A 260813-nucleotide genomic window follows, 5' to 3' on the forward strand; every position below is an offset into this window, starting at 1 on the left:
GTGCTGGGTGCTCTGGTTGAGTCTGGGGCTGAGAGCAGATGAAATAGAGGGAGAAAATAACACATCTTTGCACCTTGTTTCCTTAAGTAGATTTATCTCAGCGAGTAAATTAAAAAAAAAAAAAGACATGTCAGTACAATTAGGTCTGTGGATGTGTGTATATGGCCACTGAAGTTTGTTTTTTACATCAAGGTGACCGTTTACTTAAGATTCTTTGAATAAAACTGTTGAGATATATATATATATATATATATATATATATATATATATATATATATATAATATTATTTGCTGGTTTTTATTGTGAATTCCTAACTTTTCTATGTCATACAACATGGGGTTCATTATCTCCATCACATCAGGAGAAGCTAGTTTTGGGCCATTCAAGGAAGGAGAGGAGCTAGTTAACTAGGCTGTCCCACACTGTTTTTCTCTAACATTATCTACACAGCAGTCACATTCTCCGCTTGCATTCCTTGGACTCATAATCAAAGTGCCTGCACTTAGGACCTGTGTGAGGAGTTGGTAATATGTATGCCAAGCTGTACTTTTCAATGTTTCTATCAGCCCCTGAGGACTCCAGTTGCATTATTATGAAAGGTGTTTAAGAACTTCCCGTAGGGTACAAGAGGGGCACCGGGGTGGCTCAGTCAGTTAAGTGCCCAACTTCGACTCAGGTTATGATCTCACTGGTCGTGCGTTCAAGTCCTGCATCAGGCTCTGTGCTGACAGCTCAGCGCCTGGAACCTGCTTCGGATTCTGTGTCTTCCTCTCTCTGCCCCTCCCCCACTCACACTGTCTCTCTCTCTCTCTCTCTCTCTCTCAAGAATAACAAAACATTTAAAAAAATTAAAAAGGGTACAAGAATTCTACTAAAGATTTTTTTTTTTCTGTTAAAGTTCACAATGCAGGAAATTATAAAGGGCAGAAAAACAGCTTGAGAATGAAGGCAGTTTTGAAAACAGAGCTGAGTTCATTAACCATCTTCTTCCACCAAGAGAAGTTTTTTATTCACTTGCTTGGCCATTTGCACCCAGCTAGGTGCAAATTGAAGGTATACAGTAGGTGCTAATCTTGCAAGCAGTTAAGAAGAAACCTTGGTATAATGTTATATGTTCATTATAACAATAAATAAGAAGAGGAAACAGGGGACAGCTTCTAGTATGTATCTGAAAATTTCAAAATGAAGAACCTCAAAATTAGCAAAGAAGGAAAGAAATTTCTCTTAAAGGAGAAAGATGTTTGCTTTTACCTCTTAGAAAAGATCAAGAGGTCTGCTATCAATTCAAGCAGACTCCCTAATAAGTAACAACAACGTGCCTGCCTGGCCAAATTTTCCTATGGGCTTTGTTCCCGCTATTGTTTAGAAGCCAAGAATTAAGTTGAACTGAAAAAGCCTAGCTTGTTTTCGGTCATCATATTGTGTTATCAATGTTATGAAATAACACACAATGTTAGAAAAACAAGTACAGCAAAAGGGAGTTCTTTATAACTGCTTTATTTCTGTATTTAAACCAGTTCTTGGGGAAAAGGGAACAGACGAGGCAAAAATGTTTCTCCTATTTTATTAATACGTGTAGTACAAAATCCTTTTAGTGTGGAACTCATTTGGCTGAGCACCTCTGAGAGGAAACCTCTGGGAGATGGTGTAGGACATGCCTTGATCTCAGTTTCTTATATAACCAGTTGCAGGTATTAGGGACCCCATGACACCAGGGCATAAGACATCATAGTTCTTGTTTTTCTAAACCAAATGTCATCAGCTTTGAGCTCTCATCCATGTACCTAGCAGGATATCAAATCTCAGCTACTGTTCAAGCCCTTGTCCTCCCTTCCACAGAATCATACAAGAATCACAGGCTAACACTGCCCCACTTTGAGAGGAGGCCTATACTTAAGTCCTTGGATATTGACTTCATTCCCATTGTCCATTCAAAGGATTGGAGGTTGAAAAATTCACATAGACATCAGATATTCTCCCCCATTTGTTGAGAGTTGCTTTATTAGTCTACTTGGGCTGACAAAAAATACTACAGACTGGGTGGCTTAAACAACAGAAATATATCTTCTCACAGTTCTGGAGGCTAGACGTCTAACATCAAGGTGAGAGTTAGCATGGTTTCTCCTGAGGCCTCTCTCCTTGGCTTATCCACAAGCACCTTCTCGCTGTGTGTTCATCTGGTCTACTCTCTGTGCACACATGCTCCTGGTTTCTTCCTCTTACAAGGACACCAGTCCCACTGGATTAAGACTACGTTTATGGGGCGCCTGGGTGGCTCAGTCGGTTGAGTGTCCGACTTCAGCTCAGGTCATAATCTCGCCATCCCTTCATCTCAGGTCATAATCTCGCCATCCGTGAGTTCAATCCCTGCGTCGGGCTCTGGGCTGACAGCTCAGAGCCTGGAGCCTGCTTCTGATTCTGTGTCTCCCACTCTCTCTGCCCCTCCCCCACTCACACTCTGTCTCTCTCAGTCTCAAAAGTGAATAAATGTTAAAAAAAAAAAAAAGACATTTATGACCAAAACTTAATTACTTTCTTATAGGCCCTAATTCCAAATACAGTCACATTGGGAGTTAGGACTCCAACCTATGAATTTTGGGGAGGAGGAAAAGACACAATTTAGTCCATAACAGTTGCCCTTGAAGGTGTTAACTGGAGCCCCAGGGGTTAGTGTAAAGGGATTGGTAATTCAGACTTGGATGAATTCAGAGGTGAGGAGGAAAGGGTGTGAACTGAGATCTGAGAGGTTTCTGCTTTCACCTTCTTCCTTCTTAACTCAAAGCTGGATCATATCTCTCCATCTAAAGCCAGCCAGGTGAATCCTTTTCAACTGGCCAGAAACACAGCCAATCTTCACTTTTCTCCCGAGTGATTCTGTGTTTTCTGTGTTTTTAAAGACCTTTTCCTTTCCCTTCTTTTCCCTTCTCACCCCCTCCCCTCCCTTCCTCCCTTCCTCCTATCTTCCTTCTTTCCTTCCTCCCTCCCTTCCTTCCTTCCTTCCTTCCTTCCTTCCTTCCTTCCTTCCTTCCTTCCTTCCTTCCTGGGATAGGGTGGATATTCATCAGACTGAAGACAAAGATTTTAGTGCCAATGGTTTATTTGGGAGGGGATTCCAGAAAGCACTCATAAAGAAAGAGGCATGAAAGTTTGCATGACTAAAGAGTTTTTAGTGAGCAGATTATCACTGAGGGTAACTGGGCCTCAATCCTGTTGGGATCCATGGCGAACATGACCCAGAGTTGTCCCATCCAAGGGCAGGGGAACTGGGGTATTTTTTCCTCCACTTCTCATTCATCACTGGCTGGTGGCAGCTCCCTGGGGATGTTAACTGACCTGGCATTTCTGGCCTGCTCCCTATAGAAGATCCAAGAAAAAGCTCTTAGGCTGAAGGTGCCTGACAGTGACCTTGTTCTTCTAGAGGAAAGGTCAGGGGATATATGAGGGACACTGACAGCTACTACAGTGGGGTGAGGCAGGGAAAGTAGAGTGACAGCAGGTAGTTTGTAAGAGGGGTGAACTAAGTAATTCAGCGGAACTGGCCCAGAGAAAGATTTTCTTTTTTAAAAAATCAATAAATATGCTGCAATATTAGCAGTACCTATCTCTATTTGCTTTGTTATAGTTACTTTAAAAATATTCTACAATTCAGGGTCACCTGGGTGGCTCAGTGGGTTAAGCATCTAACTTTGGCTCAGGTCACGATTTCACAGTTTTGAGTTTGAGCCCCACATCAGGCTCTCTGCTGTCAGCACAGAGCCTGCTTTGGATCCTTTCTCTGCACCTCCCCTGCTCGTGTGCTCTCTCTTTCAAAAATAAATAAACATTAAAAAAAAAAAAAGAAAACAATATTCTACAATTCAAACGTAATGTTAATTCTAATGGTTCTTCTTTGTTAGGTTTAAATCAATGTAATTTTACTATATTTTCCCTCTTTCCATGGCTTTTTCATTTTGCAGGCACAGAATAATGCTGTATGCCAGCCTCTAAAACTTAAATGTCTGCAGGACCTGGTGGTAACATCCATGGGTGAAGTGAGCTGAGAGTAATAAAATGGAGTCTATTGAAAAGAGAGTAGGAGGTATTGTGATAAATGCACAACAATGATCTGCCTGAAGGGGGCAGCAGCTACTGATCCTCAGGCAACTGTTGCAGAGTAGGAATGAGGATGTGATTTCAAGGAAAGCTGAGAAGCCGGAATATGCCAAGTTGCCTGATTATTAGCGTGGTGGTTAAGATCATAGACTCTGAAGTTGAATCACAGTCCTACCAGTTATTAACTACGTAACTTTGGGCAAGTTATTCAACTATTCTTGAACCCTCAGTTTTTTCATCTCTTGAATGGGACTAAAGATTGAACTAAAACCAGAAATAGACAAGATTGCTTAACTCACGCTCTAATTGAAATTCATTGTTCTAAATTCTCATCACACTTTCTTGAGGCATTGAAGAGGTTTGGCAATGATTGGATCTTTCCAACCTCCAGGCCAAAAAAGTCCTGACACCAACGGAATGCTTTAGAAGACCACGCCCCCTTCCCTGTCCATGATCACTGCTGAACACATACCACCCCCCACCCATGATCACCTGTCTCTGTGTGTTCTTTTGCACGTACCCCTTCAACTTCTCCCTATAAAACTCTAGGTGTCCATCTTGCAGGCCGAGAGGTCAGTTGCTAAGGCTTGAATCTGCCACCTCCCTTGGCTGCTGGCACCCTAAATAAATTTCTCCCTTTCTCTTTTCCAAACCCTCATCTTTTGATTTATCTCTTGTGATGAGTTTATCCAAGTTTGTTCGGCAATAGTGTTGGCAAATCTAGCCAGGAGCTGTTTTCACCTTGTCCGGCTCCCTAGGGATTTCAGCAGGAGGTGGCATCAGTGGTCAGCGTGTCAGGGTTTACCTCTCTCTTGAGATCAGTAATGTTTACAACACAGGGTTGTTGGCAGGATTAAATGGATCGAGTGCTTAGAACCATACTTAGCATTAAATGCTCAATAATTGTTGGCTACTGTCATTATCAGCTGTTAATTAAGATTTTAATTCAACTTTTAATTTTGAGTTAATTATAGATTCACATGTAGTTATGGGACAAAACTATAAAGAGATTTCATATTTCCCAGTTTCCTCCATTGGTAACATCTTGAAAAACTATATAGTAAAATATCACAAGCAGGATTCTGATGTTGATACAATCATACAGTATTTCCATCTCCATGAGGATCCCTAGTATTGTCCCTTTATAGCCATATCTATGGTGTTCTGCCCATCTCCCTTATTAATACCTAGTAACCACTAATCCACTCTCCATTTCTACAATTTTGTTATTTCTAGAATGTTATATACATGGAATTATATACTATGTAATCATTTTTATTGGCTCTTTTCCCTCCACATAATTTTCTGGAGATTTATCCAGATTGTTGGGTGTATCAGTTGAGTGTATAATTGGTTTCTTTTTGTTGCTGTTAGCATGATGAACTACAGTTTAACTATTTTTACCCGCTGAAGGACATAGGGTTTTCCCAGGTTTTGACTATTATAAAGAAAGCTACTATAAACTTTGAGTATAGGTTTTTGTGTGAACTTAAGTTCTCATTTCTCTAGGACAAATGCCTAAGAACAATTGTTGGGTCATAGGATAGTTGAGGGTTTGATTTTTAAAGAAGCTGCCAGACCATTTTCCTGAATAGCTCTAACATTTTACATTCCCAACCACAGTGTATGAGTGATCAAATTTCTCTCCATCGTTACTTGCATTTGATGTTGTCTTATGTTTTATTTCAGCCATTCTGATAGTTGTTTAGTGATATCTCATTGTAATTTTTATTTGTATTTACCAAGCATTGAATCATGTTGAAGATCTTTTCATGTGTTTATTTGCTATCTGTATATGCTGTTCAGTGAAATATCTCTTCATGTCTTTTGCCCATTTTTTCTTTTTTAAGGAGAGACAGAGTACGAGCAGGAGAGGGGATCAGAGAAAGGGAGACACAGAATCTGAAGCAGGCTCCAGACTCTGAGCTGTTAGCATAGAGCCTGATGCAGGGCTTAAACTCATGAGCCATGACATCATGACCTGAGTAGAAGTTGGACGCTGAACCCACTGTGCCACCCAGGCGCCCCTCCATTTTTCTAATTGGATTGTTTATTTTGTTGTGCTGTTGAGTTTTGAGATCTCTTTATATAGCCTAGATACTAGATACTAGTCTTTATCAGATACATAGTTTGTACATAATTTCTCTCAGTCTGCAGCCTGTCTTTTTATCCTCTTAACAGGGACTTTCACAAAGCAGAAGTTTTATTTAATTGAGACATAATTCACATAACTTAAAATTCACCATTTTAGGGGCGCCTGGGTGGCTCAGTCGGTTGAGCATCCGACTTCGGCTCAGGTCATGATCTCGCGGTCCATGAGTTCAAGCCCCGTGTCGGATTCTGTGCTGACAGCTCGGAGCCTGGAGCCTGTTTCAGATTCTGTGTCTCCCTCTCTCTCTGACCCTTCCCCATTCATGCTGTCTCTCCCTGTCTCAAAAATAAATAAACGTTAAAAAAAATAAAATCACCATTTTAAACTGTAGACTTCAGGGTTCTTTAAAATTGTATACACTATTGTTGTATAACCATTACGACCATCTAATTCCCCAACATTTCCATCACCCCAAAAAGAAACCCCATTCTTATTAGCAGTTAGCCCTAAATTCCCTCCCTCCCTCTATCCCCTGGCAAGCACTAATCTCTTTTCCGTCTCTATGGGTTTCCCTATGCTGGATATTTCATATAAATGAAATGAGTACAGCATGTGGCCTTCTGTGCCTGGCTTCTTTCACTTAGCATCATGTTTTCAAGGTTCATCCATGTTGTAGTGTATATCAGTACTTCATTTCTTTTAATGGTAGAATAATAATCCACTGTGTGTGTGTGTGTGTGTGTGTGTGTGTGTGTGTGTGTGTGTATGATATTTTGTTTATCTGTTTATCAGCTGATGGACATTTTGGTGGTGTTCATTTTTTGGCTATTTGAATAATACTGCAATGAGCATTTGTAGACATGTATTTGTTTGAGTACTTGTTCTCAATTCTTTGGGGTATACACCTAGGAGTGGAACTGCTGGCTCATATCTCAATTATATGTTCAACTTTTTAACTTTAAAATGTTTTGCACAGTACAAAATTTTTTCTTTGTTTTTCAAATACTGAAGCAGTCTTACAGTTCTGGAACAAACCCCAGTTGGTCATAGTGTATAATTCTTTTTAACTGAGTTCTATTTAATATTATTTTGCTAAAAATTTTAATGTCAGGGGCACCTGGTGGCTCAGTTGGTTGAGCATCCAACTCTTGGTTTTGGCTCAGGTCATGGTCTCATGGTTCGTGGGTTCAAGCCCCACGATGGGCTCTGTGCTGCAGTGTAGAGCCTGCTTGGGATTCTCTCTCCCTCTCTCTCTGCCCCTCCACCCCGTGTCTCTCTCATTCTCAAAATAAATTTAAAAAAAAATAAAAAAAAATTTTATGTCTATATTCATGAAGAATATTGGTCTGCAGTTTTCCTTTCTGGTACTGTTGTTCTCTGGTTTTGGCATTAGGGTAATACTAGCTTTATAAAATGAATTGGGAAGGGTCCTTTCTTCTTCTATTTTCTGGTGGACATTGTGAAGAATTAAATGTTAATTCTTTAAACATTTGTTAGAATTTTCCAGCAAAACCATTTGGTCTGAAGATTTCATTTGGGGGAGTTTTATTTTTAATTAATTAATTAACTTATTTTTGAGAGGGGGGGTGCAATAAGTGAGGGTGAAGAGAGAAAGGGAGAGAGAGAGAGAATTCTCTGAAGGGGAGGGGGAGGGGGAGGGGGAGGGAGAGGGAGAGGGAGAGGGAGAGGGAGAGGGAGAGGGAGAGGGAGAGGGAGAGAAAAGCGGGGCTCATCCAAAGTGGGGCTGGTGCTCAGGAACCTGAGATCATGACCTCAGCCAAAGTCAGATGTTTAAATGACTGAGGCACCCAGGTGCCCTGGGGAGTTCTAAAATTACGTCTTCAGTCCTTAACAGTTACAGGTTTTCCCACTTATTTCATACTGGGTGAGTTGTAGTCATTTGTACTTTTTAAGGATTAGTCTATTTCAAATAAATTGTCAAATTTATGTGCGTTGAAAAAAAATTTGTAATTATGTAATGGTGATGGATGTTAATTAGACTTTTTGTGGTGATACTTTTACAATATATACAAATACTGAGTCATTCTGTTGTGTACCTGAAACTAATATTCAATTATTTTTCAACTAAAAATTATACGTATAGATTTGTTTGTAATGTTCATTTATCATCATTTTTTAATTTTTAATTTTTTTGAAAATTTTGTGTTGAGAGAGAGAGACAGGGGAGAGAAGGGGAGAGGGGCAGAAGGAGAAGGAGAGGGAGAGAGGCACAGAGAGAGAGAGAGAGAGAGAGAGAGAGAGAGAGAGAGAGAGAGAGAGAATCCCAAGCAGGCTCCACACAGCATGGTGCCTGACGTGGGGTACCATCTTTTTGATGTTGGAATGGTGTGTAATGATTCTGCCCTGTTTCATTCCTGATACTGGTAACTTCCATCTTTTCTATTTATCTTTGAGTTTTCCCAGGTGTTTGTCAATTTTATTAATCTTTCTAAAGAACCAGCTCTTTCATTGATTTTCTCCATTGGTTTTTGGTTTTCAATTGCATTGATTTCTACTTTTATTTTTATTATTTGCTTCCGTTTGCTTTGGATTTATATTGCTCTTCTTTTTCTAGGTTCTTAAAATGGGAGCTTAGATTATTGATTTGAGAATTTTCCTATTTTCTAATGGATGCATTTACTGCTATAAATTTCTCTGTCTGCACTGTTTAGCTGTGTCCCACAAATTTTGAAATGTTGTTCCACAAATTTTAATATGTTGTTTATTTTTATTCCACTTAGATCATTTTTTGTTTTCCCTTATGATTTCCTCTTTGATACATGAATTATTCACAAATGCATTGTTTAGTTTCCTGTTTGTTTGGAGATTTGCCTGGTATCTTTCTGATACTGATTTCTGGTTTAATTTTATAGTGATCAGAACATATTCTGTATGAATTCAATTATTTTGAATTTGTTGTAGTTTGTTTTATGGCCCAGGATATGATCTACCTTGGTACATGTTCCATGGACACTTGAAAAGGATGTGTATTCCACTATAGGGTGGAGAATCCTGCCAAGTGTCAATTAGATCCTGTAGGTTGATGGTGTTGTTGGGAATTTTTCTATATCCTTGCTGGTTTTCTGTCTGCTTGTTCTATCAATTGTTGAGAAAGAGGTGTCTTTACAATTACAATTTAAATATAGTAATTTTGAGGGGCACCTAGCTGGCTCAGTTGGAGGAGCGTGTAACTCTTGATCTCAGGGTTCTGAGTTTGAGCCCCATGTTGGGTATAAAGACTACTTAAATAAATAAAACTTGAAAAAAAACACCTATCATAAAAAATTTTTAAAAATATAGTAATTTTGAGTATAAATTTCTTTGTATAGCTTTTTTTTTAGTGGGTGCTCTAGGTTTTACATTATATATATATATATACACACACATATATATATACATTATATATACATTATGTGTATATGTGTGTATATATATACACACACACACACACATATATATATATATATATATATATATATATACACACACACACACACACATATGTTTATATATATACACATACCAGCTTCTACTGGTATCATTATGTTATCAGTTTGAAGAAAATATAGAAACTTTATCTCCCTGGGACGCTGTTCAATTGGTTAAGCATCTGATTCTTTATTTTGGCTCAGGTCATGATCTCAGTTTGTGAGTTCGAGCCCCATACCAGGCTCCATGCTGACAGCGCAGAGCCTGCTTGGGATTCTCTCTCCCTTTCTCTCTTCCCTACCCCCTCTCTCACACGCATTCTCTCTCAAAATAAATAAACAGAAAAAAAATAAACTTTAGCTCCCTTTATGTACATTTACCCTCTTTTATTTAAAATTGTCCTAAACATTTCTTTCATATACTTTTAGAACCATTTGGACAATGTTACAATTTTTGCTTCAACTATCCATTGTAATTTAGAAAAAGGAAGAGGAGAGGGAAAATCTATTGTCTTTACCAATATTTTTACTTACTGTGTTCTCTCTTCATCACTGATATTCCAAGATGTCTTCTTTTTCTGATTTCTTTTTGTTTGGAGAACTTCCATTAGCCATTCTTTTAGGGTAAGTTGGCTGATGACAAGTTATCTTAATTTTCCACTATCTGAGAATGACTTGATTCACTTTTTTTAAAGTTTGTTTATTTATTTTTTAGTAATCTCTAACCCAACATGGGTTTCGATCTCACAACCCTGAGATCAAGAGTTGTATGCTCTTCCAACTGAGCCAGCCAGGCACCCCTCTCCTTCATTTTTGAAGGATATTTTTGGTGGGTATAGGATTGTAGGCTGGCTGGCCATTATTTTACTTTAACACTGAAAACTGTTGTGCTACTTCCTTCTGCACGGTTTCTGTTAAGAAATCAGCTGCCATTCGAATTGTTTTCCTTCCATAGGTAAGATGTTATAACTCACTGGTTTTAAGATTTTTTTTTTTTGTCTTTAGTTTTAAGAAGTTTGACTATGATGTGTCTTAGCATGGATTTCTTTGCCTTTATCCTGTGTGAAGTTTGCTTAACTTCTTGATCTGTAGGTTTACAGATTTTGTAAAATATGGAAAGTTTTCAGCTATTATTTTTTCAGTGCTTTTTCAGCCCTGCTCTCTTTCTCCTCTACTAATACTCTGAAGACGCAAGTGGAAGATCTTTTGTTATGGTCCCAGAGGATTGTTCATGGATTTGCTTTGTTTTTGTTTGTTCAGACTGAGTAACTTCTATTGCTCTCTCCAGTTCACTGAAGTCTATATTTCATGCATCCTGCTGAAGTCTATCCATGGAGTTTTAAAACTTTAGGTTTTGGGGCGCCTGGGTGGCTCAGTCGGTTGAGCATCCGACTTCGGCTCAGGTCATGATCTCACGGTCCGTGAGTTCAAGCCCCGCGTCGGGCTCTGGGCTGATGGCTCAGAGCCTGGAGCCTGCTTCAGATTCTGTGTCTCCCTCTCTCTCTGACCCTCCCCCGTTCATGCTCTGTCTCTCTCTGTCTCAAAAATAAACATTAAAAAAAAAATTAAAAAAAACAAAAACAAAAACTTTAGGTTTTGTATTTTCAGTTCTAAAATTTCCATTTGGTGAATTTTTAGGTCTTCTACTTCTTTGCTGAGATTTTCTATATAAAAAAACATTTGTTTCAAGTGTGTGTGTAACTGCTCATTGAATCAGTTTTATGATGGTTGCTTTAAAATCTTTTTCACAAAATTCTAACCTCTCTGTAATCTTAGTGTTGGTGTCTATTTATTACCTTTTTTTAAAATTCAGTTTGAGATCTTGTTTCTTGATATAGTAAGTTATTTCAGTTGAAACCAGGACATTTGGGGAATTATGTTATGAGATTCTGGATTGTATTTAAGCCTTTGTTTTATCTGGCTTCTTCTGACACTACTTTGGCAGAGGAAGGTGGAGGGGCACTGTCTCTACCAGCTACCAGTTGGAGTTAGAAGTTCGGGTTTTCCACTCTTCCTCCATTGACAATCAAGGGAGGTGCTTCCCATTACTGCTAGGTGGGGTTGGAAGTTCCAGTTCTCTCCTGGTTTTCAGTGACACCTCCCTGGCTGAGAGGGATAGGAATTTCCTGTTACTGCTCCCCACGTGACTTCCAGTGACACTACAGTGTGGGGATATGTGTGGTCTCAATAATTGATTTTGTATTCTTGTTTGAATTTATTGTGTAAATCCATTTTGGTTTTAAATATGTATAAAATACTATATACATGAATAATGTATAACAAGTTTTATATTTACATATAGTTAAGTAAATTAGGATGAAAATGTTTTGTTTATAGTGACAAAGCGGGCAAAGACATGAACAGACACGTTTCTTTTTCTTTTTAAATGTTTTTATTTATTTTTGAGACACAGAGAGACAGAGCATGAATGGGGGAGGGGCAGATAGAGAGGGAGACACAGAATCGGAAGCAGGCTCCAGGCTCTGAGCTGTCAGCACAGAGCCTGACGTGGGGCTCAAACCCACGAACTGTGAGATCATGACCTGAGCTTTAACCAACTGAGCCACCCAGGTGCCCCAACAGACACTTTTCCATAGAAGACATCCAGATGGCTAACATTAAAGACTCTCAACATGAACAGATGCTCAACATCACTCATCATCAGGGAAATACAAATCAAAACCAAAATGAGATGTCACCTCACACCAGTCAGAATGGCTAAAATTAACAGCTCAGGAAACAATAATGTTGGCAAGGATATGCAGAAAGGGGAACACTTTTGAACTGCTGGTGGGAATGCAAACTGGTGCAGTCACTCTGGAAAACAGTATGGAGATTCCTCAAAAAATTAAAAATAGAGGACCCTACAACCCAGCAATTGCACTACTAGGTATTTATCCAAGGATGCAAAAATGCTGATTCGAAGTGGCCCAGGCACCCCAATGTTTATAGCAGCACTATCAACAATAGGCAAATTATGGACAGAGCCCAAATGTCCATCAACTGATGAATAGATAAAGAAGATGTGGTATATATATATATATATATATATATATATATATATATATATATATAGTGAAATATTACTCAGAGATGAAAAAGAATGAAATCTTGCCATTTGCAACAACATGGATGGAACTAGAGTATATTATGCTAAGCGAAATAAGTCAGTCAGAGAAAGATAAATACCACATAATTTCACTCATATGTGGAATTTAAGAAACAAAACAGATGAACATAGGGGAAGGGAAGGAAAAACAAGATAAAAAAAAAAACAGAGAGGGAGGCAACCATAAGAGACTTTTGAATGCAGAGAACAAACTGAGGGTTTTTGGAGGGGCGATGGGTGGGGGATGGGCAAAACAGGTGATGGGTACTAAGGAGGGCACTTGTGATGAGCACTGGATGTTATATGTAAGTGATGAGTCACTAAATTCTACTCACAAAACCATTATTACCCTATATGTTAACTAACTTAGATTTATTTATTAACGTTTATTCATTTTTTTTTTTAAATTTTTTTTTTTTTCAACATTTTTTATTTATTTTGGGACAGAGAGAGACAGAGCATGAACGGGGGAGGGGCAGAGAGAGAGGGAGACACAGAATTGGAAACAGGCTCCAGGCTCCGAGCCATCAGCCCAGAGCCTGACGCGGGGCTCGAACTCACGGACCGCGAGATCGTGACCTGGCTGAAGTCGGACGCTTAACCGACTGCGCCACCCAGGCGCCCCTAACGTTTATTCATTTTTGAGAGACAGAGCACGAATGGTGGAGGGGGCAGACAGAGAGGGAGACACAGAATCCAAAGCAGGCTGCAGGCTCTGAGCTGTCTGCGCAGAGTCTGATGTGGGGGCTTGAACTCACGAAATGTGAGATCATGACCCGAGCCCAAGTCAGACGCTTAACTGACTGAGCCACCCAGGTGCCCCAACTAACTTGGACTTAAATAAAGTTAAAAAAAAAAAATGTTTTGTTTATAAAGGCTTTCTACTCTACTCCAGTTTGAGAAACACTGACGTGGGTGATGACATGGCCTGATGCCCAAATCAGGAGTCTCTGGAGATATTCCTATTTCTGCCCAGGTTGTTTCACCTACATGAAAAGACAGAAGGAGCTGGGGCCCTGACGCTATGGACATCATGCCAGTGTGACACTGACTTTTTATAGACAAGGGAAAAGTAAACTCCTACTAAGGGCTCTATTAGTTTCCTACTGCTGCTGGAACATATCATCACAAACTTACCACTTTACAACAACACAAATGTGTTCTTGTACAGCTCTAGAGGTCAGCAGTCCGAAAGCAGTTTCACTGGGCTAACATCAAGTTGTCAGCAGGGCCGGTTCCCTCTGGAGGCTCTAGGGCAGAATCTGTTTCCTTGCCTTTGTCAGCTTCTAGAAGCTGCCTGCAATCCTTGGTTTGCAGTCCCTGCATCTTCAAAGCAAGCCGTGTAGCATCTTCCAACCTCTCCCTTGCTCTCTGTCCTCTGTTTCTCTCATCACATCCCCTTTTCTGACTCTGAAGCTCCTGCTTCTCTCTTGTAGGACTCTTGTGAGTCCTACACTGGGCTCATCTGGATAGTCCACAATAATCTACCTATTTTAAGATCCTTCACTTACTCACATCTACAAAGTTCCTTTTATCATATAGGTTAACAGATTCCTGGGTTCTGGGGATTTAAGATGTGGACATCTTTGGGAGTCGTTACTCACCTACCAAGAGGGGATGCTGTTAATTTGCAGTTAAAATTTTAAAACTAAAATTTTAAATGACTGACCTTTTCACCAGAGTGTAAGCTCCACCATAACAGGGAGTTTGTCAGGATGGTTCACCAATGGTTTCTCGGCTTTCTGCTAACGCAGTGATGGTCACATTTTCCTGACTGTCACTGTTGAGGAGGCAGCTAGGTAGAGAGCATTCTAGGCAGAAGAAACAGCAAGTGCAAGACATCAGGGCATAGTATACTTTTTATTCATACTTATAATAATATAACATTTGATATGACATAGCTCATTTTATCTCAATTCTCATGAACTATCAAGTCGTGGATACACTGTACCCATTTTTTAATTAAAAATTTTTAAAAATGTTTATTTATTTTTAATTATTTTATGTTTATTTTTGAGAGAGAGAGAGAGAGAGAGAGAGAGAGAGAGAGAGAGAGAGACAGAGTGAGCAGGGGAGGGGCAGAGAGAGAGGGAGACACAGAATCTGAAGCAGGCCCCAGAGGTGTGTCAGCCCAGAGCCCCACGCGGGGCTCAAACTCACGAACCGTGAACTGAAGTTGGAGGCTTAACCGACTGAGCCACCCAGGAGCTCCTATACTGTACCCATTTGAAACACTATTTAGATCCTAATCCCAAACACAAACTGGTCAAACCCTGAGGGTTTCACTCCGTATGTTTCTCATCTTTACCTTTGATTCTGTTTCTTCTGAATGTAAACTGGTTTTACATCTGTGCCTTCTTTTCTGACTCTGCAATTTAAAAAGTTTTTGCTTACTATTAAGTCAACACAAAAACATTATACAAGGAATTGTTTTTTGTTTTTAAACCCATGATCCATGATTAAACCTTTATTTTCTCTGGCACACTTGCATGGTTTAAGCGTGCAAAATCCAGAGTCCTACGGCTTTATATTCACTTCCTAGCTTTGCCACTCACTAGCTGTGTGACTTTGGGCAAATTACTTAGATCTTCTCTGCTTCAGTCTCCTCATCCGTAAAGCAGAAATAACAACTGTGCCTACCTCACACAGCTGTTGTGAAAATTAGATGAATTAATCTAATGTACTGAAAATGGAGCCTGGCACACAGGAACCCCTCAAAAACTATTAGTCACTTTTCTTATTTTCAACCCAACAATTTTCTATGCACATAATTTTTATTTAATTGCAATAATAAAACATAAAACAATCATAGGATACATAAAGCACTGTATTCTACTTTTTTCATTTAATGTTCATAAGTTTTCCTCTACATTCCTATATTAATTTAGATACTTAAAAAAATTTTTTTTATCCATTTATTTATTTTGAGAGAGAAAGAGACAGCACAAGTGAGGGAGGGGTGGAGAGAGAGGGAGAGAGAGAATCCCAAGCAGGCTCTGCACTACCAGCACAGAGTCCGATGCGGGGCTTGATCCCATGAAGCCATGAGATCATGATGTGAGCCGAAACCAAGAGTTGGACACTTAACAGAGTGAGCCACCCAGGTGCCCCTAACCTAGATACTATTTTTAGTGATAGCCTGACGTTCCATACTGTCGATAGTTTTGGCTTAAACATTTCCTTGTTATTGGGCATTTAGTTATTGTATTATTTTTAGTTACGATCTCAAAATCATGCTTTGTATATGATGCTTTTTCTTTCTTTTGAATGATTCATTTAGCAATTGTTCCTAGGAGTATAATTCTTGATTTTGTGTCCAACATTTAAAACTCCATGGGGCGCCTGAGTGGCTCAGTTGGTTAAGTGTTCAACTCTTGATTTCAGCTCAGGTCATGATCTCATTGTTTGGCAGATGGAGCCTCATGTTGGGCTCTGCACTGACAGCATGGAGCCTGCTTGGGATTCTCTCTCTCTCTCTCTCTGCTCCTACACCCCTCCACCGCCAAATTAATAAATAAACTTAAAACTCCTTCTTACAGCAGGTGCCTCAATGGCTCAGTAGCTAGAGCGTGCAACTCTTGATCTCAGGGTTGTGAGTTCAAGCTCCATGTTGGGTGTGGAGCATACTTAAATACAAAATACAAACAAAAACCCCACAAAACTCTTTCTTTCCTTCTACATCATTCCAAAGAAGCAACTACTTTCAGTACATGATGGAAAGAGAAGCAGACATATCATATTACCACAGTGAAGTCATTTTCATGTAGGAACAGACTCCTGATAAAGAACTGATAAGGTCTATAGTATTATCATCATTGTTTTCATCATTCATTCATTCAACAAACATGTGTTATTCATGTAGGGTGGGTCAGGTCCCTTGTGGGTAGGAAGAAAGTTACAAAAGAAAGCCAGAGACTTAAAAAAAAGTGTGATGAGCTCCAAATACAAACATTTTATTTATAAACCTTCCAATTCAGTGTCTTTTAATGCACAATGTGGAATCTTTGTGCAAGTTAAAAAGAGGTGTTTTCTTCTCTCAAGGAACTAAAATTATGTCAACCTGATACTGGTCATCCAAACATACAAATTTTATAGAAGTCATGGGGATATCTTGTAAGAAGGAAGTCCTTGTCTGTAAGAAGTCTACGTAAATGCCTTTGTTTTTTCTGTACCTCAGCATTATTTTAAAATAAAGAAGACAGTAATGATGCGGTTGGAATCTTCTGTTTGGAAACAGAAGGAGGAAGTCTGAGTTATATAGGCTTCAACTTTGTTTTCTGTTTTCTATTAAAACTACTGAACTTTTCACATAAGAAATAATAGAGATTAATTTTTTTTTTTTTTAGCCCACCACATCCTGAGTTCAGTTTTACACCTTTTCATCAGTATAGCTAAAGTTCTATAAAAGCCTCTCTTGCTGTCTTTATCTCTGTTTCTTTTTTTTATCAACACTCCACTGAAAACAACTGCCAGTACTCTATACTACATGCTTTGGGTATGATATACCTGTGGCAGCCACCTACCTAAATTGAGAACGTAATGAGTGTCTTCTTTTAGGCAACAGCAAAACATTATGGAAACTACCCCAACTATCACTGATAATGAATTCTGTTACTGGGATATTCTGTTCACAGATCAGTTGTCCCTGGTTTTGAGAATTAAGACAGGTAATATAGACATTTTACTGTCTTTTTTATTTTTAAACTTTATGAAGGGGTAATAAGGGTCTGGGTTTGTTGCCCTTTCAGTCAGACTTCATCAACTTTGAAAATCTCATTTCCATTAAGTCAGAAATAGGAGCCACCAGAGTCACCTGGCGAGCACAGGCAAAGTGATTTGGAAATCAGTTTGTTTGGTTACCACGACATCAGTTAACCAACCCCTTAAGACAGTGGCTCTACCACCTTTGGGCATCAGTCCATTTGATGGAAGTGTTAAGTGTGTGTGTGTGTGTGTGTGTGTGTATGAGTTTTTATTGGAGAAAACCAACCTTATTACTATAACAAATAATTATAACTCTCTTACACACACACACACACACACACACACACACAATTTTTTTGTTCTGTTTTGTTTTGCATACAATTTCAGAAGGTTCCTTACGTCTGCTCCCTCAAAGAACACCTGCTCTGGAGGAAATTATGTTGACTAGTCAACAGTAGTTTCTGAATGGGTAAGAGGCAGGAGAGATGGGGGCTGGGACGAAACAGTGGATCACAAAAGAGAAATTTTACTAGATTCGTTCTGAGTGCAGGTCATTATGCTCAAGGCCCCCCCCCCCCCAAGAGGGAGGGAGGATTGGAACCAGAAGGCCTTGTGCTCTCCTCCCATCCCTCCCCTTTCCTAACTAATGACTTAGCCGAGTTATTAAACTTCCCAACCTTTAGTTTTTTTAAAATTTTTTTTCCCCCTGTAAAATGAAATCTTGTCAGACTTCTTAGGGTTTATTGTATGCTTGAAGGAGAGTCCCAGATAAGCATGAGCTTGTAACTATTAATGTACTTGCCTTCCCTTAGCTTCATCTTCAGGGTTGACTGCCTGTCCCCTTGTTCAGCGCCCAGCTCCACTGTCACCTTCCCAGAGGAGTCTCCAGGACGACCAGGTGGAAAGTAGCCTCCCTCTCCTCATCACTCTCAATGCCACCACCCTGCTGTATGACTATAGTCAACACATCTCATATGTGCATTGGTTTCATTTTGAACTTGCTTCTTGTCTTTTCTCCCCCCAAACTAGAATACAAGCTCCTTTGAGGGCAGAGCCCTCCTCTTGTTTTCCCCGGGCCTGTAACAGTTCCCTGCACACGGTGGACACTCAGATTCTGGTGTCAGGATGGCAGTGGTTTAGAGGGCAGACTCCAGAGGAGGACGATCTGGATTTAGATCCCAGCTTTTCAGCTTACTATGCTGAGCGACATGAGATTGGTTATGTAACTTCTCTGTGCCTCACTTTCACCACATGTAAAATGGGGGATTCTGATATAGCATATACTTTATAGAAATGTTAATACATGTAAAGTACCAAAACAGAGCCTGGCACACCGTCAGTCTTACACAGGTGCTGTTTTCTACTTTTCAGTGAGTGAGGCAAGTGTTAATACATTAACAGTCAATGCACGTGACCTTGTAAGTGTATCAGATGTGCTCCGATGCCTCAGGTTTGACAGAAAAAGACTTACTCTTTTCATAAAACTCTTGCTTCGCTCCACTGCACCGTGCCATCCACCTGGCCCGCCACCGCTTAGCGGAAGGGGAGGTGCGGTTCCTAGTTCCGACAGAGTCCCCAGTCACCCACAGGTGGCACTGCTCGGGGTTCTCCCGGGGCCGGGGATGTCCCAAACCTCGCGGGGCGTTTCTCCCGGGGTAGGAAGTCTGGGCCTAGGGAAGCCCAGTGCCGCGCTGGGGACACAAGGGACGCTCCTCCGACTTACCTGAAACTCCAGCTGGGTCTCAGGAGCCGGGACGCGCGTCCAACCCACTCCCGCCTCCAGTCTCAAAACCGCCCCAGGGCTCGTGGGAACCGGTTGCTGCGGGCAGAAGCGAGCGGGGGCGGAGCGAGCGGGGCGGGGCGGGGGTGGGGCCTGCGGGCTCCGGGCTCCGAACTCCTCGGCGCCCGCGGGACTTCACACTGTCGGCGGCTCCGCGCACCCCGCGGGCTCCAGCCAGGTAAGGACGCCGCGCACGCGGGTTGGCCGGGCCGGCCCCGGGACTGCGGGGATCCGGGCAGGAAAGGGTCGGGACCGGCGCGAGGCGAAAGGTGGCTTCCACGAGGCCAAAGACTGGCCTTCCTGGGATGAGGAAGATTTTATCCCTAACGCGGCGTGGTGAGCGCGGGCCCGCCACGCCAGGTGAGGGACCCGGTCCCCTTGGGTCCGAGAAGAAGGGACAGGTGCGCGCTTCCGCGGAGTCGCACCTTCCCGGCGGCCCGCGCCTCCCGGCCTCTCGAGTTCAGGCGCTGGCCTCTCCGGAGGAGCCCCCGCCCCCTTTCTTTTCGGGTCCCAGGGCTCAGGCCGCCCTGCGGCAAGTTCAGCGTTGGGTTCGCTTCCCAGCTGCGCAGCCAGGTTGGTTCGTCCTCTCTGGGTGGCAGCACAGCCTCGATTGAAAGTTGGCACCATCGACGGAGACATTCCACAGTTGTACGTGTCCGAGTGCCTCACCCCACCAAATTCACTTTTTTTTTTTTTTTTTTTAATCTGGGAAATTGTTTGAATCTTGAAAACAGGGGTTCGGTGACTACAAGTATTGGAAAAAACTAGGATCTTGACCTGGGAGTGTGCGCTTTTCTTGGATCCTAAATTTCCTTTTGATCTGAAAATTTTTTTCAAGGAAGAATAATAATGTGTTTCTGTGTACCAGGTTCAGAAACACTCTCATCTGTTGCCATTCTTTGGAAACTGGAATATTTGATTAGAAGAGTTGACCTCAGTGTCAACTGGGAACAGGATGGGCTGGTGGCTAAGTGAGTTTGAAGGTTAAAATAGTTGAGCGTTTTGAGCATATACCCTGTGTTTTTCCAGTGAGTGCCCATTTTCCTTTTAGGAAATTCTGAGAATTTAATCTCTTTGAGATGAGTCTCCCCTAAAGAGCTGAGGAGGAAAAAACAACCTCAACAAACCAGTGGGTTTCCCAATTAAGTTTAGGATGTAACAGGTTGGTTTGTGACCCTGGTAGTTCCTTAGTCAGCAAGAATCACATGGGGGATGGAATATCATGATTTATAGGGAGAAAAGAAAGTATGTTGTAATTTTCTCATCATGTACGGGAAAGTATTTTTTAGTTCAGTTACATTTTCAGGGTTTAGGAAAGACCTATACTTTCCCCATGCCTCAATTAATCTGATCAATATATCACTATTCTTGGCAATTCATGATGCTTACTGCAGTGTATTTATGTTAGTGAGTTTGATTCTTCCCATAAGGGTGTGTATGTTTGCTTTTTGGAACTGTCTAGGGCAAGTGTTGGAAACACATGCAAATCAGTGCTGTGCTCTAGTTGGCAAAACCTTTGCTCCACATAGGTCTTTGAACTAAAATTTTCACAACTCCCCAAATAGAAACGAATATAGAATACTCATGTTTGCTCTAGCACGTTTAACCTGTTTACTTATTCTGTACTAAGCCAGTTATCATGTTATTTCAGCAGATGGTTACTCAAGGGCAGGAGCTATGTTTTATCAAATCATGGTCAAGCTCAGAGAATGGTAACCTTTGCTCTGTAAAGTTGACCCTTGACAGGGTGGCTGGAAGGGTTATGTTTGGGGAAGAATTGTTGGTCTCCCTGCCTTGCTCTGCATATCCAGAGTGCTAGGAACTGAACCTTGGGTCTCTAAGTACACCTCTGCTTACAGGTTCCTCCAGGTTGGCTGGGTTGGTGCCTCCTCTCCCTGCCTGGCTCTTCTGGTTTTATGCTTCCACCCCACTCCACCCCTCCCTGGATTCCTACCCTTAGGGAGAATTACCTTATTGTTCAGGGCAGAGAGACTAGGTCCACATAGTTTGCACAGGGGTGTTGACCCTCAGCCTAGTGCTGGGTCCCCCGAGGATGTTTAGTAAATATCTGTTGAGGACAACGTCACTTGTTTTAGAGTCCTTATTCTCTCTTGTTATTTAGTCTACAGAGGTGAAAAGGAGTGAGGTTGAACGCAGATCAATCATTTTAGGGGCCAGTTGCCTTGGTCAGATTAGTGTAGTAAAGGGGACATCGGAGTCTCTTAGTGAAATTAGCTCATGGTTGTTGGCAATTGTAAGATTATCCTGTACTATGTGATTATGCCATGAGAATAGCTTTGTTGAAAAGAATCCCAGAAGAGGGGGGCTTATTAGTTATCTCCACCTGGACTTGCCTTTTTGTCTCTGCCCTAGATCAACCACTCCTTCCGTGGTTGGATTATAACTATTACCTTTCCCACCGCATTTGGTTGCTCAGAGCTCAGATGACCACAGCTATTGTGGCCTAGATGTAGAAAATTACATTTTCTATTGTTTGGGAAAAACAAGGATGGCATTTTGCCAAATTCCATGTATATATATGGAATATATATGGAATATATATATATGTGTATATGTATGTATATATACATATACATATATACATATACATACATATATATACACACATATATATGTACATGTATATATGTATATATATACATGTACATATATATGTATATATATACATATACATATATATGTATATATATACGTATATATGTATATACATTTAAGCTTTTTAAAAATGTTTATTAGTTTTGAGAAAGAGAGACAGAGAGAGCGAGCCAGCATGAGTGGGGGAGGGGCAGAGAGAATCCCAAGCAGGTGCCATGCTGTCAATGCAGAGCCTGATGCAGGCTCGAACCACGAAGTGAGATCATGAGCTGAGCTGAAATCAAGAGTCGGATGCTTAACCAGACTGAGCCACCCAGGCACCCCAGTTTTAAACTTTTAATCTAAATTAGATTTCTCTCTTTCTAGAAACAACCACATGTAATTCTTTGAGCTGGTTATTTTGGTACTTGTTGCTTATAGTTGCTACTTCTTGAGTTTTGCAGTTTGAGGCTTTATCTGTTGACTTCCCACTATGGAAGAGGATGACGTGGCTCCCTTTTTTCCTCTCACCCCCCCACCCCCACCCAACCACAGCTTCCCTAATTTTCCATCCTTGCAGTGGTTAAACAGTAATTTTGATTAGATCAATATACATAGCTAAGCAGAGCACAGCTTTTTGTTTTCTTGGGAGTTCATCATTGCTTTGTTTGTTCATTTAGTTTCTTACGTCTTCATCGTTAATTCTCTGGCCAAGAAATCTCTTGGCCAGATTTCTGAAACTTGCCTCAGATGCATTAGGTATTCTGCCAATTTCCTTTTCCTGAAGTTGTCCCTGAGCCTCCTGGCTTGCCCTAATATGGACCAGTTCACCTCTACACATGGGACACAGTTGTCACCCTGAGGACTTCCTTTCGTCATCATCCTGGGGACCCCCATCATTTCTCTCCTCTTAACCTGTAGCGCATGTCCTCTCTGTCTTGGTAGAGTCCTTTGTTTTGATAGAGTACATCCTCAAGGAGCTTCTTGGAAAAGATGGATGGATATGTATTTTTTTCTTGATGGTGAATGCCTCTAAATCGCTGTTTTCTACTGACAATTGATAGTTTAGAATTTTAGGATGGAAATTTTGAAAGCATTGTTTCATTGCCTTCTAGGTTGTGGTGTTGCTATTGAGAAATTCGGAACTGTTCTGATTCCTTAATTTTTGCTGTAATTTGCTGTACAGTTTACAAACCTACTGAGTCCTTCATGGAAGTTCATAGAATTTTCTCTTGGCCTCCATAATCCTGAAATTTCATGATGCTCCTTCTTAGTATGGGTCTGCTTTCATCCATTGTGCTGGGCTCTTTGAATCCTGAAACTTTTACCCTTCAATTTGGGAAGTTTTCTTGAATTAACTCATTGATAATTTCCTCCTCTCCATTTTCTGTGATGTGTCTTTCAAAAACTCTTATTGTTTATATATTAGATATTTTGGACTAGGCCTCTAATTTTCTTTCCTAATATGTATCTTTTAATTTCTTGGTTCTACTTTTGGGGTGATTTTTTTTTCAATTTTATCATCTCGTCCTTCCACTGAGTTTTTAATAAGTATAATCATATTTTTAATATTTTAAATTAAAAGCTCTTTGTTTTCTGAGGGTGTGTGTGTGTGTGTGTGGTACATTGAAAGGAAGGAAAAATTCTTCTCTACCCTCAAGATCTTCTAGCTGGACTAAGAATTAAATTTAAATCAGACAGATTAATGAGAGGAAAAAAACCAGTTTTATTCCATATGCACAGAGGCCCAATTATGAAATTGAGACCTAAAGAGATGATGAGGCAGGCAGGCAGGCAGGCAGGCAGGTTTTTTATATTTTTTAGACATAGAGACAATAAATCTGTGAGGAATTAACAGGACAAAGAAAATTTGGGAACTCCAATTGGTAAAGAATTCTAAACAGAATTTGAGCTGTGGTAGTAAATGAGTAAAAAGTAACCAGAGTTGTTTATAGAACCTTCTGGGCTCTACATTTCCCATCTCTGGAATTAAGGTAGTCTTTTTACCTCCTGATGCAGGGAGGGTACCTTTCACTTGGGAGATTTATTTCCCGCTTTCAAGGGACAGAGGAGGGTCTGGTGTTCTTGCTGCATAGGCTGTCTCCTAAGTAACTTTTATTTAAAATAATCAACATGCCAAAGTGGCATATTTGGAGGTGGCCTGCCCTTGGCCCCTTCCATATCTATTTCTTGCTTTTATTTTATGGTTTCAGTGTCTTATCTGTCTTATCTCTCTGCGGAGTTTAATTTTTTTGAAAGTTTTTTCCTTCCTTCACAGACTCAGTTTCCCCATGTTGCCTTTGTCTGTTGATTTAAGTCTCTGTCTTTCCTGTTAGAGACTTTCCTCATATTCCTCATACCCTTTTATTGTCTGCTCACATTTGAGTCGGGGATTAGGAGCTGAAGTTGTGTGTGGGCTTGTTGACCGGGAATTTCACTGTCAGGTGATCTGGCTGGGGTTTTATTTGGAGAAACTGATGTCATTACCTCTTGGGCCACTGAGAGTCCTCAGAAAAGGGTCTTCCACTCTTTTCCTGGACAGTGATGGAGAGCTTGGCTGCCAGTGATCTGGGAACTAGGTGGAGAAGAAGGCTGGAAGTCTCAGCATCCACATATTTATATAACCCCTCCTTGGTGTTTCTAGAACATCTGAGCCATGCCTGATGCACCCCATTCCAGAGACCCTCTCTTTTACCCTCTCTGGGAGAGGAGGTGGGGAAGACACTCCAGGTGTTTTTGCAAGGGTGGGTAGGCAGGCGGAGATCACCTAACTGCTTAGAAAGGCTGAAGGGATATGGGACATCCAACTGCTTTTTAAAGTTCAGTTGTCTTTATTTTAGCCCACCTCTCCCCGCAGAGGGTCTAACTGCCTTGCATTATGTAGCATTTTAAAGATTCTGTCGTACATTCGGGTTGTTTCTTGACTTCCCTTCACCACACCAAAATGTTTTATTATTTTCTCTTCTGTTCCCTCCATCTTTGTGGGTTTATGCATTAAAGAAAAAAAATCATTTTTTTTTTGTCATTTTATTGAGTTTTCAGGAGGGAGAGAAGGTGGAAGGTCTTGTTCAATCTGCCATTGGTGCCTTCACCAATCTCCACTGAGAGACTAGTGTGGTTCAGCCATGACGTTATGCTGCTGTTTTCCTGCCTTTACCAACAGTAGACGTTCCTTGACCAGTCCAGTTATATTCTTTCACTGAACCCCGTTTAGACCTCAGATTTCTTCTTCTGCCACTCTAAGCATCCACCACCAACTAATCACAGTTGTCATGGGAGGCAAAATCTCCCTCTAGACCTAGCTTGCGTGACATATAGTGTACTGGTCATAAAGCCCTTGTTTCCATTTCTCCAATTCACTTTGTTGAGGACTCATTCTATCCCCTTGGCCTCTGATTACCTTTCAGTGAAACTCCTCTTCAGATGTTTTAATCTGAAAGGCAGGCCTGGTGTCATTGGTGGCCATGTGGCCTCGATGGAAGTTATCATCATTTCCTTCTGGAGGCCAGTTTATCACACAGTTGCCTTACTAGCAGAAGCATCCTCACTTCCTCTTTCAAAGCTCATGTCTTTCTTGGAATGTGCACCCAGTTCCTGTTTCTGGCTGGGCTGATCAGAGATGACTGATCTGTCCAGTGCCTCATGGATGGTCACAACTTCCTTAACCCCCTTTTACCAACTGAGTCATTCCTTAGGCTTTAATTCAGTGTGCAGCCTTCTGTCCCAGTAGCTTGACAGCATCAGCATGACTTTATGCTTAACACAGAGGAACGATGACGAGTCAACTTCCACAAAAGGAGGAAGAGCATCATTCCCAGATCATCTTATCTGTGCAGAAAAAGCAAAGCTCTGTACTCCCAAGATGGCGTCTCTGTACTGGGAATACAGAAAACACCAGTGCTTGCAATTACTAATTGGAGTGGGTACAGGAGTGATTTGTTCTCTGGGGGATGACAGTAAAGGATAAGATGGTTAGAAAACACCATTCACCTGGAGCCCATCAGGTACCATTGTGAATGAAAACTTGGCCAGTGGGAATAGCTACAGTGCTCATTCTTCCATCTGTGCTTCCACAGCCATCCTTCCCTTTTCTAAGTAGAACCTTGGAAGCCATTGCAACCTCTCTTCCTGCGCAGTAGAGTTTTTCTCTAATGTGTTAAGTGCTTCTCTGAACTTCTTTTCGTCTTCTTAGCTAGTTTGTAAACTCTCCTAGGGAAGAGTGCAATGCCTAATAAATACTTGATGAATGTACCAAATGAATTTTTTTCCAGATAATTGTGGACACTTGGCAGTTAGGGGAGAAAAAAAGATGTTTGGTCATAATTATTCAAGTTGGACCCAATAACCTAAATTCATTGACTTAAAAACAATTTTTTTTAATATTTATTTATTTTTGAGAGACAGAGCATGAGTAGGGGAGGGGCAGAGAGGGAGACACAGAATCCAAAGCAGAATCCAAGCTCATAGCTGTCAGCATAGAGCCCACTGTGGGGTTGGAACCCATGAACTGTGAGATCATGATCTGGGCTGAAGTCAGACACTTAACCGACTGAGCCACTCAGACGCCCCATTAAATTCTTGATTAGACTCTCCCTTCACTCTGTCTGTCTAGACTGAAACATAGAGCATTCCATTTAAGTTTCCCCAAGTGTATTGTTTTTTGTATTAGTTAGAAATATTTCTCATTGGAAACATTTTTTAAAAATTTAAATGTTTATTTAATTTTGAGAGACACGTAACTACATGGCATTTGTTTTTGAAAGTTAAAGCTTTTTTTTTTTTTAAGTTTATTTATTTGTTTTGAGGGGGAGAGCAAGGGAGGGACAGAGAGAGAGAGAGAGAGAGAGAGAGAGAGAGAGAGAGAGAGAGAAAGAGAGAGAATCTCAAGAAGGCTCCACACTTGTCAGTGCAGAACCTGACATGGAGCTCGAACTCACAGACCATGAGACCATGACCTGAGCCAAAATCAAGAGTCAGATGCTTAACTAACCGAACCACCCAGGTGCCCCTTGAAGGTTAAAAGCTTTTGAAATGATTAGCTCTAGATTATCAAAGTGACAGACTTTAAATTGACTTCTACTGTATGAGATACTTCTAATGAACTGTCAAATATCCTACTCCCTTTATCTTTAATTTTTGTGAAACCCTAGCCTGATTGCATAGGAAAAGATTTTAGCTTCTTCTCTTTATCCTGAATAGAGTTCCAACAATGTCTTCCTGTTACTATTTCCTTGGAAACTCTATGTCCTCATGTATCCCCCAATATTATGTTTCAACCACAACATGTGGAATCTTCACATGACTGCCCCCAAAATGAAATTGTGGCTTTTCTTTTCCCTACAAAGGAGTGATTTAAACGTTTATTTTTCTGCAGATATAATTTAAGTGTGCAGTAAAGTTAGTTTTGACCATTGGGGTTATTTTGGGTCCAAAGAAGGCAGTTGGCTTTCTTTTTATTTTCCTGCCTTGACTGATAAAAATGCCTGATCCTTTAACCATGCAGATAAACAGAAATACAATTTAACTGAGTTATGAATGTAGTTAGGCATATACATTTAAGTATGAATGCTTTTTAATTCTTTTAAAAGATTGTCAACTTATTTGTCACATATTTAGATCAGTTATAGGAGTCTTGCATTAAAGAATTCTTATTCATAGGGTCTGGGGTTGTAGCTGAAAGAGCTTTTTGAGCTCAGCTGGTGATGCGTCCTCCTGCCTCACATAGACTAAGGATAAATCTCTGGATGCCACAGGGATTCCTCAACTCCCAGTATGCTCTTTGGATTCTCCCTGCCATCATTAAACATTTTTTTTTGTTTTGTTTTATAGAGTTTCATATATTCATTGTTAAAAAATATAAACAATGCTGAAGCTTATAAAGAAATTAAAAATGACCCCAAACCATTCCAGACAGAATCTTGGTGAACACCCCTTCGTCATCTCTATCATCATTTGACTTTTTAAAGATCTTCAGCAACTTTCTAGAAAATAATTAACTTAAGGAGCATTGTGTGCAACTGTTTATGTAACTCTAAATTCTATAATTTTTATATATGTGTGTATGTATATCCATATATACGTACACATACATACATGTATATACACACATGTATATACACACACACATACATACAATTATTTATGAGGTTATAATTAGTTCAGGCATAAAGTTCTTTGGGTAACATTATTTCATATAGGTATTTTTGTAGGAATAATTATCATTTTTAATAAGTAGGTGATAGTCTGTCCTATGAATATACAATGGTATTTTGAAGCACTTCCCAATTGTACAATTGGGGTTGTTTTCCTTTTTTTTTTTTTCTAAGTAGTGTTGCTATACTATCCCCTTTTGGGGATTATTTTCTTGGGGAGTATTTCTCGAAATTTCACTCTAGGATTGAGGATTTCTAGCTTCTGTTAATCATTGTCAGAAGGACACAAAATAATAATGTGAAAAAGTTCACTAGCTGTATCAAGTTATCTAAAGTTTCCGTTATCCTCTATTTTGAACTTTTAGATCAACAGTATCTGCTTTGTGTGAAGACACAAGGTTTAGCTGGAGTTATTGAGGCCATGTTATGTACTAGGTTGTAGGTCAGATAACAAAGCCAGAGTAACCCAACGGGTCCATTTGCAGAGGCTGTGTTCTGGGTGGTAATGTCTATGGCCTCCTTTGATCTTGTTGGATGTGGTAGGAAAAGTGTCTAGGGATCAGTAACAAAAGGTGGAGAGGTTGTTATGGTATCTGTGAAACAACATTTGTCCTCAGTACCTGGTCTAGGGTTCATGAACCTTCCTGTAAGCAGGGGAAGGCATTACACACCCATAAGGAGCTCCAACCCTCCCACCCATTTCCCCATTCTTGGACTGCAAGAGGAGGTAGGAGGGGCAGGGCAATGAGCAACATTAGGGAATTTTGCATTAATATCTTTTCTGGGTAAAGAACTCGGGGTAGAGGACAATCCTATTCAGATTTTTCCCTTGACATCTTCCTGTCTAATGTCTAAAGCCTGGGCTAGATTTGTAAGTCAGCTATTAACTGGCATTATGTTCCCAGGCCTCAGGTTTTCCACCTATTAAGCAAAGCATAATGACACATAATTAACAGTCTACTTCAGAAAGATTCATGGCCTAATGCTTATAAAGGACTTTGAGCTTTTCAGAGTGTTTTATACACATTCATGTATGATGAGGTGGCTTGCTCTGTTTAGCAAAGGGCATCTATATTATGCCTGTTTTAAAGATGAGAAAAGTGAGCCTTGTAGAGGATAATAGCTTGCTGAGAATCGGAGGGTAAATTTAATGTACCTTCTACAGAATTTTTCTTGGACTTTGTGGAACTAGTGGAGTCTAAAATACATTCTACATGAGCATGTATGTGTTGGAAAAGTGGGTATTACAATTTTTAAGCAAACACAACCTTTGTGGGGGTAGGCATAGGCTACTCCTTTGTAAGGGGGAATTGTGTTTGGCATTCAGTGGAGTTCTTGAAGAGCATGAAATAATTATGGAAGCTAGGGATAAACTGTGATTTTCAAAGTAATGTGGAAAAGACTCCACACACAGTCTGTTAAATAAATTGAGTCAGGGGGAGTTTGGGAGAAATGTTTTGTCCCCAAAACAGGTGGGGTTGGTAAAGACAGAATAAAGGCTTGGCGTAGATGAACATTTCCTAGAACGCAAATGTGAGTAAACTAGTCTAATTATTATTTTTTTTAAAAAATAAATGATGTAGAAGAGGGAGTACACAGTGTAAACTCCAAGTTTACAGTCAACATGAACATATTGGGACATTAAAAGGCCAAGCTGCTGGTCTCAGGTCTATGCAGTGGTGATGAGTGCATTTAGGTAAAACGAGTCCATGTGTATATGCAGATGGACATTCCAGTTTTTTTACTGAAGAGAGATTCGGAACTCAGGACCCCTGAGATCAGGAGTTGCATGCTGTTCCGACAGAGCCAGCCAGGTGCCCCTGTAAACTCTTAACTGAAGAGATTCACTAAGTGTACAACTTGGAACAAAAAAGCTAACTAAATCTTAGGTGTTGTTACAGATAATTCAGAAATGTCGTTTTACCCATTTTCCTGTTTCAGCATCTAAGATAGTTTCATCAGCGTACCTTAAAGACATAACACCTAGAGAAAAGCAAATATATCTATCGGTGGCACGGACTATTGAGTAAAATATCCCCATTGATTTCTTCGGTCGAGAAAGATAAAAGCTGAGGAGATGTATGGACAAGGGTATGCCCTCTTATAGCTCGGTGATACAGGGAGGCCATTCATTTGCACCTTCTTTATTCCCAAATAATACCCCACCTGCCCCCAATAGTTAATGTTTTTGATCACAGATGATGTGCCAGGCTCCATGTGGAGCTCTTTACATGTCTTAGCTCATTTAACCCAGCCTACAACCCATTGGGCAAGGTCATTCCCAACATTCTTCAGATGAAGAGCCTGGAGCTCAGAGGTTCAGGGAGATGTGGTTTTAGCGGTGGAACCGGACATGAGAACAATGCAGTCTGACTCCAGAGGGTACTTTTATAGCTCTACTGAGTATACACGCTGAGCTACGCTCCTCTCCTCTTGTTACTTTCTGTCCTGGTAAAGAGAAATGGACAACCTAGAAGAAACCATGAAGGCCTGCTTCAAACGAAATGAAAGCAACCAGTTCTTCTGGGTATCACTCCAAGCCCCTGAATCCTGAATATCCTAAGATGTCTTTATAGCAGCGCCATTGGATGGAAATATTCTGTGAGCCAGATAATTTGAAAGTTCCTGTTGGCTGCATTAAACAAGCAAAACACACTAGGTGAAATTTATTTTAATAGTATATTTTATGTGGCCCAATCTATAAGAAACATTATAATTTCACCATGTAATCACATAATGATTGTTAATTATTAATAAGGTACCAGGAATAACTCAGGAGCTTGATTAAGAGCAATAACGTGCAGGACGCTGCAATGCAATACAGTATCTTTTTTTTTTTAATTAAAAAAAATATTTATTTATTTTTGAGAGAGACGGAGACAGAATGCAAGTGGGTTAGGGGCAGAGAGAGAAGATACAGAATCCAAAGCAGGCTCCGGGCTCCGAGCTGTCAGCACAGAGCCCGACGCGGGGCTTGAACTCATGGGCCGTGAGATCATGACCTGAGCCAAAGTCGGACCCTCAACCGACTGAGCCACGGGTGCCCCAGTGCAATACAATATCTTATGTAGTGCAGTAGATAAAGTAAAATGTCCTACCAAACAATCAAGTTTTGGCTAATGGGGAAACATTTTATACTGCTTCTGTTTTAAATTTTGAATTAAAATTAAATACAATTAAAGAGTTAGTTCCTCACTTGCAGTAGCCACATTTCAAGGGCTCAACGGCTATTTGTGGCAAATGGCTACCATACTGAATGGTGCAGCAAAAGTTATTCTCTGTCTCCAAAGGCCCAGGGACTCTGGGATCCTCCATCTCCACCCCTAGATCCTGACCCCAGTTCAGCTTCCTTGCCTCTGCCCAGGGCCGTCATGTACAGTTGTGCAGTTATGCACTGTACAATCTGAGATGGCATTCACATTGTAGATATAGTGGGCTTCTTTTATTTACTGTAACAGGGTTTTGGAAGGTGGAAGTAAAGTTAAAAAAAATTTTTTTTAATGTTTATTTTTGAGAAAGAGACCGAGAGAGAGAGAGAGAGGGAGAGAGAGAGAGTGCCAGCAGGGGAGTGGCAGAGAGAGAGGGAGACACAGAATCTGAAGCAGGCTCCAGGCTCCGAGCTGTCAGCACAGAGCCTGACGTGGGGCTTGAACTCCTGAACCTGCGAGATCATGACCTGAGCCGAAGTCGGATGCTTAGCTGACTGAACCACCCAGGTGCCCCTGGGTGGAAGTTAAGTTTTTAAAGGAAGAGACACTTTTTCTTTTCATGCAAAGGCATTTTTGGGGCGGTGATTATAGTTCTGTTCCTTCCTAGCATTCTAACAGTTGGGCCCAGGCGTTGTTCTCTTGCATGCTCAGCGCCTTTCCAGTGCCCACACCCTGTGGCTGAAAGTAATGAAGCAGCTTCAGTCAACCTCTCCAGCCCCCAAATAATGCCACAGAGCTATCGTCACTCTTCATGGTAGTTTACCTTGGAGCTATATGTGCCTCATTCATGATTGTATCTGCCGTGCCTCGCTGCACGCAGCAGGTGCCCAAGACATTTATTGATTTTAACTGTTTTCTCAGTGTTCACTTAGGCCCCTGTGTTGTGTCCTGAGTTGCCCTTAATGAACCTTGACCCAGGGCTGCTTTATCCAAGTGCTGACATGGCTCTCTCTTTCACCGAGTCCCAGCTCACCATTCATGTGGTCATGTTCTGAATAATAATAATAATTGTCATCATTGTTATTATTACTAATAAGCTACCATTTATTGATCACTTTGTGTCAAGCTTTGTGTCTAGCCATTTATGTGCCTTATTTCCCTTTCCACACATCTCTAGGAGGTGGGTACTACCATTATCTCCATTTTATAAGGAGGAACTGAGGCACTGAGAAGTTAAGTAATTTACCTGAGGTCACACAGCTAGTCAGCGTCCAAGCTGAAATTTAAAACCAGTTCTGTCTGACTTCAAAGCCCTTCTATGCTGTAAGCATAGGGCTTCTCTTTTGGTACCTGGGGCCTGACAAGTGGCTACATTATAGTGGACTTACTACTTATTTGCCCAAATTTCCTTCCTTTGGGGAAGGAAGCTCTTGTGGTTTGGGTGGGATGGACACTAACCCCAGGGACGGTCATGTGACTTAGCTTTGGCCAATCTGAGAAGTGTCTCCACCTGACCAAGTGATTGGTTCAGAGCTTAAGGCAGTTTGCCCTGTCAGGCTCCTTTTCTGCTCCAGTTAGGAAAGGAGGCATTCTTGTCCCCTGGGACTTGTTTTTTTTTTTTTTTTTTTTCCTCTGCTAGTGTAATGTAACCCGGAACTCCTGATGACCATCTTTTCCTGCTATATGGAGGAAGCTGTTTGAAGTAGGAGAGAATGAACGAGGCCAGCATGCTGAGACATAGCACTGAGCGGTGGTGGGAGCACAGACAGCATCATTTAACCCCCAGGATTCAGATGTGCCTGAAGCAGCCCAAGACTGTTTGGTTTTATGAGCCAGTCCCTTCCTTTCGTTGTTGTTGTCAGCTTAAATCAAGTTATTTGCAGTTGAAAGAGCCCTGCCTGATATCCAGACTTTCCAGAAAGTGAATATTTTTGTTTTGGATTGCTCATTACCATTCTGTGTCTACCCTTTGGATGAGCCCACTACTTCTTGGGCCTTGGTGCCTACTGTTGCCTGCATCTTGCCTGGAAACCTTTGCTCCCTGGAGACTCTGTATATGTTCAGCTTGCTTGTTCTCTTTTAGGTGTCTGAGCCCTGCCCTTAGGAAGGGAGATGCCACACCCAACCCCTCCTCACCACTCGCCCCATCTCTTCCCCCATGGCAGAGCCCACACACAGGGATAAGTATTATGCTATGAGTACAGAATTGGAGAAATCTGTTCTTCGTAGACATTACAAAATTACTCATCAACCTACTTTTGAATGCTGATCAAAGATTGTTGAATGCTTAACTCATCTGGCCTCTGACACTATCTGGGATCTCAGCCAGCTTAGGCTTAGGCTTTGCCTGTTATCCCCAGTTTCTTGGCTCCTAGCCTTTCTGATCAGCTCTCTCCTAAATACTCTCAACTCCCCTATGATTCTGAACTTCCATTCTTCTGCTGGCTTCCTTCCCAATCTTTCCGGCGGTCCTCTGAGGGCATTGTTCCATTGTGAATCAACACTCCCACACCCCAGCCTCCTCACATGATGAGAACATTCCCTTCTCTGTAGCTCTCTCTTGGCTGTAGCCTTCTGGCTTCCCTTTGCTGTTTCCTCCTCTGGAGGTAAAGCCCTCCATGCAAATACCCTGCTGGTCTCTCCTTTTGCCACCAACCTCTTCGTCATTCCCCTTATGGATTCAGCTGGTTCACCGTCTTCTCTCCAGACTTGCCACGTCTGCATTCATATACACAACTAACTTGATACATCTGCGATGAGTTATCCAATTGCCTTGGGCTGCTTAAAGGGAGTAGTTAATTGTGGCAGGAGTAGAAAATAAGGGAGGCTTCATGAAAGCCTTCATGATCGGGACCTTAAAAAAGTTAATAGGATTTCAACAGGCGCTCTTTTAGGCAGAGAGAACAACTCAAGCCAAGGCGTGGAGGTATGAAAAGGTGTATTTACTCTCTTAAGCACTTGGAAATAAATGGTAGGAAGGGAAGGGGGAACCCAGATTGGATCTTACATGATTATATTTACTTGAGATTAGGGAATGGCTTTAAAGAGAGTCCAGTGTAGACAGCATAAGAGAAGGAACAGCCTTGATTATAAAAGGAAGAAGAAGTATTTTGAAAAGTTGCAGGAGTGGTATGATACTGTAAATTACCAGGCTGAGATGTTGGGCTGGTTGGAGAAAGGGAAGAGGAGTAATTAAAGCAGTTGAAGAAAGTTCATGAGAAGACTAGGGATGTAGAGAGAAGAGATAGTAGAAGAAACACTGGAAGGATGTGCAGAGCAGACTGGTAATGAGGAGACAGGGAGCAGGGCAGAGAAACCACGCAAGACGTGTGCTGCATGACAGGACAGCGGAGGCCCTGCCTAGTGGTGCGAGATTTGAAGGTGGAGGAAACAGCTCAGACCAGATATGAATCAAATTAGTTGGCCTTTCATTACATTAATGTGTAAAGAGTAAGAGAACTTGTCTCTTTTATGATGGTGAAAATGACTGAAATTATCTAAGCTTAACATGTTTCGCAAACTGTTTTATAGACTACTCCAACTCTGGGAGATATTAAGGTTTAAGGGACATAGAGTGAGGTCTATGATCAAATAAGGCTGGGAAGGCCAGCGTTCTGTATGATTCACAGAGCCTGTTCATGTAGAAAGGGCTCTGAAGAACGCACATAAGAAGCCAGTTTGATATTGTGTAATACAGTCTTCCCCAAATATATTCGCTCATTCGTTCATTCATTCATTCATTCATTCAACAAGCCTGTGGTAAGCACGTCTTAAGATAGTACGTTCTATTTTGTTTTTGGTTTAAATACATGTATTTTTATGTTTTGTTTAACTAAAGTGTAGGTGACACACACTACATTAGTGTTACACAGTGTTACATTAGTTTCAGGGGTACAATGTAGTGATTTGACAACTCTATATGTTATGCTCTGCTCACTACAGGTATAGCTATCATCTGTCACCATATGACACTATTACCATTGACTATGTCCCCTGTGCTGTACCTTTCATCCCCATGACTTATTCGTTCCATACCTGGAAGCCTGTACCTCCCACTCCCCTTCACCCATTTTGCCCATTTTCCCACCCCTGTCCTACCTGACAACCACTAGTTCTCTGTATTTATGGATCTGTTTCTTTATTTTTTTTAATTTTTTAAATGTTTTATTTATTTTTGAGAGAGAGACCTGACAGAGAAAGAGAGAGACACAGAATCTGAAGCATACTCAGATGTGGGGTTTGAACCCACAAACTGTGAGATCATGACCTGAGCCAAAGTCAGATGCTTAACCGACTGCGCCACCCAGTGCCCTATCTTCTCCTGTGTAAAAACATGATCTCAGAAAGGATCTGATCATTCATTTTTTTCTGTAAGCCAGATAGCATTCGTCACATATTTAATGAGTACCTACTATGTGAAGGAATTGTTTTAGATGCTGAGGGTCCAGTAGTGAATACACAGACTAGGTTCCTGCTTGTATGGAACTTATAATCAGTGGGGAGAGCACACAATTTTAAAAAATCAAGAAAAAAATGTCATGTGGTGATGTTTTATTTATTTTTTCACTCATTCGTTCATTTGAGCACAGTCGACATGGTAAGAATCATTTAAATCATTAAAATAGAGACCTGAGAGTGACTGGTTATCTACTTTAGATTGAGTGGTCAAGGGAAGGCTTTTCTGCAAAAAGTGACATACAGGCTGAAATTGGAGTTATAAGACGTCGTTGACTAGGGAGAGAGTAACAGAGAACAGGTGGAATGATTTTCTAGGTAGAGGGAACATCATGTGCAAAGACCCCACCACACCATGATTTTGCTGTGTTTGAGGAACAGGAACAAGGCTCGTGTGGTTGAATAATAGTGGGTCGGGGCGCCTGGGTGGCGCAGTCGGTTAAGCGTCCGACTTCAGCCAGGTCACGATCTCACGGTCCGTGAGTTCGAGCCCCACGTCAGGCTCTGGGCTGATGGCTCGGAGCCTGGAGCCTGTTTCCGATTCTGTGTCTCCCTCTCTCTCTGCCCCTCCCCCGTTCATGCTCTGTCTCTCTCTGTCCCAAAAATAAATAAAAAACGTTGAAAAAAAAATTAAAAAAAAAAAAGAATAGTGGGTCAGGGGGAAGTGGTACCAGTGCAGTTGGACGAGTAGGTGGTAAGCTAGGTTAAAGAGATGGGTTTTTCGTTTAAGGGTGGGGAAGCCATTGGAGCGTTTTAAGTAGGACTGAGGACATGAACTGATTTATGTCTTTATTTTTTAATTAAATTTTTTATTATTTTTTAAAAGTTCGTGTGGATTGGTAAATGGAGAAAGGATTATAAGAAGGTATGGAAGGAAGTAGGAGGATATTGCAGCACCCTTGACAAGGGGTGGTGGTGGCTGTGTCGGTTATTGCCACAGTAATGCCATGTAACAAACATCCCATACATTCAGTGGCATACAGGAATACGGTTTTATTTTTGCTCATGAGGTGATTTGGATAGCTGGGTAGTTCTGATGTGGGTCAGGCTCAGCTGATCTGTGATCAGCTGAGTCAGCTAGGCAACTCTGCAGTGTGACCTTGGTTCCCTGATGTGTTTGGAAGGGCCAGCTGACTGTCGACGGTCTGGGATGGCCTCAGCAGAGATGGCTGGAACAACTCTGCTCTCCCCTGTGTTCATATTATGTCCCTCTAGTTGGCTCGCCTGGGCTTATTCTCAGGCTGGCCCTGTCATAATCTCATAGTGGTTGCAAAGAAACGGAAGGGAGTAGAAACAAGCAAGCAGATTTTTATGCTTTAGCTTGTGCCAAGTTTGCTACTGTCCCACTGGTCAAGGCAACTTCCACGGGTACACCCACAGTTAGTCTGGGAGGACATTGCCAAAGGGCAGGGATACAGAGGGGTGTGAAAAGGTACAGAGAGGGATAAAAAATAGGGGCCATTAGTACAATAGATTGCGCCAATGAGAGAAGGGTAAAGACTTGAATATTCAGATTTAGGATATTTTGGAGGTACAGTCCAAAGAACATGGTTCTGGATTAATTTTGACATATGAGACAGAGGAATGAATCAAAGATAACTCTTAGATTTTTGACTGAGCATCTGGGGAGATGGTGAAGCCATTTTCTTAGATAGTAAAGACTATCTTGCTATATTACTATTTTAGGTGGTAAAGACTAGGTAAAGAGTAAGTTTTAGGGGAGTATCTAGAGTTCTGTTTTAGTTATGTTATGTTTGAGATACCTGTTAGATATTCAAATAAGGATGTCAAGTTTGCAGTTGGCTAAGTAAGTCTGAGGTCCCTGGGGATAGGCTTGAAGATGTAGATTCTGGAGTTAGCAACATGTAGACGATCTTTCAGGTACGCAGCTGGATGAGGCCACCTCTGTTGAGAACATATGGAGGGAGAAGGAAAGCAAGCTCTGGTATATACCAGTGTCTAGAAGTAAAATGGAAAAATAGAAGCCAGTAAAGGATACTGAGAAGGTACAGCCTCTAAGATTGAGAAAAAAGTCCAGGAAACTTTGGTGTTACAGAGAACCAAGGGAAACTAAGCATTTCAAGGAGAGAATGGTCAGCTGTGTTGCACACTGCTGGGAGGTAAGATAAGAAGTGAGACGTGACCACTGGGTGTGGTAACAAGGAGGTCCTTGGTGATCTTGACAAATGCAGTCTTAGTGGAATGATGGAGACCGAAGCCCAACTACAGTGGTTTGAGGTAAGTGCACGATGTGAGAGCAACCCTAATACCATCTTTCAAGAACTTCTGCTGTAAAGGGACTTAGAAGTGATGCGGTGGTTGGAGGTGAATGTGGGTCTTGGGAATGGCTTCTGTTTGGGAACATAAATGATGCCACAGGGCCGAAGGGGGTGATCCACAGAGGGGATCAGGTTCACTGCAGAGACAGGTAACTGCAGCCCAGAAATGTTGAAGATGGCAAGAGAGGATGCGATTAAGAATTATAATAAACTTTAGTCCATGTGTTAAGCTTCTTCAGGGGTATTTGGGTTCTATATTTTATTTCTGATTTGGAATGGAAAGGTATATCTACTATTGGAAACGTTTCAGCTATCAGCCAGGGTAGGGAAGTATGAGTTGTGTTGTTACCCCGGGCGGATCAAATGCTTCTGTATTAGGCTCACTCAGCTACCATTGTAGAGGAGAGACCTCTTTGGAATTATTCTGTCTCTGTAGGTGGTGCTCAGTGTTTCTTATAATGATGGTGAAGCTGATCAATTCACTTCCTTAGATTTTGAGATGGGTAGCAAGTTAAGCAGGTCCTGGGCAGAGCTAAGAAGGGAATGTGACTTAATGTGTCACTTCCTCATCCAGGTTCTTCTACCAGTATGACTCGATGTTCTGATCAATATAAAGAACCCTTTACACCCAGCAATATAGGTCTTACCATTTTTGCATAAACCAGCAGACTTTAGGGCGATTGGCTAATGCGGTTCAGTTGATCATAGACAAGGCATGCATCCTGGAATCTAGCTGAGTGATAGCAATTTTGCTTTTTGTGCTTTTTAAGCCAGTGTAGTTTCAACTTTAAAGTGTAATCTGGGGCGCCTGGGTGGCTCGGTCGGTTAAGCGTCCGACTTCGGCTCAGGTCACGATCTCACGGTCCGTGAGTTCGAGCCCCGCGTCGGGCTCTGTGCTGACAGCTCGGAGCCTGGAGCCCGTTTCAGATTCTGTGTCTCCCTCTCTCTCTGCCCCGCCCCTGTTCATGCTCTGTCTCTCTCTGTCTCAAAAATAAATAAACGTTAAAAAAAAAAAAAAAAGCGTAATGCAAAGCAAATGTATTAAGTAAATGGCAATTTGGAATGTAGTTTGTGTAAGTTCACGACTACGTTTGGTGGTGTTTAAGCAACTGTTTTCAGCAGCAACAGAGTATGTGCTCTGTGTGTAGAGGGTGAGGCTGGCGGTGTGAAAAAGAGCACTGCCCTGTCTTAGGGTGCTTTAACAGCTTTGGAAGAGTTTTGTTCAGTTGCTTGAAATCGGCTTTGCTATTTCACTCATTCAAAATATTAGTATCAACTTGTGAAATTCACATCGTGAACTGCAAACCACATCTGTTGCCTCTCTGCCTTTTAGAGCTTTCTGACTTGGCAGAAATACTGAAAAGGACACCTGCCAGGGTCTTAATAATTCTTATATATAGCAATCTGAGGAATGTTAGCGTTCACAGAAATATCCTGGAATCAAGAAGGAGCGCTTAAATCAGATACAGTTGGAATCTCAAAATGTAAATGAGCCCAGTGTGAAACTATGTCTTTGGGACTGTTGGTATTTTCTGTTATAGTGAGTCATTCGGGACGGTACATCTGAAAATACTTGGCCTATCAGCAAGATATATATTAATCTTAAAAACATTTACAACAAATATATTGTTTCTATTCTATTCTATTCTTTTTTTTTTTTAATTTTTTTTTTCAACGTTTATTTATTTTTGGGACAGAGAGAGACAGAGCATGAATGGGGGAGGGGCAGAGAGAGAGGGAGACACAGAATCGGAAACAGGCTCCAGGCTCTGAGCCATCAGCCCAGAGCCCGACGCGGGGCTCGAACTCGCGGACCGTGAGATCGTGACCTGGCTGAAGTCGGACGCTTAACCGACTGTGCCACCCAGGCGCCCCTATTCTATTCTATTCTTGACATAATACTTGAATTCCTATCAGATAATAGAGAATAGATTTTAAACTGAACTTCATTCAATTTTTGCTAAAAATGAGCTGAAGATAATATTTAACAGATACGGACCAAGGGTTATATTACTTATTTACCTGTTTCTATACTTTATTTTTATTTCTTGAGTTAACAAGGAAGTAACCTTGTTAGCTCACCCCACAAAGAAATGCTTTTACAAGGATTTATTTACTAAGCTATCGTCAAGTGTTAATATTACAAATGGTCAGGTGAGGAATGTTTTTATAATTTCTGTCCAAACTTCTATTGAAGATATGTCATATCTTTCATTATCCTTTATGATGTCATAAACTAGTGTCTTTTCAGAATTGAATGACAGGAAAAGTTTTTCTTTTAGTAGATTGGTGTATCTCTTATAAAAAACTACTCTTCCACGAGGCATTATGTTATTCTTTGCATCCTAGATTTTGAAAAACTCCTAATTTAATGCACAATTGCATAAATGTCTCAGGGTTCTGGTTACCAGTGGTAGAAGTGTAGCATATGTGCATTTGACTTAGGAGAATTCAACTTTCTGTGAGCCAACAAAGGAAAGAGAAAAGAAGCAATTTGAAGAAGGTGGATGATTCTGTTCTCTTCAGTGAGCATTGCAAGATGTGTGCACTAATGGTTCTCTCCTCTGTCTTAGTTTGCAAAGGTTTTTCCATGAGTAATTTGTGGTGCTGAAGGTGATTTCAGTAATTAGAGATAAGTACTTTTTCACCCAACCTGTCCCCTTTTTCACACAAACTGTCACACACAAACCAGCTAATTTATCCAATGCTAAACTCCAAGCCCCCAAATCTATTTTTCTTTGTGCTAGATTGTTTGCAAAAAGGCCTCTATAACTCCCCTTCTCGTGTGTACTCCATCTTGTGTAGTCACCTGTAACACTGACTCTGGACTTGGCCATGTGACTTGCTTTGGCTGATGAGACAATAGCAAAGGCAAAGCATTCAGAGACATGAAATGTGTTGTGTACCGGGGCTTGCTTTCTCTTACTGCTCACGGAATCCTGAGAACCGTGCAAATAACCCACGTTGTCTCGTCGAAAAGCCATATGAATGGGAAGTGAGGTGCCCTGGCTGATAGCCTGTAAGTGCCAGAAATGTGCCATCCTAGGGGCCATCCTAGGCACCTGGGTTAGAATTGCCCACCCAGCCTACAGAATCATGAGAAATAATACATTTTTATTGTTTTGGTGCTACTAGTTATGGAGTTGGGTTTTTGGGCTGTTGTTGTTTTTCTATAAAAAAGCAACTGATATAACTTCCAGGGCTGGTAGACATTTCTACTGATGCTGTAGGACATCTCCAGACACAGTGGGTCAGTCTCCAGTGTGGCTATGTCTTCCGTGGAATAGTCAAGGCCAATTTTGACAATATTCAGTTATTGCCATATGTGCTTATGTGAGAATCAACACCTACATAAGCTTTGCTTCTACTCTGGTTTTTTCCTGCCTTTTGTTTTTTTTTTGTTTTTAAAGTTTTTAATGTTCATTTATTTTTGAGAGAGAGAGAGAGAGAGAGCAGGGGAAGGGCAGAGAGAGAGGGAGACACAGAATCCGAAATAGGCTCCAGGCTCTGAGCTGTTAGCACAGAGCCCGATGTAGGGCTTGAACTCGAACTGTGAGATCATGACCTGAGCTGAAGTGGGACGCTTAACCCACTGAGCCACCCAGGCACCCCTTTTCCTGCTTTTTTGTTTCTGACTTCTCCTTTTACTTTTAATTCTTATCTGTATATCATTTGCATGTTGTACATGTGTTTCTTCTTAAATTTCTTTTGTTAAGAATAAAATTCACCACATAAACCAGTTTTAAAGAGTACAGCACAGCGGTTTTTAGTATATTTACAATGTTGTGCAACCATCACCGCAAATTCCAGAAGATTTCTGTCACTCTTAAAAGAAACTCCATATACCCAGTTGTCCCCTCATCCCATCCAAACAGTTCTCTACTTTGTGTCTGTATGGATTTGCCTATTCTGCACATTTTAGGTATATGGAATTAACACTACATGTGGCCTTTTGTATCTGGCCTCTTTTACTTAGTATAAAGTTTTCAAAGTTCATCCACAGTGTAGCATGTATCAGTACCTCATTCCCTTTTATGGTGGAATAACATTCCATTGTATGGATATATGTATCCATTCATCAGTTGGTGGACATCTTGGTTATTTTCACTTTTTGGCTAGAATGAGTAATACCACTGTGAGCATTCATGTGTGAGTTTTTGTGTGACTATGTGTTTTCAGGTGTCTTGGGTATATGCTCAGGAGTGGAAATGCTGGGTCATATGTCAACTTTTGAGTACTTGCCAAACCATTCTTCACAGTGGCTATACCATTTTATTTTATTTCATTTTAATTTTTTTTAACATTTACTCATTTTTGAAAGAGAGAGAGAGAGACAGAGCGCGAATGGGGGAGGGGCAGAGAGAGAGGGAGACACAGAATCTGAAGCAGGCTCCAGGGTCCAAGCTGTCAGCACAGAGCCGGAGGCGGGGTTTGAACTCACAGACCGCAAGATCATGACCCCAGCCGAAGTCGGCCGCCCAACTGACGGAGCCACCCACGCGCCCCTGGCTATACCATTTTACATTCCCGCCAGCAATATATGAGGGTTATGATTTCTCCACATTCTTGCCAATACTTATTTTCCCTTTAAAAAAAAAATTCTAGCCATTCTAGTATGTGTGAAGTGGTATCTCATGTGGTTTTGATTTACATTTTCCTAATGACTAATGATATTAAGCGTCTTTTCATGTGTTTATCGGCCATTTGTACATCTTCTTTGGAGAAATGTCTATTTAAGTTCTTTCCCATTTTTAAATTGGATCATTTTTTGTTGTTCAGTTGTAAATGTTCTTTATGTATTCTGGATATTAGACCCTTACAAATATATCATTTGCAAATATTTTCTCCCATTCTGTGGGTTATCTGTTCACTTCTTTGATAGTGTCCTTTAACATACAAAGGTTTTTAAGTTGATGGAGTCCAACTTATCTGTTTTCTTTTGTTGTTTATGCTCTTGATGCCATATGTAAGAAACCATTCTCTAATCTAAGGTCACGAAAATTTACAGCTATGTTTCCTTCTAAGGGTTTTATAATTTTAGTTCTTACATTAGGTCTTTTATCCATTTTGAGATCATTTTTGTGTGTGGTGTGAGGTAGGGGTCCAAAATCATTCATATCCAATTGTCCCAGCACCATTTGTTGAAAGGCTATTCTTTCCTCATTGAATGGTCTTGGCACCATTATCAAAAATCAACTGAGCATAGACATATGGGTTTATTCCTGGACTCTCAATTCTGTATTCTTGGTCTATACGTCCACCCTTATGCAGCATCATGTTGGACTAACTGTAATATTGTAGTAAGTTTTGAAATTGGGAGTGTGAGTCCTCCAATTTTGTTCTTTTTTTTTTTTCAAGATTGATTTGGCTATTTATCATTACTGTATGAATTTTGGGATCAGCTTGTCCATTTCTACAGAAAAAAGTCAGTTGGGATTTTGATAGAGATTGTGTTGAATCTGTAGATCCATTTGGAAAAGATTGACATTTTAGCAATGCTAAATCTTTCAATCCATGAACATGGATATCTTTCTATCTGTTTAGGTCTTTAATTTCTTTCAACAATGTTTTGTAGTTTTCAATGCACAAATCTTACACTTTCTTGGGTAAATTTTGTTCATGTATTTTTTTATTGTAATATGTTTCAGTTTCTCTTTGGATGTATACAAAGTACAATTATATATTGATAAAAAATAATTAAAAAAATTTTAATGTTTATTTATTTATTTTGAGAGAGAGAGAGAGAGAGAGAGCAAGCAGAGGAGGGGCAAAGAGAGGGAGAGAGAGAATCCCAAGTGGGGTCTGCACTGTCAGCATGAAGCCTGAGGCAGGGCTTGAACTTATGAACTGTGAGATCATAACCTGAGCTGAAATCAGGAGTCATATGCTTAACCAACTGAGATACCTAGGCACCCCCCAAAAAAAATGTTTTTAATGTAATTCTTTAGGTATTTAATGTAGCCTTACTTTTATTCCAGAAGTTTGGGAGTAAGGATATTAGATTTCTAGTCTCAAATGTATTATTATCATTATTTTGGTTACATTCTCTTTGCTTTATTTATTCATTTCTAAAATGGTACCTACCAAGGGACCATATGCTCCTTCACATTTTAATTCCTTAGTGATTCATAGAGACACTCTGGAAATTAAAGTAATAAGGCTGATAGCAAATACTTACATGCACTTGTGTACCAGGTACTGTTCTGTGTGTTTTATGTTTATTAACTCATTTAGTAAAATTAAATACTGAGTGGGGCATAGTTTTAAAAGTTAAAGGATTGTGCGATTGTGTGTGTATGTGAAATCTTACCTTTTGAGTGACATTTGGGAGAAAAAACATAATTTTCTTTTCTTTTATTATTTTATTCATTTATTAAAGATTTTTTTAATGTTTATTTATTTTTGAGAGAGAGACAGAGTGTGAGCAGGGGAGGGGCAGAGAGAGAGGGAGACACAGAATCTGAAGCAGGTTCCAGGCTGTCAGCACAGAGCCCAATGTGGGGCTTGAACCCACAAACCATGAGATCATGACCTGAGCTGAAGTCAGCCACATAACCAACTGAGCCATCTAGGCACCCCCCCAAAAAACATAATTTTAACCTATAGTTCTCAAAAAATAACTACAGTGAACAGTTAATTTTTTAAAAGTAAGATATTGATAATAGTATTAATGAACAAAGAGAGGGAGGTAATATTTGTCAAGTCAGTTTTTTTGGGCTTTAATTTTTCCATCTCTCAACCGAGAGGTTTGGAGTCAGTGATCTCTAATTGCTAGAGTGCCCAGCCCTCATTTTCTGTAATCACATTACCCGGATTCGATACATTTCCCTGTCCTCTGTGTGGTGGTTGGGAAGAAGCATGTTGCAGGGGAAGGTTCTTCAAGGCATCAGGTCGAAACCCCACTGGAATGTACGCGTCATGAAGGCAGAGCCTGTGTTTTCCGTTGCACTGTTGTATCTCTGTCACAGTGCCTGGTATCGAGTAGATTATAAATAAACGACTGAAAAATGAAAGAATGAGTAAACACAAGGCTGGAACTGAAGAATTTTGGTGTCTTAATTCTTTTTAATAGTGAAAATAGCATTCTCTCTTTTCAGACTATGTGTGTGGATTTGGGTGGGTGTGGGAAAGAGGATGGATTATTGAAGTCACGTACACTTAAATTAATAGAAGCTGTTTTTACTGTTTGTCTTCAAATTCACCTTGCATTTTGTGAATGAGCCATTGGTCTGTGATGTGCCCTTGCCCCACCATCTTCCATGGGTGACAACTACCTCAGCCTTTTAGCCCAACTCAGACATCATCTTCTGATTACTTTTCCATCTTCTGTCTCCAGGCAGAGTTGAAGCTTTATCCATATACGGTATAGGCTTTATCACATGGTAATGAAATTGTTAGCTTCTGTCATATCTGCCCCTTCTCCTAGACTGAGAGCACCTTACTGGCTGCGTCTTATGCTTTATTCAGTGTCCCAGAGCCTGATTGCATATCTAGCACTTAGCAGATTCTCAGTTAACAGTTCTTGAATGCATAAATGTGTATCAGCTCAGAACAAAGGCAGGGAACAGCCAACTGACCAGCTGTTTCCTGAGTGTTTTCTATGTGTAGGAAATTTTATGTGCATTTTCTGATTTATGCCTCATGATACTCCTTTAAGGTTGCTATTATTGTCTTTATTTTACAGATAAAGAAGTAGTCTCAAGGAGTTAAGCACTTTGCATAACGTTAAACAGCTAATACATGGCAAAGCTACAGTTCAGAGCCAGGCCAGTCAGACTGTAGGTTCAGTTTCCTTCTATTAAATCATGCTGCTTAACCAGGAGTTCCAATGTTAAGTAATTGGTGAAATAAGATTGTGGAGGTTGACATAGGGAAATAAATCTTTAGGTTAATGTTGAAAGAACCGTTATTTATGTCTTTTGCAGCTCTGTCAGGAGACAAATCACAGTTTTTGTAGTTTAATGTATCAAAAGGTATGGGCCTGCTTTCTAAATGGTTGAATTTTCTGTTTTTCACACAGTAATATGGGGAACAAGTGGGTTTCTAGAATGTGAAGCTACTAGAATTTTAGGGTTACAGTTTACGTTACAGATCTCAGCTTCAGTGTATTAATCTTACAGATGACGTTGCAGGGCCCTCAGTGTGTGAGGTTGATCACAGTTCCGTTTTTGGTTAGGGCAGAGAAACTTCCTCTATGCTATGAGGCTCACTCGTGTATTTTAACGGGATTCAGGATAGGGATGGACAAAGACCTGTCACATTAAAGAGACAAGAGCAGGAGAGCTTTCTGGAAACACTGTCACTTCACACATGACAAATGGATGAGACTCTGGCCCGGGCCTCCATGATGTGTGAGCTCTAAGCTGTCAGCCCCTGCAGAAAAAAAAAAGAACCTCTTGCATTGGGACAGAATTAATCCTCACGAGCATCTCAGAGCAAAAAAGGATCCTGTTGGTTGTATGATGATTTGTGATTCTAAGACCCTGCTGATTTAAAATGCAGATGAATGTACTTTTGATACAAGAGGTTTTTCTTTCAAGTCTATCCAGTGACAGAAAGGGCGACTAAAAACAGGGAAGGTCTGAAGTAGATCCTTTCATTGCCTTTGAGGTTTGGCTTCTGAAGTCAATACCATTAAGGCTTAAATTAAGTGAAATCATTAAGTCCTCTAATACATGTTGAATACTATACAATACGTGGTTGCTAGATCTTGCCAAATATTGTATTTTCTTGTGCTTGACTTGTGTAAGAGTATTCAGAGGGGAAAAAAACTTGGAAATAGGTTTTTGAGAAATTTCTGTTAAACAGAATGATACATATGTATATATACCTTGTATGTACATACTTGTATGTACATACTTACACCTGCATGTTAGCTAATTGTGTTGTGGGGCGATCTAAATGTCTGTATTGCTTATTGAAGAAAACTGGATTTGCAGAGTTTCATATAGCACTGGAAAAAAATCAGGCATTGATTTTTTTTTTTTTATATAGGTTTGATCTCCCAAGTAATGGAATTTCCAGGCTCACTGAAATATACGATCATCTGTTGACAAAACATGATATTGAGATTAATTGCTAAGTATCGCTCCTAAAGAAGTATCTAGCTTGAAAAACGTTGTGTGGTTAGGGGATGTTTATGAGTGAGAAACATTTCTTTGTTCTGGAGAATGTGATGGACAGTGTAGGATCATAGTGAAGTGAAATTTCTATAAAATACTAAATTTCAGTTTAAACCTCTGACAAATACTGGAGGTTCTCTGAAACCATTCCTCAATTCTCTAACACTTAGCATGGCCTGGATTCCAACATCATTTACTCTTTTCTTTCCAAAGGTTTGTACCATGTGTACTGAATAAATATTTTTTTTCCCCATGGAAATGCTCTTTAATTTCGAATACAAATAGAAAAATAATTCTAGTTAAACTTTATTTTAATCTTTAAGCCATATATTTGGAATGCATCTGGTCTGTGAAGTGAAGAATATGTGTAATTAAAAGAGTCATTCCTTATTCATCCATTAAAAAGGATGAGATCCTGCCATTTGAATTAACATGGATGGGCCTAGATGGTATTATACTAAGTGAAATAAGTCAGGCTGAGAAAGACAAATACCCTACGATTTCACTCATAAGTGGAGCCTAAAACAAAACAAAACAAAACAAAACAAAACAAAACAAAACAAAAAAACCCCAAAAAACCAATGTGGTAGCCTGGCTGGCTCAGTTGGTGGAACATATGACTTTTGATCTCAGGTTTGTGAGTTCGAGCCCCACACTGGGTATTGAAATTAGTTTAAAAAAATAAAGCAAAATCCCTAAAAAATCATGGAAAGAGCCTAAATGTCCATCTGTTGACGAATGGATAAAGAAATTGTGGTTTATATACACAATAGAATACTATGTGGCAATGAGAAAGAATGAAATATGGCCCTTTGTAGCAACGTGGATGGAACTGGAGAGTGTTATGCTAAGTGAAATAAATCATACAGAGAAAGACAGATACCATATGTTTTCACTCTTATGTGGATCCTGAGACACTTAACAGAAGACCGTGGGGGAGGGGAAGGAAAAAAAAAAAGTTGGAGAGAGCCAAAGCATAAGAGACTCTTAAAAGCTGAGAACAAACTGAGGGTTGATGGGGGTTGGGAGGGAGTGGAGGTGGTGATGGGCATTGAGAAGGGCACCTGTTGGGATGAGCACCGGGTGTTGTATGGAAACCAATTTGACAATAAATTTCATATTAAAAAAATAAAAAAATAAAAAGCAGTGATAAATGTAAAAAAAAAAAAGCAAAATCCCTAAAAAATAAAAAAAATTGAATAAACAAGCAAAACCAAATCAGACTTGTAAATACAGAGAACAATCTGATGGTTGCCAGAGGGGAGAGAAGTAGGGGGTTGGGCATACTGGGTGAAAGGGGGTGGGACATACAGGTTTCTACTTATGGAGTGAATTAGTCACAGGAATAAAAGGCTCAGTGTAAGGAATATAATCAGTGATATTGTCATAGTGATGTATGGTGACAGATGGTAGCTATACTTGTGAATTTAGCATAATGTAGAAACTTGTCAAATCACTATGTTGTATACCTAAAACTAATGTAACATTGTGTTCCAGTTATACCTAGAAAGAAAGTCATTCTTCCATAACTAAGGCTATTTTCTGGTCTAACTTCTTTTTTACACTAATGAAATACTCAAAATTAAAACTCATGGTGGAGAGCCACTATAAAACTTGAAAATGACATATTGAACACATGCTATTTTTAACTTTTATTTTCTGTTTACAATTCTGATTAAAATCAAACAACTTAAAAAAAAATTTTTTTAAAGTAATCTCTACACCCAATATGGGGCTTGAACCTACATTCCCAAGATCGAGTCACCATGCTTTACTGACCGAGCAAGCCAGGTGCCCTTAATGTCAAGCAACTTTTAAGAAGGAATTTTCATATGCTTTACATGTGGAAGTCATTATAAATTTTAATTTTTTTTTTAGTGTTTATTTTTGAGAAATAGAGAGACAGAGCATGAGTGTGTGTGTGTGGGGGGGGGGGGCAGAGAGAGAGGGAGACACAGAATCCGAAGTAGGCTCCAGGCTCTGAGCCGTCAGCACAGAGCCCGACGCGGGGCTTGAACTCACGGACCGTGAGATCATGATCTGAGCCAAAGTCGGACGCTTAACCAACTGAGCCACCCAGGCGCCCCTATGTGGAAGTCATTATAAAGGCCAGAACATTAATACCAACTTTTATAAATATGTTGGTATATCTCTAAGCCATCTGTCAAATTCCATTCATATGTCATTTCTTCACTGAAGTAGTCCACAACACTTTGAAGAGAGGTAATTATTTCCTCTTTAGTGGTCACACATTAGCAGTTTCTAGAGGCTACTAGTGTTCCAAAACACTTTGCCCATACCACTTTTATAGCCTCTTAATAGATTATATTGTGGCTCTTTGTTTTTAAGTTACTTGTTGCCATGCCTCCCTAGAGCAAAGATCATATCCTGTTCATCTTTGTGATACATAGTTCCTCATGCGTTATGGCTATGTAATAAATGTCAGAGCACATTGTTACGTGAATGTCTGAAGCTGTTCCTGTGGACAAATTAGCTCATGAACTGAAAATGGTGAGAAGATGGATGAGTGCAGAAGAGGAAACATTGAAGGGAAGGAAAAAGGTTGGCAGAGATTACAGATGAATGAAAAAGGGGTGGTCAAGAATGATATAGTATATTATATGTTTCAGTTACTATTGGTATGTAACAAACCACCTTAAATGTACAGACAGTGGGTCCTCCTTAATCTCTCTCTGTTTTTGTTCTTGAAGCTTTTTTTGAAGAAACTTTCTCAGTCTGTAAAAAAAAAAAAGAAATGCAATGATGAATTGGATTCTTTATTCCTATTTTAAAACAATAAAAAAAGAATATGTGGACCTAGATGAAGGCTTCATATTAAAAACAGTTTAGAATATTGTAGCCTAGGAACACATATTGGAATTTGATTATTTTATATATAATTTCCAAATTACTTTTTAAAAAATTCTCATGTTTTCTCCTTGCAAAAGATGAGAAATCATTTACCCACTTGAGAAGCTTGTTATTCACGTCTTGTTTTCGCTAGTTATTATTTCCCTCTGAAGGAGCAAGAAGCAGAAAGGGAAATACTTGCTGGATATCAGCACATCCCTCATGGGAGGAGAATTACTGCCAGAATATTATCACTTAAAGTGAATCTACTTACATTTCATAGTAAGTAGTGAAAGGAAAAAAAAAAAAACCTGATTCAGACATTTTCCTGAAAAATAAAGTGAAAACATGTTTATTCTATCTCATATATAGCACCATTTAGATTATAATTGCTAACTTTTAAAGTATGAACCAAATATTAGTTGTTTCCTTGAGATAAGTTTTCTGATGAAAATGCATGGCAAAAAAATTGACTGCCTTTACTCTATATTTGAATTTGTTAGCACAGTTCTAAAGAGGGTCTCCCCCCCTCCCAGAAGCATTAGAAAGCTTTTACCAGTTTCTTTTTTTTTAAATTTTTTTTTTTTTTAACGTTTATTTATTTTTGAGACAGAGAGAGACAGAGCATGAACAGGGGAGGGTCAGAGAGACGGAGACACAGAATCTGAAACAGGCTCCAGGCTCTGAGCTGTCAGCACAGAGCCCGACGCGGGGCTCGAACTCACGGACCGCGAGATCATGACCTGAGCCGAAGTCGGCCGCCCAACCGACTGAGCCACCCAGGCGCCCCGCTTTTACCAGTTTCTACAAAGGTGTATCTGTTTGGTAGGATAAAGGCTAAACCACTACAACACAGAAACCATTATATGAAGTTTCTAAAATAAAACAGAAGTATATTCCTCTCTCATCAAGTAGGTTAGTGAGTCTAGGTTGGTGGGGCAGCTCTGTTCCATGAAGTCTTTCAGGGGCCATGGTGATGCCTTGAATGCATAAGGAAAGTTGAGTCTGTTATGTGTACTTCCCAGCTGGTAGTAAGGTGGAAAATGCCCCAAATCCAGGGAAAGTAGCTTGTCTTTAAATTGAAGATGGTCCACATATCACTTCTTCACACATCCCTTTGGCTTTAACTTAGATGGCTGTGCCTAACTACAGGGAAGGCTGGGAAATATCTCTAGCTCATATGTCCAGGAAGAAGGATAGCATGATGGGGCAGGTCAGGGGGCAGGGAGGAAGCAAAAAACAGTCAGCCACAGTGTATCTTAGCATCTTAGTTGTAAATCGTGTTTTGATACTTCTGTTGGGTTATTTTATTGTTTTTACAAACTGCAAGGTCCTCATTTACCAGTGGCACTGAGTATGACTGAAGCAATTCTCCAACATTACTCTCATTCCTGACTTCCTGAAGACCCTCATCTCTTGAATGTTTCATATTATTGACTGTTGCATCGCCTCGTTCAGCAATAGGGAATGACCAGCAAAGAAGCAGAACCCAGTAATGTGGAAGGAATATTTGATTGAGGCCTATGTGATCAGTGACTAATGAATATTTTCATGTTCCAACAACTTTTGCTTCTCTCTAGAACCACTGAACTATGAATGTCCTTATGAATCTCCCGGATAGTAATTATATTTGTCAGTGCTTAGAGGTATTGCATATGGTTGGTTGCTTTTCTCAAAACTTTTCTCCATTCATTTCTCTTTCTCTCTCTCTCTCTCTTTAACCAGTGGGGAGACCCCACCCTCAATCACAGCCAAAGACCGCAGGGGGTCCTGCAGTGTGACACCGAAACCTGTCTTAAAGAGTACATGTTAAATCAATGCATATGGCTGTGTTCCATGGACAAACAGAAACAAGTGTCCTTAGTGCAGCCCTGCTCAGTCTATTTCTAGGTTCCCTTGCCCCCAGTCCAGTGCCTTAATCATCCACCATATGGCAGTGGGCTCGGACAGGGCGTACATGACCAGGAGAGATGAGGCAAGTCAGCTGACCTCTGTAACTTTTGCCCTTTGACCCAGGAAGTCTTCTTTTCTTCCCTTCCCTTCCCTCCCCTCCCCTCCCCTCCCCTCCCCTCCCCTTCCCTTCCCTTCTCTTTCGATATTATTAGTAGTAAGTGATTATGGCTTTACTAGGTATCTTGATGGTTGGATTCCTCATTGGTCCAGCTTCAATAGGTCAGCAGGAAAGTACTCAAAACTTAGAGTACCATTAATCTGGTACTCAGATTTGCAACACTGGACAGAGAATGTAGCTTCTTAGTGGTTTGGGTTTCTCATTTGTGAAACAGTGACAGTTTCCATTACCTACTTCAGAATATTGGTGTTCAAAGACTAATGTGTTAAGTTTCCCAAACTATTTATTTATTTAAGTTTTATTTATTTTGAGATAGAGAGAGAACACAAGTGGGAGAGAGGCAGAGAGAGCATCCCAAGCAGGCTCTGCACTGCCAGCGTGGAGCCTGATGTGTGGCTCGAACCCATGAACCGTGAGATCATTGAGTTACATTCTATCCTCAGCTGGAAGGCTACATGAGGAGAATTTTCCTTTGTTTGTATCTCTGTGGAACTTTAGTAGTTTTCTTTGGCCAAGCTTTCCCATTAACCAAGAAGTATTGAAACAACAGAGAACTTTTAATTGTATGGTGTGGAATGGTGGAGGGAGCCCTTCACTTGGAGTCAGGATACTTCTTCTAGTCTTGGCTTGTGTGCCTTCGGGCAAGTCATTAAACTTTTCTGAACCTCAGCTTCTTAATTTGTAAAATGAGTGAGATAGATGATGGCTAGCATTTCTTTCTCTCTTTCTCTTTCTTTCTTTCTTTCTTTCTTTCTTTCTTTCTTTCTTTCTTTCTTTCTTTCCTTCCTTCCTTCCTTCCTTCCTTCCTTCCTTCCTTCCTTCCTTCCTTCTTTCTTTCTTTCTTTCTTTCTTTCTTTCTTTCTTTCTTTCTTTCTTTCTTTCTTTCTTTCTTTTAATATGAAATGTCAAATTGGTTTCCATACAACACCCAGTGCTCATCCCAACAGGTGCCCTCCTCAATGCCCATCACCCACTTTCCCTTCCCTCCCACCCCCCGGCTAGCATTTATTTCAACTCAAATGGTATGTTTCTGTGTAAGGCTATTAATACCTCCCATAAATCATATAAATCTATAAAACATCTCCCTTATAAATCCTATAAAATGCATTTAACATAGTATATTTTCTACTGCCCCCCATGTTGAGACCTTTTGTGTCTAGAACTACAGGTGAGCCACACCCCATTTATCCTTCTGGGCCTTCTAAAAATCTACCTTCCAGTCGGTAACTATGTTATTACTCACTAGCCTGGGAACTATACATTTGCATATGGCCTGTTTTCCAGGGCATAGCCTGCTTTTCCCTTACAATCCATTGTTTAAGTTGTCATTTTCTTTTCTTTCTTTCACGTTTATTTATTTATTTTGAGAAAGCGCATGCGCATGTATGCTCATGACTGGGGGAAGGGCAGAGAGAGAGAGAATCTCAAGCAGGGTCCATGCTGTCAGTGCAGAACCCAACTTGGGGCTCAGTCTCACAAACTGTGAGGTCATGACCAGAGCCGAAATCAAGAGTTGGACACTTAACTGACTGAACCACCCAGGCACCCCTAAGTTGTCATTTTTACCCTGCATTGAAAATGTGTTGCCCAACGATGAAGAGATGATTCCTGAAGAAGTGCTGTTGACATGTCAACAGTTTCTAAGGGAAAAAAAACAAGAGTACTAAAATTTTACTTTAGAAGAAGGAGGACCAACTGAGATGCAAAAGGAGCAAGAGCTTTTTCTTTGACTTCTTAACTTAGAATAACTAATGGGTTAATTGGATCCATCACCCAGCTGTTTATTGAGAGGCTGCCATAAACACCAAGAGTGCTGTAGTTAGTGTAAGAGCCCAATCTCTTCCTTTAGGATAGTGACTCTCAAATCTACCTGCATGTTAAATCATGATGCCCTGGGCCCTACCTCAGACCAACTGAATAAAAATATTTGGGTGTAGGGCCCAGACATTTAAAAACATCTTCCTAGGCATTAAAAAAAAAAAAGTTTATTATTTATTTTGAGGAGGGAGGAGGGGCAGACAGAGAGGGAAAGAGAGAATCCCAGGCAGGTTCCATGCTGTCAGCACAGAGCCTGACAAACCATGAGATCATGACCTGAGCCGAAATCAAGAGTTGGACGCTTAACCAAATGAACCATCCAGGTACCCCCCCCCTCCCCCCAGGTGATTTTAATGTGTGCTTAAGGTTGAGAACTATTTCCTTAGGAGCTTGAAATCTAGGCGAAAGTTAAAAACTATACATTAATTGCTACAGAACACGGAAGTCTATGATGAGTGATATAGAGATCATGGGTGCATGAATTGGAAGGCATTTAATTAACTGGAGTCATCAGGAAAGCATTGAAGAGCTGAGTTTTGAGCCAGTGGGGTTTTCATACCAGCTACTTTGACTGGGTGTGGACTATTTGAAGAGCAGTGGGAAGGACAGATTGGATGTTAGGTTGTAGCCAGGTTGTGATTGTCTGGTGTCCCTATGGGGATTTTGACTTTATCCTGCAGGTGGTAGGAAGGCTTTTGAGGAGTCACTGAGGACTTCTGGTGGATAAAAAGGCATGAGAACTTGGTGTCTTTGAAGATGGATCCGATGGGAGTGAGGGGTATGTCATTTGAACAAAGTGAGACAAGAGCCCGTGGAAAGAAAGACCAGTTGGAAAGCTGCTATCATGGTCCAGATTATAATGCTCTGAGCTAGGAAAAAGGCAGTGGAATTTAAAAAATAATGATAGTAAACATTTGTATGGAGTTTTCATAATCAGCAAGTTTGTTCTCACATCTCATTAAAATTCACAATAACCTTGGTGTATTTTGTAAATATTTTGTAAATGAAGGAACTGGTATACAGAGGTTAAATTGTGGTAAAGTAACCTTACTGAAATGCGGGTCCTAACTGGATGACGACAGAGAAGTAATAGGGGGTTGCAAGGGCTCTTCTGAGGCATCATGTTGGATGTGGACGTAGTAGAATTCCTAGTGGCTAACTCAGTGTCAAGGCTCTGGCTGTGCTCTCAAGTACCTCCTTATGTTCTTCACATTGACTTCCGTTGCCTCTGTGGTTTGATGTGCAATGACTTTTTATAAGTGTGTGGTGAAGGGAAGGGAATAAAAGGCTGTTGTCAATTCAACTTCTATCAAATAAGAATTTTAATGTATTTTCTGAGTATTTTTGGTTTTCAGATAGTTAAATTTTATTGAATTTTAGAAGGCTTAGTCTAGGTGTGGGAGATCCACATACAGGGCTGACCTTATCCAGATGTAGGTTAGCTGTGACCAGGTAGATTTCCTTTTCTCTTGTGGTTGAGACAGGAGCCATAGGGAAGAGAACTATGGGTCCTGGTGTAAACATTGGAGAACATCCTCACGGCTGGGGTAACTAGGATGTTTAATCAGGATTACATCCTTATCAGAGCTGGAGATTGACTCCTATCCATCACTGGGGTAATTCATTTTGTTCACAAATCCACCAGAGCTGTGTATTCATCTGTTTTGTACACCAGGATCCTGAGGCAACTTAAATACCAGCCCAAATCATCCGTGCATGTGATGAAATGTACTTTTTCATCTGAGATATTTGTTTCTCTGCAATCAGATAGCAGAAGAATGTGCCAGAAACCTATGGGATGCTGGGGAGGTACAAAAGGAATGAATCATCATCATGGCAAATCTTGATTAGATTTTCTTATGAAATGCTGGGAGGAGGCGGGGGAAGAAGAGGAGGTTGAGCTTTTGTGCCCTGGGTAGTTTCAGTCGAGGTGCATAGACTAACGTTCACCGGCTGCAGCCATGGTGAGGGTAAGTGCTATTTTGGTAATTTGGAATGAGAACATCTTTGGAAAATTAAGATGTCCCCTTTTATTTCAACTGTTTATCTTCTCATTTTAGAATCCTGGGATCTTCAATGGCAGGAGACAGAGTGATCAGAAGCCCGAGATGAATTTTAACACTATTCTAGAAGAGATTCTTATTAAAAGGTCACAGCAGAAAAAGAAGACATCGCCCTTAAACTACAAAGAGAGACTTTTTGTGCTAACGAAGTCCATGTTAACGTACTATGAGGGTCGAGCAGAGGTAGGAACAATGAAAATTCATTCTGCTTTCTGCATTGATAATGTTTTATAATATTATTTCCCCCCACCCCAAAATCGTATGGAATACATTTTAGGTTAGTGAAGTTTAAGTAATAATTTTTTATCATTTGGATCTGAATATAAAGTTTAGAATATGGTGAGAAAGTCTCTTAATTATGGTTTCGTGCATATGGATATACTTTTCATATCAGCCTACTGTATTAATCCTTTCAAGAAAACATTTCTACAATGGTTTTATATATATATTTTTAAGTTTATTTGTTTATTTTGAGACAGAGAGAGAATGCATGCAAGCACATGTGCAGGGGAAGGGCAGGGAGAGAGGAAGAGAGAGAATCCCAAGCAGGCTCTGTGCTGTCAGTGTGGAGCCTGATGCGGAGCTTGATCCCACGTACTGTGAGATTGTGACCTGGAAATCAAGAGTCGGACGCTCAACCCACTCAAGCCACTCAGGCGCCCCACCACATTATTCCTTATGAAATCCATTAAATATATTGTATTCATGGATCCATCCCATAACCTACTGTATTGTGTCTCAAAATCTGCTTTAGCTCGTATACACCGTGTCTTTGCCCCTTGCTTTATATGACTAGTTCTTCGTTATTAAGTGGAAATTATTTAAAACTCGTTAGTGGTTTCGTGGATCCAGCATATTGCTGAAGTTGACCTAAAGCAGAACTGCTCAACTTTTTTTTTTTGTGATAAGCAGCTACTGCAAAGTGCCTTTTATGAGAGGAAGGAGAAGTGGCTTGCTAAAAACCTAGTCAGTGAGCATGTGGCATAGTGAGGTCTTATCAGTTGCTTTAGCCTCTGGGTTTACCACCAGATGAGGCATGTGAATGTATAGTTGCCTCTGGCCGACCATTTTTCTCCTGGCATCTTGGGAATGCGTTATCTAGTACTGCCAGTCCAGCCATGCTCCTCTAGTAGAAGCACTCTTGGATTCCAGGAAATGGATGGAGACCGTATTGCCCTTGTTGACCACATCTGTTATCTAGTTGGTTATAGTAGTTTGCTGGTGATCTTGTTGTTTGGTTTTATTTTATTTAATTCTTCTTTTTCACCTAGAGTGCCTCTCTTAGATTGATTGATTTACTGTTTTTGGTTGTTTGTCTTGTGTGTTTTTGTTTGTTTGTTTGTTTGTTTACTCCCACTGATGTCTCTGTGTTTTTGTTCCCCTAATTCAGAGAGAACGGCATTGTTTCTTACTGGTTGTCCTTAACTCTGTTAATTTCTGTTGTGGCTTGTCATGGCGACTTGTGGAATTCTGCAGGTTCATGTAATATAGGACTAAAGTCCTTTATCCATCTTCTTAAATCCCTGAAATGCTCAAGACCCAAACCTGAAAAACTCTTTTAGTGGTAAAACGTGGCCTGAGATGAAGTTATTTTTAGTCTTTGTTTGTCCTAGTTAGTCAGTGTGATTTTTTTTTTTTTTGCATGTGTATGTGCAGAAATATTAATGTTTTTATTTCTGTATGGTATATGTGCTATATTTCATTTATTAAATCTGAAAAATTTACAATTCCAAGGGGTTTCAAGTAAGACCAGAAATAAGAATTTTTATTTTATTTTATTTATTTTATTTTATTTTATTTTATTTTATTTTATTTTTTTATATTTAAAGCTTATTTATTTATCTTGAGACAAAGAAAGTATGCACACATGCCCAAGCACAAGTGGGAGAGGGGCAGAGAGAGAGGAAGGAAGAATCCCAAGCACCCTCTGGGCTGTCAGAGCACAGCCTGATGCAGGCTCAAACTCATGAACAGTGAGATCATGACCTGAGCTGAAATCAAGAATCAGTCACTTTAACTGAGCCACCCAGGTGCCCTGAAAAAAAAAAAAAAAAAAAATTAAAATCTACAATAGATTTTTTAAATATACCTTTTTTTTTTAAATTTTTTTTTTTTCAACGTTTTTTATTTATTTTTGGGACAGAGAGAGACAGAGCATGAACAGGGGAGGTGCAGAGAGAGGGAGACACAGAATCGGAAACAGGCTCCAGGCTCCGAGCCATCAGCCCAGAGCCTGACGCGGGGCTCAAACTCACGGACCGCGAGATCGTGACCTGGCTGAAGTCGGACGCTTAACCGACTGCGCCACCCAGGCGCCCCTAAATATACCTTTTTTATTTTATTTATTTTATTTTTTTTTATTTAAAAAAACATTTTTTTTTAATGTTTATTTATTTTTGAGACAGAGAGAGACAGAGCATGAATGGGGGAGGGGCAGAGAGAGAGGGAGACACAGAATCTGAAACAGGCTCCGGGCTCTGAGCTGTCAGCCCAAATCCCGACGCGAGGCTCAGACTCATGGACCGCGAGATCGTGACCTGAGCTGAAGTCGGACGCTTAACCGACTGAGCCACCCAGACGCCCCTAAATATACCTTTTTTTAAAAGTTTATTTACACTGGGTGTTGTATGGAAACCAATTTGACAATAAACTTCATATATTGAAAAAAAAAAGTGTATTTATTTATATTGAGAGAGAGAGTGAGCAGAGGAGGGGCAGAGAGAGAGGGAGAGAGAGAAATCTAAGCAGGCCCTGCACTCTCAGTGCAGAGCCTGACACGGGGCTGGAACCCACGAACTGTGAGATCATGACCTGAGCTGAAATCGAGAGTCCCACCGCTTAACCGACTGAGCCACCCAGGTGCCCCTAAAATAGATTTTAAGGGAAAACAACAAATTTTTGCTGTATAGTAATTAACTTGTTGTAATTTGAACGTAATGTAATAAGTCTACAAAAAGAACAGAAATAGAACTGTGAAAGTGGTAAAACAGGGTAGTTTCTTAAACCAAAAAAAAGCCTCAGAGCCAGTATTATCTGCTTAGAAATATGGACTGATACAATTGAAACATGTTGCAATTATTAAGTCACTTTGAAGATGATAAATATACAAGGTTAAAAGTGCCCTAATTATTTTAGGTTAAGTGGAGTAAAGAGAAGAGTGCAACCCTTTTTATTTCAGAACCTGGCCCATGTCTTGTCTGGGAGCAGCCTCAGCCACTGTGAGAACCAGAAAGGACAGAATGAGGAGGTTGTCACAACACTTAAATACTCAGCTTTGGGCATTCAACATCAGGGTCCACCTCCTTTCTGGCTGCTAACTGGTCCAGGGAGCCTAGTCCTGCTTTAACCTCCACTCTGATGAGCTGGGCATGTTAATCCCTCCTGGATTCTTTTTCTCAGGGACAGACGTTCACTAGCATATGTAGGACTTTCAGCTTGAAACATGGTTGCAGATTTGTTTGCCTCTCACAGTTAAAAATAAATCATTGTCCATATTAAAAAGCTGGGAATTTTAAGAGAAGAATCTGAATTTTTGTAAAAATAAAAGTCTGACAATACTGGGCTGAGTTTCTGCATGACAACTCTCTGCCTGGTTTCTAGGTAAGCCCGAGAGTGCCCCACTTTTGTGTTTCTTCCCTGTTTCGGTTAATGTGCTCAGTTCTCTGTTTTCTATGGATAAATATTCCAGTTTCCATCTCCCCAGTCCTAGAAGCTCTGATCCAAAAATGTCTGTGACTTGGGTAACTCATAAGAATCAATAGGTATCAATATTATATATTTAAATATATATATATATTTAATACCTATTGATTATATCGATATAATTATATTATAATATATAATATATATTATTATATAATAATTATATATTATATAAATTGTATTGATTATATATATACATATATATATACATATATATATATATATATATATGTATATATATATAGTCAAAATCTAAGACTAGAGGTGAATTAGAAAAACCATGGGGACCATTCAGGGGTTAGGATAAATAGCCCTAGAGATATTTATTTTAGTGGTTCATAATTCTGTTTTTAAAAGAAAAACAGTGGGTAGGCTTTTGATTGACCTAGTCACTATGATTCCTAGTGTCTTCATGGCAGTTAAAGGCCATTAATGTTTTATTAAAATCCTCAGTTAATCATAATGTGACTCAGATGTCCATCTTCCCCTGGGTCTGTGAACCCCAGCTCCTCCAACATGAAGGCAACAAGCTTTTCTTCCTATTAAATGCAGTTTATTGTGCTTTTTGAAGTATGCTAAGAAATTCTGTTCTAGAATGATGAGAAATTCAGTCCTGCTGTTTCTTCCAAGTCTGATATTGGCAGAGTTGGATTTCAGTTTCTGCTGTGGGCTATTCCTTGGTTTGTCCTCCCTTGTTCTCATTGCCCTCAGTTAGCTCGTGTTTCTGTGCATTCTAGTGAACTGAGAAGAGATCTTCTTGGCAATTTATATTCTTTGCTCTTATTCATAATGACATAAAACATAGGTCCTTGGGATTTTCATAAGTGATCTTGTTCTCTGGTCACGGAACCAAATGACACATGGGTTAGACCGATGGGATTCAAGGAAGAGCAGGGCTGGAGCTTAAACAGGAAAAAGGTCTCTGGTGAAAAGAGGAGAGGAGAGATCTCTAGATGTTGAGATTTGGAATAACAAGAAAAATTCAAGTAGTGTCTAAATCTACAGTTATCATCAGCTAAGACATCAGGAACTTGTTACAATTGGACCTTGGTACCAAGGTACTAATTTGGCTGGTTTGTTGTCTGTAATACTGTTCCAATATGGAAACTGGCAAATAGTTTATAAAGTCAAAGACTAGGGTTACTGGTTGTGTCAGGGATCCCCAAGGCTGTCCCCAGGTTTGGTGATTCACTAGGAGAAGACACAGTACTTGGCACATAGTTGTCCTTATGGCTATGATTAAAAAAAAAATTTTTTTTTAATGTATGTATTTGAGAGATAGAGAGAGACAGGGTGTGAGTGGGGGAGGGGCAGAGAGAGACCTACACAGAACGTGGCGCAGGCTCCAGGCTCTGAGGTGTCAGCACAGAGCCCGAGGTGGGGCTCGAACTCATGAGCTGTGAGATCATGATCTGAGTCAAAGTTGACACTTAATTCGCTGAGCCACCGAGGCACCGCTTTATGGCTATGATTTTTGACCGTGGAAGGAGACAGAGCTAAATTATCAAAGGGAAAAGACACTTGGGGCAAATCTATAGGAAACCAGGCACAAGTTTGCAAGAGTCTTTTCTCAGTGGAGTCTTCAAAGTGTGTGCATAATTCTTCTAGCACTCACTTGTGGCAATAATGAAATGTTGTCTACCAGGGAAGCGCATTGGAGACTTAGCACCTTTTCATTGGAAGCTGGTTACATAGGCACCCTTTGTCTAGCATGTGCCGAAATTCCAGACTCCGCAAGGAAAGTAGGTGCTCAGCATTAAACCATGTTGTTTGTTCAAACAGTTTAGGCACAATGAGCTATTTTTATCAGTGCTGGGAATGGTAGGACCCTCTCAGAGTCCAGGTTCCCAGATGCCAGCCAAGGGCCAACCTGGTAAAGAGGCCTTTCTCTAAGCTGCTAGGTCTCTAGGACTATTGTGTTAACTCTTTTCTGCACATTAGTAGTAATAGTGACACAAATTATTGAGTACCACATACAGACGAGGCACGGTGCTGGGTACTTTACATACATTATTTCCTTTATTCCTCAAAATAGATGTTTTATTAGTTCCCCCTACTTAAAAAATGAGTGAGGCTTAGAAAGCTTAAAAACTTGTACAAGGTCATACACTAATGAGTTGCAGGGCTGTTCTTTAAGGCCTATTTTTGAAAGAACCTTGATAGTCTGGGGAAAATTAGAAAAAAAAAATCTATTAAATCTCTCTGTAACACAGATGAAATTTTATGTTAAAGCTTTTTTTTTTTAAATTTTTTTTTAATGTTTATTTATTTTTGAGACAGAGAGAGACAGAGCATGAACGGGGGAGGGGCAGAGAGAGAGGAAGACACAGAATCTGAAGCAGGCTCCAGGCTCTGAGCCGTCAGCACAGAGCCCGACGCGGGGCTCGGCTCGAACTCACAGACTGTGAGATCATGACCTGAGCCGAAGTCGGACGCTTAACCGACTGAGCCACCCAGGCGCCCCTATGTTAAAGCTTTTTGACACTATTTTTGTTTACTACTTTCAGTTATGATTTTTTTTAAAAAATCGTCTTTTTGGTAGAAGGAAGTCAGCACTAGTCAGGGTTTTTGTCCTGGCTCTGCCACTATCTAATTGGACTTCATGAAACAATATTCTTCAACCCATATATCTCTTTACGCTCTCAACTCCTCTTTTGTCATCTCTATTTCAACCCAACACGCATTTGATCTTTTACCAAATGCTATGAATTCTCCTTGCCTTCATCACAACCTTATTGCAGTTCCCAACCCCATTCTCTTGGTGGATTTACTGCCCTATTTGACTCTATTCTTGGTCCTTAATCTTTTATTTATGCGGCCATCATAGGGATATTTAAAACCTGCAGCTTTGTATCTTCTTTAGGATCAAGTAAAAACTCCTGAGCTTGGAATGCAAGGTCCTTGATGCTATTTTTCCTTGTCTTCCCTCTTTCCTCCTTCCACCTCCTGCTGCGTCTTCTACCTGCTCTTTCACATTATGCCTTTCTTAATTTTTTTCAGTCTACTTGGCGTGATACGTTCCTCTGTCAGCCTGTGAGGATCCATCTGTCCATCCCACCTTCTATATTATCCATCAAAAATGTGTTGAGTGCCTAGCAAATGCTCATCTTTTCTGACTCACCCCAATGCCTACCTTCTCCGAAGCCTTCCCTGTATCCCTCCCACCAAAGGTAGAATCCCCCCCCGCCCCACCCCAGCCCTCTGTGCTCTGTGCATGTCTTTGTTGGTGGCACCTTGGTTACCCAGCTTTAACTGCATAAATGTGTCCCCCAGTGGACTGTAAGCTCTTTGAGGGCAGGGCTCATAGCTTTTCCATCTTCGTATTTCCAAAAGTCTAGTGCAGAGTTGAAGATTCAGTACATGTTGGATGGCTGCATGGATCAAAGGAGAGATGGGCAGACCTCAAACTTCAGAAGCAGGCAGGACAGGTTTATCTTAAACATACATCGTAAACAACCAGAAAGGTTGTCACACTGCTCATATGTAGAAGAGCCAGGATTTGAGTCCCTCCTATAATGCCACAGGTGCTTTCCTTATTTTATTCCAACATTCTTTGTAATGAGATGCTTGATATTATAATCTTTTACCCAGGTTAATTGTCAGGATGGTGAAGCAATCAGTTCTTAAGTATAATGGCGCATGTTTCTTGAATACTCTGGGTAGCCTCCCATATTTCTCTAGGGTCTTCTGGGTCTTATAGGGTTGTTCTCTTGACCACCCCTGGGAACCTGGAGACTCTTAGTGATATAGACATAAGAGCCTATTAAGGTTCTGAGATGATGTGATGTTTGTCTTTTAGTTGTATCTTTAGACTAGGTAGACCTCCCAGTGGGAAGCATAGGTTCACAAGGCCCTGCTAATCACTACCTGCACACGTATAATTTTCAGCACTTGTTAGGATTCTGGGGAATGGATGTGGACTGGAAAAAACTGTTGCTTTTACAAGTCAATTGGAAGCATTTATATCAGACTCTAGAGGTTACCGTGTAGTTCACCAGCTTGTAAAAAGTAAGATAGTGAGACAGCTCTAAATACTCCACAGATAGAACAGTGGTTAGTGTCCTAGGGGTTTTATTTGTTTGTTTTGCTCTGAGAGGTCTCAACTATGTTAACCCATGACAACTCATTTTCTAGTTGGCAGTTGAGTTTCCTTGTTTTGGAAATTAGATTGTATCAGTTTCATGTCTTGTGTCTCAGTTTCCTTTCTTGTGTCTCTTCTCCCACTTTTCATTCATATCTGTTTTCTTATTCTACTGTCCTGGATCTGACTTTCCTCATCATTAGTCACTTTAAAGGGCTAAGATCCGGGTCTGAAGTCCTACGATCTGATTTATTCCCTTAATTTGCCAAGTTAATCTATTTTCATTTAATGATATTCTTTTTTTTTTTTTTCTCTAGGAAGCAGAAACCTATTTAAGACAGAAGAGGGGGAGAATACCATTCCTAAAATTTGGGGGGGGGTAACTTTTTATTTTGCTGTAGTTTCAACTTACAGAAAAGTTGGAAGAATAGTACAAGGGATTCTCAAGTAACCTTTATTCAGATTCACAAATTGTCTCTAGTTGCCCCATTTGCCCTATAATTCCCTTGGTCGCTGTCTTTCTCTTTATTTTTTAATTTTATTTTATTTTTAATGTTTATTTATTTTTAAGGGGGAGGCAGAGAGAGAGGGAGACATAGTATCCAAAACAGGCTCCAGGCTCTGAGCTGTCAGTAGCCCAATGAGAGGCTCGAGCTCATGGACTATGAGATCATGGCCTGAGGCAAAGTTTGACGTTTAACTGACTGAGCCACCCTGGTGTCCCTCTGTCTTTCTCTTTAAATGCATGTCGTTCTCTGAACCATTTGAGAGAAAGTTGTAGACATTGCCCCTTTTACTACTTAAAAGGTCTTTGTGTATTGTCTAGGAACTAGGTCCATTCTGTTTTATAACCACAGCATAATGATCAAAGTCCAGACATTTAACACTGATACAATACTATCATCAAATCCAGAGTCCGTGCTCAAATTCATTCATCATGCCACGGATGACTTCATTGCTACTTCTCCACTTCCTCCTCTTGCCAAGTCCTGGATAGAATCCTGGGTTACATGTTGCATTTTGTTGGTCAAGATGTCAAGTTTTTAAATGTCCATGGTGAGAGGGGGAGAAATGTATAGAAGAGATGCTGTTTTTTGTCACAGCCTATAACATGCCAGCTATCCTATGAATGCTCAGTGATTGTGTGTGAATGCCTACAAACGTGAAATCAGATTTAAAAACCTTTGCAGTCTATTCCCTTTCTCTCATTCTCATGGTCATCATTAGGAGTGGGGAGATCCCCCTCCTCCCAAAAAAATTATTGTAGCCTGGTCCACTAGGAGGAGTAAAAATCACTTATTCCAGTTTCCATGTCCTCCCACCTTCAGTTTTAACTTTTATTCTCCCATGTTAAACAGTTGCTAAGGATCTGGCTATGATAGCTGTGGTTCATTCCCTTGAGTATTTGTATTACAATGAGACAAGAAGTATAAGGAAAATCAATATTTTTGTTCAGAAATGGTTATCCAGTTTATCTTATTCGTAAGACTTAGCTCTCAGCAATTTTTAGTGATATCAAAAAGTCAAATTTCCCTCAAAGTTTTATTTAACAGTTTTTCCACTGAATATATTCAAAAGACTGTGCCATAGGCACTGAAAGCAATTATGAAAGGAACAATCCCCACAATGTTTGGAAATGGCATTATAGTTGAAATAAATATAGTGTTTCTCCCCACCTCTCTTTTCTCACCTGCTTATCTTGAAAGAAACTTCTCTTAATTGGAAATGTGTGTAACTTGTTGCATTTTTTTTTTTTTAAAGAAGTATGTTTGACATCATGATTTTTGTAACATGAGTTTTATTTTTCCCTGTTGCATCATGACCTACTTACTGGGTTGGGGATTCTTAGAAATCTTTGAAGCTACTTTTATAATTAGTAATTTCTAGTAAGTGTTTGTTGATGAAGATAGGTATGATAGCACTTATCCTGAGGGACTGTTAAAGAGGAGATCAAATTACATGAGCAGAGGAAGGTTTGGTGGCAAAAGTATAGATTCTGTGGATTTTGGGGGGTGGTGGAGGTTGGAGGGGTTGGAGACATCCACTTGGCCAAGGGTTGGAGTAGGAACAATGTGGGTCAGGGAGTGCCCCTTCTGTACAGAGGGGGCAGCACATGCAGATACCATGGGCATGGAAGGGGGTTTGCTATATTTGTGGAACTGTTCTGTTCTAGACCTATATAGGCTTAAAAAAAAAAAAAGTTTTAAATTTTGAGATGGGGGAGGGGCAGAGAGAGAAGAAGAGAGAGAGAAACCCACTCTCAGAGTGAAGCCCAACTCAGGGCTTGATCTCATGACCCTGAGATCATGACCTGAACCAGAATCAAGAGTTGGATGCTTAACCAACTAGACCTGTATAGATTTATATAACTGATAATTACCGGTACACGTGGATAATTGATTTGTTAGTAAGAAAGAATAATTATACAATTTTAGAGCTGGGAGGCATTTTTAAAATTTTTATTTATTTATTTGTTTGTTTATTTGTTTGTTTGTTTGTTTGTTTATGAGAGCATGGGTGGGTGAGGGTGAGGTGGGCAGAGACAGAGAGGGAGAGAGAATCCCACCATGTGCAGAGAGGGAGAGGGAGAGGGAGAGAGAGTGCGGAGCCCAGAGTGGGGCTTGAGCTCACCTGAAGCAGGGCTGGAACTCATGAACCATGAGATCATGACCTGAGCCAAAGTTGGACGCTCAGCTGACTGGGCCACCCATGTGCCCCTAGAAGTGTTTTAAAGAATGACCCCCCGGGGCGCCTGGGTGGCGCAGTCGGTTAAGCGTCCGACTTCAGCCAGGTCACGATCTCACGGTCTGTGAGTTCGAGCCCCGCGTCAGGCTCTGGGCTGATGGCTCAGAGCCTGGAGCCTGTTTCCCATTCTGTGTCTCCCTCTCTCTCTGCCCCTCCCCCGTTCATGCTCTGTCTCTCTCTGTCCCAAAAATAAATAAAAAACGTTGAAAAAAAAAATTAAAAAAAAAAAAAAGAATGACCCCCCAATTTTTCACTTGTGGGAACTGAGGGTAAGGAAATGATCTGCTTGAGTTCACCTAGTAAGCTAGTTGCTAAGCCTGGACCAAAACTCAGACCTGAATGTTCCTGTGTTAGCCTCTGATTGTATAATCTTAGTTCTGGGAAGGATGTAGTATTTGGGGTGCTCAGGTAGGTTGCTTGAGAGTACTTACGAGCTTGTACACAGAATGGGCACTATCTAGTGACTGTTAGGATACCTTTGCTTAAAAATACTAATCACTTCTCTGCCTTTGAAGTTTTACTCTTTTTGCACCTAATAGTTCCTTTCCTTTATCTCTAGTCCTCCCCTGCCCTCAAAGGTTATAAATGCCTTGCCCTTTTAAAATTACTGTTATTATAATAATAATCAGTAGTAGTATTATAGCCTTTTCCCTCACAAACTACATAATAATCTTGAGGGCAAAGAAGAAACCTATCACACAATGCCTTGCACCCATTAGGATCTCAAAAAAGGTTTTGTTGACAAAAATTACGATGGTGATAGTGTTTTGGGGGGAGCAAAAAGGTCTTTAGAGACATTGTGGTAATTATTTCTCTTGCAATTTTGTTTCATTTTATTTTTTTAGGAGATACATTATTTAATTTAGAAACAAAGCTGCATTTCTCCAAACTAAAATGTGGACGTTATTTTCAACTATGGGAGTCTGAACTGTCAGAAGTCATACAGCAGTTTGAGAAAGTGAAACTCCATTTTGAGTTGTTTCTAGGTTGTTTAGGACATGCTGCATCTTAGCATGGTTGAAACTGGTCAGGCACACACAGGGAATTATCTATAAAAGGGAGCTTAGAAACACCTGTCTTGTTCAGCAATTCATTCTGTGACTCTTAGAACTCCTGCCATTAATGGCCTTTGAATTTTGTGAATATACTGTACTTCTGAGATAAAATATTAAAGTTTGACGATTACTACTTCAGATAATTGAAAACGGTGTAGTCTTATTACTAAAGCTCATTTACCTTTTTAAGTTTTGAAAAAAAATTTTTTATGTTTATTTATTTTGGAGAGAGAGAGAGAGAACCAGCGTGCGACCAAGGGAGGGACAGAGAAGGGGAGACACAGGATCTGAAGCAGGCTCCAGGCTCTGAGCTGTCAGCACAAAGTCCAACGTGGGGCTCAAACCCACAAACCGCGAGATCATGACCTGAGCCGAAGTCGGACGCTTAACCGACTGAGCCACCCAGGTGCCTTTAAAATTTTTAATCATGGAGAATTGTCTATAATACTTGCACCCTTCCACATTACTGAACACCTAAAATGAAAAATTGCACCCAAAATAGTTGTTTGTTGAATAAAACTAAATGAATAAGAGACTTAAATGAAATCTCTCAGTGATTTTTAATAGATTTTGGGAAGGGAATTCCCCCTTCCCCCCAATTATCCTAGTCGTATGGGAAAACTTTCTTCCATTCTATCTTTATTCCACATAATCACATAGGTATAGCTGTTCCTTAATTTTATTTGCCACAGCAAAAAGGAACATGAAAGTTACAATTCCCTGCTCGTGAGATTGTAACATGTGAATTTTTTTTCATTTTAGAGGAACACATATATTATATATAATTGTTTATTTATAAATGATATATATAAAATTGTATATTTATAAGTTATAGAATGTATAAATCTTAAAGTATTATATATACTTATTAAATCTATATTAATATGTTAATTAATTTCCTGGCAGAAGAGAGGTCATAAGCCCGTACACTTTAAAAAAATTTTTTTTAGTGTTTATTTATTTTTGAGAGAGAGAGACAGAGCACAAGCAGGGGAGGGGCAGAGAGAGAGGGAAACACAGAATCTGAAGCAGGCTCCAGGCTCCCAGCTGTCAGCACAGAGCCCGACGCGGGGCTAGAACCCACGGATCTCGAGGTCATGACCTGAGCCGAAGTTGGACACTCAGCCGACTGAGCCACCCAGGTGCCCCAGTCCATACATTTTTATTTGTTACACGGGCCTCACGTCATTTGTCTTACTCATTATTTGAAGGATTTCGAGTACGTACAGTGTGCTAGGGGTGGAGGAATTAAAGGGTGCAGGACTCTGGCTCCGTTAAGCTTACAGGCTGCTTAAGTTATAGTTCTGCTTTCGCGGGCTCGTAATGACAGACTTTATTCCACTGCATCCACTGGGCTGTGAAGCTGGAGTTCCCATCCTCACACCCCACTGTTTGCCCTCGCCTGTGTATTTCTGGAGTATCTGGGACTCTTACACTTCACTTGCCCTTGGGTTTCCAGGGGTGATAGGGGGTGGTTGCACAGACAGGATTTCAAGGTTTCCTTCTGTTGTTAAATTTTAGTTGGCTTAGATTTCACAAAAGCGCAAGTGTTTTGCATACATATTGCGATACTGTGTACTCACTAGCATCTCCGTGAAGCGTACCTGCAGATAACCAACAAATTTTTGCACTATTTACTTTGTAAGTGAAGAAACTAGGGGACAAAGCCAGGTCACCTTCTCTGAATTGACATCCCATCTGACTAGATGAACCAAGATGTCTTATCTTTCTGGCTAATGCGCTGTCTGTTAAACCACATTGTGCTAATGACCGCAAAGGGGGACTGACTTCCTTAAACATAACTTCACTGACCACCTGTATACATAGTTTCCTTCCTCCTTCCCTGCTTTGGCTCTGTGTATCAGACCTTCTTTTAACCTTGATGGTTTGTGTTTCTTTTTTTCCTCACTGCCCCCCTGTGAGGTGGGAGTCCTATGCATACAAGTAAATTAGAGTTTGTGGAAGAGAGACCTACAGAGAGAAAAGATTTCTGTGAATGGTTGTGTGAAAGAAGTTGAAAAGGGTTATGCTTAGACGGTAACCCTTAAAAACTTTAAGGTGGGTTTGGTTAAACAAACAGTTCATTTCATAAATACTTGATTCTTCACAGAAAAAACTCACAAGTAACTCAATTAAATGTGAATTTAATCACTCATAGTCAATCCCAACAGGAGAGAACAGTGTCACAGCTGGAAAGGACCCCCTATAAATCTACCATAGTATATTAAGTTTGTTTAACATTTTTTATGAGTTAAGGAAATGGAGTTTTAGGTCGATTCAGTCCCGACTAGGATTGACTATAGTACAACATCAAAATAAATGGTACAGATTTGAATTGTCGTGGAAAAAGGTGAGTAGCTTCATGCTAAAGATCAAATATGTAATTCAGAATTTTTCTTTTTTTAAAGAAAATGTTTTTTTTCTGAGAGAGAGAGGGTCCCAAGCAGGCACCACACTGTCAGCACAGAGCCCAATGCGGGGCTTGATCTCGTGAACCGTGTGATCGTGATCTGAGCTGCAATCAAGAGTCAGACACTTAACCGACTGAGCCACCCAGGCACCCCAGAATTTTATTTTTAAGTTTTATTTATTTAAGTAATCTCTACACCCAACATGGGGCTTGAACTCATGACCTGAGATCGAGAGGCGCATGCTCTTCTGACTGAGCCAGCCAGGTGCCCTGTTTTATTTTTATTTTTTTTTACTGGGTCATTTCTTTATTTTCAGATGTCCCATTTGATCACTTTTTAAGGACGGTTGTGATGACTGAAACATCTGTAGGAAACAAAACCCAAATCCACTGGATGAGATAGTGTATTCCATGAGGTTCTCGAATCAATTTATCAGCAGTTGTCTGCTCTTACTTAATTATAAGGAACTGCAGTTGTGGTCTAAGGCTCATTTCCAAATTAATAGTTTCTGTGCATTAGAGAGTGAGAGATTAACACTGTGGACTCTGGAGCCAGATTACCTGGGTTCAAATCCTAAATTTGTTACTTTTTGCCGTGTGACCTTGGACAAGTTACTTAATCTCTACACCTCATTTTTTCATCTTCAAACTGGGGAGAAAGTAGGACTACCCTCCTAGGTTTTGGTAAGGAGTAAATGGGTCGCTGTATGTGAAGTGACCAGGGCAGTTCCTGGCATAGAGCAGGTACCATATAAGCACCGGCAGTTTCTGTTCTGGCTCTACACATGAGATACGTTGCACTCTCACCCACTTTTGTCTTTGTTATATATGTATTTCAAGGTTTTTGCTCTTGAGTCTGGCTTTTCTCAGATCTAGACGTTTTTGCGCTAAGCATAACTGGGTCATTCTCCTAGGATCGCAGGGGATCCACTCTTTGAATTGATCTCTGTTGCTTGCAGTCAGCTGCATTTGGGGGTTCTGGTAACCGGTGGAAATGCATGCCTCACAGTAAGGCTAGTTCACATCCCGGCATCTCTGAGCCTGTGTTGGTAGAGCTCTCACCGGGACTGTCTGCTCTGAAGGTTTTCCTCTGGATGTTTGTGAGTGGAGAGCGTGATGGGATCCTGGCTGTGATAAATGTGCTGCTTTAGTGTGACATTTTCATACACCAGAGGTGGGTCTGCCATGAAGTTAAAGAAAAGCAAGCATTAGAGACTTTTCATTCCAGAGCCCTTTCTGAGGTTCCGGGAGGCCCCCTAGCAGTTTTGTATTCATAATTTTGCACTTAAAAAAAAAAAAGTCTTCTTCTTAAAGCGTATAAGCTTCAGGCCACTCAAAACCTTGATCTGTTTCTACAGAGCGTAAAGACTTTATTTGTCCTAATACCTGACGCCATCTATAAATTATGCCAGTGAAATAACTCCCAAGCACCTCCATTGTAAACCATCGCATCTATAATTGGTTTCTGTTCTTAGAAGTCTTCCTTTCAAGAACAAAGTGATATATATCTACTTTAATCTGTTAAATTTATCTTTAATACTTTCAGAGTTGTTTTTTAAAGTACCATACATTCTTTTTAAGTTTGTTTATTTATTTTGAGAGAGAGAGAGAGAGAGAAAATGTGCTAGTGGGGGAGGGGCAGAGGGAGAGAGAGAATCCCAAGTAGGCTCCTTGCTGTCAGTACAGAGCCTGACACGGGGCTCAAACTCATGAACCGTGGGATCACACCTGAGCCAAAATCAAGAGTCAGATGCTTAACTGACTGAGCCATCCAGGTGCCCCGAAGTACCATACTTTTCTTGTTAAATGAATTCCTGAGTGTGTTATGGTTATAGTTACTCTTGTGAATAAGTTATTTTTCATTGTATGTTTGTTGTAATTAGGTGCTGTTAATATATAACCAAGCTCTTGATCATTATAAATCTATTTTGTAACTTACCAGTATACCACGCTATTTCTAAATATTACATAGAGGCACAATTTTCTATACCAACTTTGCTATAAAAAGGATTATTTTCTATTAAATTTAATCCAAATAATGGATAAATTTGCTAATTTTTTAAAAGTTAGCAAAAATAAAAGCATTTTCAGTTCTAAGTAGGAATACTCAAAAGGGTAGGATTAAATATTTCTTTGCTGAGCAAATTTTAAACTGTGTGCTGGAGGGAAGTATTGATGGTGGAGGAATGTACATAACTAATAACAGCAAACTTTCTGAATTGACTGAAATATAAAATTTAAAAGCAGAGAAGTCTGAGTTTGTAACTCATAATCACTACCAATTGGTGGAGTAAGAAGATTCAAATGTAGGCCATTTGACTTAGAAGTTCCCCAGACGTCTCTACCTTAATTTTCTAGCCAAATAAGCAAACAAACAAACAAAAACAAAACAAAACAAAAACATGCCTCTTTTTACTTGAATCAATTAAAAAATTACTACAATCAATTATTTTGTGGTGGATAATGTTCCAAGCTCTGAGGACACAAAAACATATACAAAGCAAATGTCCTGCTGTCATGGAACTTACATTCTAGAGGAGAAAGGCAGCATACAGATAAACCAATAAATATCTCCCACCTTGAAAAAAAGCAAAGCAGGATGGGAGGGGTGGGGACTTGCATGCTTGTGGGTTTTCTTTCTTTTCTTTTCTTTCTTTCTGTTCTTTCTTTCTTTCTTTCTTTGGTCAGTGGTCAGGGAATAGAGATCTTAAGAAAAGACAGGCAGGGGGGAGGGGAAGTCCTTGGGGAGGGGAACCAGGACTGCAAGGCGTCAGGAAAGGCAGGTGGTGCTTCCGTGCTCAGGGAACAGCAGAGAGGCTAAGGGGCTGAAATGGAATGGAGTGGGGTGTAGTGGTGGAGGAGGCCAGAGATCTTTGGGGGCCATGGAGAAGACTTTGGATTTTTTGTTTTTTAATGTGATGGGAGATTTTGGAGGGTTATGAGTGGGGAGTGGCAAAGTTTGGCCCTTCTGTTCATGTACTTCAAGACACTGGGGCACAGTGGAACATGAATTGGCAGAGAGAATTGGCTGTGCCAGCCCATTTGACCCTGGGGAGGTCATTTACCCAGTCAGTGCCCCAGTTTCTACTCTAAAATGAAGAAATTGGATTATGTGAGTAATTCACTAGAATCGTTTTCATGGCCAATTATGATTCTCAGATCTTAAAATAGTTATTAAACATCCACATGTATTGGCAGCCATTGTTGACTATGGGGAAGAGGAGACCCTCCCCTTCCCACTTTCTGCTCAGACTTTGGAACTTCCCTGTCTCCGCCCTGAGCCTTTCCCCTGAGCCTCACCCCTCCCTCTGAGTAGGTGTGTGTATAGTGGTGTTTCACTGTTTTTTCAACCTGCATTTCTCGGGTTACTACAGTAGATGAGCAAGTCTGTGTATTTACATTGTCCATTGGCATTTACTCTCTGTTGAAGTGCCTATTTGGATATTTTTCCTTCTTTTCTCAATTAGAAAAATTTCTTACTTATTTTTAAAAGATACATATATTCTGAATCAAACTCATTGTCCCTATATGCTTTGCAGATACTTGTTTGTACTTGGTGGCTTGTCTTTTTTTTTTTTTTTTTAATTATGGTGGTAAAATACACATAAAATTTACCATTGTAACCATTTTAAATTGTACAGATCAGTGGCAGTAAGCACATTCATCATGTTGTGCAACAATTACCACTGTCTGGTTCCAAAGCTTTTCATCACCCCTAACAGGAACCTTGAGAAAGTTCTGTGTGCACTTAAGAAGAATGTGTATTCTGGTGCTTTTGGATGGAATGTTCTGTACATATCTGTTAAGTTTCTTTGGTCTATTTAAGGCTGATGTTCTCTTATTGATTTTCTATCTGGATGCAAGTAGGGTATTAAAGACCCCTATTATTATTGTATTTCTGTATATTTCTACCTTTAGGTCTGTTAATGTTTGCTTTATATATTTAGGTGCTTCTATGTTGCGTGCATGAATATTTACAAATGTTATATCCTTTTGTTGGAATGACCCTTTTATCATGATGTAATGCCCTTTTTTGATTCTTATTATAGTCTTTGTTTTAAACTCTGTTTTTTCTGGGGCACGTGGGTGGCTCCATCGATTGAACGACTGACTTTGGCTCAAGTCATGATCTCACAGTTCTCGATTTCAGGCCCCACATCGGGCTCGCTGCTATCAACACAGAGCCTGCTTTGGATCCTCTGTCCCCATCTCTCTGCCCTGCCCTGCTTGCACTCTCTCTCTCAAAAATAAATAAACATTTTTAAAAAGTCTATTTTTTCTGATGTGTGTATAGCTACCCCAACATTCTTTTGGTTTCCATTTGCATGGAAGATCTTTTTCTATTCCTTCACTTTTAGTCTGTGTGTGCCTTTTACATCTAAAGGAGTCTCAGGGCACCTGGGTAGTTAAGCATCTGACTCTTGATTTCTGTTCAGGTCACGATCTCATGGTTTGTGGGATCAAGCCCTGCATTGGGCTCTGCACTGACAGCAAGGAGCCCGCTTGGGATTCTCTCTCTCCCTCTGTCTCTGCCCCTCCCCTGTTCTCTCTCTCTTTCTCTCAAAATAAATAAATAAACAACAAAAAAATGAATCTTTTGGCCCTAGTCACTGACCCACCCCTGAGGACTCAGCGGCACCACCCTTGAGCCCCCTTGCTTCCCAGTGCTCTGTCCCGCGTGCCAACCTTCTCTCACCACCACCTTCCGTGGGCCGTTTCCACCAAGGAAAAGGGATTGTATCTTATGTCTGCTATCTGGAATCTCCACTCTTTTGGCCCCTTTGCTGATGCAAGTAAGGGTGATAATCTGTTTCCTGCTAAAGATTATATCCATAAGCATTCATCGGAGAATAGCAGCAGAAAAATCCAGGGGATTGCTGATGATTATGATAAAAAGAAACTAGTGAAGGTCTTTAAGAAGAAATTTGCCTGTAATAGTACTATAATTGAGCATCCAGAACATAGAGAAGTAATTCAGCTACAGGGTGACCAGCACAAGGACGTATGCCAATTCATAGAGATTGGACTGGCTGAGGACAACCAGCTGAAGGTTCATGGCTGTAAGTGCTTTTGGCTCACTGAAGCTTTAGTGAGGATTTCCTCACAATGAGTAGAATTTCCCTTCTGTCCCTTGTCACCAGTTTAAAAATCTCACAGCTTATGTAATGTAACCATTTCGGATCCACTTTTAACTTGGACTAGTGTTACTCCTTCATGCAATGAACTGAAAAGAGCCAAAAAGAAAAAAAAAAAAAAAAGACTGAATCTCTTATAGGCAGCATATAAATGGGTCTTTTTTTTTTTTTTCCTTATCCATATAGCCACTCTGGGTCTTTTGATTGGAGAGTTTAGTTCATTTATACGTAATCATTGATAGATACATACTTATTGCCATTTTGTTAACTGTTTTCTGGGTGTTTTTGTAGTTCCTTTCTGTTCCTTTTTTCTTCTCTTGCTCTTTGTGATTTGATGACTTTAATGGCATATTTACATTTTTTTCTCTTTATCTTTTATGTATTTACTATAGGTTTTTGCATTGTGATTATCCTGAGGCTTACATGTTACAGCTTATAACAGCCTGTTTGAAGTTGATAACAACTTAAGTTTGATCACATTCTAAAACTCTACATTTTTACTCTCCCCCCATGCTTTATGTTTTTGATGTCACATTTTACTCTTAATCTTGTATATCCTTTACTAATAATTGTAATCATAGTCACTTTCACTACTCTTGTCTTTTAATCTATACACCACCTTTGTTAAGTGATAAACCCACTACCTTTACTATATATTTTCCTTTCCAGTGAGATTTATTCTTTCATATGTTTTCTTGTTCCTAATTAGTGTCCTTTCTTTTCAGCTTAAAGAAGATCCTTTAACATTTCTAGGGCCAGTTAGTGGTGGTGAAATCCTTTGGCTTTTGTTTATCTGGAAAACTCTCTCTCTCCTTTAATTGTAAATGATAACTTTGTTGGCTAGAATATTCTTGGTTGGAATTTTTTTTTTTTTCTTTCAGGTCTTTGATTTTATTGTGCCACTTCCTTATGGCCTGTAAAGTTTCTGCTGAAACAAAAAAATTTTTTTTGCTGCTTTTAAGATTCTTTCCCTGTCTTTAACTTTTGATATTTTAATTATAATATGTCTTGGTGTTAGTCTCTTTGGATTCATCTTATTAAACTCTGGTCTTCCTGGCTCTGGATTTCTGTTTCACTTCCCATATTAGGGAAGTTTTCAGTCATTATTTCTTTAAATAAGATTTCTGCCCCTTTTTCCCTTTCTTTTCCTTCTGGGATTCCTATAATGTGAATGATAGTCCGTTTGATGTTGTCCCATAAGTCCCTTGAGCTATCTTCACTTTTTTAAGATTCTTTTTTCTTTTAGCTGCTCTGATAGGGTGACTTCCACTTTTTTGTCTTTGAATTCACTGATCTTTTCTTCTGCTTCATCTAGTCTGCTGTTGAACCCCTCCAGTGTATTTCTCAGTTCAGTTATTGTATTCTTCAACTCTGTGACTTCCAGCTTCCTATTTCTTTGTTGAGGTTCTCACTGGGTTCATCCATTCTGTTCCCAGTTCAATGAACATCTTTATGACCATTACTCTGAACTCTTTATCAGGTAAATTACTTATCTCCATTTCATTAAGGCTTTTTTCTTAGGTTTTATCTTGTTCTTCAATTGGGAACAAATTCCTCTGTTTCTTCATTTTTTTGGGGGTCTCTGTTTTGGTTTCTATACAGTAGGTGAACCCCTCCGCCCCCAATTCTGAAGGAGTGGCCTCACATAGGACATGAACCTTGTCATTCAACCCTGCCCCAAATCTTATTTGTGCTTCTCCAAGCAACCTATTATATTTTTCATAGCTCCCAGTAGTTGAGATTATGCCAAGACCTGTCAGTATCTCAAAGGGGGAGAAGATCTTAGCACCTAGATTCAGGCTGATTGGAAGCCAGACCCATAGACAACAACTTTTAAAAGTATGCAAATATATACAGTTCTTTTGGACCACAAGCATAAACCCCACTGGCCACCAGAGCCAGGCTATCTGGAGGCTTCCTTTGGGCAGAAGTTGCAAAAATTGGGGCTCCAGATGAGTGTATAAGCTATTTTCTTGGAGAAGTTTTCTTCTGGGATGGATCATATGGTAGAAACAAGTCTGAATAAATTTAAGAGAATTAAAATTGTACCAAGCACCTTTTCTGACCACAGTGGTATGAAAGTAGTAATCAGTTATGTGAAGAAAATGGGAAAATTCACAAATATAAGGAGATTAAACAACATGCTACTAAACATCCAATGGGTCAAAAGAGAAATTAAAAAACACCTTCAGACAAGTGAAAATAAAAATACAACAAATTCCAAAGTCTGTGGAATGCAGCAAAAACAGTTCTGAGAGGGAATACATAGTGATAAATGCATACTTCAAGAAACAAGAAAGGTCTGAAATAAACAACCTAACTTTATACCTCAAAGAACTAGAAAAAGAAGAACAAATGAAGTCCAAAGTTAGAAGAAGGAAGGAAGTAGCAAAGATTAAACCAGAAGTAAAAGAAATAGAAACTAAAAAAGCAATAGAAAAGATAATGAAGTTAAGAGCTGTTTCTTTGAAACATAAATGAAATCAGCAAAGCTTTAACTAAACTCATTAAGAAAAAAGAAGACTCAAATAAAATCAGAAATAAAAGGGCTGTTAAAACTGATATCACAGAAATACAGGGGGTCATAAGAAATTACTACGAACAATTATACATTAACAAATTGAGCAACTTAGAAGAAATTAATAAATTCTTAGAAACATACAACCTACCAGGACTGAATCATGATGAAATAAAAAATCTGAACAGACCAATTACTAGCAAGAAGATTGAATTGGAACCAAAAACCTGCCAACAGGGGCGCCTGGGTGGCTCAGTCGGTCGAGTGTCCATCTTCATCTCAGGTCATGGTCTCACAGTTCGTGAGTTTGCGCCCCACATCGGGCTCTGTGCTAACAAACAGCTCAGAGCCTGGAGCCTGCTTCGGATTCTGTGTCTCCCTCTCTCTCTCTCTCTCTCTCTCTCTCTCTCTCTCCCCCCTTCCCCTGCTCATGCTCTGTCTCTCTCTGTCTCTCAAAAATAAATAAATGTTAAAAAAAAATTAAAAACAAAAACAAAACCCTGCCAACAAACAAAAACCCAGGACCAGATGCCTTTAATGGTGAATTCTACCAGATGCTCAAAGAAGAATTAATACCAATCCTTCTCAAACTCTTACAAATATAGAAGAGGAAGGAATTCTTCCAAACTCATTTTGTGAGACCAGCATTATCCTGATACCAAAACCAGACAAGAATGTCACAAGAGAAGAAAATTACAGGGCAATATCCCTATGAAAATAGATGCAAAAATCCTAAACAAAATATCAGTACACTGAATTTAATAATACATTAAATTTTTATACACCATGATCAAGTGGAATGTATTCTAGGGATTCAAAGATGGTTCAACATTTGAGAAGCAGTTGATGTGATATACTACATTAACAAAATGATGGATAAAAATCATATGATCATCTCAATATATACAGAAAAAGCATTTGAAAGAATTCAACATCCATTTATGATAAAAACTTCTCAACAAAGCAAATATATGGGGAATGTACCTAACATAATAAAAGCTATATATGACAAGCCCACAGCTAACATCATACTCAATAGTGAAAAGCTGAAAGCTTTCACTTGTTTCAGGAACAAGGGAAGGATGTCCACTCTCACCACTATTACATAGTATTGGAATTCCTAGTCCGACCAGTTAAGCAAGAAAAAGAAATAAATGGCATGCAAATTGGAAAGGAAGAAATAAAACTCATTATTTGCAGATGACATACATTATATGTTAAAAACTCTAAAGAGACCATGAAAAAACTGTTAGAACTAATAAATGAATTCAGTGAAATTGTAGGACACAAAATCACACACACACACACAATCTGTTCTATTTCTACAGACCAATAGCAAACTGTCAGAGACATTAAGAAAACAATCTCATTTAAATTACATCAAAAAGAATAAAATTCCTAGGAATCAATGTCACCAAGGAGGTAAAGGATCTGTAAAAGGTAAAGACCTTTGCTAAAAACTACAAGACATTAATGAAAGAAATTGAGGAAGACACATATGGAAAGATATCCCATGCTCATGAATTGGAGGAATTAATATTGTTAAAATGTCTATTCTACCCAAAATGATTTACAGATTCAGTGCAATTCCTATCAAAATTCCGATGGCATTCTTCACAGAAATGGAACAATCCTAAAATTTGTGTGGAAACCCAAAAGACTCCAAATAGCCAAAGCAATCTTGAGAAAGAACAAAGTTGGAGACATCACACTCCCTGATTCCAAACTGTATTACAAAGCTATAGTAATCAAAACAGTATGGTATTAGTATAAAAACAGACATATAGATTGATAGAGCAGAATAGGAGCCCCAAAATAAACCTATGCTTCTATGGCCAATTAATTTATGAAAAGGAACCAAGAATGCACAATGGGGAAAGGACAGTCTCTTTAATGGTGTTTGGAAAACTGGACAGCCACATGCAAAAGAATGAAATTGGACGACTATCTTACACCATACACAAAAATTAACTCAAAATGGACGAAAGACTTGAACATAAGACCTGAAACTATAAAAATCCTAGAAGGAAATGTAGGCAGCAATCTCCTTGATATAGGCTTGGTGACGATTTTTTGGATATGACACCACAAGTAAATGCAACAAAACCAAAAATAAAGGAGACTACATCAAACTAAAGAACTTTTGCTCATCAAAGGGAGCCATCAACAAAATGAAAAGGCAACCTACTGAATGGGAGAAAATATTTGCAAATCATATATTTAATGAGGGGTTAATATCCAAAAATATATAAATAATTCATACAAGTCAATAGCAAAAAAACAATCTGATTAAAAAAAGGGCAGGATACAAATTATGTAAGAGTCCAAATGTCCACTGACTGGTGAATGGATAAAGAAGATGTCATATATATTTATACACAATTGAATACTACTTGGTGATCAAAAAAGAATGGAATCTTGTCATTTACACCAATGTAGATGTAACTAGAGTGTATTATGCTAAGTGAAATAAGTCAGTTGGAGAAAGACAAATATATGATTTCACTCATATGTGGAATCTAAGAAACACAGCAGATGAACATAGAGGAAGGGAAGGAAAAAGAAGATAAAAACAGAGAGGGAGGCAAACCATAAGAGACTCTTAAATGCAGAGACCAAACTGAGGGTTGCTGGAAGGGAGTTGGTTAGGGGTTGGGCTAAATCGGTGATGGGCATTAAGATAGGCACTTGTTGGGATGAGCACTGGGTGTTATATGTAAGTGATGAATCACTGGGTTTTACTCCTGAAACCAATGTTACACTGTATGTTAACTAACTTGGATTTAAATAAATAAATTTTAAAAAAAGGACAGAATATCTGAATAGATATTTTTCCAAAGAAGACATACAGATGGCCAACAGGTAAATGAAAAGATGCTCAACATCATTAATATTCAGGGAGATGCAAACCAAAATCACAATGAGATACTGCTTCACACCTGTTAGAATGGCTGTTATCAAAGAGACAAGAAGAACAGGCATTGCTGAGGATGTGGGGTGCTTTGTTGGTGGGAATGCCAATTGGTACAGACACTACAGAAAATAATATGGAGGTTCCTTACAACATTAAAAATAGAACTACCATATGATCCAGCAATTCCAGGGTATTTATCTCAAGGAAACAAAAACACTAACTCAAAGAGGTATATGCGTCCCTATGTTTATTGCAGCATTATTAACAATAGTTAAGATAAGGAAACAACCTAAGTATTCATCAATGGATGAATGAATAAAGAGGATTGTATGTATGTATATTGGAATATTTTTGAGCCATAAAAAAAGAATGAAATCTTGCCATTTGTGACAGCATGGATGGACCTCAAGGGCATTATGCTAAGTGAAATAAATCAGTCACAGCAAGACAAATACTGCTTGAGCTCTCTACTATGTGGAATGTAAAGAGCAAACAAAAACAACAGAAACAAAACAACCCCCCCCCCCCCCAACAACAATACAAGAACACCAAGCTTATGGATATAGAGAACAGATTAGTGGTTGCCAGAATTGGGGTGGGAGAAAAGGTGAAGGGAGGCAGAGGCTAAAATATTTAAAATAGTTTAAAACTAAAGTAATCAGCAAAAGAAAAAAAAAATCACAACAAAACTTAGACTTCATAGTTTCCCGTATTTTACATAAAAAAACTCTTTAAAGCATCTTTTGAAAGTAAAAATGAGCTGCTTCCTATACATTCTGAGATAATCCATTGGTTCCTAAATTGCAATCACATTTTCTCAGCATTAAGGTTCAAAACATTACATGCAAGTAAATGAGGCTTCCTGAGCATGTCAACATGTAGTTTTCATGGACACCTAAACATCGCTAGAAATATTTTTGTTTTGTTTTTATTTAGAAAGAAGTTCAATTAGATTCTTTGTTAATAGTTTCTAGTCCATAAATTTAAATTACTAAACTCTACACATTAGCATTCTGCACTTCTGTCTTTAGCTTTTGATGGTCTCTATTGATGTGGGAAACAAAGGCAAAAGAAAAAATTAAATTTCCTTACAACTTAACAGCCCATAGATAAGTCCAGAGGGACCTTCCCCTAGGAGCTCGGCTGCCTCTGTGATGACACTAGTTTGCTGAGGGCAAAAGACAATCTTAGCCCAATTCCTCCAGGCTACCAAAAATTCCTTTGGAAACTTCCTTTATCTCTACTCCCCCAAGATATATGTTGGCAATCATACTCCAAGCATATGGCCCACTGATATACATCTGAAGGGTCTCATGACTGAGTCTTTACTAAACAGTAATAAATGACCTTTTCCTGACAGCAGCTAGCCCCCTCAAGGTCTTGGAAACCTTGCTTCCAAAATTCCTTAGAGGTTTACATGGCTTTAAGCTATCCCTAACCCCCCTCCACAGCGGGAAGGTATTTTAATCAGTCACTTGTCACAACCTCAGTGCTGATTTTTCTGCCCTTAGGCCCTGTCCCAAGGTTTTAATAAAACCACATTTTTGCACCAAAGATGTCTCAGGAATTCTTTCTTGGCTATTGGCTGTGAACCCCAACATTTTCTACACCATCTATGACTATCGAATGTAGGAATAAGGAGTCGGCAAACCTAGGGTCTAGTGCTGGTTTGGTCTTTGGGACCAGGGAGTCATGTAATTACTCTGAACCTTACTAATCTTGTGCCTAAAGGGCAGGGCCAGGGGGTGGGTGGGGGTGGGGAGTAGTATCTGCCTTACCTATTTCATACAGTTGTGAAAATCTTATTAAAAAATGGTAGTGAAAACATTCTGCATCTTAAAAAAAATAGTTATTGTTATTACTTAATGCTCATTTGATTGCCTTTATCTATCGATCATCTGAAAAGTCAGAAAGTATTAGATCATATAAATCCAGATGGCACTGAAGCACCTGGGTGGCTCAGTCGGTTAAGCATCTGGCTCTTGGTTTTGGCTCAGGTCATGATCTTACGGTTCTTGAGTTCAAGCCCCGCATCAGGTTCTGTGCCGACAGCTTGGAGCCTGCTTGGCATTCTATCTCCCTCTCTCTCTGCCCCTCCCCTGCTTGTTGTCTGTCTCTCTCTCCAAATAAATAAAAACAAACTTAAAAAAAAAATAAATCCAGATGGCACAAAACTACATAATTAACACTTGAAAAACTGTATATAGCTTTGATCATTCCTCAAAACAAAAAGAAGGGGGAAAAAAGCAGCTGGAAGGTATCAAAAGGGTCACTAAAATATTCAAAGGGAAGGGCTGTCAGTGTAAACAACTAGACTAAACATAGAACCCTAAAGACTGGTACAAGGAAGGCCATGAGAGGAAAGCAATGGATCGAAAGGAAGGAAGGAAGGAAGGAAGGAAGGAAGGAAGGAAGGAAGGAAGGAAGGAAGGAAGGAAGGAAGGAAGGAAGAAAGAAAGAAAGAAAGAAAGAGAGAAAGAAAGGAAGATCATACCCATTAAGCAGTCAATCCCGATTCCTCCCTCCCAGCCCCACCTCCCCACCCCCACCCCTAGCCCTTGGCAACCAGTAACCTGCCTTCTGTCTCTGTGGATTTACCTATTCTGGGTATTTCATATAAATAGAATCATAGGTTACTTTTTGTGTCTGGCTTCTTTCACTTAGCATAATGTTTTCTAGGTTCATTCGTATTGCAGCATGTATCAGTACCTCATTCGTTTTTATATCTAAATAATATTCTATTATATGGATATACCACATTTTGTTTATTCATTCATCTGTTCATGGATATTTAGGTTGTTTCACCTTTTGGCTACTGTGAATAGAGCTGCTCTGCATATTCACTTACAAGTTTTTGTGTAGACCTACATTTTCATTTCTCTTGCTGGGTCATTGGGTAACTCTGTTTAACATTTTTAGGAACTGCTAGCCGATTTTCCAAAGGGGCTGCAATTTTTTTATATCACCCCCCCACCCCCACCCCAGGCATGTATGGGGGTTCTAATTTCTCTACATCCTCACTAAGCCACTTGTTATTATCTGTGTTGTTGATTCTAGCCATCCTACTTAGTGTGAAGAGGTAACTCGTTGTGGTTTTGATTTGCATTTCCTTTATGGCTAATAGTGTTGAACATCTTTTCATGCAGCCTATTTCTTTTTAAAATGCAGATGTGCTTGCTGTTTTTGGTTAGGCAGAAAAACCTGTTTGACAGGAACTCCATCTTTTTTTGTCTTTTTTTTTTTTTTTATGAAGTAGACACTGGAGAGAGTGGGCAAAGGGAGCCTCATTTAGGGCTGCCTGGCATTGTGCAACGTGGCTGCTGTACGGCTGGAGGGCTGCTGTTCACCTGTTAGCCTGAAGAGGAAAGAATATAATGTTATTGAGGGTCTAGCACCTATTGAATGTTCACCACAGTCTTCTGAGGCGGGTGTTACTCTCTTATTTTCAGAGAAATCCAAGGTTTAGAGAACACATTAAGGAACTCAGTGATTCACAGCTAATAAATGTCAAAGTGTTGACATTTGAGTAGAAAGCATATTATTGTACTCATTACTATCATTTGTCACAGCAAAAGGGTACAAAGCAAAATCAGCAGAAGGAAAAGGCACATGGGGTAAAGTTCAGAGGAGACCAGGCACAAGCTTGCAAGACCCCTTTTCTCAGTGGAGTCCCATAGGACCTGCTTAAAAACTCCATCAGTGAGTTGTCTACCAGGAAGCTCATTAGAGACCCAGTGCCCAAGCTTTTTTTGTTTTTTTGTTTTTGTTTTTTTTATTGGGGACTGGTTGGGGATATAGGCACCCTCTGTCTAGCATGCACCACATTGCAGACTCCAGAAGGCAAAGCAGGTGCTCAGCATAAACCATATTGTTTGTACCAATAGTTTAGGCACAAAGAGCTATTCTTACCAGTGCTGGGCATGGTGGGATCTTCCCAAAGTCCAGGTTCCCAGAAGCCAGCCAGTGGCCGGCTGTAGAAAGGCAAGTAGACCTTTCTAAGAATAGCAGTCTCGAGCCTGCTCGTTAACTCTTTTCCGCACACTAACTAAATGCAAAAATAGGAGAGAAAATTGAGAAAGTCCAGAGACTATGCCTGCTTGTATCTTATTATATCTGCCTTTGCCTCCTAGCGCTTGTATAGAATTGATATATGGTAGGTTTCTAATAATGGCTCACTGAGTTGTGCGCATCCTCGTTTTGATACGCGGCTTCTGTGTGTGTGTGTGTGTGCGTGTGTGCTGTCTGTAAAGCCTCGGTGCTTAAAAGGTTCTGTGTTGACCTAAATCATGATTAATTATGACTGCTTAGCCCAGACATCTCACTGTAGCTCATCACCCTCCTCTGAATTCTCGGTGGCTTTTCTCTCCTGAAAGACCTTCGTTTGAAATACCGAGGTTTGCCATTCGTGTCTCGAGTGGAAATATTGTTTCTTTTGTTCCAGTGGCCCCAGACTTCAGACTCACTTTTACATCAGTGAACTTTGACTAAAAATGGAACAGTTTCCTCCACCTGATCTCCTCTGTGTCTGGGTCCTGTGTTGGGGTCACACCTTGCTTTGTTCTCACGAGCAGGGGCTGACTGAATTTTCTGCGTGCTATCCAGTTGTCTCAAGCACATTCAAAGGGGCTTTGCCGAAGAGGAACAGTTCTGGGAAAGAGCTGGGCAGGATACCACGAGCTGACTAAAACCCAGGTTCCTTTTTTTCTGGGTTACCAGACAGACCAGTTAAAGAAAAGAAAGCTTACCTTCTCTTTGGCCTGCTCTCTCAGTTTTCAAGTGAAGTAGAAATTATTTTCCTGCCCATGGTTTTGCATAATTATTTTTCCACTAATTATGTTAATGTCATGACTGGAAATGTTCTTTATTTAGAGTTAAGAAAAGCACATTTTCTGAATAAAACAAGAAGCATTGGTTATGATGTTAGACGGCTAGTGTCCAAATCCCAGATTCTGTTACCCACCAGTTTATATGATGCTAGATTAAAGTGAACCTAGCCACTTTGCACCTCAGTTTTGTCATCTGTAAAACAGGGACTATAGTAGTTACTACCTCATAGGGTTGTAGTGAGACTCAATTGAGATATGCACCTAAAACTTGCACTAAACGAATTTAAAGCAAAGTCTGCCATATAGTGAGCCTTGAAGAAAAGTTCGTAATATCGCCCTTACTGTTAAACCCTCAGTGTATGTAAAACTCTGTTCTCTCTTTTTGACTGTTTATGCTGCTTTGAGTAAATTAACTTCCTTACCCTCTACCCCGTACTCCTTTAAAACTTTATTTAATTAACAATGGAAATTTTAAGATAACTGTTTGAAGCAAGTTCCAGTATGGAGAATAAAAGCCTGTTCACCATAAAACAAGCCTGGAATATGCTGGAATCAGATAGCCCAGGAATGCGCCTGTGACTCTGACTTTGAGAGCTGACCAACCACTGACTGGGCTCTTGGTTTTTCTGGGGGGAAAGGAGACTACTTCTCTTCTTCCCTTGGAATGTAGCCCCGTCCAAGTCTCGAGTCTCACAGCCTCCTTCTGCCAGGCCGGACTCTGAGAACATTCTGGTTTCCCTGTTCCTTTCTCTTCTTTCCTTTTCCTTCTTGTGGCCTACTTGTGTCTCTTAGATCCTGCTGACTTGTTCTTACATCACCAGCTAGAAGTGACCTCCCTGCCCCTGTGATAGCCTCCAAGCCCTTCTTGTTCATGCAGTGAATAATTGGCATTTATTTCCTCATGCGAACTTCCTTTCTGGCTGCTCGTTCTTGTCCCCTTCAAGAGTTGGTATTCCTTGAGGTTCTATTCTAGGGCCTTTTTTCCCATTCTGTACTTGCCCTAAAAGGCATTGTCCATTCCAGTGGCTTCGGTTAGCATCTGTGTGCTTACTGATGACTTCTCCAATCTATATTTCCCAGCCTGATGTCTGTCCTGTGGTCTAAGAGTTTCCTCAGGCATCTCAACTCCAAAATGTATGAAAAGATGTTCAGGATGTCCCCATCACGCTAGCTCAGTAATTGCACCATGGTCTACCCAGTTGCTGGTGCCAGAAACCTGGGAGTTGGTCTGAAGTTACCCCTCTCCCTTACCCTCTCTCATGTCTGGACTCCCAACAGGGTTTGCTGATTCTGCCTTCTAAATATATCTCAGTCTTGCCCTTCTCCCTCTCTCTATACCACCAGGATCCAAGCTGTCACTGCCTCTTCTTGGATAAATACAGTAGCCCTTGTATCAGTTAGAATTAACTTAGGCCATATATCACATAGGACACCTAAGTAATAGTAGCTTAAACAAAACAGAACTTTTTTTTTCAATGTGGGGGTGGAAAAAGACCGGAAGCAGGCTGTCCTGAATGGGTGTGGTGGATCCAACCCAGGCACCTTGGATCCTGGCTTTCCCTTCCATTGTCTTAGCTTATATCTTTCATTTTGGCCCAAGATGACTGCTGGAGTTCCAGCCATCTTGACTGCATTGCAGGCTGGAAGAAGGAAGAAAGACAGAAAAGCAAGAAAGGACTTTTCCTATCCGAGTTAAGTCCCTTTAACAGTTTTCCCTTATGCTCCACATAGGATTTCCACCCAGATCTCATTGACTAGAATGTAGCCGCATGGCCATACCTGGCTGCAGATGGTGCTGAGAAATAGTCTTTTAGACTCAGTATCAATGTACCCAAGTAAAAGTCAGGGTTCTGTTACTGATGAGAAATGGATACGGTGGGCAGACAACTAGGGATCTCTGCCATGTTCTACTACACTCCTCTTTTCATGTTGTGCCCTCTCCAGTCTGTTGTACCTGAAGGCCATAGTGACCTTTAAAAACACAAATATAGCCATGTCCCTCTCCTGCTTCAAGCCCTTCAGGAGCTTCTTGTTTCCCCAGTTCAAATCTTAAAAATCCTCAGTATGGCCTATGGTCCAGCAGCCTGCCTGCCTGTCTACATTAATCTGCAATTCCTTCTGTTCCTCACTCTAGCGTTCCAGCTCACCAGTCTTTCTGTTCCCTGAAAGCACCCAGCTCCTTTCCACCTTTACAGCTTATACGTTTGCTGTGTCCTCTGTCTAGAATCCATATTTTCCCTCCCTTAACTGGCTAACATCTCCTTCAGCTTTCAGCTTAAATATCACTTACTCAGTACAAACTCTCTGATCCCCCAGGTTAGATTAATTTTCCCTATATAATATCATTTTTCACTTTTACCTTTTTTTAAGTTTATTTATTTTGAGTCAGAGAGAGAGAGAGAGAGGAAGAGGAGGGGCAGAGAGAGAGGGAGAGAGAATCCCAAGCAGGCCTACACTATTAGCACGAAGCCAGACTTGGGACTCGAACCCATGAACTTCAAGATCGTGACCTGAACCTAAACCAAGAGTCAGATGCTTAACGGACTGAGCCACCCAAGTGCCCCTTTCACTTTTACTTTGTATCTCCTATCTCTATGTAATAAATTATTGGTGCAATTATTTTTTCAGTCTTTCTCTAATCTCTAAACTTCACAAGGCAGGTGAAGGCATTGCTTAGCGACCTGTGGCAAATAATAAATGATTAGTAAATGAGTGAATGGGATCCAGGTTCAAGGATGTATATGATGGATTTATTCCAAATCATGTTAAAGAGAGATATAAAAGAAAGACATAAAGACAGGTATCTCGCTATGTAGTCAGATACTCAGGATCAGGTGTGAGTAAGAAGTTGGGATTAGTAAGAAGTAAATCTGAAATCATCAGATCTAGTCCAGTTAAGACTGTTTATCTTCTAGGGAGGTGGCTTCCTAAGGGACCGTGTAGTGGGCTTTGAAGCCAGATAGATCTGCTCTGAATCCTGATCTGTCATTTACCAGCTGTGACATCAGGCAATTAATAAAACTCTGAGTCACATTTTCTTTCTCTGGAAATGGAGGAAATACCTACCCTGCAAGGCTATTTGTTTATGAGTATCTGGCAAATGGAATATTACAAATTATTGTATCTGATGGGCCAAAAAACACCTTAAGAAGGAAGCTAATTTCTGCTTTAAAAGCAGAGACAGTGGAGAACATTCTTTCTGTCACTTCCAGGTCATTCTGGGTACACATCTTTTTGCATAATGAAAATAAAGATTGCTTTTTGGTCTCGGGAACAGAAGGGCTTTGGAACCTTTTGTAAGCCTTTCCCCCCCCCCCCCACCCCCGATTATTTATTTAAAATGTTTATTTTTGAGAGAGACAGAGCATGAGTGGGCGAGGGACAGAGAGGGGGACACAGAATCTGAAGCAGGCTCCAGGCTCCAAGCTGTCAGCACAGAGCTTGACGTGGGGCTTGAACCCACAAACCGCATGATTATGACCTGAGCTGAAGTAGGACGCTTAACTGACTGAACCACTCAGGTGCCCCCCCCCTTTTTAAATTTACTAAACTTCCATAGTGCTTACCTTATATTATGCAAGGTCTTACATGCTTCATAATCATTAACTTTAATCCTCTTAACTTTGTAAGGAAGATACCGTTTTCATTCCCGTTTTACAGCTTGCTCAAGGTTACAGAGCCAGCCACGGCAAAGCCAGGATCCCAGCCCAGACTGTCTGATTCTCAAGCTCTGAACCATTACACTGCACTGCTTCTGGGTAATTTTGTGAGACTTTCTGGCTGGCTAAATGGTGTGTTAACCTAAGGATCAGACCCGTATTTGATCTTTGTATTAACCAGACCATGAATTAGCCTTTAAGGAAGCCCGACAGACTGGTAAAAGTGTGTTCTTTGTAACATTACTCTTCTGCCCTGAAAGAAGAGAGACTTTGACCAAATTTTGACCAAGTGTGCTCTCTGCTACTGTGTGTGAAGGCTGTGAGTTGCCAGAGATTAACTGTTTCTAACGTAAAAAGGAAGTGCTAATCTAGTTGCTTGCTGATTCAGTATTGGTTTCATACTATAAGACAGAACTAAAATAACAGCCTCAAAGAATAAAAATAGTACAGTCACATGAAGCATCAACCGTCCTTTTTCAAAACAGGATTTAAAAACATGGGTTGTAAAACCCATGAAGTAAAGGTTAATCTCTTTTTTTCTGGTTGGAGAGAGTAGATATGGGTAGACACTCGTCTGTTCTATTGTGTCCCTCTGTAATTTTAGGGTATTGATGCTGTTAAGACCCAAGGAAGAATCTCATTCATGCCAGTTTATTTTATAAGTCAAATTTGGCATCATTCTCTGGAGTCTAGAAGGTAGGTAGGAGGGACTTTTCTTAAATAGAACTAGTGGCTTTTGCTTTTATTTTCCCTAAGGGTTAATATGGTTTTGAAAAAGAACATTAATAGCTAAACTTATTGAGCACTTACCACTTGTCAGTTTTATTCCAAGAGCTTCATATGACTTGACTTTTTTTTTTTTTTTTTTTTTACGTTTATTTATTATTGAGAGACAGAGAGAGACAGAGCATGGGCATTGGAGGGGCAGAGAGAGAGGGAGACACAGAACCCGAAGCAGGCTCCAGGCTCCAAGCTGCCAGCACAGAGCCCGACGTGGGGCTCGAACTCACGAACTGTGAGCCGAAGTTGGAGGCTTAACCGACCGAGCCACCCAGGCGCCCCAGTATGACTTGACTTTTTAAGTTTACAGCAACCGTATGAAGTTGTTTGCTAGTACTCATCCCGTTGTATAGCTAGAGAAACTGAAGCCCAGAGAAGTTAAGTGACTTGTTCAAGGGGATACAGCAAGTAAGTGGCAGAGCCGGGATCCAAACTCAGGCAGTCTGGCTGCAGCGTCTTTGCTCTTGAGCAATAAGAACTTTGTTGTGGAATCCTGCTGGCTCTTAGTCTGAGGGGATAAAGCAAAGGATAGTGGTTCATCCTTTTATTTGTCAAAAAGCTACCCACTTTTTCTTTCCCCGAAGAACAGTCCCACCAAGTGACAGAACCAGGCTCAGCTTTCTGTCTTCAGCGGCGGGGACCCTTGCATGTTAAAATATAATCCCTTGAGGCCACAGTTCCTCATTGCCTGGAAGATTAATGACGCAACTCCTCAGCACTCCATGCAGAGCCATTCATAACCTGATCCTGACTCACCTTCCCAGTCTCGTCTCCTGCCTCTTCCGCCCGCCCCTCCGTTCGTTGGAAAACACTACACACCACCAGGCTTGCCCTGCCATGTTCTTTTGTAGTGACCGACCTTCGCTTGTGAGGTTTCCTATGTAAAATCATCTCTCCTTTCTTTGCTGGGAAAACTCTCCTTCGCGATTCAAGGCTCTGCTCGAAGAGGCAGCTCATCTGTGCAGCCTTCTCAGACTCTTTTTCTGGAAGAATTAACCTCTTCTTCCTTTATGTCCCACTGCGTTTTGCTCAGTGAAGAACTTTCCGTATTGCCTTATGAGTAATCATTTCTTGCCACTCAGGTGGAAATTCCTGGGGAGGAGAGCAGACGCTACAGAAATATTGACTAAAAGAGTGAAGGGCTGAGGTGGCGTGAGAGAGACGATAGAAAGGCGTGAGGAGATTTCAGTTAATTCCTAGCCTTGTCTGTTATCTTGTCTATGGACTATATAAGACTTTTTGATTTGGGGACGTAAACTATTCAGTGTGACCTGCTTTCTTTCACAACCAGGAATGAAAAATTTCCAAATTGTGAAGTTCACAAGGAAACCTCTGTCAACAGGAAAACAGCTATCAAGTTAGCGATCAAAATAGTGTATGATTTAAAAGAGCTGCTATTATTCTAGATTAACTGATTTTTTTTTTTTTTTTTTTTTTTTTTTTTTTTTTTGAGAGAGAGAGAGTGCAAGCACGGGAGGGGCAAAGGGAGATAGAGAGAGAATCCCACGCAGGCTCCATGCTTTGCATGGGGCTCGATCTCACGACTATGAGATCATGACCTGAGCTGAAATGAAGAGTCAGACAGTTAACCGACTGAGCCACCCATGCGTCCCAACTGTCAGATTTTTAAAATTTGGTTAAGTTAAATCTAATACAAATTCCAACAGTTTCCTGGGTCATCAATACCAATCGTTGACTGGGTTCTGACCATGCTGGGTGCTGTTGGTAATCACACCAGAGAATGGGCACCGTTCCCATTCTCACGCAATGTTCAGTCTGTTTCAGGCATCGGCTATGTAACAAGAGCCTCACAAATCATAACTGTGGTTCTAATTAAGCAGAAGTTAGGAAAAGTACAAATGGTTTGTATTTCAGAGTATGAAGTGTGTGAGTAGGATGAAAGTGTGCTAAATATACAAAATGTATTAAGTTGATCAGAAATCACCAATATTTGATCATTTTGGACTTACAGTTTCTTATGGTTTGACATGATATTACCTTAGTGAATTGATGAAAAAAGCCACCTCTCTTTCTGAATCCACTTTAAAGCCTGTGCATGGTAATACGGAGGTTTCAGATGTACTCACTGTACTTACTACAATAACTCCTACATGTTCCTCGAAAGCCTTCCAAGGCTGGTTGCTGTCTAGGTGGAGTGAAGCATCACACCCTCCAGAAGGGAGGTGAGGGAATGAGGAAGACAAAACCAGACAGACCTTGTCCCCATTGCAAGTGCTGGTGGGCTCACAGGGAGTGGCCTTGCTCTCTGGGCCATGGGGATTTTGTATTTGGCATTGGGGGCATCTCTTAGAATGTATTCTGCAACACGGATTAACTTTTGCCAGAGTATTAAAAAGTTAATTGCATTAGTGATCGTAAACTGAGAGGGGATGAATAGTTTCACTATGGCCCTCAGCTGTGATAGCCAATAAAGAGCATAGCAGTACAGCCTGGACTTCTGTATCTTCGTTTGCCCTTGGTCAGTTGTTTGACCTCAGTGCTCCATTTACTCAATTATAAAATGCAGATGCTAAATAACTCATTACTTCAACAGGGTCAGCGGTTCTGAAATTAATTACTGAGCACTTTGAGATTGATGGATGCAAGAAGCTGTGTGAATGTGACCACTAAGAGCAGTTGTGTTAACATCTGGGATCGTTTCTTCTTCTGAATCTGGTGGAGACATTACCACAAGTATAGCCAAAGCTTTCTTAGTGGCAATTAAATAAAGTGATCAAATCTACTTTTTTTCCAATTTGTAATGGACACTTCTTACATTCTCACAAAAATTTTTTTATAGGTAGATCCTATAACTTTGATCAAGATTTTGAAAAATGTGATGGAGAGGGGCACCTGGTTGGCTCATTCAGTTAAGCATCTGACTTCAGCTCAGATCATGATCTCATGGTTTGTGAGTTCGAGCTCCACATTGGGCTCTCTGCTGTCAGTGTGGAGCCTGCTTCAGATCCTCTGTCCCTGTCTCTCTCTGCCCCTCCCCCGTAGTTCTCTCTCTCTTTCTCTCTCTCTCTCTCTCTCTCCCACACACACACCCCCTCTCAAAAATATATAGACATTAGGGGCGCCTGGGTGGCTCAGTTAGTTGAGCATCCGACTCTTGGTGTTGGCTCAGGTCATGATCTCAGGGTTTCAGGAGTTCGAGCCCCGTGTGGGGCTCTGCACTGGTAACGTGGAGCCTGCTTAGGACTCTCTCCCTCTGCCCCTTCCCCACTTGGCTGTCTCTGTCTCTCTCAAGATAAATAAACTTAAAAAAAAAATAAAGAAACATTAAAAAAATGTGATGGAGAGAAGTATTTTTTAGCCTTTTATTACAAAAAGTTTCAAACATACTCAAGAGTAGAGAGGGTAGTCAGGTGACCTCCATGTACCCAGCACCCAGCTACCTAACCCTGACTCACGCTTCCCTCCACCTCCGTGGTCGTGTAGCAAATCCCTCCCACTCTCGTTACCCAGTAGAAGTCCTGTCCTTTCCTCTACAGTTGCTTTAGCGTCCATCTGCAGAAGACAGGGAGTACTCATCTTATGTAGAACCTTAATGCTCTCACCCCTAAACATATCAAGAGAGCTTCCATGATGTCATCAAGCATCCAGTCAATAGAAGAAATTGTTTTGTTTCGTTGTAATATTTATTTATTTATTTTGAGAGAGAGAGAGAGAGAGAGAGAGAGAAAGAACAAACAGGAGAGAGGCAGAGAGAGAGAGAGAGAGAGAGAGAGAGAGAGAGAGAGAGAATTCCAAGCAGGCTCCCTGCTCTGCACAGAGCCCGATGCGGGGCTTGATCTCACAAACCATGAGATCATGACCTGAGCTGAAATCAAGAGTCAGAGGCTTAACCGACTGAGCCACCCAGGCACACTTGGAAGAAATTGTTTTGTTTTTTAAAAAATTAAAAATATATATATATATTTATTTTTGAGAGAGACAGAAAGAGAGGGAGACAAGAATCTGAAGCAGGCTCCAGGCTCTGAGCTATCAGCACAGAGCCCGACGCGGGGCTCGAACCCATGAACCGTGAGATCGTGACCTGAGCCGAAGTCGGACCTTAACCAACTGAGCTGCCCAGGCGCCCCAGAAGAAATTGTTTTTAAAATCATTTTATCTATAGAAGTTTCCCAGTTGACAGGTTTTATTACAAAAGTTTTCTGTTGATTATTTGCAACACAAAGTGGCTATGCCTATAGAAACCATAGTAAAGGAATGATTAGTACCCATCAGACCCACAGAAACCCATGGAACACATATGAGGCCATCTGTGTTTTTCTTTGAATATCTTTCTGAGGGGAGAGTTCCTCTTCTGAAGGGTGATTCCTCTTCTCTTACTAGACATCTTGCGTTAAGACTCACATTTTGTCTTTCTTGCCAGTGTTCTCGTGGTGATTCCTTCTCCCTCCCCCTTCCCCATCTTCCTTGATCTCTTCACCCTCTCTCACTCCCCTTCCCACCCCCAGACTTGAACAGAAGCAAAAGGAAGGCATTGTTCCCAGCACTGCTGGCTGATTGTCTTCACTGGGGAAGAAGAAAAAGGAGGGGATGTTGCTTCCTTGGAGGCAGCATGCTGGTCTGGAGAAGCTGCCATTATTTGCAGCTTAATATTTTGGAGGTATTGAGAAAACAGACTGCAGTGTGATCCTCTTAACACTAGAGAGAACTGGAGAAATATACAGGGGTCCTGCAGACAGTTATGCAAAGACCAAGTGAATGTTCCACTTTTGCAGTATCCTAGCGAAGCTCCATTCATTTTTAGAAAATACAGATTTACAGTTTATACTCGCACACATGCATCTTTGCCCTCCACTCACGTCAGATAAGCAGAGAGAGGGGTTTTTCTTAGCGGAGGAACTGGTCAGGTGTGGGCAAGGTGGAGGTAAGATTCTTGAGGGCCCGTGAGCCCCGCAACTTTTCGCCTGTCCAGAAACTCAGTCCTGCCTCCAGGTCACAGGCTGGCCTCCTGGGGGAGCCTGTGGAGTGGTGGCCACAGGGGCTTCCCTCTCCCAGGGCTGCTGTTTTTCTGCAATACCACTTCATCAGTCCATTTGGCCATGGTGGCGTTCCTGGGGGTGGGGTGGGAATTGTACTGCCAGTGCTGAAGTTGTAGGTCCCTTGCGCGTGCAAAAGCCACAGAGCAGGCCACTGTGTGCTCACCGGGTGACACTACCCCCCACCACCCATCCTGGAAATTGCAATTTCTGTCCTGCTCTGTTAGCTGTCTGTAACTCTCACCCACCCCGAAACTCACAAAGTTTATGTCTCCCAAGTTCCTCTTGTTTGTGTGATTCTAGGTATTTCGGCTTTCTTGAAGATAAAGTGGCACTAAAAAACCTGCACACATGACGTGTCCACTGGAGAGCCTCGGACATACATGCACGCACACACACGTACACGTGGCTCTCAGAATCCCTGGTACCGTAGCAGAGCGCTACTAGTCGGTGTTAACCATAGAGATGCAAGAACTGAAGGCCCTTGGTTAGAGGGCCTTCCTTCTCTTTGGCTGCTTAAAAAAACCAGAAGGCAAACAGATTTGCAGGGTCAGACCCAATGATTCCCGTCTGTGGTTGAGGAGGGATCCCCTGGCAGTAGTTCAGAGTATCTCGGAGGCTCGTAACATGACCATTACTCTGTGAGTTGGGTGTTCACATGTGGCAGGACACTTCAGTTGAACAGGGGACCGAGGAAGCAGGGCCTTTTGGATCCTGAGAGTTCCTCTTGGGTCCTGGCAGTTCTTGGCATGCCTGGACCCACCGTTGTGGCAGGTGTCTGAGAGAGCAATGGCAAAAATAAAAGCAGCCAACTTCTTCTCTGAAATAGTCACGTGGTGGCTCTGACTGGATACTATGAAATTAAACCTAAGGAAGGCCTCCTGTCCACTTAGCCGAAGCCCCTCCTATTCACGCATGTCCTCGTCCATTCATTGACTTATTCAACCAAGTCATTGAGCACCTGCCCTGTGCCAGGCTATGACATGCCAGCACTGTTGTAGGTGCTGGAGAGGCAGTACGTCTGTCCTCACTGAGCTTCCAGTAGGTGGCCTTCATCATGCTTGCCTTGAGAAAGGGAGTAATGAGACCGGAAGAAAGAAGAGGGTAGGAGCAGGTACCAACTTTAGGGGAAGGTGTAAAATTAATTTTATTTCTCTACCAGAAATTAATTTAATGCTGGATGAATTGGATGGATGGATGAGTTGTTTCTAAATTGGGACAAATACTAAGGTATAACCACTGAAATGAGAGCTGATTGATTACCTACTTCCGGCCCTTTGTAAAGTGAAGTTGTTTTGCTTAATTTAAATATCTATCTATCTATCTATCTATCTATCTATTAGAGAGGGCATAAGAGCACATGTGCATGCCAGCATGGGAAAGGGGCAGAGAGAGAGGGAGACAGAATCCCAAGGAGGCTCTGTGCTGTCAGCGCAGAGCCAGATGCAGGACTCAGACTCACAAACCGTGAGATCATGACCTGAGCCAAAATCAAGAGTCAGATGCTTAACCAACTGAACCACTCAGGTGCCAATTTGCTTAATCTTTACACCTATTTTTCTCTTTTGTTGGATTTGTTGGTTTTTCTTTTTTAAGTCTATGATTTAGAACACAAAATTATTAGCAAAGAATTTCATAGTTTCCAAGTCTAATCAATTTCAAGTTCCATGAGGGCAGGGGCCATATTTTCTTTAGTTTTATTGAGGTATAATCAATACACAATAAACTGCATACATTGAAATTGTATTATTTGATGAGTTTTGATATGTGTACACACCAGTGAAACCATCACTACGATAAAATGAACACATCCATCACCCCCAAAATCTTCCTCGTGCCCTTTTGTAATTCATACCTCCCTTTTCATTCCCACCATCCCTAGTTATCACTGATCTGATTTTTGGCACTATAGATTAGTTTGCATGTTTACTAGTATTCTAGAATAAACTCATATAGCATGTATTTTTTTTAAACTAGCTTCTTTCACTTAGCATATTATTTTTAAATACATCTATTTGGTTGTATCAATATTGTATTTTTTTATTACTGAATAGTATTCCACTGTATGGATATATCACTATTTGTGTATCCATTCACCTGTTGATGGACATTTGGGTTGTTTCCAGTTTTCAGCTATTAGAAAGAAACTGCTATGAATATTCTTGTACATGTCTCTGTATGGTCAGATACCTTTCATTTATCTTGGGTAAATACAATGGTGTATTTTTAAATCTCCGTATCTCTTGTGCTTCGCACATTATCTAGCATGTAGTAAGTAAATGCTCAGCAAATATTATCCTAAGTAGTTGCTGGACTTTTTCTACATTTTTATAGTAATTGATATGTAAGACTAACTTAATTTTTTTGAATATTTACTTTTTAATTTCGAGAAAATGCAAGTGGAGGAGGGCCAGGGAGGGGGGATAGAGGATCTCAGCAGGCTCTGCACTGACAGGCTGACAGCAGTGAGCCCAATGTGGGGCTCAAACTCATGAACCGTGAGATCATGACCCGAGCTGAGAAGTCAAAACAGTCAACCTACTGAGCCACCCAGGTGCCCCCAAGACTAACTTACTTTTAAAATTACTTAAAATATGATTTTGCTTAAGGCAAAAAAGTATTTCTGCTATTATCCTCTTTTCCTAGTGTGCTTTGTGATATTTTATGCACTGTGGTCAAGCTTAATTGCATATTCCTCTATTTTTTGAGTTCTTGGAATATTTATGGATTCCTCAACGGAGAAAGTGAAGAAATACTGGTACGTTACCTAAAGAAATAATATAAAATATTCAAAAGATTTCTGTTAAGTCTTTTTTCTTATTGAATTCTATAACAAAATTAGAGACTATATGTGGGGGAGAAAAGTTTAAATGTTGAAAAATTGTAGAAATCTTATTTTTAATGGCAAAAAGAATTATGCTAAAATAACATATTGGTGATGGCGATGGGCCAGATATTGTGCTGAGTGCTTTATGAGCATATCAAAATTAATCCTCATGATAATCTAGGTTAGGTTATTTTAATATCCCCATTTTACAGATGAGGAAATGGAGACTAAAAAAAGGTCAGTTAACTTGCATAGAACCACGGATCTGGCATTTCAACACAGGCCTGCCTGACACTGAAACTGTCTGTGCTCTCCACTGTTATGATGCATCGACTGTGCTATGTTAAAACATTAAAACAGCACCTTTTGGGATGAACACTGGGTGTTGTATGGAAACCAATTTGACAGTAAATTTCATATATTAAAAAATAAAAAATAATAATAATAAAAAAAACATTAAAACAGGACTCAGAATATTGTGGCATGTTCAGTAAGTTAATAAAGAGATTCTAGCAATATTGTTAATTGTTGCACGCATAATTCACACAAATTTTTCTGGAAGTTGATCAACTTGCAGGTTTCTTCCCTAAAAATTTCTGACTTTATATTTAAAGTCACTTTAAAAAAGTGTTTATTTTAGGGGCGCCTGGGTGGCGCAGTCGGTTAAGCGTCCGACTTCAGCCAGGTCACGATCTCGCGGTCCGTGAGTTCGAGCCCCGCGTCAGGCTCTGGGCTGATGGCTCGGAGCCTGGAGCCTGTTTCCGATTCTGTGTCTCCCTCTCTCTCTGCCCCTCCCCCGTTCATGCTCTGTCTCTCTCTGTCCCAAAAAAAAAAAAAAAAAAAAAAAAAAAAATGTTGAAAAAAAAGTGTTTATTTTAGAGAGAGAGAGAGAGAGAGGGAGGGAGAGAGATTGCAAACGGGGGAGGGACAGAGAGCAGAGGATTCAGAGGATCCGAAGTGGGCTCCTTGCCGACCGCAGACAGCCCAATGGAGGGCTCAAACTCACAAACCACGAGATCATTACCTGACCTGAAGTCAGATGCTTAATCAGTTGAGCCACCCACGCACCCCTATATTTAAAGCCAGTTTTTAGCCTCTTCTCATCACTGTCATTGGTCAGTCTATTTCTGATCTCACCTTCTTTTAGGCAGAGTTCTCAGGTAGACAGAAATATGCAGCCCTTTTCTCTAGCAGTGGATCCACCACATTGTCTCTGGACTTGTGACTGCCTGGCACCCTGGAGACCCAGCAGACCCAAGATAATGCTTTCTCTGTGATTACTCTTCTATTTCTTGCCCCAAATTTAAAATAAGTATTGGCTGGGAACCCTCGTTAGTCCTGTTAGGCAACAAAGGGTGTGTGTGTGTGTGTGTGTGTGTGTGTGTGTGTGTGTGTGTGTGTGTCTTCTTTACTCCCTAGATTATAGGTCTCAGCAGGTAGGAAGTGTAGCCCATATTTCTAAACTCTTGCTAAAGAGGCATCTGACATCACTCTAGGTGGAAATCCTAGAGTTACAGAGAAATTTGTCTCCCAGTAAGATTTCACGTGAACCTGGGAATCTTGTAGTAAATGTGTGAGGATTAAGATAGCTTTGTTAAACCTGGGATTGGGGTGCCTGAGTGACTCAGTCAGTTGGGTGTCCAACTTCAGCTCAGGTCATGATCTTGCAGTTTGTGAGTTCAAGCCCCACATGGGGCCCTGTGCTGATAGCTCAGAGCCTGGAGCCTGCTTTGGATTCTATGTCTCCCTCTCTCTCTGTCCCCCCGCCCCCCCATGCTCTGTCTTTCTCTCTCTCTATCAAATAAATAAATATAAAAAAATTATAAAAACCTGGGGTGATAAAGTTACAAAGTTAATCAGAATCTAGTGTAGAAGGTGATTCTGTGGGCTTCTGTCTCTTTCAAAGGAGGCTCCATGAAAGATGAATGTTTAGGTATAGCAATTAATAGAATTCATTTATGTTTTAAGAACTCTATAATCCATGCTTATAATCTGATAAACACCTGTTGTTTTAGATGATACGAACCAAGCGCCAGGTATCAACACACATACTCAAATTATAATAGTCAAGAGAAATGAAGTATTTCCACGATATTGTGCTTATAAACATAAATATTAAGGTAGGTAGTGATTGTGACCACCCAGAAACCGATGATATCTAACTCAGCATGCTGAGCATGTGGCATTACCTATACTACATCCTGGCCATGGGCTGTCCTCCCTGACAGATCTGCCACGTGAGGGCCCTTTCTGCCACTGAGACCCAGTTGCAGATTTTCCAGTGTTTTTGCTCTTGACATTTTTGGAGAGCTGGAGTCATATAATGGTTATTAGAAGGCTTAAGTGAGTCAGTTTATGTAAACTCATGGGATAGTACCCGGCACATGGTGCTGTGTAAGTGTTAACCTATTATTGTGTTTATTATTCAAATATGGACTAAATCAGATGCTCTCATTTAGTATATTTAAATTCACCCAGGGAGTCTCATCATTTTGTACCTACGCTGCCAGATTCAGAGCCCAAATCCTAACACCAAGTTTCATATAACTACTTATTTTTCAGTAAAACATTTACCTAGACGGCGCCTTCGGCAGGAAATGTGTCCAAGTGAAAGTCTGGCCCAGAATTCAAATGTTGCTTTAAAAACCCATTCTCTATTTGTGCATTTTCTGTAGCTTATCAGTAAGGAATATTGAAACTTGGTGAACTAGGAACAAGTAGGCATTTGGGAATAGTGCAGGAATGCATGTCTCTGAGGAGAGAGGTAGCCGAGAATTATGATGTGTCACATTCATGGTGTTTTAGCCGAATGTACACCTGTGGATTGAATCTTGTCACACACATGTCAGTAACCCCAGTGTACTCTTAACTCATGGAATGGGAGGTATACCGGGCAGGCCAGGTATTGGAGGAATACAGTGACAAGTACAAAATAACAAAAATCGAGGAACGTTAACATTGGACGTGAAGAGGTCATTTAACCCAGTGTTGCCCAAACTTCAGCCATTGTGCCTACTACTTACATGATTTTGGCATATAGATGTGCCATCTGTATAGTGCTGTTATTGACTTAATGTTTCCTCTAAATACTTCCGTGTTCTTTTTCCTTAAATACACTTAATTTTGAAAGGCAGCTGTATCACTCAGTAAATGGAAAACCATTAATAAATGGTAACCATGAAACTAAAAACAATAAAAACAAATGTTTGTCCAAGTTCCACCTAAAACCAACTCAGTTACCACCATGCCATACTTTGGGAAACACTGACTTAGTTCACTTGTTTCCTTTATGGATGTGGAATCTGAAGTATTAAGTAGCTGAGATGTGAGATCTTCTTATTCTAGAAAGTACTGTAAAAGGCAGCTAACTGCTATAACACGCAGTCCCCCAAAACCCAATGCCTAGGCACAACAGAAATTTTATTTCTTGCTTACATTATAAAAACTACCCTCCACTTGGTGATTCAGGGATCCATGTGTCTTCCATGTAGTGACTCCATTGTGTCTTTTTTGTTCATTTTGGAGAACAGCTTTATTGAGATATAATTCACATACCATATAGTTCACCCACTTAAATTGTGTAATTCAGTGATTTTTAATATGTTCACAGAGTGGTGCAACTGTCACTGCAATCAATTATAGAACATATTCATCACCCCACAAAAGAAACCTTATACCCATTAGACTCCATTGTCTTGTGGTCCTTAGAATCTTCCACTGGATTTTCTCATCTTACGGGGGCACAAAGGAGGAGACAGAACATGGAGGATGGTATGAAAGGTTTTAGAGGACAGGAAGTGGTCTTACATCACTGCTGCCTACACTGTCTTGGCCAGAGCTCAGTCCTATGCCCTCATCTAAATGCATGAAGATGAGACAATGCAGTTTAGTTGGGCACCCAGGAAGAAGAAGAAAATGTGGCAACCTGAGATCATTGGCATCTTCTCTGCTCCAGGGGATTTTCAACGTTTGGATTGAATTTATTAAGGTTTGGAATTGCTTGAATTTGGAAGTCTGTTTACATGAAATTTATGAAGTAAAGGGTCTGTATACATTTATCTCTACCTCACTCATTCTATTTTTTACCAATTTTAAGAATTAAACTAAGTAAATCACTTTTAGACTTATTTGAAAACACATGTTATTAAGTTTTGCTTTCAACTATAATAAAAATACTTGGTCACAGTTTTTAGAAGTGCTCTTGGACCACAAAGAGGATTTGGGGAGAAAATTGCCAGAAGTATAGAAAAGTCCTAAGAGGGAATGACTACTCAAGAAAAAAACCTTTTTAAATACAGTGAAAAAGTACCTCTAGAAACCTTATAATTGCCTACATCAGCATTATCTTATATGAAGATTATTCTGTGTATTCAGAAATGGAACTTTCTGCCTTCAAAATTCCTTATAATTTATAGCAGTCTTTCACCATCCTGTTTTTATGCTGGATGTTATGTTCAAAACCATAATTAAACCATGCTTATGTATGTAATGACTGGCTGCTTTAGGTAAAAGTGCTGGGGTGTTGGTGTTGTTGTTGTTGATGATGATGGCTCTTTTTGTGTGTAAAATCACTCTATAAAATGTAAAGCACCTACGTCAGTTATTACTATAAGTTTGTTAAAAGGGAGGAAAGAATGTTAAGATGCCAATTTTTTGTTTTTACTTCCTTTCATTTTTCACTAGAATTCAGTCTATGGTAAAGAGGGGACATTTTATCATAGGATTATAAAATGGGAAATGACTTTAAATTCTATTTGTTCTACTGATGCCAGAAAGGTCTACATCAAAATTGCTCTCGGTATCCACACACACACACACACAAAGTGCCAAATCCATCCTGAGGTTTTTCTTGTTTCTTGTGAATAACGTGGCTTGCTGCACTTAGGCCCATTCTTTGAACTCTGTCCTGAGCGGAAAGGGGGAAGAACTATCCTCGTGAATAGAATAGGCCTTTTGACTCATTGGAGATTTTTAGTAGAATGCGTCATTTTCTTTCTTTCCTTTTCAGGAGTTGACTGCAACTCTTTAGCTGTGTAGTATTGACCCATCTGAACTTTCATTATAAACAATCACTGTTCTTCTCCTTAACCTTAGCAAATGTCTGGTTGTAAACTGCTTAAGACTAAGAAATTTCGTACTTGCTTATCTCCATCATGGTGTTTCTTTGGTATCTGTGTCTTGCCGGTGGTAGGAGGAAGCTGGAGTCCATCTTTAATGACTGTGGCTGAATGAAGGAATCATCCTGACGGAATGCAGTGAATATGAACAGTAAATTTTGATGTGACCCGTCTGCCGAGGACTGTGTGTTCTAGGAATTTTAAATGTGTTCTTAATTCCATGGCAATATTTTATACAGCTCTCCCAGCAATATACCATGTGTGCACATACATATATATGATATTACACGCATACATATATGTATATAGAATATACTTTTTGTCTGTATGTTTTGGGTGGTTCCCTTGTCAATTGAACGTGCCTTGCCAGCAGCCCATCTTTGAGTTTATATCTATGATGATGTTTTAATTGTTGTGGCCTATTGAGAAAGAACAGTGGCTGATCAAACACTAAGCAATTTAGTAGTGCCCAATGGAGGCCTAATGCTAGGAAGGCAGCGAGTGTACATGCAGAGGTTCCCTGTAGTTGGAATTGAGAGAAAAGCTGGAACTGGTTGCCATAAGGCCCAAAGGAATGCAAGCCTGTGATGCTGAAAGAACTGGCTTTGGGAGAGACATCCAGCTCCAGTGAACACCCATCCATCACATTCAAGTAGTATTAATTTAAATTGTATTTTTGGTATAGTTTTGTTTCTATTTAATTTGTGAACTAGCTTTGGTCTCGGAGGGGTTATGAGCTATAAGCATAAGAAATTTCCACTTATTTCATGTTTGGGCTTAGTCAAACGATATCAAGTTAGTCAGGTATGTGTAGCACTTAAGAAGTCAAGATTGGAATTAGACAAGGGTTCAGATCCTGGTTTATTGTGTGACGTGTGGCAATTAATTATACCCTCTAAGCCTTGATTTCTTCATCTGTTATATGGGATGACAACAGTTCTTATATAATGCTGTGAAGAGTCATTGAGTCATCCATGTGAAGAGGTTAACACGGTTCCTGATTCATAGTGAGTGCTCTACAGTTGTTCGATTTTGATAATTTTATTTTTTATAATAAGACTGTAAAAATATCCAGTTTGAGAGACCTGGAGTCAGGTAAACGCTTTAGTGTTTTTGACAACTCTGGGTTCAATTGTGGCTCAGCCTCTTAGCCAATCTTGTAACCGCTCAGATGCTCAGTTTCATAACAACTTCCCAGCGTTGTTGTGAAAACTAATTGATGGGAAATGCTGTGTTTAGGGAGTGACTTTGTATGCCAGACCCTGTGCTAGGCCCCTATGTGCATTCTCTTTATTCCTGCTAAAAGCTTATTCCTATAGATAAGGGAACTGAGAGGGGGCAGAGCTAACCCTAGGCCATATGACTTCTAAGTGGCAAAGCAGAGGGGTGACTCAGGGTCTCCCAGTGTCCACAGCTCATACCCTCTACCTGAGATCCTATTGCAATGCAAGGGTGATTCATCCAGCAAATTTCTTCTGCGGCATGCTGCTGGGAATAGCCACATTAGGAATAAAAGCCGTGATGGGGGAAAAGGAAGGGATCATTTGTGATATTGGAGGAAAATTCTGCTAGATCTTTCACAGTGCTTAATGGGGACTCAGGATGCCTGTGAAGTAGGGTCAGAAGGAGGAGATAGTCTCCTGAAGATAAATGGCTGACTTTCCAAATTTACCTGTGGCTGGCCTGGATGCTTGTATACGTTAAAAATTTTTTTATTTTGTTAATTTAGGATTGATACTGATATTTTTAAAATACTGAGTATTCTGGAAATTAAAGGAAAACAGGATACCTTGTAAGACTTGCTGGGGGACAGGATCTCTCGCGTCTACCTCCCAGTTCTGCCATTCAGTTGATGTGTGGTTTTAAGCAAGTATCATTCACCTGTAGGTCTAGTTTCCCCATTTATGCTGGTTTGAAAATGTGTAAAATGGCTTTTGCATAACTCATTTTCAAGTTCAGTAAAATATATAGACGACGTGCAAGAGAAGAGATATATATATCCTGTGTATACATACACACACACACACACACACCCTGTGTCATGCATACTTCTTTACAGACTGGCTCAGCACACTGTTTAATAAACATCTGCTAAGTGCCAGGCAGATTTTTCAGCTTGGATGATTCAAAATTCTCTTAGCTTTTTCGTGATTTTCAGTCTGGTGGGCAGGGTGAAGGCCATATAAATAAAAGGGCAACTTCACATGAGAAATGGAATGACCTTGGATATTTCTTCTTGGGCCACAATAGTAACAATAATGGATAGCATACTTCAGTAGTCGTGAAGTAATTTTTTTTTATTGAAGAAATGATAAATAGTCTGAATGGAGAAAAAAACTGTGTATGTGCCTTCTCTGTGTTGACTCTGTTCACCAGAGTGCAAAGACCAGGTGTTAAGAGGGCACATGGCTCTTTCAGTAACTCTTAGGGATCCCTATAGCAAGTCTCTTAATCCTTCCAAACCTTTTCTTCCTCAACCTTGCCTAATCTCCTAGGGTTCCCTGAGGTGTGTTTAGAATAAGGTTCTACTATATATCCCATATACGTGTTGAGAAAAGCAGAATTCTCTTTACTATAAAGAAAGCGATAAGCATTGATGAGTACGAGCCTCATATTTTCTTTTTTGAAATGTTTATTTATTTTTGAGAGAGAGAGAGAGAGAGGCAGAATGAGAGCAGGGGAGGGCAGAGAGAGGAAGATGCAAAATCTGAAGCAGGCTCTAGGCTCCCAGCTGATGGCACAGAGCCCAACGCAGGGCTTGAACTCACAAACCGCGAGATCATGACCTGAGCCGAAGTCGGACGCTTAACCGACTGAGCCACCCAGGTGCTGCTGAGCCTCATATTTTCAATTCCCTCTAAACATTTCCAGTGGGTTGTCCAATAGTCAACTCAAGCAACATTTCCCAACATTGCCTTTTCAACCCTGATTCTCCTGTGTTCCTTATGGCAGTTCATGGTATTGGTGTCTGCTCATCACTCAGACTCAAAATTGCTGAGGCTTCCTAACTCCTTCCTCTCTTAATCCCCACATCTAATTGATGCCAGTGTTACGTGGACTTTATCTTCTAATGCTCCAGTGTCCCTGCTTTCCTCACATGACGTACTGCCATTGACTGGTTCATGACCTTGCCATCCCTCACCTGAACTACCGTAACAGGCTCCTGGCTAGCCTCCCTGTTGTCTATCCATTTGTCACCCTGCCGTTAATAATCAGTATTTCAAAAACAAACCTCAACATAGCACTCTTCATTCCAAACTCTTAAGCCTGGCGTATAGGCATCTTCCTAATTTGGTCCCAAATAACCTTTTTGATGTCATTTCCTGTACTTCCCCTGAACCACTCTGAGCCACAGTGAATTTCTTTCTGTTCCCTAAATGAGTCCTTTGCTGCTTCTGCTGCTTGGAACTTTTTTCTCTACTTTCTCTATAGGAAAACTCCTACTTATCCTTTAGAAACCAAATCAAAGCCGTACTTCCTCCCTGAAACTTCCTCACTTCTCCTGGCCCAATCACTGCCCCATTCCATAACACACCATGCGTTCACTTGACTTCTTCATTATTTGATTATGAATCACCCCCCTCTTCTCCTTTCACCCAAGATAGTATTGTGAACTCCTCTCGGGGAGACCCTTACCCCCCTCCGTAACTTTGCAGCTGCAGCACACGATGTGTGCTTGATGTCTGATCCGTGTTTTCTGGTGGGATAGATAAAATCATGCGTGAGCAACTTAAATTCGAACCTTTATCTGCAAACCCAAATACTAATACGGTACGTGAGTAGATTGTAGATCGCAAATATATATAATCTGTATAATCTATATATTATTATATATCACAGAGTATCAGTTGAGGGGGCACAAGTCAACCCAGTATACAAGCCATCCTAAATTTTCCTGCATAGATTGACCTGCATTTAACAGCTGTATTTAGTAGCAGGGGCAGGTGGTGGGTGGAGTTGGGTGTCTTGGAAACAGACCATATATAGCCTATCGCTCAAGGGCTGAGAGAGCTGGCAGGTGATAAATGACCCCTGTGAGCAATGTCAGTGATTTTTCTCCAGCGTTGGGAGATTAAGGGTCATTTGACTCTCTCTGTGCTGTTAGCATTTACTACAGTTTCTACATTGAGCATGTGTGACTTATTAAAAGGAGGCTGGTACCGTGGCAATTTCTTCCTCCCATCGACTGGCCCAGGCCCCAGGAGGAGGATGGGTGGCCGTGTCTGACCAGACCTCTTGACACTTGTGCACTGGGTTCTATATACAAGCTGGCCCCCGCTCACCTTTCTGTCCTGTCTCACGCACCCTGTGCTTCTGCCGCATTGATCTTTTTTTGTGACTTATTTATTTTATGTAGCAGACACTTCCAGATATCATATCATAGGCCAGACACTATTCTAAGCACTTTGAAATACCTACTCCTTTGATTCTCAACAGCTGTTATTATTCCCATTTCACATGTGAAACGACTGAGCCCATTCTGGATTATGTTTTTCTTTGTGGGTGCTGTTTACTCCTTCCCTATCATGTATCAGAATTTCTCTTCCAGAATTGTCATTGAATTTAAGCCTCAGCTCCTCTGTGTCCCTGAGCATCTTTTTTATTACAGAAGATAACCTTTTGTAATAATTATTATAGCATTGTATAATAAATACTGTGTCTGTCTCTCCTACAGGCAAACTTGGGCAAGTCACGTAATTTTAGTTTCCTCCCTCCGTAAAATGAGTCTAGTAAGATTTACCACACAGAGTAGCTGTGAGGATTAAATGGCACAGGGTTTGAGTTCTCTGCTCAGGGAGTGAGCTTCGCTGATCTTGACTGTGTACTTCTTGACACAGTTGCTGACACAGGAGAGGTGTTGTTTTGGAGGATGCTGAAGGGCAGGGAGAGAAGGAAAAACCAGGACAGCCCAAAGTCAAGACTGCTCAGAGAGAAGAGAGTGTTGGCACTTGCAAATGCCTTACAAAGGGCCGAGTGGATGGCAGTTGAGCACGGACTGTTGGGTTTGGTGATGTTTTTGAGACCGGCTGAGCAGGCTGTGGTGAGGTGAGAGGTAGACTGCAAGTGGCTAAGCAGGAGGAGTGGGTGGGAAGGAAATGGGGGCCGAGGGTGTAGTAGTCATCATCTCTTTCAGGAAGGGAAAAGTGAGGTCAGTAGCAGGGGCCAGAAGAAGGGTTCTTGGTGTGGATGGGAGAGGTCCGAATGTGTCTATCGGTAGAAGTAAGACCCTCAGAAAAGCACGACCGGGGAGAATGTTCTCTCTCTACCCTGGCGAAAGCTCAGTCCATGCTCAGAATCCTTGTTGCCCCCCCTGGGGACTTGGCTTCATCAATGCTGTTACTTGTTTGCAACTGTGGGGTATCCCAGGGTCTAGTGGGCTTTGGGGTCTTTGGGTAATTGATATATTTAACTTGTCTGAGCTGTACTTTCCTCATCGTCTCCAAGAGACGGAAGAAAAGAGAAGAAAAAAAGGACAAATCTTAGAGTGCCTTTGATCTACAAAGGGAGGAAGTTGGAAGGTATACTCATGGGATAGCTGCTGTCTTCTCCATAAAGCAGTCTCCCAGGACCAAGGGAGTGGGAAGGGTTTGTAGTTCTGATAAGATCGGTGGTCGTCATGGAACCCACCAGGTTCTCACCATTAGAGACACACAGAGGAACGAAGGAGCAGCAGTGAAGGCCTGGGCAGGCATGGAGAGGAAAATTAGGATTGTTGACCTTCTGCAGCCAGGTAGAAAGGAATAGGGAGGGTGTGGATAGAACTGGGGGCTGATAAAAATGCCAAAGGATATATGGCATGTGTGCAGGGGTTGGGGGAGAGAGGAAAGAGAGAAAGAGGCTACTATGATGAAATGACCTCCAGAAGAGTCTAGTCATCTATCAGATGGGAGCTGGTGGTCTGGGACAGTGGGTAGGTCTTAAAAGTCTTATGGTGACAGTAAAAATGCAGAGCAGATTCCTTGGAGGAGGATAGAGGGCCCAAAGGTTGTGACCAGAGGGCAATTCCAGAATATTTAATGAAGCAGTTTAGAATGACCAGTGCCAGGGAGTGGTGAGGTCACCCCAAATATTACAGTGTTCTTCATTTCTCTACTTTTTCTTCTATTCCTCATCATATGAATATGTACCCTCCTCTTCCCAAAGGTAACTTTTAGTCTTTATACAGCTTTTTCTGTGGAGTATATCATTTATTAATATCATTCAGGAAACATTTTTTATTTCTACATTGAGTTTGTAGTGGTTTTTAATGGGTGTATTATATCAACTTATGTTCGCATACATTACTTTGTACTCCTTTTTTTTTCCCCTTTGACAAATTCTCAGGTGTGAGGTTACTAAACATAAGGGTGGAGGGAGGTCTCGAAATGTCCTTACTTAATTGCTGCAGCCAGAATTGCAGTGAGCAGAGAGAGGGCAGTAGAGAAGCCAAGTAGCCCATCCAACAATAGAATGAGAATGGGAATACCTTTATGGGAATACCTTAAATCCGCCTCCCACCCTCCTGGTTCTGTGTGCTGCAGGGGAAAATGGAACTGGCTGGAGTTTTGCATCTGTGATCAGCTCCCTGGAGTTTTGCTTGATCTGGTCTTTGATGCTATTCTGTCAGGGTGAGGGTGTGGGGGTGGAGTGCTGACCTCAAGATGCTGAAGAAATTGAAAAGATCTAAGTCTGAGAGGGGAGGGTGACAAAAAAAAAAGAGGCAGGGGGAGTCCATTTATGTGTTCTAGAGTGTTGGGGGCAAGGATAAGAAAACTTCATCTTTAGAAATAAATGGAAATAATTACTTTTATTACAATTCTCACAGTGTTAGTATTTTGAAATGTTTTGGCAATAAATGGAAACCTGATTTAGGTAATTATTAAGGAAATAGTAATATTTTGAATCAGTGATTTCATCAACAGATATTACTATTAACCTCTTGTCTTGTATCTTATAATTGTAATGGTTCTCCCTCCCCACCCTCCTTTTTATCTTTCAACAGAAAAAATACAGAAAGGGATTTATTGATGTTTCAAAAATCAAGTGTGTGGAAATAGTGAAGAATGATGATGATGTTGTTCCCTGCCAAAACAAATATCCATTTCAGGTGAGTTGCCATGTGTTTGCCAAAGTGTAATTCTGGGTTTTTAGTCATGCTTACTACTACAGTTTCCTGGCATTGCTGTGGTCGTTGATTAAAAAAAAAAATTTCAGCTTTTTTAAGGGACAATTGACACATAGGAGTTGTGTATATTTAAGGGGTACAACTTGATGTTTTGGTGTCTGTGTACATTGTGAAATGATCACAAACTAATTAACATCCATCATTTGACATAGTTACCATTTTCTCCCTTTCCTTTCCTTTCCTTTCCTTTCCTTTCCTTTCCTTTCCTTTCACTTCCCTCCCCTCCCCTCCTCTGCCCTCCCCTCCTCTCCCCTCCCCTCCCCTCCCCTCCCCTCCCCTCCCCTCCCCTCTCCTCCCCTTCCCTCCCCTCCACTTCCCTTCTCTCCCCTTTGTTCCCCCCCTTCCCTTCCTTTCTTTCCCTTCCCTTCTCTTCCCTTCCCTCTCTTTTCTCTTTTCTTTTTTCTTTTCTTTTGTATGTGAGCACTTAAGACCTGCCCTCTTAGCAAATTTCAAGTAAACCATCCAGTAGTGTTAACTGTAATTACCATGCTGTACATTAGATTTCCAGAACATTCATCTTGCTTAACTGAAACTTTGTACCCTTTGACCACCATCTCCCCATGTCCCCCTCCTCCCTATCCCTGGCAACTACTCCTCTACTCTCTGCTTCTATGAATTTGACTGTTTTAGATTTTGCATAGAGTGAGACCATGTGGCATGTGTCTTTCTGTGTCGGAAGGGAGATTTCTAGCCTTGTATTTATTTGTAGCCCATCAAGATGTTTTTGCCTTGTGACTGTGATCAAGGGTAAAGTGACAACAGACCAAAGACAAAATTCTTGGGTTAGTTTCCCAGGCTGAATTTTATTACTATATTAAAAATATTAAGAATAAGACTTTTAATTGCTCACCAGGAGTTACCTGTAAAAGAGGCACTGTGGTTCAAGGTTTGGACTCTGAAGTCAGATCCTGATTTTCTGGATGATTAGCCAAATGGCAATGGGTAGGTTAAGGAGCACAACACTGGGGGGACACCATGTGCAACATGTTCTATATGAATATTGCTTCCTGGAGTTACATAGGAGTGGAGGGTCTGGAGATCAGCCCTTTAGTCTCCTCCTCTATAAAATGTAAATACTGATGTCTTGATGGTCGGATTAATTGAGTTAATAATGTCTGTAAAGCACATAGTATAGAGTTGGGGTAGTATTTAATAAAGTTAGCTACTGCTGTTATTCATAGTGGCAAAAAGAAGGTATAGGAGTGAAACTGAGAGAGTAGTCCATTCATGTAAAATATTATTCAGAAAAATACTAGATTAGAATAATCCCCGAGACACCAAATTTACTTCAGGATCTTCAGTTAATTAGATTGTAAGAAATAAGATTAGTGAAGCATCTTGGCCTCTGTATATTTTTTCTTCGTGAAAACATAGTCCTTTGCAAAATATGTGTCCCACTTGATGTCGGCATGAAGAAATAAGTATGCTTTTGTAAGAAAGGAATGTGGGTTCTTTGGATCCGAAGTGATTGACTTTTATTTGATCATTTCAGAATCATTTATTGGCACCTGTGGTACCAAAGGCTCTGTGCTAGGCAGAAGTGCTGTGCCTAAGTATTTCTCACCTCATCCACATTTTGTTTTATTTTAGGTTGTTCATGATGCTAACACACTTTACGTTTTTGCACCTAGTGCACAAAGCAGGGACCGGTGGGTGAAGAAGTTAAAAGAAGGTAAAACTCATGTCATATTAGCTATAAATAATTTTAGGATGTTATCACTAAAAAAGAAATACAGCTAATGTATCTTGCATTTATAGTCTTTTAATCTACAGTAAGTGTTTCTCCAAGGACATTCTGTTACTGTGATTCATGTTGAAGAGAGCTTCCTTTTTTATAATCTGATTCCATCCACACTTTCATTTAATGCCTAATGCATTTAAAGATGATAAAGCATCTGGGCTTTTAGGATAACAGGATTTGATTTGCTAAGAAATTGCCTATTTAGTCAACATTTGGTATGGATGAATTGACTTGTGAATACAGTGTTTAAATGGGTGATTTACACTGGACAGTCCTCATCCATTCTTTTGGTTATGGGCTGACTTTTGTGTTTATCCATCATGGTATAGCAGAGGTCACTTCTGCTAACAAGGGTGCTTCACCAAAAAAAAAAGGTGAAAGAGAACCATATGGATTTTCTGAATGCTGGGTTGTATGATGTTGTGAAGGTGTTTTTATAATAAACATAGTATTTGAGAAATAAAGAATGATCAACAGTGTTATTTACAAAACATTCTATCATCTCTGTTTTATTTCACTGATCATTTAATGTGTCTATGAATTACAGAAATAAAGAGCAACAATAATATTATGATTAAATATCATCCTAAATTTTGGGCAGATGGAAGTTACCAGTGTTGTAGACAAACTGAAAAACTAGCACCCGGATGTGAAAAATACAATCTTTTTGAGAGTAGTAAGTATTTATTTTATTTTATAATTATATTGTATGTAGGATGTACATGCTATTGGGATAGTGAAACAGTGACTTGATTTTGATTTTTGATTTTGATTTTGGAAAGGCCATCTTGAATGGCCTTTACATTTTCTAGCACAGTGTATTTTGTAAGAATAATTATATTTAGTTATCATAACTAAATATATATATTTAATATATATATGTATATATTTTATATATACATAAAAAATATATAAATATAACTAAATAATTATATTTAGTTATATTAGTTCCATGTCATGGAATCAAAGGGTCTATTTTTGAGAACTTTTATCATAATAAGGAAGCCTACTTAAAATGACTATTAAAAGCATAAGCCTAAAAAAAAAAAAAAAAAGCATAAGCCTAATGTGGCACCATCAGCAGCTTTTCTTTTTTTTTTTTTTAATGTTTATTTATTTTTGAGAGAGACAGGGACAGAATGCGAGTGGGTTAGGGGCAGAGAGAGAGGGAGACACAGAATCCGAAGCAGGCTCCAGGCTTCGAGCTGTCAGCACAGGGCCCGATGTGGGGCTCAAACTCATGAGCTATGAGATCATGACTTGAGCCAAAGTCGGTCGCTCAACCGACTGAGCCACCCAGGCGCCCCTCTTGTTTCTTTTTCCTTTCCTTTCCTTTCCTTTCCTTTCCTTTCCTTTCCTTTCCTTTCCTTTCCTTTCCTTTCCTTTCCTTTCCTTTCCTTTCCTTTTGAGAGAGAAAGAGAACAATGATCAGGGGAGGGGCAGAGGGAGAAGGAGAGAGAGAATCTTAAGCAGGCTCCACACCCAGCATGGAGTTTGTCCAGGGGCTGTGGTCTGAGCTGAAATCAAGGGTCAGAAGCTTAACTGACTGAACCACCCAGGTGCCCCAGGTTTTTTTCCTTCAACTTTATTGAGGTATAATTGGCAAATAAAATTGTAAGATATTTAAAGCATACAGTGTGATGATCTGATGTACTTCTGCATTATGAATAGATCCTTCCCATCGAGTTAATTAAGACATTTATTACCTTACATGTATACACATTTTTATGTGTATGTGTGAGAGTATTTAAGTTGCACATACTCTCTTAGTACATTTCAGTTCTACATTACGGTGTTACCAAGTGTAGTCCCTATGTTATATATTAGACACTCAGACCTTATTTATCTTCTAAGTGAAAATATGTGCCCTCTACCAATATCTTATCTCCTTCCCCCCAACCCTCATTCCCTGGCAACCACTTTTTCTACTCTCTGTTACCATGAGTTTGACTTTTTTTAAAAAAAATTCCACGGGGCGCCTGGGTGGCTCAGTCGGTTAAGCGTCCGACTTCAACTCAGGTCATGATCTCGCGGTCTGTGAGTTCGAGCCCCGCGTCGGGCTCTGGGCTGACGGCTCAGAGCCTGGAGCTGCTTCGGATTCTGTGTCTCCCTCTCTCTGACCCTCCCCCATTCATGCTCTGTCTCTCTCTGTCTCAAAAATAAATAAGCGTTAAAAACATTTAAAAAAAAAAATTCCGCATATAAGTGATACCACATGATATTTGTCTTTTTTTCCTGTCTGGACTTACTTCACTTAGTATAATGCCCTCCAGGTTCATCTATGTTGTCGCAAAAGGCAAGATTCCCTTCTTTGTAAAAGCTGAATAAGGTTCCATTGTATACGTACATACATACACAGCACATTTTTTTTTAAATCCGTTCATCTGTTGCTGGACATTTAGGTTGTTTTCATACCTTGGCTACTGTGAATAACACTGCTGTGAATATGGGAATGCAGCTATCTCTTCAAGGTACTGATTTCCTTCCCTTTGTGTATGTACCCACAAGTGGGATTGCTGGGTCATATGCTAGTTCTGTTTTTAATTTCTTGAGGAACCTCCATGCTGTTTTCCAGAGTGGTTGTGCCAGTTTGTGTTCCCACCGACAGTGCACGAGGGTTTCCTTTTCTCTACACCCTCACCAGCATTTGTTCTCTCTTGTGTTTTTGATAATAGTCATTCTAACGGATGTGAGATGTACCTGTTGGCCTGTATGTCTTCTGTATGTCTTCTTTATTTAAAAAAATTTTTTTTTAAATTTTGAGAGAGACAGGGACAGAATAAAATTTTTATTTATTTTTGAGACAGAGAGAGACAGAGCATGAATGGGGGAGGGGCAGAGAGAGAGGGAGACACAGAATCGGAAGCAGGCTCCAGGCTCTGAGCCATCAGCCCAGAGCCTGACACGGGGCTCGAACTCACGAACCGTGAGATCGTGACCTGAGCTGAAGTCGGACGCTCAACTGACTGAGCCACCCAGGCACCCCTGTATGTCTTCTTTAGACAAATGTTTATTCAGGTCCTTTGTAGCGTCTTTAATTGAATTTTTTCGCTATGGAGTTCTAGGAGCTCCTTGTATATTTTAGATATTAACCCTTTATCTGATATGTGGTTTGCAAACATTGTCTCCCCTTCTGTAGGCTGCCTTTCATTCTGTTGATGGTCTCCCTTGCTGAGCAGAAGCTTCTTAACTTGTCATATTCTTACTTGTTTACTTGTTTACAAAGAATAAGTCATGGCCCCGATCCCTACGGCATGTATGTAGTCTGTTCAGAAAGGCAAAAAAACAAACCAGCTCTGATAACATTGTAAGGTCTTTTTGGAAATAGTGATACAAGCCGCATGCACCAGAGTGAGAGAGTCCAGGTAGATTTCTGGTCTCTGTTCATCTTCACTTTTTGTTAAAACTATCAATCGTTGGTAAATGGCATTTGGACCTATTTTTGTTGTTGTCATTTGCAGGTATAAAAAAAGCACTACCTCCAGCACCAGAAACAAAGAAGGTAGGTGGACTTTGCCTTTTGGAAGCATTTGCAGTTTGTTAAGTAAGTTTTTATTCATTCACGTGATTCTGCCCCTCTGCCCCCCCCCCACCACCCAGTATCATATCGCAAACAGATATACTATGGATTTTTTAATTTTTTTGGTGTCAAATAACATTAATTTAATTATATCAGATATTATCATCGGGGACCCTTCCTCATGTGGCATTTTGCTTTTATTTTGGCCTCAAGATTTGTATAAGGGCTGTGGGACGTTAAAGGACTATTTCAGTCTTAAGACCACAGTACTATGCCGAGGAAGTGACTTCAGTGATTTAATGATATGCTTTTGAAGAGTGGGTGAGGTGATTTAATGATATGCTTTTGAAGAGTGGATGAGGTGGAAAACCCCATACGGGGTACTTTGGACCCAGACGGTACCTGATCCAATGTGAATCTGGTACGAGTGACTTTGGGTGGATTCCTTAAACCATGTTCCCTCAGTTGTAAAATGGGAATTTTATACTCTTATTTCATGGGATCAGTATTAAGAATAAAGGAGAAAAAGTGTGTTAGGTACTAAGCGTGTGCCTTGCACATAGTAGGGACGAAGAAGTGCAAATTCCTCTGACTGAGAGGATACCTGGTAAAAGACTTGCTCCCTAGTGTGCCTTTTCCCCACTGCAGGCCATTTGAATAGTGGGTCCACCGTTAGTCCTTTGGTTTCTACTCCCATATTATCCTTAGCTCTCCCTGGAAGGCCAGCCTTGACACCGAGCAGAGGCTGTTTGATGTTTAAAGAGGGGTTTTGCTCGTGTCCTATATTCTGAAATTCATGAGAGAGGTCCAGTAGCATCAACATCATTAAACTCACGGGAAGGTTCCCTGGGTTGTATTATGAAGACTTGAGGTTTCTGCTTTATCCTCCGGTGCTGTGTGGATCACTTAGTGTTTGATTTCGTATCCAGTTTCAAGCAGAATTACTAAATTTTCAGATGTTGTCTCCTCTTCTTAGCGAAGGCCTCCCCCACCAATTCCACCTGAGGAGGAAGATAATAGTGAAGAAATCGTTGTAGCCATGTATGATTTCCAAGCGACAGAAGCACATGATCTCAGATTAGAGAGAGGCCAAGAGTATATTATATTAGAAAAGAATGATGTTCATTGGTGGAGAGCAAGAGATAAATACGGGTAAGTTCTTCCTCTCTGTGTATGACACACAAAGTGGGGGGGTCGGGGTGGGGGTGAAGTGCTGAGCAAGAAGAGAATTGTCTGTAACAATCATGTAATGAGACTGGTTCAGCCAGCAAGTAATGGAAGTACACATCGTTACTTTGCAGTAACAAAATGTAGTCTCAGTAATGACTCAATAAATGTAAATGGATCAACCACTTCTTTCCAGAAATTAGAATGCATCACATTGGTCTCTTTCTCATTCATTATGTGTTTAATTAGATAATTTTGATCTTGGGGGAATGATATTTTAGGCTTTTCTCCCCTGAGGTAAGTAATCTTACATTTTTCTTTTTTTTCCAACGTTTTTTTTTTTAATTTTTTTTTTATTTTTGGGACAGAGAGAGACAGAGCATGAACGGGGGAGGGGCAGAGAGAGAGGGAGACACAGAATCAGAAACAGGCTCCAGGCTCCGAGCCATCAGCCCAGAGCCTGACGCGGGGCTCGAACTCACGGACCGCGAGATCGTGACCTGGCTGAAGTCGGACGCTTAACCGACTGCGCCACCCAGGCGCCCCTCTTACATTTTTCTAAGAGGGAGAATGTGTGTGTGTGCTTGTGCGTGCATGCATGTGTGTATGTATAAAATACATGTATACACACATATGCAAGAAATTTAAAAACAAGCATTATTTATACAAGATAATTTTGGATTTAAAGGAACCGTCCTTTCAACTTTATTATTGGTAAGTAATGAATAGATCTGGATAAATGTAGAGGATGAGCATCCTTTAGGCTTCATTAAGGAAACTCTATCCTTTGCTTGCCTCTGAAATATAATCCTGTTTATATTCTGAATCCTTGTAGATAAAAAGAGGAGGACTTTTTGCTCTGGACAGAGCATACCCTCCCTCCAAATCTACTTTCTCACCTCCTTGCCCCATTCTCAATTCCAGTTCTCTATTCCTCACTTCACCTGTGGACTGATTTACCAATCTTCCCGGTTGGTTTTTTCTAGAGTATTTAAAAGTAAATTCAAATCATTTTGTCAATTTCACCCCTAAGTCTAACTGCTAAAGATGTTTTTGAACAACTATCATGTTGTTATCATACTTAATGATAATTTAAAAAAATACCATCTGTAGACTTTCCGTTAGCATTTTCAGGACTGAAAGAAGAGTACAAATGAAAGCCCACATATCATGTATCTAAGTATTTTGAAGTTATAAGTCAAGCCGACAGACTGGTCAATAAAATATCATTTATCCTCTAACCTGACAAACGTACCTTCAAAATGACAAGGAGGCAAGGTTTGAATTAAGAGTCCCATGCCAGAAGGTGACAGTGCATGGAGGGCTGACTCCCTGGGGCACCTTCCTTTCCTCTTCCCTTCTACCTCGGTTCCGTCTCACGTGTACCATATGGATCTCCCAGCCATACGTCTAAGCTCTGTCCACATAGTTTAGAAGAGCCACTCCCCAACTTGGCCACCCTTGGACCTGGGCTGAAGGAGTTGCACATAACTAGCATAATTTATTTTTCAGAGTCTGCAAAGTGAAAGGTCTGTGTTGGCCTTAGCAATGGACAGAGAATTTGGGGGTCCTAGTTACCCAGATGATGGTCTAGAGGAGGACTGAGGGAGCATGGACTTTAGCATGCTCTTAGAAGTGTGAGACCACGACAGGGACCTCTCTGATCAAGGTCTAAGGATAGTACCAATTATGTAATTCCATTTTTCCCTGAGTAGCTCTAATATGTATTTATACAGTTTAAGTAAGACTAAAACAAGGTCCACATACTGCATTTGGGCTGATAGGTCTCTCTTTTGTTCTACAACAGCCCCCATCCTTTTTTTTTTTTTTTTTGATTTATTGATGAAACCAGGTCATTTACCCTATGAAATGAGCCACAATCTAGATTAAACTAAATGCTTTCACATGGCATCATCTAATATGTCTCTGTGTCCTGTATTTCCTGCAAATTGTAATCTAGAGGCTTGATCACATTAGAAATTGATATCTGGTTGTCCCACTTCTAATGATGTGAAGATTACTCAGTGGTTCAGGTGATGAAAAAACTCATCACGATTGCACCTAGTGATTTTGGCATTCATTAGTGATTACTGCTTAGATCCATTATTTCATTAGGGATTGTAAAATGATAATTTTCTGACTCTTCATTCCGTCTACATTTATTAATTCTCTAAAGAAGAACTGCCTCATCAGCCAGTTCATTTAGTTTGTGCAGCAAAGGCAAGAGAAATGTTTGATTCTTTCCTTTTACCAATTTTAGTGCGTTGATAACTGAGCTTCCTCTAGTGATAACAATGGTACCCAATTATTTTTTTTAAGTATTATTATGGATGCATATTGCAACCATTGCAGTCATTATTCTTTTTGCTTGAATTGTCCCATCATAGGTGAGTGGTAGCTGTTTTTGGTTGGGATCACTTAAAACAATTTTTTTAGGGGCGCCTGGGTGGCGCAGTCGGTTAAGCGTCCGACTTCAGCCAGGTCACGATCTCGCGGTCCGTGAGTTCGAGCCCCGCGTCAGGCTCTGGGCTGATGGCTCGGAGCCTGGAGCCTGTTTCCGATTCTGTGTCTCCCTCTCTCTCTGCCCTTCCCCTGTTCATGCTCTGTCTCTCTCTGTCCCAAAAATAAATAAAAAACTTGAAAAAAAAATTAAAAAAAAAAAAAAAACAAAAAAAAACAATTTTTTTAATATTTTATATTTGAGAGAGAGAGAGAGAGAGAGAGAGAGAGAGAGCGAGCAGGCGAGGGGCAGAGAGAGAGGGAGACACAGAATCCTAAGCAGGCTCCAGACTCTGAGCTGTCAGCACAGAGCCCGACATGGGGCTCAAACTACTGAACTGTGAGATCATGACCTGAGCCGAAGTCAGAGGCTCAACCAACTGAGTCACCCAGGTGCTCCTGGTTGGGATCACTTTAATCTTTCTTAGATTCCTTGCTTTCTGGGTAAAATAAAACAGCTCAAGTTCATCTTGTATTTTTCCTGGCCAAACCTGCAATTTGCCATTTTCCTGAGGAATGCTGCCTCTTAGTGAGTTAATCTTTGGACAATAATCAGAGTGCTAGGATTCTAATTACTACTTGATTGTCATTGTTTCTAGGCCTTTTCAGCGCAACAGAGCTGTGTGTGTGTGTGTGTGTGTGTGTGTGTGTGTGTGTGTGTGTGTGTGTATTATGAGTTCTTACTAATAGTTCAAATTCAAATTAAAAAAAAATTTTTTTTTTTAACGTTTATTTATTTTGAGACAGAGAGAGACAGAGCATGAACAGGGGAGGGGCAGAGAGAGAGGGAGACATAGAATCTGAAACAGGCTCCTGGCTCTGAGCTGTCAGCACAGAGTCCGTCGCAGGACTCGAACTCACGGACCGTGAGATCATGACCTGAGCCGAAGTCAGACGCTTAAGCGACCGAGCCACCCAGGCGTCCCTGAATTCAAATTTAAGATTACTAGGGTTTTACTCAATTTTTAAAATTGTATACATGTATGCCTTTTATCTTACACTGATAATCTGGGCTCCTACCAAGAGTGTACCTATTATGAGTGGGTTTTTTTGGCTAAAATTTTTTTTAATTAAATTTTTTAAATTAAAAAAATTTTCCCAGTTTTATTGAAGTATGATTGATAAGTGAAAATTACATAGATTTAAGGTGTACAACACAATGTTGTAATATATGTATGCATTGTGAAGTGATTTCCACAATCAAATTAGAAGACCCATCATCTCACATAGTTACCTCTTCGTGAGCATTTGAGATTTTCTCTAACAGATTTCAGGTATGAGGTCTTCTTCAGCTGTAATGTGTAAGAGTTATGAGGGGTAAAACTGAAATTTCCTCGGCCTCACATAGGCCTTCTCATTCAGTTCCCTTGGGGTATGACCCAAGAATTTGCCTTTGTAACAAGTGGCCCAGGTGATGTTGATATAGAGGTCAGGGACTACTGTGAAACAATGCTCTCCACAGATGTTTGGGACTATTGACAAGATGGGTGTTTTTATCCAACATTTTAACTTTTCTCAAATAGAGATTTCTTTAAAACATCCCAAGAATTCAAGGGAAGCATCGTGAAATGTTAGGAAGGGCTCTGAACCTAGTCACAAGTTCAGATTTTAAGTTCTGACCCTGTTACTTACTAGCTTTGGGACCTGAAGAAAATCCCTTAATCTTTCTAAGCTTCATTTTCCCCACCAGGAAGTGGGTACAGTAGTGCCTGCCTACCTCACAATTTTAGGGAAGGCCAAACGAGGAAGTACTTTGTAAAGCATCAAATGCTATAGGTATATTGAATTATTGGGGGTTAGCTAGTTTTTCTTGAAGCTTTAGGCAATATAATGCTTTCATGATTTCATAAAGGCAATAATCTTTCTTTTAATAACTTCTCAGTAAAACAATTTCAGTTTACTTAAAAGTATTTTCCTTCCTTCCAGGAGTGAAGGATACATCCCAAGTAATTATGTAACGGGAAAGAAATCGAACAACTTAGACCAATATGAGTAAGTAAATGGTTTTTTTGTGAATGTGGAGAACCAGAAAATGTTTTCATTTTCCTAGTTATGTAAGGCATTTTGGAGATGAATAGATATCTTTCCTGAAGTCAGTTGTACAGAGTGGATGTTGTGAGAATTAGTTTCTCTAAATAGGCTTTACCTGAAGGTACTATGTATGAATGCAGTTACACGGGCAAATATAATTGAATTTATTTTAAACAAATCACAGCTTAGCTGACTTTGAAATACAGATCATTGTTCATTCATTCAGGAAATCAGAATACAGTTTCCAAGAGTGGCCTTAAAAAAAAAACAAAAACATGTTTGTTTCTTTTCTCTTGCTATGATAGCAATATGATCATAGCAATATGAGAGCAATATGTTTAAAATACGAAAAATGTTAATAAAAATTACTCATAAATCAACTAGAGTTGGCCCGTGTTAACATTAGCATATTTCCGTTCAGTTTTTTTTTTTTTTAACTATTATTTAAGGAGCAGAATCATGCTGTGTATGTTTTGTATCCTTTTTGTTCCACTTCACAGTATATTATGAATTGAATTTTCCTCATGCCATTAGGTATTCTTCAAAAACATTTTCATAACTGCATTATGTTTCATTCAGTCACAAATTCATCAGATATTTACTGAGATCCTAGCATGTATGAGGCACTGTGCTAGACCTTAGCGCATACAACGAGGCACATGCCACATAGATGTGTGATATTTTATATAACCATTGCCTTATTTGTAAGGCACTGTGCTGTGTAGCATCTTTGCTCTGTAACGTTAACTGGGATAACCTCTTTTTGCTTATTGTCTTCAGCGAGGTCTCTAAAAATTTACGTACTGGTCTAAAGGGTAGTGATGAACTTGTTAGGACTCCTAATGCATGCTGTCAAATTGCTTTCCAGAGAAGGCAATGGGCACACTATTTATAAGCCCACTAGCAGTGCGTGGCCAGGTTTTAATGAGAAGCTCATATATACCAGATACTCTTCTGTCGTCATTCTGAGGGGGTCATTCTGATGCTTCATTCACTTATTTAAAAACACCACCATCATGGGGCGCCTGGGTGGCGCAGTCGGTTAAGCGTCCGACTTCAGCCAGGTCACGATCTCGCGGTCCGTGAGTTCGAGCCCCGCGTCAGGCTCTGGGCTGATGGCTCGGAGCCTGGAGCCTGTTTCCGATTCTGTGTCTCCCTCTCTCTCTGCCCCTCCCCCGTTCATGCTCTGTCTCTCTCTGTCCCAAAAATAAATTAAAAACGTTGAAAAAAAAATTTAAAAAAAAAAATAAAAACACCACCATCACCACCACCAACAAAAAGCTGTCTCCTCTGTCCGTATCAGTGCCCGTAAGGTGGATGTACCTTAAAATCTAGAAAAGGATTAATAGCCCTCGGTGGTGTGATCCCCCAAAGTTGTTTTAGAAGTAGATAAGGTATAAAAAATATGTAAAATAAATAGTGTTTCTGTTCTTAAATAAATTCTAGGAAAAAATACCAAAATCTTTAGAATTAGGGAAGGTACTAAACAGTGAAAACTTGGACCTTATTTTCTTTTTCTTTTTTTTAAAGTTTATTTATTTATTTTGATAGAGAGAGCATGTGCACAAGTGGGGGAGGGGCAGAGAGAGAGGGAGAATCCTAGAGAATCCCAAGCAGGCTCTGCGCTAACAGTGCAGAGCCCAATGCAGGACCTCATCCCACCAATTGTGAGATCATGACTTGAGCCGAAATCAATAGGTGGCTGCTTAATCAACTGAGCCACCCAGGCGCCCTTGGACCCTACTGTAAAGTGATCTGACTGACAGTCAGCGAAAGACAGATATCATATGTTTTCCCTCATATGTGGAACTCGAGAAACTTAACAGAAGACCAAGGGGGAAGGGAAAGGGAAAAAATAGTTACAAGCAGAGAGGGAGGGAGGCAAACCAAAAGAGACTCTTAAATACAGAGAACAAACTGAGGGTTGATGGGGAGGGCAGGGGAGAGGGGAAAGTGGGTGATGGGCATTGAGGAGGGCACTGGGTGTGATATGTAAGCGATGGACCACAGGAATCTACCCCCAAAACCAAGAGCACACTGTATATAGTTGACAATAAATTATATTTAGAAAAATGAATAAAGTGATCTGACTGAGACATAACTGATGATTTGAAGAGGGTTATGCTTGGAAGCCAGATAGTCCTTGTCTAATTGTGAGAACTCCCCTGATTCTTGGGGTTACAAATCAGGATTTTATGAAGGTTGTGATTCATTGCCATGAATTTTTTGGATTTATCTTAGTTTGGAAATGCCCTCTCTTCTAAGGGACTCTCCTCCTACTCTGTGTGACTAAATGAATTTGCCATGTACGGTCTCTGGTATGGGAATCCCCTCAGCCCTCTGCCCAGGGTCAAGGATTCCTAATGGCATGTGCCATGCCTCGCTCAACAAGAACAAAACCTGTTTTCAGTGTAGACAATCAGAGATCCCCCCCTTCTCCCTCTGTTTTCCCACGCCAAGATTTGTGTTGTTCTCTGCTACAGCCCATGCTGTAACACATCTCAAATGTTCCCAGGGTTTAAAAAAGCCTTTTGCCAGCTCTTGAATCAAGAGTTCTCCTGCTGTTTTTTGGGGCCCAGGAGTCCCAGGCAACAGACAGTCCATGGGGCTGGACTCAGGATTGCCAGGCCCAAGGCTCCCAGGGCCACCGGAACCTAGTTCTGACCTCCACATCCAGGTAACAGTTTGAAGAGGAGAGAGTCAAAGGAGCTGCTGCAGGAAAGAAAGTGGGTTCATGGTGATGGTCATGACAAGTTCTTGGTGGAAGGATGTTAAAGGAAGAAGGTGATAGATATGAAAGGGCCCTTAGAATAGGGCAAAGTCTAGGATAAAAGGCTTTGAGTGGGTGGCTCAGGGGAAAAGGGTCAAATTACAGAACCAGCAAAGAATCATAGCTGGTTGGTTTGTTTCTGGTTTTCCATCATTTACACTGGTTGTCTTTTTTGTTGTTGTTGTTGTTAAGTTTGTTTATTTACTTTTTGAGAGAGAGAGGGAGAGAGAGAGAAACCACAAGTGGGAGAGCAGCAGAGAGAGACGGAGAGAGAGAAGCCCGAGCAGGCTCCATGCTGACACGGGGCTCCATCTCACAAACCGTTGAGATCTTGACCTGAGCTGAAATCGAGAGTTGGATGCTTAACCAGCGGAGCCAACCAGGCGCCTCCCTTTCACAGAGACATTTGTGTGACCGGCTAGGACAGATGTACGTGGGCCAGCATCTGCACCAGCACTTTTGCTCCTTCATGTTTACCCGTGTGCAGAGTTCCTCTTGCCAGGATGAGTTCAGCAGAGCCATCAGTGGCCTTCCTGTCTCGCCTGGCGAGAAGCATCATAGAAGAGAGAGAGAAGCTACAATGGGCCATTGGGAAATACCACTAATTGATTCATCAGTTTGTTCCTCACTCCTTCCTCCTTTCCTTCCTTCAACATATTCTTAAAGGTCTGAGTTTACATCCTAGGGAGGAGAAATGTCCTTTCTGGGGAATCCGCAAATGCCAGAAAAAGCACTGCTTAGGGCAGGATTTCAAAAAGCCTGCCTGCCCTTTGTACCATGGATTCCTTTTCTTTCTTATTTCCTTTTTCCCTTCCCAGGAGTTGAATGTACTAGATGAAGAAAGGACTCTTTCTTTCTCTGTTTCCTCCTGAGAGCCACAAGTTAGCCTTAACTGTTTTCTTGCATCTGAATGTGAGACTAACTCTCCATTGCTTACTCCTGCTGTGAAGATGTGGGTTTGAATCTTTGTTATTTACAAAGAAAATTTTTTTCCAATCTTTCAGGTTCTGCTCGTTTATAATATATGCCATGAGAACTCCAGTTGCCTTTCCTTAATTAATTTTTGGCTTTTTTGGCATTCTGATGAATGTTTCTTATATCAGTGGAAAAGCTCAGGGACAGAATCCATTATGTTCTCCTCATTTATTGTATCTCTCTATTGCTTTACGGAAGTTGATTGATTACAACTGCAATTTCGTTAAACTTGGTCTCAGTTCATAAAATGGGGTCCACGGCAATGAGATCTTAATGCCCATAATTCTGGTTAATCACCCCAGGCTCCAAATAAAATAAGAGCCATCAGCTTGTACAGAGATTGTAGTTAGGCTGCTACGAGTGCATAAAAGCATCCAGACCAAAAAAAGGATCTTGTATTATATTTTGGTCTCTGTATTTTTCCCTTTATGTTCACTTGTCTCAGGGTACTTCCTGCGTCAAAAGCAGGTGCTGGTTCTTTTATAATCAAGCTGAACCAGTGGTAGAAAATCCAGATGTCCAGAGGGGCCTGTCTGGTTTCATAACACTAGAAGCCTCAGGAAATAAGACTGTGGTGGAGGGTTCTCTGCTCACTGAAGGGCATCTAAAACAAACAGATCAAAACAAACAACAAAAGTGTAAAAACAAACGCCAAAGGAAATGGCCTGAGTTCATGTTCTTTGGCCTCTCTCATGGAGAGATTGGGCTGGGGGGAAGCAGGGAGAGGAGAGAGTATCTCAGAGGATGAGGTGGGAGATGGCACTTTCCATCTTTCCTTGGGAAAGATTTCCCAGGGGTTAAGAAGGGGCACTGATCTGCAGGGGTTTGGGGTCGTTGCACAGAGTGGTGACAGAACCTGGTGGGAGGGCTGGCGTCGCTGCTTGTCAATAGCAGTATTCCTATGGCAGAGACTCAGGTGACCGCCAGGGTGTGGGGCTGTGCTACAACTAGTAAGTCTAGAAAACTCAGGAGGCCTATTCTTCTGTTTTGCTGTCTTTCTTTTGACACTTGGGGCCTTTGTGAAATTCAGTGGGAGAGCCTCCATTATGACTTGCAATGAAATCTACTGCCTATTGGTGGGATAGGGGCTTGGGGTAAGTTTTAATTTGAATTAAATACAGTAGTGAAAGTAGGATGATGTTTCCTGCATGTTTGAATCTGTGGAGTAAAATTCATTCTTGTTATTATTACAGAAAAATTGGAAATGATTTTTATGTTAAATAACGAAGAACGGTTTAAATAAATTACGGCATAGCCACACCACGATGCCTAGAACTATATTGCTTTGCAAAGATGTCTGTCCATACACTATTATATAAAAAGTTCTGGTTATGATATAGCAAGTATAGCTTGATCCCACTTTAATAACAAAATATGAGTGTTGGCATATGTACATATCGTCATAATAACATGAGTAGGGAAAGTCTGAAGGTATATATACCCAAATGTTATTAGTGATTGTCTATATCATTGAGATTATGAGTAATGTCTTGTTGTCACTTATTGTATTTATTATTGATGAGCAGTGTTACCTGGTTAAGCCTAGAGAGAATAATCCTAGAGAACTGTAAAAACCTGAGGCCTTAAATGTACTTTCTTTTCTGTTCAGATGGTATTGCAGAAACACGAATAGAAGCAAAGCAGAGCAACTCCTTAGAAGTGAAGTAAGTTTTTGTACTTGTTTTGTGAGTTCGGTTTCAGTGCAAATTAATTGTAACAAATCTCTGGGAAGTGATTTCACGTATCTGTTTCTAAAGGCTAAAAAATACTGTGATGTAAGTGGTCCTTTTTAATCATTTAAAATTGAGTATTTGTGTACTGTTAGTTTCTTGGGGCCACCAAAACAAGGTACCAGAGACTGAGTGCTTTAAACAACAGAAATGCATTGTTGCATGGTTCTAGAGGTTAGATGGAAGTCTGGAATCCAGAGGCCAGCAGGGTTGGCTCCTTCTGAGGGCTGTGAGGGAGGGATCTGTTTCAGGCCTTCCACCTTTTTTCCCTCTGTTCCATCCTTCACGCATATCCGTCTCTGTGTCCAAATTTCCTTTTTTTTTTTTTTTTTTTTTAATATTTATTTATTTTTGACAGAGAGAGAGAGAGTGAGTGGGAGAGAGGCAGAGAGAGAGGAAGACACAGAATTCGAAGCAGGCTCCAGGCTCTGAGCTGTCAGCACAGAGCCTGATGTGGGGCTCGAACTCATAAGCCATGAGATCATGACCTGAGCCAAAGTCAGACACGTAACCAACTAAGCCACCCAGGTGCCCCCCAAATTTCCCTTTCATATAAGGACTCCATCATATTGGATTAGGGCCCAGTCTATTGATCTCATTTCAATTCAGTTCCCTCTGTAAATCTCTAAATATGGTTAGGACTCCAACGTATCTTTTTTGAGTGGGAGACAATTAAATCCATACCAATAGGTAACAACTAGTACATGGGTAACATTTTCTTTACTTCCTTTCTCACAATTTATTATTTGCTACCTTGATTTTAGTACTTAAATGTGTTTTTCCTTTTTGCTTGAAGTTATTTGTTTTAAAATAATTTATATCAGTATTACATGATATCTATTATAAATGAAGTTTTTATTTATTTATTTTTATTATTATTTTTTTTAATGTTTATTTTTGAGAGAGAGAGAGGTGGGGGGAGGGCAGAGAGAGAGGGAGACACAGAATCTGAATCAGGCTCCAGGCTCTGAGCTGTCAGCACAGAGCCTGATGCGGGGCTGGAACCCCTGAACCACGAGATCATGACCTGAGCTGAAGTCGGATGCTTAACTGACTGGGCCACCCAGGCACCCCATAAATGAAGTTTGATTAAGTATTTAGTTGCCTTTAGAAATAAATAAGCCAAATAATAGTAAGTAATAAGTGTGCTAAAATTCTTACACTTTAAAAAGCAATAAAACAAAAGGGTAAAATGTAGTATGGAGAGAACTGCAGTAGACCAAGTAAGGAGACCCGAGTCTAGCTGTAACTTCTCTAGTCTGTCTTGCACATCTGTAAGATAAGAAGGTTGGATTAGAAGACGATCTGTACAATTCTCCACATTTATGATCCAGTTATTCTATTTTGTAATGGTTCTCCATTTTTTTAAAGTTTTACTTATTTTTGAAAGAAAGAGACAGCGTGTGTGCATGTGGGGGTAGGGGCAGAGAGAAAGGAGAGAGAGAATCCCAAGCAGGGTCTGTGCTAATATCACAGAGCCTGCTGCGTGGGTCAAACTCACTAACCGTGAGATCATGACCTGAGTGGAGATGAAGAGTCAGAGACTTAACCAACTGAGCCATCCAGGAGCCGCAATAGTTCTCAATTCTTTTAAACCCATGCTTTCTCGCTTTATCTCCTGTTTATTCCCACCAGTAGGGTTTTTGTTTTTTTTTTTTTTTTGGACACTTGTTTCTGTAGTTTATATTAAAGAGCAATAGCAAGTGATTCTGCTTAATTCAAACGATATATTACCGCACCTACCCCTCCAAGAGGATTCTTACACGCCTCCCTGGTGACCCCACAATGAGGGGCAGCTGTAGGGGAGTGGGTAGCTAGAAAGCCTACGGCCCAAATTTTGGCTCTGCTACTCACGAGCTGCGTGATCTGGGGCAATTTATCCATCCTGTCTGTGCCCCATTTCCTCGCCTGTGAAGTAAAGCAGGGTTAACAGGAGTACCTACCTCAAAGGACTGTTTTGAGATTTAAGCACATCCACATATTAGAACATATTAAAACAGAGTACGTTTTCTCAATAACTATATGGTAGTTATTATACTTTTTACTGGTCAGTGAACTATTATGATCATTGATTGTCTTTCTTATGAGTAAGAATAAAATGTATTTTGTTTTTTGACTATTAAACACACTCTCATCTTAAAGCTAGAGACGGGGGGGGGGTTATCGGCGGAGAGGTATTTGACATTCCTAGCTTCTGTTTCTTGCTGTTTCCCTGAAAACTTGAGAACTTATTTTTTAGTCATTCTGTATTGTTTTGCTTTTTGGTTTTCTCTGCCTGATTTACTTGTGCTTGCAGCTCTCCTTTTGTGAACAGTGATATTTAACAGCAATTTCCCAGGGAATTAGGGATCTTAAAGAATGTTCTTATAAAGAGCACTGAGATATTTACAGGAAAAATGCTGTGTGGATAGAAGATGATATTGAGTCAGGATTCAAAGCTTCTAGCAAATATGAGAAGTGTATGCTATGAAACCCAATTATTAAGAAACACGTTTTTCAGTAACTGTTTCCCCACATGTCCAGCACTTCTAGGAACTGCGAAACCTTGTGTATCGGTTCTGAAAGGACACTTCGAGATATCTTGTTGAAATACCTCATGCTGTTGTGTGTGGTGATTTGTGATTGGGGGAATTGTGAGTGTACTTTCTTCAACTAATCTCATAGCCCAGTAATGTGAAGGGGAAAGTCATGTAGTTACACCCTGTTTTTTTAAGTTGTGCTTCTCCAAAGCAGATTTTCTAAGCAAAGGATAATAAACATGAAATTACAAGATTGGTGTCTTGAATCTTCTCTATGGCATTGATACTTGCTATTAGAGTGGAAACATTTTCTTAACTTGGATTTTAGGATAAAGAAGGTGGTTTTATGGTAAGAGATTCCAGTCAGCCAGGCATGTACACGGTCTCCCTTTATACAAAGTTCGGAGGGTAAGTAATCAACCAATCAAGCCCTCTCTTTCTCTCTTTAAGAGTTTTTATATGAAGTTCCCGTGTAGTTTTTATGGATTCCTAATGTTCAAACAATATGCTGCATTTCAGCATGAAACAAAATCTGCACTTGATTTCTAAAATCTATCCTATCTTTTGTGTTCATATTTCTTTATATCCATATTTCCTGTACTTGGTAATTTTCCTTATGGTTTTCCATATTTATCCATTGAGAATGTCTATGGAAACGTTAGCAACGTTCAAGAAGTAAGTACCGTGCACTGCACTAAGCACTAAGGATGACACAGTGAACAAAGTAGACACAGACCCTGCCTTCCTATAGCTTAGTGGGGGATTCAGACAAGCAACCAGGCAGTTGTGGTAGCATGTGAGTAAGTATTATGCTCGGAGAGCAATGTGTGTATGTGTGGGGGGGTAGTACATGGCCCAGACACATCCAAGTTAGTCACCAGTGTTTTCTAGGGACATCTAGACAGACCTGGTGGGTAATGCAGGCAGAAGGTGGGGGGAAGGGAAAGAGTGTTTCTGACTTAGGAAACTGGACCCAGAATTGAGGGAGGATATGATGAGTTCCAGGAACTGACAAAAGAGTATTTTAGCCAGAATGGAAGGGGGCGGTGAAGGGAGGAAAGAGAACCCTAAGAGATAAAAGTAGAGGTCAGGTCACGTCAGTGTCAAGGAGCTTTATTTTAAGAGCAGAGGGAATTCTCTTGAAAGAATTTTTAGCAAGACATGACTCGAGAAGATCTGTGTTCTAGAAAGATATCTAAAATAGAATTTATACATTTTTTAGAAGTGGGTTGGTTCACTTTCAGAAGTATAAGTCTTGTAGACATTTGCACATTTACATTAATAGCAGGGACAAAAAACAGTAGCCAGCTAAGAGGTATTCTAAGACTTTTACGTGTTGGTAAATGGAGTTGGTAAATTTTCTCTTTCACAATCTCATGCAAGGGCCAAGTACATTACCAGTGACCACTTTAAAAACTTCCACCTGTTAATGTGACAGGTGAAGCTAAGAAGAACGTGGGGAAAAAATAAAAGTTGTGCAGAGACTAGAAGGGGCCATATGTAGGGACCTGTGGTTTCTTGGTAGAAAACATCTTAAGAGTGATGTTACGTCATTTCAGTTTGGTGCTAACACAATTTGATTTTTGTTTCAGAGAAGGCTCGTCGGGTTTCAGGCATTATCATATAAAGGAAACAACAACATCCCCAAAGAAGTATTATCTCGCAGAAAAACATGCATTTGGTTCAATTCCTGAGATTATTGAATATCATAAGCACAATGCAGCAGGTAAATGATCTATTAAAACATTTTCAAATATAGGGTAGGGATTATGATGGTCAGACATTGTCAGGCGAACGTGATAACCACTCCACTACGGAGACCCCGCGGCTACATGGTCAGACATTGTGATGAATTCTTCCTTGAACAGTTTCAGTTTGTAGTTAATTGTAGAGTGTGATTGATTTAAAATTATTGCATAATTAAGGATGTGATATATACAAAGAAAAATGGGAAATAATATTAAGTCTCGTAAAAGGCTGTCTTGGGGCGTCTGGGTGGCTCAGTTGGTTAAGTATCTGACTCTTGGTTCCGCTTAGGTCATGATCTCACAGTTCATGGGATCGAGCCCCATGTTGGGCTCTGCACTGAAAGCCTGGAGCCTGCTTGGGATTCTCTCTCTCCTCTCTCTGCCCCTCCCCTGCTCTCCCACTCTCTCTCTCTTAGAATAAATAAACCTTAAATTTTTTTTAAAAACAGCTGATTTGACCTCAGCTCATGAGTTACTCTTATTGTATATGATGAATGTTCACATTTCTGTCGCTTATACCCTTGGTATTAACAAAGACTCCTTGCTTGACTAAGCATTAGTCAGGCTCCTAAACCATCTTTTAGACCCATTTATTTATGCACTTTCTTGTAAGATCCAGTTTTAGCAAGAACCCTGCTAAGTCAGTTTCACCGGAACTCCCACCCTTGATATCCACTCGCACTCAGTATCTGATCAGGTTCCTTATTTCCCACTGGGTGATGTTTGGTCACCCTGGCTTATATTCAGCAAGATCCTGTTAGATTGGCGTATCCCAACCCCCTCACTGCCTAGAGTTCCTCTTAGTAATTTTCCATCCACTGACTGCCCCCCTGCTCCTTGGCTGTAAATTCCCGCTTGTACATGCTATATTTGGAGTTGAACCCAGTCTCTGTCGAACTCTAAAATCATATTGCAGTGGTTCCTATACCAATCTCAATGGTCCTGAATAAAGTCTACCTTACTACCTTTAGAAGTGTCATTGGATAGTTTCTTTTTTTTAACAGTATTAAACTAAAACCTAAGATATGTCTACGTCAGGGCTGTCACAGAAGCCGTCAGACAAGCCCAGGGTTTAGGGCTATGCTAGGGGCTTCTAAAGACTAGAGTAGTTGTGTCCTGAATGAGTTGTCCAGAATGAATCTCTGCTATACTTACCACCGGAGTGGGAACAAACCAAACACCAGAACCAGAAACTACATTGATGCCCGTATGATAGGAACAGTTATTGAGAGATAATTTAAATATCATAAAATTCACCCATTTAAGTATACAGTTGAGTGGTCATTAGTGTGTTTAGAGCGGTGCCAACTATCACCATAATCTAACAACATTTCATCATCCTCAGAAGAAATATTGTGCCCATCACCTGTCTCTCCCCCCAATTCCCCTGCCCCCCTTTTACCAGTCCAGCCCTTGGCAACCACTAATCTACTTTCTGTCTCCACAGATTTGCCTATTCTGGATATTTCATATAAATGGAATCGTACAATAGGTGGTCTGTTATGACAGGCTTCTTTGACTCAGCATAATGTGTTTGACATTTGTCCATGTTGTAGCCTGTTTAAGTGTCCCGTTCCTTTTTATTGACAAATAATAATCCACTGTGTTAATTTGGTTTATCCATTTTGTTGTCATTCATCAGGGGTGGACATCTGGCTTGTTTCCACATTTTGGCTTTTACGAATAATGCTGCTATGAACATTTGTATACAAGTTTTTGCACGGAAATAGGTTTCATTTCTCTTGGTTACTTACCTAGGAGTGAATTTGCTGGGTTATATGTTAAGTCTGTGTCTAACACGTGAGGAGCTATTTTCATTATCGATTTATCCCCCAAGAACTTTTTCTTATCTCTTATTCTGTTACTTTCTTTTTCAGGGATCACATTCCCTATTTCTTTCATCTCCTTGTATAACAACCGTTACCTCAATTCAGTCATTTAGCAAACATGTATTAAGTGTCTGTTACGTGCCAGGCATTGTGCCTGGTTCTAGGGAGTCTGTGGTGGACTAGAGATAGTCATTGACCCTGTGTCTCTCCGAACTTACTGTCTGGTGGGGGAGACAGAGAAGTATGTAACACTTTAAAGTTACTATGAGATATGCTGTAACTGAAGAAATACAGAGGAAAATGTACCTGTGCCATTTCTTCTTATTTAGTGCTGGAAGCAACTTACGTTAAAGGGTTTACCCCACCTCACTGACTTCCAGTAGTTTCTATTCCAGTTGTTGATATTTTAGAGCCTCTATTTATGCTAAGATTACTTGTATTGAGTTAGCAAGGTGAATCACTTTAATTTTTAATAGACTACCTTAAATCCCTTTCATAGTTCAGATCTCATTGGAAAACAACATGAAATAATAATCGATAGTAACTGTTAGAAACCTTTTAACATTTTCAGAAATGTTTGAGAAGCGAATATGCTAGCAGAGAACTTGATAAACCCTGTAATATTTATTTATTTATTTATTTATTTATTTATTTATTTATTTATTTATTTATTTAATTCTGAGAGAAAGTAAGGCAGGGAGGGGCAGAGAGAGAGGAAGAGAGATAGAATCCCAAGCAGGCTCCATACTGTCATCACAGAGCCCGACCCGGTACTCAAACTCATGAACCGCGAGATCATGACCTGAGCCCAAATCAAGAGTTGGACACTTAACCAACTGAGCCACCCAGGTGCCCCAGAACACGGTAATATTTAAAAGGCAGTGTTTGTTGAGTGAATAAAAGCATTTCTATCTTTAAAAGTTTTTTATGTTCTGTAAAAATATGAAATGGTCAACTCAAAGTATAGGATTATCTTCTTCCTGCCTGCCTTCCCTCTGGTTTTATTTTTCGCTAGCATATAGCAGAGTGCTGTATGTACCCACAGAGGATGAGCACTTAGTGGAAAATGAATAGACTTTGTACAGGAGTTTCTAAGGTTTGTGCTTTACCATGCGGAGTGATTAAGAATGAATTCAACTGCACTGCTCTCTCTGACCTCCAGGACTCGTCACAAGGCTGCGGTACCCAGTTAGCGTGAGGGAGAAGAACGCACCAACCACTGCAGGATTCAGCTATGGTAACTCATTTCATAGTTGCACTGGCTAACTTTCCTTGAAAAAAATCCATCACCGCAAGACCAGTTGAGATGTTTAGAATTCCACATAGTAGAACTGTTTTTATAGTTTTATAGTATGGGTTTTTAGATGATTGTACTCATAGCTATGGTAACCCTCGATTTTCTGTTTTCATCATTATTCATAATTCAGAAAACTTCCTGTTGGTGAAAAATAAGCACTGCCATGTTATTTCTAAAATAAACCAAATCCTTTCCTGGTCCTCACTAGCCTTGTTGGTTACTCACAGGAAGTTAAGGATGGGGGTAATAAAGAAGGCATCCACTTGAGGTCTTTGTTGCTTCCAACAAAAGCCTTTTAAACAGAAGATTAAATTCTTTCCAACCTGATGTAATTGGGGGAAAAAAACCAAAAAACGAAACTGAGGGGGAAGAATGCTAAAGGAGGAAGCATTTAATTTTGTTTTTGTTTTTTTTTCCTAAGCACCTTTAAGCTCTATTATTATTAGCATATTGTTCATCATCTTCTTGCTTTCTGCAGTTCACGTTGCTTGTATTGTGACAGCTCGGAAGGCAGTCCATCATCCCCCAGATGGTGGAAAGCCACCTTTTGTAGTTTAGATGCACATTGCAAGTCTGCTGTATGTTTTACTGGCAGTTGTACAAGCCTGTAACTTTGACATTGACTTTGGTTGTAGCTTGTTTGTTTCCCGCGGATTCATGCTGTGTTCTCCTTATTAAATGTTATCACTTTCTCCCTCTGTCTCACAGAAAAATGGGAGATCAACCCTTCAGAGCTGACCTTTATGAGGGAACTGGGGAGCGGACTGTTTGGAGTCGTGAGGCTTGGCAAGTGGAGAGCTCAATACAAAGTTGCAATCAAAGCTATTAGGGAAGGTGCCATGTGTGAGGAAGACTTTATAGAAGAAGCTAAAGTGATGATGTAAGTTACTCTGTTCTTTCCCATTGCTCTTTTAGCCTGGCTCCAGCTAATAGCCCTGCTTGTTTCTTTTCCTATAGTAACCATATGTATGCATGACTTCCCTCCCAGGAAGCTCACACACCCGAAGCTGGTACAGCTTTATGGCGTATGCACCCAGCAGAAACCAATATACATTGTTACGGAGTTCATGGAAAGGGGCTGTCTTCTGAATTTCCTCCGGCAGAGACAAGGTCATTTTAGTAGAGATATGCTGCTGAGCATGTGTCAAGATGTGTGTGAAGGGATGGAGTACCTGGAGAGAAACAGCTTCATCCACAGAGATCTGGTAATCAGAAACTACCTGTGTTCCCATTCGGTGGCCCAGTTCCTTTATGACACTGGGGCAGCACATGAGCAATGATGTATTAATACCCACTTTCTGTTCTCAACAGTGTCCCATCATTATCTTTAAACTTAGTTTGACTTGCCTCATAATTTTAACAGAAAGATCTTTACTAAATCTAATACATCTAATACATAATTACGTAGACAATTGTATAAATAATATGTAATTACATAGGTAATTATTTCTAAGCAACCTACCATGTATTAAGTACTTGAGCCCTGTAAGAATCTCAGGTGACAGCTAGTCTTTCTGATCGTCATTGATACGTAAGAAAATTAGCTTGAGAGACAGGAAATGACTTGCATAAGGTGATAACGTGGGGAAGTTAAGGGCTGACTGTCACTAAATCCCCAGCTCTTTCCCACCGCATACACTGTAAGCTAGAACAGAAGCTACAACAGAAATCCTTGGCTTATTTTCCTTATTTCTCAAATCACTGGGAAAAGATGGAGGCCCATGTTAACTCCTCAAAATACTAGAAAAAGGAATCTATTAGTGGTTCTAAATTATTGTGATGGAGATACTTCTTAATTTCTCCTCTCTCTCTCTCCTTACCTCCTCCATTTCTTCTTTCGTTTTTTCTTGTCTGCCTATTCTTCTCAAATGTATCTATTTTCAGCTTGTTGATGGACCTATCAGTTCCTGTTAAACCTTAAAGGTGATTCTTTCACCAAAAAGAATGTGATTTTTCCACCTGGGACTTTTTTCCATATTTTAGTTGTTGTTTTTAAGTAGTGCTGGCTTCATGCCCAGCACAGAGCCCAATGTGGGGTTTGAACTCAATACCCTGAGATCAAGACTTGAACTGAGATCAGGAGTTGGAAACTTAACCAACTGAGCCAGTAAAGGGCCCCTTCACATTTTAGTTTTAACTTTTTTGTCATAAAGCATGGATGCATTTCTTCCAGAGTAACAGTAAAGCGTTTACAAAAATTTAACAATCACCTTAAACAGGCATTGCTTTAATAGGTATTTAACACATGTTGACTCATTTAATCATTATAACAACTCTAAGAAGTAGGTACTATTATTATTCTCACTTTACAGGTGAGGAAACTGAGGCGCAAATAGGATAAAATAACTTACCAATGATCAAGGAAACTGTGGAGTTGGGATTTGAACCCGGGGAGTTTGGCTCTAGAGTCCACACTGTGGCCACTGTGCAATGCCATCTGTAGTCTTAGGTTATAATAAAGAGCTGAAGATTTGTATATGGAAGACTTAGATTCTGTTTCTACATCTGTAAATTGTGGGTGGGTTAGAATGCTGGTTTGCTCACAAGACTGCTTCCACCCCCACCCCCAGCTTTACTGAAGTATAATTGACAAAATTGTATAAATTTAAAGTATAGAGCATAATGACTTGATATGTGTACACCTTGTGAAATGATTATCACAGTCAAGTTAATTATATCCATATCTCACATGTGGTTAAGAATGCTTAATATTTATTCTTTTAGTAAATTGCAATTAAATAATACAGTGTTATTAATTATAGTTATCGTGCTATACATGAGATCCTCAGAACATAATGAGTTTCACATTTTTTCTTAAGATTCCTTATATAAATAATGTCATACAGTATTTGTCTTTCTGTCTGGCTCATTTCACTTCAGATAATGCCCTCTATGTTCATCTCTGTTGCCACAATAACAAGATCTTTTTTTATGGCATATTCCTCTGTGTGTGTGTGTGTGTGTGTGTGTGTGTGTGTGTGTGTGTGCATACACCCCACATCAACTTTATTCACTCATCCATTGATGAACAGTTAGATTGTTTCATATCTTAGCTATTGTAATGCTCCTGTGCATATGGGGGTACAGACATCTCTTTGAAGTACTGATTCCATTTCCTTTTGTATATATTTAGAAATGGAATTCCTGGATCACATGGTAGTTCTACTTATAATTTTTTGAGTAGACTCCAATACTGTTTTCCATAATGGCCGTACCAATTTACATTCCCACGAATCATATACAAGGGTTCCACTTTCTCCTCTGTTTCCTCCTTGCCAACTTTTGTTATCTCTCGTGTTTTTGATACTAGCCATCCTGATAGATGTGGAATGATATCTTACTATGCTTTTGATTTGCATTTCCCTGATGATTGATGATGTTGAGCCCCCTTTCATATACCTGTTGGCCATTTGTATGGGTTGTTTTTTTTTTTTAAATGTGTATTCAGGTTCTTTGCCCCTTTAAAAAATTGGATTATTTCCTTTTATTTGGTACTGAGTTGTATGATTTCTTTATATATTTTATATAAACATCTATTGGTTATCTGGTTTTGCAAATACTTTCTCCCAGTCTGTAGTTTTCCTTTTTATTTTGTTGACTATTTCCCTTGCTATGCAAAGGTTTTTAGTTTGATGTAGCCTAGTTATTTATTTCTGCTTTTGTTGCTTGTGCTTTTGGTGCCATATCCAAAAATTCATTGCCAAGATCATGTCAAGGGGCTTTCCCCTGTTTTCTTCTAGACCTGGATTCAGGACTTACATTTAAGTCTTTAATCCATTTCAGGTCAGTTTTTGTGTATGGTGTAAGATAGAGGTCCAATTTCATTATTTTGCATATAGATACCCAATTTTGCCAGCATCATTTATTAAAGAGACTGTGTTTTCCCCACAGTGTGTTCTTGGCCCCTTTGCCAAAGATTAGTTGACCATATATGTATGGATTTATTTCTGGACTCTATATCCTTTTCCGCTGGTCTGTATATTTGTTTTTGTGCTAGTATCATACTGTTTTGATTACTATAGCTTTGTAATATAGCTTTAAATCAGAACATGTGGTGTCTCTAGTTTTGTTCTTCTTTCTCAAGGTTGTTTTGGCTACTTTATGTCTTTTGTAGTTACGTATGAATTTTAGGATTGTTTTTCTATTTCTGTGAATTGTACCAACGGAATTTTGAAAGGGATTACATCAAATGTAGATTGCTTTGGGTGGTATGGACTTTTAAACAATATTAATTCTTGCAACCCATGGACGGGGAGAGCATTCCATTTGTTTGTATTGTTTTTTTTTTTTTCATCAAAAGTTTATGAGTTTTTGGATTTTTCCCTTTTTGGTTAAATTTATTTATTTATTCCTAACTATGTTATTGTATTTGGTGTTATTATAAATGCATTTGTTTTCTTAATTTCTTTCAGATGTTTCATTGTCAGTGTATAGAAATGCAACTGATTTTTGTGTATTGATTTTGTATGATACAACTTTATTGAAATTATTTAGTAGTGCTAATATGTTTTTTTTTTTTTTTTAGAATTTTCTACATATAAGAGCATGTCAACCGCAAACAAAGACAATTTTAATTTTGCTTTCCAATTTGAATGCCTTTTCTTTTTCTTGCTTAATTGCCCTGGCTAGGTTTTTTAGTATTATGTTCAATAGATGTGGTGAGTGGACATCATTGTCTGTTCCTGATCTTAGAGGAGAAGCTTTTAGCTTTTCATTGTTGAGTATGATATTAGCTGTGGGTTGGTCATATATGACCTTTATTATGTTGAGGTATATTCCTTTTATACTAGTTGAGAGTTTTTATCATAAAACTCTTTATGATAAATGGATATTAACTTTTGACAAATGCTTTTTCTGCATCTGTTGAGATAGTCATATGATTTTTATCCTTCATTCTGATGTGATATATACATATACATATACCACATTTATTGATTTGCATATGTTGAACCATCCTTGCATCCTGGGGATGAATCCCTTTTGATCATGGTTATGATCCTTTTAATGTACTGTTGAGTTCTGTTTGCTAATATTTTGTTGATGATCTTTTAAATATCTGTGTTCATCAGGGATATTGATTGACCTATTATTTTCTCTTCTTATAGTGTCCTTGTCTGGCTTTGGTGTCAGGGAAATGCTTACGTCATAAAATGAGTTTGGAAGTATTCTCTCCTCTTCAATATTTTGGAAGAGTTTGAGAAGGATATGTGTTAGTTTTTCTTCACATGTTTTGTAAAATTCGGGGTGCCTGGGTGCCTCAGTCGGCTGAGCATCCGACTTCAGCTCAGGTCATGATCTCGCGGTCTGTGAGTTCGAGCCCTGTGTCGGGCTCTGTGCTGACAGCTCAGAGACTGGAGCCTGCTTTGGATTCTGTGTCTCCCTCTCTCTCTCTGCCCCTCTCCCACTCATGCTCTGTCTCCCTCTGTCTCTCAAAAAGAAATAAACATTAAAAAAAAAATGTTTTGTAAAATTCACCAGTGAAGCCTTCTGGTCCTGGGCTTTTCTTTTACAAGACTGTTTTCAAGATTACAACATATGATTGGGGCAAAGGACTCCGTAAAATAGAAGATGTGATATGTAGATATAGATATAGATATAGATATAGATATAGATATAGATATAGATATATAGATATCATATATATCTATATATATAAAACATTCCTTGTTCTTATTATGCTTAGCAATGATAAAGAACTTCTCTTTGTCATATTGAAAGTTGTGAATTAAGCACCTTCCTCTTTTTTTGTACTTTCAAAACTGATGAAAATTGAATGCCTACAGGAGTATGGCAGACTACATCTGTCCACACAGACCATATCTTGGTGAAAGCAATTTTGATAATTTTGTGCTTATGATATTGACATCACTGTGGTCATTTTGTGTCACCCCTGAAGGGAAGATTCTGATGCTCCTGTCTTTGAGCAAAGAATGCTGTTGACCATGAAGTGAAGGCATTAGAAGGTATCTCCATAGGAAGATCGGGCAAATCTGGGGAACTTTAGAAGAGACTCTTAAAATGCATTCAGCAGGAATAATTTCATATAAGTGGCTGCCACATACAGAGAATAAAATGCTAGAAGTATCAGGAATAAAAATGCACCTGGGCGCACCTGCGTGGCTCAATCAGTTAAGCATTGGACTTTGGCTCAGGTCATGATTTCATGGTTTGCTCACCATCAGGTGAGCTCAAGCCCCACATAGGTGACCTTGAGCCCCGTGTCTCGCTCTCTCTCTCTCTCTCTCTCTCTCTCTCTCTGCTCTCATGGGATTCTGTCTCTCTCCCTCTCTCTCTGCCCCTCGCTCACTTGTGCCCTTTCTCTCAAAAAAGAAAATGCATCTTAGCCCACAGGTTATGGCATTAAAAATATTGTTACCATGTTTTCCTTCGGAGAAGTACTATCTTTTTACAAAACCGTTTTCTTAAAATTTAAAGAATGGGCAAGAGAATACAAATTAAATAATCCAGAATTGTTTTTGACCAATTTCATGTATCATACTACAATATACTGGAAACATTATGAATGACAAGGCAAACTATGTTGCACATGGCTGGGTTTTTTTGTTTTTTTTTTTTTTTTGACTGAGAACAGGACAACCAGTCATTGAGTAAAACTATTGGGTAAAAGATTAATTACCTATCAGTTACCTTTGTTGTTTGTCATTAAACTCACCTAGTGAGAACCTAGATTAAGGACTTCGAGAGATGTCATTATCAGGGCACCTGGGTGGCTCAGTCGGTTAGGTGTCTGACTCTTAGTTTCGGCTCAGGTCATGATCTCACAGTTCATGAGATGGAGCCCCACCTCGGGTGCTGACAGTGCAGAGCCTGCTTGGGTTTCTCGCTCTCTGTCCCTCCCCCATTCATGTGCCTCCCCCCCATGCATGCTTGCGCTCTCTCAATGTCTCTCTCTCTCTCTCAAAATAAATAAACTTAAAAAAAGAGAGATGTTATCAGTAAGAGAATCTCACAGTTTAATAAAAATAGGAATGGGAGGGGGGAAGTAGGTTGATCTGGTTAGTCCTCATTTGGGTCTGACAATTGGTGACGTCATGTAATAATGCCCTATTGCACATACGACCTGCTGACCTATCTTTCTACCCATTTTTTCAAATATATGTTGGAGACAATTCCATGGGGATAAAAACAATTTATAAAGAGACATTTCCACCTTCTGTAAATGTTGACTGGGCTATATTAAGTTTAATATAAACAAAATTTATATTTTTTTACTTTGTAGAACTTTGTAACTATTATACCATTGAAATGTTATTTTCCAGGCTGCCAGAAATTGTCTAGTAAATGAGGCGGGAGTTGTGAAAGTATCGGATTTTGGAATGGCCAGGTAAGGCTGAGTCTATGTGAACGTTTTCTATCAGTTTTGGATTAAATTAATATGAGACGGTGACCTTTGAAGGTACAGAAAGCCTGGCTTTTTCTTTGCAGTTTGACTGTGTCAGCTTCTTTCTCTGAGGCCTATTTAAGAGCTGTTTTTAAACCACATCTTTTGTTCTATTAGCAAAATCTCTGTAGTACTCATCATTTTCATAGGCAGACTAATTGTTTTTTCTGCTTTTTAGTGTGTTTTGATATAAGGAAATAAAATAAATTAGATTATCTGTATTTTGAAAAATTTCTTTGCTGAATGTATCCATTTTACTGCTACCTTGGGCTTTTTCTCAGGTCAACAAATTGTTGAGAAATTATGACTTCTTCATGCTTTATTATGTGGCTTCAAGTGATAGTCACATTAGCTTGTAGAATTAATAAGCATGGGAATAATCTGCACTGACGAAGGAGAAAGGAAATCTTGTTCACTGTTCTGTGATAAATGAATTCATTAAAAAAGTGTATATTGCAATGTTAATAATTGTCTCCACTAGGTGGTAGTATATCATGTTAAATATGTTACTTTCATTTTTTCCTTGGTTTGGGTTAGATTTCTAGAATCTTTTGTTTTCACAGAAAATGTATTTAGGGGTAAAATTCTTAGAATACCCAAATCTGTTGTGTTTTTATTCTCATAATTTTTGTAATTTTAATGGTGTGTTAGAAAAGACCTTGAAGGGGCGCCTGGGTGGCGCAGTCGGTTAAGCGTCCGACTTCAGCCAGGTCACGATCTCGCGGTCCGTGAGTTCGAGCCCCGCGTCAGGCTCTGGGCTGATGGCTCGGAGCCTGGAGCCTGTTTCCGATTCTGTGTTTCCCTCTCTCTCTGCCCCTCCCCCGTTCATGCTCTGTCTCTCTCTGTCCCAAAAATAAATAAAAAACGTTGAAAAAAAATTTAAAAAAAAAAAAAAAAAAAAGAAAAGACCTTGAAAACATACTGTTTGTTCTTTTCCTCCTCTCTGTCCATTCACTCATCCGTACATCCATCCGTAAAGAAATTAGGTGCCTACTGTGTACCAGGGTGTTAGGCTGAACCAGAGCAGAGAATAAGGCATATGGGTCCTTGCCCGCATGCAGCTTATATTCAGGAGGAGAGAGAGAGACACAGACCTGAGACAATCATGAAGAAGGGAAAACACAGTGGTGTGACAGAGCAGGGATCAGCACACCATGGCCTCTGGCCCAGATGTGACCCAACACCTCTTTATTCAGCTTGTGAGCCAACAGTGGTTTTCCAAATTTTAAATGATTGGCAAAACTTAAAAGAAGTTCGTGACACATGAAAATTGTCTGAAATTCAAATGTCAGTGTACGTAAATACTCATGTGTTGTCTGTGGCTGCTTTCACACTACAAAGGCAGAGTTGGATAGTGGTGGCAGAGGCTGTATCACCTGAAAAATCTGAAATATTTATCACGTGACCCATTACAGAAGAAGTTTGCTCATCCCTAAGATAGAGGTCACTTGGGGCTAGTGGGGGGAGTGATGGGGTGGGGCGGGGTCATAGTAGCTGTGGTGCTTTGGAAGACAACCTCTTTGTGTTTTTTTCTTTTTGTTTTTTGTTTTCTTCTCACATTTGTATTTCCATTCTGGTTAACATACAGCACAATATTGGTTTCAGGAACAGAATTCAGTGATTCATCATTTACATACAATACCCAGTGCTCATCACAAGTATCCTCCTTAATCCCCATCACCTATGTAGCCCATCTCCCACACACCTCCCTCTATCAACCCTGTTTGTTCTCTGTCATTAAGAGTGTCTTATGGTTTGTTTCCCTGTCTCCACCTCCCCCATATGTTCATCTGTTTTGTTTCTTAAGCCATATGAGTGAGATCATATGGTATTTGTCTTTTTCTGACTGACTTACTTTGCTTAGCATAATATACTCCAGCTCCATCCACATCATTGCAAATGGCAAGATTTCATTCTTTTTGATGCCCGAGTAATGTTCCATTGTATATATATATATACCACGTCTTCTTTATCCATTTATCAGTCAATGGACGCTTGGGCTGTCTCTTTAGTTGGGCTATTGTTGATAGTTTTGCTATGCTGGGGTGCACGTACCCCTTTGAATCTGTATTTTTGTATCTTTTAGGTAAATACCTAGTAGTGCGACTGCTGGATCATAGGGTAGTTCTATTTTCAGTTTTTTGAGGAACCTCCACCCTGTTTCCCAGAGCAGCTACACCAGTTTGCATTCCCACCAACAGTGCAAGAGGGTTGCCCTTTCTCTGCATCCTCGCCAACACCTGTTGTTTCTTGTGTTGTTGCTTCTTGTGTTGTTAATTTCAGCCATTCTGATGTGAGGTGTGAGGTGGTATCTCAGTGTGGTCTTGATTTGCATTTCCCTGATGAGGAGTGATGTTGAGCATCTTTTCATGTGTCTGTTAGCCATCTGAATGTCTTCTTTGGAAAATGCCTACTCATGTCGCAAGACCTCTTTGAGACCAGGATATTTGAACTGAGACCAAAAAGGCAGAAATAGCCAATTAGGTGGAAATCTGAGGATAAAATATTCCAGGTGGAAGAAACAGCAAATATAAAAGCTTGAAATCTGAGGACAAGCTTGGCCTGCTGAAGGAATCAAAAGAGGGCCAGGGTGGTTAGCCCAGGGCCAGCACAAGGAGCAGGTATGAAGCCACAGAAGGAACAGGTCATACAGGCCATGTTTAGTTCCTAATGAGAACAGGACTGCTGCCTGCCAGGGCAGTACTTACCCCTGCACTTTATATGCTTTCTATGAAGATTTTCTCTGAGGGGCAGTCCTCCAGTTTCACATGTTTGATTTTCACAGGTTTGGCTTTCGGAAAATGTGTGCTTTCGCATCAGCCCCTCTAAAATCCTCATTAAACACTGAATTCAGACTCCCCTGATTGACAGTTTGATCCAGCCCATGGGGGCATTGTTACCATCTCTGTCCATGCAGCAAAGGAATTTTGTGCAATTATGTGAATGTTTTCTCATGGAGCTTTTGGAAATTAACTTGATATGTTCATGTGATACATAAATGCATTCCTTTTGTAAATACATACAGAACACACAACAGAAAGGGCTGAAGTCCCCATGTTCACCGCCCCGATCAAAGGTCCTCCCGCCAGGTAGCCAGAGTTACCAGTTTGTGTGTGTCTATCCAGAAGAACATAAGTAAGCTTGCATAGCAAAAATTACTTAGTATTGTTTTGAGTGTGTAATTGTGTGTGTGTGTGTGTGTGTGGGACAGATGTCATGGCATATAAATATATACTCCACCATTTACATATGTCATTTTGCAATTTGCTGTTTTCATTTGCTGTAGGTTTAAATTGCACTCTGTGGAATTGTGGGGGCTAAAAGCACATGCGTCTCCAAATGCTCTGCACCACTTCCTTTAGAGCAGCTCTGCTTTAGATGTTTTACATGTGGGCCCTTCGGGTTAAATTTTGTTTAAAGAACAAAGTTGCTAACCCCCCAAAAAAGTTTGCTAACTCTTTTATTGTGTTCTGCCTCTATTACAAAAAACAAACACAACACAGAAACACAAAAGGGCAGGTACTAATGTTACAACGTGCCCATCTCAAGCACATAAATGAAGCTCAGAGGAAGATGGAAATCACCAGGCGTGGCCACTGAGGCAAACATTTAGCTTCAACCGGATGCTTGTTGGACTTCAGTCAACTGTGTTTTTGATTCTAAGAGGAAAGAAAAAAAAATTGAAGAGCATGTACAAAATGTAGATCATAGCTCAGAGGCGTAAACCTATGGCGTGTCTTACTTTAGGTATGTTTTGGATGATCAGTACACAAGTTCTTCTGGTGCAAAATTTCCAGTGAAGTGGTGTCCACCGGAGGTGTTTAATTACAGCCGCTTTAGCAGCAAATCAGACGTCTGGTCATTTGGTAAGAACATGGTCTGTTTTTCCTCGGCTCTGCTCTGAAGAGGAAGTGGGTGCATCCGTGGGTGATCCTTCTCTTTCTTTTTCCAGGTGTTTTAATGTGGGAAATATTCACCGAAGGCAGAATGCCGTTTGAGAAAAACACCAACTATGAAGTGGTAACCATGGTTACTCGTGGCCACCGACTCTATAGGCCGAAGTTGGCATCCAAATACATGTACGAGATGATGCTGAGGTGTTGGCAGGAGGTAACGATTTTTTGTGTGCTTTCTTCCTGAATCCTGAAAACATGTAGGGATCTGGGCTTGGTAGATTAGTAACGTATAGTCTTCACAGCCTAGTGAGTCAGTGCACGTTTTGTATGATTCCAAACTCTAGGTGGAAAGCCAGCCCTCTCAGATCAGGTCTGAGTAATGGGAAGAAGAATGTGAAGACATGGAAGATGAAAATAAGATAATAAATGCAGGCTGCCACCCCACTCCCAAGTAGAAATCCTGTCCCAGTTGCATGAGTTAGGGACTCAGGGAATAATCCTGGAGAAGTAGCTCTTCTTTCCACGGACTTCTTGTACTGTTGAACTATTACTCTTTCACGAGAGAGGGTTTCTTTCTCCAAACCTCGACTTCCCCAGATCTCTTTACTCATAGTCTTTGGAAGTGTTCCTTCCCCATGTATTAAAATGTCACCTCATAGAAGAGATTAGGCACTAAAGTGACTTTTGAAAGATGATATTAACTCACATATATTGTGTACTAGGCACGATACCAAGTGTTTTAGATTTAGTTCTCCAAATAACCTTTTGAGGTACAGAGACTTTTACTGTGACCACTTTGTGGATGAGAAGACTAGGGCCCATGAAGTTGACACTTGTCCAAGGCCACTTTGCTACAGAGAGGCGGAGCCTATGCTCGTGGCCACTTACTATGATGCCTCCAAAGAGCACTGATTGGCATGGGAGTGGCCTGGGCAGGAAGGGCTGTTGGGGGTGGGAGAGGACAGCATGAGCAAAGGTAAGGTGGTGGTAATGTGTGGTGTGTGTACCTGAGGATAGAGATTGGTCTGATAGAGTAGAAAGCCCATGTGAGAGTTTTTGTGGGAAATGAAACTGGGTAGCAAGAGGGTGGGAGAGGAGAAGGGTATAGAGGGCACTGCGAATTAGCAGGACTTGATTTTGCAGGCAATAAAGAGCTCTCTTAGCTTCTTGAGTGGGAACACAAAAGCAGTGTAGGAGAAAGGTTTGTCTAGCAATAGTATATGTAGAATAGAGAAGTCCCATTTGGAGATGCCTGCATGTTCTAGTACCAGACGATCAGTATCTTGCAGTTATGTGAGTTTGAGCAGTGAGAAATTAGTTTTGGAATGGATTCTGGAACCCACAGCTTCTCTTTGATTTTTCATTGTAGAAACCGGAGGGAAGGCCTTCCTTTGAAGATTTGCTGCGCACAATAGATGAACTAGTCGAATGTGAAGAAACTTTTGGAAGATAAGTGATGGTGTGATCTGTGACTTCCAGATTCCAAAGCATGAGGAAGAAATGGCACTTTGTGGCTAACTTTTAATTTATTTAGCACTCGGATGTGTAGATTGTTTTACTTATAAAGTGGAAACACCTAAAGCATTTGCTTCTAGACCAGCCTGAGCTCTGGCACTGAACCTTTCAGATTATGGAAATGCTGCCTTAGAGATGGCGATGGAAAGCACTCACTTTTATCCATTCCACAGGTATTTGAGTGCCTACCACGTGCTAGGTACCATGCCCAGACCCCAAGGTTTGCCCTTTTTAGGGGTGTACATGGGGCCATGTTAGCTGGTGCCAGTGAAGGTCAGGATATCTGGGAAGAGATAGGGAATTAGAGCCTTGTTCCAGCAACCCTTCTCTTTCCTTTGACGTCTATGGAAATCTGGGCCTGAGGCATTGTCTGGAATGTGGGTTCTGGAAGAATCAGGAACCCATCTTGGATAAGTACCCTTCTTTTGTTTTGAAAACCTCTGTTTTCAAGACTGCAATTAGTATTACATTAAAATATTTGTATGCTGTATATATTGTAAATATATAATATATAAAGATATATATTTATAAGAAACATGAGTTGTCTTTTAATTAGCACGTTCAATTCTGTAACACATGAGCTTTCCTTTTTAGGACTAGGGACTGTGCCTTGCAGCTGTCAATTTCTTTTCCCCCAGGGATCAAATATTCCTTATTGAAGAGAAAAAAGTCTGGACCCTTCTGCCATTAATATTCCCTCTCCATTTAGGCAGACATGTTTGGGGGTACCTGTCTAATTTAAGCCCCTAACCAGGCCCATGTTTGGGCTGATTGACCCTGCCCATGGTATCTATCACTAAAAGGGGTTAGGTAAAAGTTGAACTAGGGGTAATCAATCACTTTTTATGGCTTAAGAATCTGCCCCAGGACATAGATGCTGTAAGTGGAGGTGCTGGGCTCTGGGGGAGAATGATGAGAATGTGATGTTCACAACAAAGCCTGCCCCCACTGCAAGCAAGACCCAGGAGCAAGTTCAGATTCTGGCGGAGAAACCAGGAAAAATGGAGAGAATGGTGTATTGAGCCATCTCCCAGATGGTTTTCAGGAGACCTGGTTGGACTTGGATCCCTGGATCAGTGAGATTGTCTCGGTGAGACAGTTATCTCAGTGAGATAGCCTCATGGTAGACCCTGTGATCAAGTTTGTTTGAGTGGGTTTTTGACTGTTAACAATCTCTGACTAAGACACCAGCTGAGGTGGAAACTTCATTTTCGCTCACGAGCCCAGGGAAGAGAAACAGTTTCTTATCAGCAGCAGAGGCCATGTATTGCCCCATACATTTTTCTTGGTTTTATGGGGGTAGAAAGCTGAGAAACACCCAACACACAGGGCCCTTCTTTAAGGAGTTCTGATCACTCTGGGGACTGCCATGGCGTCCCCTGTGCCACAGGTATTGTGTGAACACAGAACTGTTGCTGGCTGTCTTGAGTAGTGCCTCCCTAAGACCCTGGGGGGCCATCTCTTTCCCTTTGGGTCTGTCCATCCACTGAGAGCTGTCCTTCCGTACCCTCCTTATAATGGAAAAAAAAAAATGATCTTAAGTGTTGTCACTGTCTGTTTTCCACCTTCCTCCTCATCTTCCTGTTTACCTGTACCCCCGTCACAAACACATACGTACCTTTTAACTGAATTGTAGCTCATTCAAGGAGTTGACCATATTCGTTGTACTCGGGTTTGAGTATGGTTTTTCTGTCTTTCTCCTTCCTTTCTCCTTCACCTTGACCCCTCCCACCCCTCCCTGTCCCTTCCCACACTTCCCTGTTCACCTGGAGGAGCTATGTTCAAAGTGCTAGATGGTGTTGAAGAAAGTGAGGACAGAGTATAGTCCTTGTGCTAATCGTTACGTATACTGTTGATGTGGAAAACAAGATGGGTAACACCTGACAACATTTGGGAACGTTTTCTTCAACAATCTTCAAAATTTTCACCGGAACTTAAAAGAAGTTTTTGTATAAAAGCGTAAGTAAAGCAAAAAGTGAGGTAAAAATAGAAAAATCCACCCAGAATGCTTAAGGAGATCTTAATCTATAAAGCAGGAAATAGGAAAGGCAATGTGAATATGCTGTGTCTTCATTAGAATCGTTCCTTTTAGTTTTAACTCTTGGTTATATTTTCCAAGGGGATGAAGTATAATTCCTAAGTGCATTTCTTATTGACATCATTTTTATATTTCTCAGCCATGTCTCAGTCACCTTTTAGGTACCTTATTGAATTGGCTTTCCATCCCCACAAAAAAATGAAGTTTCGTAATATGGGCCTTGAGGTGTCACTACTGAGTGGGAGGACAGAACATTCTAGACTTTATACTTCGATACCGAGAATCTAATTCTCTTTCTACCACTGTGTCCCTTGTCCTATCTGTGCATCCATCTCCTTCTGTGTCCAGAGAAGGCAGCTTGATTTGATGCTTTTTAAGGTCTCTTTTACAAAAATATTGTTGACTTCTTGAAAATGTTGTTTTCTGGAATCGCCCACACAGTTGGGAATGAGGAACCCGTTGCAGCTACCCTCAGAGATCTGGATGTAGATTATTGAACTTTCGTATATAGGCCATTCGGTTGTCATTCACACACTTTTCTCTGAGGTTTTTAGAACAGGAAAATAGGTGGGGTTAACTTTGCTCGTGAGAAACATCTTGGGTGAGCTATGATTTCAGTTAAAAGATGTGTTTTTGTGACCGAACCACCGCTGAAGAACTGAATGCTGCTTTGTATACTCCCTGCAGAAGTACAACCATGATTCTTTCCACCTGTAAGTACGATGGCTTTGCAGTCATCAGCAGGGCTTGTACACTGGGCATGTTACTTATTCTCGAACTCTGGCAGACGGCATAAAGCTTGTGAAATTTGGAGGATCATGTCCCCAGATGTTGTGATGGGGTTTTGTGCGTTATTTAAATAACCATCGTAGTGATGTAACTTCAGTAAAGGTCGCTCATTGAGACTGCAAAGGGAAACCGACTACTGGCCTTAAATCTACATGCATGTATGGAAATTCAGTTTGAAAAGTGGTTTTCTTTTTTCTTTAAGTTTTTTCAATGTTTATTTATTTTTGAGACAGAGCGAGAGACAGAGAGCATGAGCAGGGAAAGGGCAAAGAGTAGAAAGGGAGACGCAGAATCTGAAGCAGGCTCCAGACTCCGAGCTGACAGCACAGCGCCCAAAGCAGGGCTCAAACCCACAAACCATGAGGTCGTGACCTGCGCCGAAGCCGGACGCTTAACTGATTGAGCCACCCAGGCGCTCCTGAAAAGTGTTTGCTTTTAGAGTGATGTGTCGTGTCAAGAACTCAGAGCTGAAGACCAGGAGACCAAGTTGTAGCGTCCGGATTTGCTGCAGCTTTGCTGGGTCACCTTTGGCAACTTCTTAGGTTGGGTCCCTGTCTGTAAAATGGTACCCTCCTTCTGCCCACCTCGCCACAAGATTTCATAAACAGCAGCTAAAAATAACAGGGTCTTCGTGATCTTAATTTTGGGGTTGCTTTGGAAGACTGTTGTGCATTTTGAAAATGCTTATGAATTTAGCTCCACAAGGGCCTTCTCATGCAAATAATTAAAAAGTAAGGAAGGCAAATACTATCTTTGATTTTCATTCGGAATGACTATAGAACCTAGTCTTAACAAAGCTCAGTCCTATCAGAGGAAAGCAATCAAAGAGCAGCTAACGAAGTTTTTACATCTCTGATTCTTAAGTGGCACTGGGAAAAATTGATTAATTGCAGTTTTTACATGTCATCTGTTGCAACCAGATCACCTCACAGGACCCAACACCCGTGGGGAGAATTTGTAAAAAGTAAACGAGGCTATTCCAGTTGGGCTGACCCCAATATAACTTACCATCTTGATCCACTCCTAGACAAAACGGGCCTTGCTTGTTATCAGAAATTCACATGAACCGGAGCGAAGCAGAAAGAGCTGAGAGGCAACAATTTATGTCCCCACCTCCCCCAATGGTAGGACAAAGATGAGCAGTGACTTAACCTTTTTATTAAAAGCTATGTGAGCATCTGTTGTTCATTTCTCCTGAGGTCAGAACTAGCGAAAAGGCTATAAATGATAACAGGAAAGATTTAGTGATATATAAAATAAATAATGCTGAGGGTTGAGACAGGATTGGGTGTTGGTGGTGCTATTTTGTGGATCATCCTGGCTGGCCTGGAAGGGCATGGATTTGACGAACGTTCACCGTCTTCCAGCTTCTGGTGACTTGTTTGATGGTAAAAATCGCCTATTTATTTCTGCCACAAACCACGTGTAGATATGGCTCTATGTGCTTCTGGGTAAAACAATAAGCGTTTTCTGTTGATAAGAGGAAGCCAAGAGATGCCTCCAGGTGTGTTACTGCTAATCAAAAAAATATGTGTATGTGTTTGCGAGGCCAGAGGCATTTGCCAAATATGTTTGTTGTTTTAAGAGCTGTCTTAGAAGTCTGGCCTGATAGGCTGCTGTAGGGCAGGAGGAAATAATTGTAGAAGGTGAGATATTGGTCATACTGAATGGTGGGGAGAGACTGAGTGGGGTATCAGGGCACTGCTGGAGTGCAACTCATTTGGTGAAACGTAAGTGAGTATTGCTAAGGTTTCTACCCACAAGCAGTGGCTCCGAGGACAGACCCAGCCTAGTAAAGTCACTTAGAGGACAAAGCCCAGGGAGAAGAGCCAAGGAGGGGTTTGAAAAAGTCAACTCTTCCCTTCCCCTCCACCTCACTTTAACCTAATTTCTCTGCCTTTCTTTTCTTCCCAACTTAGACAGTAGAAGGGAAAAATATAATGACGTATATGAGTGATTCTTAAGTCTTAGTGGGCCTGAAGTATGCACGGGATACTGTTAAAATGTAGATTTCCAGACTTACCTCCATAGTGGGATCTGGGGGTGAGTTAAGGACACTTGATTACATTGCCTTTCTGGGGCTTCTATTTTTTTTTTTTTTTTTAATTTAAAAACCAGTTTATTTATTTTGAGAGGGAGAGAGAGAGAAAAAGTGTGAGTGGGGGAAGGGCAGAGAGAGGGAGAGAGAGAATCCCAAGCAGGTTCTATGCCGTCAACACAGAGCCTGACGCAGGGCTCCATCCCATGACCATGAGATCATGACGTGAGCCAAAACCAAGAGTAGGATGCTTAACCGACTGAGCCACCCAGGCGTAGGGCCTCTATTTTTAAAGCCCTCTCTCAAACCTTGTTGTATTTGATTTCCACACCAAACCCTATCAAGTTAATATCTTCTATCAGTACTGTTATTATTAATATAAAGATAAAGTGGGTAGCTGCATAGCCACCTCTCAGATGGCCCCCAATGGCCTCCACCTCCTGGCATTCACACCCCTGTGCAATCTCTCTCCTTGAGTCTGAATTGGACCCAGTAACTCACTTCTCATGAGCAGAATATGATAAAAGCAGTAGTGTTATCTCTGAGATTAGGTTGTAAAAAGACTGGGGCTTCTGACTTAGGGCGCTCGGGTTCTTTGTCTCTTGGATTACCGGCTGCGATGCCGTGAGCATTCTCAGGTGGCCAATGGAGAATCCCTATCGTGAGGCACTAACGCACCAAGGCCTGCCGACAGCCGTGGAAGTGAACATGGAAGCGGATCGACGCAACCTGACGACATTTTCATGAGCTTCGCGAACTTGTTGACCTCTAGCTGCAGGCACCCAGCTGAGCTGTGCCTGGACTCCCGCCCCACAGAAGCTGTGAGACTCTGTCACAATAATGATGACTGCAACCGCCATTTGTAGCGCTGCCCGGCAGGCTTGTTGTTCCTCAGCGAAGCCCACCTGGCCGGTACCACCTGTGCACTTCCTGCCCACCGAGGGTCAGTGGACGCGGCTTCCAGCACACCGTCAGCCCTGCCAGCAGGTCTTGTGGCCACACGCTTCGCGTCACAAGCTGGCTCAATGTCTTGGGTGTGATCTTTGTGAGCTCGTCATGAATTTTGAGGTCACAGACCTCAGTCTTCTCGGAAACACTGCTCTGAGACCTGGCGGCAGAGAGGAATGGTGTGCAAGGTGACTGCCCTGTCCAACTCACCAAAGCTCATTACTGGGAAGAAATCAGCATTCCTGCGTAGAGCAAACGATGGCTTCAGGAATGTCTGGTGCCTGGGGGTGCGCCCTGGCCAGGGCTGTGATGGGCAGTCTTCAGGGAGCCTGTGTTCCCTCACAGCATCCTTTACTCCCCGGATACCATCTCCCCTGGTGCCCAGTACCCCATCCAGCTACTCAGGCTTCTAGAACCTCTTCACCCCTTCCCCACAGCTGGCATCCCTTCAGGCTCCAGCCAGGCCAAGCGCCATTTTTGTCCTCCACCAAATTTATCAGTTTCCTGTCACATGAGCTAGATACCTGTTAGTATCTATTAGTTAGATATCTGTTAGGGGCCAATGCATCCCCTAAAGTTGTTATTTCACTTAGTTTAAGGTAAGACCAAGATGATGTCAAAAAACCAGTTTGGGATTTATCACGGTTGTTTACTTCTTTTGTCAATCCATTCAAAAAGACTGACCTCTCTGGTGGCTACCATTTCTTAGATGCATGGACATTTTACCATCAAGAGGAAGCACACACTGGAGTGTTCTCTAGCATTCCTCTCAGAAGGAGTGTCTTTTTTTTAAAAATTTTTTTTTCAACGTTTTTTTTTAAATTTATTTTTGGGACAGAGAGAGACAGAGCATGAACGGGGGAGGGGCAGAGAGAGAGGGAGACACAGAATCGGAAACAGGCTCCAGGCTCCGAGCCATCAGCCCAGAGCCTGACGCGGGGCTCGAACTCACGGACCGCGAGATCGTGACCTGGCTGAAGTCGGACGCTTAACCGACTGCGCCACCCAGGCGCCCCAGAAGGAGTGTCTTTTTAATATCAAAAGAAGGCATATACACAAAACGATAAGTTAACACCTCAAATATATAAAGAGCATAAACTCAGAATAAAGGATAGCTTTCTAAATTGAATACACATTTCTGTGAAAAATCAGTGCGTTACTTCTTCCTTCCCTCTCTGCCTCCCTTCCTCATTCGGGTCTGTCCATCCTTCCCTCTTTCCCTCTGTACCCCCCTTCCTTCTCCTTCTCTTACCCTCATTGGTGAGAGCCTTTTCTGATGCCTGATCAGAGGTCGAATTTCATGCTAAAGAAAAGCTAGCTATGTGTCGCACCTCCCAGATAACAGCCGTTAAGTCAGTTACAACGTGCCTGTCTTCAAAAGGCCCTTAAGAAATAGATCTAGTGGCAGGAATTTATGATAGTCATGAGGGTATTTGGCTTTTCTGGGAATTTCTGGAAAAAATTAGGCATATCTTGTAGTGAGTGCAGAGACTCACTAATCAATCCATCACCCAAGTTTTCAGGGTTTGCCTCCACACCCTTCAGCTGCACATACAGCTGGCACCAGAATTCCTTGCCTTAATACCACAACCTGGAATGGGTGAGTTGGGAGATCAGCCTGGTCTTTGGTTCAAGGCAGCTCTTGAAACGAAGCCAGTTACTCATGTTTTCAAGTACACGTCAGCAGCCCTCTGCCAGTTATTATGACCAAATTCAGGAGGAATGAATTTCACCTGAGGCTCTGATTCAAAATGAAACACTGATATCAGAAATGCCAGGGGATGATTGCGAGGTTATGCTGATGTAAACCTCAAAACAGGAGAAAAGGAGGGAAGGGCACCAGCTTTGCTTCCCAGACAGCTGGGGCCACCGCTTTTCACCTGACAAGTGTTTGTGTGCAGGAAGGTGGCCTCAGAGGTGCTCCGAGAAGTGGTGCTTCTTACATTCACTCCCTTCCAGTGCCCCCTGGGGAAACCTGTTCCCTCGCAGCCCTGCTGTGGCCACCCACACGCATCTGGGGGCTCCAGGCGCCTTGCGCGGGTGACAGAAAGGGGAGAAGGCATTCCCAGGGAAGAACATGAACACCAAATAAAAATGAGAGGTTCAACCTTCCCCCTGAGAGATGTGCCATGGCTAAAGGTCACGGAGATTACGCTGGATATGGTGCCTTTTTCCTGATTTGCTGGTGCCTGATATATAATTAAAGATACTTGCTGGGAAATAAGAAGCAGGTGAAAAGATCAGCCTGGGAGAGGAAGCTCCTTCCTGAGATAATCCTCAACCCTGCCAGCAGGCAAATAGTCATGGCCCATCTCTGGGGCATTTTAAGTCTCTCTGGCAAAGGCCTTTGATATGCACGAGCTTCTGCCTAAGCTGGGAATTTTCCAAAGGCACGGGAGAAATTTCTCTCTGCAGGTTAATCAGAGAATATATAGTTTCTATAATCACAGAATGCAAGTGGGAGCGACTCTCCATCTGTTCACTCGCTGGAAGACCTGTAATGCTGTAAACTGAAAATGACCACAAATCTCATCATCATTGATATCTGCTTTGGAGGGAATCAGTATTTCAATCCATAAATAAAGATGCCTGGTGTCTGGGGAAGTCACGCCAAACAAAGGAACACCAGCGGACTGCTGCTCGGCGATCACAATTTGTTTTTCATTTGGTCAACAATTATTTCTCGGGCAGCGGCGCCAGGCAGAAGGGATGGAACCCTAAACAAGCCGGAAATGGGCCTGCCTGCCCGTGGCTTCTCTTCAGGGGAGAAGAAAAACTTTATTACACTTGAGGCAGTGGTGGCATAGGTCGTACCTTTTTTTGAAGGTAATTGTCTTTGCTATTGACTCAGGGAAAATAAGTATCTTTGAAAATACTTCCTCCTAAACCCCAGTCTGCGGGAGACATCAAAGGTAACCCAGGGGGTATTGTCGGGTTTATAATCCACTGTGCTGGCATGTAGTCCTTCAAGTGAGTAGCAGAAGGCCTTTCCCTAGTGTCCAGATATCTTTCCCACCTGCTAACTGATACCGGAATTCCTCTGGAAAAGGTATTTGAATGTAAGGTATTATGATAGGTACTTTTATGGGTCAACTTGGCTGGGTCATGTTGCCCAGATGTTTGGTTAAATATTATTCTGGATATTTCTGTGAAGGTGTTTGGGGGATGAGGATTTAAATCAAGATTTAAATCGGTGGCCTTTGGGGTACCTGGATGGCTCAGTCAGTTGAGCCACCAACTGTGTCCTACTAAGTCTGACTTTGGCTCAGGTCATGATCTCGCGGTTCGTGAGTTCAAGCCCCATGTCGGGCTCTGTGCTGACAGCCCAGAGCACGGAACCTGCTTTGGAGATTCTGTGTCTCCCTCTCCCTCTGCCCCTCCCCTGCTCATGCTCTCTCTCTCTCTCTCTCTCTCTCCCTTAAAAGGAAATAAATGTTTTTTTAAAAAAAATTTAAACACAATAAATCAGTGATCTTTGAGTAAAACAGATTACTGTCCACAATGCAGGTGAGCTTTATCTAATCAGTTGAAGTCCATTCTGCCAGCAGACTGCCTTTGGACTTGAACACAGCTCTTCTCTGAGTTTCCAGCCTGCCAGCCCACCCCATTAGATTTTGGACATGCCAGTCCCCACAGTCATGTGAACCAATTCCTTAAAAATTAATCTGTCTGTTCACCTTAATATAGGCGGAATGCTTACAAATAAGGAAATGCCTTTGAAAGAACCAATGCAAAAAAAAAAAAAGTGGGGGGGTGCCTGGGTGGCTCAGTTGGTTAAGTGTCTGACTTCAGCTCAGGTCATGATCCCATGAACTCCACGTCGGGCTCTGTGCTGACAGCTTGGAGCCTGGAGACTGCTTTGGATTCTGTATCTCCCTCTCCCTCTGCCCCTCCCCCGCTCACACTCTGTCTCTCTCAAAAATAAATAAACATTAAAAAAAAAAGCACTGCAGTACTACATGTTTACTATTATATCCGTTTATTACATCATTTATACCAAAAATAAGTTTCAGAGCCTCTCCTGAGAGCTGTCTTGATAATAGGGAGAGAACCCCTTAGAGTCCGGAATGGAGGGAACATTTGCCTTTGAGTCAGAAGTAGAGAATGGGGTCAGGACAAGGGACTTGGGGGACTGAAGATCAGGTGTGCTTGCTTGGCTTTATTCCCCTGTTTTGTCTTCAGAGGGAGAATCACATCTGCTTACGTCTGTTTACCTTAGACATAGTCTGTGAGTACCTAGAAAATACTTGCTGAGTTAGTTCTAGGGAACTGGGTGAGGGAGAAAGTTGGGAATAGAAATGAGTAACTGTTTTATGTTATCGGTGCTTCACCTCTGCTATCGTATTTAATCTCATCCATAACGATAGTCTTGTTTTGCTCCTGGACTCTGAGCCAAACTCTCTAGGCTCAAATGCTGACTCAGTGGCTTTTTAATTCTGTGGCTTTGGACAAATGACTGAACCTCTCTGTTAGTGTTTTTACTCTGTAAAATGGGGTACTAACAGGACCTATTTCAATGTTTAGGGAGTAAGTTAGTATAGTAAGATGTTAGTAGAGTGTCTGTTACCAGTAAGGGCTGTGTCAGTAGGAGGGGGGAACTGCCTTTCCTAGAAGATAGGTTTCATTTCTGTATTTTCCAGATAAGGATGCTGAATGTCCAGAATCTCATTGTTGCCACAAGAAAACAGAGCCGTGGTTCGACTGCAGGCTGGTCTGACACTAAAACCTTCCCAACCCCCATATGCCGTCCTAATATGGGTAAAGCATTTGAACACCAGAGAGATTTTAACTATTTCATTTAGCATCTCATGCATTTATGCTTGATTTTGGACACGTGACTTCTTTTTTTTTAATGCATCTGGAACAGAAGGTTAGATTTACGACCTACAAATACTAGCCGAAGGTCCGGAAGCTATTTTCTTCAACTTTGCTGTTCTACTTATTCAAAAGGTTGTGGTCAACCTAGCTTTCTGTGCAGCCAACATTGAGGTGTGAGATATCACGCAGTAGAACAAATTACAGAAAAGTAGAGCCCAGGTGTATTGTGAGCCCTATTGTATAGGTATGGGTGAGGCCCATTTATTGAGTTCTCGCTGTGTGTCAGGCACCGACACTGGGTGCTCTGAAGAAGACAACAAGGTGCAAAACACAGTCCCTGAAATTGAAGAGTTTACAACGTAGCTCAGTGGTTCTCAAAATCAAGTGATTTTGTGTCTCCCGGTGGTGGGTGGGTGGGTGGGGAGGGATATCTGACAACGCCTGGAAGGTTTTTGGTCTTCCTGACCCAGAAGGGGAGATGTATGTGAAGGGGTGAGGGGTTTCTGCTGACACCTAGTGCACAGACGTGCTGCTAAAAATGTCCTACAATGCACAGGACAGTGCCCCCATCCCCCCAAGAATCACCCGATCTAAAATGTCAATTGGGGTATGACAGAGAAACCCTTTGAGAGATGGAGCCTACACAAAGGTTGTCGTGCACACGGCCATCTAACATGGTGCCCAGTTACGAGCCATGAGGCGGGACAGATCCCTTGTGCTCTGGGAGCCCGGAGGACCACCGGATGGGGGTGGGTTGCAGTGGAAGTCCTTCTCAGGCTGGAGGCAGAAATGTTCAGGATGTTTGTGATATCAGAGCAAGTGGAGGAAGCCGGTGTAATACGAGGGGTGAACCTGGAGAGTTGGCATGGAGTTGGCCAAGTTATGGAAGGCAGTGAACAGAGGGAGGGTATAATCTTGATGCCATCTGTGGCTGAGAGCCTTTTTAGGAGCTGAGGATGGAGAGCAGTTGGCTGAGATGGACTTTTAGGGAAATAAACTTTGAGGATGGACTGAAGGAGAGAACAGAGGCAGGGACGTGGGCCAGTTCATTGGATCACTGAGCGAACACGGTCCCCAGAGGTTGAGAGCAGAGACTCTGGAGTCGCTCTGCCCGCGTTCCAATCCTGGCTCTCAACTTAAAGGCCCTCTGACCTCCTACTACATAGACACTCAAGGTCTTATCTTCCTTTATTTCAAGGACTTTCATAATCTATTCCTACGTCACCACTCTCATTGTTCACTGCTTCCTATTGTACCTGCTTATTCTGTTCTCAAATACAGCTTTTGTTTTCCCATTAGGACTGAATAAAGACAGGTGGGTGTTCTGGAAAGGTTATAATTTGATGCTCCTTCAAACTAATTTATTCATGTACCATCCACTCAACAAATATTTACTGAGTGGATATTATAGGTCAACAACTGTTCTAGCCTCTTGAGATATAACTGAACAGAAAAGACAAAGATCCCTGTTTACACTCGAGTAGAGGAGACAGACATTAAAAAATAATAATAAAATCAGTCAATCACATAGTATGTTAGAAGGTGAGACATGCCATAAAAAAAAAAAAAAGAAAGAAAAGAAAAGAAAAAAATAAAGTAAGAAATACCCAAGTCAGGGAGTGCAGGTGGCAGCAATAATTAGTCAAGCTACTCTTCATTGGGAGGGTTAAGATTTTGAACAAAGACTTGAAGGATTGGGGACAGTTAAGAAGGTTGGATGTTAGTTTCATTTTTAAATTTATTAAATTTTTTGAGAAGCCTCCATACTGTTTTCCACAACAGCTGCACGAATTCACATTCCCACCAACAGGGCACAAGCGGTCCCTTTTCTCAACATCCTCACCAACACTTGTTATTTCTTGTCTTTTTTGATATTAGCCATTCTGACAGGTGTGATATGATATGTCATTGTAGTTTTGATTTGCATTTCCATGGTGATTAGTGATGCTGAGCAACTTTCCATGTGTCTTTGGAAAAAAGCCTATCCATGTCCTCTGCCAATTTTTAAATTGGATTATGTGGGGGGGTTTTTTGATATTGAGTATATGAATTCTTAGTATATTTTGGATATTAACCCCTTATCCAATATATTATTAACAAATAATCTTCTCTCAAAAGGTAGATCACCTTTTCATTTTGTTAATGGTTTCCTTTGCTGTGAAAAAACTTTTTAGTTTGATACAGTTCCAGTGATCTACTTTTTTTTCTTTTTTTGGTCATTTCCTTAGACCATATGACCCAGTAATTCCACTTCTGGGTACTTACCTGATAGAAAACAAAACCACTGATTTGAAAGGATATATGCACCCCTATGTTTACTGCAGCATTATTTACAATAGCCAATATATGGACGCAACCTAAGTGTCCATTGATAGGTGACTGGATAAAGAAGATGTGGTGTGTGTGTGTGTGTGTGTGTGTGTGTGTGTGTGTTATATATAAAATGGAATATTGCTCAGCCATGAGAAAGAATGAAATCTTTGTGTTCACAATAACATGGGTGACCTAGAAGGTGGACATAAGTGATATAAGTCAGACAGAAAAGACAAATACCATATGATTTCACTTACAGGTAGAATCTAAAAAACAAATGAACAAACAAAAACAGAAACAGACTCATAAATACAGAGAACAAACTACTAGTTGCCAGAAGGGAGGGAGATGGGGGGGGGATGGGCAAAGCAGGTGAACGGGATTAAGAGGTATAAACTTCCAGTATTATTATTAAAGTTATTAAGTTGGGAGTGAGTGATAAAATAGCAGTGGGAGCAAAGATGAGTTTTTGCCTGGGCTTGGACTGGAACTATGTCACCATGGTGAAATGAAATGGTTACCACTGGACCACAAAGTGTCAGGAGCCCAAAGACCGAGTAATGGTAATGTCCAAATCAGAGAAAGGCAAACAACTAATGCATGAATCTAGGTTTGGAAGGTCAAATTCTGTGAAAGGAAAGGGGGATAATATATACCTATTACTGTACTGAATATCCTTATTCTTATCCACCTTATTACCCTGGAAGGATGATCTCTAGGGATTAAATATGGTGGCCAGCCTTTATGATGGCTCAGGGAACCCAACTTCTTGGTATTCATTCTTCACCTTGCACTTTATCCTGGAAACATATTCTGTAGAGGTTGGATCAATATGCTTCCAAGCCCCAGTTTCTGGTTGGATTACACTAATGGAAGGAAGTTGTGGTGAGGTTGCTTTGAGCTGGATATGTCCCTCAACAGCAGATCATTGCCCCAATCAAAGAGTCTCTGTTGTACTTAAATCTCTCTCACTTTTCCTGGTCCTTTTGCACCTAGGGTTGGTGACAGTTCCAGTACTGTTGGACCCAGTTTCCTGTACATCCTTTATAGTTCCCTTACTCCCATCCACACCTTTGTAATTAGTGACTTTGTGAATGAACACTTCTAAAATTATTCTAATTTAAATATCTCATGTTTCATATTGGAACCCTGACTAATACAGTAATAGATATGAGAAGTGGCTCCAGGAAAGAGTCAAAATTGGATCTGAGATTTATTTGGTCATATATTTAGAGGTCCAAGGATAGCCTTATAGCTGGGGGAAATAAGTCAATTATCAGTTACTTGAATTATCATTGGCAGTAGCCTGGAATGCAGTGCAAAATGCTAGCTATATGGAGCTTCTGTAAAGTCTCAGGATGAAAATCAGCAATCCCCCAGGGGTTTGGAGCAATGCCTTGACACTGTGCTGATTTTTAATTTGAAAATAGCTGCTGACTAGGGGCGCCTGGGTAGCTCAGTCGATTAAGCTTCTGACTTCAGCTCTGGTCATGATCTCGTGGTCTGTGGGTTCAAGCCCCATGTCGGGCTCTGTGCTGACAGCTCAAAGCCTGGAACCTGCTTCAGATTCTGTGTCTCCCTCTTTCTCTGCACCTTCCCCCTTGCACTCTGTCTCTCTTTCTCTCAAAAATAAATAAACATAAAAAATTTTTTTTAAAAAGAAAGAAAATAGCTGCTGGCTTGCTCCTGGTGAAGACTGAACAGTCAACCATGGATCATGAGATATTTAGGTGATTCAAACTGCCTATCATGAGCTTAGTGTTATCTGATTCATTGAACCATAAAATTAGGCATGAATAGCCTTACATTCCATCATAATATGGAAGTGATATATTTGCAAGTGGGCCCCAGTAGATCCAGAAGGCTCAAGATAGCTTCATGAGCAGATGACTTATATTTACATAGTACCTGTTCTTTCTGCTTCTCCTTCAATCACATGAGAGGCCCCTAGAGGAGGTAGTCATCAAGACTTACTTCTAGATAGATCTGCATCCTAAGCATATATGAAAGGGGAAATAAACAGCCGTTGTGCTATAGCCACGTTCAGAGGACTCCTGAAAGATAGTGCTGAAATAAAATCCTCCCAGCACTTCAAAAAGCACATCCATTTGTTTACTTCATTAGGAAGAGATAGTATGAGACACTGATCTGCAATAACTAATGGGCAATGGCAGAAAACTAGTCAGGAACATGGAAAGAACAAGGTCAGGAGATTTGTGACAAGATCTGGGGGAGAGGATTATGGCTGAAACTCTTGGAATGAGGACAGAATGGAAAGATAAAATCAGAGGTCCAGAAAATGATCCATGTCTAACATACTCTGCTGCCTTTTGTCAGTTTTGTTTGCATTTGCTCAGTGGTGCTCTGCATACTCTTAAGCGTCATGTCCCATGATTCAGAAGCAGCTGGCTTATGGGACAGAGGAATGGCCTACTAAAGGGCCAGTTACTCTGACATCTGGAAGATAACATCTTACAATGTTGGAGTGGTATCCTACAGGGTGCAATAAATGTCTTAAATCACAACAAATGTGTAGCCAGGATGCATGAGTCAGGGAAGTAAGGAGGGGGGTATGAGTGGCCCTTTTCGCCATTTTACCTAATAACCCACTGGAATGTTGTTCGCTTTATCTGTGATCTTGAGTTGGTGGGTTTGGAGATTTCAGTGCCCAAGAGAAGCATCTCTTTCTTAGGGAACCCTGAAAGTTGAGACTGCCCTCTGGCACTTTTGGATTCCTCGTGTCACAGAATTAATAGGCACAGAAAGGGGTCAATGTAGCTGAGATGAATATCCTGACTACCAGGAAGAAATTGGGTTGGTGCTTCACAGAGAAGACAAAGAGGACTTCAAAACTCAAGGAATTTACTAGTGTCATTTCCCAATATTCATAATATTCCTGGTCATTGGAGAATTATAACAGCCCATAAAGACAAGACCAACTAAGGACCCAAGTCCCACAGGAATGAACATTTGGGTTATTCCATCAGATAAAGTACCTATTTCAGCCAAAGTGTTGACTGAGGCAAAGGGAAACATGGAATGGATGGTGATAGGGGGTATCTACGATCAACTTAGGACAGCACAACCATAGATGTGGGAATTGTAGCAGCTGTGTTTTATGTTACTCTTCTTGTCTCCTTATTTTGTTCCCTACCTCACTTAAAGAGTCCTACTGGTTGAGGCACCTGGGTAGCTCAGTTGGTTAAGTGTCCAACTTTAGCTCAGGTCATGATCTCATGGTTTATGGGTTTGAGCCCCCTGTCGGGCTCTGTGCTGACAGCTCGGAGCTTGGAGCCTTCTTCAGATACTGTGTCTCCCTCTCTCTGCCCCTTCCCCACCCATGTTCTCTGTCTCTCTCTCAAAAATAAACGTTAAGAAAAATTAAAAAAAAAAAAAAAAAAGAATCCTAATGGTTAGCGTGCTAAGTTTCGGGTGGAAATGTGACCGCGCTGACATCACCTGGAGATAACATGATGACTTATGGGACCCCATTGCATCCCCTGTTCTGGGGGCACAGAGCAGATGCTGGAGGGTAGACTATACTGGGTGTCTTCTGTTTGTACCCCTTGTCTATTTTCCCAGGATGATGGCTACTTTAATCTTCTCAACAACCCTATAGTAATAATAGATCTTCTCGATTACCCTCTTCCTATATACCTGGCATTGTTCCAGGTGCTTTCCATGAATTGATTCAATTCAATCAATTCAATTAATGGATTCAATTAATCCTCACAGTAGGTTTTTCATGCGGAGTATCCTGTTACTCCCATCTTGCAGATGAGGAAACTTAAGCAAAGAACGGTTCAGTAACTTCCCCAAACCCACAGTTAGAGATTAACCTCTGCCTTGTAAGCTTTCTCAAAGGGGTTAGGTATGATTATCTTGGTTTTGCAGACAGGAAAGCAAAGACTTAGAAGAGTAAACAAAGGGACTCATCCCAGATATAATCAGCCCCACAGTGAGGGTTCAAACCCAGGTCTGTCTAACCTCAAAACTCATGTCTAACATATTCTGCTCTTTAATACTTCATTTTAAGGTGTCAATGTGAGAAGGAGATGACTGGGAAATTTAGGTTCCATGGACATAAGATATTAAATAATAAACTATTAAAAACTATTTTTAAAAGAAATGTGATGGATCTGATTGAAAAATCCCTGCTAATATTTTCTAGGAGAACACTGCTTTTTGAATCATTCTTTTTTTACACTTATTAGCTGTCATTAGCCTGATCAAGTAGAATACAGTGGTCACTTATCATTCACAGACTGAGGAAATGCATAAACCAGAACGGGGAGAAGAGCCTGAGAAGGGAAACCACACTGGCCAGGGTGCCAGTAACTTCTTTTTTGCTTTAGTGACAGTTTCTCACCCTTCCACTAGTAAAGGAGGGCATAGTCAAGACTTAGCACATGCTTTATAATAATTCATATCCTTCCTGCCCTTGGGAATTTCCTCCACCTGACTCATCTATTCAATATCATGGACTAAGGGCTGTCTCACAATGATCTGCTTTTCAGATAATACCATCCAGTCGATTTTCTGTTGCTGTTGCTGCTGTTCCGTGCAGAAGCGGTAAGTCTACTTCTGGGAGCAACTTCTTGGAAATTAACTCATTCTGTTTCTTTATTGTCTATTAAGTCTCCTTGTCTCTTTGTATTTGCTGTTCCCTTTGCCTGGGAAACCCCTCTCCCATTTCCTCCCCGTTGAGTGCCCGCTGATGTAAAGGCACAACTCCAGTTTTTGGTCTTCCATGATCCGTCCTGGATCCCTTTGACTTTAGTGGCTCCTTCCCTTGCGTTCCCACAGCATGCCTTGGTTCCATACTGAATATTTATTTCGTGTATGCTGTTTACATACCTGTGTTCCACTCTGTAATTTTTACACATTAAGGACAAGAATCTTGTCTTATTTATTTGACTATCTCCCCAAAATGATCAGGGTGTCTTATGCTTTGATGCTTTTATTCTATTGTATAGAATAAACCTAAGGTAGGTTAATAATAGTAATAGCTAGCATTTAAGGGGAGGTCCTCTATGTCAGACTGTGCTAAGAGGTTTGCATTTATTAGCTCAAGTAACTCTCCAAAACACCTATAGTTTTTACAATCTCCGTTTTACAGATGAGGGAATTGAGGCTTAGAGAGATTCTGTTGGTTCCCCAAGGCCACACTATGAAATGGTAAAGCTGGGATCCAAACTCCTGTTCTTAATCATAGCACTGTGTCTGTTTAGAACAATGCATACCATCAAATGAGGTAATGCGTGTAAAATGATAAACACTGTGCCTGATGCGGAGTAAGTTTTTCATTATCACGATTATCTTCTTATGTCCTTAATATGCACCAGACTCTGCTTTCTTCAGTTTTATTCTATAGCAACTCTTTTTGCTTTTAGCGTCTCTAGCTCAATAAGGAAAATGCGGTTCTGAGAGGTAGTCACTCGCCCATGGAAATGGAGCTGGGAAGTCTTCTAAGTAAGAAAAAAGTTGCAAAAAGACCTGGAGTTTCCTACTAATTTTGAGAAAAATCTAGTGAATATCACCTGAATGCAAACAATCATTTGTAACTTGGTTGTTTTTCAATCTCAGACAAGTAAGAACACAAATAAGCCTAAGCAAAGATGAAGAATTTTCAGAAAGATACACTCCGCGTCGCAGGCTGTGGTTCAGCGAATTGCCAAGTAAGAAGCGAGTGAGTATCATCTTGCTGAGGGAGAAGGAAGAGAGGAAGCTTGCCTTTCAGGGTCCATGGTCCTCAAGACACTGTTTGCTGCCATGCCCAGAATCTAGTATAGTGCTCAGCACATAACAAGTGCTTCATGAGTGAATGTCTTAGAAGAAAGCCAAAGGAAAAAAGACCAGTTAAAATAGCCTACGCAGCTATGTTTCGGCAGAGCTTGAAACTGGACGGTGAATGGGGAAAAACGTGTTCTGGCTACTGCCGTTTGTGAACCCAGGATTAATTTTTCGTTTGGTGTTGGGGGAAATAGCGTTCTTAAGCAGTGTGATAAATCCAAACACAAGGTTATAGCATGTGAAACGGAAGGGCTGTTTTTCTTTTTTTCAAGAGAGAAAAACCCATAAACAAAGTGGAACTATTGGGGTGGAATTCAAATTTTAAGAATTGTGGCTTAAAAAATGTCCAGGGGTGCCTGGCTGGTTCAGTCCACAGGGCACACGACTCTTGATTTCAGGGTCGTGAATTCGAGCCCCATGTTGAGCATAGAGCTAATTTTTTAAAAAAGAAAAATATCCAATGCAATCCTGGCAAGAGAACTTATGATCTTGAAAATTTACAAAAGGGTGAGTGTGTTGCCGGATTTAAAGGTTGTCTTATAATCATTTCCTATGTTTACCCCACCCTGGTTTTTGCTTTGATGCAACCGGATGGGAGAATTGGGGCAGCACACAAAAGTATTATAGCCCTATTCTTTTTTAGTACACATGACTAAAACAAGAGTACAACAAATCACTCCTTGGTTTTTGCAGGCCAACAGAGGCCACATGCAACCATCAAAACGCAAGCCACTGCCTCCCCTCCCACCCTCTGAGGTTACTGAAGAGAAGATCCAAGTAAAAGCCCTGTATGATTTTGTGCCCAGAGAGCCGTGTGATTTAGCCTTAAAGAGAGCAGAGGAGTACGTGATATTGGAGAAGTATAATCCTCACTGGTGGAAGGCAAGAGACCGTTTGGGGTAAGACTGATGCCATGGTCCTTACCAAATTCTTCTTTTATCCTCTGAAGTCTCCTGAAACATAAAAACTGTTTTGTGGCTCATTTTCTTTAGGTTTATTTCCTTCTGCATGAAGTAGAACATGTCCCCACACCTCTTATCTGTATGAGAGAGCATTACAGCACTGGAATTTCAGGCAGAGTCACAGCACTTCATACGCCTGGCTTCACATCCCGATGCTGTCACTTACTATTGTGTGTCCTTCGGCAATCACTTACCCTCTCTGAGTTTTCCTACCTTCCTTCCTTCCTTCCTTCCTTCCTTCCTTCCTTCCTTCCTTCCTTCCTTCCTTCCTTCCTTTTTTTTTAAATTAAGGTATCACTGACATATAACATTATATTGGTCTCAGGTGTACAGCATAATAATTCAACATTTATTTGTGGAATGATCACAATATGTGTAGTTAACATCTGTCACCATGCATAGTTACAAATTTTTTTTTCTGGTGATGAGAACTTTTAAGATTTACTCTCTTAGCGACTTTCAAATATGCAATAGAGTATTATTAACTATAGTCACTATGTGGTTTAATACATCCCTATGGCTTATTTATCTTATAACTGAAACTTTGTATCTTTTGACCCCCTTCACCTACTTCACCCACCTGCCTCTGGCAACCACCAATCTGTTCTCTGTATCTATGAGGTTTTTTTTTTAACTAAATTTTTTTTTAGATTCCACATATAAGTGAGACTATACAGTATTTGCCTTTTTCCATCTGATTTATTCTACTTAGCATAATGCTCTTGAGGTCCATCATGTTGTTGCAAATAGCAAGATTTTCTCCTATTTTATGACTGAATAATATTTTCTTTTATCCATTCATCCCTCATTGGACACTTAGGTTGTTTCCATATCTTGACTATGATACATAATGCTGCAATGAACATGGGGGGTTCATAGATTGTTCATGCCTGACTGGAGTCTGAGGTACACAATTCTGAGGGGTATCTGGGCTGCCTGGGAGGGAGTGCTGGCTTTGAATTCTATTCTTTGTCATGATTTGGAGACCATAAGTATATAAGTATTAGAAATATCTATATTATATACCTCTGCTCTGATTGCATTTTCCTGATGATTTGGCTCTTACCAGTTTTTAGTTTAGACTCAACATGTGATGGAGACTTTTCAGTGGGAAAAAAGGTATGAGTAGGTTCAGGACAGTGTAATTAGCCCTCCAGCAGGTGGACATTGGCATGACTCACTCATATGTGGATCTTGAGAAACTTAACAGAAGACCATGGGGGAGGGGAGGGGGGAAAAAGTTACGGAGAGGGAGGGAGGCAAACCATAAGAGACTCTTAAGGACTGAAAGCAAACTAAGGGTAGATGGGGGTGGGGGAGAGGAGAAAGTGGGTAATGGGCAGGGAGGAGGGCACTTGTTGGGATGAGCACTGGGTGTTGTATGGAAACCAATGTGAAAATGAATTATATTAAAAAAATAAATAAAAATAAAAATGAACTAATTAATTTCAAACTTAATAAGTGAATATTGTTTTTTATAATACGCATCCATGATAAATAATGGCAAATTCCTGCTTTGCCACACCTCCAAACCCAAGCACCATTATTAACTCAGTGAGTGCCCTTCCAGATGATTTCAATGCACTTTCATGCACATATTGAAACATATGTTATTGTTTGCAGACCTAGTTTACCTAATTCCTTACCCTGCTTTATGCGTTGTTCTACGCATTGCTTGTGTTTCCCAATAATGTCACGGAGATCTTTTTGTAATTTTATAATTTCAAATTTTTTTGGCGAAGGTATAGAAAAAGAGAAACCCGTGGCCTCCTGATGGGTGTGTAAATGGGTATATTTTCTTGCAACAGCAGTTTGCTGTATCTACTGGGAGATGCACGTACTTGGTGACTCAGCAGTTTCCCTGCTTGGTATCTGTCTTAGACAAATACTTTTACGGGTGCACAAGAAGTATGTGTTTCTGTACAGCATTGTTGTGATACAGACGTGGCTAAACTGGAATATCCATTCTATCTATTCTGCAGCAATTAAAAAGAATTAAGTTGATATCTTTGTAATTGCTGTGTTTTAAATCGAGTCATATGACATCCCAGTGGTCGCGTGAGTGCCGCTTTTCCTCTTTGAAGACTTTTTGTGTCATAAAACACCTGACTACTTACATTGTAAGTCAGAATTCTAGTATTTATCATACAGAGACTTTGGTTGAATGTGGAAATGAAAACCCCTTTTTTTTTCTGTTAGCAATTTAATCAGTAAAACAAGTTTGATTTCCCCCTGTGTCCTTGAGGTTTTGAAAGGATTGTCGTCACATAATGCCACACACGTGCCAAGCATTTTGATGGTTGCCTTGTCTTTTGTTGTAGGAATGAAGGCTTAATCCCAAGCAACTATGTGACTGAAAACAAACCAACCAATTTAGAAATATATGAGTAAGTCTCCTCCAAAATGTGCGCTATGGTTAAATCTACGAAAATCAGGTACATTTGGGCAGTTTACGAGTATCGATGCTGATTTTGGTCTACAAAAGTTAAAGAACACATCTGGCTGCTTTTAGCTTGAGAGATCTTTGATGCTTTTTTTTTTTTTTTAGTTTTTTTCATGTTTATTCATTTTTTGAGAGAGACAGAGTGTGAGTGGGGGGAGGGGCAGAGAGACTGAGACACAGAATCCAAAGCAGGCTCCAAGCTCTGAGCTGTCAGCACAGAGCCGGATGCAACTGCGAGATCATGACCTGAGCTGAAGTCCGTCACTTAACGGATTGAGCCATCCAATTGCCCGATGTTCGATCCTTTTAATGGTTGATTCAGAAACTTATTTTGCCTAAATTTCTTTTTCAGTTTTGTTTTGTATGACCACTTTTTTTGGTTTGTTTTAACAGTGACAGTATGGAAAGCAAGCACTCATCTTGTTCTTATTGTATGTCCTAAATGGAAAAATAATGATCTCAAGAATGACGTTAATTGTTTAATGAGTGGCGAATTGAACCTAACTTGGAGACACATAACTACATTTTGGCTCATGTTGGGAAACATTTTAGAAATAGCTGAAGACGAGAAGCAGGCTAATGCTGTAGTTTGGGGGGAAGCTTGTGGCGTGTTCGCTAGGGTTCTGCTTAGAAATCTATTTTTGTTGCAATGATAGATTTGGAAGATGGAGATCTTAGGAATCACTTTTCTAGCCCCTCATTCTGCAAATCAGAAACTGAGGTTGCAAAAGGAATTTACAGGTAGAGAGTGGTGGGCTTAGAAGTAGTGTTGGTCTTTTATAAATTCAGGTTTGCATTTTACCCTTGACTGCCCTCCCCACAACCGAGATACTCGCTTTATAATTAGCACATGCTTCCAGCAGGTGGTGGTAGGGGTTGTGAGTTGAGACATTGAGGCTGGTGCTTCTCCAAGAATGGGGCAGCAAATATAAATTGAACGACAGCCCCCGCCCCAGCTCCTAGGGTGTCTGCCTTGCTACTAATGTAAACCCACCTGGAGGCCAGACCCAGCATCTCTCTCTCTCCCCTAAAGCAAATCCAACTCTAAAAACATTGGTGAATAACGTAGACTTCATTAGAGGGAGAAAGGGATGACTACAGGACACATGACTCATCCACGTGACTTGACCAGGCCTCTCTATTAGCTACTTCTATTTTCTCTGGCAAGTCAGCCACCTTACTGCCATCACAGATCTCTCTTCTCCGTCCTTCACTCAGCTTGTCACGCCCCCTCTCTTGACCTGAGTCATGTAGCTCTGCGCGGAAATTCTAGTCTCCACTCGGTAGGACAGAGCCCTCAGGTGGCGGAACACCTGTCCTAGGAAAACAGTTCCACAGCTGTCTACTGTCAGTCCAGCCTACCCCTCAGGGGGCAGCGTCCCAACACATTAGGTCTCTTGAAAGGCCAGGTCAGGGGAAGTTCTGTTTGTAAATCTCCTGTCAAGAAAAATTAGAAAAATAAGATTTTCTTTCCATATTGTAAACTCAGTTCAGACCTTCCAAGAGATTAAAGGAGTTATGTGTGGAGGTACTTAACACAGTGATGGATAGTTAGTGAATGGACACTTGGTAACCAACAATGTGACTTTCCTTCCTTTTATGATTAACAAATGTGCTTGCTGCTTCCTTAGTTTATACAAGGCTTGGAGTCTGCAGCTTGTTTATACTATAGATATTGGGTAATTTGAATTAAACCACTCTGAACTTAGAATGAATAGTCATCTCATTTTCTTGGCTTTGATTCATGTGTCTTTAAAAGTCTTGTTCTTTAATTACTCCAATTGTGAGAAAATTAATTTTATTTGTGTCTTTTTAAAGGAGTTTATTAAAATGTAGATATAATAATTATCAATATAAGTCATTAAAATATATCAACTACTTACTAAGGGCCAAGCACTGTTCTAATAACTGTGTAGAAATTACTGCTTTTGTTTGAAATAATGTAGTGTGGGTTTAGAAATTGGAGAAATCTATGGGGCACCTGGATGGCTCAGTCTGTTGAGTGTCCAACTTCAGCTCAAGTCATGATCTCACAGTTCGTGGGTTTGAGCCTGGTGTTGGGCTGGGCTCTGTGCAGACAGCTCAGAGCCTGGAGCCTGCTTCAGAGTCTGTGTCTCCCTCTCTCTCTGCCCCTCCCCTGCTTGCTCGCAAAAATGAATAAATGTTAAAAGAAATTAAATTGGGGAAATTCCGGCTCAAATACTGACATCACCACTGACTAGTGCTTGGCCTCTGGGCAAAGTTACTGAACATCTATAAACCTCTACATGATATGAAAACTGGGGACCATAATGCCTATCTCATACAGGAATAGTAAATATTTGAAACATTCTAGAACTGTGAAGCCAACAGGAAGTGAATTTTCAGGTTGCCGGCTATCACAGATGTACTACATTTCGTAGTTACTTTAGGCCCTGAATCACTTCACTGTATTCAATCTTTCCTGATTGTACACTTCTCATGTACCAGATGTTAGCTGTTCTAGGCCCATGGAAGACGGAGAAGCAGTCCGTGTGTTCACAGAACTTACAGCTTTGTGGGGGAGATAGACATTAACCAATCTTAGATTCACAAATAAGTATAAAATTTTAAATTGTGGTCTTAGTAAGGAACAGTATGCACACTGGGAGAAATCAGTGGTAAAGGGGATATAATTTAGATGAGAGTGTGGGATTGGGAAAAGCTTATAAGGAAGTGGCTTGAGGTCCAAAGGTAGTAGGAGGTACTTAGGGGTGGAGGGGAGAAGGAATGCTCATGTTAGTGTGGGTTTTTGACATCTCAGGAATCTTTATACTTTGAAATATTTATGGCTGCTTTGGTTTTAACTTAATATCCAAATTATCAACATTACAATGTGAAAACCTGGTTTTCAGTAAGCCCTCAAATTTAACTTGCAGGTCTTGATATACTGTTTACAGATCTAAAACAATAAGAACAATCACTTTAATTCAAACTCAACACACAGTGTCCTTAAACAATCAGCCCTTTTATAAGTTCAGTTAATGAAATTTCCCAAAAGATTTCACTTGCATTAATAGACTAAATAAATTCAATTTTCTGATTAAATATTTTACATGCCAGACAGGGAAAATTTGCAATTTTTAATAGCCCTTTGTAAGTCCATATACGACCCTGGAAATCTAATAAATTAAACTTAAATGTGGTAAGCCAAGTTCTCTTAACCATACAAACATTATTTAAAAAGTCAAATTCCCATAAATTTCAAATTGTAAGTTTAAAATTAATTATGCTTTTAAAACTAGAGGCAAAAACCTAATAATGTCAGATTCTCTTAAAATTATAGATACTTTAAATTTTTTTAATGTTTATTTATTTACTTTGAGAGAGAGGCAGAGTCGTGTGTGTGTATGTGCGAGTGGGGGAGGCGCAGACAGACAGAGGGAGAGAGAGAATTCCAAGCAGGCTTCGGGCTATCAGTGTGGAGCCTGACAAAGTGGGGCTCGAACTCATGAACTGTGAGATCATGACCTGGGCTGAAATCAAGTGTTGGATGCTTAACCAACTGAGCCACCCCAGGTACCCCTTAAAATTATAGGTACTTTAAATATCAAACATATTGCTTATCCTGAATTTTACAGAAGTATGAGTCTGATTTATCTCATTATCTCTAACCTGAATGCTTACTCTCCTCAGGGTTAAAAAGTCACTAAAGAGAAGCAGGTTTCCCTTCTTAGGTCTAATAGGGTTTCTAGGTTGAAAACTCAAGACTACAACACTGTTACTTGTTGATTCAGAGATTGGAATGGGGTACACGAGGCTTACATGTATACAAGATGTTTGTAATCAGCAACAGTTGGACATGCTGGATGGCTTTTATTTTTTTATTTTTGGATGGGTTTTGTATGTTGGTAGAAGCCCCACCCCAAGCTCTCTGTCCACATCATTCAGTATGAGTTTTACAATCAGTGTCGTCTTGGTATATGAGTTGCAAACTTACCTATTAAAAACACTCCACAAAACTCTTGTTTCACTGTCTGATTTAACCAGATGAAATTCTGAAATACCACGCCCCTGCTTCTCCTATGTCACATCCATCTAATCTCTTTTCTGACAGATAAAATTCTGCATTATTTTAAAGGATCTTAAATTCATCATATACTTCTATCTGGCTCTTCTATTACTACTTCGAAGTCATTCTTTTTTTTTTTAATTAAAATTTAATGTTTTATTTTATTATTGAGAGAGAGACAGAGCGTGAGGAGGGGAGGGACAGAGAGAGAGGGAGAGACAGAATCTGAAGCAGGCTCCAGGCTCTGAGCTGTCAGCGCAGAGCCTGATGCAGGGCTTTAACTCATGAACCGCAAGATCATGACCTGAGCTGAAGTCAGATGCTTAACCAACTGAGCCACCCATGTGCCCCTCTTTGAAGTCATTCTTTTTTTTTTTTTTTAATTTTTATTGGGTTTATTTATTTTTGATAGAGCACAAGTGGGGGAGGGGTAGAGATAGAAGGAACATAGAATCTGAAGCAGGCTCCAGGCTCCGAGCTGTCAGCACAGAGCCCGACGCAGGGCTGGAACTCACAAACTACAAGATCATGACCTGAGCTGAAGTTGTACCCTCAATTTACCGAACCACCCAGACGCCCTGAAGTCATTCTAATGACATCCACACATGGATGGATTTTTAATTTATATTTAAGCAAAATTAATATATTTGCTTATATTTCTCACTATAATAAATATGAAACAACAAAATTAACACCAATGTGATAACAGGTGAGAAACATTTAGAAAAAAATAACTTCTATAAAATTTTCCCTTTTGGAGTGTCATTACACAGTCTTGGCTTTTCATAGCCTCAATGTATTTTAGTGAGCGATAATCATTATTTTCCGTTTAGCACCCAAATTTCATGAATTAGCAAGTGGGAGCACCTTTAAACCAGTCCCCTGTGTCTTTAACTCTGTCTCATTTATTTTGAGAGAATTTCATCTTTCTACAAAAAGAGGGCTCAGACTCATCCTGAAATTCCCTCCCCTAATATGAATATTCATTGAAAAGTACTGAATGATATTCACAGTTTAACATCACAATTAACTTTTGTTCCCACTGGTGATAAGTAGCCCGATTACTTTCTCTAGAATCACCTGTAATCATCCTCTATTCTCTATGCTTCATCTTTTTTAAAGTTCATTTTCAACTTAAGGCTGTTAGTATTCTTAATGCCTGACCATTCTAATTTAGTGGCAGCTTTTTATTACTGCAGGTTAGGGGAAGTCCCACGATATGGTAGGTTCCATCCTCAAGGTCAGATATAGGAGTTTCATGTGGCCACCATTTGGCCTACCCACTGTGACTCAATGTATACTCTTACTTAATTATGTTCCTGTGAATGGTTCTTATATATTTAGTGGTAGTGTTTCATACAGAGGAAACAGCAAGACAGGAGGCAGAAAGGGGCTTGGTGAGGAAGGCAAGAGTCCCAGTGTGGCCGAATCTTTGTATGAGAGGGGAACAAGAGGGTGTGTGAAATAGGGCAACATGCTAGTTTGTTCTGTTTACGTTATTAAACCACTAACTTCAGTACGAGTTAACATACAGTTAACATAACAACTGGGTCAGAGTTAGTTTTAATTCGGGAAAGGGAACACAGCACATATAAAAGCGTGCAAATAGGAAGTTCCTGAGAACAAAGAAAGAAATGGGTATTTTTTAGTTTGTCTATCAAAGCTCAGTAAATGTTTATTGAAGATGATGCCTTCTTAATCACATACCTTTCATGGAAATTTTCAGGAGATTAAATCACTCAAAACCATATACCCCTCAGAAAGTGGAATTAAGATGTGATAGAAGAAATTAGATTTTGGCTCACAATTAGTAGAACTATATTACCTTAAATCAATGACACATAACAGTACATTGTTGTTTATTGGAATTAACTCTCTAAAATCAGTTCTGGAGTAAAGCTCTTAGTAATGAAGGAAATGAAGGGATTTTTTTTTCGGTAAAAAAAAAAAATGGAATATAAAAATTTTAAAGTATTTTTATTGCTTTTACAGGTGGTACCATAGAAACATCACCAGAAATCAGGCAGAACGTATTTTGAGACAAGAGGTAACTCAATTTATTAACAAATAACTTGTGAATATTTTCAGAATTTCTGAGAGATGGGCATTATGAAGACGTGACTCAACTAGAAAGTTTTTTCTTCCTGTTCTTTATAGCTCTAAAATATTATTACAACTTTATGTCTACTGCACATTTTCTGATAAGTTGTAAAGCAGATGTATTTGTATCAGGTCATGTTTTTCATGGACTTTCACTGTCATTTGAGAAATGTTTTTTTCCTGAAATGATTTCAATTCCACCATACTGAAACTGCTCATTCACTCCAAAGTGCATTCTACCAGAAGAGTCTATATTTGAATTGCCTATATGCCTCTGCATATCAAGCAGTAAAATATACACTGTCTTTATGAGCTTAGCTAAGGCTTCTTAAAAACACAAATACAGAAAAATACACAGTGCTGCACTTTCTTTGTTCTTTGGGAACAAAAGGAAGAGTGGGGGAACCAAAATATCAAACTCAGATCAAAACTGCTCTTTTAGGTCAAAACAAAACAAAACTGCATGCAGTTTCCAACGGACGGTAAGTGTGAACTGTGGGTAAAAGTAGTCAAACCTAGAAACTAGGGAAGGTGTGTGTGTCATTTTCTACTGCTGTCGGATGTTGAGGAAATCTAGAAATGTGAGCGAGAAAGAATCAGTTCTGCAACTCAAAAGTCAATGCCAGGAATGGCTCAGGACACAGAGAAGGTCCAATTACTAGCAGGGGGATAGAGATTGAGGGACACAGACCCAGTCTCAGCTGGTGATGGGGACAAGGTTGGAGGTCAGGCCTGGCTTCTCTAGCTAGGAGGAAGTGGGGTGTGGCAGCGAATGTAGCATTCATCCGGCATGGTGACAGCAGGTGGACTTCTGTAAAGAGATGTTAGTAGGTCTAGAATAGACAAGTAGGTAGAACTGTAACAGGCAAGGTCTCAAACAGGCCCATAGCCAGCAAGTTAATCACAGGCGATATGGCCACAAGATCACATGGGCTGTGCAGGGTCAGCCTGAGAGGTTCTGCAGCTGAGAGGAAGTCACAACAGAGCCAGGGGCTCACCGCCCTACAAAGACTAGAAGAGCAAATTGCACAACCCCCCATGTACCTAAAACCCAGATATCACAAATAGCAACATTTGGCAGGAACATTCTTTAACAAGGTAAAACACAGCAGATACAATTGAAACCTATCCCTTCTCTCATCTGTTTCATGCCCCCCATTCTCCAGAGGCAATCACAATAGAAGGGTGTGTTCCCATTGTGTCCATGTGCTTATATTTTTATCATATATATGTGCATATATATGTGCACATTACATTTTATCATATATATGTGCATTTTATGTGTTTTAACATTTCACATAAGGAGATCATATGTATGTTGACTAAAAAAATTTTTTTAACGTTTATTTATTTGTTTTTTTGAGAGACAGAGACAGAGCATGAGTGGGGGAGGGGCAGAGAGAGAGGAGACAGAATCTGAAGCAGGCTCCAGGCTCTGAGCTGTCAGCACAGTGCCTGATGTGGGGCTTGAACTCACAAACTGAGGTCATGACCTGAGCTGAAGTCAGATGCTTAACCCACTGAGCCACCCAGGAGCCTCAATTTTTAATGAAACATTGTATTTCAGTTTTATTCACTTGGGTACATAAAGATCAAGCACATACCTTTAACTGCTGTATACTGTTTCATTATGAGTATACCAAAATGTATTGATAAACATTCAAATTGTTTCTAACTTCTTAGTATTACCAACAGCCTGCCAAGAACTTTCTTGTACAGGTCATCTTGTACCCAAGGGCAAGGATTTTTCTTGTTATACCCAGAAATGAACTGATCAGAGTCTACGTGTGGATTTAACATTAAAGATATTTTGGAATCATGATTCAAAGTGCTTGTCCTAAGTTACACTCTCACAACGAATGAGAAAACTGGCCCCTTACATTCTTGCCAACAGTTGGTAACTTCATACTTTTTTTCAATTCACTGAGAAATTGTATATGTGTTTTATTTTCCTAATACAATTTTTTAAAATGTCTGTTTATTTTTGAGAGAGAGAGAGACAGAGACAGAGAGACAGAGTGCAAATGGGAGAGGGGCAGAGAGAGAGGGGGAGACACAGAATCTGAAGCAGGCTCCAGTTGTGCTGACAGCTCAGAGCCAGACGTGGGGCTCAAACTCACGAGCTGTGCGCGATCATGACCCGAGCTGAAGTTGGATGCCTAGCCGACTGAGCCACCCAGGGGCCCCCTGTGCATGTATTTTAAAATGTGCATTTCCTTGATCAACAGTTCAATGGAGTGACTTTTTATGTGTGTGTTGGCGAGTTGGGCTTCCTCTGCTGTTACATGACTGCTAATATCCTTTGCTCATTTTTCTTTTTTTTTTTAAAAAATTTTTTTTTTCAACATTTTTTATTTTATTTTTGGGACAGAGAGAGACAGAGCATGAACGGGGGAGGGGTAGAGAGAGAGGGAGACACAGAATTGGAAACAGGCTCCAGGCTCCGAGCCATCAGCCCAGAGCCTGACGCGGGGCTCGAACTCACGGACCGCGAGATCGTGACCTGGCTGAAGTCGGACGCTTAACCGACGGCGCCACCCAGGCGCCCCCCTTTGCTCATTTTTCTATATTGCAGTGCTGTTTGCCTTTTTAACTGATTCATATGTATTTTAAAAGTATATTCTGAAAACCTGTCTTTTAGGTTACTAATTTCTGGCTTAAAATTTTTTCATGTTCTTATTTTACACTTTAAAATATGTTAATGTCAAATTTTTCAGTTTTTATGATCTCCTTTTTTCCTTTTTTAGTATAATAAATCCTTCTCTCTTCTGAAGTAATAAAGGAAGTTTATATTTTCTTTTAAATGCTTTAAAGATTTGCTTTTCATTCTTAGGTCTTAATCTAAAATGTGTGTGTATGTGTGTTATGTGTGTGGATATTTTAAAATATATACACATTTTTCCATGTATTTAAAATATTTTTGTAATTTACATATTTTCTATGAAAAAAAATTTTTTAACGTTTATTTATTTTTGAGAGACAGAGAGAGACAGAGAACGAGCAGGGGAGGGACAGAGAGAGAGGGGGATACAGAATTTGAAGCAGGCTCCAGGCTCTAAGCTGTCAGCACAGAGCCCCGTGAGATCATGACCTCAGCAAAAGTCAGTTGCCTAACCAACTGAGCCACCCAGGCGCCCCTTTATTTTCTATTTTTTTTAAAGTACCTGGATTAAAACCTAACGGTCATGAGGCATTTAATTTTTTTAATGTTTATTTATTTATTTTGAGGGAGACAGAGCCAGGGTGAGAAGGGGACGGGCAGAGAGAGAGGCAGAGAGAGAGAGAGAGAGAGAGAGAGAGAGAGAGAGAATCCCAAGTAGGCTTTGCACCATCAGCAGCGGCCTAACATGGAGCTCAAAGTCACGAAGCCGAGAGACGGATGTTTGACTGAGCCACCCAGGTGCTCCAGTCACGAGGCATTTAAAAAATATATATGTGGCAGGATTCTCACACAGAGAGTCGTGACACTGAGGCTTTTCTTTCCTGGAAACAACTTTATTCCTGCCAGCACCGCTCCGTTGGGTTCGTACCCGAAGAACTGAGCCCCGAGCACCACGTGGCATAGTTTTTTAATGCATTTTTAAAAATTCTTTGTCTCCTATATATGGCAACATACAAACATGGAGTCTGATCAAGTGGCCTCATGTTACAAGGTCGTGAGGGATGTTGACATGTATGCATATAACCAGGTTGAGGTTTTTTTTTCCTTTCCTTAGGAAGGGGACCCTACCACATTTATATTTCTGGTTTGGGTTTCCTACTACTTTATTTAGCATTTGTCCTGTTATGTTCACAAGGGAGCCTGGCTTCCAATTTCCCACTCTCTTTGCCTAGTTTCAGTATAAAGGCTATGCTAGCATCATAAAATGAAGTAGGACATGAGGTTTTGTCTCTTTTTCCAGTCTTGAAAATAGTGTATATTGAATGCAGGTTATTTGTTCTTGAAGTTGCATATATCTCTCATGAAATAGTTTGGACATGCTGCTTTTTCAGATATTCGACTACTGATTTAATTTCCTTTTCTTTTTTGAGATGTTTGATAATTTATAGTTATGTGGAGAATTGCCTATTTTAGATTTATTTTCAAATTTATTGCATACATTTTTATAGAGGTATCTTATAATTTTATTTATGTCATATTTCAATAGTCGGTATGTTCATATGGTTTAAAAATCAAAAGATTTTCAAGTTTTCTTTCATCCTTGTCTCCAGGCCACCAAATCCCTTCTCCATAGACAAACTTCGATTATTAGTTTATTCTGCGCTTTTTCAGAAATATTTAATACATACACAAGTAGAAACATGTTTTCTTATAGTGTTATTTTTACACAAATAGTAATATATATACTCTTGTGTACATTACTTGTTTCATTTAACAATATATATTGGGAAGGAATCTTTTCACATCAGCACACAAAAAGTGTCCTCATTCATTCTACACATGCATAGTATTTCTTACTTTGGATGTATCACAATTTATTTAAAATTTTTAAAGGAAATCTAAGTACTATACTACTTTTATGAGTATATATGTAGGATAAATCACCCAAGATAGAAATTCTGGGTCAAAGGGAATGTACATTTCTAATTTTGGTAGACATTAAAGTACCCTCTATAGGAGTTGTACAATTAATATTTCTACTAGAAATGTAAGAGAGTGCTTATTTTCCCCACAACCTTCCCAGCAAGTGTTTAATGAAGCATATGGATCTTTGCTCTCTGACATCTCATATCAGTGTAGGCTTCAGCTACATTTCTCTTTTTAAAAACTTATTTTTATTAAAAAACTTTTTTTAACATCTATTTATTTTTGAGAGAGAGACAGAGCATGAGCAGGGGAAGGGCAGAGAGAGAGAGGGAGACACAGAATTGGAAGTGGGCTCTAGGCCCTGAGCTGTCAGCACAGAGCCGGACGACATGGGGCTCAAACCCGTCAACCATGGGATCATGACCTGAGTGAAAGTCAGACGCTTGACTGACTGAGCCACTCAGGCACCCCTCAGCTACATTTCTCTTATCCTGGGAATGTTAAGCATCTCTGTATATATGAAATTTTATATATTTGTCTCTCCTTTTCTGGAAGCTGTCTGTTCATATCCTTTGCAAAATTTTCAGTTGGTTTTTTAAAAAATGCTTTCCTCACAATTTGTAGGACCTCTGCAGCTATATTAAGGAAATTAGCTCTTGTGATATGTGGCAATACTCTTCCCAATTTTTCAGTTCTAATACTACCTTTTTCCATGAATGGTACTTGAATTTTTTGTGTTTGAATTTATCAGACAATTTTTTGCGAAGCTTTAGTGTCAAGTTAGAAAATATTATAAAAATTATAAAAACTATAATAAAAATATTGTAAAAATTTTTCCCATGTTTCTTGATTGCCTTAGTGGTCTTATTTTTAATGTATGCATGTTTGAATAATTTGTAGTTATTCCTGACACAGAGTGAGGTATGGATCCGATTTTATTGTTTTTCTAGATGGTTACCAAGTGTCTATCTTTTCTCCATTGATTTGAGATGCCACTTTCCTTAGAAACACAACTCCTATGTTGCACTACATCTGGACTTACTACTTGCTTTCGTTGATCCTCTTGTCTATTTATGTGATGCCTTTATCTGTTTTAAATACGGAGGCTTTCTTTAGTGTGGCTCACCTCCCTCATTATTCTTTTTCAGAAATATTCTGAAGATACATTTTATACGTATGAACTTCACAATTACTTTGCCCAGTTTATAAAAGCTTCCTACTGGTGCACTAAATTTACAGAGTAATTTAGGGAAAATTGTTTGGGCATTACAAATCAGTGCAGTTTGGGGACCAATTTGTTCTGGGACCCACATATTAATTATTCATATAGAAAAAATTAAAACTAGGTCCCTACTTCAAGCAAAAATAAATCTTGGATGGATTGAAAACCTAATGAGAGGAGGAAACATCTTTGTATTCTTTAGGAGCATTTAAAATTTTTCTTCATTGGGGTGCCTGGGTGGCTCAGTCGGTTGGGCGTCCGACTTCGGCGCAGGTCATGATCTCACAGTCTGTGGGTTCGAGCCCCGCGTCAGACTCCGTGCTGACAGCTCAGAGCCTGGAGCCTGCTTCGGATTCTGCATCTCCCTCTCTCTCTGCCCCTCCCCTGCTCATGCTCTGTCTCTCTCTGTCTCAAAAATAAATAAAAATATTTAAAAAATTAAATAAAATAAAATTTTTCTTCATTTAGCTCTTGCAAATTTTTAAGTTTATTTTAAGGTATTTTTTGTTGTTGTTGCTACTGTAAATGGGTGTATCTTTTTTTTTTTTAACCTGTGAAAAAACTTGAGTTTTGTGTTAATTTTGTAACTGATGACTTTGGTGAATTCAAAAAAAATGTTTGTAGTAGTTTTTTAGTTGATTCTCCTGGGTTTCAGGTAGAGAATCTTATCAACAGCAAACAGTGATAATTTCAAACCCTCTTGTACAATTTACTTTAATTAAAACAATTTTTTTTTTTTTTTTGAGAGAGAGAAGGCATGTGTGAGCGAGCAGGGGAGGGGAAGAAGGAGAGAGAGAGGAGCAGGCTACACGCTTGGGTCCGAGCCTGACATAAGGCTTGATCCCATGATTCTGGGATTACGACCTGAGCTGAAATCAAGAGGTGGACGCTCAACCAAAGGAGCCACCTATGTGCCCTTCCTCTTTTACAATTTAATCCAGTATATCTTGTCTGTTGTTTTTTTTTTTTTTTTTTTTTTTTTTTTTTGTCTCTCATTTCATCGCATTAGCTGGTATCTCAGAGCAACATGAAACACCAGTGCTGACAGTGGGGTGTTTCTTTTTCCTGATTTTAGTTGGAATGATTTTGCATAGAAAGCTTAATGCTGGACTTGGGACTAATGTAAATAAGGGCTATGGTAAGGAAGTACATATATATTACTATTTTACTGAGAATTTATTTTTTTTTTTTTAATTTTTTTTTTCAACATTTTTTATTTATTTTTGGGACAGAGAGAGACAGAGCATGAACGGGGGAGGGGCAGAGAGAGAGGGAGACACAGAATCGGAAACAGGCTCCAGGCTCCGAGCCATCAGCCCAGAGCCTGACGCGGGGCTCGAACTCACGGACCGCGAGATCGTGACCTGGCTGAAGTCGGACGCTTAACCGACTGCGCCACCCAGGCGCCCCTATTTTACTGAGAATTTAAAGACAGCTGATACTAGAAATGGAAATTTTTCAAATGCCCTTTCAACATCTACGGTGATGTTTATGGGATTTTTATCCTCAGATCTATTAATAGGCTGAATTATATGAATAAAATCCCTGATATTCAAGTACTCTTGTATTCCTGTATGCAATCCCTCTTGGTCATGGTATGTTATTCTTTCCCCGTGTGATTTGACTCAGTTTCTTAGTATTCGGCTAGGATTTTTGTGTGGACACGAGTGAGACTTGTTAGCAATTTTCCCTTTTTGTGCACAGTCTTTGCTGTGTTGTTCGTGTTGATAGTAAACCCACTTTATATAAAAATTTAGAAGTCTTTCTTTCCACGTGCTCTGGGATCGTGTAATATTACAATGTGTCACTGTGATGTTTTTAATATTGCAGCTCTTTTAAAACCTCATCTGTTTTCCCGTTCAGTAGGTCTATTAACATTTCTAGATAGTCTGAAATCAATTTTGATAAATTCTATGTTTTGCTACTTAATTACTCATTTCATTCAAGTTCAAATGTGTGGAGTCAAGATGATTCTTTTATTTTTATTTTTTTTCTGGATCCTTGTGGCTTATTTTTTGATAGATTTTCCCCATTATTTTTTTTTTTTTTTAATTTTTTTTTCAACGTTTTTTATTTATTTTTGGGACAGAGAGAGACAGAGCATGAACGGGGGAGGGGCAGAGAGAGAGGGAGACACAGAATCGGAAACAGGCTCCAGGCTCCGAGCCATCAGCCCAGAGCCCGACGCGGGGCTCGAACTCACGGACCGCGAGATCGTGACCTGGCTGAAGTCGGACGCTTAACTGACTGCGCCACCCAGGCGCCCCGATTTTCCCCATTATTTATTGGTTGGGTTGGTTAACAATTTATGTATTTCATTGTTTTTCCCTATATAGCCAGATTTTGTATTTAATTACTATCTTAATTACACTGTTGCCTTTATAATTTATTCCTTTCTGCTTCTGTCTTTATTCACTTTCTTCTTTTACTTTACTTGGTTCTTATCCTAAATTCTTAAGGTGGATAAATTTATTTTTGTATTTCCTTCATTTATTGATATAAATAATTAGACTGAGTACTGTTTGAATAGCAGAGGTTCCGATATGTGGCGTTCCCTTATTATTTTCTAGATGTTTTCATTTTTATTTGGATTTCGTTGAGTTATATCAAAGAGAACTTTACCTAGTAGTAGCTTTCTCCTTTGGAACTTGTTATGAATTCCTACTTTATTGCTTTGTTGCCATGGTTGCTGTTTGTTCTCTTTCCACTTTGAAGAAGAGGTCACTACATATACAACTTTATTATATGCGTGTTATATATGCATATATATACTGTACATACAACTTTGCTTTTTACCTCTTAGTCTTTTCCATTTGTGTCCCCTATGGTATGGAACACAATCCTTGGACATGGTAGGAATTCAATAAAAGCTAGATTTTTATTATTTAAAAAGTTTTTAAATGTTTATTTATTTTTGAGAGAGAGAGAGAGAGAGACAGAGACAGAGCATGAGTGCCCAGAGAGAGAAGGAGACACAGAATCTGAAGCAGGCTCCAGGCTCTGAGCTGTCACCCCAGAGCCCGACGCGGGCCTCGAACTCACAAACCATAAGATCATGACTTGAGCTGAAGTCGGACACTTAACTGACTGAGCCACCCAGGCGCCCCTAAATTTTGATTATTTTAAATGGTTATGAGAGTTTTTGGTTTGAAACTTTTGGCCAGAAAATGAGGCTTGTTCCTTGGTAAGCATCTGGAGGGAAGAGGAGACTCTGTTTGATGTATTGTGTTCACCTTGGGGGGTCACACCATAGTGTTTGGTTTGGGCAGGTCTCAAGCAACTTATTGACACTTCATAAGTGTAAACTTTCACAGGTTTGGCAAGCTTCTGAGATATTTCCCCCTCCGGCAGGGTAACACTCGGTAAAGGTGAAAACTCTTTACGATATCAAACAAACAGCTCCATATCAAACAAACAGCCCAAAGCAAACAGTGCAACATTCAAAGTCATTGAAAACCAATTTACAGCTGTATTGGAGTTTCCCCGAGGATGTCTGTCAGGTGGAATCCAATTCATAACCTAACATCAACCTTATGATATTCTTCTCTCCTGCTGATTCTCTTCTCGTCTCTCCCATGAGAGTTGCTTCTCTCTGGCAGCAGCTAAAATGGCTCCCCTGCCCTTCTTTCCAGACTCCCTCAAAGTTTGTTCTCTTTCCATCCCTATCATGAATTCTGCTCACTTTGCCCATTCCCTGCCTTTCCAGATGTATTTCTCCCTGCTTCCCTCACCCCATCAGCCATGTTGTTCTTTTTCTTCCAAAATACCACCTGTCAATCTGTCTTTGAGTGCTTCCTATTCATCAGCTATTTTTATCTATTATCTTGACCAATATAACAAAAAAATAACTAAATGGTGGGGTACAAGGTTGTCAAATGCAGAATTTTTCTCAGAGCAATCAGGAGCAAACTTGTAAAAATACTCATACGTTACAAATTCTTGTCCCAATTATATAGGAGTGATGTATGTATTTGTATACAATATAAATTATTTTATAGGTGTGACTTCTTCACAGATAAGGGAGATAAGATTGCATATATTTGTGAAAACAATCTCATCCACTTATAGTAAGTCGGTACAGTTTGGATTTTGTTCCTGAGATGTACGTTTGTCTTTCTTCTTAGTGAGGAATAAATTTGTACACACAATGTCTTGTTTTGCAGTCTAAAGAAGGTGCATTTATTGTCAGAGATTCGAGACATTTGGGATCCTACACGATTTCTGTGTTTATAAGAGACAGAAGGTAAGCAATTGTTGTTTGATGTTGAATTATTTATTTTGAGAGAGAGGGGGAGAGTGCATACACATGCATGTGTGTGGGGGATGGGACAGAGAGAGGGGGAGAGAGAGAATGCCAAGAAGGTTCCGTGCTATCAATACAGAGCCTGATGTGGGGCTCAAACTTACAAACTCTGATATCATGATCTGAGCCAAAATCAAGAGTCAGACGCTTAACCAACTGAGTCACCCAGGCGCCCTAGAGCTGGAAGGGAAGCAAGTGTGATTTTGTTCACTTTAGAGATAACAGTCCTTGGGACACTCTGTCTTACATAGGCACTGTCACATGGAGAAAGTGAAATCTTGGTATAGAAGCTTGCTGGCTTGGAAGTTAGTACTACCAATCTATTCAAGTTACGTCCCTAACCAGCTCTGTGTATGACATTGGATAAGTTATGTGACTTCTCCCATCTCTTTTTCTCAACCGTGAGGGAGTTGGCTTAGTTGTAGCAGGCACTGGTGATGCTTTCCTCATATCCACTGGTTTACCTTGCGTTTACCTGTAGAGAGTTCTGTACTCAGCACGCCTCCCATGCCTTTCTGCCTGAAGATGTTCTCTGGCTGCGGGAACTCGTGGTCCCCATGGGTAGACGGGAAGTGCCCGAGAGTTAGCATCCTAGCAGTGCCCCTCTATCAATGAGGAACGGAAGATAAGCTCCTCAGCTGCTTTGCACTTCAGTGGGGCAACTCTCAGATGTGTTCCACGGTCTCTCATAGCTTTCCAGAGCCCTAGGAGCTCATCGTAAACCTGCTCATCAATACACCCTCTATCGGCTTTCCCCCTTTCTTTGTTTCCTATATCCTTGCATCCCTCACAGTGCGTTCATTCATTCATTGAACTGATACTTGATATTCAGCAAATGCGTATAAGTGTCCCTAGTGGGCTCTACTTTTTTGGACATTGGAGTTGTCAATCAGACAACTTTGGCTGAAGTTATGTTCGAATCTAAGACCCCAATTAGATAGCTAAGGCATTTACCCAGGGGTAGTGAGGCATCTGTTGAATCCAACCCACTCTGCAGTGTATAGTGTTCGTAGGATAAAAGCTTTACAGGCGGAGTCCCTGTTGCTTAATGAACTGACTTCGTTCCAAACGGATCTTTTGCTTATTTACTAATTCACATTTTATTGATTGTAGAAATATGGAGGCTACCATCAAACATTATCAGATTAAAAAGAACGACTCAGGACAGTGGTATGTGGCTGAAAGACACCTCTTTCAGTCAATCCCCGAGTTGATCTGGTATCACCAACACAATGCAGCAGGTAAGTCAGGGGCAACAGGCTGGGAGAGTCAGCGAGCCAGGCCCCAGACAGGCAATGCATCTGTGGTCTCAGACACTTAACAGGAGCAAATGCCCCTGAGAAATATGTGTGAGCCTGAAATACAACCGGTTTTCTGAACAATTCTCCTTATTGATGCTTCTTTGTTTTTATAGTCAGGCGACAACAGGTAAGTTGATTCTTTACATTTCCGCCAGGTTAGAAAAATGACAGATGGCAGAGAAGCAAAAGGCAATTTAATTATCAGTGCATTTGTTTCTGAAATTTACATACGGCTAAATGTAATAGAATTTCCAATATCCTAAATAATCATGCTTCCTTCTCTTTGCCCCCATAAGTTTGCTCTCTACTTCAGTTGTATAGACAATTACCCTTAAATAGCTCATTCTCTGTTCTTTCTTATTTGGAGAACAGAAAAAATTATATAGGATGCAGCCTTTAAGTTACAACGTGGCTTAAATAGGCAGAAGCATCATGGAACCCCCGTCCCCAGGTGTTGTTTGCTGTAGTTGCTATTTTTGCAAACGTATCATCAATGGAAAGATACAGGATTCCAGTAAGTTGCACCACAATTTCAATCACAGCTCTGGCCTTCAGCCCCCACCCAACCTGTATTGGACCACTTTGAACTCATGGGGGAATCTTCTTACCTCAACGTTATGGAATTTGGAACCCACTGTAACTTGTCATGTTGTTTTGACTTCTGGTCATACAATACTTTTTAAGATTTCTCTCATGAAAAGTTGTGTTGACAAAAAAAAAAAAATCCCTTTTGGAAAGTGGCCACTTTTCCTTGACACTAGTTCTAAATATCAAGAATAAGTCCAAGGAAATTTTTATCCACTTATGGGATGAGTCTGCATGGATATTCCAGATGGTCATTGGGGGTTTAGTTAGAGAGGAAGTAGCAGTGAGTCTCAGTGGGGCGAGGGAAGACATATTTGTGTCTAGAGACGAAAACCCTTAGAATAAGGAGATCAGTTCTGAGTTTTTTTCTTCATACTCCTCTTTCCCTTCCCTTCAAAGACAAAATTTGAGAAACAGAGTGGTTATGGTGGTGAGGTTAAAAGAAAGATACTAAGGTAGCTCAGGATGTGCTGACATGAGAAGATGTTAGTGATAAGTTGTTTAGTAAAGAGAAAAAAAGTGCAAAGCAGTATATGAGAATATAGTGCCGCTTTTGTAACAAAAGATTTAAAAATATGTATGCATAGAAAAAGTCTGTTAAATTTTATGTAATAATTTTTAAACTAACAAGATTATAACAGACTACAAACTTAATGCTTACCTCTGGGGAATGACACTGGGGGTAAGGGAAGCTTTGATTTTCTGCTGTATAGATTGCTTTAAGGTTTGGTATTTTTGTTTGCATGGACATAAATTATTCTTATAATGTATAAAATACCACACAGATCATCTTTAAAAGATCAAGCGAAACATCAAGAAAAGCAAAACTTACAACTATGGCTGCTGCTTATTAGAGAGAAAAGAAAGTAAAAAAAGATATAAGAAAACAAGAAAAGAAGGATGATAAGAGGAAAGCCCTGGGAACGCAGAAATAGCTGGCATTTACTGAAGACTTAATTTGGACCCGACCCTGTTCTGAGTGCTTTCATGTATATTTATTTATTTAATCTTCAGAACAACCCTATGAAGTAGGTTCTGTTAGTACCTCGATCTTACAGATGAGGAAACGGAGGGATGAGTTGTACTCAAGATTGCATAGTTAATAATTGTGCTGAGATTTGAACTCAAAAAAATCTTTGAAACAGTTGGAACCATCGAACCCCCTGGCTCCACAGTCTGCACTAAATGACTTCTGTATCCTCCAGAAAGAGACGAACCATACCATTGGAGGGTACTTTGGAGGGCCAGTTTCAGAAAAGGCTGTGAATCAGAGCCCATGACTATCCTGTCTACTTGTTGACTTCTGGTCAGTTTGGTTCGTGGCAATCCGTCTCTTTGCCAGAAGCAGGGACAATGCCACGAGAGTGATAGACTTCTTTCTGTCAAAGAGAGAGGCTATCATTAAACCACTGGTAGTAAATCACAGAATAAAAATGTTTAGCAAATAAGCATCTTGAAATTAGAGGGAGGTGTTAGGATCGCAAAGAAATTCCTCGTTATATTCCTTATTTGGACAATGTGTTATAGAGTCCCAGCTTGATGAGGGCTCTAACCTCAATTAGGTCTTCAAAGTCACTGGTTAATATCCTTTCCAGCTTTCTCTTCAAACTTCTACCGTTCTCCTCTAGACTCCTTCTCCAATATTATCCACTGCCCTGTCAGCAAATCCCTAGCTGTCCACTTCACTAAGAAAACTGAAGCCAGCAGACAGGAGCTCCCTCAGGCTTACCCTCCTCCCCTCACTCCCTCCAGGAGTGGTCGGGACAAGCCTGTGCCCCTGTTCCCTCCATTCCTCTCCTGCTGGGACCAACCACCATCTCCCCTTCCTTTCTCTCCTGTATCTCTTACATTTCCTCTGAACTTCTCCCTTTAGACTGGAAACGTGCTTAAGGCTTTATTATTCAAAAAGCAAAACACCCAAAGCCCTCCCTTGGTCCTTTCTTCTTCTTTTAGACATTACTCTTCTAAGTCATGCTTTTTGGAAAAATATGTCCACATCTACCGTCTCCACTTGCTCATTTCCATTTGCTTTTTTTTTTTTTTCTTTTTTGAGAGAGAGAGAGAGATTGAGAAAGAGAGATAGTGCAAGAGTGTGAGCAGGGGAGGGGCCAAAGGCAGAGGGAGAGAGAGAATGTGAAGTGGGCTCCACACCCAGGGTGGAGTCCCACGTGGGGCTCAATCTCATGACCAGAGATCATGACCTGAGCCGAAATCAAGAGTTGGACGCTCAACAGACTGAGCCACCCAGTTGCCCCTCCATTTGCTTTTTATTTATTTATTTATTTATTTATTTATTTATTTATTTATTTTATTATTTTTTTTTATTTTTGGGACAGAGAGAGACAGAGCATGAACGGGGGAGGGGCAGAGAGAGAGGGAGACACAGAATCGGAAACAGGCTCCAGGCTCCGAGCCATCAGCCCAGAGCCTGACGCGGGGCTCGAACTCACGGACCGCGAGATCGTGACCTGGCTGAAGTCGGACGCTTAACCGACTGCGCCACCCAGGCGCCCCTCCATTTGCTTTTTAAACACGTGCAATGTAGCTTCTGCTTCCATTGCCCTATGTTTTACCAGTGATCCCCATATTGACCTATAGGGTGATGCTTTTTAGTTCTTGTATTTTCAAGCCCTCTCTGCTATATTTGGCAGTGTCACCCCTTGAAACTCCCTACTTCCCAGATACTTTGACCCTGCGCTTTCTTGTTCTTGAACCCAGATATTCCTTATAGGTCTTCCCAATGAGTCTTAATTCTACTCTTCTTTAAACATTGGTGTCTGCAGGGATCTGTCCCCAATCACTTCTCTTCTCACCCTAGACGTTTCCCTTCGCAGAATTCTGCCTGGTAGTCCCAGGTACTTGCAATCCCACAGGCCCTGAACTTCAGTGATGAGATGGAACTCTTCATCTTAATCACTGCTTTCCCTCCAAGCCTGCTCCCCTTTCTGTTGTCTGTCTCAGATGATGCTGTCATCATTCTGTCCGTTACAGGGGCTGGAAACATAGGAGTCTCAAGAGATGCTTGCATTCTCCTTGATAGATAGCTCTTTCTCCTCCTCCTCCTCCTCCCCTTCCTCCTCCTTCTCCTCCTTCTCTTTCTTCTCAGTCATTAGAAAACTTGTTTTATTGAAGCGTGGTTGCCATACAGTAGTATATTCGATTATGTAATGTAGTGATTGAACATTTGTATAAATAACCAAGTGATCACCACAATAAATCTAGCTACCGTCTGTCTTTGAGATCGACCTAGAAGAGTGTCTTGCACACAGTAGGCACTGAGTGATGCTTCTTTCTGTTCTTATACTGGCCAAGTTTGTTTCTTTTAGCCTTTGCACGTGCTGTTCCATCTGCCTGGAATGTTTTTCCTCCTAATCTTTGTAAGATGGTTCCTTGTCAATGAATGTCAGCATAGCCGCCATCTTGTCGGAAGGGCCTTCCCTGAGCACCCATTCGATAGAAGCTCTATTGCAGGTACTCTGCGTGTACTCATCTTCTGCTTTCTCTTGTGTGTGCACGCATTTGTTTATTTTCTCTTCCCCCGCTACAGTGTAGGCTCTGTGGGAGCAAAGAACATCACTGTCTTAGTCACTGCTGTCTCCTACCAGTTAGTTAATGGTTGGTGCAAAGCAGGCCCCAAAGAAATATTAGTGAAAGAAATAAATAATTAATGCTTGTTGAACTAAATGAAATTGATGGTACAGAATACTACACACGGACCCAATCAAAAGAAGTCTCATTTACTCTAGCATTTTTTTTTTAGAAAAAAAAACAATTCTTGAAAAGTAGGGTTGGGAAATGGGTCCACTTCAGTACTACTGGTAGTTGAATGAATTAGTGCATTTTTTTTTTTTTATACATGCTTTGATCAAGAAGTCACATTTTCAGGAATTTATTCTAAGACGATAATTTGAGAGGTACATAAAAATTTATGTTCAAAACATACAGCGTCTTTTACAATAGTGAAATTTTAGAAATAACTTTAAGCTCTGTTTATAGTTATTAATATATATCAATGACATATTGAGTGCAAAAAGCTTATAGCAAAACATTCACTTTTCTGTGAAACATTGGGTGCGTATATGCTTTCAAATACAAATTTGGAGGTTTTTGCAAAGGTGCTCACCAGAATGATAATGATGTATCTCTGGTATATCATGTATAATGTGTGTCCAAATATTATTTTATGAAAATGGGGAAAATAAACAAATAGATCGATGTAAAATACTGTTTTTTTTTTATTTTGGCCTAATTTATTTGAAGAATGGCACTGTCTTCTACTATATTTGCTTTCTTTTTTTCTTTTATATTAGTAACTAGACTTGAAATACTGATTCCTCTTCCTCCCCAGGTCTCATGACCCGTCTCCGCTACCCGGTTGGACTGATGGGCAGCTGTTTGCCAGCCACAGCGGGTTTCAGCTATGGTAATGTATGCACGTGGACTCAAGTGCAGCCTCAAATCTGGGAAAGAATCTCCCCCAAGTTCCCTCGGCGTTCTTTAAATTCTTAGCTTTTCTGAGATACCTAGATAGGTTTCTTCTCAAAGTTGGAATCCTCCTTCTGAGATAGTGAAGTATATGCATCTCCTAAAGAGCAACTTGAACTTTGGCAAGAACCATTTTGATTTTACTTCAAATTTCACTGTACATTAGCAGGCGCTCTTTTGGTACATTAGAATTCTTTTTATTTGGGTGTTTGAGTTATTGCTCTCTGGGTACAAGCGTGGCTGGGAAATGACTGCTCCCCAAGAGAACCTGCTAAAAAGACCTGCTAAATGTCTCCTCTTCCCCTTTTAAAAATAGAACTTGTAGAAAGTTTGATTCGAACCATTTTCTAGCAAATGAGTATTTGCAAATCTGTTGAGAATAAGTAAGAGCCAAAGAATTCTGTTTTGTAATTTGGTGACCCTTTGTTCCCTTACATTCCTCTCATTAGTGTGAATCAGAATGTACTGAGAAACCGGCAAGATAATTATATCACGTAACGGATAACCAGGACCCAGGGTCTCTATTTTAATTGGGATGGGAGAGTGATTTCAGGGTAATAGGGATGCCTAGGTTATTCTCTGTCCCTACATGCAATGTACATAATAAAAGTTCTGTGCCATTAGCAATTTATTTAAGTTAAGCATTAAGTTAAGTTTTAATTTTTAAAAAATAAACTTCTCAATTTTTTTTTTAACATATAGAACAGTGCACAAACTCATAACTCTATAGCTCACTTAGCTTTGCCTGGTTTTGATTACTTTATCTAAATGGAATAAGACACCATACACAATAATACACAATACCGTGTATTGTGTCTGGCTTCTTCCTCTTCACCCATGGTGTTGGGTGTGGTTGGCTCATCTCCGTGGTGGTGTGGTATGACATTGCGTGACTATACCACAGTGGATTTACCCATCCTTCTTTAGATGACCATTTGGCTTGTAACCAATTTTTACCACATAAATAATATCATTATGAACATTCTTGCATGTCTTTTTTTTTTTTTTTTTTTTTTTTTTTTTTTAACATTTTTTATTTTATTTTTGGGACAGAGAGAGACAGAGCATGAACGGGGGAGGGGCAGAGAGAGAGGGAGACACAGAATCGGAAACAGGCTCCAGGCTCGGAGCCATCAGCCCAGAGCCTGACGCGGGGCTCGAACTCACGGACCGCGAGATCGTGACCTGGCTGAAGTCGGACGCTTAACCGACTGCGCCACCCAGGCGCCCCTCTTGCATGTCTTTTGATGAGGTTCAGTACTCATGTAAGCTCCACCAATGTTGGATATATACTTAAGAGTGGAATTACTGGGTCATAGAGCGTGTACCCATTCAGATTTAGTTAGTTTTCCAAACAGCTTATACCAAACTACACTTCAATCAATAGCGTATGGGAGTTCCAGGTGCTCCACACCTTTGCCCTTGCTAATGTTTAGTCATTCCTGTGGATTCTTTTCTTTGGTTTTCACGTTACCCAATCTGGCATGTGTAGTAATCGTATCTCATTGTGGTTTAAACTTGCATTTCCCTGATGACTAATTATTTTGATCAATTTAGTGGCCATTTGGGTATACCCTTTTGTGAGAGCATACTCTATTCAAGTTTTTTAACTCTTAGAAATATAATTATCTGCCTTTTTCTGATTTCTTTTTTCATATTCTGAATACGAATTCCTTACTGGTTACGCATTTTAGAAATATCTTCTCCCAATATGTGGCTTTCCTTTTCACTCTCTTTTAAAAAAAATTTTTGAATACTTATTTATTTTTAAGAGAGAGAGGGGCAGGGGCAGAGGCAGAGAGAGAGAGGGAGACACAGAATCCGAAGTCGGCTCCAGGCTCTGAGCTGTCAGCACAGAGCCAATGAGGGGCTTGAGCTCAGGAACTGAGAGATCATGACCTGAGCTGAAGTTGGATGCTCAACTGACTGAGCCACCCAGGTGCCCCATTCCTTTTCACTCTCTTAATGGGGTGTATTTGATAGAATTTTTACGAAGTGTAATTTGTCAATATTTTCCTTTATGGTTATATTATGTTGAATAAATTCTTGCCAATATCAAGGTCATAAATATATTCTCCCATGTTGCTTTTATTTATTTATTAAAAAAAAATTTTTTTTTCTCATGTTACTTTTAAAACACCTGGTATCCGGAGGGAGAGCACTTTGCAAAGTTGGCCTTTACAACTCTTTAAACTGCATTATTCTAAACTTCCAGCAGATGGCGGTGTTGCAATATAAAAGGAGATACTAAAACGGATCGTCAAGAGGGTTATTTTATTTTTATTTTTTGTTAATTGATAGCGAAATTTGTGTGTGTGTGTGTGTTTTCTTCACTTTATTTTTTTATTTTTTTGAGATTATTTTCATTTTTATTTATTTTTTTAAATATAATTTATTGTCAAATTGTCTTTCATACAACACCCAGTGCTCATCCCAAGTGCCCTCCTCAATGCCCATCACCCATAAGAGGGTTAATTTAAAAACAGTTCTTTTTTCTTCATTTAGTTCTATGGAAGTCAAATATACCATACCACAAATTTCACTTCAAACATAGATACATGTGAGTTAGAATCCTAAACATTGGACTTATTTATTAGATGAATGTTAGACTTTTTCCTAAGGAGAAAACACCAAGGCAGAAAAGCCCTTTGGGGGTGGGAGTGGGCAGAGGAACAACAGAAGAAGGTGAAATGGGGGGGATCGGGGGGGGACCAAATGTTGTGCCTCACAAGTTTACTCAGCAGGACAAAACCAGATGGGGACATACATATTTTAGGGCCCAGGTGTAGTTTTGGTAGGTTTGTTTTAGAAAGGCAAAGTGTTGCATTTCATCCTGCATCCCTCTGGAAAGAGAACGTATGTTTTGATATCCATAATTCCTCTCTAAGTAAGTCAAGTTTATATCTTTAAGCTTGAATTCTGGAATTACACATGAAAACCACAGTGAGGGTATTAAAAATGTTTACTGTTCTGTTCCACTCATTTATAACATTTTTAGCCTCTTTGTAAAAGAATAGAATAGGTCTAGATGATTCCTAAATCATTTCCAGCTCTAAAAATTTACCCTACTTGTAACATGGATGTTTTACTTTTCTAGAAAAGTGGGAGATAGATCCCACTGAGTTGGCGTTTGTGAAGGAGATTGGAAGCGGTCAGTTTGGGGTAGTCCATTTAGGGCAATGGCGAGCACACATCCAGGTAGCTATCAAGGCCATCAGCGAAGGCTCCATGTCTGAAGAGGACTTCATCGAAGAGGCTAAAGTGATGACGTAAGTATAAGCAACACCCAGATCAATTTCATGCAACATTCTGTGTTATGGAAAGAACACGGAGTTTGGAGCAGTTACACCTGGATTTGTGTCACAACTCTGCCCAAGCTAGTTGTGTGACCTGAGAAAATTATTTGATCTCTGTGTGACCTGAGTGAGTTATTTCACCTTTCCGAGCCTCAGTTTCTTCACCTGTAAAATGGGGATAACAATACCTTCGTTACTGCATCAACATGTGAATTAAGTGAGATAATCCATGAAAGTGACAAGTCTTTACAGGACTTTCTTTTTTGCTTTTCCTGGAAGCAAAAATGTTGGTTTTGTCTAAATGGTGATATAAGGGTAAAGTATTTGCTTTCAGAGAATTTAAGAATCCTGAGCTCTAACAGAAGTGACTCTTTGTGGCCCACTGGACACTGTTCCTGACTTCTGTGATTTCTCAGATCAGCATTTTGACTTAGTTGAATATGAATATATTACGTCTGTAATCTGAGTTGGATCAGGACAAGCTGATAATTTGGTATAAATAAAGTATTTGTTCAACAATGGGGAGTAGCATTGTGGTGAAAAATGAAAACCCCAGATGGTGTCACCTCGATTCTGTTCTCCAAAGCAATTATGTTCTGTTCTAAACTTGCAGACCTCAATGGAAAACAAACAAACAAAGAAACCAGAATCGATAACTGGACCCATTCTCCTTTAAAGACAGAGCAATGCTGTCTCTTGGGGCTCTCAACCCATACCCCAAGTGTCCTATCGAAATATTCTTCCCATCCACTTATAGTAAAATTAATTTCAGGAGAAGTTATATTAAACACATTTTCCAGTCATATCAGCTTCCCAAAGATGATTTCGTGCCCCTAGATTACCCCAGGTGGCTATCTGTCTGGAATGTGTTCCCTGATACCATTGGCATCAGACCCTAGTTTTCCTGTATCTAAAGGAGAGACAAAACATTATATTCCTCTGTGTTGATTAGATAGGTGTGATAAGAAAAGAAAGACTGGGAGACATGTGGTTCAGGGGAAGTCGAAGCCTATACTGGAATTCCTAGGAAATGAAAGAATTAGAGATGTCCAATGTCAGGTTGAGAGGATTCTTGAAAGGTTCAAGCCCTACTGGGCATTTGGGGTTCAGGTTGCTGGGGAAGATGTTTTGAAGACAGTGGAAGATCCATGGAGTGGGGGAGATAACGATAGCTCCAGGAAGTCTACAGAGGCAGGAATGAAGCTAAGGGCTTATTTTTAAGTCAGTTCAGGTGAACACAATGTACTGTTGGGTTTGAACAGTCGGTTTTTTTCTGATGTTTTGAAAGTGAGGCAGAAAAATTTCCTTCTAACATCCTGTTGCAAATACAGTCATCTTTAAAAAAGTACATACTGACATGCATTGAGCTCTATCTGTGAAGCATACACATCTTGGTAATATAGTAGTACCTCCTTTTTGTAAGTGTGTAGTTTAAATGTCACCTCCTTCAGGATGTCTCCCCTGCCATGTTTGATTGACTTTCTACTGTATCACCTGTGTTAGTTCATCAATGTATTTGTCACTGCTCCAGTGATCTTGCTAAACAAACATAGCGTAATGTTTCAATTCTCAGATGTTTGTATGTGGGTATCAGTGTGGTGGTTTTCTCATGGCAAGTCAATATTCCATTTTAAGAACGACTTTCCCGCCATTATTCTGCATACATGTAAATTGCATCCCTTAACTGAAAGTATGCTTTATGAATTAGAAAGATAAGTCAGACAAAATATACGTATTTAAGATATATATCTACAGATGAAAATCATGTATAGATTCTCTGAATGCCTTTTTTCTACTGACTGGAAGTGTTTTTGCATGCTACTTATATGGTAAGATGTCAATCACTCACATACATTATTTTAAGGTAAATAATCCTCCCGAGTCATTGATTTTATTTTACCTCTATAAATGAAAAGAGGTAACATTTCAAGTTATTTCTGAGTGACAGAGAAATTGGCTTGTTACACATCTTCTAAAATTATAAACATTAACTTGAATATTATTTTCCATGATTGAATGCTACATACTCCAGAAGAAACAGTAAACTTTTGAAGTTTAGATAACTAAAGAATTCTGTATTTTATTTTATTTTTTCTGTATGTATTTTAATAGGTAACTTTCAAGGGTGTGTGTGTGTGTGTGTGTGTGTGTGTGTGTGTGTGGTGACTGGATTGCTGAACACAGAGAAGGGTTTCATGTTGGTAGGTATTTTTCAGTTTCCAACTTTGTCTGAAATTTTCTTTTTTTTTTAAATGCCTTTATTCTTTATCATTTAATTTTCTTTTTTCTTTCTTTCTTTCTTTCTTTCTTTCTTTCTTTCTTTCTTTTTCTCTTTCTTTCCCTTCCTTCCTTCCTTTCTTTCTCTTTTTCTTTCTCTTTCTTTCTTTCTTTCTTTCTTTCTTTCTTTCTTTCTTTCTTTCTTTCTTTCTTTCTTTCTTTCTTTCTTTCTTTCTTTCTTTCTTTCTTTCTTTCTTTCTTTCTTTCTTTCTTTTCCTTCCTTCCTTCCTTCCTTCCTTCCTTCCTTCCTTCCTTCCTTCCTTCCTTCCTTCCTTCCTTTCTTTTCTTTCTTAAATGCATCAATCACTGTTTCCTCCCTTCTGTCTGTATAGAAATTTTGCCTGAGCAGCCACAGTTAGAAAAGTTGAAACCTCAGGAACAGGAACTCTTGGGAAGACCTGAGCAAGGAAAAGTAGCAACGAGGAGGCAAGGGGCTTACAGGATGGAAAGCAGAAAAAAAAAAAAAAAACGATATGGGAGCACGTAATATTCTGTAGGGACTTGGGCAGTACCGCTTGAACTCCTGACCCCACTTATCCAGCGCGCACCGTGGAAAGGAAAACTTCAACGTTCTCTGGGGCTGGGTTTTTCTCGTATCTCGTTGTTGACAATAACGCAGAGTTGGTACATTTCACCAATGGAGTCTAAGCGCTTCGAATCGCTGAAACGAATCCGCTCACGGGTGCGTGCGTGCTCTTCCTCAACAGGAAATTATCGCACTCAAGGCTGGTCCAGCTGTACGGAGTGTGCGTTCAGCAGAAGCCCCTCTACATCGTGACGGAGTTCATGGAGAACGGCTGCCTGCTGAGCTATCTCCGAGAGAGGAGGGGAGCGCTGCGGAAGGAAATGCTGCTGAGCATGTGCCAGGATGTCTGTGAGGGAATGGAGTATCTGGAGAGGAGCCGCTTTATTCATCGGGATTTAGTAAGCACCCCGCAAACTCGCTGATGTTTCACGTGTTGCCTTTCGGAAGATCAGGACACTTGAGGACTTTCAATATTTAATTTTACTTATTTATCTTTAAATATGTATTTATTTTGAGAGAGAGAGAGAACATTAGTGGGGGAGGGGGGGCAGAGAGAGAGAGAGGGAGAGAGAGAATCCCAAGTAGCCCCCGCACTGTCAGCACAAAGAGCCCTGCAGGGCTTGAACCCATGAACCCTGAGATCATGACCTGAGCCTGAAATCAAAAGTTGGATGCTTAACCAACTGAGCCACCCAGGTGCCCCAAGTACTTTGAATATTTTCAGTAAAATACCTTTGGCTTCATTTCTAAATGCTTTCCTATTGATGTAATTCTCTGGGACATGTGGCTTTCTTTTTAATTACTCATTAATGCTGCAGCCAAGTAAGGTGTTACTCTAAATATGCCTGGAACTAATGAACTACCACACTGATCAACCAACCAAAGCGAATTTACTTTTCTTTCCTGTCGCCTTCCCTGTCTTCTTCCATTGCTTCCACTTTTCTTCCTTTCAACCAATGATCAAATACGGATTGAATGGCAGTATATGCCAGGCCCGCGGCCAGGCACTGGAGAACAGCCAGGGATGAAACTGCCCCCATGTGGAGGTGCTTTGGTTGTCACAGTATCGCAGTGGCATTGCCGGCACGACTGAGGAGGACGAGAAATGCCAAATCATTCTGTTCTGTGATACTCGGAACATTATGTCCTAAAAAAACAAGCAAACAAAAAATTAAAGCTTGTCTTGCCCCAAATGCTAATGGCTCTGCTTTCCTGCCTTGCTACCTTGCCTCGAAAAACATTTTGTATCCCCTCCATATTTATTCATGATGTTCACACTATTCCTTCTCTGCCTTTCCATGTCTCATTTCTAAGTCCAAAAATTAACCCCAACGAGAACTTGAGAATCTGTGAGATGTCACTGGTATCATCACCGAGGGGGTCATCCTGTACTTCCTCCCGTGACCAGGGAGACTTTATTATCTATCATTCAGGCTAGAGCATTCTGGGGAGAGATAGGAGGCATAATTTCATTGGCCTTAGCACACTTATTGCTGGATTTACAGGTGACGAAGAATTCTCATGGCATTTAATATTTATCACTTCCTATAATAGTTAATTGTTCACATTGTTTACACAACTATTAGACTCTAAATTCCCTGATATCAATGCCTAGACTTCTGAGCTGTGTGATAAGAACACAGATTACAGAGCAGTTTTCTCAGATTTAGCTGTGCCTTAGAATCACCTGGGAACTTCTAAAACATCATGATACCCAGGCCATGCCCCAGATCAATTAAATCAGACTCTCTGGGGGTAGAATCTAGCCATAAATATTTTTTGAAAATTTCCCTGGTGAGCTCAGTGCGTAGCCAAGATTCACAACCAGTGCTCTAGAGCTAGACTGCCTGGGTTAATATCTCACCTTTGTTTCTTACTAGCTGTGTGAGGTTGGGCAAACTCGTTAACTAGTACAGTGGTATTAATTATAGCAGCTTCCTCCTATGGGCTTGTTGGGGGAATTACATGCATTAATATGTGTAGGCCCTTACACCTGCTCCTGGCATAGAGCGAGCTCAGCAATGCTAACTATTGCTATTCCAGAGCTACATTATCATTCTGTATCCCTCATGGCGCATTTCCCCATCTTCAGTACGTAGTAGCTATCGAGCAAATTTTGGAATGGATGGATATGGCATGAATTCCACCTAGCTTACTTTCCTAGTCTCTGCAGGTTGGTCTTTTCTGACAGGGATTAGAATTCAAAACTCAATCACTCTGTTTGTTCCAAAGTGGCTTCTCTCAGGTCCTCCTATCCTTGGTTTCTTCCTTGATTGCTTTCTTTTGTGTTCTATTCCACTTACCTTCATGCCATTTAAAATGTATCAGTTAGGGGCGCCTGGGTGGCTCAGTTGGTTAAGCGCCCGACTTCGGCTCAGGTCACGATCTCGCGGTCCAGGAGTTCGAGCCCCGCATCGGGCTCTGTGCTGACTGCTCAGAGCCTGGAGCCTGTTTCAGATTCTGTGTCTCCCTCTCTCTCTGACCCTCCCCCGTTCATGCTCTGTCTCTCTCTGTCTCAAAAATAAATAAACGTTAAAAAAAAATTTTTTTTAAAAATGTATCAGTTAACCAGGAGTCTTTTCCCTGTCAAGGGCTTGCCTTGTGGTTTGGCTTTGAGATCCTTGCTAGTATTTGTGAAACTCTTCCAAATTGACTCCTCCTAGCTTGCCATTTTTAGTTCCTTGCCTTTGTTTTTGGACTAGCTGAACCACATAGGAGCTTAGAAGAGAAAAAAAAAAAGATCAAACAGTTATTGATTTACATGAGGCTAAATACCAAATCAGTGATTTTCTTTGACTAAGCTCTCTGAAAATGGATTATTTTGGCATCAAATACATTGTCTCTGCATTATTTAAAAATACACATTAATTTTAATGCCAGGATTCATAGTTTAACATCTCTTTGATTTAGTCTTCCCATTTATCAAAGATACTTCTTGCGAATAATTAAAAACTTTTAGAGGAAAAAGTATTAAAATTTCTTTTTCTTTTTCTTTTTGTTATTTCTTTGAAGCATCATTACAATCCATCATGTAAGGGCAGATATATTGAGTCATATGTGGCATTGACAGGAGTCACCATAAAAATAAAATGGCTGCTCATACAGGAAAGTAGTGTGGGGGTCCAAATAAACTAAGAAAAAGGAGAGTAGAAACTCTTGAAAGAAAAAACTATCTTCAAACTTGGATTCCTTTCTTCTTTTTATAGGCAGCAAGGAATTGTTTGGTCAGTGCTGCAAGTATAGTAAAAATATCAGACTTTGGAATGACGAGGTACGTAATATATATATATATTTTTTGTTTGTTTGTTTATTCATACGAGGGAATCTTATATCTGTCTACTGACAAACTGAAAATGTTAATAGCATTTTTTTTTTTCCTGTGAGGAAAGTATTGATGTGGTTGTTAGGCCTGTTGCCCTGCTTTGAATTTTAGGACATAAACCAATTTTAGCTGTGAGTTAAATGGATATTTTGGACTATTTTGATATTTTTTCAGGTTATTTTCAGGCATATCTTAAAATGTATAATATTTCTCAATCTACTCATCATCATAAAAAGGTTAAAAAAAAGCTTTTCTGATACATGTATATTTCTGAAAGAGAAAAAGAATAAATTTGTTTAGCTCTGATTTTTCTGTGTCATCATCATGCATTTCTTTTTGTTGTTGTTGTTAGTTTATTTATTTTTCCAGAGAGACAGCAGGGGAGGGACAGAGAGAGAGAACAGAGGGAGAGAGAGAATCCCAAGCAGGCTCTGCACTGTCAGCACAGAGCCTGATGTGGGGCTTGAACTCATGAACTCTGAGATCATGACCTGCGCCGAAATCAAGAGCCAGGTGCTTAACCCATTGAGCCACCCAGGCACCCCCATCATGTATTTCTATTATCCAATGTAGTAGTTGACTTTAAGACTGCGAGTCAAATGTAGAAAATCTAACCTTATTTTCTACAACTCAATGCAATTTATATTTTGAGCTCCCTTTCCTTCAGGGAAAGGGAGCTAAAACTCTTAATTCCTGTGCTAAAAACTTAATTCCTGTGAATTCAGGATTTCTCTCTGATTCCAAGGTCAAATTCAAATTCTGTATGTTTCATGGGGCCACATATTGGAGAGGACATGTCTGCTCCTTGTTATCCATTGGCACTGGTGTCCTTGCAGCCACTGTCCTCCTGCTTTGTCCTTGGCTGAACATCTGCACAGGTGGCTGTCGATTCATCCCAAATTTCTGTCTGCAAGATGCTGTCATACTGGAATTCGCCATGATTAGAAAACCCCCTGGAGCTATCTATCCAAGGCCCTATTTACCTAAGCACATCCACAGCTCTTTATTTTCTGGAATCTTTTTGCTTTTCCTGGGGCTTGACCTGGGGAAGAGGCCCACGCTCAGTTTTGCTCTTGAATCCCCCCAACCTATTGTGGGAAGTGGGGCCTTTTTCTCATGCAATGTGATCGAGGCAGCCCTTGTAGGGTGAGGGTACAGGACCCTGTCTCTGGTGCCCCCAATGTCTAATACGCCTTCCCTTTCCCTTTATTCTCTCCCACCTCCCAGCTGCAGGGGTCTTTTTCTGGAGGGATGGGTGGTGGTGGTGAGATATCACTCTTATTTATGGGCCATTCTCCCAAATATTTTGTTAACAACTCAGTCCTTCTCCTTCTCCAGAACGCTTAGAACTTTGAAACTCCAAAGCTATGAAAAATGGCTCTTTCCCTTTTGTTTTCTATTACCCACTCTTTCCCTTAGTGGAATGACCTCTGGCTCAAGAAAGCACTTAAAGGGTATGTGGGGAAAAAAAGAGAGTGCGAGGAAGCAGTAATAAATAATTCAAAAATACATGCTGCCCACTCCAGGGGCTACACAGCACGACCTAGTTATCATCTCTTCTCTCCACGTTCCCATACTTGGATGTTCCTGCCTACAATTCTCAAAAAAAAGAGAAGTTTAATATTTTTGTAGTTTTTAAAAGGAGGTGGTAGTTATTATTGATTTCATATAGGGCCTTTTTAACGCACTGGCAATTTTTTACAACAAATGTATTATATTCAATATTTTTATTTTCCCCCTCCTCTGCCTCATAAAACATCTATGCATGAGGAAAGAAAATAAGGCACCTAACCTTGAATTTGTTCTTTGCCATATATATATATATATATATATATATATATATATATATTTATTATATTTTTAATGTTTATTTACTTTTTGAGAGAGAGAGAGAGAGCGTGAGCAGAGGAGGGGCAGAGAGAGAGAGGGAGACACAGAATCTGAAGCAGGCTTCAGGCTCTGAGCTGTCAGCACAGAGCCGGATGCGGGGCTCGAACCCAGAAACCATGAGATCATGACCTGAGCTGAAGTCAGACACTTAGCCAACTGAGTCACCCAGGCGCCCCTATTTGTTACTTTTCATTTTATAACTTTGGTTATTAGAGCATGAGCATGCTCCTTTGCAGAATTAAGAGTTTGTCGTAACTAAGGTAGTCAGTGGGTTACCAATTCCAATCGATTTTGAAGAATTGCTCTGGTTTTCTGAAACCCAAATAAACAGAATTGAGGCTTGGTTTGGGGAGGAATCACTGTATAGGATACTTTCCCACTTTGGTAAACAAGAGAAGGTATGCGGAACATTTCTGGGGTAAAATGCTTTCTCTTTTAGAACTCGAAGTAGACTAAGGGGGGTTGAACTAAACTGAACTTGGAGGTATTTAGCACAAGGTGTTTTGGACCTAATAACCTTTGGATCTAATAACCTTAGGTACGTTTTGGATGATGAGTATATCAGTTCTTCTGGGGCCAAGTTCCCCGTCAAGTGGTCCCCTCCTGAAGTTTTCCACTTCAACAAGTACAGCAGCAAATCTGACGTCTGGTCGTTTGGTGAGTAAATTTGATATTCATTTGATGGTGGCTGATTTAATACAAGGCCAGTCTTTTTTAAGGTTTGATTTTTTAATATGATGTGGCATTTGAAAAAGGTCTTTTTGCAACTGTGCTTCTATCTTAGGTGTTCTAAACACATCCAGGCTGTCTTTGGCAACTTGTGTCATGCACCTTCTTACAGAAGTCTACTTTTGGATCTTTTCCTTTCCCATTGAGCACTTGCTGTAAAACTATAACAAAGAGTCTACTGATCTAGAAAACAAACTCAGCCAACTTTCCTACACCACAGAGACTTGCAAGGAAAAGGAATCTTAAGGTGTCATTGAATTTTGAGTGTAACTGATACACTTCATTGTCTGACTACGAAGCAACTCCACCTCATTTATTCCATTACCTTCAAACTTGGTGGAATTTAGATGTTGGCCTCCTTGGGAACTGCCAACTGGAGTTTATACTGTGTAACGTTCTTCACTGAGGAGGAGACACTGTAGACTGTGTCCAGTAGAGTTTGTTCTTCAAGTTGGTTTTCAAAAAGTGGCAATAAATGTGCAATAAGCTATTCTCTTTAGCCCAGACCTCTCCCGATAGCTTCTTGGGTTTGGAAAGACATCTGAACCCTCAGAAGGGTGTGAATTTTATTGTCCACGTAAGGTTAAGCTTGTATCATTGATCTCTTTAGCTGTCCACTGCCTTGTGGTCGTCTTGGCAGGTGACATTTTAAGCTCTACGGGAGAGCAGTTAAGTTGTGAGATTCATGGATAGAAACACAAGGACCTCATCAAGTGGCTGCAGAACAGTTAGAATTTCTGAGCTTTACCTGACCACTTGTCTCTACTTCCCACTGGACAGTGAGCTTCTTGAGCACACGGACTGGTCTCGTTCTTAGAATCTTCTGGCTCTAGCAGACTCCTGGGCCCTAATCAATGCATAATACATATTCTTAGAATACGTGAATAATTAAATGAAGTCCAGATGAGCGCACTGAAGGAGTTTCACTGATCAATCAATCAATCGGTGATTACAGAATATCTGCTTAGGTACCAAGCCCCTGCTAGATATTCCGCCCTACCCAGCAGCCTCATCTTTCAGTGGGAAGAGGGGAACGTGCGCCATCTACTGGTCGGGAACCTCTTGGCCTTAGCAGGCAGCAGAGGCTCCCACAGTTCTGTCATTTTCCAAGGAATGGCAGAGGGAATGGCAGAATGTTGATGTCAGGGTGTGAAGACATGAGCATACTTAGAAACAAAAGTGCTGGCAGCACTTGCTTTCACTAGGGAGGCAAGTCAAGACCAACGGGAAAGAAAGGCATTGTTTTTACTTGGAATGTTTCCAGATGATAGTCCTGTTCGAAAACTCCAGTACACATAGTCTGATTCTTAGACAGAACCGTTCTCATTCTGGATGATTATAATTCAGAGGCTGGAAGAGGAAAAGGAGGCCTTGTGGTTGGAAACAGTTCTTGCCGTTTCAAGTAACCTCTTGTTTACGTGCATTTTATGTGTAGGAGTTTTGATGTGGGAAGTTTTTACAGAAGGAAAAATGCCTTTTGAAAATAAGTCAAATTTGCAAGTTGTGGAAGCCATTTCTAAAGGCTTCAGGCTGTACCGTCCCCAACTGGCACCAATGTCCATATATGAAGTCATGTACAGCTGCTGGCATGAGGTGAGTGTCCCCTGCTTTCCTACGAAGTTGGCATTCCCAGCATCTGAGAACAGACCTGAGTGTCACAAGCGTTACCTGAGGACTCCAGCATGGCAGGAAGAGGGGCTGTTTCCTGATAATGAAAGAGCCAGAAGTACTATTTCTTTTTTTTTTTAATTAAAAAATTTTTAACGTTTCTGTACTTTTTGAGAGAGAGAGCAATAGAGAGCACACGAGCAGGAGAGGGGCAGAGGGACAGAGGGAGACACAGAATCCGAACTGTCAGCACAGAGCCCGACGCGGGGCCACGAGATCATGACCTGAGCTGAAGTCGGACGCTTAACCGACTGAGCCACCCAGGCGCCCCCAGGAGTACTATTTCTGTGTGAAGCTGCCACCATAAGGTCGTTAGTCCATTTTGTTTTTACTTATTATTATTATTTTTTAATTATTTTTAATGTTTATTTTTGAGAGAGAGAGAGACAGAGCATGAGTGAGGGAAGGGCAGAGAGAGGGAGAAACAGAACTTGAAGCAGGCTCCAGGCTCTGAGCTGTCAGTACAGAGCCCGACACAGGGCTCGAACCCACGAACTGCAAGATCATGACCTGAGCTGAAGTCAGACGCTTAACCAACTAAGTCACCCAGGGGCCCCGAGTCCATTTTGTTTTTAGCAACAGCCTTTCATCTGGAGAATTCAGTGCATTTTTCAAGTCTTATTTTTCTCAGATTGGCTCCTGCAGAAGCTCTCGGTGCTACTAGAACTTAAGCGATGAGGTGTTTTACTCTGTTAAGAACTGGTGGGTGGAAACGGAGAGTCGAATCAGGTTTGGTAAATTTCCACATTGAAAGAGAAGGAGGGTGTTTTTATTTACTTCAGTCTCCTGCAATTTGTCTTGTTTTCCCCAGGCTAATGGGTTTCAGCTCTTTTTTGGGCACTCAAGACTCCTGATAGATTAAGCCAGAATAGGAATCAAGACAGAAAGTGTGTCAGAAACTTCGAGTCAGGAAATTCTCTCTGGGGGCGTGGGGGTCCAGGTTTTCTTTTTCTTGAAATGCTGAGCTTAAAAATAAAGCCAGGCATATTCTATCTTTTCTGGGCACAGACTCAACACACCTCTCTCCTTCATATCAGACTCCTCTGTGATTTTTGACAGCTTTCTGTCTCCAGCTGACAGTGTTAGTCAAGAAAAACCGCAGCTAAATGAGGAGTTTTCTCCTGGCTGAGAAACCATGATGACTGAAAAACTCAGTATTTCAAGAGTGATGTTGTTCACATTCCAGAGATGTATTAGTTTTATAAAGATCCTTGATGTATGAAAATATTATGCATATGATGAGCTGCTCTGCAAGGAATCTTGAAAAACATCGGAAAATGTTAAATGAGCTATTAGTAGCCAATGGCTGCCTTAAGAGCTTCTCTGCAATAACAATGTAAATAGCTCAGAAACCTATATCATATGTGGAACAATATACAGGTACATGGCATAAAATATAACTCTTATTGAGATTTTATTTATCGGTGGAGAGGAAAAAGGAGAGTAAATCCGAGGCTGGCAGGAGGACCCCGTAAGTGATGTCAGTTTCAAATTGTAGTCAGAACATTGATTAAAACAACGTTTTTAGTTATGCTGATTTACTTGTTTGCAAAAGGTGATTTACACACAACTCTTTTTTTTTTAATTTTTTTTTTTCAACGTTTTTTATTTATTTTTGGGACAGAGAGAGACAGAGCATGAAGGGGGGGGGGGGGCAGAGAGAGAGGGAGACACAGAATCGGAAACAGGCTCCAGGCTCCGAGCCATCAGCCCAGAGCCTGACGCGGGGCTCGAACTCACAGACCGCGAGATCGTGACCTGGCTGAAGTCGGACGCTTAACCGACTGCGCCACCCAGGCGCCCCTTACACACAACTCTTTAAGGTGGTCTAAATACCACCTTAGGTCCCTTTAAATTCAAATTTAAGTGCTTAGGTCCTAAGTGCTTAGGTCCCTTTAAATTCAAATATGATTATGTTTGTACTGATACACACACACTGATACACACATAACTGTTTCATAGGCTCTACTACCTGCAGAACGTCAGCCTCCTCAAAAAACTCCACAAATTATTCCTGGAATCTCCAGGAGGACTTGAACGTGTGCTTATGTATCCTTCTGCTTGACCCTTTTTATCGATGCCATGTGTTTATAAACCACTAAGAGTGGGGGCTCCCCATGAACCCAGTTGGCAGCGATCTTGGTGAGAATGTGGCTACCGTGAGTAGTTCTGTTTCCCATGGATTTCAAAGATGCCAACAGGGTCATCTTTTCTACCCTCGTGGAGCCAAAGCCAAACCACATCCCCTGGTGAAATAGGAAAAATGTTCCAGACCTTGTCTCCGTGACCGTGGATTCTGTTGACTGAGCCTTAAGACTGCACAGTCTAGGCCCCAGGACATGCAAAGTCCTTTATGAAAACATGGCTTGTGCTTTCTGACTGAAATCTTTCCTTCTACAGGGGACCAAATGTAGTAAATAACTGGGGCAGAGTGTGATAGCCTGGTACTCTGGATGCCCATTCTCTCCCAGCCCTTGTTTTTACCCCGTGCACATCATGTCACCCGAAAAGATCTCTAGGGCAGTGCTGTCCAGTGGGACTTTCTGTGATGGTGGAAATGTGTTATGTCTGCCCTCTCCAATATGGTACCCACACCTGGCTCTTGAAAAATTGGAAAGTGGCTAGGGTGACTGAGAATTGAATTCCAAAATATATTTAATTTTAATTAATTTAAATTTAAATAGCCACCTGTGGCTGGTGTCTGCAGCTCAGGCTATTTTATTTTTGCAGCCCTCTACTCTTATATTTTCACACTCATGCTTCATTCAACTACCAGTCTTGTCTTTGCATCAGCCAAGGTGTCATTCTCTTCCATTCGTGGAGAACCAGCCTAGATCCAGGTCCCTGCCAGCCCGTTCCAGAGCCGGTATCTGAGTGAATTCTACGCTGAGCTGACCATCTTTATTTCCCTTTTCCAGAAACCCAAAGGCCGCCCGACGTTCACTGAGTTGCTGCAGGTTCTCACAGAGATTGCGGAGACCTGGTGACACGAATGGGAGGCCAACCCAGAGGATCATCTTGCAAAATTATCACAAAAGGAAATCCTGTTCAGGGTCACTGATGATGAACACCTTCCTTTAGAGTTGCTGACTCTTGGAAACAGTACAAAGATCACAGGCTTTTCAAACTTTAAAATTTAAAAATACTCTGACAGTCATATTTTCTACAGGGATGTCTTTGAAAGGGACTTTCCGACTCTCATTTTTCTGTGTTGTTCTCCGTGTCCCATACGTGAAGAGGGGGAAAATGCTCCATAGCGGTCTTCATAGTGGCTGCTCTTCCTGAGAAGAGCCCTGGGAGCCCCTGAGAGTGAAAAACTCTGCCAACTCATGGAATAAAGGAGCCTCCCCTGCAGAATTCAACCCTTTTGAGCTGGACGGACCTTTGTGGAAGATGCACCTTTACAAGACACATGAATGTGAACATTCTTAAACTGTCTTTTATAATCTCCCCTATGTTATTTAAGGACTTGGTTTTGCACATACCTGATTATTTTGGAGACAGTTTCTTGTATTCCAGTTTTAAACACTGTGAAGGCAAAGTTCTTTGAACAGGTCCCGGTGACATTTCTGTTTCCAGTAATATCCATTGTCAGGGTCAGTTGAGAACTTGAATTTGAATTCTGCAGTTTCACTCTTTGTCCATGTGAAACTGGACGACTTAAGAAGCCTCCTTTTAAAACGGGTAATGCTGGGTGATGGGTATTGAGGAGGGCACCTTTTGGGATGAGCACTGGGTGTTGTATGGAAACCAATCTGACAATAAATTTCATATATTGAAAAAAAATAAAATAAAACGGGTAATCTATTTTCTTTTCCCTACAGTGTCAAAGAATGCTTATTGCACAGTTGGGTAAAGAAAAGTGACACATTTTGAAGATTTCATATCTTTTCTGAGTTAAATTCTCAAACAATTTCTTTTGTGTATAGTTGACATTATATTTGTTTCAGGTAGACAGCATAGTGATTCAATGTCTCTGTATGTTATGCTGTGCTCAGCACAAGTGCGGCTGCCATCTGTCACCATACATTGTTATTACCATATCACTGACAATATTCCATATGCTCCGCCTTTTATTCCTGTGACTTATTTATTCTACAACTGGAAGCCTGTAACTCCCACCCCCACCCCCTCTCTCCAGCAACCATCCGTTTGTTCTCTGTATTTATAGGGCTTCTGTAAGAAGCCTCATTTTGTCATAGGAAATTCCTCCAGTACCTCTCTAGAAGATGACTTGCTTTTCTCATAAGAACAAGAGGAGGCAAACACAAGAGAGCCAAGCATCACCTCCAACTCCATTATTTCTGAAGCCCGGGGTTTTGGATTCAAGATAAAAATAACCACGGTCATAATTAAATCTTAATTCCTCGGGCGCTGTTCGTAGGAATGATTGGAAATGTGTCTTGATCATTGCGAGCATTTCAGAATTAGCGTAGGAAGAAGGGTGTGGCAGAAGGCACACGTGTTGTCATCATGAGGTTTCGTGCTGGGAGTCTGTCGTCTGATACCGCCCTACCCTGCATCGTGGTTCTGCGTTAGGATTCCCAGTAGATTCTAAGTTGCCGTGTGACAGTTGTGACTTTTAAGTCCTAGTTCCCTGTTCCAAGAATGATGTATTTGAGTGTCAGTGGTACTTGGTCAGTGCACTGAAATGCTGAGCATCCGACGCGAGAATGGCCGACTTTGATAATTCAAGTGGTGGTCTCGGAAATACTTGTGTGAGATCCCGTGGTGTTTCTGAGACTATCAGACCCTTTTTCCTCATGATCTGGGAGGCAAGACAGGGCTCCCACTACTGAGATCTTAGGTCAAATAAGATAACGCAGACGTTACGTGCAAGAGGGCGCGAGACTATCAAACCAGCAAAAGCCAAGGCCGGGGGCAAGGTTAATGTTATGGCAACAGAACAGGACATCCAAATGCTGAAGAGTTAGGATTGACCACAGGGCATCGATCACTGCGATGCAGGGAGACGGAGTTCAGAGCCGGAGTGAGTCCAGAGAGGAGTCCTTCCTGGAGGTGTGATGGCAGCCGCCAGCTCTCCTATGAGCAATCATTGGTGGTGGTAGGCAAGCTCTATTCCTTTTAACACTTCATCAGAGCGTGAGATACTCAGAAACAGAAGTAACTGGAGTTAATACGTATGTAACTGAGGTGCCAGATAATGGGTGAATTTGGAATGTCTTTTTGTTTTTAATGTTTATTCACTTTTGAGAAAGGGAGAGACAGTGGGTGAGCAGGGGAGGGGCAGGCAGAGAGGGAGACACAGAATCCGAAGCAGGCTCCAGGCTCCGAGCTGGCAGCACAGAGCCCGATGTGGGCCTGGAACTCACCAACCATGAGATCGTGACCTGAGCCAAAGTGGGAGGCTTAACCAACTGAGCCACCCAGCTGCCCTGAATTTGGAATGTTTTTAGACAGAGATTCATCGTTCTTTGTCTAGCAAAAGAAAAAATTTCTTAAAAAAAAAAAAAAGAAAGAAAAAATTTCTTTAAAGAAGTCACAGAACTTCTCTTAGAAGGGAACCCTGTTTTGTAAACAATGGTAGTATTTGTTCTTGTGAGGAGTTCTCTGTGGATAGCTTAAATAGTTTGGGGTGAGACAGCACAATAAACAACTCTGCATAACAAATGAACAGGCAGGTTAGGGCTTGGTCGCCGAGGAGAGCCCCAAACAAGAAAAGACAGGAGCTCAAAGGAGCGAGGGAAGCTCTGAAACAGACGGAATCTGCAGGCCAAGCGCAAAATATGTTCAGTGTAAATACTCATCGGGCAAGAGTAGCCAAAGGGCTTTTTTTGTTTTCTTTAGTAAACTTTTTACTGAAGTACAATACATGGTTGTCCTATTGTGTGGGTAACATGCTCCACCCACAATCAAACTCACACGACCCGATAGCATTTCATTCAGCACTATGCTCAGTTTTTAAGATGGATTAAGGGCAGGGAAGAGCATGCGCAGCCCTTCTGTTTCTTTTGTTCTTTTTTTAAGCTTATTTATTTTTGAGAGAGAGAGAGAGAGAGACATGCGGAGCATGAGTAGGGGAGGGGCAGAGAGAGAGGGAGACATAGAATCCGAAGCAGGCTCCAGGCTCTGAGCTGTCAGCACAGAGCCCGACGTGGGGCTTGAACTCCTGAACAGTGAGATCATGATGCTTAACCGACTGAGCCACCCAGGTGCCCCACAGCCCTTCTGTTTCAAGGGGGGGCCTATCAACTGCCTGTGTGCATAGATGCTTGGGTCCCTCCTCACCCACCTAGAGAGTGTGTATGATTGCTGGTGATAGGCCATGGTGTGTGGAGTTTGTCCTTAGGCAAAGAAGGTTCTATCTCGGTTTCCCATCTGTCATGTAGGCCTACAATTCTCAGGTTTCCCAGCCCACGTGCTTTCTCACAGAGCAGAGATTTTCGCAGCATACAAAACACATGTCTGGCCCTGGGACCCAACATTCCGAATGTATCTTGGGACATATTGAAGGCACTGTGCCATTCATTTGCCATCCAAGTGCTGGGAGAACGCAAACCTAAAATCCAGACAGATCTAGGTCTGGGATAAAAAGAGTACAGGTCTGCTGTTAACACCTTGTTCATATACATAAGGTACACAAGTCATGTGTACATAGCTTAGTTTTCATAAAGTGAATATATCCGTGTAACTAGCACTCAGATGAAGAAATGGTACATTCCAGAATTTCAGAATCCATTCTCATTCCCTATTCGAGTCATTCATCCAACAGTAATCAATATCCTGATTTCCAACACCATGGATTGGTAGGGGCTTTTCGGAATTTTATGTAAATGGAATCCTATGATATGTACTCTCTTGTGCCTGGCTTCTTCCACTCGATATGTTCATTTGGCCCATCCATGTTGTGTGTAGTTGTGTTTCATCAATTCGTATTTCTGTATAGTCTCCCACTGTATAATTATACTGCTGATTATTTGTTCTACTCTTGATGGACTTTTGGGTTGTTTCCAGTTTGGCTCTTAGGGTCGGTGCTGCTATGAACATTATCCTACATGTCTTACGGTGAAAATATGTATGTGTATCTGTTCTGTGGATGCCTAAGGGTGGAGTTGCAGGACCAACAAGTATGTGTATGTTCAGCTTTTGGAAATAGTGCCAAGCAGCGTTCTAAATGCACATTACCAAGGACACAACCAGCCGCTGTGTATGAACGTTCTAGTCGCTTCACACCCTCAATGGTATTTGGAGTTGTCTTTCTCACTACAACAGCCAAAGGATTTGTATGGGCAAGGACGTCTCCTCTTAACTTTTGTTTGTTGAGCTGCAGTAATCTCAGCCCCCTACTTTTTGTGGTCAGCATAGCAGGATGCCCCGTGCACAGCCGAAAGTAAATAGTATTTGAGAGGCTGGAAGTGATTTGGGGTGATACAAAAGGATAATATTAGAGATGAAATACAGAGAAGGGGAATTTGATAGAAGCAAGAACTTGTATCTGGAGATATTTTGAAAGATCTGGGTGTCTCACCATGTGTGGGATGAATACGTACACACACACACACACACACACACACACACATTGCTTTCCAGGGAGTGGGGGTCTTATTAAATGGAAGTCCATGATTTGATGAGAAATTTGATAGGTTCGTCTAAATAAGTTTGGGTGTAGGCATCAGAGCCAGATGCATTGCTTGACCTGGAGAGAAACTGGAGAAAGGAAGGGGAGGAGAGAAGCAGATCAAAGAGCTAGAGGGAGGAGGACATTGCCTGATGGCAGTAAGAGACTTGGGGGAGCAGGAATATTTGTTTTCTTATGTTTGTCCCACCCCATCCCTATAACCCCAGCTATTCCTTCAAGTCAATTGGCCTCATGAAGGCTGTTTGGATTTTAGTGTGTGTGTGTGTGTGTGTGTGTGTGTGTGTGTGTGTGTATTTCGCATGGTGCAGGGCAGGGACTATATGGAACATGCCTGGGAAGAAGAAACTGGGAGGCAGAAGAAACTCTAAGCATATAAGCCTGCAGAGAATTTGTCTAAATCTTGGGAAAGACTTTGTGTACAGTTGTACAACAGCTACACTGAGGATTTAACTTGATTTTGAAGATAAAAAGAACCGCCCCTAACATCTGGGCTACAGACATGTGACTTCATAGCAATCTGGATAACTGGCAGAATCAAGGAGTTCTTCTCTGGTTGATAGCTGCGTTAGTGGAAAAATCCAATATAAATGGTATGGGAAACAGAAGGGAATGTGTAACAGAAGAGTATCAACCAGTGACACAATGGAAGAAGGAAAGTATGGACCAGGGTGGAGCCATGTCCCTGAGCCACTCCCAGAGAAGAACTGGATGTTAAACAGAGGACCTCATAACACACACACATGTTCACACATGTAAATGTGTGCCAGTGTAAATACACTGCCCAACACTCAGTGTAAGAAGCATAACATTATTTTTCTGAATCAAATTAAGCCTGATTTGGGGTCTCTCCCTTGCTGTGGTTGGTGAGAAATGTCTTATGTGAGAAGACACTGTGCCTGACTCCCCAAGGCAGTATGGGAACCGTGGAAGCTTATGTACTACATGGAAAATAGAGATGAGGGGTGGGCATGGAGGGAGGGCTGTCCTGAGCCCTACGTGTTCAGTGGTTCCTCTTTCAGGTTGTAGCTGTCCCTGATCCTCTGCTTCTGTCAGGCATACAGATTCCCCTTGTAGGAGTCCTCCCTGCTCACATGGGCTCGGCCACAGAGAACCTCAGCCCCGCTCTCTACGGGGGCCATTTTCATTAGTGCTCAGCTCCCTCCATATCGTGTGGCCACTCCCCCATTCTCAGCAGTGCAGAGCTTGGGCCTTGGCTATTAGAGAAAAGATATTTTAACATGTGTTAAAACAGTAAGGAAGACTTTATTCAAGACTATTGCGATAGGGAAGAGAGACAGAATTCAACTCCAAATACAGCAAAGACAGTTGGGACGTACAGCCAGAGTGAGGGGCTCAGTAGATGGACAGTTACCAAATGGAGATATCAGGGGTAGGGGGATTCTTGCTAAACTGGCTTGACAGGATTCTTACTAAGGGTAGACCATGGATGGGCCCGATGATGAGGCCTAGACAAGAAGAGGGCTCAGAGGAGCTGGACTGAAGTTTGGTCAAGGAGGAACTCTGTTGCCACCTATCACATTAGCCCCAGTGTTGGGAATTCAGCCTCTCAGTCCCAGAACAGCCCATTTCCATACCTCATCTCTAGGGGCCAGCTTCTTCTTCCTCTCCTTTTGTTCCATCTGGCATAATGGCCCTCACTGGATCTAAGCCTCAAATGCTATTTACTTTCATCCCAGGAAGTCTGGGTGTCCTATGGAGCACATGCCTTTAGAATCACAATCCTGTCTCTTTCTCCTGGGATGAGAGTCAGGGAGCAAGAACTTTCCTATAGGAAACCAACCAAAACAAAACCAGAACATGAATGCCTTACACCAGTCGTTGCCTTTCCCACCTTGCTCCCTTGCCCATATTGTCCTGCTCTTTCTTTTTGTCTGCCCTGAATTGTGTTTCCTGGGAAGCTTCTTCTAAACACGACAGAACTTAGGATAAAGTTGGGGGATGATATACTTTCCAGGCTTCCTAAGGACTATGTGGTTTGGGCAAGGGGCAGACTTCCCAGCTGTCTCTACAAAGTCTTCTTCATCCTGACCATAGTTTTTCTAGACCTAGTATTCTTCCTCTAGTTTAGCGTTTCTCAGTCTCAGTGCTACTGACATTTTAGACTGGATAATTCTTTTTTTTTTTTAAGTTTATTTATTGAGGGGCAGGAAGGGCAGAGAGAGAAGGGGACAGAGAACCCCAAGCAGGGCTCAAACCCACAAATTATGAGATCATGACCCGAGCCGAAATCAAGAGTCAGACACTTAACTGCCTGAGCCACTCAGGTGCCCCAGGGCTGGATAATTATTTATTGTAGAAAGATGTGTTGTGTCTTGGTAGGGTATTCAGTGGCATCCTTGCCCTCTACTCACTAAGCCAGAAGCACACCCCAGCCCCAATTGTATGACAACAAAAAAATGTCTCAGAAACTTTGCCAAATGACCCCTGGGGGGCAGAATAGCCCTTGGTTGAGAACCACTCATCTAGTTACAAAAGCTTCTTGACCTGGGATTAAAGAGATCCATAAACTTGAGCAACAACAGCAACAAATTACGTATTTATTTTTATGGATCTTTAACTAAAATTCAGTATATTCTGTAATTCCAAATACAGGTAAAACAACAATAGAATCCAGTATTTTATATTAGCAGTTTCTGTGACTTTGTTGCATTGTGAAAAACTGTTATTTTCATATCATGTGACAGTTGTTTCAGCTTTTTGGGGGAGAAAAATCTACATTTATCACTACTTCAAAGACATGAAACTTTTAGAACTGCCACTAGATCTTTTCATTTTACTAAATAAAAAAAAGACATATTACTTAAGGCACACATGTCTTTAAAATATTTTGATACCTTTTTTCAAGATGATTACTTACCTTATTCTCTATATTTTTGTTTTATGCATTTAAGGGCCTTATTCTGAGAAGGGGTATATAAAGGCTTCACCAGATTTCCAAAGTGATCTGTAACATGAAAAAAATTTAAGAACCTCCATGTTGAACAGAACTTCTGAATCTGGAAAGGTCTTTGTTGGACTACACCAATGAACAGCTGCTTATTGTGGTATTAACAGAAACCCCTTGAGGATTTAGTGTGGCCAATGCTGCAGGCAGATTCTCCAATGGAAGATCCATCCAGGCCCTTTCCATCCTCAGAGCCATCTCTGTGGCTTGTCCCCTTTGCCGGGGATGGCCCTCAGTTCTGGTTTGCACGGCCTCTCTTTCACCCACCTTCTGCCCCCATGGTGAGTGTGATGTGGGTGCAATGAGTCTGACCCCACGTTTGGCAGCAGAGAGGGAGGCTGGATGATAATAAGACCCTCCAACCTGCATGGAGTCCAACCCCAGATGGGTATTCCTGGCTCTCTTCTCCTCCGGAGCTCCCACACCTAGCTAGCTGGAGGGAGAGAAGGGGATGAGTCAAGTCTCGCGGGATGCCAGGGTGGCTCCATTCCACTTCCAAAACAAGAAGGCAGAAAAAAAAAAAAGCCAAATTCAGATAAACATTTTTGACCATCACCCCTGGTAGGGATGTGCTACTGGCATCTAGTGACCAGGGACCAATGATGTTGGGAAACATCCTATAATACACAGCACATTCCCTCACAAGGGAAGAATTATCCAGCCCCAGGTCAATAGTGCTGAGGTTGAATCAGGTATTATTGGACCATATGACTGTTAAGTCGAGGGGTGCAGAAATTCACCCTGTGATTATAGTTCCAGCTCCTTTTCTTGGTCCTTAGGCTGCCTCCTCTTCCTTCCCACTCCATCCTCAGATGAAAAGTGGCTGCTGTAGCCACATACCTCACCTTGACACTTCATATCATCCAAAGGGAGAAGACATCTTTGTCCCAGCATTCGTACCAGAGTCCTGATATTCTCTCTTACTGGATCAGAGCCACATACCTCCTTGAACAAATCTCGGCAGGCTTGGGTATGGAATGCTTTGATTGGCTTAGCCTTGGTCACATGTTCTCACAGGAGCCAAGGATGGAACCCATTTACCCACAACCACTTGGAAATAGAAATGGTGAGCTCTAGAGAGGCAGGGAAGGGAGGGTAGTAACAGATGCTGGAATGATAATCAACAAATATGCACTGCTCTACTCTTCCTAATTCCTCTTGCTTTCTGGCCCTTTAGCATGTGATCTGCTATCTTTTCTAGTAACCTGTTGGAGGCATTCAGCTATGATCCATGCTTCTTTAATGCAGATTAGCTCAAACATAATTAGTAAATTGGGGAATTTTTCTGTGTTAAGGTCCAGTTTTCTCCAGCACCTGAACGTTTTGGAAGTGATCTGGAGTAAGCTTTCTCACAATTAAAGAGAGAGCTTTAGCAATATATGAGGCTCTTAAGTAGAAGCTGAGGGGAACCTGGGTGGCTCAGTCAGTTAAGCATCAGACTCTTAATTTTGGCTCAGGTCATGATCTCACGGTTCACGAGATTGAGCCCCATTTGGGGCTCTGAGCTGGGCTGGAGCCTGCTTAAGATTCTCATTTTCTCTCTCTCAAAAGAAGAAGGAGAAGGAGAAGGAGAAGGAGAAGGAGAAGGAGAAGGAGAAGGAGAAGGAGAAGGAGGAAGAGGGGGAAGGGAGGCAAGGGGGAAGAGGAGGGGGAAAGGGGGAGAGGGGAAGTAGAAAGGGGAAGGGGGGGAGGGAGAGTGTGCACATAATCAAGAAATGTCACGGACCACTGTACTCCCTTAACTGATTAAACCCCTTTAAAAATTTCTGGGCCAGGCAGAAACCTTGGAGTTGGCTTTTGGACAAGACTCCACCTCCTCCCCAGGTGGCCAGCCTCCTGAATAAAGCTCATATTCCTTTCTAATCAAAAACCTGTCTCTTGAGTATTGCCCTTTCCAGCTGTGGGCCTCTGAACCTGGGTTTCAGTAACATTTCCACACAATGGTGGATTGTTTTTCTTCTGGTTGTATTGTCTAACCGCAGGTAGTTATCAGTTCTTTTTGGGAGAGATCTCACCTTTTCCAGAAAAATTTGACGTACACATGATTTTCTGTATCTCCCTTTCCCTACTTACGTAGAGAAAAATACATCACGTTAAAGACTGACACCATATTAATAGAAAAAAAGATGCCTGAATAAGTCCGTAGAAAAATATAAATTCACATAGACAGATAAATGTTTAATAGAGGCAGTAGAGTATCCTTGCGTCTATAGCAAGGATGGAAATTTCGCCACTCTACTGCCAGATGCAGGCAACCTGTAGCTAATTTACTTCCTCTGTAACTATCCTATTTTCCTCATGTTTTCCCACTTGCCAATGCTGGGAAAATCCAATTTAGCTTAATCTCGTAACTTCTGCCCAGGACAAAAAAATGAAAACATTCTTCATAAGTAAATAGGGTAGTCATTCAGATTTTGCCTTCCCATCCCTCTGTTTCTGCCAAGGTAGTATCTGGGTATAGAAGGGAGAGGGGTGACTTTATCCAGGGGCAATATTCAAAATATTTAACAACTGATTTGGCACAGGCACAGACCAATCAGAAGCTGACTGGCAGTAATCAGTCCAACCCTTCCAATGCAGACTGTGACCATCAGCCCCTGCAAGGTGACCTTGAAGTGGTGACGTGACTGGGAGGGCTGCTTGGATTGGAACAGGGTCCCTGGCACCTCTGGTCTCAACAATATTTCTTATCAACCTACTTGGCTGGCTCACCCTGCTGGCATTTGCAGACCAAGTTGGTGGCTGTGTGGGTTGGTCTCTCCCGACTTGATCAGGGCACAGAAGCCCTTCCTGGCTGACTCGACCTCACCCCAGGGCTTGCTGGCACTGTAGGCTCCACCATAGCTTCCACTTGCCCTTGGGCTGGGCTGCTGGTGCAGCTGGTCACCCAGCTTCTCATATGGGGGGCGCCATGACAGCATTTCCGGTGCTTGATTCAGCTTCTTCCCGCTCCCAACTCGAGCACATATGGAAACTTCTGAGTCCCAGACATATCATAAGGGGACTGAGCATAGCTCAGAAAATGTTCTTCACTTCTTCAGTGTTCTTCTATCTCCGTTCTTCTCAAACTTTAATGTACATACAGTCTCCTGCAGACTTTGTTAAAATGCAGATTCTGATTCAGTAGGTCCTAAGTGGGACCTTACATTCTGCATTTTTAAAGCTCCCAGCTGATGTCAAAGGTGCAGGTCCTTGGAGATATCCTTCCTCCCAGGTGACTTTTGCATCCCCATACCCAGCAGGCTAACAGGATTCAGAGAGAAGGAAATTGACTTGTGGGTAAGTACAGGTATTTTGAAAATATCCCCATTACATGCGGCAACAGACAACTTCATAGTTGATGCTGTGGGTTAATCTTCCAAAAGGCAGCTACAATCCTTTGTTCTTCTTTTTATGCAAAGTTGAAATACTCAGCTTTCAAGGCTCGCTTGCAGCAAGCGTGCGTACGCAGAAAATTTCACATAATGAAATGCAGCCAGAAGCACCTGAGGGGAGCTTCCCTTCCCAAATAAAAAGCTGAGACTCACCAGAAAGAGAACTCTTTTGCCTCTTCCCTGTTGGAGCGTGGCTTTGAGACCTGAGGGAAACAGACACGAAGAGGAGGGCCCATAGATAGGGTTGCTGGATAAAATATAGGCTGTCCAGTTAAGTTTAAATTTCCGGTAAGCAACAAATAAGTTTTTAGAGTTAAGTGCTGTGGTCACCGCTCCTGTGGTGGTCAGCCCCAGAAGTGGATGGAGACCCATCCCAAATTTGGCTCAGAGGTTGAGACTGTTGACACCAAATACATAGCAAGAAGGTACGAAAGGTTTATGACTCACAAAATGAGGGTTTCTGCGGACATCTGCTGGGCATATCCCCAGGGGATCCAGATGGGGCAACTGCCTTGGAGTTTCGTGGTGATGAGGGGTAGGGCTGAGATGAGGGGGCTGTGGGTGCGGAGTTTGAACTCCCAGCTGGTACCAGGGAGGGAGCAGACAGCCTTTCTTATCAGCTTGCTCAGGTGTGGGGCAGAAAGGACCTTGAAAGCTGTTGGCAAGCATCAAACTTGGAGTTAGATTGTTGCAGTGAGTATTTCCAAATATTGCATGCGACGTACTTATACTAAATGTATTTGTCAGAAATTCAAATTTAACTGCTTGTCTTGTATTTTTGTTGTTGCTGTTAAATCTGGCGGGCCTCTCCGAGGAGCAGAAAGAATGGCCTGGGTCCCTCCTAGGATTGTGGGGCTACTGCTCCAACTTGGAACGGCCCACTTCCAGACTGCTTGTTAAATGACACGAATGAGCCCCCATTTATTTAAGCCACTATTAGCTGTTCAATGACTTGAAGCCAAGCCCAGTCCTAAATGATGCTGACTCTTCTGTTGGCAGCTATTGAACTATGTACTTCTCCTTAGGTACGGATTATGTAACTTATTGCAAAGATTGTTGAAACCTGTCTAAGGAATTGAAAACAACCATAGAATATGCAGATGTTATATTTCAGCACTCAAAAAAAAAAAAACCAAACAATCAACAAAACAACTGTGAAATTGGGATGTGACTTCTAATAGGTGGGGCCTTAGATTTAGATCTAGGTGGTGCTCAGCCCTGGCTGCATATTAAAGTCATCTGGGGAGCTTTTAACAAACACTGCTGCCTCTATCCACCCTCAGAAGTTTTATTTAATTGGTCTGGGGCTGCGCCCAGGCATGATAATTTTAAAAAGCTCCCTCAGTGAATGTAATGTGCAACCAGGGCCAAAAATCATTGCACCGGATAAAATACTTCATGTATGTGTAGACACGTTCAGTCTGCATCAAGGCTTCTTACGAAGTTTTTTAAAAGTTGGAACAAAGATGTCCCCTCAATGCCTGATGACTAAGCTGTCCCCTTGCTAACTTGACAAATGCTTTAGCTAACCTGCCCGCCAGCCATCAGAATAGCTATGCTATTCATAGCTAAGGAGAGTGGAGGAAATACAGTGCCTTTTTACAAGGAGCCAGAAACCCAAGGCAGGGAGCTGGGTAGCATCTCCTCACTTGATTTCAATCCTAGCGGGTCGCTGGAGAAGAATTTAAAGGTGCCAGAAACAGGTGGGATTCTCCTCTGTACATCTCACTGAAGGGGGCCACCCTACATGCTGAATTCCATGAAACCCCAGGAAAGAGCCAGAGGTTCGAATGTTTTAAAAAAAAATTTTTTTTTAACCTTTATTTTTTGAGACAGAGAGAGACAGAGCATGAACGGGGGAGGGTCAGAGAGAGGGAGACATAGAATCGGAAACAGGCTCCAGGCTCCAAGCCGTCAGCACAGAGCCCCACGCGGGGCTCGAACTCACAGACCTCGAGATCGTGACCTGGCTGAAGTCGGACGCTTAACCGACTGAGCCACCCAGGTGCCCCTCGAATATTTTAAAAAGGAGTTTGTTGTTTGTTGTGGAGCCTGCTCCTTAAATGGCGGAGATGAGTGTCAGCTGAGCTTACCTCTGACTTTGAAGCAAGCCTCGCTTTCTTGTCTGCTTGGTAACAAAATTGAACGTGTTTCTGCGTGGCTACAGATAATAGATCTCATCCTTGATGTCTCATTCACCATTCTGGAGTTATGGCCTTTCAGAGACATTGGACTCTAGTTAATCTCATTCTGCTGGACTGTAAATCGTCCCGATGTTATGAAAATAGATCATGTGCTCATATTGTGGGTACCTGCTTCAGCCAGCCCCAGCTACTCCGCACTGTGCGGGCAAAACAAGCGTAACACTTGATCCTGTTTGACCAGTTCCTCCAAGCTTTTTATTTTTCCTTTTGCTTCGGGCTAATCTTCAATCAGCAGGCACCTCCCCATAAGGGTACCTTCGCTGTGTGACTTAAATTGCATTGAATTCCTTAAGTCTGTCTGATTCTAAACAAGTTTGGTTCTCACAGTAAGACAACATCATGGTGCCGTTGATGTTGACTCTCCTTTCTGCCTGTGTAAACTTAATCCGGTAGCTTCCCTTTGCTGAGTCTGTCTCAGCTTTCTGGAAAGATTGAATCGCCGCATTACAAAGTCTACACACTATGATCCTGAAAGCAGTCTCTCCAAACTGGTGGACAGACTTGCCCTTTTTTTCTGTGCATGCAAGACTACTCAGAAGGAATTAAGTTCAAGTAAGGTGACAGGGGTAAATAAAACCCAATTCTACCAATAGGAATTTTTCTGTCTCCTCTAAGGCTTGCCCATTATAACCCAGCTTTATAGTTTCATGAGTTAAGGAGAAGAGTCTCTTTTATTCCAATGTCTTTTATTTAAAACTCTTGCAGTGATACGATGAGATGTTAGTGGTAAAAACAAAGGCAAAAGTTAACTGATAGAGGGAGAGACTTTCTGAGTCAGAGGGCTATTTTGCCCATTCCTGGTCTAGGAAACAATCTGTTTTATTGAACTTAGACTGTGGATGTCTTTGAGTGTACTATCCGGACGTTTGTTAAGTACACTTAACTCTAGGAGGAGCCGCATGTCATTGCCCCGAATCTCTTCTAGGGGAGATCCAGAGGCTTTCTCCATTGGGACGAATTTGCTTTCTATGGTCCGTGAGTCCCTGGAGAAGGCATTTGCAAAGCAGTCCACGAGCTTTTGGGCCGGGATGAGTTGATGGCTGTTTAGTGGCAGCCAGGAATTACGGACTGGATCACGGAAGGCAGAAAATGGAAGGGGATTCTGGGAACAGGGTATTCAGACCATGGCTCCTTTATCTATACTACCAACTCTATCTGCTTCCTCGCCCCCTCCCCCAAGTAGTTCCTGGGGCTTATTCAGGACTGAGTGGGAGGGAGGTCCACATGGTCTTACGAGTGTCCCAGTACAGGAAACTGGTGTCAGGACTCGTCTTCTGAGGGCCAGAAAAGCTCTTGAGGCTGGTAGAGCTTGGCCTGCAAAAATTCTACTCTCTTCTCAGCCACAGGGGAAGTTCTACATAAAAAGAAACTAAAATGCCTTCCAACTCAAAGATTTACTCCTGTACCGATGGCATTTATAGAGATTCAGTTTTCCCTCCAGAAGAAGGGTTTGTCATGATTTGTAACTGAAGGGGTGAAAGGGTGGCTCAGGCAGTCAGCTCCCTCAAAAGGCTTTTTTGGTGGTTTGTTTGTTTTTTGCTTTTTGTTTTTTTTTGGCAACCAATCAAAGCTTTCAGTTGGGAAAAATGTTGCTCATTGTTATAAATGAAATTTAATCCTCTTTGTCACCTATGCTTACCTCTTAGAGGCTTCCTACATACGGCAGCCAGGAGGCTGAAATGTTTAAGCACAGACACAGCTTGCTGTGAAAAATGTGTTCTAACTGCTTCTATACATGGCATACTCCACCAAGCCCTCCTTGGGATCTCTTACAGTCAGTGGATTGAGTACTTTGAGGTGTTGGTAACCATGTGATTTAAGGAATTGCGTATTGTTTCTTTGTTTATACAATGGCGGGGAAGGGGGGGGGCAGGGGATACTGTAAAAAGAGGCCTTTTGTATCCTAGACAATTCATTTCCATAGAAACAACTGAGAGAGTTGTCCTCAAACATGAGTTCAAATCCAAACAGGGCAAATTGATAAAGTCATAGTGATGTGGTCAATGCATGTAAAAATATTTTTGTAAGTAAACTCTATCCCAAACCTGGGGCTCAAACTCATGATGCAGGGATCAAGAGTTACTTGCTCTTTGGACTGAGCCAGCCAGACACCCCCGTGAAGCGAAGATTTAGTCCTACAGGGGCCAGAAGGAAATTTGCTCAGGGTTTGTAAATGCAACTTGTAGTGTAACGCAATGGTACCAAATATTTTTATAATGCTTTCTCCCTCTTCCTCTGTTTCTTTAATTTGCTGAGTTTGCAAATGTGAACTTAATATAATGCAATGCTACTAAGTATTTTTAAAATGCTTTCTCCTTTTAAATTGCTGACCTGAGCAATTTCATTATACTGACTGCTTTGTACTCCTATCTTGTTCAATACAGTTATTGAAAAGATAAGACAGTTTCTCCTACCTTTGGTTCAGGTGTCAAATCAATTATACAGGAAATGGTTTTATGGAGAGCCTTCTAAAAAACAGACTTCAATTTCAAGGAAAATGAGAAAGCAAAGTTAACCTAAGTGCAGATTTTTCTTTTAACCTCAAAACTTGAAAAAAAAAAAAAAAACTCTCAAATCTAAATGGGGGTATTTTTGCCATTAACATACACTTAACTTCAATTAACTACAAATTGAAGTCTAACAAACATAATTAAAATGCATTTTATTTCAAATGAAAAATATACAGAAACATTAACATTTGTAAACTTTCTGAAATGAACAGTACGTATAAACATTTGAAAAATAGAAAATTTCAGGGCTATAGAGTTTATTCAAAATATTTGAGAACATTTCATATATATTCAGACAAATTACTTTTCCACAAAATTTTGTTAGAATGTGAGCAGTGCACTTAGTTCAGTTTTAGTGGCTCTAAGAAAAAATATTTTTGTTGGAATAATTTTGTATTGAGATAGTATAATGATGGAATTCATTTTCATTTGGATTATGTAGAACAAGATAATGTGACACAAATTAAGAAAAGTTGAAGAATGTATGAGAATTGGCAATGAATGGTACTTAACTATCTGGTAATACGACTCCAACAATCAAAATGTTGATTCAGAGAGAACTAAATTCTATGAAATGCCTCATACATCAGGCACAATGCAGAGTGTTTTCCAAGTATTTCATTTAATATTCTTAAAAGACAAAGGCATTAATTTAATTTTATGCTGCTAAATCTAAAGGGTCTTATGAACATTCTGCAATCTGAACTAAAAATAAAGTCATTAACCATTGCCTAAAAATAAAATTAGGAGTCAAAAAATAAAATGAAACTATTACATTTTCAGAATTATGGAAAGCTTTCAATTTGGCTGCATGAAGACAGCTCTGTAATCCTTAATGACCCAGGTGCCGATAGTTATATAATTAATCTTAAGATATCTATGTGAGATAAAGTATAAATATGAAGATATATACATACATGAAACTACCAGTCAAGACTAACATAGTCTGAATATAGGCTTCCAGCATTTTATTCCTTCTTAGACAATATCTTCCTATTTGGGAAAAATTATTCTTAGTTTTAGATTGGCAATAACATTTTAGTTTTTTGATGCAAGTGCCCACCAGGGATTATTTAAGAGTTTTTAAAATATTTCAATGGTTCTCAACACACTTCAACTTATTAAATCTTTCTCAGCCTTTCTCCTGGGTGTATGTGCAATACCAGTTCATTTTCCAATCCAAGATCCACGTGAGTTCTTGCGTTCCAAAAATCTTTAGCCTGGGCACAATACACCAAGGGCAAAGCTTTGTAACAGGTGGCATTAAGAAATACCTGACACTGAATTTCACTAGAGCAGAGAACCACCATAGCCTCGGGGTGGATGTCTTTCATTTCCTAAGAAAGCGTCCTAGAGAAACCAATACAGCTTTTCAACAGGGGGGAAAAAACTTTAAAAGAATTTTTACAATTTTTAAACACGACCTTTTCAGAAAATACTTTTCCTGCGAACTTCTGTTCATAGCTTATACATCTGATCTACATTTAAAGTGAAACAGCAATCAACAGAGTAAACACGTACTTGACCTGAGGTATCAACCCATGTGTCTTCCATGGATTATCAGTTTTCAAAAATCAGAATGCACTGAGTTGCACTCAACACTGAAAAGTGCTGAAGAGAAGGTGACGGCCCTTTACAACTTCGCAGTCCTCTCTGGACATCCCTGGGAACATTAGTCATAGCTAACAGAACTGGGAAATGCTGAAGTCCGTCTAATAGAATTCTAAATAATAGAACTTATCATTATGACCCAGAGTAGACTTGAGCTAGATTACGAACAAATGAAACATTCTGTTGGAACAGAAAAATCCAATCAACCTGAAGGGTTTTTGTTCTTTTTTTTCCCCCTCTAATATCTTAACTTTTTAGTTAGGATTTTTGTTTTGTTTTGGATGGAAATAAGTTTAGTCTAGAAATAGGTAATTTCTTTCCCATGAAATCAATGAGTGAGAAGATACCTGTCCATACACATTAAAGGGTACCAAAAATGTTATTCCTGCTGTGTGCTTAGAGACAGGAAAATTGGGTGTAAGTTTTAATAAGCAAAAGGTATTTTCCTGTAGTAGTCCCTGAGGTCTTAATATTTTGTTTTCTAGGAAGTTAACTTCCTTTCCTAGTCTCCCAAAACACTTGTCAACAAAATGTATGGAAAACATGGTCAGGATGAAATTCAACAGAAAAAGACAGTCTGCCACTTATTGTGGTAGGATATGTATATTTTTGTAAAGATTAGTAACTAATTATAATTTTCTTGATAAGGATGAAAGTGCCAAATTTCAAGGGAATAATTACGATAACTCATTCAGGTTTTTACAAAGATTTTTCTAGTTGTTTCCAAAAGCCTACCCTTTGGGAATCAGACAGTTGAGAAAAACCTAAGTGTACAATATAATATTAAAATAATGTGCCAATTTACATTTACAGACTTTACAAAAGTCTCTATGTCAACAGGGAAAATGACCTTTGGGATAATAGTAAGAGAAAGGGACAACATGAATATAAGGAACTCCAAAGCTTAAATCATTTGGTCTTCTCCAGAAACTCAATTTTGTCTCACGTTGTTCAGGTTTGAGTTAAAAGAACTCTTGAAACGAATCGTTTGCATTTGTTTTTGTGAAAAGAGAAAACACTGTTTCACTTAAGTATTTCTCTCCTTCCTCTATTCTCCCCTTTTGAATTGGTAGTAAGTTTTTATGATCTGCTAATAAATTACAATTCATAAGCTCTTCATGGACTGTGTCTTGTGCATTCTAACCCACCAAGGAGCGGATTTCCAAAGCAGGCCTATTTTTTCTTCCGCATTCCCCTCTTCATCTAGTTTAGAAAAAAAGAAGGTATGGAAGGGGCGGGGGGAGCATCAGTGATCTCGCGTCTCAGTTTTAATAATTTGAAACGATGACTCATCAGAGAATGATGGCTGATGTTCTGCTTATCAGCACATAGCTAAGTTTATCTATGAATTACTACGAACAGCAGCCAAAGAAATGAAGAGCCACCTGGCACAGCCAAATATATTGCGACCAGAAGAGTAACTCAGAGACCCATGTAACTCTTGAACTTCTTTTGTGCTCAGGGAATGTTTCAAGTTTGTAGAAATGAAAAACACTGGAAGTCCTCTGGAGGAGGATCCAAACCTTGGTTTTCAAATTTGATGGCCAAAATCGAGGCATTTTGGGGGGGGTGGGGGGAGGCTCACATCTAAACTATTAGTTAGAATTTTAAAAACGTCAGCTTTCCTAATAGTTCTTCTAAGAATTAGGTATTTCTTGTCCTCTCCAAGTGTCTTACATTGGCTAAAGTTTGGGGTTTCTAGAGACTTTGATCGTCAATCCTGCTAAACAAAGTAATGTCATCATTGTATCCTGGGGTTGAATATTCTGTGTGCTCCAGTAAGACGTATTTGTCTTCACTGCCATTCAGCGAGAGGACTTCTTTCTGTGTGGTGGATGTCAGGTCATTCCAGGTAATGTCAGTGTTTTTAAAAGCATGTAGAAGAAAGATGCCATTGATGATGGTGAAGAACCCACTCAGGGTCCCGATGATATCTCCAGCTTTCATGCCATACCATTCTTGGAATAAGATGGCGGAGCAAGTTACTACCATGGACGTGAAGAACACATAATAAATGGGAGTCACGAGAGATGTGTTAAAGGTGTCCAGTGCCTTGTTGAGATAGTTAATCTGTGTCGTCACTGAAAGCACGAGTACACCTAACAAAACAAAGACCAGTGGGTGCTTATAAACTGGCTTCCATTCCAATAGTTCCTTAATGGCAATTCCCAGGCCCTTGACAGAAGAAACTGAAAATGCTCCAATCAATGAACAGATTGAAATGTAGACCAATATATTGGTCTGTCCCTTCCTGGGAGCCACGATCAAAATCAGCACCAACGAGATCACAGTTATGATCACAGCAAAGGAAATAAATCCTGTTTGGGAGAAAAAAAGAATTAGAATTCAGAAAATGCTGATAGGATCATATCTTTATGAAAGCTTGTTAGGAGTGTAGGAGCATAGGTGTTTCAGAAAGGGAAGTGAGATTAAAATAACAAAACCAAAACAACATTTTACTGCATGGCTCTCAATATTTTACAATGGACTATGACAAACATATCTTTTGAATTTCATAGCTAACACTATGGGGCATGGCAGCTATTGTCTGACTGACTTTTTATTTTCAGAGAGGGAAAGTAGCCAAAATTGGGGTTGGAATATATGCCTTTTGCCTCTCCTATCCCCATCTCCTCCTTTCAGGTATAGAGAGGAAGCATGGACAGAACAATAAGTTGTGTCACCATTATAGAAGACTTGTAATACAGTCAAACCTTACTGTATCTCACAACCCACCATGAGGCTTGCAGCCTTTTACAGTATTATCCCAAATTCACTTGATGAGGAGAGAAAATGGAACCGAATCTGAGTAAGAGTTTCTTTTGGTTGAATCACAGACCTGGGTCTCTCAATTTCATTTCCATTTCATGCAAAGAAGTGACTTCCTCTTCTTGTGGGGCATGGATAACCATCACAGTTGACCCCAATATACTTAATATGCAGCCTATTTTGCCATGAATGTTCAGTTGCTCATTTAAAAAATAGGAAGACAATATTGCACTGTTAGGAGAAGAAAAACAAAATCACTCGTTCAATTAGCTTTTGATCCCATAGCAGCTCAGAAGTCACACTGTGGTATGTTGCACCCTGTATCCCAGTCACCAATCAACTGATCTGAATATGCTACATGACGCTGAAAAACCTGATTAATTTTAAAACTCAGAAATGATGGTCAGTCAAATCTGCTTAATTGCTTTTGTACCTAAAGAGTTTTCAGGGACATTCTATATCCGTGTAATCTTCCTATGAGAAGTCATTTTCAATTTCCCCATCTTCTCCTATAATGCCAAACAACATAGAAGATCTTTTACATCATACTGGCTTGATACATTTAGGAGATCTGTGCTCACAAAAGCTTCAAAGACAGATACATGCCTAAAGAAGAATCACTCTGCTCAGGGCTGATGTTTGGCTAGTATGCACAAGTACAACCATATGGGTTGTCAAAATATTGAAATATTTCCTTACCGGCTGCTACCGCCCTGATACTTCCACTTATCCAATAGTCCCACTGCTTTGGTTGTCATGGCCTCCGGAAGTCCTGTCGGCCTCACCACAGACACCAGACAGTGGATCCTGATGCTCCACCAGCAGGTCTGTTGTGATTCCTGCACGCCAGCCTTCCCTTGACGCCCTGGCACTCCCATCAGGGTTGTATCTGTACCAATTTGCACGCAAGACCGTGGCACCGTTACTCGGTGCCTTCTTAGAGTCGTGGTCATGTGGCCACTTGTGAGGACTGCAGCCTCAGCCAAAACACTGCTGCTACTACTGATTACCACTCCTTGCACAGACAGTGTTCTAGTGCTCTCTGTGTACTGACTCATTTACTTCTCACAACAGTCCTACAAAGAAGGTGAAAAGAAATGGGTAGGCCTAGCCGTAAGCTTTCTACTGGAGGTGGATAGATAAAAGGAACAGACAAGCGCAACAAAACTGTGGCTTAACTGTAAGAGTTCACGTGCCTGTTGAGCACATTCATCTGGGATCATGATAAAGACCAACTCAGAAAAATGAGATGGACATTCTAGGAACATGAAAATTACCCGTTTCCATTACTAAAAGAAACTCAGAGGTCTCCAAACATAACTATCCTGCAAATAATGTAAGACTTTAAGTGAGAGTTGAAGTTTAACCCAAACACTCTGCTTTGAAACCCTCTGATAATTGTGGTCATTAACCACTATGACAACAGAAAGGACTAAAAGGGCTGTCCGTGGCAATGTGTTCAGGTAAGAGAGAGAAAAAAATCCCCTAGGCTTCACTGAATAAACACAAACATAACACGTGATTATTTTATGTTAGCAGGAAATTAGGTCCCCTCTCATATTTTTCTAAATAACAACAATAACATAATTTATTTCTCATTTCTATTGCGCTGGATTGTGTCTTCTCAAATTAGTTGCGTGATATTTTGTTTTGAGATATGCCTAGCAATATATTTCTTGTGGTTTAAGCTCATCATGCTATTGACATCTCTACAGAAGCCAAGCTAGTTTCTCACATACCTTACGAGCACACTCAGAGCACCCAGCGGGGTGACCAAGGTGGCCGGTGCAAAAGCATAAGCTGCAAAATTCGCCGCTTCTCCGGCTCCCACTGGAAAGCAAGCCGTAGTATTCATATGAGAGATGGACTTGTCAGAAGAGACAAACCAAGGACACAAACAAAATGGTAGACTTCTATGCCAAGGGTACTGACAGATCTAGCTAAAAGGAACAATTTAACTTTTTTAATGGAGGTTGGGGGGAGGATTGGTATTAAGGGATGCAGATAAACTGTAAATACCTGGTGATATGAACTCAATGCAAAAAGTGGTAACAGATGATTACACATTTCAAGTGACTTCCAATAGGGATTTTAGTTACGTCACTACCAAGAACATATTCGGTCACTCTGATAAAATCTAATTAGAGGTAGCTTTAACCTAAGCAAAGAATTTTTCTGTTTAACAATACCTACTGTTATGCAAATGAACAAAAAGCAATGTGGCAAATTAGAGTGCTTTGCAGAGATCTACTGACCGGGCAGGGGATAGCCAGAAATGCCTACCACAGGCCCAGGTAGCCAGGGGTGTCTGAGTTGCACAAGATCCAAAAACACTTTAACAGGATCTTAGAAGCTCGAGGAGATCCAGAGGGCGGTTTTAAAGTCATAAGGATGTGCTCCTGCAATCTTTCTCTCATCTGAGGAACTCTAGATCTCTGTGAAATGATTTCTATAGTGAGGGGAAATCCCTCTAAGAACTACACTCTCGTCTGGGAGCCAGATTATTCTTATGGGTCACATGTGAACATTTGCCAACAGAAGCCAGTATTTCACAAGGGCAAACTAAGCCAAGAAAACACTTATATTGTAGACAGAGCTTCTGGAACAGATAAAAGACACCAGAATACTTTTCATTTTTCCATCTGGCTGCTATGTCCCCGGCCTTCCCCCTCTCCACCCCAGCCAAAACTTCAGGAGTACTCAGCTTTAGGGAAACTATCATAAAACACATAGAAAATTCCAGCACAGATAAATTAGGAGACTGCTTTTCTAGGAAGAGGCATGGCAGTTTTCTTCAAAAATTAAGCTTTCTTGAATACTTGATATTATTTATATTTGTATCTCTTATAGACAGCTTTCCAGGAAAATATTAATTTCATAATTGAAGTGCTGTATGGTTGTCAATAGATAAAATCTCTAATGTTGTAGACATCTGCTTTTCTCTCTTCAAAACTAGCATGAACTTTGTACATGATGAGAATAAAATTGTAAATGTAGCCACATAACATTCTCCTTATATTTTCATCCTACTGTGTGGGTAGAGGGGTGGGGAGACACAAGTAGGAGAGAGAGAGAAGGAGAAAAAAAGAATCCAAATCTCTGAAGTCTCCCCAGTACGTCCTGGTCAACTTTTGTTCAAATGAAGTAAGAAAACAGAACTGAAAGGGCTATAGACACATTTAAATGGTTTTTATTTATCATCTTTTTAGATTCTAACACTAAAGAAAAGTTATCCAATTCCTTTGCATAGGAGGCCCACACAAGTACTGAAATGTGTTGGTTGGTATTGGAAAATAAATGGAAGTTGTTTTGTTTTTTTGTTTTTAATATGAAATTTATTGTCAAATTGGATTCCATACAACACCCAGTGCTCATCCCAACAGGTACCCTCCTCAACACCCATCAGTTTATTCTCAGTTTTTAAGAGTCTCTTATTTTTTGGCTCCCTCCCTCTCTAACCTCTTTTTTTTTTTTTTCCCGTCCCCCACGGTCTTCTGTTAAGTTTCTCAGGATCCACATAAGAGTGAAAACATATGGTATCTGTCTCTTTCTGTATGACTGATTTCACTTAGCATAACACTCTCCAGTTCCATCCACATTGCTACAAAAGGCCACATATCATTCATTCTCATTGCCACGTAGTACTCCATTGTGTATATAAACCACAATTTCTTTATCCATTCATCAGTTAATGGACATTTAGGCTCTTTCCATAATTTGGCTATTGTTGAGAGTGCTGCTATAAACACTGGGGTACAAGTGCCCCTATGCATCAGCACTCCGGTATCCCTTGGGTAAATTCCTAGCAGTGCTATTGCTGGGTCATAGGGTAGGTCTATTTTTAATTTTTTGAGGAACCTCCACACTGTTTTCCAGAGTGGCTGCACCAGTTTGCGTTCCCACCAACAGTGCAAGAAGGTTCCCGTTTCTCCACATCCTCGCCAGCATCTATAGTCTCCTGATTTGTTCATTTTAGCCACTCTGACTGGCGTGAGGTGGTATCTGAGTGTGGTTTTGATTTGTATTTCCCTGATGAGGAGCAACGTTGAGCATCTTTTCATGTGCCTGTTGGCCATCTGGATGTTTTCTTTAGAGAAGTATCTATTCATGATTTCTGCCCATTTCTTCCCTGGATTATTTGTTTTTGGGGTGTGGAGTTTGGTGAGCTCTTTATAGATCTTGGATACTAGCCCTTTGTCCGATATGTCATTTGCAAATATCTTTTCCCATTCCGTTGGTTGCCTTCTAGTTTTGTTGATTGTTTCCTTTGCAGTGCAGAAGATTTTTATCTTGATGAGGTCCCAGTAGCTCATTTTTGCTTTTAATTCCCTTGCCTTTGTGTATGTGTCAAGTAAGAAATTGCTGCTGCTGAGGTCAGAGAGGGTTTTGATGGTTTTCCTGCTTTCTCCTCTAGGGTTTTGATGGTTTCCTGTCTCACGTTCAGGTCCTTTATCCATTTTGAGTTTATTTTTGTAAATGGTGTAAGAAAGTGGTCTAGTTTCATTCTTCTGCATGTTGCTGTCCAGCTCTCCCAGCACCATTTGTTAGAGACTGTCTTTTTTCCATTGGATATTCTTTCCTGCTTTGTCAAAGATGAGTTGGCCATACTTTTGTGGGTCTAATTCTGGGGTTTCTATTCTATTCCATTGGTCTATGTGTCTGTTTTTGCGCCAATACCATGCTGTCTTGATGATTATAGCTATGTAGTAGAGGCTAAAGACTGGGATTGTGATGCCTCCCACTTTGGTCATCTTCAAAATTACTTTCGCTCTTTGGGGCCTTTTGTGGTTCCATACAAATTTTAGGATTGCTTGTTCTAGCTTTGAGAAGAATGCTGCAATTTTTGATTGGGATTTCATTGAATGTGTAGATTTCTTTGGGTAGTATTGACATTTTAACAATATTTATTCCTGAATCCATGAGCATGGAATGCTTTTCCATTTCGTTGTGTCGTCTTCAATTTCCTTCATAAGCTTTCTATAGTTTTCAGCATACAGATCTTTTACATCTTTGGTTAGGTTTATTCCTAGGTATTTTATGCTTCTTGGTATAATTGTGAATGGGATCAGTTTCTTTATTTGTCTTTCTGTTGCTACATTGTTAGTGTATAAGAATGCAACTGATTTCTGTACATTGATTTTGTATCCTGCGGCTTTGCTGAATTCATGTATCAGTTCTAGCAGACTTTTGGTGGAGTCTATCGGATTTTCCATGTATAATATCATGTCACCTGCATAAAGTGAAAGCGTGATTTCATCGCTGCCAATTTTGATGCCTTGATTTCCTTTTGTTGTCTGACTGCTGATGCTAGAACTTCCAACACTATGTTAAACAACAGCAGTGAGAGTGGACATCCCTGTCGTGTTCCTGATCTCAGGGAGAAACCTCTCAGTTTTTCCCCATTGAGGATGATATTAGCTGTGGGCTTTTCATAAATGGCTTTTATGATGTTTAAGTATGTTCCTTCTATTCTGACTTTCTCGAGGGTTTTTTATTAAGAAATGATGCTGAATTTTGTCAAATGCTTTTTCTGCATCAATTGACAGGATCATATGGTTCTTATCTTCTCTTTTATTAATGTGATGTATCACATTGATTGATTTGCAAATGTTGAGCCAGCCCTGCAGCCCAGGAATGAATCCCATTTGATCATGGTGAATAATTATTTTTATATGCTGTTGAATTCGATTTGCTAGTATCTTATTGAGGATTTTTGCATCTATATTCATCAGGGATATGGGCCTGTAGTTCTCTTTTTTTGTGCTGGGTCTCTGTCTGGTTTAGGAATCAAAGTAATGCTGGCTTCATAGAATGAGTCTGGAAGTTTTCCTTCCCATTCTATTTTTTTGGAACAGCTTGAGAAGGATAGGTATTATCTCTACTTTAAATGTCTGGTAGAATTCCCCTGGGAAGCTATCTGATCCTGGACTCTTATTTGTTGGGAGATTTTTGATGACTGATTCAATTTCTTCGCTGGTTATGGGTCTGTTCAAGTTTTCTATTTCTTCCTGTTTGAGTTTTGGAAGCATGTGGGTGTTTAGGAATTTGTCCATTTCTTCCAGGTTGTCCAGTTTGTTGGCATATAATTTTTGATAGTATTCCCTGATAATTGCTTGTATTTCTGCGGGATTGGTTTTAATAATTCCATTTTGATTCATGATTTTATCTATTTGGGTCATCTCTCTTTTCTTTTTGAGAAGCCTGGCTAGAGGTTTACCAATTTTGTTTATTTTTTCAAAAAACCAACTCTTGGTTTCGTTGATCTGCTCTACAGTTTGTTTTAGATTCTATATTGTTTATTTCTGCTCTGATCTTTATTATTTCTCTTCTTCTGCTGGGTTTAGGCTGTCTTTGCTGTTCTGCTTCTATTTCCTTTAGGTGTGCTGTTAGATTTTGTATTTGGGATTTTTCTTGTTTCTTGAGATAGGCCTGGATTGCAATGTATTTTCCTCTCAGGACTGCCTTCGCTGCATCCCAAAGCGTTTGGATTGTTGTATTTTCATTTTCATTTGTTTCCATATATTTTTTAATTTCTTCTCCAATTGCCTGGTTGACCCACTCATTCGTTAGTAGGGTGTTCTTTAACCTCCATGCGTTTGGAGGTTTTCCAGACTTTTTCCTGTGGCTGATTTCAAGCTTCATAGCATTGTGGTCTGAAAGTATGCATGGTATAATTTCAATTCTTGTAAACTTATGAAGGGCTGTTTTGTGACCCAGTATGTGATCTATCTTGGAGAATGTTCCATGTGCACTCGAGAAGAAAGTATATTCTGTTGCTTTGGGATGCAGAGTTCTAAATATATCTGTCAAGTCCATCTGATCCAATGTATCATTCAGGGCCCTTTTTTCTTTAGTGATCCTGTGTCTAGATGATCTATCCATTGTTGTAAGTGGAGTATTAAAACCCCTGCAATTACCACATTCTTATCAATAAGGTTGCTTATGTTTGTGAGTAATTGTTTTATATATTTGGGGGCTCCCATATTCAGCACATAGACATTTATAATTGTTAGCTCTTCCTGATGGATAGACCCTGTGATTATTATATAATGCCCTTCTTCATCTCTTGTTACAGCCTTTAATTTAAAGTCTAGCTTGTCTGATATAAGTATGGCTACTCCAGCTTTCTTTTGACTTCCAGTAGCATGATAGATAGTTCTCCTTCTCCTCACTTTCAATCTGAAGGTGTCCTCAGGTCTAAAATGAGTCTCTTGTAGACAGCAAATAGATGGGTCTTGTTTTTTTATCCATTCTGATACTCTATGTCTTTTGGTTGGAGCATTTAGTCCATTTACATTCAGTGTTATTACAGAAAGATATGGGTTTGGAGTCATTGTGATGTCTGTGAGTTTCATGCTTGTAGTGGTGTCTCTGGTACTTTGTGGTCCTTGGAACATTTCACTCACAGAGTCCCCCTTAGGATCTCTTGTAGGGCTGGTTTAGTGGTGATGAATTCCTTCAGTTTTTGTTTGTTTGGGAAGACCTTTATCTCTCCTATGCTGAATGACAGACTTGCCGGGTAAAGGATTCTCGGCTGCCTATTTTTTTTTCTGTTCATCACATTGAAGATTTCCTGCCATTCCTTTCTGGCCTGCCAAGTTTCAGTAGATAGGTCCATCACTAGTCTTATCGGTCTCCCTTTATATGTTAGAGCATGTTTATCCCTAGCTGCTTTCAGAATTCTCTCTTTATCCTTTTATTTTTCCAGTTTCACTATGATATGTCGTGCAGAAGATCGATTCAAGGTACGTCTGAATTGAGTTCTCTGTGCCTCTTGGATTTCAATGCCTTTCTCCTTCCCCATATCAGGGAGGTTCTCAGCTATGATTTGTTCAGCCCCTTTTTCTCTCTCTTCAGCTCTTCTGGAATTTCTATTATATGGATGTTGTTCCATTTGATTACATCACTTAGTTCTCTAATTCTCCCCTCATACTCCTGGATTTTTTTATCTCTCTTTTTCTCAGCTTCCTTTTTTTCCATAATTTTATCTTCTAAATCACCTATTCTCTCCTCTGCCTCTTCAATCTGAGCTGTGGTCGCCTCCATTTTATTTTGCACCTCATTTATAGCATTTTTTAGCTCCTCCTGACTATTTCTTAGTCCCTTGATCTCTGTAGCAATAGATTCTCTGCTGTCCTCTATACTTTTTTTCAAGCCCAGCAATTAATTTTATGACTGTTATTCTAAATTCTTGTTCCGTTATATTGCTTAAATCGTTTTTGATTGATTCATTAGCTGTTGCTACTTCCTGGAGTTTCTTTTGAGAATTCTTTCGTTTTGTCATTTTGGATAGTTCCTTGGGTGGCGCAGAACTGCAGGGCACTTTCCCTGTGCTGTCTGGAATAACTTGTGTTGGTGGGCGGGGCTGCAGTTAGACCTGATGTCTGTCCCCCGTCCACTGCTGGGGCCACAGTCAGACTGGTGTGTACCTTATTTTCCCCTCTCCCAGGGGCAGGACTCACTGTGGATGGTGTGGCCCCCGTCTGGGCTACTTGCACACTGCCAGGCTTGTGGTGATGCTTTGATGGGATCTGGCATATTAGCTGGGATGGATCCGCAAGGTGCACAGGCTTAGCTCGCTTTGCTGTTGGTGGTCCCCTGCAGGAGGGGCCCTGCAGCACCAGGAGGGAGGCAGACCTGTCAAAGGGATGGATCCACAGAAGCACAGCGTTGGGTGTTTGCGCAGTGAAAGCAAGTTCAGTGACAGAAACTGGTTCCCTTTGGGATTTCGGCTGGGGGATGGGAGAGAGAGAGATGGTGCTTGCCAGTGCCTTTGTTCTCCACTGAGCTGACCTCTGTCTTCTGGGGCTCAATAACTCTCTTTCCCGATGTCCTCTCGCCCTCGCTGCTCTCCGAGGGCAGAGCTGTTCACTTTTAACATTCCACATGTTAAGTCCTGCTGGCTGTCAGAACTCATGGAGTCCGGCCCTTCCGCCTTTGCAAGCCAGACCCTGGGGGCTCTGCCTTGCCAGGCGGGCCGCCCCTCCGTGCCCCCCGCCCCCCACCCCCGCCTCCCTCCCGCCAGTCCGTGTAGCATGCACTGCCTCTCCACCCTTCCTACCCTCTCCCGTGGGCCTCTTGTCTACGCTTGGCTCTGGAGAGGCCGTTCTGCTAGTCTGGTGGTTTTCTGGGTTATTTAGGCAGATGTGGGTGGAATCTAAATGATCAGCAGGACGCAGTGAGCCCACTGTCCTCCTACACCGCCATCTTCTCGGTCCAGGTCTAATAAATGGAAGTTTAAGGCTTCTTGCTGCAGAGGGAGATGACGAGCAGGAGGTATGAAACTACAGTTTATGAGCTCATATCTTTGGAAGTTTTAGGGTTGGGATTTCAGAGGGGTTAGGGGAGGAGATAGAAATCTGCGCCTGTGAGCATCAACACTGCCTTCTATTTGCACAGCATATGAGCATCTACAAGGTGCTCTCCCATCCAATAGTCTCATGTAGTCCTCAGAGCAAGTCTGGGGGGAGGGGAGTGCTGACAGCCTTCATCTTCTTTCCATTCCTTCCATGCTTAGCACCCAGAGGGGACTTTAATTTGCCCATGTTTTGGGCCTGACCAGGAAAATGCAGCCATTCGTTAGTCAACATGCAGCTAGAACAGTCACAGATTTGAATTAGGAGCAGGGAAATGTGGGAAGAAGGCATTTTCCTCAATTGTTCTGGGGAATAAAATATAACAGAAGGGGAAGCTTGTGATAAAATATAGTAGTTCAGATGTTAACTTTTTTCTATGACAGTATTGAGAACATGGGGGTGCAGGGAGAGAAGAGGAAAAATTAATTCTAAATATATATGACTTACTTTGTATGTAATACAATATATTATACCCACACGAAAATTTCTAGACTTTTATGCCATCCTTACCAAGAAGATAAACTAATCATTTTTGAGCAATCCCATGTAATTTATTTATCATTTTACAAGCATGCACTATTCTCAGCAGTAAGGACTTACTTGAGAGTAATCCTGCCCACCAGAGCCATTCCTTGAGGTAAGAATGTCCACCTTGTCCTAAGAAAATAAGAACAATTAAAATTTAGTTCGGAACTGGAGGAAGAAGTTCGAAAGAACTGACTGCTGGGAAAAGTAATGGAAAACGGTTGGAAGAGGCAAGATGTAAGGCCAACTCAGCATAGCTAGTCTTTAGCTTATTTACTTGGTCACTTCTAAAGATCTTCTATTGCTTTTGATTATGTCACTTTTGATTTTTATAGAAAGTAAGTTTTTACATTTGCAAGAAAATCTTATTTAATCATTATGTTTAGTGTATTTATGCCTGCCAGAGATGTGGACATAGACTCTAAATACTTTGCTTCACCCACCGTTAAAATTAAAGACAGAAACTGTATATTGTAAATTACATCAGTACCTAATGAGGACCTAGAAGGGAAGAAGATGGTTAACATACAAGCTTTTGAGATTTTGGATAGTCAATCAGAGAACAACAAGTATTAGCCAGTAGGACTCTCCTTATTCTTTACCTTGGCATCATGAAACTGAGTTTCTCTCTAGTTTACTGAAAAGGATAAAAAGGTTTCCTGAGATATTCAAAGAGTTATCTTTTCTTTACTGTAATCTGTGACCTAAAGTCATTGCTATGTTTGCTATAGAAAATGGAATTTTCTCACCAATTCAACATACTTAATCCTGTGTCTTTGACCTGATTTTGTTGCAATTAAATGAAACAGAGTATATTAGCTGTGAAGATTATCTTGCAAGGTAGTTTATTTATTTAGGATTTTCTTCTTATAAAATGTGCAAGTGATTAAACTGGAATATTACAATATGATTTCATAATCTATCTTTAAAAAACTTAATAATATATTGCAAATATTTTTCTCATGTCCTTATTTAACGGCTTAATATTACTTCAAAATCTGGTATATCATTATTTACTTAACCTGTGTGCAACTACACACACACACACACACACACACACACACACACACTGAGTTGTTTCTGGTTTTGTTCTCATTACATAAAACCTTTAAATAAATATCCTGTTATGTAACTATAGGTGTCATTCTTGTTCACTTCTTAGGATACATTTCCAGAAGTGAAATTATTAGGTTTTAAGACATTAACATTTTTAAGCTTTACCAAATTTCTCTTAGGAAAGTTTGTACCCATATATGCTGTCTCCAGCAATGTTTGGGAGGGCTATTTATTTTCCAAATTCCCTTACCAGCCTTTTAACGAAAAAACGAAATCTTGTTAAAATGGTAGACAACAACCCAGGAGCTCATTGTTATAGAGTTGGTGTCTCTTTGGGTATTAGTGAAATAATATTTACTTCTATCTGTTTATTGACCATTTGCATTTCTTGTTTTGTGAGTTTCTTATTTATGTACTTTGCCTATTTTACCTTAGGGTACTAATCTTTTTCTTATCACCTATAGTCACTCTTTATATATTATGGATCTTAATATCCTTTGTCTGTCATATATTTTGGAAACATGCCCCCCCCCCATGTCATTTGGTTTTTAGTTTCAGTTAAGGTGTTTCCATGTAGGATTTTTTAAAAAATCAATTTAGGTAATCTCTTCTTTCATATAGAATAGCTTCTTCCTTTATCTGTATGGTTAGAAAGACCTTCTTTTAGGTTTTTTGAAAAAAATCATTTCATTTTAAATTGCTGAATAGTACAAAGTAAAACTCTTACATTTTTCTCCTCTAATTTTTGCTGATTGTCTCAACACTTTTAAAAAAATGTTTATTTATTTTGAGAGAGAGGGAGAGAGTGCATGCACCCACTCTCATGCAAGCTGGGGTAGGGCAAAAAGAGAGGGAGAGAGAGAATCCCAAGCAGGCTCTGCATGCTGTCAGTGCAGCGCCTGATGCGGGGCTCAGTCTCACTAACCGTGAGATCATGACGTCGTCATGAGTCGTGAGTCGTATGCTTAATCTACTGAGCCTCCCAGGTGCCCCATTAACACTTTTGATTGAATAAGCCATCCTTTCTCCAGTGAATTGAAATGCCACTTTACAAAATCATGTATTAAATTGTTATACGTATTTGGGTCCCTTTATAAGTTTTCAATTATCTTTCATTTTTTTGTCTATCTTTTTTAGTGCCAGTACCAAACTGTTTTAATTACTATAGCATTATAGTATGTTTTATTTCTGATAGTGCAAATCTCCAATAGTACTTTTATGAACTTATTTGTGCAATTTGTAGTCATTTTTCCATATGAACCTTAGAATATTATTTAGCTCTTCTATGATATTCTTGATAAGAAAGAATAGAAATTCATGGTTAATGGAGGGTAGTCAAGCTAAGTTACTTAGCATGTGAAATATCACTATAGTAACAGCAACCTAATTCTGCTATCCATTTACTGATTTAACAAATACTTATTGGGTGTCAAACACTATGCTAGGGAAGATTCCTGCTCTTGTGAATCTACTATCAATAAACAAGTAAATAAACATTAAATGTACAGTGACAGATGTTTTAGGTACAATGAAAGAAACCCTTAGGGCAATGATAGAGAGTAACAGGGCGGGATGAAGGTGGTAAGGGACAGGTCCCAGAGACGAAGACCAGGGAAGGTGATGATATTTAAGCTGAAGTCCGAAGGATGAGTCAGCCAGATGAAAAGCAGGGAGAAGAGCGCTCCATGCAAAAGGAAAAGACCTTGAGGTGGCAAAGAACTTGGTCTATTCCAGGAACCAGAGAAAAAGTAAGGGAGAGGGACAGTAGCGGAAGATAAAGCTGCAGAGTCTGCAAGGGCCAGTTTACGCGGAGGTCAAAGACTGTGAAAAGGTGTCTGGATTTTATTCTGAGTGCAAAGAAAAGCCACGGACATGCGTTAAGCAGCAAAGCAGCATCTGACCCTGAACACTGAAATCACACACAACAGCTATGAAAGAAGAATTCATTCCACACTCTCAACCTCTGGAAACAAGAATTTTAGTTTTACCCTGAAGGAGACACAGCAGGCTCAATCCTGGACACCACAGAGGAGATTTGCTAAGCATAGAGACAGGGAATAAGATAGAGACAGTAAAATATTACTGCTGTAGCACTAAGGTCTTACAATAGGATTATTTCTGCAGAAACTTGAATTCTCTAGTTGCATTCGTTTCTTACCAGCTCTGGTAATGCCCTTCTTTGCCAGTTGCAAGAGGCCCTTCTTTTTCAGTATGAAGCTGGAGCCAATAAAAATACTAGAACTTACTGCCAGCATTAGGCCTACATACAGACTGTATCTGTTTTCTACATTTGCAGAAATGATCAGGTTGCTTATGCTGGAATTCAGGTCCCTGTAGCTGGAATTCAGGTCCCTGTAGAGGACAGGAGAAGCCAGCAGTCGTGACACATTTGTGATCTCACACCAGGCCTGGGAGGAGTTTGCACAGACTAGAGATAGCATGTAGCCTGGAAAAAAGGAAAGAAGGAAATGTCAACAAACACAAAAGGGAGATACATTAATGTTTACCCCTTTCCTGTAAAAAGAAAGAGAAACCCAAGTGGATGGTACTGAAACCCTGTTTCTTACTGCATGAAGGGAAGTCTCCGGGAGGTGGTTCCCAGTCCTGTGGACACGTTCCGTTTGACTCACACAGGTTCTTAAAAATGTTTTGAAATTGCTTAGTTGTCATCATTTAAAAATGAGAGATTTCACCTGAAAGTGTGACTTCATCTTATAAATTGGAAAATCTGGACAACACTTGTTTGTTTCTTCGTTCTAGCAAAACAGCAACATGACTTGTGCTCATTAATGCATCACTGTCCCCCACACGCACCTCACTCCTCATGATCAGCATGGCTCCTGGAGAGCAGTGTTTATGATGCCTGGGCATAGGGACGGGCAGGGGAATCCATCGGTCAGAATGTTATAGGAAATGCAGCTAACCCATTCTGTGGGGTGTGAACTGTGCCTTTCAGAAAACGTATTTAAAAGTGGGTTTAGGATTCTGTACTACTTTCCCTGAAGAGAATGATTTTTCAGGTCTACTCCTCTCCCTTCTCCTAAATTAAATAGAATCTAATAAAAAAATGAATTAAACCTCAGTAAGCTTTTCTTAGAATGGGATTCAAATAAACATGTAAATCTACTGAACCAGACCCAGTATTAGAAGTGCCTTGGAATTTGAAAGCTAAATGCAAAAACACAAATGAACCCACGATAGACAATGTAAGAAACTTTTATTTATTTTTTATTTATTTTTAAATGATTGTTTTTGAGAGAGAGAGAGACAGAAAGCACCTGCATATGAGTGAGGGTGGGGTGGAGAGACAGGGGACAGAGGATCCCAAGCAGGATCCAGGCTGACAGCAGAGGGCCCAATGTAGGGATCCAACTCATGAGCCAAAGTAGGACAGCCAACCGTCTGAGCCACCCAGCTGCCCCTGTAAAAAACTTTTAATCTGTTCTCCACTTGAAAAGCTAGCTGCGAACAAAGTGACATTGTGACTAGATTTTCTGATTCTCTTCTAACTTTTTTCCTTTTATTTTTATTTTAAGTATCGTTAACATACAGTATTATGTTAGTTTCATTTTTGTCTTTAAAAAGCATATTTTTTCCATTATAACAAAGAAGGCAAAGCTAAATGAATCAACTACAATATTAGAGTTCAATGAAAAAAAATTAGTTTTACATCTCAATTTTTTTTTTTTTTTTTTTTACATCTCAGAAATCTTAAGAAGGCAAAACAGTTTGACCAAATGATGTCTTAGGGATAAAACTTTGGTAACTGTATTAATGCCTCTTTGACATTATGCAGTTATCTGAATTTACCACTTACAAAGTTAAGAAACAACTATAAAATTCAGGCCTTAAAAAGGTAAAATAATTGAATTCAAGCCTTTCATGATTATTATTTCACTTATTTCTTATCATTTGAAAATGAATAAACTGTTTCAAAGATACAGCATAAATTCTAAGTCAAAATTGCTAAATATTCTAAGAAGAATTCTATGGCAATAGGTATAGTCTTTAACATTGAGGAATTTTCAGGCAGGTTGTTTTAATAAGAATTGCTACAAATTTTCAAACAAGCTAGCCCTTAGCAATCTTGTTCCAGTCACTGTTCATCTCATCTAAACCTCAAGAATAGAAAATGATTTTCATAGTAAGAGTTTCCATTCCATTAATTCCTGAGAGAGGAAACATCTGACTTGACTTTCCAGTGAATTCCATGGCTGCAGTGGTGTTACTTACTATGTAATTAACATAACCATTCCAAAACTTCATCTGGGAAAACAGTGTGGGCAGGTCTCATTCCAGTGAAACAATATTCTTTCTAAGCTGTTGACACAGCAAAATGTTTCCGACATTTTAGGGGGCTGTGGGGGCAGAAGGCAATAAGGGAAAGCAAATAATCTTTGTTGTATTTTGTAAGTTCTTATTGTGAACAGTAGATATTAATGTGCAAGTTTTATGGCAGGAACAATAATAAAAATCTTGTCTAGTTTCTGACCTTCGAGAAATGGCTTTATGTTTTGGGTGCATGTTGATGAGAGGAGCCTACAGCAGATGTGACTGAAGGAGGAAGTGGCGGGGGGGGTGAAGGGTGGGTTGGTGGGTGTGGAGTGGTGTAGGGCAGAAGGAGACAGATGGGTGAAGTACAATGTGTGGGCAGAGAGTCTGTGGAGTATTTCAGAGGGATCAGATATCTGAGTTGGCTTCTGAAGATTCTAGTTAACAAAGTAAGTTTAATCTAAACTTTATTCAACACAGAGAAAATCTATTACGTTCATTATATTTTATTTTTTAAATGTTTATTTTTGAGAGTGAGAGGGAGTGAGAGAGAGAGAGAGAGAGAGAGCACACGTGTGCAAGCGGGGGAGGGACAGAAAGAGAGGGAGACAGAATCTGAAGCAGACTCCAGGCTCTGAGCTGTCAGCACAGAGCAGCAACATCGGGCTGGAACCCACAAACCAAACTGAGGAATCATGACCTGAGCCAAAGTCAGATGTTTAATCAACTGAGCCACCCAGGCATCCATCGTTATATTTTATTTTAATAGACACTATAATACCCTCTAAAATGATGGAACCAACTCATACTCCTACAAGCAGGGAGCATGCACTAATTCTCTGGTACTGTTATTATTAATTTGTGTAAATATTGAGTAATTAATATTTAGAAAATATGTGTCAGCTATAAAGAAAAATAATTCAATATGCATCAATGTGTCAACCACCCAATTTAAGAAATAAAACATTATCTCTATCATTATCTCTGACTTTCTGCAAAAGATCCCTATACTTTACCAAAAAAAAAAAAAAAAAAAAAGATTTCCCTTATATGACTATATCTTTAAAAAATAAATTATTTAGTTTTACCTCTTGCACCTTATAAAATATAGTCATACAGTAGGTTCTTTGGGGACTTGCTTGTTTTTGAGATTTATCAGTGTTGGTGCACCTGGCTTTAGGGTTTGTTTTTGCCTAGTTGTACCGAATTTCACTGTATGATTATCTCACAATTTTTCTGTTTTACAGTTGGTGGACATTTGGGTAATGTACAACATTTTTGCTCTCCAAAGAGTACTGCTAACGTGCTTAGTTATGTTGAAACATATAATTAATGATATCTGACAATTTTTGACCCCATGAAAATAGCAGTTTCATATTGTTGAACTTGATATGTATGTTCTATGTACAAGTGTGAAAGTTCACTTATACACATACAACTTAAAAATTTAAAAACAAAGTTAAATTGTCTGTAGGATTGTATACCTTTCCTCACCTTGAGCTCTGTTGCTATCTATAAACATGGACAAGTTAAGTATTCACTCTTGACTTCAATTTCCTCATCTCTAAAATGAGGGAGTTTGACTCAATGATTCTGAAGATGCCTTCTATAATTTGTGATTTGATCATAAGCTATCTTTGTTCCCAGAGTAATTCACTTACAATCCCAGTGGCTCATAAATGTTGCTGATACACCAGCTTTAAATTCACAGGCACTTGGAGTTGAAAGACATTTTAAAGAAACCGATGCCAAGATTATTAAGTGACTTGCCAAAGCCATGAAATTGCCTAAATCACAGCCAAGTATTTGGCTGGCCAATTTCCAGGCCAGTATTCTTATTTCAGAAAAGTAAAAACATAAAGTAAAAATAAAGCCAGTTGAAAGTTATTAATGTTTATACAAAGATGAAATACTTTGAATAATTTTTTTCAAGTACAATTTGCCTATGGAGAGTAATAATTAAAATTGTCCAGTTTATTACATACGGTAGGAAGTTGGTTCCTAAGAAGTCAGTGATTGCGTAAAACTGCATTTTTAATCACTACAAGATATTTCCAGTTTGAGGAAATCATTGTCTCACCATCTATATTATGTGTTAGTTTGGCTTATTATTCAGCAAATATTTACTCCCTCATATCTCCTGATGTGGGCAGAGCATTCTTCCCCTGAGGTCAGGCTGAAAGTGAGTTGGTGGTCAATGGGACAACAGCAGAGGTGATATGAAGACAGGCTTCAAATGCACTTATGTGCTTAGGTTTACTCTCTTTTACCTCTGTATTGGTCAGGAATAGAGCTTCCCTAAGGAGCTGCTGCCCCTTCAGCCTGAGCCCCAGAATGAAAATACATGGAGCAGATCTAAGTTCATCCCACAGGAAGGAGCCAAGCCTGCACGGACATGTAGCCTGATGCAGAGACACCCAAGTGAACACAGGTTAGTTCAATCAACCATCAGCTGATCTACAGACACATTGGCAAGAGTATATGATTGTTGTTTTCAGCCGTTGAGTTTGGGGCTATATATTACATAGCAATAGCTGACCGATACACTTGTCTATTCCTATTAGCATACAAAAATAAATAAATAAATGAATCTCTTTATATTCCCTACAATTTATTCTCCAAATGTCAGCCAGTGTGAATCAGATTATGTCATTCCTCTGCTTAATTTCCCTCCCCCACCCCATGACTTTTCATTGTTATTATAACAAAATCTAAACTTCTCATCCTGGACTCTTTAAAGGCTTTACATGCTCTGACATTATATTGCATCTCTCTCTCTCATTCATTCTCTGAAATAACACTAGCTGTCTTTTCAATCATTAATTCAACAGTTATTGAGTATCTACTGTCCGTGAGGCATTTTCTAGAAGCTGGGGATACAATGATGAATAACATAGAATTCCTGCTCTCATGTTTATTCTAATGAGGGGAAACAAACAAGTAAACTAATAACTACATATGTTGAGTTCCATGGAAAGCAGTAAAATTAGCATAAAGGAATTTTTTTTTAATGAAGTGGACAAACCTCTCTGCTATGTATAAATGCAACAACAGTCTTGAGGCAGTGATGTGCTTGAGGCTGACTGGGATGACGGAAGGGAGATGGCAAGAGATGAGGTGAAAGTGTGGTAGGGGGCAACATCAGGTGAAATGACTCTTTAGATTAGTAGGTCCAAACTTGTCATTCTCCCTGTAAAATTCTACAATGGCTTCCTTTCTCCAAAATCCCCACCATAGTCTACCAGGGCGTACAGGATGCTGCCTCCTGTTATCTCTCTAACCACATTCCCTGCAATTTTTTTTTGGTACTGTTTCTTTCATAAACTAAATTCCTTCTCACCTTAAAGCTTTGTGACGTATGCCTTAGCCTGGGTAGTGGCTGGCAAGCTAACTACTCCTCATTGAGCTCTTACTTGAAAATGGTACTTCCTTAGAAAGGTCTTCCTGCCTACCCACTCTAAAGAAACTTCTCACTTTCCATCATATCACCTTACTGCCCATGAAACAAACTTCTTCTCACAGTTTCATTATGGCTTTATAACAGCCTTGTAAATTCATGTATCTATTTCTTTTTTAAAAATTATTTCTTTTTTTGTTTAATGTTATTTATTTTTGAGAGAGCGAGTGAGCAAGCAGGGGAGGGGCAGAGAGAGAGGGAGACAGAGAATCACAAGCAGACTCCACACTGTTGGTGTGGAGATTGACGCAGGGCTCAAACTCATGAACCATGAAATCATGACCTGAATAAAAAATCAAGAGTGGGATGCTCAACCAACTGAGCCATCCAGGCACCGCTTTCTATTTACTCAACAAAATAATTGTTGAACACCTACCATGCAAGGCATTATGTTAGGTATTCATTTATTCAACACTTTGCAAATTCTTATTAAGCAATTCTTGTGTTCCAGGCCCTGCTCTAAGAACAGGGGAGATAGTGATCAACAAAACAGGTGAACAGGTCTCTGTTCCCCTGAAGCTGACTGACAACTTTAGTGAGAGAGAACTATCAGACAGGAACAAGGGGAGCAGAATAGGAATGAGAAATAATTTAGAGAAAATTTGGCACAGAATAAGAATGAGAAATTATTTTCTGCAGATATGGAAAGCAAGTCATAGTAATATATCTACATATAAACTCCTTTAAGGCTGGGTACGAAGACCATGATTTCAATTAACCAAAGTAAAATTGAGAAGACACTCTTGATGAAAGAAAAAAAATTAACCGAGATCTTACCACCATCGGTGTGTTTGGAAGCCAAGTACTGTAGGAGGACTGTTGTCCATCAAATCTCCTACATAACCCGCTGCTCTTTTCACACCTTACAATCTGTATATTACTAAAGTTACTAAAGCACTAAAGATAAAATCCTCCAGAAATTAAAAAAAAGGCTTAAAGAATGAAGATGTAGGAAAGGAACTTAAAGGACAATATTGCAATAAGGTACATTTATATCAGACAACAAAAGGAAACAAAAGGCATCCAAATTGGTAAGGAAGAAGTAAAACTTTCACTATTTGCAGATGACATGATACTGTATATAGAAAGCTCCAAAGACTCTACCAAAGAAACTACTAGAACTGATAATCAAATTCATTCAGTGAGGTCGTAGGATACAAAATCAACATACAGAAATCTGTTGTATTTCTACACACCAATAATGAAGAAGCAAAAAGAGAAATCAAGAAAACAATCCCATTTACAATTGTACCAAAATAGTAAGATGCCAGGAATAAACCTAAGCAAAGAGGGGAAAGATCTGTACTCTGAAAACTGTAAAACACTGATGAAAGAAATGTAAAAGGACACAAAGAAATGGAAAGACATTGCATGCTCGTGGATTAGAAGAACAAAGATTGTTAAAATGTCAATCCTACCCAAAGCACCCTACACATTTAATGCAATCTCTATCAAAATACCAACACCATTTTTTAAGAACTAGGACAATCCTAAAATTTGTATGGAACCACAAAAGACCCCAAATAGCCAAAGTAACCTTGAAAAAGCAAAGCAAAGCAAAGCTAGAGGTATCACAGTTCTGGACTTCAAGTTATACTGCAAAGTTATAGTGATCAAAACAGTATGGTGCTGGCACAAAAATAGACACATAGTCAATAGAACAGAATAGAAACCCAGAAATAAATGCACAATTATATAGTTAATTAGTTTTTGACAAACCCAGAAAAATATGCAATGGGAAAAAGACTGTCTCTTCAACAAATGGTGTTGGGAAAACTGGATCACTTTCTTACCCATACACAAAAATAAATTCAAAATGGATTAAAACCCCAAATGTGAGCTGTGAAACCATAAAAATCTTAGAAAAGAACACAAGTAGTAACTTCTTTGACATTGGTTATAGAAAGTTCTTTCTAGATATGTCTCCTGAGGCAAGGGAAAGAAAAACAAAAATAAACTATTGGGACTTCATTAAAATAAAAATCTGCACAGCAAAATAAACAGTCAAAAAAACTAAAAGATAACCTACAGAAGGGCACCTGGGTGGCTCAGTCAGTGAAGCAACTGACTCTTGATTTAGGCTCAGGTCATGATCTCATGCTCCTGAGATGGAGCCCCACATTGAGTTCCACACTAAGCATGGAGCCTGCTTGGGATTCTCTCTCTCTCTTTCCCTCTCTCCCTCCCTCTCACTATCCCTCCCTCACTCAGCATGAGTGTGCATGCTCTCTCTTTCAAAATAAATAAATAAACATTAAAAAAGAACAACCTACAGAATGAGGGATGATATTTGCAATGACATATCTGATAAAGGGCTAGTATCCAAAATATATAAAGAACTTATAAAACTCAACACTCCCCAAACAAATAATCCAATTAAAAAACAGGCAGAAGACATGAACAGATACTTCTCCAAAGAAGATACACAGATCATCAACAGATACATGAAAAGATGTTCATTAGCACTTACCATCAGGGAAATGCAAATTAAAACTACAATGAGATATCAGAACTGTCAGAATGGCTAAAATTAACAACATAAGCAACAACAGGTGTTGGTGAGGATGTGGAGAAAAAGAAACCCTTATGTACTGTTGGTAATGCAAACAGGTGCAGCCACTGTGAAACACAGTATGGAAGTTCCTCAAAAAGTTAAAAATAGAATTACCCTACCATCCAGAATACAAAAACACTAATTCAAAGGGATACGTGCACCCCTATGTTTATAGAAGCATTATTTACAATAGCCAAATTGTGGAAGCAGCCCAATTGTCAATCGATTGATGCATGGATAAAGAAGATGTGGTGTGTGTGTGTGTGTGTGTGTGTGTGTGTATAATATTACTCAGCCATAAAAACAAATGAAATCTTGCCAATTGCAATGACATGGATGGAGCTAGGGAGTATAATGCTAAGTGAAATAAGTCAGAGAAAGACAAATACCATATGACGTCACTCATATGTGGAATTTCAGAAACAAACAAGCAAAGGGGGCAAAAAAGAGAGAGGGACAAATCAAGAAACAGACTCTTATGTATAGAGAACAAACTGATGGTTATCAGAGGGGAGAGGAGTGGGCAGATGGATGAAATAGGTGATGGGGATTAAGGAGTGCACTTGTGATGAGTACTAAGTGATACATGGAAGTGTTGAATCACTATATTGTAAACCTGAAACTAATATTATACTGTATGTTAACTAACTGGAATTAAAATAAAAACTTACAAAAATAAAAACAATTATGTATAGCCCATATTAAATATTAGACTAAACAATTTTGAACATACTGTTTCCTGGAAAACGTTTAGTTGAGAATTTTAACTACCTTTAAGCACTCTTGAATTTCAGCACTTGGGAAATCTGTGGAAGGCTGGAAAAACAACCTGTAAAAATCTGGAGGCAATCTTTTTTATTGCAGTAGAAAAGCAGCTATCTATTACACAAAAAATAATTTTCCTGATAATAAACGTTGTGTTCACTTGGTGAAATTTTTAAAAAATTTTTAAATATTTATTTTTGAGAGAGAGACAGAGACAGACAGAGACAGTGTGTGAGTGGGGGAGGGGCAGAGAGAGGGAGACAGAATCTGAAGCAGGCTCCAGGCTCCCAGCTGTCAGCACAAAGCCCGATGTGGGGCTCGAATTCATGGACCATGAGATCATGACCTGAGCCAAAGTTGGATGCTTAACCAACTGACACACCCAGGCGCCCCCACTTGGTGAAATTTTGAGAAATGTTTATAACATAGAGTTTTTTTAGAGTAAGATTTCAGAATCATTAAAATGAATACCACTGCATCCAACAGAGCCAGAAAATGGGGTCGGGCACCTACAGAAAAACAAAGGCCCAAATAATTTTGTGCCTGGTTTGATCACTAATTATGAAACATTATTCAATTGGCTGGGCCTTGGTTTCTGTATCTGTAAAAAGGAGAAAATGACTACGTAATAAAATTCATAGAATTTAATTATGCGTGAAGATAAACGGATACATCTTTATGCAAACCTGTTTTGAAAATTTGAGATTATATACACGAATACGGGACATATCCTAATCAGTACAAGAGAGATACAGCCAGTCCTCAAAGAATACAGTTCCTTAATTTCTTCTTCTCAGAACCATGACAAACTGAATTAGCCCTAAAAACCATCTATGTCATTTTTTATTCTGCTAGCTGGCTGCACCCTGGAAAAGTGGTCCACTTGGTAAAAACTTTGAAAACCATTGGGTCCTCTCTATCTCCAGCTTATTGTCCCTACTGCCAAACCAGCTCAGAATTCTCAAGCAGAGGCCCTGGAATATATGGTTTGTCTTCCTTACAGCCCAGTCTTTCTGTCCTTTGTTTCCTTTATCACCTTCTACAGTCCCATGGTACACAATCTTCATGCAGTTGGTGCTTCATAGGTGACAGGTATATTTCTTACATTCTATTTTCATGGTGTCATATTTTCATAGTAATAAGCCCCTATTGGCTGTTGGACTGAAATTGAGATCTGTGGAATATGTGACATAATATCAAAAAACTAAATAAAAAAAAAAACTTCATATGTATTATTTATTTACTTATGTACTTACTTATTATTTATAGAAAATTTTGGCTTAGAAGGTTTTTTGAAGCGTCTATGGTTTTAAGAGTCAAAACCAAGACATGGGGTCAACTTTTTCTTCATGGAAGCCCAAATGGAATATTCTAACCTCAGATCTCATGATGGACTCTTTGTCATTCAGGCCTCAGCTCAAATACAACTTTTTCTAAGGGGTCTTCCCTGAGTACCCAATCTAAACACCCCCTACTCTCTCAAGACATTATCCATAACACTTACCACTCTTGTAATGTCCTTTTTTATTTGTTTCTTGCATAGTATCAGCCTTGTACACAGTAAGCTACATGCAAGGCTTTAGCTAGAGTCTAGGCTTAAAAACTGAGAACAAACTGAAGGTTGATGGGGGTGGGAGGGAGGGTAGGGTAGGTGATGGGTATTGAAGAGGGCATCTTTTGGGATGAGCACTGGGTGTTGTATGGAAACTAATTTGACAATAAATTTCATATAATAAAAATAAATAAATACATAAAAATTAAAAAAAATAACTAGAGTCTAGGACTAGACTGTCTTGTGAATCCCTTCATACCAGCACCTAGGTCAGTGCCTGGCACATGGGACTCTTGTTACTTGGATGACTGAATGAATGAATGAATGAATGAAAAATTGAGACTCTACTCCATTTCAGGCCCTGAACTGTGTGTTTCCTATGTAATCTCACAACTGTAAACTTTATGAATTATTCCCAATTTATTGATGAAAACTCAAGGAGGTTAAGTCATAGTGCAGAAGACTCATGCCAGAGCCCAATCTTTTCCCACCATTGACAAGGATTCTGATTTCTCTTGTCTTTCCCACACAAATATAATTCATCACAGGTATTAAGCATTGAGCTTGAGTATTTCTTGTTGGAACTAAAGGCATGAGCAAAGCAGGAAAAACACCTGTTCCTAGAGCAAGTGTAATTCACATACCCTTCTTACTTACAGATCCTTGGGTAAACAAGGGTGGATGTGTTATTAACAGTCTGACTTACTGGTTTAGGAATTATTCAGACAAAGGTCACACAACCTGACTATCTAGGAAATAATTCCAGATCCAGCTGCTTTAATAACCACTTCCAAAATCTCACCTTTTGAGTAATTCCTGAATTGTTCAGGCGTTTTCTCTTTGTGTCCCTTCTCTCTCTTGCCGGGCATAGTTTTGATTAGCTCAGTGTCTCCCCCTCCAATTCCCCCCACCCAACGTCTTTTTAGTTCAAACTTCCCACATCAAAGATACTCCGGAGGAGCCCAGAGGAGAGAAAAACCGGGAAATGCTCAGCAACTTTGGGAAGGTATTCTTACCACGCCCTTCAATCCTCCCCCTTCCTGTCCATACCAGGTAATTTAGAAATCAGTGTTCCCCTAGACACCTTGAAAGCTGTCACGTCGGTTGAGGCACACCCTTCCTGTCCTGTGGCATGCCCTCAGGTATTCCGGTCCCTACTTCTGTCCCAGCTCACACGCGCCTTCTGTACTGAGACTTCAGAAAGCCTGCCTGTGTTGTAAACAGCTGGCAAAAGGCAAGTGGCGTCCTCGCCCAGCGATTTTTCAGGATTCGAGTGGGGGCCGAAACCCCAGCAGTAACAAGCCTACAAATCACTGCGCCCGGTTCCCGGTCTCCTCTTCTGTTGGGCTCTCGCCTTATGCAGCCAAGAGGTGGCTGCACAGCGAGCCAGACGCGAGGCTAGCAGGGTTGCAGAAGTGTTCATCTCGAAGACAGAGGAGAGAGGTGGACGGCCCAGGCGGGTCCGGCGCCTTCCCCCGAGGTCCAGGGCGCCTGACCTTCCACCGTGTGTGACCCTCTCGAAGCCAGCGCAGGGCGCCACACCAGACTCCCGTCCCGTCCCCGGGCACGCCCTCTGCCCACCGGGTGACTTCGACCGCGGACTCTGGAAGAGTCTTTCTCAGACGAGACTCGAGAATCTTCCCACAGCACCCTGAATTTCCCCGTCCCGACACTCGGCACGCTGTAATTTACGTGGGTCTGCCTCCTGGACCAGAGGGAGAGCCAAGTTTATGTCTTTTTCGACTCAGGCTTTCCCAGAGCCTGGCTTATTATAAGCACCAATAAATATTTATTGACTGGCTGACTGGCTCAAAGACCGAATGCCTAAACTCAAGAATGAATGCGTTACGAGCGGGTGTATTCGTGTCTCTTCCCCACAAGTACCCGGGACCGCCCACCCGGTCTCATCACTACCCAGATGCCAGATCCCTCGGCTCGGGGACAGACACTCACCTTCCCGGCAGGGCTCTCCAGGCGGCAGCCTCACCTGTGCCCCCATGGCCCCCAGACGGGGCTTCCCGGAGCAGGCGTCGCTCCTCCTCCACCTGGGCCTCTCCTCCTCCCCCTGGACCCGCGATGGGGCGGAGCTGCAGGGTCTGGAACTGGCGCTCACTGACTCCGCCCCCGGGCAGCCTCAGCCAATGTGACTGGAGCCTCCTCGCGAGCCACGCCCCCGAGGTATGAGGCTGGGAGCCGGCTCCTAGCTTGCAGATCCTGGTCCCTGTGGCTGGTGGGAACGCCACCTGCCGCTGTGGTCGGAGGGTGGAGCCGCGCAGCCGGGAAGCACAGACACACCTCACAGGGTAAAGACGTCTCTGGGAGCGTGGAGGCCGCCGAGCCAACTCTCCCGGAATTTAGTGGAGAAAAGGCTGTGCGGAGGGACCCTTCTGGCCGCCTAGGCGATACAAATGTCTTCTTGACGGCCCTGCTTCGGACGTTAGAGGCTTTGTAAGGAAGTTGCTGGACACTGGGATTCTGCTCTAATCACCATGCTAAAGTTGATTCTAGTAGATTTTGCCCTGTGGTGCTATCAAATTCTCCCTGCGGTCCCTCGGCTACAAACTCCTGGTCCCCCCAACACCGTTTTCTAAGTCGTGTAGTTATTTGCAATAAACGCTAAAGAAGAAGCAATGTTCGAACTGAAAAGACTTATTCCCACAAAATAGTAATAGCTAACATTTATGATAATCTTGTTTTTACCATGCATGTGTATACATTAACTCATTATATCTCACAACCTAATCTATTAATGCCTAGTTTTTACTGATGAGGGATCAGATGCAAAGAGCGAAGTTAAGTAACTTAACCAACTAGTTACTGGAAGGCTTGGTAGCAGGTCATTATGCAACACTAAATGGATATAATTCCTGCTAGAGCCCTCACCACAGAAATGGGGTGCCTCTGTGCTCGGGGACTTCAGCAATGAAGAAAAGTCCTTTTTGTCTGCTCACCTTGCCTTTGCCCTAGGTAGTGTAAACAGCACTATTATTTTTATTGACTCAGACTTTTATAGCAGCGGCCTCAATCTTGCTTTTCTTGTTCTTAGGCTGATGAACGAAGAGTTAAGAACAATCAGTTTATCAACACAGGGCCCACACTTTCACATGTGGATGGCTTAGTGGAGAAGGAATAGCATAGGGAGGGGAATAAGGGAAAGTTGGAAGGGAAGGACATTTATGCCAAATTTGGAGAACAAGCCTTAAAGCTTAGATTTCTATTTAAACGTATTGTTTTATATGTATTGGGGTGCCTGGGTGGCTCAGTCAGTTAAGCTTTTGATTTCAGCTCAAGTCATGATCTCCAGTCTGTGAGTTTGAGCCCCACCTTGGGCTCTGTACTACCTAACAGCTCAGAGCCTGATGCCTGCTTCAAATTCTGTCTCCATCGCTCTCTGCCCCTCCCCCACTCATGCTCTGGCCCTCAAAAATGAATAAATGTTAAAAAAAAATTTTTTAATTTAAACATTTTGTTTGAACATAAGATTGAAAAATTTGCCTTTATTGATGATAATAGTAACTGTTATCTAGAGTATTACATATTATTTATTTAACTAGCACCAATATAGCATTTATGTGAACAAGCACTATTCTAAGCATTTATAAATATTTGCTTTTTAAATGATCACAATGCATAGATACTATTATGAATCCCTACATTATAGATAAGGAAAGGGAGGCACATAGAAATTAAATAACTTGCTTATGGATATGTAACTGATAAGTGGTAGAGATGAGATGCTAACTAATGAAGTCTGGCTTTAGAACCTATGCTCTTAACCCATTTGCTCATTGGATATTTTTTGAAAAAAAAAAAACACTGAAAAATGTACCATTGAGATTTATTTATTTTTTTTCTTTTAGAGAGAGAGAGAGAGAGAAATCATGTGAGGAGGGAGAGGGGCAGAGGGGGAGACAGAGAGAGACAGAGAGAGAGAGAGACAGAGAGAGAGAGAATCCTAAGTAGGCTCCATGCTCAGCATGAAGCTGGACATGGGTATCGATCCCATGACCCTGGGATCATGACCTGAGGTGAAATCAAGTCGGTCCCTCAGCTGACTGAGCCACCCAAGTGTGCCCAAGATGATTTCTTATGAAAATCAAATCCAGTTTCTTATTTAAAAAAAAAAAATGTTTATTTATTTATTTATTTTAAGAAAGAGAGTGAACAGGAAAGGGGCAGAGAGATAGGGAAAGAGAGAATCCCAAGCAGGCTCTGTGCGGTCAGTGCAGAGCCCCACCCCGGGCTCAATCTCCGGAACTGTGAGATTATGACCTGAGTCGAAATCAAGAGTTGGATGCCTAGCCAACTCAACCACCCAGGTGCCCCTCTCGTTTCTTATTAAGGTCTATTTTAGATAGGAGGCACTTTGCTGTACTTCTCGCTTTTCAGTTCTGAAAATAAGGAGAAAAACACTCAGAAAAAAAAAATTTTAACCTTATTAAAGATCCTTGTTTTCTCAGCTTAATTGTTGCCTAGCAGAACTTTATATTTTACTTCACTGCCTGTTTCCAGATGATTTTGGATTTATGCAGTTACAGCACCATGGGCTGTCCTGAGTGACATTAACTTTGGGGATTTTTATTCTCAACAAAAAACATGGTGTTTATGTAACCAAAAGAAGAACATCAAAAAAATCTCCAACTGGCTCACTGTACAACTCTGGGAAAATTCCTTTTCTGACTCAAAACTTAAGATAAGAAAATGAGATCCTCTAAAATGTCAGCTCCTGTGTTATTGGTTTTTGTTTTAAATTGAAAAAAAAACCCACTATTTTTAAATGTTTATTTATTTTTGAGAGAGACAGAGAAAGACAGACAGAGACAGGGTGAGCAGGGGAGGGGCAGAGAGGGAGGCACAGAATCTGAAGCAGGCTCCAGGCCCCCAGCTGTCAGCGTGGGCTGATGCGGGGATCGATATGAGGCTCAAACCCACAAACCAGGAGATCATGACCTGAGTAGAATTTGGACGCTCAACTGACTGAGCCACCCAGGCGCCCCTGTGTTACTGACCTTTGTGCTAAGTTGCTTAGACTCAGTAGTGGTGGTCAAAATAATGAGTCATCAGTAGAGCCTCAAGGCTTCCAGGGACAAGGACACAGGTTCTGTGAGCAGCAGGGGCTGAGAGGGTTCCTATCCTGTGAAGCTTTAACCTCTCAGCTGCTAAACTGTGGAGAGATCTGAGGTTTCTGGAGCAGGGAAGGCATGACAGGCCGGAAGAATGGTGTCCCTGCAGGGGGCTTGCAACTATCTGCAGTAATGTGTCTTGCCTAGCACTGTGCCAAGCCTACATCTGAGAATTCGTGGTCCCTTATTTTTTTTCTCAATTAGTCAATCTAGGAAGTTTTCAATTTTATTAATCATTCTAAGAACCAACTGCTACTTTTATTGGTTTTCTTTACTGATTTTTAAAATTTCATTGGCGGGCGCCTGGGTGGCTCAGTTGGTTAAGCGGCCGACTTTGGCTCAGGTCATGATCTCACGGTCCGTGAGTTCGAGCCCCGCGTCGGGCTCTGTGCTGACAGCTCAGAGCCTGGAGCCTGTTTCAGATTCTGCGTCTCCCTCTCTCTGACCCTCCCCTGTTCGTGCTCTGTCTCTCCCTGTCTCAAAAATAAATAAAACGTTAAAAAAAAATTTAAAAAAAATAAAAATTCATTGGCTTCTGCTTTTATTATTATTATGTATTCATATTGTGTTTATTAAATATATTTATTATTTTTACTTCTTTCCTTCTACACTGACTTTAATCTGCTGTTCCTCCCCTAGTTTCTAGGGTGGAAACATAGATCGTTTATTTTAAACCTTTATTCCTTCTAATTTAAGCATTTAAAACTAATTTGCCTCCAAATACTGGTTTAGCTGCATGCAGCAAATTTTGGTATGTTGTGTTTTTATCATTTAGTTCAAAGTATTATGTATGTATGTATTTATTTAATGTTTATTTTATTTTTGAGAGAGAGAGAGAGAGCAGGGAAGAGGCAGAGAGAGACGGAAACAGAGAATCTCAAGCAGGCTCTCAGCCGTCAGCTCAAAGCCTAATGTGCGGCTCAAACCCATAAACCTTGAGATCATGACCTGAGCTGAAATCAGGAGTCAGAGGCTCAACCAACTGAACCACCCAGGTGCCCCTTTAGTTCAAAGTATTTTAAAACTTTCCTAGTGATTTCTTCTTTGACCATGGGGTATTTAAGAGTGTGTTGCTTGATTTCCAAATATTTGGAGATTTTCCAGGCATCCTTCTATTATTGATTTCTGATTTAATTCTGTTTTGGACACAATATATTCAGTATACTTACAGTCCTCTGAAATTTATTAAGATTGGTTTATGGCTCAGCATACAGCCTATGTTGGTAAATGTTCCAAGTAAGATTAAAAAAGATTTTGTATTCTGCAGTTGTTGGGTATAGTGTTACATAAATGTCAATTAGGTTAAGTTGGTTGCTCAAAATCTAGTTTATTATGGCTTTTTACATTTGTTCTATCAATTACTGAGAAAGAAGTGTTAAAACCACCTGTAATTGTGAACTTGGCTATAAATTTAGTGATGTCACTTTTTGTTTTATGAATTTTTGAAGTATTGTCATTAGGTGCACATATAAGTAGGATTATTATGCTTTCTTAATAAGTTGACACTTTTATCATTATTAAATGTTCTTATTTATTTCTAGTAATACTTTTTTAAAATTTTATTTTTAATTTTTTAAAATTTACATCCAAATTAGTTAGCATATAGTGCAACAATGATTTCAGGAGTAGATTCCTTAATGCCCCTTACCCATTTAGCCCATCCCCCCTCCCACAGCCCCTCCAGCAACCCTCAGTTTGTTTTCCATATTTATGAGTCTCTTCTGTTTTGTCGCCCTCCCTGTTTTTATATTATTTTTGTTTCTCTTCCCTTATGTTCATCTGTTTTGTCTCTTAAAGTCCTCATATGAGTGAAGTCATATGATTTTTGTCTTTCTCTGACTGACTAATTTCACTTAGCATAATACCCTCCAGTCCCATCCACGTAGTTGCAAATGGCAAGATTTCATTCTTTTTGATTGCCGAGTAATACTCCATTGTGTGTGTGTGTGTGTGTGTGTGTGTGTGTGTGTATATATATATATATATATATATATATATATATATATATACCACATCTTCTTTCTCCATTCATCCATTGATGGACATTTGGGCTCTTTCCATACTTTGGCTATTGTCGATAGTGCTGCTATAAACATGCGGGTGCATGTGTCCCTTCGAAACAGCACACCTGTATCCCTAGGATAAATGCCTAGTAGTGCAATTGCTGGGTCGTAGGGTAGTTCTATTTTTAGTTTTTTGAGGAACCTCCATACGGTTTTCCAGAGTGGCTGCACCAGCTTGCATTCCCACCAGCAATGCAAAAGAGATCCTCTTTCTCTGCATCCTTTTTTTGCCTGAGTTGTTAATGTGAGCCATTCTGACAGGTGTAAGGTGGTATCTCATTGTGGTTTTGATTTGCATTTCCCTGATGATGAGTGATGTTGAACATATTTTCATGTGTCGGTTGGCCATCTGGATGTCTTCTCTGGAGAAGTGTCTATTCATATCTTTTGTCCATTTCTTCACTGGATTATTTGTTTTTTGGGTGTTGAGTTTGATAAGTTCTTTATAGATTTTGGATACTAACCCTTCATCTGATATGTCATTTGCAAATATCTTCTCCAATTCTTTCAGTTGCCTTTTAGTTTTGCTGATTGTTTCCTTTGCTGTGCAGAAGCTTTTAATTTTGATGAGGTCCCAGTAGTTCATTTTTGCTTTTGTTTCCCTTGCCTCCAGAGATGTGTTGAGTAAGAAGTTGCTGTGGCCAAGATCAAAGAGGTTTTTGCCTGCTTTCTGATTGAGGATTTTGATGGCTTCCTGTCTTGGATTGAGGTCTTTCATCCATTTTGAGTTTATTTTTGTGTATGGTGTAATAAAGTGGTCCAGGTTAATTTTTTTGCATGTCACTGTCCAGTTTTCCCAGCACCACTTGTTGAAGAGACTGTCTTTATTCTATTGGATATTCTTAACTGCTTTGTGTCAAAGATTATTTGGCCATATGTTTGTGGGTCCATTTCTGGGTTCTCTATTCTGTTCCATTGATCTGAGTGTGTGTTCTTGTGCCCATACCATACTGTCTTCAAAGCTTTGTAGTATAGCTTGAAGTCCAGGATTGTGATGCCTCCTGCTTTGGTTTTCTTTTTCAAGATTGTTTTGGCTCTTCGGGGTCTTTTCTGGTTCCATACAAATTTTAGGATTGCTTGTTCTTGCTCTGTGAAGAATGCTGGTGTTATTTTGATAGGGATTGCGTTGAATATGTAGATTGCTTTGGGTAGTATCGACATTCTAACAATATTTGTTCTTCCTATCCAGGAGCATGGAATATTTTTCCATTTTTTTGTGTCTTCTTCAATTTCTTTCATAAGCTTTTGATAGTTTTCAGTGTATAGATTTTTACCTCTTTGGTTAGATTTATTCCTAGTTATTTTATGGTTTTTTGTGCAACTGTAAATGGGATTGATCCCTTGATTTCTCTTTCTGTCGCTTCACTGTTCGTGTATAAGAATGCAACCGATTTCTGTGCATTAATTTTATGTCCTGCAACTTTGCTGAATTCATGAATCAATTCTAGCAGTTTTTTCTAGTAATATTTTTGATCCTTTGTCTGATATTAATATAGCTAAACTATCTGTTTTATTACTAGAATTTACATGTTATATATTTTTCTGCCTCTTTATCTCTAACTTATTGTTAAATTTTTTTTTTAACTTTTAAGAGAGAGAGAGAGAGAGAGAGCACATGTACGAGTGGGAGAGAGGAACGGGGGGTGGAGAGAGAGAGAGAGAGAGAGAGAGAGCGAGAGAGAGAGAGAGAGAGAGAGAGAGAAGCTCAAGCAGGTTCCACACTAAGCTCAGAGGAGGTATGTATGTATGCATGTATGTATGTATGTATGTATGTATTTAGAGAAAGAGAGAAAGCATGCAGGTGGGGTGAGGGGGCAGAGGGAGAAAGAGAATCTCAAGCAGGCTCCACATTGTCAGCGTGGAACCCCTCTTGGGGCTCAATCTCATGACCCTGGGATCATGGCCCCAGCCAAAATCAAGACTTCGGCACTTAACCCACTGAGCCACCCAGGTGCCCGAAGAAATGTTTTAAATATAAAGATAAGTTAGAGGGTGCCTGGGTGGCTCAGTGGGTTAAGTGATATTGAGCCCCACTGACAACGTGACTGCTTGAGATTCTGCTTGAGAGCCTGCTTGAGATTCTCTCTCTCCCCCTGTCCCTTCACCAGCTTGCATGTGCTCTTTCTCAAAGTAAATAAATAAACTTAAAAAAAAAAACATTGTTTATAAATGACATAAAGATGCATCTTATTTTATTCTACCAAAGACTTGAGAAGACCCCTTTGCAAATTTCTGGAGCTTTTTCTCTGCACAACTTCCTTCTCACTGGTACTCTGTTTTGCATATTCTAGACACTTTGGTCTCCAAGATTGTAATTCAGACTCCT

At 40.5% G+C, this 260813-nt stretch overlaps 4 protein-coding genes and 1 long non-coding RNA gene across 10 annotated transcripts; 3 read left to right on the forward strand and 2 right to left on the reverse strand.

Moving 5' to 3' along the window:
• Positions 1-3069: 3069 nt before the first annotated feature.
• Positions 3070-19258, reverse strand: LOC131507618 (uncharacterized). The gene is made up of 4 exons (XR_009259594.1): positions 19150-19258; positions 15031-15090; positions 14392-14533; positions 3070-3355 (listed from the first exon to the last, which is right to left on the reverse strand). It is a non-coding gene; the product is annotated as an uncharacterized LOC131507618 (long non-coding RNA).
• A 3-nt stretch (positions 19259-19261) lies between these two features.
• On the forward strand, positions 19262-146862 carry TEC (tec protein tyrosine kinase). Of its 3 annotated transcripts, none has more exons than XM_058722654.1 (18): positions 19262-19384; positions 55758-55943; positions 109506-109610; positions 111279-111360; positions 111977-112105; positions 114891-114931; positions 115926-116101; positions 120542-120607; positions 126001-126055; positions 128969-129048; positions 130233-130366; positions 133380-133454; positions 134223-134394; positions 134503-134719; positions 140795-140859; positions 144664-144782; positions 144869-145026; positions 146182-146862. In XM_058722654.1, exons 2-18 carry the CDS (start codon positions 55806-55808, stop codon positions 146263-146265), a joined length of 1896 nt encoding a protein of 631 aa, XP_058578637.1. In that variant the 5' UTR covers positions 19262-19384; positions 55758-55805; the 3' UTR covers positions 146266-146862. The 3 variants fall into 3 exon arrangements, with proteins under 3 accessions (XP_058578637.1, XP_058578635.1, XP_058578636.1); XM_058722652.1 differs by lacking the exon at positions 19262-19384 and adding an exon at positions 55649-55667; XM_058722653.1 differs by lacking the exon at positions 19262-19384 and adding an exon at positions 55649-55667 and having other exon boundaries at positions 112031-112105.
• On the forward strand, positions 68153-75020 carry LOC131507617 (eukaryotic translation initiation factor 1-like). The gene has a single exon (XM_058722661.1). The coding sequence runs from the start codon at positions 74498-74500 to the stop codon at positions 74861-74863; it is 366 nt and encodes a 121-aa protein (XP_058578644.1). The 5' UTR covers positions 68153-74497; the 3' UTR covers positions 74864-75020.
• A 1333-nt stretch (positions 146863-148195) lies between the features above and the next one.
• Positions 148196-208506, forward strand: TXK (TXK tyrosine kinase). Of its 4 annotated transcripts, XM_058722657.1 has the most exons (16): positions 148995-149078; positions 156781-156898; positions 163789-163843; positions 164858-164960; positions 165758-165963; positions 168348-168413; positions 174492-174546; positions 184513-184592; positions 185766-185893; positions 190887-190961; positions 194121-194292; positions 197304-197520; positions 200329-200393; positions 202873-202991; positions 204499-204656; positions 207650-208506. In XM_058722657.1, the coding sequence occupies exons 2-16, from the start codon at positions 156787-156789 to the stop codon at positions 207716-207718; spliced, it is 1680 nt and encodes a 559-aa protein (XP_058578640.1). In that variant the 5' UTR covers positions 148995-149078; positions 156781-156786; the 3' UTR covers positions 207719-208506. The 4 variants fall into 4 exon arrangements, with proteins under 4 accessions (XP_058578641.1, XP_058578640.1, XP_058578643.1 ...); XM_058722658.1 differs by lacking the exon at positions 156781-156898 and having other exon boundaries at positions 148196-149078; XM_058722660.1 differs by lacking the exon at positions 204499-204656.
• Positions 208507-223519: 15013 nt separating this feature from the next.
• NIPAL1 (NIPA like domain containing 1) lies at positions 223520-253371 on the reverse strand. Its single transcript, XM_058722662.1, has 6 exons — positions 253255-253371; positions 240860-241147; positions 237721-237777; positions 229504-229594; positions 227835-227995; positions 223520-227313 (listed from the first exon to the last, which is right to left on the reverse strand). The coding sequence occupies exons 1-6, from the start codon at positions 253298-253300 to the stop codon at positions 226694-226696; spliced, it is 1263 nt and encodes a 420-aa protein (XP_058578645.1). The 5' UTR covers positions 253301-253371; the 3' UTR covers positions 223520-226693.
• Positions 253372-260813: the final 7442 nt, after the last annotated feature.

This window comes from Neofelis nebulosa, chromosome 3, assembly GCF_028018385.1.
Source record: "Neofelis nebulosa isolate mNeoNeb1 chromosome 3, mNeoNeb1.pri, whole genome shotgun sequence".
NCBI lineage: Eukaryota > Metazoa > Chordata > Mammalia > Carnivora > Felidae > Neofelis > Neofelis nebulosa.

Excerpts from the sequence above, each read along its gene's own strand:
- TEC (XM_058722652.1), top strand. Across the intron at positions 116,102-120,541 it reads AGAGCAAGAGATAAATACGG|GAGTGAAGGATACATCCCAA; the intron begins GTAAGTTCTTCC and ends CCTTCCTTCCAG. Across the intron at positions 134,395-134,502 it reads GAAGAAGCTAAAGTGATGAT|GAAGCTCACACACCCGAAGC; the intron begins GTAAGTTACTCT and ends CTTCCCTCCCAG.
- TXK (XM_058722657.1), top strand. The coding sequence starts at position 156,787 with ATGCTGAATGTCCAGAATCTCATTGTTGCCACAAGAAAACAGAGCCGT. Across the intron at positions 184,593-185,765 it reads GTGTTTATAAGAGACAGAAG|AAATATGGAGGCTACCATCA; the intron begins GTAAGCAATTGT and ends TATTGATTGTAG. Across the intron at positions 197,521-200,328 it reads GCTTTATTCATCGGGATTTA|GCAGCAAGGAATTGTTTGGT; the intron begins GTAAGCACCCCG and ends TTCTTTTTATAG.
- LOC131507617 (XM_058722661.1), top strand. The coding sequence starts at position 74,498 with ATGTCTGCTATCTGGAATCTCCACTCTTTTGGCCCCTTTGCTGATGCA.
- NIPAL1 (XM_058722662.1), bottom strand. The coding sequence starts at position 253,300 with ATGGGGGCACAGGTGAGGCTGCCGCCTGGAGAGCCCTGCCGGGAAG. Across the intron at positions 241,148-253,254 it reads TGGAGAGCCCTGCCGGGAAG|GCTACATGCTATCTCTAGTC; the intron begins GTGAGTGTCTGT and ends CCTTTTTTCCAG. Across the intron at positions 237,778-240,859 it reads GAAGGGCATTACCAGAGCTG|GACAAGGTGGACATTCTTAC; the intron begins GTAAGAAACGAA and ends TTATTTTCTTAG.